Below are 288,358 nucleotides of genomic sequence, written 5' to 3' on the forward strand. Positions count from 1 at the left end.
GCCCAGAGAAGCTGTGGCTGCCCCATTCCTGGAAAAATTCCAGGCCAGGTTGGACGGGGCTTGGAGCAACCTGGTCTAGTTGAAGATGTTCCTTCCCCTGGCAGGCGGGTTGGACTAGATGATCTTTAAAGTCCCTTCCAACACAAACCATTCTATGATTCTATGACCATAACCTTAATTCCACACCTATACGCTATTACTTTCTTACACTGTTCGATCCTTCTTCCTTTTTGGCGTTGTGCTATGCCATTTAACTTGTGACTTGTTAGCTAGAGATGACCATCCAAAGCTGGAATATGAGGATATTACAGATTTCGCTAATCACACCTCTGTTTATGACCTTGTGTCTCTTGCACGTCGCATTTCCCAGCCGCATGCCTGGTCACGGCAGTCCTTTTGACTTCACTGAGGTTCTGCCTTGTGCAATCAAAGCAGATTTCCTTGCAGGATAATAACTAAAGGGTTTTGATCTCCTTCACTTCCTCGGAGTTTTAACATTAAAAAATTGAGTCTGTAATAAGCACAGAATTGTACTTATCAGCTGGGAGTGCTGCCTGATTGCGAGATTCTGTTCCATAAAAGCATTTAACACTGACTGTGGCAACGTGAGACGTGAGTGCGTAATAGCCACGACAGAGAACAACTAAAAATATCTGGGAACAAGCAACTTCAAGTTTTACTTTTCTGACTCTAATTATTCTTCACAGAAAACAATCAAAAGCAAGATGTTCAGGCGTTCAGATAATTGTTTCCTTTTCTTAAAGACGAAAGAAAAACGAGATAATCAAACATTTCAGAAGACTTAGCAACATAGAGGTTAGATGGATTTATCAATAGAACCACCTCTTCTGAGTGAAGAAAAAAAAAATAGTATTCTGGCCCCACTGGGCTTTAACAATGATAAATCTTTGGCACAAGGAAGGGCTTTTTTAAATTAAATTTTCTTCGCAACCTAAGGCTTTTTTGATTTATACTATCTAGCCCCAAGCAAGGGTCTTAATTATTTTTGATTTATTTCCTTCATTCCTGAGAAAGGTCTTTCAGTTTTTCTTTATTATTATTATTATTTCAGGTTTTCTTCGTCTTCTGTAGGCATATCTATGTTTTCTAGCTCTTATTTTTACTACTAAGTTTTCATGTTTTCTTTCCTTCTGAGGTGAAATACTGTGGCGAAAGCCTTCAGGTCTTAAACAAAATCCAGCTTGCTTTCACAAATGTAATGCAAAATTTGAGTCTTTTCCTTTTAATTTCAATTTGTTGGGTTTTTCCCCCCCCATAATTTCTGCTACGTTGTTATAAATGAAGTGTGCTGTCCCTCCTTTTAAAGTAAAAAGTTTTCTGCGATTAATATGGCCTTTTTTTCCTCTCAGGTAAAATTTTACGTAAAATATGCTATACAAGCTTAGCAACATTTTCCTTTAGTGATAAAACGGATTGTTATCAACTGTTTTCTCCTCTTCATGAGAAATAATTCTCTTTTCCTTTTATTATGTGTATAAATGGAAAGAAATGCCTCTTTTTCTGCCTTGGCACGCTTTCAGGAACATGGGAGGAAAACCTCCGTGCCCAGCTCAGTAATTAAAGCAATCTCCAGGACTGCAAAACCCTCACTCGGAGAAAGAAATCGAGCCTTTATTCAGATTCAGTGGGCTGTGGCTGTTGCTATATAAGCGGGGAACGTGGCTCTTCTCGTCCTTTTCCAGCCCTGCCTGCTCTTTTGGTTATGGTACCAGTGCAGCCAGCTCACGGCACGCAGAAGAGGTTATACTGCAGTAGGGAAAATCTCGCCCACAAACCCTGTGGTTCCTTCAGATTTTTATATGGGAACGAGATGATCCAGAGAGTCACGAAAGCAAACAATCTCTGTTTGTGCCTGTCATTAGGCAACGGATTGAAACCAATTCTGGTAAGCTCTGAATCGGTGAGAAGCTTGATTGGGGACTCCGTATCTAGAAATGAAGCTGCAGATTAAAAAAAAAAAAAGTAATTGCAATTGTTTTGTGGAGCTAGAATTGTTTAGGGTTGTTTTGCAGAGAGCTGAGACCCTCAGCACACTGGTTTACTCTTTGCTAAACCAATAGTCTCCCCACTTCGCAAACCCCCCCCACCATTGCAACTGCAAGTCAAGTGCAAACACTCCGCAAACACTTCGCAGTTTCTTTCCATCCAAACCATGAGAAACGTGAATTTGCTCTAACAAAAGAGCATGAGCAAGTCAGGCTTGATATGACTGGGACTTAGCGTGGGTAAAGTCCGCAGGTCAAAACCAACCAAAGAACTCAGCTTCGTGGCAACAGTAGGAACATACCCATCTAATGATTTTTTTGGTTGTTGGTGGGTTTTTTTTTAAATGAAAACCAGTTTTGGGGGGGTTGTTTTTTGTTTGTTTGTTTGTTTTTTAAAAGGCAAATAAATTTCACTGTATCTGTAGAAACCTGTGGTCATAACCTTGTGAGTATCAAAGACTGGAACATGACGTTTCTTCCCATGGGAAGTTCAGTGACAGCATTTTTTTGTTTGTAATGAATACAAAATGGGGAATACTGGCGTCGCTACATGCCGTTACAGGATCGAGAGAAGTTTTTTCTTTGATGCAACTGAATATTTGGTCTCTATATTAACATTTTAAATACTCTAAAATGTGTTTTTACATAAAAGGTCAATTTAATGTAGAAAAACGGCCCAGAATGCTCTTTCATTAGAAATATATGTCAGTACTATGAAATAAATACTAAGAATAAATGCTATTTTTCCTTAAGGACTTTTTTAAAAAAAGTCTAAATCTAAATCTAAAATTATCTAAATCTGAGTGATATATTCTAGATCACTTTTAACCGCCATAGTTAAGGATTAGGAGAAGAATTTTTGAAGCAGAAGCCCAGTAAAGCAGGGATACCCGTTTTGCTTCCCATCGCGTATCAAAGATCCCAGTTGAGGCCTGATGCAGAAGGGCAAAGCATCCGTTGCCTTTGCTGCAGACAGCTCTAATCCAGAAGAAGGGTTACGCAGAAGATTAGCCCAGCCCCAGACCTAACATGGGAAGGGTCAGTACCCAGTTCCTCGCCTTCACGGGAAATCGGAGACAACATTTTGCGGCACTGCGAGTGCCTAAAAAAAGCAAAGCAACAGAAGAAGCAACGTTAAAGGCGGGAGAGCGACTTTTTGCTGCGTTTTCTCAATGACTGAAAACAGATCGACATTTTCGGACCCAAGGCCTGGAGTTAACGTCAGGCCTCGTGAAATTGTGTTTAAGCATCTTTTGATGAATGTTGTTCAAGGCAAAAGGTCATGGGCACAAACGCTGTAATACTCCTGTAATACTAGTGACAAGTCAAGGCAGCGAAAGTAAAATGCTAACACACCTGAGACTGCTATAAAAATTACATCGTTGTTGTAACCTGGTAGATTTATATCAAGATGGAATATTAGGAGTTTGATTTTTGGTACGTGGGTGTTTATTTTTCTCAAAAAAATATTTAGGGAAGTGGGCTTTGTACCAGGGGAATTACAGGGGGACAGGTATGTTCTGATACAAAGGAAGGGAAAGCCAGAGACAAGTACGTGATCTCCTTGCTTTGAGCAACCTGGTCTGGTGGGAGGTGTCCCTGCCCAGGGCAGGGGGCTGGAACTGGATGATCTTGAAGGTCCCTTCCCACCCAAACCATTCTATGATTCTATGCTCTCTTGGATGGGACAGGTAGGTCATGAATTCCAGCAGTCCGTATCCCCAGCCCTGGTGCTCCAATGCCCATTCTGACATCCGTAACTAGGGAGCACAAACTCACCAATCCCTTCTTGTCACCAAAGCAGATGAATCGTCAAAGATCCCTTGCACTGTGGCATATGTGCACTTCTGGGGTAAATGGAGAAAAATTCAAAGGCTGTGAAAGTCTATATGCTCTAAAAGTCAAGGGAAAGCCCGTGTGATCGCTCCTTTGTGTGAAGACGGGGTTAATTCAGAATTACCCCTGCCACTTGTATAGGTATTTTTTTCACTCTGATAAATTAAGCTGTAGTGATCCAAGGAGGAAGTGAAATGTATTGCAAGGTTGACCTTTCTTACTCTATATTTACTCTGTGTTTATACTGTTACCTTTCTTTGTATTTTTAGTGTAGCCCTTCGAATTTCCATGTAGAGGAAGGACTAAATTCAGAGGTCGGTGTTTCTAGGGTGAGAACCCTCAACGCCTGGAGAAGGGAGTGTGGCTGGGCTGAGGGTTGCAATATCTCTGCGTGCAAATAAATGAGCATGAGGCACCGAAGTAAAAGCTCTGCAGTTTAGTAGGGGAATACTTTTACACAAGTAGAAGAGGTTATGTTAACATGGCATGGATGCCCGGCCATTCTAAATTTCCTACCTGTCTCACTACCAGTGCAAAGCTATCTTAGTCTGCTCTTAGGATCAAGTGACACAAAGGGTACTTGGAACGCTGTCGTTTGTCAAACACAGACATAAAAATGGAAGGTAATAAATCAGGCTTTAGGTTGAGGGCTTTGGGTGGTCTAAACGCTGCTGTCCCTGTTTCATATCAGAACACCCCAGAAACAACGTAAACTCAAAATCCAGAACTGTTTTGTAATGGGCGGTAAATAGCATAGTGAAACTGCTTTAATAATAAGAGAAAAATAGGAAGAGAAGTACATACGGAAAGCAAACCTTATACCCTTGCAGATGCTGGAACCCGAGTTTAGTGCAGCATCGGTTGGAACCCAGGAGGCCACGGCGTGCTGTGCAGATCCATCTGTGGAGAGGTTCCCCCTCCCCCTGTGCTGGGTCTCTTTATGTCTAGTGTAACAAAGCAAGCTAGATATCTTGTCTGGAGAGGTAGAAGTGTTATCTCTTTCTTAATGCCCACCAGAGCATACCCATCTCCACGCATCTAGGAACGGTACCCAGGAACAGCACGTGTCCAGGGCCTTCCAGCACATTCCCTTGCATTGTTATAGATATATACGGGATCATACCGTGGTCACTCATGCTAACATATGAGCTTTTCAAGCCCTAAGTGCAGGGCCTGGCAGAGCAGACACGGCTTGCTCACGATCGCTAAATCCTTGAATACAACATCTTCCGCAAGACTCCCAATACAGAGGATCAGATCTACAAAACAGAAAAATTCGTAAGCAAATAAAATGTGGGTGTATAAACTCATGTTACGACAGCTGGATATTGACCAAACTGGCGTGGAAAGAGCTGGACAGAAGTCAGGAAAATACCAGGGTAACCAAAAAGTAGATGTTTAGAGGATTCGGCTCTGAGTTCACCCTTGGGTGATGCTGCCAAGCGCACATATTTCATCCCACGTGGAATGATTTAACATAAAGTAAGAAAGCATCAGAGTAAGGCATTAAGGCCGGTGGCTAAAGAAGGTAAGAACTAGCTACAGGTGAGTAAGCTCGTGTTTTATAGGCAAATACATATGCAGAACCTCTGCTACGTGTCATCATTTGCACTACAACCAAAGACACGGTCCTACTGAGCCTATAGAGCTCTCTGGGTTTAATTATCTTTGGCCTCATCGCGTTACAACTCTAAATTCCAAATCTTGCCTTGATATAACTGGGAGTTGGAATATATTCCAAAATCTCCCTCACACCAAGTCCGTGGTATTGGTTCCCGAGGATGTTGTGGGAGTCTTGAACTTGGCAATGTCGGCGAGATGATTCTGTCTTAATCCAGAAGAACTAAATGGACCCAGAAAGGTCGAAGGTATTATCACAACCTTTCCACTGTGTGCTGTTAACCGGTTAAACATGGTTCAAGGTTTTGATATGAGGCCTTTCATTGATTATTCCCGTGGAAGCTAGAAGGAAGAAAACCCCAAATTTAAGAAATGTAAAGCATAGCATGAAAAGAAGGAAAAAAAAAATAAAAATTGAGGGATTATGCAAAACAAATGTAATCAAAGCCCGGTGGCCGTAGAGAGGTTACTTGATAAAGTTCTAGCTTTGCTAAGCGAGCCATATGAGCAGGAAAGAAGAGGTTAATTTTAGCCCTGAAACAGCCTCTGAGCACAGCAGATGCTTTTCTAATTTGACAAAATAGATAGCCAGAAAGAGGAGCCTAGGCAGGATAATAAACTGTGAGAAAAATGGACCTTTTGGTTGATGTTCTCAGAATTTAAGATGGCTTATCAGTCACAGGTGGATACTTAGACCTGGCAAGATGTCTCTCACGGCTATTCCTTCGGCACCCGATGCATTTCTTTTGTCTGGTGCATTTTTTGGTTGGTCCTTCTTCAACTGGTCATTCGCAGGTGTTGCAGAGGTAGACAGTCTATCTGCTCACACGCGTGGGAATAATTTTGAAGACAGGAATGAAAAGTGCAGAACAAGGAAAAGAGATGCAGAGAAGAGTCACAGAAAAGGGGCTAAAATGGGAGGGGATCGTGCTGGTTGGGCAGTAAAGGAGAAAAGCAGTCTGTGTCTCTATACATCCCAGACACCAAAGACCAGCAGGTACAGGGCAGCCTTTGCAAAAAAGTGAAATCAAGTTACCTTCCTCCATGAGAATGTCCAGGAGATGTTTTACTCATTTTGGCCCCTTGTGTATCACAAAAGGATAAATGGGTAGAATGGACCATTTTCTCATTATTTGCTCACTGAGAGAGTTTATTTTTTAAAACAGCCGTTCTGGTCTGTTAAAATCATGTGTCTTTCCACTCCTTACTGTACCTGAGATGAACACAGTCTACATAGCAACAGTAAGTCACTCAATTTGCATCGTGTTGTCTTCTACTTTTGGCATTTCTGCCGATATTCATTTTTTATAAGCTTCTGTAACATTTATAAAAGTTTCATCCGCTTCCTATAGGCAGGTTCAGCACTAGTAACTTTTTAAGCCTGATTACTAGAACGGTCATAGGACATTACAGTATAATTATTTGAATTGGCACGTTTGACCCGGTAGGTTGTGATCCAGCTGGGTTGAAGCTTCATGTGTAAGAAATGAGGTTATACTTGCCTTGATGGCTTGCATTCAGAACACGGGATTACATCAGAGACAGAAGGAGGAAAAAAATGGGGAAAACAATTCTTCCAATTCAATTTCTGCCACGTAGTTGTCTTTCCTTATCCCAACATTGGGAATCAAACTAAGAATCTCTAGAGAGCCCAGAAAAAGGTTATTTGTCCTCTTACTCAAGCCTAGCAATTCCTTGCCCTAGTGGGTGACATATTATCCCAGTTGCCATTAACATAGTGTGTGAGTACATTTTTCTCCTTTAATTGCTGTATTTTCTGAAAAAAAAAAATTGGATAGCTGCTTCAAGCGTTATAGTGTATATTTGTCCTTTCTGAAGCCATTTTGGCGGCCTAGCAGATTTTTTTCCCCCGGAAAACCTAAATTGTGTTAAATTAGAGTTTTGCATGGTCTTCAGTGAAAAGTGGTTTCAAACTTACAAATGCTTTGTGCATTAGAATAAAAAAATATTTTTTTTTCATATCAAAAGTATAAAAAATAGTTTTAGGGTAATTGCATAATTTTAATTTTGGAGAGATTTGTTCTACCTCTGTGAAATGAAAGAAGAAATACAAAAGGTTTATATTTTGTTATAATTCCTTTAACCTTTAGATGTTGCATGGTTCTTGTCAATATTTATCTTATTTTGCTAAAAGCAAATTAAAAATCTAATTTCTTTATCTGTCTTTCTGGGTCTTTCCTTTTTTTTAACCTACAGCCATGAGAGTTACTCTGCTATCAGGAAGCAGTAGCGCATGTTCTTTTGTTAAGGTTATAATTAGCTTTGTAATTATTAGCCTGATTTTGACCTATTTATTCTGCTTAAATTCTGTCAGGCAAAACCTGTCTGCCCATGGCTCTTACCAAAGGGGAATTCTGCAGGAGCTAGAAGTTAATTTGGCTAAACTTTTTGAAGGAAAAAAGAAGAAAGGGGAAAGAAGAAAGGAAAGGCAACAATCTTATACTGAAAAGCCTTCTTTTCTATTGTATTGTATTCTTTGCATTTGTATGAGAGCGTGAGGGCAGAGTTCTCACTGCTGTCACATCCCAGCACTTGAAATTTGAAGCAGACAAAGTTTTGGAGACTCACTCACTCCTTCGTTCCAGACAGGGAGGATATTAATAACACGATCCTATGGTAGATTGCAATACAACAGGAATATTTGATTGGGAATAAATATCTCTATGTAAAAGGATGAATAACTTTTTCTCTGGAATAAAAATAGTCTTTAACAATACTAAAGACAATATAACTTTTGAGCTTGCAATCATTGTTAATTTTACGTGTCACTTCGAAAATCTTGTCAGAATTCATACTGGTTTCACACAAACAATAAACAATTTATTAAAAAAAAAAAAAAGACAGGAAGTTGCAGAACTGAGGATTCATCATTCCCCAAATAACTTAGCGCTAACCTCAATTCAATATGTTTCTTTTAATTATTGATCAACAAGCCTTTTACACTCAGCAGGCATAAAGCCTCTCACTGTATGCTATATCCACAAAATCTCCGTTCCCCAAAAATCCATATATACGATCTGCTAGGCGCTCAGTTGACGGGGAATAGCAATAGAAGGTCTCTCTCACAGCTCCAAATCAATCCGGCAAATATTAATCACTGGAAAAGTATTGACACCTCATTTCTTTTTTTTTCCCCTCCTTCTCCCACCTTCCAGAAACGGCCCTGCCTCTGTGCCACCGTTCGGCCCATTTTCTCATTCATTCTTCGGCGTAAACCGCGTTTACAATGCCCCGGCGATACTTACCTGATTCATCTGAACCATTTGACACGGCTCAGATAGCTTCCCAAAGAATTGCGTGAACTCTTGAAGGACTCAGAAACGACACTCTATAGATAAGCACAATATACAAGTGCCTGTTGTCATGGTTACACAGGTAGGCTCACTTCTGACTTCCCCCTGGTCCTTCTCAATAGGTGATAGAGATCCAGGGAGACTTTCAAGCCTCACTCAACAGACATTCCTGCAATTTTAAATGTGTGAGTATCTAAAAAAAAAAAAATAAAAAAAATAAAATAAAAAGAGTAGGTGGGCTGTAATCCATCTGCTTCATCTTTTAAAATATTTATAGACAGCAGAGTGTAAGTCAACATAAATAAAAGAAGCCTGTACAGGTTGCACTGCATTTTTCAGAGCCAAAATAGTGTTTTGCTGTCAGAGAAATCAAAATAAAGTAGTTAAACAAAGTATTGTAAAGAGAAAACAGAACTGGGGAGCTGTCAATGCATTATTTCAGCAGACATTTTAAGGAACCACATCTTTTCGAGAAATCCAGGAGAAAAATTGTGTGTGTGGCTGTATGCAGCAAATAATAAAAAAACAACAAAATGCATGCTTGTCATTAGCAAACATGTGCCCATAAAAGCCCATAACCCTGACCGTTATGGGCTTAAGGTATGTCATAGAAGTTTAAAAAGAGATAAGTGAGTGGGTGAGAAGTTACACTGTAGAGATGGAGACATTGAATGCTTTGTTATCTCCTCATCAGACCACTGAGCTGTAATTAAATTGTTTGTTTGACTTCCCAGCTGCTGACCGAAATGTTTAAGTGATTCCCCTGGTTAGATGTTTGCAGACTACTGACCTTAGGTGGCCTCCAACCAGACCTGAGTGGCTGGTCCAAGAACTTTTCTAAAAGCTGGTACCTAGCCAGCAGGGAACGATGGCTCACTGTTTATGGGGTGGATTCCTGCATTTCTGATACAATAGACTCTGGTTACTGTATCTCATCTGTTGACTAAATTTGCCCCATCAGGGACTCATTGGTTCCCATATTTGGTTGGTTCTTTTTTAAGGACAAGGATCTGGAGGTGAAGAAAATAACTTGCAATTTCATAAACGTAGCGCTTAATCTTGAAGCTAGAAATAAACTGCACAATAAAATGAGAAAAAAAAGAAAGATAAACCTATATGCATGTCTGTCTTGCTTACAGCGTAGTAAACGCTCCATTTGGAAGGACAAGTTAGTTCAGGTGCTGCAGACCCTGCAGGAGAGTGTCTGTTTTTCATTGCTCTTGAAAGAAACCACCTGATAATACCATTATAGAGAGAAGCTTTCAAATATCCATAGCCTTTTTGATCTGACTCCCAGTCTTGGCAAACACCGCTTGGAACCTGGAATTTGCAAGCTAATCCCTTGCACGTTGTGTCTTTACCATCTGGACTTAGAAAGTCCATTTCTGGAGCCAAACTCGCCAAAAGTTTCCCAGCTACATTGCCGTAGCCTTGTATAGACTGCACAGAGGTTTCCTCAAGAGAGATTCCTTAATGCGTTTATTTTTTATTGCAGATCAACTCAACAGTCTTTCTTCCTTTCATCACATAAAAGTAAGTCAGTCATGAAATCCTGGCTCCGCTGAAGTCACAGTGAGAACTGCCACTGGTTGTGAAGAAGACAAAAGTCCGTAAAAAGGCTGAGAAACCTGGACCTGCTCCAGCAACACGCCCAAGCACGCACTGAACTGTAAGTACATAAGGAGTCCTCTTTAATCACAAAAGTCTCTATTATGCAGAAATACAGGGTCAAAGTTAAAACTATCTGGTCATCTATTATATTAATTTACATATATAATAGCCTCCTATTTTATAAAGCTTTATGATAATATTTTTTCTTTATTTTCTCACGATCTTAGACATTTTCATACTGTTCAGTGAAACCAGTATGCAAAACACTTTTTATTAATATGAATATGGTGTGCATTTACCAGTTTAACTCTTTACAAGGAAGTTGCCTGAAACTTTATCCCATGTTTTTCGTATTCTAATTAATTAGTGTTCTTGCCTTTTCTTTAGGTTGAAGTTTTATATGTATTTTTTTAGCAGAAAAGTTTTCTCCTCAATTTTTATATGCAAGTTCAGCTGCCCAGTTTCCTTTCTGTAACATTACATGATAATAATTTCTTTAGAGTTCAAATTACTTTGATATCTTTCCTTTTGATACATTTCTTAACATTCCTGGATTGCGATGAGCTAGCCAGATTTTTCTGGTCTCGTTTCTTTTAGCTGTGTGTGAGGTGGATCTATCAAGTACTGAGATAACTTCTGTTGTTACGGGAAAGTCTCCTAATTCCTTGAAAAGTGCAAAACCAAAAGGAATCACCTACATCGCAAAACCCCAAAAGCTAGACAAACAGATTTTTTTAGAGTGAAGCAATGAGAAATTACTTAGATTCCCATGTCAGCATAGATCAAGTAATTACAGTATGTCATTTAAACGCTATAGGTTCACTGTAAGATGGAAGAGGATGCTCTGGGTTAAAACATTGGTAGGAATATGAAGTTATCTGGTGGACTGAAGTGGGAATATTTTACTTTTACTCCTGTCCTCCAGGCTTTGGGCGGCAGATGATTATGGGTATGACGTCTGAGAAAAAGTGGAATGTTGGACAATAGAAGGTCACAGTGGTGCAGGGAACTCCAGAGCCTGTGCTTTCAAACTCAACTGCTTTTTGTGAAATATGCCTTTTAGTTTGTTTTGAGTGTTTATGGCAGCTTTTATGCGCTGTCCGCAGGCTATTTTAAAATATATTATTGTGACCTCAGTGACCCTTCAGATGATTATTCTGCTTTGTATTGCACACTTTTTCCTCTGTCTTTTTGAACTCTTCCCTTGCCTATTCTTTTAATATTTTTTTTTTATTTCTATTTCCTGAAATATTTTTCTCACTTTGTCAGGAAAGGTTTTCCATCTGATGCCTCCTGCCTCACCATGCACTCGAGCAGCTCTTCAATGGCAATCTGCTGCCTGTAGTCTGGGAGATGGGATGTCATCTAAAATTGGTCAGATGCTTGTAATTGTTTTTTTTTTTTCTTTTACTGAAGATTCTACTTCAGAATGAAAAATAAAACACTGACTAAATCCTCAGTTAAATGTATCCCAAAATTATCCCTATATAATTTGAGGGATTTATCTTATTTGCTTTATTAGAGCTAGAATAACCAAAAATACCTGCAGAAGCAGGAATCTGGGTATTTATTTTGAGTGGAGACATTTGGGATTCATTTAAAGAAAACAAAGCAATTTCAGGAGGAAAACATGGGAAAGTTATTTTTGTTACTCTTCAAGAATCACATCCTGCTGGTGTAGCAGTTTTCTGGGATCTAACATTGAGATTCAGACCTTTGGAGTGGAGATTTTTTTCACCCTGGTTATCCATATGCAACGAATATTATAATCACAAAAAGTTAGAAGCGATAAACGAGGTTATGTTATTTTCTAGCCTCTTTTTAATAGAGAACGCGTGCTAGCTGTTTGGTTTTGAAGGCATTGGTAAGCCCAAATCCCTGGAAGGCTCTTTTCTTTGGGACTGTGAATGGGTATGCAGTGTAAACTGCGTACAGAATTTATACTAATACAGAATGAGCGCACTGGTTTATTAGAATCTGATTTTTTGTCATCTCTCTTGCATGTGCAAGGATAGGTTTTTAACTTGGGTGAAGTTAGAACACCTAAAACTCAGCTGCTGAGCCAGTGTGTGGAATGGCCTTTGTGTTTCTTGGGAGTCCAACCTACCTGCTTCAGAGAGACTGGAACTTCAAAAATAATTGTCTCAAAGCTTGCCTAAACTTCCGCAAATTGACAGCAGACTTGTGAGCTGATAAGGAGCTTGCTTGTATCTATTTAGCACCTTCTGCAGACCATTCTCTTGCTTACCAGTCACCACCCAAGATTGCCATCAGCTGAAGAGGGTGTAGGCCTTTGGTTATCAGAGTGGCCAGACCCTGCCTACCCTGAGGGTCCTGTTAACCCCAAACTCACTGAGGCACAATGACTGTGCTGAGTCAAGTGCTGCCCAAGCAGCAAGGGGCAAAAAAAGCTTATATGGTAACCGTGTCAAACAATTAGTTGGGCAAAGGCCACTGTCATGCTGAGTGGTCAAGCTACGGACTGACCTGGACTATAACTGGTGCAGTGACCCACCACAATTTGGGAACCGGGACCAAGACCCCCACCACCATCAACCGTGGATCAACAGGACGCTGCTGAAATTCTGGAGGACCTCTGAGATGTCATCGGGCCTGTGGTGGTGACTATACTCTTGGTGTGCTCTGTAATACTGCTTCTCCTTTCTGCCTTTCCTCTACTTCCACCTTTACTCTATTGCTCGTCTCAGTGACTGTTGCTGGGGAATAACAATAAACCTGCAGTGAGTGGCATCTGACACTGTTTGTGTCTTCATCTCATGCTGGGAATCATTGCAAACCTCTCCCGGGTCCAACGCAGTCACCTCTGTCAACACTGCTCACCTCCAAGGACAGGTCAGAGCAGCTCCGTGCTCTACCAAACAGATCCACCCAAATCACTGCAGTTCTGGTAGCACTGCGCTTCTCTCTGGCTAATATACACCACTTCTGAACAAGGTTAGGAAATAGAGAAGTGATATTTTAAGAGAGCTATCAGTGCCTACTGTAGGTTGGTACTAACAGGATCCCCTCTCGGGCCCCTACTGATAGGATGGCTTTGGGATGCCTCTACTGAAGTGTAGTGGGTGTAGGTGTATCATGGCACTATGCCTAGAACATTGAGTTCATTTCTGGATATCATTGTACCAGAATGCTGTTGACAAATTAGAGAAAAGAACAATGGCATTAATTGAGGTTGCACGAATTGAGAGAAAGTAATTATTTATAGTAGTAAATGGCTTAATAATTATGAGAAATGGAAAGAAATTAAGATAGAAAAATATTTAAACGGAATATTAGGAAGTACTCTCTGACAGTGAGATGTATGAAGCTGCAGAGCAGTTTCCAAAGAGAGGTGGTGGGACTCATTGCCTGGAGCACTTGAGATTATTCAGAAAAAGACATGTTAAAAATCTTGGAAAGTGTCTGTGCCTGAACTGGCAGGAGAACTGACTGACCTTTTCCTTCTCTTTTTCTGTGAATAATAAAAATGGTACTTTTAAAAGACCTTAATATCCATGTCAAAAATTTTACCTACCTTTTCCTGTATTTTGATGACTTTTCTTTCTTTTTTTAATCAGTATGGAAATGTCACTGAATACATTAAATGACACACTCTTCAAATCATTAAATTCCTGGATGCTTCTCCTTGTTAATATTATATCTCGCTTATAGTGACCATTAATTGAGTTTTCTTTATCTTTCATAATTTTCCTTTCATGTGCCTGGCCAATAGCTCTTCCATCTCAGAATGTTTTCAGTTTTGATGGTTGTTTAATCTTTCATCTAATGGAGATTACTCTGAGAATTTCATTGCCCTGTATAACACTGTTGAGGTAACTAGTCTGATCGACAAATTATGACACAAGGATTTAATCACAGAATCACAGACTGGTTTGGGTGGGAAGGGGCCTTAAAGACCATCCAGTGCCACCCCCTGCCCTGGGCAGGGACACCTCCCACCAGCCCAGGTTGCTCCAAGCCCCGTCCAACCTGGCCTTGAACCCCTCCAGGGATGGGGCAGCCACAGCTTCTCTGGGCACCCTGGGCCAGGGGCTCACCACCCTCAGAGGTAAGAGCACCTTCCTTTGGCTCTTGTGAGTGAGCAATTCGGTGTAGTCTTTTCTGTCTTACCACCCTCCCAAATTCTGGCTTTTGCCATGGTTTGCCGAAAAAACCCCTGTGGTGATGCCTTGTATGTTTGGGGTTTTTTTGGGGTTTTTTTTGGAATTAAATTCTGAGCTCATTGTGTCTTTTTTAATACAAATGTCCTTTTTTCAATTAGTTTGGTTTCTTTTGTATTGGCCATGGTGAGTCCCTCTTCACATTGTGAAGTCTTCATGGCAGCTCACACTGGACTTCTAAGGACTTGTTCTGAGTCTTCTGGTAGCACCACTGATACTGGCTTTTCCCTTATCTGGTTTTTCTAATGAAGTATCTGTAACTCCTTCATTCCTGCTTTGTGCCATTTCATCGTCGTCATTAATGTTTCTTCTGTGGTCATCTTTTTTCAAAATACCATCGAATAAGAAAGCAAATCACCTTTATACTTCATTTTCACAGGGAGTGCAGCACTTTCCAGTCCATTAACAGAGAAGTCCATTGTTAATTTCCTCTGCCTGATTTAACAGAAAACCGCTAAAACACTAAGTTTCTTCAGAAGCAGCTGCTTTCAGAAATATCCTGGTTTTGGCAATCTGTTCACCGCAATTGCAGAATAAAGCACAGTAAACCCCTTTTCCAGTTCTTCATAAGCGAGACAGTTCTCGCTTTTATAAAGTGTTTGATGCCCATAAGATTGTTGAGCTGGATGTTTTATCAGGTTTCTACTCTTGTACTCTTGATACGTGAGTTATTGAGGTATCGCAGAGTGCTAAGGACTAAGGCAGAGGTCTGCTTCATCAGGGGGCTGGGTTATGTCATACAGGTCCAAAGCCACGTGAGCTCCTGTCGGTCGCAGCATCGAGTCCCACACGCCTCCTGTGGGGACATCTTTACGTGACCGTTCCTCATTGTCAGTCCTGATGCTTTGCGTCCAAAAGTTCTTCCTTGGTGAAGCGGGCCTTGCCCCTCTTCCTCTGCTGCTCAGAGTAAAATGCAGCTCTTCAATCCTTTCTTCCTCACCCTCTGCTTAAATCACGCCACTGCATGGGAGTTTTCCCTAATCTGTCTTCCTTCCCTTTGGCCTCTATAGTATTTAATGCATATAGTTTGGATTGACAGACGTGCTCTGTTTGAGGGGAGACAGTTTTTCTGATGTTACAGACATACTGATAATAATGTCATGAAAGGTTTTCACCTCCCCAGAGGAGCAGGTCATAGAAATGCGCATGTTACAACTTCAAACTCCTACCCTGTGTGACAGAAGACCAAAGAGTCTGTTTGCAGGAATAAATATGATCATGAATTTGCCTGGTGGTGCTAGGGTCACTGAGAGAAAGAAGGCTTCCCAAGTTAGGATATTTATTAGGCAGATCCAGGAGTCATAGGAAAGGAGCAAGGTGGCAGTAGTTCACAAATATAACTGAACCTCGTGGATGGGTAGACCGAGTGAAGCCCATCTCATCCTATGGCTTAAGGTCTACTGCACTTAGAATGAATCACAGAATCATAGACTGTGTTGGGTTGGAAGGGATCTTTAAAGGCCATCGAGTCCAACCCTCCTGCCATGAGCAGGGACATCTTCAACTAGATCAGGTTGCTCAGAGCCCCGTCCAACCTGGCCTGGAGTGTTTCCAGGGATGGGGCATCTCCCACCTCTCTGGGCAACCTGGGCCGGTGTTTCACCAACACAGTGTTGCAATTTTCCAATTGAATCCAGTTGTTTCTATTTCACTTCCTCGTTCGCACTCATATGTATTTCTTGGAAGAGAAATTTATAGCAATGGTTAAGCAGAATATAATTTGAGTTCTAACATAACATTTCGCATTTGATTTCTGCAAAGAATTGTGTGTTACCCAGCAACAATTACACGGTCTCCGTGATCTTATAAGAAAATCGTTTCAGACTTTTTGAGGAGAGGGAGTTTTATATCTTGTGAAACTCTTCATAAAATTTCAGTTGACTGTGTTAGTTCTACAAATGTATCTTTAAGGTAAAGGAATACGCTTCTTAATTTAACTTGATTTTTTTCCTTATCTTTGTGGAACAAAGGTTTAACTCCACCCCTGTTTAGTCAAGCATATAGAAATGTGTATTGTCTGGGAACTTTTTGTGTGCCTCATACAACATCCTTTCTTAAATAAGGTAAACTCATGTGGTACCTTAAGTGGCAGTATTCGTTATACCATTTATCAGATACATAAGATTGAGCAAAGAAAGGGGGTCAGAGTGGTTCTATTTTTCACACGTCTTACACTAGCTGCAATCATTTCTTCTGACAAATTAAGTGGAGGTACATTCTAAAATCCTCCTAGACAGCTACAGTAGGCATTGTCAAGCAGCAAACCAGAAAAAAATCTTGTGGTACTTAAGCCAAGTCATTTTTCCAACTGACCACTTCAACCTGAAATTCATGTTACGACTCAAAACAATGTAAAATATCTGCACTGACTCTGGAGTACAAAGTGCAAAGGACTTTGTCTCCATCACTTTGGGCTCATACATGACATACCCACTACCCCAGACAGATACTTTCCAAGCTTCTTTGAAACACGTAGAAATCTTGTGTTGGAGAAAGGTGGTTTTGGTTTGGTTCTTTTTTGGCCTTCTGAGGGGCTGAGCATGTAACTGAAACTATTTTTTTTTTTATTTTATTTTTTTTTTGGCACTGACTGTGAAAAAAGACTTGGTATGTGTGCTACAAGGCATTTACCTTGTATGTAATCCAAAACCTGTAAGGAATCAGTACAGGCAAAACTTCTATCTTTTTCAGAAATTAATGATTCTGTTTTCAGGCATTTGGATTCTGGAAGAAGTCTCACTTCAGAAGCATAATCCTGTAGGGCCCAGGAAAATGATCTGAGAATTCTCAGGGCATCGCAGGGATAAGCGGAGAGTTATTTCTCCGTGAAAAGTTGAGAAAAGCGCAGAGGGAAGGTTGAAAAGGGCAACACGATCCGAAGCAGGCACCACTTAACCAATTCGGTGGTGCAGTAAATAGTACACTGTCCCTCTTGTCTTTCCTGTTCTTTGTTATGACATTATCCTTCCTAGAATACCATTAAGTCATTTTTTTTTTTTTTAAGACATAGTAACATTTTCATCAGGCAGCTGCATGACTTTTACGTGAGCTAAGATACAGCACTTTCAACCTGTAGGTGGTAGATCTACTTTCCTCCTTTGAGGGGAAAGCTGGTGTGAAGTGTGTTTGACATAGACCCTGAGAAGTACGAGCAGTAACGGTCAGTTATACAGGCGGCAGTGAGAAATCTGTATTACAAATACTGCAATGAATGAACAAATATTGGACAGACGATCAGAACAAGTCCTGGAGCACTGTTTTTCCCCAATTTTGCCAATTGTATATATCAACTACTAAACTTAGTATTGTTGTTTCCTTTTTTTTTTTTTTATAAGGGAGTAGGCGAATTGCCCAATGACCAGTCAAAAAAACCTAGAGTTCTGTTAAATGATGTTTCACTTAAAAGAAAAAAAAAAAAAAAGTAAATTGTTGCTTGTATTGTTTCCTCCTGAACTCATTGCAAGAATTTTCCCCCTGCTGAAAAAAAGCCCACCACTTCTGCCTTTGACACAGCATTTGCAGTAGTCGGTCAGGTATACAGGCAAGTACGCTCAAATGTATTGTTTCCCAAGCTATCTATTGGAAAACAACAAAAAAAGGGCATTTGTACACAACTGCAATATAAATTGTATTTGATTTACAACCAACTGCTTCTAATCTTGCTCGTGAGTGCTTTACCATGCATCTGGACCTTGACATCTAGGTGCTTATTGAATAATTTGAATTTTCATCTCTTAAAACCTTTATGGTGAAGAACTATGCACACCAATCCTTCACATTCTTAAAAAGAAAACTTTTCTAACTGGAGAAATGCCTGGTGTTTTGGAAGCCAGAAATCATCAACCTAGAAAAGAGTCCTATAAAATGTTCAGCAAAGGAGCATGTTCTACCTTAAGTGTGCTGCTGATAAAAGAACTCTCTATCTCTAGAGATACAAGGCTGAAAAAAATGATGTTGTACAGCAGAGAGATAAAAGATCACTGTGCTGAAAGTAATCATCAAACTGTGACTTTTTTAAGCTTGAAACTGCATTTTTCTTCTAAAGTTTCCACCGTTTCTTCATTTTTTCCCCATATATTTTCATAAAATAATACCACTTCCTTAGAAACAATCAAAAGTATCTAAAGAATATCGGAATATAAGTTTTTAAGAGAAATAAACTCCACCTCAAAGGTTTGTACGTTTAAGGTTAAATTCTCTAAACAACCAGTCCATTAAACCAACAATATTTCCCTCTTTGTAAAAGATAAAAAGAGAATGCTTTTAATACGCTGACTTTACAAAAAAGGCAAGCTGGCATTCTAAAGCCTGCAGAACAGTCTCCCAGGCATACGGTTAGTCTGAGTTGGAAATGGTAGTTGCTATCCTGATATAAATAAAAGACACAGTTAATTTGTTGTTCGAATTACTGGAAATGTCCCTGCCAGGGGCAGCCTGAATAATTCCAGGTTTGACTGGCAGGGCGTTAATGACAAGCACTCAGGCATTTACATCAAAGTATTTTTATTCTTTATTAGGCTCTTCCTGAATGGAGCTTACTTCCACATTCCACTCCCGACCAAGACTTGCTTATTATCAGCCAACTTTGTATTGATAGAAGGTATTTATCATAATCATATCTCCTTGACTTAAATGATTTATGTAGTAGCCCCTCTCAAGGAAGAACCACAGAAGAAGAACTACTTCTAAAAGACAATAAGCGTACTGTTACCTGTCTCAGTATTTATTAAAACATTAGCACACGTTCTGTAAAGTGAAATAGTGACTAGTAGGACTTCATCGTCACTGTGGAACCTGGTAGCAAACATTTCAAGCTATTGGGTAACTTAACTCTCATGGGTTGCTACTATTCCAGCAGGATCTGCTCAGAAAGACATCTCTCAAACATCCTTCTCCATGGTAGGCACTGATGGCAAGGAAACACAACCTGCGCCTGTTATCCGCTGACTGGAACTTCTCAGGGCCGCACAAGATTTCCTATAGGAGAGCACTGCCCCAGCAAGCACCTGGATAAGCCCAGTCAGGACTGGCTCTCTTAGGTCCACATGGCTAGAGGGTGGGTAGTCGTCCGTGCACAAGAGTCTTGGCCAATAACGGGCCAGGATTGAACAAAACTGTCCTAGTCTTTGACTCATAACATTTGCAGTCCTGTTTTTAATGAAACATTTTGAAATTTTATGGATATTCTTTATTATATCCTCCAAGTATTGTTTTAGATGTAATATTGACATATCAGTGTAGCTTGTGTGTAAAAGTACGTGGTGATCTTTCCTAGAGCTCAGACACATGAAACATCGTGCATTAAAATGCATGGTGAGGCCCCACTTCAAGCGTTGTGTCCAGTTTTGGGCTCCTCACTCCAAGAAAGACACTGAGGTTCTGGAGCGTGTCCGGAGAAGGGCAACGGAGCTGGTGAGGGGTCTGGAGCACAAGTCTGGTGAGGAGCGGCTGAGGGAGCTGGGGGTGTTCAGCCTGAAGAAGAGGAGGCTGAGGGGAGACCTTCTCGCTCTCTGCAACTGCCTGAAAGGAAGGGGTAGCCAGGGGGGGTCGGGCTCTTCTCCCAAGTGACGGACAATAGGACAAGAGGAAACGGCCTCAAGTTGTGCCAGGGGAGGTTTAGGATGGATATTAGGAGAAAATGTTTACACTGAAAGGGTTATTAAGCATTGGAAGAGGCTGCCCAGGGCAGTGGTGGAGTCGCCATCCCTGGAGGTATTTAAAAGACCATCAGACATGGTGCTGAGGGACATGGTTTGGTGGTAATTTGGCAGTGCTGGGTTAATGGTCAGACTTGATGATCTTAAAGGTCTTTTCCAACCAAAACGATTCCGTGATTCTATGGACTCATTGGTGGCAAATCTTGAGGTCTTGGAATCCAAAACCCCTTAAAATACAGACTTGAATAATTTCCCCAGGTTTCATGCTAATTCTGTTTTGTTTTCAATGGGCACGAATAATACAACCAGTGAAAGCAGACAGTAAGGCACTCAATCTGAATTCGCTGTAGAGAGGAGAAGTAATATAAACCATCGTTACCTTGAGTAACACAGTGACTGCCTTCTGCAAATTACGTTGCAGAAATAGGAGTTTCTGCAGTGAAAACTGAAATATGAAAGCAGCAATAGAATCAAGTAGTTACGTGATTTATTTTTAAAGGCTTTATGCTGGCATTATATCATACTGATTGTTTTCTTAGCACCGACTGCGTTGTGGTGCTGTACTGTTTTTCTGCGAAGGAGTTGCATTCTTTTTTCTCTCCGTTTAGCTCAGCATCTTAGTAATATGAGTAATAAGTGCAAAAGACTTTCTGAAGAATCTTCATTCCTGTTTCCTATCTCTACTTGGTAGAACCACTTTACTTTTATTCCTTATTTCTCACAAACTCATTCCAAGCACATCAGCGAAGCGTGGCCGCAGCACTTGAGTTTACAACAAACCATTTACCTGGTGGGAGGGAACAAAATTCTCACCCAAGATTTACAGCTCATCCCAGAATATTGAACTGGTGCTTAATACAAAGTCAAACTAGGCGTATCCTTAGCATTGATGGTGTATTAACAAGAATCTCTTCATCCCTGCAACCAAGGCTGGGAAATACATCTAAAAATAGTACGGGCACATCGGACTCTCCATTCAATTAACAATTTTGAAAATTGCCGGGACTGCTAAGGAGAAAAAGGGACTCTCGATGCTAGATAGAGCTGCTTAAATAGTGTGTCGGGAAGTGGTAAATTTCAGCTTTCCTCTTGTTTACAAATAATCTGTGGATAGGCACAAGTTTTAGAGAGTTTGTCTGTCTGAGTAGTTTCAAAGAACATTTTTTTTTCCCTATAAATTCTTTCGATCAAGAGCTGAGATAGTACGATGAAAGGCGTATTATGGGATCATGGAGAAAGTAAATAGCTGCTTACCTAACTACTTTTTTGTAGCCAGCAGAGCCTAGAATTCATTATTTGCGTTGCGTCATTAGTCACGCAATATTGGTTCTGCACCTAAACGTTATGTAAATAAATGCGAGGGCTGCAGGAAGGAGTCCTTGGTACCTGTACAGCATAACAGCTAGAAGCATTTCAGTGCTTCAGACAGAGCAGAAGTGAATTACAATGTCCGCTTTTTTACCTTTTCCCAAGGAAAAAAATAGTATTTGTCTATACGTGATGGCTTGGGGTGTAAAAAACCTAATTCCCTTTCCATTCTAGAGAGAAAGATATATAAAGTATCTTGTCTGAGCTGGCTGTTTACAAAATGTATGCCCCGTTTTCTCTTGTCACAGTCACATAGAGTAATTGCGTTTATATGAATACAGCGCTAATTGCCGAGGGTTTGGTCACTCGTCTTTGTCTCTCTTGTTGGATTAATTGCCTGAATGCCAGGGTTCCCGCTGGAGGGCTCAGAGTGCTGCTGTGTCTATATTCTGAACATTGTTTCCTCTGTTTACCTACCGTACAAACTGAATCTGTTGCTCCCTTTTAATGTCACGGTGTTGGAGGTTGCTTTCCCCATTCATTCCCTCGATACGTATTGTGGAGTGAATAATCCCGTGCAGTACAATGCAGCATTCAAAATTGTTTTTGCTCACGTGCTCTTTGCCTTGCTGCTGTTATTAATCTGCCTAAACGGTATGAGAAGTATTTTTATAAGCACACCGCGGCTTTTGGACCTTCCTACAACTTCTCGCAGAGAATCAACAGGTGATAGGCATGGGGAAAGTGTAAATTCTTGGCGAAGGATTTTGACATTTGGGGAAAAAAAACCCTGTAAACCTGAAATTCCCTCTGAAAGAGAGAAAATTTTAGAAAACATGAGTCTGGAAAAAGGAGTTGTGAGTAGAACTATCAATGAAGGTAGACAGGTATGCCTAGGTATGCTCTGTAGCTCTTCTTACAAGAGCAGGACTCCAACTTCACGTGGCTTCATCTATCTTTACGTTAAATGAGCATGGTAAGAGTCTTTTCTCAGCCTGTATCAGTAATGATTATTTCATGTGTAGCCGAAACAGGAAATGCTGGATGTGTTTTTCCTGCTTAAAAGGGGCCAAGAAAAATCAGCACCAGGTTGCTCACAAAGCAGGAATTGGGCCATGAACTCTTTGGTTTTGAAATAGTTGTATCTTAAGTCAGAGCATTCCCCAAAATCGAGCAGTCTGGGTAAATTGTCAGCATGTTTTCTGCGCGTCTCACATTGCGGAGATTACCTGGAATTGAAGTCTACCGGTAGTTTCTGGTAGGAGAAGAACCTGATTATGAGATAGATAGATAGATTATGTCTGATATAACCCCGGTCACTGCCGAAGGAGGTACCGCATCCTCTTCCCTTCAACACAGGAGGCATGCAGCACCGAGGAGCAGGGAACTTCCTTACAGTTCCAGACCTCCCCTTCCTCAGTGCTACACCCAAAATAAATATTTACCAGAAGTTCTTCTTTTACTACAGCCACTGTAAATCGGATAAATTGATACATATGCCATCCTAAACGCATTTTATGTTAGCCTAATATACTTTGGTCCAATTTTAAAAAATGCTGGGTGTCTAGAGCTTCCCTTGACTTAAAGAAGATTTATGTCTGAAAACTTTGGAAAACTAGGCTTCTAAAGTTTCACAAGGGTGCAAAACACTCGTTTTTATTTTCTGAAATTCATTATAATGTCCTATCAAGGCAGTTTTTGGAAATACTATCAAGCATTTTTGTGGCTGCAACAAGATGAAGATGTATTACAAATATTTACTCCTACAGACTGGGACTGAGTCTCACATTCGCTCAATATTCAATACTCCTTGAATCTGCCTGATACGGTGCAGTTTCCACTGTTTTTTACTGGTTTTATGACTATTCTTTGAACATTTTCCATTTTCAAGATTCTCTTGGAAGTACAAACTTCCAAAGAAATGGCCATAGTGTTCTAAGCGCGGTCACAACACACTGAAGCAAGAGAAGCAATAACTGCTTTGCTCCTACTGAGGATACTCCTTGGTATACATTACCTTTTTTGATTTAGAATTTGCGTACAACTGGCAATTTGGCAGCAACCTCGAGTCTTTGGATAATCAGCAGTCTGCGCATGGAAACCCCTTCTGTTTTCATTCTTTGTTCATTCATGAAAAACAGTAGTGTTGGTCATATTAAAATGAAATTATTTTCTCAGCTCTCGGGTAATAAGTATTTCATAATCATCATATGATACATATGTATTATATGTATTGAGTGTCTTTCCCAAAGGTATAACAGAAATATTTAATGAATATTTATTTTCTTCTCCAGTATCATTGAAACAGACAACATTTTTATCCAGCTGCTGGGCAATACCATTGCTAGGGTCCTTTTTGATCCACATTTTGCTTGAAAAAACAAGCCTTTATTTTCAGTCTTAAATCTGCTAATGATGGATTTTTCCACATGTGGTATTTTCCTTTTTATATTCCTTATGAATTTTCCATGATTCCTAACATCATGTCTGTGTTCATTGTTATTAGCTTAGCTATTAACTAATGACTTCCCCTTTTCTTATGTGTTAGTTAATAGCTATTTTTTAAGATCAGACACCACCTTTCTTGATTGTCAGTGTCACATTTTTACTAATATTCAATTTTTTTTCTTAAGATTTGTCTTTGCCAAATTGCCAGTGCCATATTTCTACTAACGTTCACATTTTTCTGCTTAAAATTTTCTCCTTCCTGATTTGAACATAATTATTTTGGGGGTTTGTGTAGTACGCGTGCATTAGTTTATAGTATTGAGCACATTTAATCCTGTTTGCCTACAACAGACATAATCAAATCATAATCACGTGTTCCCCTGTGGAAGTGATAACCAGCTAGTTACTACATTTAGTTTGGCAAGCAAAATATATTTATGTTAATCTCATAAGGTTTCTGATGCATGCCATCTATTAAATCTCATTTCTGCACGTCATATAGTGTTTGCCTTCCCTTCTACTCCTACTTTATCTATATGCACTAATACATACAGGCAGGAGCCAATCTTTTGGGTCTATGAGACCTAAATCTGGGAGTCAGAAAATAATGACAATTACTGATCTGGCCAGAAAAGGCACAAGATGGAGCATTGATTCAAACTTAACGGCATCCAACCTATCAATGATTCAGAAACCCCAAAAAAGGACCATTTTGGACAAAGAAGGCCTCTTCTCTCTTTCCTACACTGCCTTTTCTAAGAGCATATAACCACGGATTTTAATATTTCAGTTTTTAATCCTCTAGGTTTCTGTAATTCTAATCAAGACAAATGTACACTGACAAACGATCAATTCTGAGTCTTCTCATTTACTATTTATTCCCAGCAGTGGCATATAAATAGTTAATAAGTATCATTCCCTTTTCTTCCCTTGGTGCCTTCGTTAATTTTGTGATCAATATCTCGCGTTTGAGGTAATTGCGCGATTCTTTGTGCCCATCCAGCCTGTGAGGTCAGTGCTCTGCAGACTGACGTCCCAGAGCAATGCTGCCTTTATTAATCACACAAAGTCAACTCAAACAATTGTCCCCTCCCTTCACCACAGATCCCACAACTTTCCAAATTCCTACATCACTTATTAATCGGTGGTTATTTTCCACATTTTTTTACCATGTTTCCTTCATTTGTTGGTCAGTCTTGATTACGGGTTTTAGAGACACATTGCACATCAACCTCAGACTAAGAGCACACATATAAAATACAATAAAAAAGTCATTCATACACATTCCCCTTTGTAGAAGCTTGACTCGTGCAATCCAGTTAAAGAAAATGAATTGCAGCAGAAGAAAGTCTAGATCTAATTCAGTGGTTGTGTTGGTTAAACTGGGGTTAAACGTAATTTTTGTTTATTTTCTCCTAAATTTGTTTCTTGGTCTAAGTTGTGTTCTGTTTATGAATGCAGTGAAACTGGGGGGGTGGGAGGGAAGGGGGGCTGTCTTTATTTCAGGACACCATATATAGAAAGGTCACAGTTTGGAGTCAGAAAAGTCAAAAAAGAAAAAGCAAGGGACAAGAAAAAATCAAAGCACTTGGAAGGATGCTTATTCTTTGCTCTACGAGTCATGTCGTAGCCTACCTACCGGTGCCTTGTGGTTGTATCGTTTTCATATATCGTTTTTGAAGGTTTATCTTCTGGGAGTGTTCAATTTTCTGTGGTAAAGGAACATGCACGTGGCATTCAGGATAAAGCAATTCTGTTTACAAATAAATGCGTTGTTGTTTTTTTTTTTTACAAAGATATACTTTAGCCTTAGACAAAACCTGATGAAGAATTTGAGCTTCAGGTTCTCATTTCCTATGAGCTGATACAATTAATAATTTCTGCTGATGTAAATAATCTACATCATAGAATCACAGAATGGTTTGTGTGGGAAGGGACTTTAAAGCCCCCCCAGTGCCACCCCCTGCCCTGGGCAGGGACACCTCCCACCAGACCAGGTTGCTCCAAGCCCCGTCCAGCCTGGCCTTGAACACCTCCAGGGATGGGGCAGCCACAGCTTCTCTGGGCAACCTGGGCCAGGGGCTCACCCCCCTCACAGCCAAGAATTTCTGCCTCAGATCTCATCTCAGTCTCCCCTCTGTCAGTGTAAAACCCTTCCCCTCGTCCCACGGCTCCCCTCCCTGCTCCAGAGTCCCTCCCCAGCTTTCCTGGAGCCCCTTTAGGGCCTGGAAGGGGCTCTAAGGTCTCGCCGGAGCCTTCTCTTCTCCAGGCTGAACCCCCCCAGCTCTCTCAGCCTGTCCTCCCAGCAGAGGAGCTCCGGCCCTCAGACCATCTCTGTGGCCTCCCCTGGCCCCGCTCCAACAGGAAGAATGACTTCACCTCTAAGGTGGCACTGAACCCTGGAATGAATGGAGAGGTCTAGAAAAATAATCCCATCTCATCAGGTCCCGATGTATTTCTCCTTGTTCCAGTGTGAAGGACTTTATGAGAACACGTAGACTGTCATTTCGCAGGTGGCTGAGTGATCCTTTGCTTATCCAGGAGCAATATGCCAGACTACAGAATCACAGAAGTGCAACTTGTCCTGTCACCTCTTGCCCCTTCCTGGCGCATCTCCAGGAGCTCTGTGGCTCCATTTTCTCTGCCCCTTCCCATTAGTGAGCCGAAGACAGCGACAAGGTCCCCCCTTTGCCCTCCCTTCTCCAGGCTGAATGTCCTTGTACAACCCCTCCTCCAGCCCCTGACCGTCTCGGTGGCCCCTGCTGTACTTGGATGTTTTGGGGAGCCCTGACCTGGACTCACTACCCAGATGAGGTCTCAAATGTCAAATAGAGGTAAAGAATTGTCCCCCACTAAAGCAGGAGCAGAGGACGCCAATGGCAAGTTTTTGGACGGTGTGGGCAAAACAGCGGACAAAGAACGTCTGCGTGTCTGCAGACACTCCGTCGTGCTCTTCAAGCGAGACTCACATTGTTTATTAATTTATGGCATAACACGTAATGCCATCCAACCTTTCTCCAGCCCAAAAGTAGAGCCAGCCACCGTTATACCCATTTCGCTATACACAGCGCTAATCCTTATGTCTGACTGTTATGTTGAATGGCTTCTGTGGGCTCCAGTCAGGTTACGGTAGGTTGCAGACCCAAAAATTGCCTCCCCTTCAAGGGTTAAACTATATAATGCGATTGTGGCTTATTCTAAAAAAGCGGCTCTCCCTGAGGTCAGGCAGAGCACTGAGCTGCAATCATTAATAAGCCATTTTGTGTTTGCCTCTGTGATCAAAGGATTCTTGTCCAGAGTGCAGTAGCTTGTTTCCTTTGCATTTCAGCTTCAAATTTAGTTTCCAGAGAGAAGAGAGAATAAATCCTGACAATAACAATGGTGAATCTTTAATGGCACTCATTAAAGTCAATGTTTGATTTTTCAACTGTGCTACCTGAAATTCAATTTTTAGACCAAAAATGCATTTAAAAGCTTTGGGGGCTTTTGGAACAAACACCCTTTCACAAGTTATACTGATCTGCTATGTTGGATGGAAGACTACTTTGTGTTATTTGTTCCATTAGTTCCTTTAATTTCTTTTATAATAGCTGAACCTTTACAGCAGTTAAAAAAAATCTAATAGCGGCTTTGATCTTCAGATATCAGCTAGAGGGTACTCCACACTTGGATTTTAAATAATGTACTGTAGAAAGCTACCATCCAATGAAAAATCCTCAATTACTTTAAAAGCTACCCTTCACCGTGCTTTTACATTTACAGGCCTTTCTCCTTTTTTGAAATTTCAACCTCCGTAATACCGAGGTGCTTCAAGCGATTATTTATGATAGCATTACCTCATACTAATTTTCTACTCAGCGCATATACCGAAGTTGCATCTGCTTTGTTAGAACAAGGAACATGATCTAGCTGATACATGTTCTCCCTCTTCTCTGGCATAATTGATGAAAAACACTCCCCAGAGACAGCGGTATCATTTTCTCCTTGCACGGGACGCAGCGCTCCTTTAGCTATTGTTCAATAAATACATTAATTAGAAGAAAAATCCAAAGCAGAACCCTGCGTTATAGGACGTTACAGCACATTTATTTTTGTGCCTTCAGGATCAAAAAATCTCACAGATAAAGCCCCAGGTTTCGTATGCTGTATGAGTTAATATACCTTGGTGTATGTGACAAATACTGACGCTATTTGTTACGTGTGTGTTCGACTATGTCCGTGCATGCATAGCTGCATCGTGCTTAGTGTGTGGGTGACACAATATATACGTATTGCACGCAATACACTGTGCACGAACAAATACGCTTTTGCCCTTTAGAGCAGAACCGGTAGGGAAATACTCTTTGGGGCATTTTTTTTCTTTTTTTTAGAGCAAATTTCAGTTTTGCCAGAAATAAAGGGGGTTGGCTTCCAAATAAAGTCAAAAGGAAGGCTGTAAAGCCTTCCAGCTTCTCCCGGTCATGCATTGTAGAAGGTTGGAGGAGGCGCGGAAATGGGCGCCTTCACGGGATGCGAGCGCAGCCGCGTGTTGCGCGTAATCACTGAATCACGGAATCGTCTTGGTTGGGAGGGGCCTTTAAGACCATCAAGTCCAACCATCAACCTAACACTGCCAAAACCACGGCTAAAAGGTGCGCGGGAAGCTGGATTATATTCGGAATGGGAGCCTCAATAAACCAGCTCAGCACCTGTGAAATGCAAAGGAGAGGTCTCAGTGTTTACTAAATGCCTCTCTTCACAGGATTATGAGCCTCCTTCTATCATTCACTATCTATATCCACTTGTAGACAGAGAAATATATTTTAGATTAAATGGGGAGTGATGTTAAAGCCTTGGTATAGGGGACACAGGCTGCAATTCCTGTTCTGCTGGATGAGAAATGAGGCTTGAGTGTTGAAACAACCAAACTGCTGGATGGTTCTTCACTCTCTCTCTTGCTAAAACACCTTTCTGCTTTGTATTAATAATTGAACAGGCTCGAAACCGTCTTGCTACAGCCTTGCTATATACAATGTCAGCCAAGCCTGTTCTTCATTCCTCCGTCCCTCAAAATATTCAATTTCTGGCATACAGCGCTGCCTTCAGTCTCCCCCATCCGAGGTGTCTGCTCAAACCCCATGGCTGCTGGATACATGCACGCGTAGCTTGTGCTCTCCTCAAAGTCCTACCTCCCGTTGCGTTTCAACTCCGCTGCCGGTGCTCTGGGCTGCTGCTTGTCCCGATTCCAGAGATCAGAGCACTTCTGAACCTGCCAGCCCTGCTGATCTCTGTTAGGCAATTAAATTAGAGGCATGTCATAGCTGAGAGAGGCGTTAAAAGGCGTTTGCTGACACTACTTATCAGATCCTGAAGCCTGCTCCCACGAAATGGGAGACAAGTGATCCCAGCCAGCTTTTAAGTTGCCCTTCTCCACTCCGTCGCTTAGAGGGGATTGAGGTTCAGCTGAAAAATGAACCAGGGAAATGGTGACAGGACCGTCACTCTTTTATTTCACTTCTGAATTACAGAATTCCGAGTTTTCCTGGAAGAATAGGATTTTTTTTCTAATTTTATTTTTTTTTTTGGTATACTCAGGATTAAAAAGCATAACAATACTTAGGTCGTTAAATAAGAATAAAAAAGTAATCCTCATTTTTCTGCCAGCTATAACTGAGTATAGAGCTTTCTAAATCTGGGCCCCAAATCTTCAAACTGCTTTAAGAAAGTACTTCTAAGGACTAGATAAATGTAACTGTAATTAGAGAGACAGGTAACTTTCATATTATAATCATAATTTGCTGAACGTAGGGCTATCCTTGAAGATCATCTGGAAGACAGAACTGGTGCAGACACAATTGTCCATCTGTTTTCTGTCCTAAACCCAAATATCTGTAAAGATATAGCTTCACACTTTCTAATGTGAAATAGGCTGTGAAGCTTATATATCCTGAACTGGGGAGTAGAGGAAATCAGATAACTTAGTCATTCTTCATGGGAATATATTAAAATCCTTAAAGATCTCAAAAACTCAGACTCACAATAAATCTAATGACATATATAACAAGCATCCAAGAAGTCCTTCCCTCAGGTCATTAAAGTACTTTCTGCAAAGAGCTCCTCAAATCCTTGGACTGAAGAGAACAGAGATTTGTACAGTAAGATTTACAACGTGGTCATGTGAGATTTGCAGTCCCTTCATCAAGCTCCGTGGAACTGACACAGCGCTCAACAGACTTGCTTTTATTCTTTCCCTCCCCTTCAATTTCAACTAAACAGTAAATAAAATTACCAAAAGTAAATCAATGCAATACATTTCCATTTCTCCTCAAGGGAATTATATTGTTTTATGTTCGGTATTTCTTCCCATCCAGAGAACTGGATTTTACTCGTATCTTCTTCCTCTGGAACAGTGAGTAATGGATGCCCAACACTAAAAAAAGAATGGAAAAAAAATAGTTTGCTCTTGGCACTGTAATTGTTTACGTTACAATAATATCTTGGGGCCAAGTTTGACATCAAGGTCCCATTTTGCTGTGTTTTGATTGCATAGTAGAAAACAATCCTCACTTCAGAGCAGTTATAATCTTGATAGAAATGACGACTAGAAAAAAGTGGACAGACTCAGGACTTGTGGGTGCTAGTTCTGGAAGGGCATCATTTGTGCCCTATGTGCCCTGTCTAAGGGAGTGAATATTTTAGTATAGAATCATAGAATTGCCTCGGTTGGAAGGGAACTTTCAGATCATCGAGTCCAACCATCAACCTAACTCTGACAAAACCATCACTAAACCATATCTCTAAGGACTATGTCTACCCGTCTTTTAAATACCTCCAGGGATGATGCCTCAACCACTTCCCTGGACACGCTGTTCCAATGCTTGACAACCCTTTTGGTGAAGAAAATTTTCCTAATATCCATCCTAAACCTCCCCTGGTGCAACTTGAGGCTGTTTCCTCTTGTCCTATCGCCTGTTCCCTGGGAGCAGAGCCTGACCCCCCCTGGCTACCCCCTCCTTCCAGGGAGCTGTAGAGAGCGAGAAGGTCTCCCCTCAGCCTCCTCTTCTCCAGGCTGAACCCCCCCAGGTCCCTCAGCCGCTCCTCACCAGACTTGTGCTCCAGACCCCTCAGCAGCTCCATTGCCCTTCTCTGGACACGCTCCAGCACCTCAATGTCTTTCTTGTGGTGAGGGGCCCAAAACTGGACACAGTATTGGTACTCTATGGAGGTGAGTCGTAGAGAGAAGAAAGATAAAGGAGAGAAATCAAGTCCAGACTAGTGATGGACAGTGCTGTAAATTGCAAGAATATTATCAAATATACAGGTGATTATTTTTTTTTCTAAATGCAACCCTATTATACTGGCCTTATATGAAAAAGCAGGATAATACATCTGTGGAATTTGCTACTCATTCAAAAATCATGTCAAGCCAAAATGGTCAAGTCGGTGTCTCTTAGCTCTTCTCGTCTTTCAGTTCTGCGCACTTATTCCTCCATAATTTATGTTCATCGGGGATGATAACTGCACGTGACCACATTTATTTCTTGTGATGAAAACATCTTTAGAGACCATTTGTATCTTTTGTGGGAATGTAGGATGTTTTTTTCATGAGGTGATGGCAGTTCCTGAGAACCCAAATGTTATTAGATTTATTTTAACATATGTGTCTCTTTATACATCTGCAAATCCCCAGTCAGCTGTTGAAAGTGAAGGATATTTTGGTTTTAGTTTTATTTTGAAGAAAATATCAGGGTAACTGCAGTTATTCCATTGTTATTTTTCTATCATTGAATGGTGTTAAATTCCTATTTGATATTACCCTCTTTTTAAAAGGTGCTATAGTGTTTTGTTATTGTGGGAGTACACAAAGGTGGGAGTAATGGGCCAAGTGGAAATATGTCCAAACCTATAGTTCAGTGATTACTACTTAAATATAACGAATCATTGTCTATTGACAGCTATTCCAATATGAAGCGTCTCCTGCAAAAGTGGATTTGATGTGCACAATCGCCCATGTAGCCATGGCGTTTTCTTACCACAGGAAGTGAGAATAATGGTCTATGACAGATAAATATTGCTTTTTTTCAGGCAACGTAAACAAAACTACACATAAGGGAAGGATGATTTTATTCGACATTGGTAAAAGATTACATCCTGTCAGTTCTGTGATTTCTAATCTTATGCGGCTCCTCTTTTAATCCATGCTTAAAACAGTTGGTTTGAAAATTTTCCCCATGAAGTGTAAGCCAGTAGTGTTCTTTTATTTTGTGTCAGGTTGAGATCTGCCCTATCCCCTCCGTTTTTTCCTCAATTTCTTTCTCAGCCTTTTCTATTCCCTGCCATTCCAGTGAACAGCCTTCTTAAAGGAACCTGATACAGTTACAATTAACACAATGGCAGATATCCTTTTCTCTGATGTTATTTGAAACTGTGCCATCTAATAAAATTATTCTTGATCTATAGATTTACTGGGTAGAGTCCCTTAGAAGTAATAAGTGCATCATTTGAGCTGCCACATTTCATCTATTTACGTTTTATTGTCGATGTCTTCTTCAAGTACTAGTATTACTGGTTTGGGTGTATTGGTAACTGTTGTAGCCGTTTGACATTAATTAATGTAATTTTCTGGGTTTTATACCCTTGAATAACACGGCATTTTCAGCAGCGCTCCTGTGAAAAAATTCTGCTGAGCTGATGATGTGCCATTTTATCCTATACGTGCATCCTCTCTTGGTCTTAGCTGCGCAATCCATTTTAGTTCTTGCACCGTTTCCAGAAATTAGGCACAGTCTTAATTGTCTAGTTTGTCACAGGGCTCTGGTTCACATTAACCAAGAAAGCAGCCGTGACACCCAACTCTTAGCAAAAAAAAAATTTCAATTTTCATAGTGGATTTAAGAGAAATGATTGTGCTCCTGGATGCTATGTGCTCCAGTTCTTAGTCTGATTTATTAGCAGAAAGATTTGGGTTTTTTTTTTGCTGGCACAAGCACCTACGTCATTCTATGTTACATGGTTAGAGACTTCTGGCAAAGGATGAGACAGGCCTCCACTCACCGGTTCGTATCAGATAGAACCATAGAGTGGTTTGGGTTGGAAGCGACCTTAAAGGTCTTCTAGTTCCACCCCTTCTAGTTCCACTGCGGGCAGCTTTGTCCATCCGCCGACTTTGGAGAACTCTGCCTGAAGAAGACTCACTGCTCCTTTCTGCCGAGGACCTGACCACACGTCTCTCTGCTGGGAATATTTTGAATTCTCTAACATCTCTCCAGGCTTGAAACTAGACACTCTCCTCATCTTCCTCTAGTGACTTCTGTGCTCACCTACTCGTAATTACTCCAGCACAATTACTTTGGCAACAATTCCATGCTGTTTTCAAATTGTTTTATTCAAGTTCTTGGTCATGGACAGGCGGCTTAAAAGGGAAGCACTTCAGTATAGGCTTAGGTAGATTTGTAAACTCCCTGAGTTCTTGTTTGCTCCTCAAACCCTCTGTTAAAAAAAAAAAAAACAAACCAAATATCATAAGTTTAATTCTTATTTGGAGTAGAACTTTTCAAATTTCTGTAATACAGTTTCATAGTTAACCTCCTCGGCCCTGAGTTAACTGAAAACCGTTGAAACATCAAGGCTTCAAAGCCACCTATTGTTAGAAATAGCTCCCTGACTTCCTTTTTGCTAGCACCTATGGCTAAATTGCTTTCCTTTTATTACCTTTTCAGCTGTTGTGGGGTTTTTAACTGCTTCTTTCTTCAAGGTCTTTGCCTAATTTGCTGCAGTTCTGACTCAATTATCACTCAGAGCCAAGAGGTCTGGCTTCTCAGAGCGGGGGAATTTTGGCTGGTGGATCTGCAGTCTGGGTCCCTGCCCAGCCAGATCCCGCTGCTGCCGGGGTCGGGTATGGATCAGAGGATACCTCCAGACAAAATCCTTGTACTGGTTGGCAGTAGGTCTGCAAAGGATGGATGCCCATGGTCAAATGTTGTCTTTGCTACCGAAGGGCGTTTAAGTGCAGCGTTAATCCTGAGTGTCTCCAGGGATCCCTTTGTTTTTTGAACTGAAGACCGAGTGAGGGATCACACACAGCAGAAAACACCGCAGATTTTTATTACTCAGAAAATATTGTCAGGTGGCAAATTCTACCCAATGATTATGTATAATACACATGAAAGAAACCAGGGACTAATCATGGTATGGAAACTGAGTGGAGGGGAGAGGCATATCGAAGAACAGGGAAAAATCACAAGTAGGAAATTCAGGGTATTTGTGTCCCTCTGTTTTCCAGGAGGTTTTGTGAGTTTAAATTACAGACTTAGCCTTTTCTGAAGATTGATTTGGATGACAGTTCCAATGTAAAAAGCGTTTCACCAGTTCAGACTTCTATCGGAAGCCCAGTTTCACACTCATTTACACTGAAATCTGTTCAACTTATGCTGATGCTCTTGGAGTTCTTTGTATTACTCTTGTTCTTTCCAATCAAGTCCACTATTTCAGTTTTGCCAAAGTAAAAAATTGCAGCAGCCACAGTATAGGCAAACACAGGGGAAAAAAACCCCAAACAAACTAAATACAAAAAAAATAAAGTGCTTTGAATTCCAAGGGGGGGAGGGAAATAAAAATTATTTGTATTAAAGGTTAAATATACCCTAAACTATAATGTTACAAGTTTCATAGGAATGATATCTCTATATCCTTGTGCAATGCATCTTCAATCCACAACCAAATGCCACTGACACTGTACATTTTTTACCTCTACAGAACAATATTTGGATACCACTTACCTCTGTGGCAGTTCTTCTGGAAATTATAAATACATTTCTTTCTTGGGATCAAAAGAAAGCACATCAAAATGAAAGATGAAGCCTCCAAACTGAATCTGCAGCTGTTTTATGTAAACTAGGAGAAAGTGTAAAATTTCTTGTTCTAATTCACTCTACCCAGAGTTTTGACGATAGCGATCTGAAAATGTTACATTTGCAATATTACTTACCTAGCTGTAAGTAATTGCCTAGTTCTTATTTAGCTGTATAAGTCATCACAAGCAATCAATCTTCCTGATGGGAGGAAGGACCATGATACTACAAGCTTAAAGTAACCCCATGGGAAACCATGGAGCTCATTCTAGTTGGACTGGTGAAACGCAGCAGTTCAAAAATAGCATTACTGAAGCCAGAGTTCATCTTTAGTTGCAAATTTTGCAGCACTCACTTTTTATCCTATACTAAAAGTATTTTATTCCTCCTTCTGGTGATCCAGAACACCCAATGTTGGATAGAAATGATGCTGATCCAGAGTTAGCCCAAGCTTGCACCCCTCTTGTATGACTCTCGGGACTTTGGTAAGGAAGACATCCGTGATCAAGACAGCTCCCTACTAGATGTTGGAGAAGATTATATGTAGAAATCAGTGGTGCAAAATCGCCAAAGATATTTTTAAAGCTGAGTAGAAACAGATAAGCAATATCAACTGTAATCGATAAAAAACGGAATCCAGCAAGATTCCTTACAGTGGCCTTCCAGCACCTGAAGGGGCCTGCAGGAAAGCTGGGGAGGGGCTGTTTGCAAGGGCATGTAGCGACAGGACGAGGGACAATGGTTATAAGCTAGAGCAGGGCAGGATTAGATGAGACATTAGGAAGAAGTTCTTTACACTGAGGGTGGTGAGACACTGGCCCAGGTTGCCCAGAGAGGGGGTGGAGGCCCCATCCCTGGAGACATTCAAGGCCAGGCTGGATGGGGCCCTGAGCAACCTGATCTAGTTGCAGATGTCCCTGCTGACTGCAGGGGGTTGGACTAGATGGCCTTTAGAGGTCCCTTCCAACCCAACACAGTCTATGATTCTGTGATTCTATGAAGACAGCAAAGTCAGTACATAACTATAACATCTCTTGAATCTTCTTGTAACCAGCACACCCTGTAGAGTCAAAGTGCAGTTTTATCACTAAACCTACCATAAAATAATTATGATTATTTTCTTTTTAAAAGAAGTGGCTTAATTTCCTCCATTCTGTTATGCGCATTATGTGCTTTCGCGGTACCACTGACACAGTATTGTGGAAACGCTGTCATTGTGGATATCGTCTGCTTGAAAAGGAAGACCTAGACCATGGTCTCCTATGGCTAATTTGTAATACTTCTATCATTGTGCTAGTGCGTGTGTATGATGACCGTCAGTTCATTAAAACGTAAATCCGCTTATAAATATTTGATATGAAATTCTTTGTTAAAGAAACTTTAAGCCTTGTCTAGTCTAGTGATGTGTTTATTGTCTAAATTAAGCCTTAATATTTCACTTGCTCTAATGTTTTATGTGGCGATAGAATTTTACAAGGGCTTAATAAGGATCGGCTAAGCTTGCTCTATTGTCATGAAAACGTTTTTTTTCTTCCGCACTTTCCACTCTCTTTCCAGTCCCTCTCACTGGTTCTGAGATTTAATGGCTCATGTGTTCTCTTAGACATAGTCATCTACTATACTATGCTGCTGTGACTATTTCATTATTCTGTTTCTCGACTTCATGCCCATGTCATCAATTCAGCTATTGGGTATTCAGTTTGTTAATGAGGGAAAAGTGCAATGACCATTCAGTCAAATTACAGAATATAGAAAAGGTCAAGGTACTATAGTACATTATTCTAATTCATGGAATATTGTACATAAGACCATATATTTTCCATTCCCTGATACTTCATTTCATAACAAAATTATTACAAGAACATAATATGGCATAAAATTAATCCAAACTAAGAACAAAGCCTGCAATTAAAATGCTAAATGGCACAACTTGAATCCTTTGTTTCGACAATTATTGGAGTAAGAGTAAGGATTTAATCTTGTATCACATGAAATCATAATTTTATGGTTATCATTTGCCACAGGATACCAAATATATTTTAAATCCGCAGCAAGAGACAGGTGCCAAAGTGCTGCCTAACCTCTGCTCCTAAGAAGTAACTCAGTGCAAATTAAAAATCCTTCTTTGTTTCATCTAATCCTAGAAATATGTGAAATCCCAAAGTTTTCCATCAAGGAAAGGACAGCAATAAAGAATACAGACAGAATGTTGTATCCTCTGAGTTGCTGAAGTCACCCGTGATAGTCACGATCGGGATGACAGTCCTTTCCCAGCAACTAAGCAAATGTTCACTGTAAAAACTGCCTTAAAACTCAAACTCTATTCCTGGAGCAGAAACTAAAACCCTGTCTCCAGTCCCATAGGTGGTCCGGTCCCAGAACAGGGGAATTCTCGTCATTTTCTCTGGTTTTGTTTGATTAATCTTTTACTGTATGTTGTCCAAAATGGAAAAGCCTGGAAAAAAATTGTTTTGGAAATTCCTGTCCTCCTATCTCAACCACGGTCTGATTGTTGGGGAACTTCCAGGAGGTGCCCGATCCAGCCTTCCGTGAGGGGAGAAATTAATTCCACCTCTTGCCTCTCAACGATGACTATTTTAACCACTACGGTTTCAGATAAAAATAAAAGGAAAGGCTAAATTTTAAATGAAATAATGTTCTCTTTTTTTTTTTAGTCCTCATTCTCCCTTTCCTGGGTAGTTTCTCTTTGTCAGAAAATGCTTAGGCACGTAATTCAAGAGTCTTCACAGCAATGAAGGCACGAACACCAAGACGTGGAGTTCTAAATACATTTTTCTAATTTCCTAATGAATAGCATGTTACCTGTATTTCACTTGTAATTGCAAAGCTTGTGAGACGTTATGTGACTCCCTAACTTTATCTCTAATTTAGCTTGGTGTGCCTTTAAAGTTATACCTGAGTGTGGAACTTCTTATTGGCATTTTTTCCATAGTTTTGCTCTTTAAGTTCATCCTGCATGTCTACCTACTTATTCCTCCCATTATCCAGACTTGTTATTATTTTTATTCATACAAATACGTAGTTTCTCATGATGGTCATATGAGTTCACATATTTCTGAAGCTTGTAATTTCACTTCTGTTCTCCTTCTCTAAATGGAGTTACTGATATGGTGATGAATTGAGTTGTTGGACTGTGTCTCTCTCAGTTCTTTCTTGCCATTAATTACACTCCATTCATTAACATGACAAATTGCAAAGTTTTCAATTTTGTTATTCTTTTCTTCAGTATTCTGGAAAATCAGTTTAGTCTTAATCAAAGAAAATTAGAGCCTAGTAGCAGATAAAAAGCGAGAAGTTGAAAGTCAAACGACAGGTTGGGTCAGGCCCCAATCTGCATCTGACGGAGCTGCGCTCACAATAGCTCTGAATTATGAATCAAGCTGCTTTGAACCGTCCGAGGCCTTGTTTTACATGCATGCCCACTGCCACGAGTAGGGTCGGATGGCTAAAGTGACCCATTATCCCCTCTCAAATTCCATTTTACATGCAAACAGCAATCACTTCGGGGCTTTTAGCAGCTTTCCACCTGTTTCAACAATTCTCTTCTGTCTGTCATTTGGGAAAGTGGGTTCGTTTGGGTAAAAATAACATGCAATTGTCACTTATTTCAGATTGCCTTATTGGAATAAAATTTGGGAACACACTGTTTGATTTAAATTTGATATTATGCGTTGAGAAGGAAAGAAGAGCATGTACTTCAACCTATTGTAGAGGATTAATAGTTTTGTCTGGCACATATGCTACTTGAACAATAACTGCGCCTGAAAAACATCACCTTTTATGGCCAAATCTGCTGTTACAGACTTGGAAACCTGAACGACATAATTCAGATAAACTTTGGAAGTTGACAAAGCACACACATTTCCATTGACGCTTTTGGCTGTATTTTTTTCAGTAGGGGATTTAATCATGTTGAACTATCAAAGGAGGAAAAGATTGTGAACATCTTTACACAGAAAACAGATATAAATGTAAGAAAAGACCATTATTTCAATACTGGGAGGCATTTGACTGAAGACTTTCAACATTTCAAGAACCTTTCACTTCTGCCTTCTCTGACCTTACAGTATCCTCTCAACCTGCCTTCGTGGTGTTTTGCTGACTTTTACATCACCCATTTTTGTCCTCTTTTTAAAAAAAAAAGAAATTAATTGTGAATCCTAGCGTGGCCACCTAAACATTTCAGGATGGAAATATGATATATAGACATAAATTTAAGTGTTGTCCAAATATATTAATCAAAGGGCTGAGGAGGTGTAGAAGACATGATCTCCAATAAACCGGCGACATTTTAGAGCTGAAAACGCTGCTCCTCTTCCCTTTGCTGCTGTGGAAGAAAAGGTTGATGATTCTCTGGAGATTCTGTGATAGCTCAAGACATGTCAATGACTCATCTGTAAATAACTATTCCCCTGAAGCTAGCAAGGAAAACTCCACAGAATGTGCTTGATAATATAAATCTCATCATGAAGAGATATACATCTTGTAATTGCCACTTTAAGGGTGAAGGCCAGATTTCCTGGCAGGTGTGAATTGGCATATCTCTGCTGAAATCACAGAACTGCTGTGTTACATCAGTTTGAGAGTATGGACCTATTTCCTGAGCTATTTTTGTCATGCCCCTAAAATCAATTCCTTGAGGGCTGAGGCAGTGAAGAGAGGAAATAATTGTCTACTGTTGGGATATTGGCTACCACGTAGGCTCTTGTCTAGCCTAAGACATTTGGGTTTTACTCTGTCATAAATGATAAAATGTAATAAATTGATAAAATGTAGAAAATAATAATAAAAAAAGAGAAAAACACAAAATAACGCATGACTTCTTGAAATTACGGTTTAGTGAATTTTCTTCTTCAGTTTGGATTATTTCAAATAACCCAGGGGTGAGTATGTTAAGATAAAATAAAATTTATGAAGCCAATGTTTACTTAGCACTTATTCTAGCACTCACAGTAGGGTCAAAATTAGACCCGTAGGATTCCACACCAACCAATGAACGCTTAAATACTAGAGATTGCTGAATGACCAGACTTTTCTGAGTAATTGGAATTATTTTTTGTGATCTCTTAGGGATATGTGTATAGAGATAGCACAGATGACCTTACATTTTTCCATTATCTCCAAAAAATCACAGCAGTTTCATTTTCCATGTTTCCTGCCAAATTCCTTATTCCATCTCTCAGCCAGGTATCCTTTCTCTTCATTGCCGGTGGTCTGAACCAGAATGCCAGTGTCCTACATCTCTCGTGCTCTAACAGCATGCAGCTCACCCGGTCAGAATTACACTACTCCAGGGTAAGACTCTAGTGACACCGTCCTTTACGTGAGGCTTGTTCAGTTGGAAGATTTACATGAGTTTATGGAGTTCATTTTGGAAATGACCTGTTTTCAAGCAGAGAAAAAGTAATTTTTTTTTTGGTGAGAACTGTTTATGTTAAGGACAGGTTACCTGGGGAGTCAGTCAGAGCAATGGCCTGGAAATCTGTTGGCATAAACTATGTGTGAGGTTTTCAGCATCACAGAAGGTGTATTTGCCCAGATCCCTACAAACTTTTTGAGGAAATCAATAACTCCAAACTTATCCAGAAACCTGAAGTAGGTCCAGCTGCTTTAAGGAGTGTATTTACCTGGCACAACACAGAAATCCTAGTCTAGGACGGGTAAGGCAGTTTGCTTCTGTATTGGGTGTAAATGACAAGATGTTGGCAGTGGGAGGGCTGCAGGAGTGGCCTTTGTGAGAAGAGGCCAGGGGCTGCCCCATGGTAGTCACAGTTGGTTCCAGGCAACTCCAACAGACCCAGCTGAGACCATCAGCCAAGCTGGTGGTGCCTCTGCGAAAACATATTTAAGGGTGGAAAATGCTGGATGGGTGGTGGAGGAGGAAAAAAATAGTGAGAAACAGCAGAGGGAACACCAAGGTCAGAGGAGGAGGAGGAGGAGGAGGAGAAGGAGGCACTCCTGGTGCTGGAGCAGATGTCCATGTTGCAGCCTGTGGAGGACCCCAAGCTGGCGGAAATGGGTATTTCCTTAAGGAACTACAGCACATGGAAAGACCACATTGCAGCAGGGAAAAGCATGAGGAGAGAAACCATAATCCCCTCCACACTCCATCCCCTCGGCATCACTTGGGGCGGGGAGGTAGAAGAGCCGGGACTAAAGGTGGGAAGTTGGGCATGAGAAAGTGGAGAAAAAAAGGTGTTGTTCTAATGTGCGTCTTTGTTTTTCACTACCCAAATGTATTTTAATTGGCAATAAATTAAACTAATTTTCCCCCAAATGAGTCTGTTTTGCCCGTGACTAATTTATAAGCAATCTCCCTGTCTTTATCTCGACCAATGAGTTTTCTCATCCTATTTCCCCCCCATCCCACCAAGGGGGAGCAGAGTGAGCAGCTGGATGGGTGTTTGGGTTTTAGCCAAGGTGAACCCATCGCAGGGTCTTAGAAACGGACTAATTGTGTGTAGACAATATTTTGCCTGGCCTGAATTATGATGCATTCGCCTGTGTGGAGTTCTATGCTCCTATGCAAATTTTTCTTCCACTATCTTTTGGAGGGTTTTTTTGGAGTATGTCTGCAAGGCATAGTTCCAGTTTCCTCACTGGTATCTTTGAGTTGCATGGACTTACTCTTCACAAAATCCTCGGAGATCTACAAATGAAAACCAGTGAATCTGAGCTGAGTTATTAAAATTTTTGCTGTATGAGCGTAGATCAGAATAGAAGACATCAGAAACTGACATGATGTTTGGTAATTTAACGGGGCATATTTTCTTGATAGGCACATATATTTCCCATTAATGCTAATGGCAGTTATATGTGTGCGTCAAGAGAACATACCACTTTGCATGTAAATTTCACATTTTATTTTACAGAGGATATGTAACCCTATTATCACCAGGATCTTAGTGCTGGCACGAAAATTTGTCCCAGCTCAGTTGGTTATAATCAAACATTAAAATGATCTAGCTGAGCCTAATTGTATTTTACCTTCCCACCACTTTTGTAATGAAAGTACTTTAATCCAAAGCATTTTCCGTGTCATGTGGATGAATAAATAGCCTTTTTCCTGAAGTTAAGTTGTTTTTAAACTCAAGCTAATAAAACTACTTATTTCCATTTCCATCAGAGTTACAACTACAGTTAAAAGGCTTACACAATTTAGATTTGAAACATTCTTCAGGAAGAGAGACTGGTAAAGGATTATATCCTTGACTTTTGAAGGCATCTTCTAAAGCTCGTAGAAAATGCCAGCTTTTATGAATCCTGTATTTGATCTAGCAAGTGCGTGGTTTTTTTGCCGTACAGTGATTTTCAAGAGCAAGGTATGCAAGTCTACGGCTATAAATTCTAAATAGCAAAAACTCTTGTGTGAAGTCTTGTGACGCAACTTAGGGTAACATTGACTGTGGCTCATAAGTTGCATTAGAATTAGTGATCTCTCATATTTCTTCTCCCTTCATGATTTTCTTCTTATTTGTATGAAATTTCTTCTTTTCTTTAGTAACCTGTCCAGTCATACCAGAGGCAGCTCCCTCTTCCCTGGCACATTCAAGAGGTGACCTCCACGTTCAGGAGAACTCAAATTCAGGACTCTTGGCTGATTCAGGTACCACTTATATTTTCATTGAAAACAAGAAAACCTGGTGGATGTACTTGGAGATGGAAATGTCCTTTTGTTGAAATTCTGGAAGTGAAAAAAATCCACAAAAGGAAAAATATTTTTTCAAAATTTCCCATAGATAAAACTGGAAAATATCATCTGAATATAGCTGAAGTGCTTTGCCTTGACGAAAGCATATGAGTCTAAGGAAACGGACTTTATATCTAGTGTCAGGGATGCCAGGATGTCAGATTCATGGCAAGGAGCTATCTGGAGATTTCTGGCATGAACCGGGACTTTCACTGATGTCAGGCTCCCTTTTCACAGCAGAAAGCCCCTGAGATGTTTAAATCAAAACAAAGCAGGATTTTGCAACAAGACTTCGGTTCTTGAGCAAATTCTACCAAACCACAGCCCAAATAGAAATCATGTTGGAGTATAAAAATTGTTAAAAATTATAAGCTATGCCAGCTGTTGGCAAGACTCAGTTGTTTTCTTTCCTAATCAAGCCAGGGTAATTGTAAAGGTAAGATGGGAGACTACAGACATTTGGACAGTATCTGGAGAAGGTACAAGATCCTTACTACTGTACAGAAGAAAGAACTGATGTTTCAACTTTCATTTATAGGTGGAAAAATCCATAAAAGTTAATTTAAAATCACTAGAACCAAATCAGTAGCCTGAAGCCAAAGGGAGATTTACCACTGACAGCCTAAGAGCAGGGCAGGTTTTCATACTTTGACAAGGTAATCACATTGTGATTTTTATTTCTGGTTATTTCTTCTGTTATCTGACTTTCTTTTTCTCTTGCAACTCCCTCATTCTGTTTCCCTTCCTGCTGCCTTACACTGGTTTTACTTCTGAGTGCTGGGCCCGATCTTCAGGAATCAATGTGGCTGGCGTTATTCCAGCACAGCTGCTGCTTTTAGTATACCGTCAGCGTAAAATTACAATTCTCTTTGAATAAGACCTAAACCTTTACCGTCCTTTAAAGTGTTTGTGTACTTAAGAGTCTCGATACGCCGCTTTTTACTAACATTAATAAAATTTTCCAAAAAAGTATAACAATAATCAGTATAACTTATTTTTAGCGGGATTTTCTTACTATTTAACTTAGATGCTTTTTTATATTTATATTTCTTCATTCTGGATTTTGAAAATGACTGTCGTGGTTTGGGCTGGTGTATATAAAATTCACCAGAGAATTATTGGTCCTTACAAGCTACAATAAATCTTTGGTTCAAGAACCACCATTATTGTTCCCCCAGAAGGGTTTGATCTAAAAAACAACCTGCACGTTTCTTATGCTGAAGTATAAGGGTAATAAAACTGACTGGTAGGAAAAGCCACAATTAGTCAAAATTCCAAGCCCTCTCTTCTCAAAAAGACACAAAAACATAGTAAGGAATGACAGCCTTTCTATAGAAATGTTAAACGGTAAAATTTTCCACTGGGTACTCAATAAATAATAATTCCATTGTCTTTTAAAATAAAAAATGTAGAACATGGGAAATTCTGTATTAAACTCTATAAGCTTTCAAAGACATTTCAAAGGCCTTTGTGCAAAATTTGGTCATATGAAAAAAACACGTCTTATAGGCATAGGCAAAACTCACGTTCCATGCAGCTAAGCTCATGCGCGTGTTTTGGAGTAATCTTGGCTTTATTTTCTGTAAAGTACCACGACTTTCGTCCCTAACAAATCCTTTAGAAGCATCACTCAAATTGCTGATCCAAGTATAAAAAAAAAGGCATTGAACTAATTTCCAAGGGATTCCTGTGTGCTGGATCTTCTCTCTTCTCTCAGAAGCCTACCGTACACTAAATTTCATGAAATTTGTCACGTGGCATTTGGATAGAGACTGGGCTGTCTAACACAGACCAGTGAGTCCTGGTGGGAATCAGCCAGGACCAGTGTTAGGAAGGCATTCCCAATGAACTGGATGCAGAGAGCTTTTAAGCTACAGGCAATATGCCCGTCCACTGGAAAATGGTGTCAAGAAGATCCTCAAGGAAGGAGACACAGAATATCCCACAGGGCTCAGAAAACTAGCTTTTCAGAGGAAAAAGTTAAAGATAAGAAGGTAGTGGAAGAGGAAGAGAATACATTTATTTCCTATTTTCTCTCTGCCAGAAAAATCAAACATTTTGCTACATAAAAACATTCTTTCAGTTTTAACAGAAGACAAAATTGATCCAAAATACTATCAACTTTAGAAAAATTCTTACTTCATAAGTACGTTTTAAAGTAAGTCTGGAAAGTTTTGGTCGTTCCGCTAACTCTCTGATTTACACCATGGCTACCAGCGCCATTCACATGGGTGAGGCAGAGCTAGAACAGTAAAAAATTACCCTAATCAGAGAAGAAATTGGCCCAGAACGTGCTGTGAAACCAGAGCCGCTGCCGCGTCGAACAGTTCACAGAATACTTCAAAAACCCAAAGTTGCATTCAAACCAAGATGGTAAAAACATTTCCTTCCTCTTGTTCCACTCTTAAAAGTGGGTTAGACTATTTGTGTGTGTGAGACAATGGCTAAACTGAAAACCCCAAGGATTGTGCCACATTCCTGCATTTGGATGTAGATCCCGTGACAAGTTTCAACTGCCCTGATTTCTGTAGAAGGGAACGTGGGATGCTTGGGCCAGACCTACCATCTAAGCAGCTGGACTCAGGAATGCTGCAGGGGCATCAGTTTTGACGCAGCTGGGGCAGCCAGGCTTGCACCGATTGGGAATTTGTCACAATTTAAATTGTGCTCAACAAAATCTTTATCTCAAGCCATTTTGGTTTGGTTTTTTTTTTTTTTTGATTGTTGTTTGTTTTTTTTTTCCCACCAACATCGGGAGTGTCAGTGAGGGATTTGCGAAAGTGGGTTGAGGATCTGCTAAGCTCTGCTTCATGCTGGCCAGATGACCAGTCAACGGTCTGGGCAAGACGCCACCGGCCACCAGTTCCTGGGTCACTGAAGCTGAGCGAAGGAAGTCAGAATGGGAAAAAGGATCTACCCACGTACTCAAAGAGATATTAAGTAATTTTAGGGGAATATGTAAATATCAGACATAGCTAAAAATGGAATGGAACCAGACCTGAAGTTTCACGAGGATGTGAAGTTAGCTCTGTGAACCCACTTCTCGTGGCTTTATCACCTTCCTCCTCTAGCTATCAGCCATGCTTTTTAGCTGTGGCCAGACCTACAGCTGGGGTGAGAACTCCTAGACAGGACTTGCTGAATGCAGACGTCTGTGCGCATCGTTTTCTAGGGCTGATTCTTTTAAAACAATTTGGTAGAATCTGCCCATCTCTCTACTTGTTAATATTAACGCTTTTCAGGACCCATAAAACAAACAGGTTGGTCTAAAAGGGCTAAGAGGAAACAAAATCCTGAATCTATCTTTAAAATGAAGCCTTGAATATTCTTCTGTGAGCCTCCTTGGATTTGTTGTGCTAGCTCTTTAATCAGACCCCTCAATACCACAGTGTTCTATTAAAGAATTTCAGTCACAAGGGACATGGCCTTTGTGTGGACATTTAGGAGGCCAGATAGATGTTGCTCTAGGAAGTAGGACAATGCTATCCATATTAATGCTAAATAATATTAGCTGAATCAAGCCCTTTCTTTTGAAATATTTGTGTTTCCTATGCTGGAGACTCTTCCTTCTAGCTGCTGGAGGACACCTCACCTTAAATCCTTGGGACTTGCAGGGATTTGTGGTCTTTTTAAAGCTTATTTTCTTGCAATTTCTGGATGGTGCGTAGGCCTAGTTCTTCTGTCAGATAAGCATCACTAGAGAAAACATTTAAAAATGACAAGTCACGGGAGAAGAGGCTCTGTTAAAGCTCTCCCTGGTTTAGACTATGAGTTTATCTCCGTATTCCAGTCCTTCTCCACTTTTAAGCCGCTTGAGATTCATACAAAATCTCTCTTTTTTTTTTTTTCTTTTTTTTTTCTTTTTAATAATAACATCTAAAATAATCCCAGCACATTTGCTGTGACACTAATATACCTCAGGGCCGCCTTCTTACTGCACAATTTACCTACAGCGCTCATTAATGGCTGAGAAAAACACACCCTGTCATGGCTTACTGCAACCTAACCGACTTAAATTGCATCCAGGAAGCTGACAGGCCAGTGCATTATTAACTGAGCCACTGGGACCCTTTAAACTGTATTGTACGTAAGTTTATAGCGCAGGGAGTATAGAATTTTAAGCTTGCACATTTTAATGTATTTAATTTGCCGCACTCGGCAGTTTGCTTTGTGAACTGTTAATCTTTTCAACCGATACAGCAAAATGTCACTGTATTCATTTGCGGAGTATAATAGGCTTATATCCTGAAACAATAAAGTTATAATAGCCTGCCCACTGCCTAGAGAAGTTATACAAATTCAGCATGTGCAAGGTGATGTGTGTCCTATTTACCCTCTAGGTTTCTAAAACTCATCTTCTCCTATCAGTGCCTTGAAAATCAGTAGTGCACATTACTTGGGTGAGATAAAGCCAAGTAAATGTCATGGATCAAGCTCTGCTGAATTCCCCATCTCTCTCTCTGGAATTGCTTTCAGTGCCTTTGATACTAATTTGTTCTTGCCATCTCCACCCATGACGAATGCAAGCTGGAGGCACCGACGTCCAGATTTGTTCTGGACACATACCAGTCTGGAACCGATGAGCGATTCCTCCACTTACGGCAGTGGCAGGAACCAGCAGCCAGGTAATCACAGATCTTAGGGAAGAAAAACTGCTGCTCAGCTGTCCAGCCTCCAGGAAAGAGGTCCTACATGCTCCCTCAAACTTTACTGGTGCGTCTCAGATTTGCCCTCCGTTCTTTCTTCTGACCGTTTCTGCAACAATTGTCACCTCTCATTTTCTGCAAGTATTATGAAACGGACTATAGTGGAATCACAGGGTTTCTGTAGTAATGAGTCATTGCCTGCAACAGAGAATCGTGGGTGTGAGGATGAAGATGATAACAGTAATAATGGGAATACTGACACTTCCAGTGCTAGCACAGGGAAACCTGATTTTTTTTTTTTTTTTTGGTACAAGTTTTCTATATCTTTCAAATGAAACTTCCTGGAGAAGGACTGGATTGGTTATTTCTACTGTGGGATTTCCATTCTGAGGAGTGGAAATGTGACACCTTCTCACACTGAATTGCTGTCAGGTTGCCGAGTGACACCACGGTTGTACTTGGGCAACTTTAGGTTCAGCCTGTGAAGTGTTTAGTTGACCTGCAGGGCATATTACAAAGCCTGTCTTTTTTTAAAAAGGTTATCTTTCTGCCTGAGGGGAAGGTTCGTGGGGGTTCTTTGTCCATAGCAGGAACGACGTGGGGGTTAGTTAAGCTTGCACACTTAGATACCGTCAAATATTCTTTAGAAAAAAGATCTGAACACAAACAAACCAAAATGCAATGAAAAACCCCACTTGTCAAATGAAGTCTGTGTTGTCTGGATCATTTCTACTCTTAGTGATTAATTAAAATGTAGCCTGAAGCAGAAGAAGGTCACGCATCTCGGTCCACAACCAAACAAAATCTTTAGGGAAGAATCAATAAAATGATCCCTGGCTGATTCTATTAAAAATATCGCATAAAGAAAAAGAAGATTCTCTAAACCAAACCTAATACATTCTTAAAAAAAAAAAAAAAAGTAGACAGGCTGGTGATAGAGCATAAATTTCTGGGTGTCTTGGGCTTTAGTGGTTCTGAAGAGGAGAGGGGATCTGAATGGGAAGGATGATGGTTACGGAAGGAGGTGAGAGAGCTACACTGAATTTTCCTACGCAATGATTCTCCAGAGCCTGTACAAACCTGTTCCTTGTATCAAAGCGATCCGTTTAAAATTATAGCAACTCTGCATTTTTCAGCGAAGCTCTGCTACTGATGTCTGCATTGTCCGAAAGCATTAACAAAACCAGCCAACACCTTAATGAAAACTACTTCTTTCGGCAAAAGCAAAGTTTGCTTTGAAAACTATGCCCTGGCTGCAAGGTGAGTTTAACATAGAGAAGTAAAAGAAAAAATAAGACTGGAGTTGTTACGTGAGGTTGTGATGAGTCTGTTTCTTCCCTCTCAATGAAGAAACAAGGTGTATTACAGAAACGGTTCAAGACTTTTCCGTAAGTAACAGCGTTTATAGTGGAGGGTTTTAGACCATTACTCCAGACCACATCTTGGGCTTTTCTGTTTTCTTTTTTAATAGGTAAAAACCTCACAGATTCTATATACAGCTGGAAATACTGTACAATAATTATAGAAAGTGTGATTTTGCTTATTTTAACTGTGCTGATTATACAGTCTTTTTAGTTTCTTTTTTTGCATGTAGAGATCAAGAGATTTCTATGGCAGAGTATGATGATTAATCTGAAGCATTCAATTATGTATCTGCTAATGGTTAGTGAATTAAATATTATCTGGCACTGGATTGTACATGCTCCTTTTTGGCCTGGTGGACCGTGGGCACACTGGGTAACAAAACTTCCCAAGCTACTAATTTTGATTCATAGGAACATGATTATATCTTTAAGGTCGTAGACAGCGCAATCTTGGAAACATTAATTATCAGGAACTCATTGCTACTTCTTGTATTTTTATGTCTGCCGTAACCTCTTGATTTATTCCTTTGATATTATTTCAGATTCAGCAATCAATGCCGGTTTTGAGGTCCTGATCGTCTGAATGAATTTAGCCAACTACAAGACATAAAATTATTGTAAGTAAAATCTTTTCACATTTTTGCTGTGGTTGGGGTCAGGGAGAGTGCTTAAATAAAATATTTAAGAAACATCTGAATATAACCCAATGAGAATGTGGGAAAATTACATTATTTCTTAGACTATTTTAACATCAAAGGTAGCACTGGAGAGACGGGTAGTCATTAAAAGCTGAATTACTGAAAGCGTCTGGATAGTGCACTTAAACACATTTCAGTCGAGTGAAATAATTTAAAATTTGAAGTGTGATCCAGAATCACATATGTCAATTACCATGTTGTCTGTGATATTAAAAATGTATGCAGCTGGAGGCTTAATTATATGAGATCTCTCAGAGTTGGAAACACTTCATCCTTTCCCCTTTTTTTTTTTTAAAGCGTGGTCTTTTTAGATATTGAATGCGAATAATCTACAAAATGAAGGGAAATGTTCTTCTGTCATTTGATGTTATTGAAAGCCAGGATAACACTGGAGATTTGCAAAAATTAACTTTAAAATATTGTTGTGCTGATGGAATTTGATTACCTGCTGATGATGTTGATTGACTGAATGTAATGAATTTTTCAAGTGGAACAAAGACTTTTTCATGAAGAATTAGTTAAAGGATATGGTGTCTGCTGCATTTGTACATCTGCATCACTACCAAAGTAGTAATTTTTCTATCAAAACAACCAGAACAAAATTTTGAATCATCTTTTTTCTGTAAAATTGATGCATGTGTTTTATTTTCCTATCCTAAATCACAGAAAAAAATAATAAACTGAACGTAATGCTACTGAAGTTAATTTGATGTCCGCTGCTCTGTTGTCTCTGTTGCCCAGCTCCATATTAACTTAAATAAGGGTAGGACTGGCCACTATGAGCTATTATTCATAATAACCAGACACTGTGTCTTTCCTTATGTCATAACATGAGCTGAGGTCAGAAAAGATGCTTTAGGTCCTTGCCTATAAGGGGAGGAATAGGACAACTGGTTCCTGGGCTTTTGGAATCCAAGATGCACCAGTTGACTCTGGCAAAATACAACTCAACCCCAAAGCTTCGCAAGAACAAAGAAAGAAAATTTCTCTTCTAATAGTCTTGATGAAAATCCATGTAAGAGCTGCTTCTTATTTTTTTGTAATGGGCAATTACTTATGTATGGATCTTGGCTTTTAGTTATTTGCTGTAAGATTCTCTAAATGAGACATCAGGGAGTCAGATGAAGCTCCGGGATGTGTGATTTGTACAGCAAATTAGACGAGATTTTCTTACTGGAGAGTCAGCATTTCTGGTGGCAAGCTGCCTGCTCAAAATTTTATCTGCTGGATTCTGTTGTGAGGAAAGGTAAAGCTTCATGGAGAGGCATAAAGCGATGGTTTTGTGACGGCGAAGATGACAGAGTGGAAACAATGCAGCGGTACAGATTTGCTGAGGTCACAAGGACAACAATAGAATTAAGAGAGCTGCAGTGTGGTGTACTCCTACCAAGACAACTGGAACTGTTATGGCTGGATTTGATTGAAGCTTGCTTCAGGGCCTGAGAGCTGGACTGCCTGAGCTCTATAATACCATGAACTGTCAGCATCAATTTTATAGTAATTTTTACAGATATTAGTTAACGATATTTCAGTATTCAATGCCTGAATTTCACTTTTCAGGATTCCATTACGATCAGCCACACAAAAGATCCAGTGATTTGTTCTAATCAGCTGTTTGCTCAAGTACAGCGAGATGAAAAATAAAGTATGGAAAAATAAGAATCCTTTATTTCAGAAATTAAAGGAAAAGGCTTGTGAAACTGCAGCCTTTATTTCAGCCAAAGTTTGATAATGCTCATTCTGTTCTTTTTTTCCCAGTGTTTTGTTAACAAAGATTATTTTCTAAGAAAATAATCACAATAAAGAAATACACAATAAACGGAATCACAATAAAAAAAGAAGTAGTATCCATCCTGTTAATCGACATAACCAGGAACATTGCTTACTGTTGAAAGTAAGCTAGTTTAAAGGTTTCAATTCAAGTTAAAGGAGGGCTTTATTTCCTTTAAGTTAAAACCAGCATTTGGACCAGCCAATTATCCTGAGCACTCATATTCCTGAGTCCCGTGTTGTGGTTTACAGGATGACCATAGAGTCCTAGAATTGCCTCGGTTGGAAGGGACCTTTCAGATCATCGAGTCTGACCATCAACCTGACTCTGACAAAACCATCACTAAACCATGTCCTTCAACACCACATCTACCCGACTTTTAAATACCTCCAGGGATGGTGCCTCAACCACTTCCCTGGGCAGCCTGTTCCAATGCTTGACAACCCTTTCAGTGTAAAAATTTTTCCTAATATCCATCCTAAACCTCCCCTGGTGCAACTTGAGGCTGTTTCCTCTTGTCCCATTGCCTGTTCCTTGGGAGAAGAGATCCACCCCATCCAGCTACCCCCTCCTTTCAGGCAGTTGCAGGGAACCAGAAGGTCTCCCCTCAGCCTCCTCTTCTCCAGGCTGAACACCCCCAGCTCCCTCAGCCGCTCCTTGTAAGACCTTGCTTCAGAGGCTTCTGGAAACCCATTTGTGGTCAGAGGACTGAATGTCCCCTGAAAACAAGACCTTACTGGAGCTTGATGTATTTTAGCTTGCATGAAAAGTCTCTTTACTGATTAAAACTACAATAAATAAGATAATTTAACAAGGTCTGAAACAGTTTACTCATTTGCTTTAGTTTCTCTGTTTTTAAGCAAAGGTTGGAATACCTGTCTTTAGTGGAAGCTACAGTAATTCCAATGGAAACTGTAGTTCATCCATCAATATGAATTGTGAATGTGCTCGTTAAGACACTCGCAATAGCTTACAAGCACTGTGTTATTACTCTTGTGGTTACTCTTGTTTTTATTAGTCTTCTAGAAAAGGATATGTTATCAAAGCTGAACAATCAAACGTCTTTCTGGCTCATTTTACAACAAAGCTACGTGGAAAATTTGATCGTATGCTCCTCCTTTCAACCGTTAAGAAAACAGTGTATTCAGGCCTAAAAAACCATTTCATTCCAGACCTTTAGTGCTTCTCCGTCCTACGCAAAGATTGAACTTCATCAGCATCTCTCCTGGGTCGTAAATCTGCGCAAGGAGAGTTCATATGGAGAATGTGTACTGATTTCTACCTTATTACTGCAAGTCTGTGTATGTTGTATTATTTATGTTTATCTCGGGTAAAGGTTAGCTGAGATAGGTGATGGTTGTTTTATTTAAAATTGATATTCTAGGTGGACCAAGAGGCAAACCACTGTGTTAGGCACTTTACAAATAGAAAGCCAATGACAGCTCCTGTCCCAAATAATTTAAAATTTGCCTGTGATTTGTGACAATTTAGAGAACTGCCTGTAAAATAGCAAAATGAAAGAGCAATTAATAATGACAGCACTTTTCCAGCAGAATGCAAAAGACATTCAACTAAATCCTTCAACAACTCTTGACCATAAATACAGATATTTGAGCTCTGGATTGTCAGAACGTGAGTGTCTACACAATGTTAGTCTCTGACCACGTTATTTCACTGTCCACTGAATTTCAAGGTCCACAGCACTTGGCAAAGCACCTCTGGGCTACTGATCCGAACTTATTTGGGAAGAGACAAGGGCTCTGACGCTGAGCAGCTGAAGACAAGAAGACAATTGCTGAATCCACAGAGGGCTCTCTGAAAATGCGTTCATCCTTCCCTTAGAACCAGCAGTCACTGTTATGATGACAGGTGACCTGAGAAACCTGAATTCCTGCCAGCACATTCTTGAGTCCCATTATAGCACCATACAGGTATTTTTCACCTGATGTAGGATCTCTAGTGTGACCTTCTCTGGAATTTACTGACTTTATTGTAAGTGGTATCTTTCTAATACTGGCAACACCTTCATACATTTTAATGAGCTGCCCTGAAAATAATAGACTTCTGTTTCATAATAGTCATCTGTTTCAAAATATCTCCGCTCCGAAAGGAATATTTTGCATCGGCATCAATTCTTAGGCTCATATTCCCAGCCTCTCTTCCTTTATATCCTGAAGGAAAAAGACAGCTTGGTCTCATTTTAATGTGGCAAGGGACATTGTTTTGTTGTTGGCCTGTTTATCCTCAACTTGTAATTTATTTGTGTATTAAGCTAGCTCATTCTATTTTTAGTTATTTATTTTGTGCTGCAGCTATAGTCTGGATTACTATGCTCCTGTCTATGGCTCCGTTCCAAATAAGTCTGTTGAGCCAATGTAGCCACACGATGGTCTGATGAAGTGCTGGCACTTACCTAGCAGTAGTTTTCCAGATGTCAGTGGGTTATTTCAAAGAATACAAGCTTTAAAAAAACCTACGACAACAACAAAAACATTGTCCCCAACAGCTATTCCAATGCCCTGATGCTACCTCAACATTTGTATGTATGAAAATGAGACATCTGGTACTCTAAACAGTGGCAAGGAGTTGTATAACAATGCTTGATTAGAGCAAGGCCTTGTGGAATGCCGTCTTTTATTTTCTCTTTTGAAAAAAATGTAGTGTGTAACTAATAGCCTTACATATTTGATAGGAATTAAAAAATAAGTTATGCGATATTTTTATTTTTCTTACCCAAGTTCTACTCAGGCAGGCAGGCCTAGGACAATGCGTCTTAACGTCCTACTGATCCTCAAAGAAATGACTAGCACAATTATTTTTAAAAAAAAAGTACAATGAACCACGGCAACTTCCCAAAGAAACCTTGGAAGACGGGAATTATTATTCTTTTTCAACACAAGATCATTGAATGCATCAACTAATTTCCTTCAACACTGTTAATGTTGCAATAGAATTATGTATTTTACTATATTAAGGGAATACATTTAGAAAAATCTTATGGATTGTATATGTACAATGATCCTAATTTAGCAAAGCTCTTACCATTAACTTAGAGTTAACCATGTGGTAAAGTACTCTCAATAACTTCAAATAAACTACCCATATTCATGAAGTTAGGCATTTATTTAGATGGCCTACTGAACTGAGAAATTAATCATTTGTGGGTTTTGAGACCACACTTAAAAACTTATTGAATTTAGTGGAGAATAAGCTGTTACCAAAAAGAACATTGAAACATCCTCTAGAATACTGCAGGAGGTATACATTTTCCATTAAATTGCCTGGGACTTTTCCGCAGATGAAAAGTTGAGTTCATATAATCCCATCTGGGAAAAAATAATCCAATAAAGGCGCAAGCCCTCAGCTAGGGGATGCAAAAGTCAATAGCAATGACATTTTGTGAAACTTTACCCATGCTGAAGACACACTTCTTTATGGGATTTTAATACACCACTCAATATTACCAGCATTAGACAAAGTGTCTGAGACAGCATTATCAGCACTAGAAAATGTCTCATATGCACATATATTGACATAACTGCATCTTTGTGGTTGTTTTTTTTTTGTGTTTTTTTTTTTTTTCTGTCTTCTGTTTTGAAAATATTTCTCGGTGCTTTCACTGACTTTCTCTGAAGTATATATAGAACATTATGTTTTGGAAAAAAACCAAACAAACACCTGAGAAGTGTAGTCGGAACTTTTGCCCAGCATATTGTCGTGTACATACGTTTCGCTGCAGAAAGAAATGCAGTGCCTTATTTTTATTTCATATAACCATTTGTCAACAAGACACACATGTTACATACCAGCTGAATTCAGCTGTGCCAAGAGGATCACAACAGTTGCTTTAGTCTTTAGGGCGGTCAGCTGACCCAAAAATTCATGGAAGCAGATTGGACAGGGAGAAATGAAAAAGTCTCCAAAGCTGAAACTCACTGGAGTTTGTGGTGCTCCAAGACCCAGACAAAAATCCCCCTCCGCTGCAGCCCTATTCCCAGGATGCTTTTGCAGTGCAGTGACCCAAACGCTCAGTTCCGGGCATCCAAAATAAATTAAAGATTTTAGTTTAATTTCTCAGCCGGTACAAACTAACGCAGCACCCCCAGACTCAGGAAGGCTTTGCCTATTTACACCAGGGGAGAAATTAGTCCTCTCTCTCTAGAGATCTTGTAGCCCAGCTATCATGGAAGACTGATTTCCTGTCAATAATAAATGTCCTCGGTATCCTACACAAGTCTTCAGTTTATCGCCTCTGGACATTTTTTAATAGCTGCAAGTCTCAAGATGGAAGCAGATTTTTATGCTTTATTTTGAAGGGTGAGGATTGTTCAGAAAAGATGCTTCCTGAGCTGCCCAGGGAAAAGACTATTATAACACTAGCGTGGCTCAACCTATCAGCCTAGCTTGCGTAAGAAAAGAAACTTATTTCTTTGTAACTTGTCTTTCATTTTCACATCCATTTGTTCAAAGACATCTGAAAGTCCCTGAGCACTGACCTGAATAAAATGAAGAAGGAGGCTAATAGAGTGTTCACCTACAGTATTGTTTCCTCTCTTGTTATTAGATGGATATGACCCTGTCTTTGATCTTCCTGCAGATGGTACAGCCAAGGGTGCCTGGAATAAAGAGTGCCACACTCCTCCTAGGAGGAAAGAAAGAAAGAGGAGTAGAGCGGGAATATGCACAAGCAAGAAAATGGCCACTGTGGTAATTACAAGTGACAAAGATAAATGAGTAAGAATGTGTGAACATGTTCCTCAGTGGGTCCTTAAATAGGTAGAAAATGTAAAAATGCAGCATGGGAGTCGATGAAGGCAAGGTGAAATGATACTGAAATAAAACCAGGACTCTCTCTTTGATTCAGTAACCTTGTAGGGGAAATGATTAAAGAAATGCAATATTTTTAGTTTGTTTCTATCTCTCAGTGATTCTTTATGTACCAGCGCACACCGTTTATTCTTCAAGGGTATATCTCCTTATTTCTGACTGCTTGTAAACACTGAACCTGTGTCTATTGTCAAATAATAATGAAGCAGTTGCAAGAAATAAGGTAACTGCTTGCTGTGTAAGGGAGGGCTTTAACAGAAAGGACATCCTACTTATTTGTTTGAGCAGAATAAAGAGGTTACCTTCTTTCATGTGTTTATCCCAGCGTCTTGTTTGTTCATTGCTCAGGTAGTTAACGTTTGGACTATGCAGTCAAGAATTTGAATGAAGGAAGAACTACTGTCCCTTTGGCGTGAGAGGGCAAACTTCAGAGTTGCTATGGATCTTTCCCCCACCTCCCCCCTGGAGTTTTTTAAAATAAAATTACTGGACAATTCTTCCTGGCTTAGAAAACATACATTGCTGGCTTGGGTCATGGATGAGTTCATACCATGTCGGTTCTACACACTCGATACATCTATCTCCAAGCATAGATTTTACTAATCTATAGGGGGTGAAAAAAAAAAAAGGACAAAGAAAAAAAAAGAAAAAGAAGAAAGAAGTTATGCTTGCAAATTTTGTAGATGTGAGTCAAAAGGTTAATGCAGAAAGGAAGGGCTGAAGTGCTCTTTTCGACATCCTTCTGTGGCTTCCATTATTACCGTGTATAAGCACTGCAGAGGTACATCGCCACTTCGTGCTGACAGCCGGAGGACACTTCATCGCAGTGCTCACACAGCGCTGCTGCCACTGCGCTGCTGCTGGGTGCAAATTGCTCTCCTGGTTATTTCTGTGCCCAGGAGAGTATCAGCCTTGTGACACCAGGCTGTGACTGACACTGGGAGAAGAAGAGAGAATGGTAAAGGTTTCATATCTTGTCTTCAGATTTTGTCTAAAATACATTATTAAGAATCAGAATCCAACACTGGATGCAGGTATTGTCCCTAGCTCTGCTGCTGACTCAGTTCTGTACATTGGTTGAGTCACTTAATCTCTCTGTACTTGTTGCAAGTGTCATTTAACCTTTCTGTGTCAAGAATAAAAGATTAACATTTTGTCCTGGTTTCAGCTGGGAAAGAGTTAATTTCCTTCTTAATGATTGCTGTGAAAGTCACTGATGCATATTGTTTTAGTGTGTTGCTAGGCGATGTTTATACTTTTCAAGGGAGTCTTTTCAGCTTCCCACAGAAGCTGAGGGGAACCGTAGACAGAAGGGTGGAGTGTCCAATGGAATATTCTGTACCATAGATGTTATGCTCAGTATAGAAATGGGGGTTGGCTGGGGGTAGGAATCCATGATCACTGCTGGGGAGGGAACCAACTCACCAGATGGTGAGAGCGAAGTGTCATTATTATTATTTTCATTTTTTTTTCATTTGCGTTTTCTTTTTCGTTTTCATTTTCATTATTTTCATTTTCATTTTCTATTATTATTTTATTAACCTGCCTTTATCTCAACCCACAAGTTTTTTCCCTTTCCCCTCCTTACCTCACTCTTCTCCCTGCCTGCGGGGGAGGCGGAGAACTGAGTGAGCGGCCGCACGGTCCTGGCTCTTGGCTGGGGTTAAACCATGCATGGCACATTTCTGTCCCCCACCAGCAGCTTTGTGATGTTCGAAGTTTACAAAATACTTTGAAACATGCAGGTAAAAACAGCTTGCCACAAAATTCAGGAAAGCATTTCCACACATCTACAACTGCACGTATTTAGGATGGCATTTGCTTTTGCCCTCACTTATAATTTATGCTATTTCCTTATTGTTTTTAAGGTAAATATATCAAAAATCATATGGACCCACGTAAGACCTCTGGTGCTGAATGTGATTAAAAACTGAAATATGAGCCCATTCACGCACACCATCTGTTTTGTTAACCCTCCAGAAGGGAACAACAGTTCCACACAGTGATTAAGGTGTACGGCAGATAATTTTATCCTGCACATCTCCTGATTGATTAAAAAGCAGGGAAATATATAATGAAGTAGTTAGGAATTGTATTTGCTTCTAAAAAGAAACTGTCAGGAATATTAGAATTATTTTGGAATGGCACAGCAGAAGTTTTTGAAGCCTGAAATGTCTTGATTATCCCCCAGCATGTTGATTCTTGCACTCGGAGAACATAAAGGTATATATTATAAACGTGCATCTCTCATAAGAGAATCTTAAAAGCCTATCTTCCATATGGCAGGGACTAAGGGGGAAATGTCAATGCTTTTCCTTTAAGCAACAAATAATTATGGCACTAAATGAAACAAAGGTAACTTAGCAACAGGGTATTCATTTTCTCATCTAGCGTTTTCTAAAGAATTCCTACTGAGGCCCAGCCATGAGCCTCGTGCTATTTATCTGCTAACGTGCATTTGAAGCATCCCACTTCTCTTTAGCCGGGCTGTCTGTGAAAAGCCAACAAAATATGAACAGTGATTATAAAAATGAAGTCAAAGGAAAGACCTTGAAATAGTGTTAACTCCAGTATTTCAGTCCTCTTTATAGATATATCTCCTCTAAAGCTGGATGAATCATTTGTGGCAAGTAAGCTTTTTCACTAAATCTAGTCCCTCTACATGTTTATGAAGTGTCAGTGAGCAGGCTGCTTTTTGAAATTAATGTGCACATTATTTTAAAGTGTTTGATAAAGGCCTTATCCAAAGTCCCCAGCATCGATGGAAACACTCCTACCGACTTCTCCAGACAGAGGCCAAATACAGCATGCAAACATATTTTATTTGATGGATTGTTCGCTGGCTGTTTACTGCAAGTATTGTTTAGGAATATAATTAATGCCATTCAGTGTGGTTTTATAGCAAATAAGTCTTGTCAAACAAACCTTTTAGAAATTTCCCTCAATAAGGTAGCTGAATTATTACGGAGGCATTTAGCAGGTCTGAATGAGGCCTTAATGTACGAATGTATAATTTTAATGCATTTAATAACTAAAACTCTGACAAAAAGATTAATGCTGTGAGATATCGGTGAGAAACATGTAGCTAAATCAAAAATTAATTAACATGGTGATCAAGAAAATAACCCATAAATGGGAAACTGTTATTAAAGGGGGTTTGCTCAGGGAGTTTCTGCAAGGTTTTGGTACTGAATCCAAAGTTATTCCACACCTTTCTCAATAGCTTCTTGGTGAATTATGTATAGATAGGTAGAATCGGTAAAATTCATGGGGGATATAAAGACTAGCAGTATGGTTAAGAGATGAGGATTGGTCTCTCATAAACTTGCCAGGCAGTCTAAATAGACAATCAAAATAATATAGCCAAAGTTTTGCATATAGAAAAAAAACCCCAAGAACAGTAAGAGAAGTAGATCTATAGAATGGGAAATAATTTTACTGAAAACAACAACTGTAGGCATCACAGAATCACAAAATCACAGAACGGTGGGGGTTGGCAGGGCCCTCTGGAGATCATCTAGTCCAACCCCCTGCCAGAGCAGGGTCACCCAGAACAGGTGGCACAGGAACGCGTCCAGGCGGGTTTGGAATGTCTCCAGAGACAGAGACTCCACCACCTCTCTGGGCAGCCTGTGCCAGGGCTCTGCCACCCTCACAGCAAAGAAGTTCCTCCTCATGTTTAGGTGGAACTTCCTATGCTCAAGTTTGTGCCCGTTGCCCCTTGTCCTGTCACTGGGCACCACTGAGAAGAGTCTGGCCCCATCCTCTTGACAGCCGCCCATGGGATATAAGTCAGCATTGATGAGATCCCCTCTCAGTCTGGTCTTCTCCAGGCTGAACAGCCCCAGGGCTCTCAACCTTTGCTCGTCAGAGAGATGCTCCAGTCCCCTGATCATCTTTGCAGCCCTCTGATGGACTCTCTCCAGCAGTTCCCTGTCCTTCTTGAACTGGGGGGAGGCCCAGAACTGGACACAGTGCTCCAGATGCAGCCTCCCCAGGGCAGAGTAGAGGGGGAGGGTGACCTCCCTTGACTGTCATACATGTTGCTACTGAAAGAGTGACCAAATCAAAGCAAGCCAAGCTTTGGCCAAAGGGTCTATCTGGTCCTTGGGTACACAAGAGTAAGCAGGGCCAGCACGACTCACCTACATCTTCAGTGCTGGTGGAACCGGAGCTGCCTTGCTCCACAGACATCTAGAGGGCATGCATGAAACTGAAGAAGATACAGAGCAGAGCCTCAAAGGTTGTCCAAGTACTGCACAAAAATGACTTGGTATGCAAGAATTCAGAAGCAGCACCTATTTGTCTAAAGCATCTATTTGTCAGGAGTACAACTAGAAGGTGACCTGAATAAAGCGTGTCAGACGTCCCACTGGACGTCAGCTGGCTTATTTTCACTAGGGGAATAACTCATAACCAGAACCAGTGGCAGGAAAGTGAAGTGAGATAAATTCAAACAAGTTAGTCATCTTTTACAATATTTTATTTTCAACGATGCAGATATCAACCACTGTAACAAAATTAGCAACAGAAGTAATGAGGACACCAGGAGAAGTACTGGCCAAACACAACTGTTGTCCCTGGCGTGCAAAAGGGAAGCAAAAAACCAAAAGACGTGGTTTAATTAGGCAGCAGCTTCATTAACTCAACTTGACAGGGATTTATAAGCAACAAATCATACAATGCAGCTCAGGGGTGGTTTTTCAGTTGTTTCTGCTTGTCGAAGCCCCTGTTGGCTTTGGATCCCTGGGGCGATGCTGGGGCCAGGCTGCACGTCTGCCAGGAGGAGGACGAAGCTGGAAGGAAGAGCGCTGCCTCCTCTTTGCTGTGAGCAGCAAGAGTCCCTGAATCCTGATTCCTAGGACAAAGAAGTAATTCCATGAAGGATCACCTTCATGGGAGGTACCAACAATCCTTTTGGCCGACCGGTCCCGGCCAAAGAGGTAACATTACCATTTTCAGCAGAAGCCAAAGCGTTACCACTCTCTGGCTCCGAGCTCGTTACTGGGCTATATAAGTGAGATATAATGACTTGTCATATACTGGAGATCAGATTAGATGATCTAAGGGTTCCTTCTGGCCTTACGTTTTACGAGTCCTTCACAATCCACGTTGTGTGCTGCCTCATTGGGCCCGGGAACCACATGCCAGTGCTCCCATTCCCTGGTTTTTATGACTGTGACCTTTATAAACAGGAGTTCTTGAATAATTTAATGGGAAAGGGGGAAAGTGTGAAAGCAATCTAAAGTGAGGTAAATGAGCAGGAGATAAGAAAGCCTCAGAAATGTTAGGACATTTTAAACCTATTTACAGAGCATAATGGTCTGCCTGCATATAGAGACACCAGATTTTAAACATCTGTTTTCTTTCCTGAAGGAAAGCAGTCGGTGGAATGGTGTCGTGCCGCTCATAATGCAGCATCTATTAGGACAAGTTCAATATTTTTACTCTCCCTTTGCTACTCTCGTTTCCTTAAATTCCAGGCCCACGTCTGTGATTTCAGATGGTTCTGTGAAGTCTAAACAGTGCCTTTTGGGCTTTACCTGTTATAAGTGATAGTGTGTTCTCGGAATACTTCCTAGAGTTCGCCATTCGTTCTGGTAATAATTTGCTACAGCTTTTTAAATGGTGTGGCATTTTTCCCCAGGTAGAATAAACTAACTCTGCTGGCTGATGTGTGGCTGAGGAGAGTTTCTGTGCTTTTTGCTGCTTCCCGTGAGTTTACCCTGAATGGGAAGAAGACTGCAGAAATCCCTGTACGTGGCTACACAGGTACTAAGTTGTTCCATGTTGCTGATGTTACTGTCCTTCATGTGGCTGCGGAAATCCAAGCCACCAGCTAACCTTTAACTTTACTTTTTTTATGCTGTTTGCTTTTTTTTAATTTTTTTTTTCATCTCCAATGAATATTAACACTAGAAGAGTTCAGTTTTGTGAAAGATATCTTCATTTGACTTCGTTGTCTTCCTTTTTTGAGTTCTGGCCAGAACATTCTGAACTGACGCTACCTCTGAATGGCTACACTTTTCTGGTGGGTCTTTAATTTTTTGCTGAAAGTGAAGCTGAGATGACTTATTTCCATGGAGAAGCTTTGTGGATCTTAATGACTCTTAAAATCGGTTTCTTTCCCAAATGAGTGTAGTAATTACATCGTTGTACTTTCTACATTTTGGTCAATTATAGCCACGTATTTTTCTTTTGTGAATGCAGCAAATTTAGGACTGTGAACAAAAAATGAAATGGCAGCTTCTACAAAGAATTGCATCATACCGTAAATGTCTCTATGGTAATAAGTCAAAATGGATGTAAACACTAATCTTCAGAAAAACCCCAAGTGCTTAACTCTCTTTGATTTCAGTGACACCCAGATGCCTTAATGCTTTTGAAAGTCTGTGTTACCATCGCTTTGATTTTCCCCATTAAGCATAATAACAGACGAAGAATAATTTCTCCTTGTCTGAATAACAGAAAACATGAAAAATTAATCCCTGATAGATACGCATTGGCTTTCTGATCTATAGACGGCAAGGGTGATTAAATCTTTCCAATATTAGCTTTGGTTGTAATGTAATAATAATATAACTCAACATTTATTTAGATAATGAAATGGACTGACGAGGCTGTAATTGTTTCCTTTTTTAATATCTGCAGTGGAAAGCTATGAAATATGTAAATATAGTCCATCATCTTAAATGTAAATGTGTATTTCCTTGTAGCTATACTATGCAAGGGGCTAGGGAAATTTTTAACGCAGCTTGGCTTCACAGCATTCCGAATATCTTTATATCTATAAGAAATATGAATATATTTTCATCTCAGGTGGGCTTTATGTTGACTTAAGAAAGACTCAGTCCCAACCCAAGGTTTTTGACTCTTACTACACCCAATTTAACAAGATAGACTACAACCATTGTGGCATCCAAAGAGAAACTTTGGTGTCAGCAGTGTTAGCAAATTCTTAACTTTCAATGAAGGAAAGGGGGTTAGGTGCTGAATCGGTATTTGTGCCTCTGTTGTTCTTCCACGCCTTCTGTCCGGTAATGATTTAATTTCTAAATACATGCGATTTCTGTCACGCCAAGATTGGAAAGCAAATGAAATGGAGGGCTGGTGAATTAATTGTATAAAAAAGCCCACCCTTTAACTAGATTTTCAAAAAGTAATACGATTAACATTCAATGTGTTAAACTTGACCAAAATGGCAGATTTTCTTATTCAATGTGAGACAGATAATTGGCTCTGTCTGGGTTATTCTATTATGTACCAAAGAATACCTTTTATCAAAAAATAATAATCACCAAGAAATTGGGTTGAACCTTCACCTTCTCCCCTATTACATAGAAAATAGAGAGGCTAGATAAGGAGCTTAAAAAATGAAGAGTGAAAATGAATAAGGGGTAAAAAAAGTATAAAAAAAAAAGATGAAAGAAAGAATTAGGTCCACATGATATTATCCTTGCCGTAGGTGGCAACTGACCAATTAACAACTTTCTGACTTTGTTTTTTTTATCCTTTTGATAACAAATCAATTAAGGACCAGATTCTGCTTATTTTCCCACACCACAAAGGTGGTGGGTTTTTCAAAGTTTGCTGCTAATTCAGGTTTTTTTAGAAAAGAGGGTAGAATCTGGCCTGAGGTTGGCCTTTGAAAAGTGGAGGATACCTATAAGAAAATCATCACATTAAGGAATAGACCTGCCATTTTAACGGAGTTCTCTAACACATGGATTAAGTATCCCGTCAAACCCCATTCTGCTCATCTTTCCAGCTGGTGACAAAATGATATTTTTGCCTCTTTCACTTCCACTTTAGCATTACAGTAAACTGCACTGTGGCCTCAGCCACTAGGATGTCAAACTACAGTATATGAAGCTGGACTGTAAATGAAGATGAATGCGTGTCTCAGCAGAAGGGTCAGGCATAGGAGACAAATTAGAGGTTGTTTTTCCTTTTCTTGGCAGCAGATTCTGCCCTGCGTTTTCACAAAGGACCTTATAGATGGAGTTTGGTAGTGTAAAAACCAGAGAAATATGGTAAATCAAGCCTGTGGAATACCATCTCGCTTTTCGTCACAAAGAAGGTCACTTGTACGGGGGAACTTTAATGAACCCAGTAAGGAAGGCACTTTCTGGTCTTTAATACGTATGAATGCCTGCTGTAGTTGTAGGAATCTGTGTGATACGGACAGGCTGTGCTGCGGAGATCACATTAACGGACAAATGGAACTCCCGTGAGTTTAAAGCTCAATTTGTTTGGATAAATTGCAATGGGAAAATAATCTGTACCTTCCTGGGGGGAAAAAAAAACAAAGTTGAATATAGATTTTCCTGATTAGTGAAACATCATTTTTTCCTCAAAAAGTTTTCGAAACTTCACAGTAGATTTTAATGATTATACTCTCATTTCCCAGTAAGATGAAGAATGCAGAAGACAGTAATTATATGTTTAGCTTTCTTTCCACTTAAAAAAAACCCAGGTTTTGTCACTGACGCACCATTTTTACAGAGAACTTCATCTAACTACATGTTTTGAACTGCTTTTGTAACAGGAAAAAAAATTACTTAATGTTTGAAAAAAGGAAAAAAAGAAAAAGGATACAAGAGGGAATTTTGCCTTCCTTTTGTTAGGATGAGAGGTACTTTACATTTGGCTAAAGTCACAAAATTTTACTTTACTCGAGTTAAAGAGTGATTGAAGAACAGACATCTTTGTAAACTATCCCCGAGGTTCCCTCGTCTGATGCTGTTTCATCCCTTGGAAGCCTTTGAGAGTGTTTCCAATTGTGATTTGAAGTCGTGCCATCTATTTTACATAACAAATTTTGGTTTTGTTTCATTCGGTTCTGGTGATAGTATTTAGGTTTTAGAATCTCAGAGCAAATATTGAGGGGAACTTGAGAGATATGATATAAATGCCTGACAGCAAATATTTAAAAATGTATGCCTAGTTTTAATGATCTATGTGCATTCCTTTCCCTCAGCCTGTGCTGCTTTGCAGATGAATTTATATGACTGAGACAATTTCTAAACCCATGTTTCAAAATAGTATTGTTAAATATTTTAAAAGCTTTGTCAATGTTTTTACTGTCACTCCTAAAAGTAGGGCTGTGGAAGAAATAAACTGTTATCTTGGTAATCATTACTGCTAAAAGTAAAATGCTATCTGCCAGTATATTAAATAAAATAATGGCACAACTTGACAGAAATGCAGAATTATTTTCTATCTATCTTCCTATCTTTTGTCCATTTGAGTAGATATTCTAACCTGATTTAGTGTAGCAGTTTAGTAATTTTCCTTTATTGGTTACATACACGAAATATGCACTGCACTGATGATGAAGAATTTATCAGAATTCAGCATTATAATTTTTATAGACTGAATCTGTGTGTGTGAAGTGGGAAGATACATTGTTGTAACCAAGGGAACAAACTCCTTTTTGGCGTACCCAGACAGCACCAGAAAATTAATAGAGATCAATAGTCATGCCACCAGAAAAGTAATCGTGCTGATCAGTATAACTTCCATTTGCTGCCCTGTATTTCTGCGTTTGCCTGTTATCTTTTGGGTTAAGTTGTAAGGACCAATGTTTGGAATATTTTGTACATGGAAAGAAAACAAATTTTTTCATGGCTGTATTAGAAATACATTGCTTTATGATGTTCCAGTTTTGAATAAATAAATGTCCGTGCATTAAAATTATATAATACTATGTATCTCATTGGCTATTGGCCACATATTAAAACACAAGCCTGGCCTTTATTACAAGAGATCCTGCTTGGACAAAATGTTTATATTTTGATGTACATGGCCTTGGAGAACTAAACATGGTTGAAGTTAAAATAATTATTATGTTTGAAGAGTATTTTGTGTGTCTTAACCCAAATTTCTGCGTTGTTTTTATGCTGCTGAGCATTGGATTGATTTATATAAACATTAGTGATGATTGAGAGGGATCATTAGTGATGATTGATTAGAGAGAATTGTCTAGTGAGTTATTTACAGTACCAAGATGTGGGTTTTTGTTTTCCTTTTTCTTTTTTTTACGTTGAACAGTTGAGAAGGCAACAAAATATGGTTTTAATTCAGAGGTCATGTGAGTTGGACAAGTTTTCTGTTTTGCTTGGTGCATGCAATGCAATGTACCGATTTGGTTGTGGCTTGGCAGGCTGTTGTGTAGACAAGAAAGTTCCTTAGCTGAAGCCTGTAATAGACTTATAAACCTCTGTACACGGACAGGCCACCAAGGAGAGGCAGACACCTGCACCCTATTCACATGGCTCATAAATATATACAGTACAGGTGGAAAATATGAGCTATTCTGAATAGCTAGAAGAAAGTTTTAAAGTTCTGGCAGAGCTTGAGAAGTTATGAAGGACAACACAGCCGTGGTTACAACTGACAACCTCGAATTCTGTGAGGACTACCTGGGAATAACAGGCAGATATGAGAAGACAGCCCGGTGGAATGGGACTGAAACAGAAATTGGGAAAGACAGCAAAAGATTTCAAAGTAGCTGTTTTTTATTTAAGACAAAACAAAAGAGAAAATGGGACATGTTGCGGAAAAGAATTGGTGAAATCCTTTTGATTTTCATGTTAGGTCTAAAACTGGAAGATGTCTCCTTGGTTATGACCAGAAGAAGAGATTTAAGACATGGAGTGGATAAAATCTCATGAATTAGCACAACAGAGACCATCCATGCTTTCTGTTTCGGTGCTGGTGTTCCAGTTCACCCTGTAGTTTAGACAGTGTGATTTAGGGTCATAGAAAGGGGTCTAAAACCTTTTCCTTTTTTTTTTTTTCCCTTTTCTTTCCCTTCCCTTCGACCCCCCCATGAGATTACCCTTTTTGCTTGGTTATATGCTCTTGTCATAAGAGATGTCTCCTGGGCAATTCCATTTTCTGCTTGTGGTGAAAGGATGGACAAGGCACGTTTGGAAGAACTGGACTCCACGGAAGAGAAATATGTAGTTAAATGTAATAATATTGCAAAATAAGTGCATAATTATAATTTTTCACAGAGTAAGGGACCAACCCGGACAAGGAACGCAGGCAGATAGTGAATGTCCTCTTCAGCTCCGTGGGAGTCTGGATTGGCATCGCACACCTGTGATCACCTAAATAGCCACTGGATGTCACTGATGATCCACACAAACTCAGCTTAACCCTTCCAGCAATTTCTTGTAATGCATGGAAGAGTCAGTAAAAAGGGCACTCCCATGACCTTGAGGATTTGAATTGTCTACCATCAACATCTTCAACAACAGATAAATAATAAACTCTCAAAGGAAATAGCGATACGATCAACAGCAAGGCATAGAATGGGTTAAGATGCTTCAAAGTACTATTTGAATGTGAGATGATGGCTACTTAAGACTTAAAAACATCGTGTCAAGCGTTCTTACATGTTCTGATACATAACCACCTAGGTGGAATGACATCCCTTTAATATTGGTTGGTCTTCTTTTCACAGTTTGTGCAAGTTGGCTGGACATTTGGTGTTTCTTATTTAAATGTTTCAACAACTCCAGGATCTTTCTGGAAGGACTGCAGAAGTTCCTCCCCTTCTCTGGGGATTCTAAATTACCTTAGCTGTTGGATGAGGCATAAATTATTGTCCAGCAAGTTCCTGCTATCTGAAAGGTAAAATTCCTAATGCCAATCCGTAGGAGAGAAATAGATAGTTGCCTACCGTAGCAAGAAGAGTAGTGGAATGAGAACATCAAACACAAACCATCTATATTCACCAACAGGAGTTGTTTCTTCTTATAATTGGCAAATTCATGATAGTCATGAACTAGTTCTTTCCATCCCTTACTAGTGAGTATATTAAGAGGCAAGTGGTGAGAAGTGCGCTTGTACTTGTATTGTAGAAATGAGGCTAAAAAGAAGCTTTTTCCATCTGTTAGTGCCATTGCATTCTATCTGGACTGAAATGACTTTCAGGTTGTTTTCTTCATGACACAAGATTTTTTTGTTTCTTCCAGCAGCAGCCACCTCCTTGAGAAACCATGCATCAATTAATTAGGTTTTATTTTCTCTAACATTTCAACTTAATACTTTGCTTGTTGCCTGATGCCAATGTCTCCTTTTGTTCATGGATGGTACAGAGATAGAGATCAGAGCTTTTAAAGACTCCTTTACAGATAGAATAAGACACATCACAATGAGCTCTTTTCACTGATACAGTTTTAGATAGCTCATTAGCTATAGCTGTGAAGCCAATTGAGTCTTTAAAGAAAACCATAGTATTCTCTTCAGTTAAAAGAGTACTTAGCTGCCCTATTGCAACTGAAAAATGATGTAAAATGTTACAAGCCTGATAGTCATTTGTCTGTATAAACAACTCAGAAGCTAACAGATAATGGTCCGAGAAAGGCAATGTTGGTTGAGAGGCAGATAAAGATTATGTTGTTTTGAATCTTAGATTCTTCGCACTGTGTTTCTGAATCAGCTTCATCATCCTGTCTCTGACTTTAGTCAACAGCTCTGGAAAAAGATAAGCCAGCCTCCAGCCTGTGCTCCAATAGAAAGAATAACACCAAGCCCATGAGGCATGTTTCAGTCCACGTTGAAGTGTTCTGGCCTCCATGGAGATAAAGTATTCCTCAAAGTATATGATTCAAGAATATTACATTATTGTTGAATTCATATATTGTTCATATTGTTGAATATATTCAACAAATAACATTAATTAACCAACAAACTAAACTCCTACTACGGATTATAGAAGTGGCTTGCCTTTAGAAAAAACCAACAGCCTTCAGGAGTCCTTCCACTCCTTGCCGTGTGTTCTCCCAGATAACTACATGCAGCCTAATGAGAAGTGAAACCTCCATCTATCACGAGATGAATAATTGAATTGTTTGTTCATGAGTGAAATAGTGTGAAGTCACCTGTTTTGACAGGGCTTTCATTTTTTCAGGTCTCGTATCTAAATACCACTTTCCCCTCTAGTGTTGTAAAACTTGATGCAGGTTGAGTGGGACCCGAAAATGATGGGAGATGCTCTTACGTCCCCAGGTCTTCTGTGTCGGAGTTAGCTGCCTCAGCTGGCTCACTCATTTTTCTTCAGAGGAGAAAGAGGGGCTCTCCCAGAGGAGATTCAGCGATTCGTAAATCTATGTCGCTCTATGAAGTACTGCAGCACTGTCAGGGCGTTAAAAGAGTTCATGGTCTTGTCCTGGTGTCCACACTACACGTTTCACGTTGGGTTTTGTTTCAGTGGGGTTTTGTTTCACACCTGCTCTCGTTTTCGGTCCCACTGACTGAATATCCGTTAGCACCTGGAGCACACAAGGTATATATTCTTGGGTATGTCCCATAGCTTGACTTCCTCTAACAGGAATCGAATTCATGTGCTGAAAGGCAGCTCCGTGGTGCAAAAGAAAGCGCAGAAAATGAAGATTTCTCAGGCTACACACTTAATGATGTGCTCATAAATAGAACTAAAATGCTAATGTGGGCCCGCTGTAAGGGTCCTATAAACCTCTCAAGAGACTGTCAGGTTGGTGTAGCTGATGTGTCTCTATTTTAATATTTCTTATCTCTATTTTAATTTATCCAGGATAAATATTACTATATACATTCAGAATACAGTTCAAAAGACATCGTGTCTTGCTTACTTTTTTTTTTTTTCTTTTTTTCTTTTTCAAATTCAGTAGCTAGGTCCACAGATAAAGGAGTTAGGATCTCATTTACTTCCTGCCACTGACTTATTTAATGACGGCAGGTAAGAAATTTAGAAGAGCAGGAACTGGAAATGAGAATTTTGTTTTGTCTTCTGGGAAGCACTCCAAGAAGGCAAATCCTTTTCCCCTGTACCCTGCTTTGTAGGCTTTGATGTTGCCAGATACAGCCAAACCCATGACATTACATTGAAAAGCAAATGGGATTTTGAAAAACTGTGAAAGAGATTCCTATACATGCTTAAAGAAAACAAACACAAGAACAAACCAACCTCAGCTTCTGAAAGGAAACAGAAATTCTTCATCATTTTCTCCCAGAGCAAATATTTATAGATTAACTGCCAATGTGTGTGTGTCAAGAGATTACTATACATATGTGAAAAAGAATATGAATAGAGAAAATGAAACTACAGAAATAGAATGAGCACTTACAAACTGTGGTGACAGATTTATTAAACTGAGACCAGAGAAAGAAAAATGAGTCAGAGTACATTAAAAAACATCTGCGCGATCGGTGATTCTTTTCAGAAGCTGTTTAGTACAGAATTGACAATATACAAAACCAGAAAGCGTAAAGGCAGCAGGAAGTCTAACTTGGGACCTTCCTTCTCAAGGAGGTCTTCATACAGACAGTGGTGCTTGCTCTGTGCTCGTACACCCCCACCCACCAGGGACGATTTGTGTGCTCTTCCAAACTGAATCAAAATACTCTGAGGGTGGTGAGACCCTGGCCCAGGTTGCCCAGAGAAGCTGTGGATCCCTGGAGGTAGAGAAGCACCATTCCTGGAGGGGTTCAAGGCCAGGTTGGATGGGGCTTTTGGCAACCTGGTCTGGTGGGAGGTGTCCCTGCCCAGGGCAGGGGGTTGGAACAAAATGCTCTTTAAGGTCCCTTCCGACCCGAACCATTCAATGATTCTATGATACCATGAAAATTATTTGAAAGCACCTCCTTCACACCTGGGTAGCCTGTGCAGCGACTTTCTTTAGAGGTGAGGTCTGAGTCTTCTCGGGCAGTGGAAGAGTCTGAATTTATTACTCCCTGAGTTCACACGCCAGCCTCCGAGCTATCCCATACCAGGGAAGGATGGTGAAAGCTCCATTGCCACCACCTTGTGAGGAGAAAGGATCACTTGTTCTAGGCTTCGGTACCAACCTCCAGAAGATGCAAGGCTGTGTAACAAGTACTTGTAATAAAGGAAGCAAGCCCCAGAGATGAGCTGGGATTAAGACATAACCTTTCACATCTGAGTTTCCTTCTTTTCAGCTTAGATCTCTCTACACACCAGTGCTGGTTGTGGTGGATATAATTTTGAGGGGTCTGGTTCCCTCCATGCAATATCTGGGGTACCCAACTGTCTAAATCAGTGTAGTGAGTTCTATTACTAGTGGTCAACCATCTTACCTGCTCTGTAGGCTTACTCTCTTACAGTAAATGTAGAAACTAATGGCTAACAGTAGTTTATTCGGAAAAGAAAAAGCCTTTTTCTGTCAGTTCAGCTTTTGGCTATATTCATATTTGATGCCTGCTGTTCAAAATGCAGCCTTTTATAGAGCACTTAATTTTGCATGTAATGAACTCCCCTAGAGTTAACGGTGGGGTTTGAATCCAATATATTAGGAGGTAAAAGCTCAGAATTTGCGGAAGTTATCAGCTGTGATTTTAGTAGTAAAATTTCTACTGACTTTGCCTATTGCAGAATTAGAACAACACTGAGCCCCCTTGAAAATCTCACCCTGAGGGTGAGACAAAGTTCTGCAGCCTTTAATACCGAACTGTGCGCTGCTGGATCATCCAGCATTAGAAATTTGAGTCAGTAGAGGAGGAAGTTCATGATTGTTTGGTCAGATTAGTCAACGGACGTGAAAAAAAAGCATATACCTTTTTTATACTTTTCTATCGTGCTTACTTGTGCTATGGGAAGGCCAGCAAAAAGCCTGCCAGGATGTACCCAAACGTTTTGAACAAAACCAAGATGACGAAGTGAGTTTATACTCAGACAGCTGACAGAGTGCAGGAAAAGCATTTTCTGTCACGCGTTTTTGATCTCGCACCAGCTACCTTAAAGGTGGGTTGGCTACTTCGTTCAATCGCAGCCTGAGTCTCTCAGGCTTTGCCAACGTGATGTTCAGGAGGTGGATACAGGCTTTCTCCAAGTGGGTCAGATGGAATCCAGCTGTACTTGTGCAATCGTACAGTTCTGCTGGCCTGGGGTTGGTCCTGAACTATCAGATCCAGTTCATAAGCTAGTCATGTTGTTTTAGACTCAAGGCCTTCAACAGTCTCCATGTTGTCTGACCAGATTATATTATCGCAGACTGAGCTTATATTTACTTGAAGAAAAAAAAAACAAAAGCAGAAAAAAAGAGCAAGTTTGCGTATTGAGGTGGGGGGATTCTTCCCCTCTACTCCGCTCTGGGGAGACCCCCCTGCAGTGCTGCCTCCAGCCCTGGGGCACCAACAGCAGAAGGACACGGAGCTGTTGGAGCGGGGCCAGAGGAGGCCCCGGAGATGCTGGGAGGGCTGGAGCCCCTCTGCTGGGAGGACAGGCTGAGAGAGCTGGGGGGGTTCAGCCTGGAGAAGAGAAGGCTCCGGGGAGACCTTCCAGCCCCTTCCAGTCCCTCAAGGGGCTCCAGGAAAGCTGGGGAGGGACTCTGGATCAGGGAGGGGAGCCATGGGACGAGGGCGAACGGCTTTAAACTGGAAGAGGGGAGATTTAGATGAGATATTGGGAAGAAATTCTTTGCTGTGAGGGTGGTGAGCCCCTGGCCCAGGGTGCCCAGAGAAGCTGTGGCTGCCCCATCCCTGGAGGGGTTCAAGGCCAGGCTGGACGGGGCTTGGAGCAACCTGGTCTGGTGGGAGGTGTCCCTGCCCAGGGCAAGGGAGTGTGATGAGATTGTCTTCAATGTCCCTTCCAACTTCTATTTTGCTGCAAAGTACAGTGCTTGGACAAAACCTGTAGCATAGTCAAAAATATCTCTTGCGGATCACCCATTTCAGAGAAGGGCAAAACCCCAGAGCCCCCGACTACATCGCGCTGCCCTGCGTAAGTTTGTAGCTCTGTCATCTGCTTGTACTACTGCTAAAATATATACATGTTCCAAAGCCCATCCAGATGATCGAAAACTAATTTATCTATCTATTTGCATGTGATATTTTGCACTTGCACACAAAGAAAAACAGGACTGAGTTCTCTCTGAAACAGTAGCTCTTTGTGGTTGCAAACCAGGGCTAAAATGAGCGCGAAAGTGAATGTAAATATATGTAACCCGAGTGTGTTAACTTCTGAATGCAACAAAGGTAGCTTTTAATCAGGTTACAATCAGGACCTCGGGTATCTCTGTTGTAAACTGTTGTTTTTCCTGTTTATTCTGACTCTATTCACAGTTCCCCTACACGTACCCCTGACAGAGCCCAACCTCCTCGGCACAGTGGTTCCCTTCCGCACAATCCAAAAGTGAGTCCATTGAAGACGAGACGCTAAGAGTGGAATATTGAAAATAACAGTAGTATCTGGATTTCTCCTTCAAATGGTGTTTACTGGTTTGCTTAATCTGGAGTTTTTAAAGGTGTTTGAGGGTGTTGAACTGTCCTAGGCTTACTGAAATGCAGCTGCCTTAGGGACCTTTTGCTAGTCCTCACTTCAGTAGAAATGTCGCTCGCTGTATTTATTTGTTTCTCAGCACAGTCAAACCACACATGCAACTAGCCAGTGTGGCTTCATATAGCACTTTAAGCTTCTCCTTCCCCTGTATTATTAATTACATTCAGTTATTGTCCCATTTTCTCATAATTTAGAGCAGTGTTTTCCAATAAATGATTCTAGCAAAGGCGTAGCTTCCTCTCTCAAAAAATACTCTTGCCAGGAAAAGATATACTGATTTTCTAAGCAAAACATCTCTCTGCTGCTAGGCTTGCAAAGCAGAAACAAAGCCTACAGCTGGCTGGCGTCTGCCTCTAAGCCTCACCCTTGTCTTGGATGCTGATGGATGCATCCATGCCTCTGGACCTGTGTGCAGTCTCCCTGACTTGAGCGTGAAGCTCTTCAGTTTGGAGAATTGGCGTATAAACCCCATTGACTGTCTAAGTGGGGTCTGCCGAGTGCTCTGACGTCCCCTGAGAGAGCCAGCGAGAGCGGCTTCGCGAGGCGGAGATTCCTAATTTATCCATATAATTAAGCTCATTAGGCTGAAGTTAAACTCTGTGAACATCCTCCATATATCTCTTCATGTAACTATCGCCTAATGTAACTATCCTGATCATAAGGAAGGTTTCTGAAATTCTAAAAGGAATAGTGAAGAAGGAGTCATATCTCTGTCTGTCAGTCATAAGGTATCCGCGTTTACAAAACAAGCTTGTTGAAATTAGGGAAAGCAACACCTCAGAGGCGAAGTCATTCACTGTCATCCAGTAGGTCTCTCTCTGTATTCTCCTGTCTCACCCCAAGTTATCTTTTTATCTTTAGCAGCTCAGAAAGCATGTGTATCTCAGCTCAGGACATTTTGGTGTCTCTCTTTGTAAGGTTTCTGCATCTTTCTGGGTGTGGTGCACAGACACAAGGAGATCTTGATGAGGACATGCAGCTGAAAGAATAATTTTACAGAATACATTTAAATTTTAAACTCTTCCTCTACTCCGCTCTGTGAGACCCCCCTGCAGTGCTGCCTCCAGCGCTGGGGCACCAACAGCAGAAGGACACGGAGCTGTTGGAGCGGGGCCAGAGGAGGCCCCGGAGATGCTGGGAGGGCTGGAGCCCCTCTGCTGTGGGGACAGGCTGAGAGAGCTGGGGGGGTTCAGCCTGGAGAAGAGAAGGCTCCGGGGAGACCTTCCAGCCCCTTCCAGTCCCTCAAGGGGCTCCAGGAAAGCTGGGGAGGGACTCTGGAGCAGGGAGGGGAGCCGTGGGACGAGGGGGAAGGGTTTTCCACTGACAGAGGGGAGATTGAGATGAGATCTGAGGCAGAAATTCTTGGCTGTGAGGGCGGTGAGCCCCTGGCCCAGGGTGCCCAGAGAAGCTGTGGCTGCCCCATCCCTGGAGGGGTTCAAGGCCAGGTTGGACGGGGCTTGGAGCAACCTGGGCTGGTGGGAGGTGTCCCTGCCCAGGGCAGGGGGGTGGCACTGGGTGGGCTTTAAGGTCCCTTCCAACCCAAACCATTCTGTGACTCTATTCTGTGATTCTAAATTGTAAGTTGCAACTGTCTTTAACTGCAAAGGGGGGCATTCAAAAGCCCAGGCATCGCAGGGTGTTACAGGCACTTGCTATATGATCAGACTAAATGAGAGAGACCCTCCCTGGGTGGAGGGATGTGACTATTGGAACTATTAAGCATGGGACCTTTCTCCTCCAAGATCTGAGGTCCTTCTTTTCCTGAACAAAAGCTTGTGGTGATTTGGGTAACAGTTTTAACAACATTAAAAAAAAAAAAATCAAGAATATTCAACTTTAGCATTTCAAAAATAAAACTTTATGAGGACAATTCTGTATAATATTAATGAAGAAAAAGGAGGTGAAATGTTGGGGATGGCAAAAAATTGTTTTGTTCTTTGTTCATTCTTCTTGTCAGGAAAGCAAAATGTATTTTCTTTTTTTTCTGAACAATTTTCATTTTCGCTTTACTGAAATAGCGTGCATATGTGACCAGGAAACTGAAAACCGGTCATTCTCAGAATTATAATCTTAGTCCTTCCTTTTAACTTGGGGCGATTACCATTACCAAGATCATTTTCGCAGCATGAGTAATTTACTTACTGTACCTTTGTCGTTAATTAGCACAGATGGACCATAAACTGATCCATAACACGTTCCCCATCCATCACGGCTTTGAACTGAGATGGCTCAGACTAGGCAGGCTAATCTGGCCTACCGGAGAGGCCCATTGCGCGTGCAAGAACTGGTAGACCTGTGTCTGATCTTGATTTTTGGGCTTTCTGTAATCATAAGTGATGAGTTGTGAACCCATCTTGTAAGCCGGCAGTAGAACCGCTTCGGAAGTTTTACGGTTTCGCAGTCCTCCGAGACGTTGAATCATTCCCACCGTGCGGTCGCAAGGAAGAGTTCAAGCATCTCCGTATCTCTCAGAGGAAGAGGGCAGTGCCTTGGAGATACAATGGGAAAGTTCCCCAAGTGTTTGTCTGCCTTTTTCAGTTGAGATTATTTTTATCTTCTTATTGGTCACTACTTCAGGTGATCTTGTCTATAGACAGTCAATGTCTGCATGCCTCCCTAATTGTATAAATAATTCCAATAATTGTAAAAAATTATTTGACTGGAAAACTACATAGCTCTTAAACATTCTACTGGATCAACCTGGATATACTATTCTAAATCTTCTGTAAGTTTTATACGCGTTCCTTCTTTATTTTTACACCTAACATCTATACCTTTTTATACCTCCTACTCTCCTTTTTTTAGGCTTTTAACAATAACAACCCTAGAAATTACTCATTTCTCGAGGATTTTTGTTGCTTGAGAACTCTTGCTCCCTTCACAACTTTTAATTTCACATTTTGTTTGCTACCACACTTGGTTTGCACCAGGACAAGGCAGCTTAGCTTCTCTTATTTCTCTTATGTTTACAAAATGCTCCCTGGGTAAAACATTCTGCAAGGAAACCTTAGCCACACGTCCGATTTAAAAATAAATAAGCTCAATTCAGAACCCAGGGGAAGTGCAGGAAAGATGCCAAGCTGACAGCCCTTCAGACTCCAGCCCTTTATTGACAGGGGAACAACCGCAATGGAAACTTCCCTCCTCTAATTCCTGGAAAATTGTGTCTTATCCTAGTCTCACAGTAACCTCCCCCACATTCATTAAATCTTTGGCATCTCAGCTAGGGTTTGCAACAGGGTCGTTGTTACTGGTGGTGGTATTCAATGTGGAAACTCCTGCACCAGCAACTTGACCGAGACCACCAACTTGTTGGCACTGTACCCCAATATTTTTATTAATTTGTGTGCATCACGTTTCCCTCAAGAGTTAAAAGTGAAATGTGCAGGTCTCGTGGTGGCTTTAACTCCATGAATACTGTGCTGTAAATAACGGGCTGGTAATAAAATTATTATGGCGAAATATCACAGGCTGGGTAAAACACTGAGGTAGGAAATATTATCATGGAACAGCATTTCACTGCTGAAACAAAAACTCTCTGCGTTTGTCACGCTCGGTAAAGGAGTTGATATCCAAACTTATCTTAAATTTTCAGACTTCAGGAATATACTCACACCTTCCGTAATCACAACAGAATAATAATATAATAAATCAGTTTTATGAGTCCTGTCTCTATTAAATCATGTGAATAGTAATTAAATTGTGCAATGAAGGAGCCACTGAATTCAATTTCAGCAAAAATCATCTTCCTGTCCTCTTTCAGGAAAAAGATTAGGTTTAGAGGTGAGAAGCAAATGGAGTGAGATAAAAAGGAAGGGTGTTCCTCACACTGCTTTTCAACTGTGTTTTTCACTGCCTGGCATAGAAGGATATTTACAGTGCTGGAAGCGGGCTACGTATGGGTAACTGAAAATTAGTGTTTGTAATCTAGAACCTGAAAAAAATGAGAATCTAGGCTTTGTTAACTAGCTGTAGGGTAGTAACAGCCATGACGGGTGATCGTTGTAGTTGCCCATGTGGGTCAACGCTGGCTGAGCTTCTCAGGTTTAAAAGGAGGCACTCTCCTTCCGTGCAGCCTATCTCTTTATCCTTATTAAACACATTTCTTCCACTTCGGCTGCCAGCCTGCTGGAGGGGTGTGCAAGTCACATGGAAGCACTGCCAAGGAGGCGCTAATTGGTGCCCCAACTGGCAACCTCAGCAGACAGGCCAAGGAAGGAGACCGAAATAATTTCCAGGTCAGCTCAAAGGCATTTTGGGGCAAACGTGGAAAGCTCGAAGGGCTCCTGCCCGTGTTTACATCTTTTCCAGCACAGTCAGGCCAATGCTTTTAATGAGCACCAATTATTCCCTCCTGAATAATTGTTTTAAGAAAGAGCACCACGTTTCTTCCCCATTTGAGCTGTGGATGTCACTGAAGCTAGATACTTTAGCACAGATGTATGCGGATGCATATATCCACTGCTATATGTTTTCAGTATTATGTCAAAAAGTAGGCCTTTATAGGAATAGAAAATAAACTTAACTCTAAAAAGTATTTGTCAGCAAACCTGGGCCTCTATGGGCGTTGATCCTACTGCCTGTGAAAGTTTGAAAAGATGCAATCTTAATTCTTCGGAGGTGGCATTTCAGTTCCAACTACAATTATTTCTTTAATAAACAGACATTTCAAATGACCGTTTCCTGAGGGCTTTTGTTTCATTTGGTGGGTATATGTTCTTTATTGTTTTATTGCCACTTCTTCACCCATACCTACACAATTACCTCATTTCAGCACAGGGGCGCTGGGCAGAAGCCTGACCTGTTGTTCAGTGGAAAGCAGGGATTTCCTTTCCTGTGAAGACAGCAAACGACAGTTCTCTTGACCTGGTGCCAGAGGTCTCTATGTCAGTTTGCATTTGCTTCTGAAATGAGGCTTACTCATCTTTCAGTCTGACTTCTGACATTCCTACTGGGCTGTGTAAACAATAGAGAATAACTGTTTACATAAGGAATGATTTTCATACCTCATCCTCCTTTTTATTAAAGTGACTTTAAAAAAAATAGCCTCAAGTGTTATTTTACTGTAGCTCTATCACAAAAGCCGTTTTTTTTGTGTTTGTTTTTTTTTTTTTCGCTCCTCACTAGGTTTTTTTTTTTCAATATTAGAATTGTTTGACACTAAATGATCTTTTCTGAATCAGTGTATTAAGAGTGGTGGAGATGGAGTTAATTTTCCCAGAGCAGCCCTCGCAGCGCTGTGCTGTGTATTGGCAGCTAAGAAGGTATTGGTAACCCCCCAGTGCTTTGGCTGTTGCTGAGCAGTGCTCCACAACATCAAGGCTGTCTCCCCAACGTTCCCCCCTCACCAGTAGTCTGGGGCTGGGCAAGATCTCAGGAGGGGACAGAGCCAGGACAGCTGACCCAAACTAACCAAAGGGGTATTCCGTACCGTATGACGTCTGCTCAGCAATAAAAGTTAGGAGAAAGGGGGAGGAAGGGGGGGATTCGTTATTAGACGTTTGTTTTCCAAAGCACTCACTACACGTACTGAAACCCTGCTTCCTGGGAAGTGGCTGGACATCACCTGTTGATGGGAAGTAGAGAATAAATCTTTTGTTTTCCTTTGCTACCACGCATGGCCCTTGCTTTTGCTTTATATACTGCCCTTGTCTTGACCCATGAGTTTTTTTCACCTTATTTTCTCCCGCTATCCTGCTGAGGATGGGAGCGATAGAATGGCCTGGTGGGCACCTGGCCTCCAGCCAAGACCAACCCACCACAGTCCCACCATGCTTCACCAGGACCTTCACCAAGGGGTGCAGGCGAATCTCTACTCCGGCATCTGGAGCACCTCCTCCTCTTCCTTCTTCATTGACCTTGGGGTCTGCAGAGTTGTTCCTCTCATATATTCTCACTCCTCTCTTCTGGCTGCTGCCACGCAGGATTTTTCCCCTTCTTAACTATGTTACCCCAGAGGCGCTACCACCATCGCTGGTGGGCTCGACCTTGGCCAGCGGTGGGTCCCTCTTGGAGCCGGCTGGCATTGGCTCTATCGGACATGGGAGAAGCTTCTAGCAGCTTCTCACAGAAGCCACCCCTGTAGCTCCCGTGCTACCAAAACCTTGCCACACAAACCCAATACAATCAGCTGGCCCATTTTCAGGAAGGTGCTTTTTTTCTGTTCAATGGGTAGGCTCGGAAACACACCCTCGCTCTCAGGAGCAAGGGTATGTCCTGGTACCTCCCAGCTCTTGCTGGGTGGTGGCCAGGGTGTGTACCATTCCCCTCCATTTCTTCTTCACAGTTTAGACATATTGTCTGTGCAGAAGCTTCATCACACTCCAGTCTCTGAGATGAATGTATGACTTCAACCTTGATGCACCTCTGCAAAGGGCATCCGGTTGACCTTATTTTAATGAAGTATATGAGAAGTACTTACATACTAAAAGGTATGCATGTGCTGAAAGGTTCCAAATCAGATTCCAAATCATACATTCTTCGGCATTTAAGGTCTCATTCAAAGTCAAAACAGGAACATCCAAAGGGCTTTGTAACTTTACCATACTGGTGCTTGGGCTCACAGATTTCTTAGATATTTTCAGCAGCGTACTGAAATTGAATTGAACAGCTGTTATAGATTTCCCCCCAAAAATTTGCAGTAACAAATGCAAACTCTAAGGCTCAATCTGACTGCAGTGGGAATGCCAAAGGGCAGGCACTCGGCAGGGGTTCATACACAGGCCTCAGCTCATTCTTTTTGAAGTGTGCGAATGGGAAACTGCCTAGTTTGGGTTACCAATGCTAAAGTAGCTGAGTGTTCATATATTAAAAGAACAGTGAAAAACACTGCTTGGATGTATTTCTGCAGATCGTTCAATATTGACCTTTATGAGGGGGAGGTGCGGAATTACATCTGAGATCAACTTCAGAATACTCTTGCTTCTAAGACAGTGGCTCGAAATTAAAGAGTTGCTACCTCAGCTAGTACATATGAGAAGATGAGACCAATCCAAGCTCAGCTGCAGAGGTGAAGCTCCCAACTGGAAGTGAGTCATGAGCTCACGGTGTGAAACGAGAGGAAGATTAAGTTAGTAAAGACACTGGAAACCTCATGCTGTAACAGAAAAGAAAGCCCAATTTTATTTTGATACCTACAAACACTTTTGGACATCACTATGTTTTCTTACCACACTGTAGGACAGGGTCTGAAGTGACGACTTCTCTTAGTAGCTTCCTCTTTTTTTTTTTTTCCAGGGCTGGAGTGTAGAGTGCACTGATGACATAGAAGCATTATTAAGGGAAAACATACTGCAAACTTGTGACTAAAGAGTTAAAACCACCCTCTTTTATCAGTAGATATTTGCTTGAAGAGAGTGTTGAACTCACATTGGCATTTAGCACAAGATAGCATTGTATGATTGTATGATTGTGGAGGTTTCATTCTACTTTAGACAGCCTGGATAGTCCCACTTCTTCCTATTCAAAGCCACTGAACCAAAACCACTTTATTAGATAGTCTTTTGCTGAGAGCGGCAATTTCTTGTTTGTCACTTGAACCCTCTGTGTGGATGTTCTTAAGGCAACTGTGCTTATCAGAAATGCTGCTATGCATCAGGGGTTCCAAAAGTACTTTGACCACCTTCAAAATATAACAGCAAAAAAGGAAGAAGACAAGAAGTTAATAATAATGAGTCCTCTAAAGTGAAGAGTAGAGATAGTCATTGGTACCTTCCAAGTACTCTGCGGTGATACGATTTTTGAAGGCCTTATATCAGTGTCTACCATGAAAGTACAATTGTTGTGAAGTAGATGGTGTCATTACCCCATAAAGATTCTATAAATAAAACTATTACATACAAGTGTGGAATGGATGAAAATTGTATCTCTTCAGTATAGCTTCCTCTGCTATTGATAAAATTGCAAGCCCTTTGGGTACAATTTAATCCTGAAATGGCTTTCTTGGAAAAGAAAAAAAGAAAGAGGAATTTTTAATGTTTGGAGTCACTGCTAATCTATTTTTGTTGGAAATCTTTTTGATGCCTTTTTGTTTTACAAATAACAAGTGCACTATAACTTGTAAGATGTGTTAGCAGAAAGAGGCAATTTGAGGCTTAAGCTTTTGGTTTACTGTTTTGAGTTTCCAGTTCTACTTCATGATTTTTTTTTTCCAAAAGAAGAGAAATAAAAGCTTGTATTTTCTATAATCAAGGTGGTAGAGCTATGCAAAATTCTTTCTTCAGTACGCTAGTGCTGTACTACACATTAGTGCAGTAATAAGGGACTACTTTCATTCCAGCAGGGGTAAAGAATAAGAATGAATCTTCCTCTCGTCCCACTGCTTCAGCAATACAGGGTAAAGCTCTTTATTTCCTCTGGTTCCAGATTTCCAGCTTTTCACTTGAAATGTATGACCAAGGGAGAAAGAGAATAGAACGGATTGTTAACCACGGTAATTATGGGACTCATTCATTCCTGATTACTTCAGTTCTGTCTCTCATTTATCCCAAGTGTTGGGCACAGTTTTCCTCATCACTTGTCTTTCAGGAATTGATGTAAAGCGTGTCTCAATCTCTGCTTTGTTGTTTGGGCTACCCTGCTGCTCCTTTCTGGTTTAGCACTTACTTTGAACATGCCAATTTCCACCTCCAGTTTAGGGTGGGTGAGTGACAAAACAGAAGTGCTTTATTTACTCAACACCTTTGTTATTCTCCTGCGTCAAACCTTCTAATTCCTCATTCATCGAGAAGAAACAATACATTTGACAAGTTGTATAATACAAATAAGAAATAGTGAATGATGAACGGCAAATAGAGGTAGCACTTGGTTGTCATTTGCCTTAAGGTCTCTTTTCACCACTCTGGCATTACAAAAGGATCTCAAAGTCAGAGAAGGCACCTATTCTGAGATTCTTTTCAGCTGACAGATCGGTGGAAGGGAACTCATTAAAAATAAGTGTAAGTACTAGTAAACACACAAAAAACCTCAAAAGAAAAATCATTCAAACCATTTACAAGTACGTATGAGGAATATCTGAGTGACTTGAGCTCACTTTTGGAAAACAGATTAGACAAATATATTACATGTCACATTTGTCACTAGTAATTTCTCACCCACTTACAAAATGATCTAATTTAAGACAAAGTTTGAAGGCAAAAAACCCCAGACTTATTGTGAAATGAATGAAGCTGCACATCTTTTGGAGATGGCACTTCTATAATTACTGTGGACACTGATATGTGTGAAGTGCTTTGATGGGAACTGTACACGTAGAAAAAAAGCAAATCGGTTATGCTGGAGACCCCAGAGATGGATGTAGTACTGCAGGGGAGGTCTCGCATCTCACCAGACATAGAGGGGCAGAATCCCCTCCCTCACCCTGCTGGCCACACTGCTGGGGATACAGCACAGGATGTGGTTGGCTTTCTGGTCTGCAAGAACACATTGCTGGGTCATGTCCAGTTTCTCATCAACCAATACCCCAAAGTCCTTCTTGACTGGGCTGCTTTCAATCCATTCTCTGCCCAGCCTGTATTTGTGCATGGGATTGCGCCGATCCAGGTGCAGAACCCTGCACTTGGCCTTGTTGAACCTCACGAAATTTGCACAGACCCACCTCTCCAGCCTGCCCAGGTCCCTCTGGATGGCATCCCTTCCCTCCAGCATGTCGACTGTGCCACACAGCTTGGTGTTGTTGGCAAACTTGCTGAGGGTGCACTCAATCCCACTGTCCATGTCGCTGACAAAGAACGTTAAAGAGCACCGGTCCCAGTATGAACACCTGAGGAACGCCACTCGTCACTGGTTTCCACTTGGACATCGAGCCATTGACCACAATATTTTGTGTGCAGCCATCTATCAGATTCCTTATCCACTGAGTGGTCCATCCATCAAATCCATGTCTCTCCAATTTAGAGACAAGGATGTTGTGCAGGACAGTGTCATTTTCATCAATTTCAATGTACGTTTCCATTAGTACATTGGGTGGAAAAGGAGTGAGATCCCCACCTTTGTCCTGTCACAGCAGGACAACCCACCTTTTATCTCTGCTCAACAGAGGAGAAGGAGGAGGAAAGAGTGGAGGTGAGTGCAGGAAGAGCACAGTGCTAGGCTGTGGACTTGGGGTAGGAAGGGAGTAAATCATCTCTACTGTCCCATCACCCAGCCAACACAACTGTCTGACCATTCAGCTGACACACAGAGAAATGCCCGTGGCAAATGAAATCTCTTTGCGGCTTCCATCAGGGAGCAACAGGGAGTATCCGAGAGAGACATTTCTTGAGAGCTAGAATTGGAAACAGAAAACAAGAGGTGCCCTTTTCTTCTGGCTTTAATATAACAGAAATGACAGCTCTAATATTCCCTAACCCAGAGTAACAAGTTTGAATTTGTTTACATTTTGAAATATAAACACTCAAAACACTTCATCTCATCAGTCATATTCCATCCTGGTGACCATGCTAGCAGTTAGCTCAGAGGTGGAAAGAAGGGAGATATATTACTGCATAAAGCACAGTTACAACTGTAAAGGTTGAATTACACTTTCAAAGTGGAATCCATCCATTAATAACTCAGATCAGGTTTTTCTCCTAAAGCTAAATCAATGAATTCTATTAAACGATTATTTTTTTTGTGTGCGGTTCATACTTTTTATTCCAAAAAGGATATTATTTGAAATTTCTAATATAACGCATCTGTCATTAACAGTTCTGGAAAAGATCAAGAGCCCCCAGCAAGCCATAGGGAGCAGTTATTCATGCGAAGAGAACCACTGTCTCCACTGGGTGCAGAGTTCAGTCTAGCCCCCAAACCACCAGAGGACAGAGAAAAGTCTCTTGTCACACTTGAAGAATCCACCATAGGACTGCGCCACCTGTGCGGGGCACTTGATGAGACAACTACCACCCCACTGCAATGACCCAGTGGTTTTTAACGCGGTGATCCTTGAATAGTGGTATATCCTCACACATGCCTTAGATCTAAGTGGAATAATATCTAGCATAAGAATGTAACAGCATTGTGAGATGTTTCTGATGTTTTATCTTTCAGTTCACTCTTTGTGTTTTCTGGATGAAGTTGTGAAGGAAAATAGTACTAAGAGTTCTGGTTGAGCAGTTTAATTACTTTTTAGACGAGTCCCCTGTAGTGATAACACTCTGGTTTCTTCTGTCTTTGACACGAGAGTCTTCTGGGGACTGGAGAAGGCTGGGGGAGGGGGGAAAGAGGAATATGAATCTTCCCAAGTAATCCTAAACAGAGCGAAGAACTGCAATGTGTCTGCTTCCTCTCCCAGTTTGTGTCACCGAAAGCTCGCCTTTGTTTCAGGAGTGAAACATGCCGATTCAAATTGGTACTTATTGTCTCTCTTGGCAAGTTAAACATCATCAGTGGTAATGTTTTTAATTGGAACCGATTCATACGGTGCCAGCAGAGTTCCTGTGGAAGTCAGTTTTGCACAAGGGAGAGAGAGGGATGAGCTCAATGAAAACAGGGAACAGACCAATTACAGAGGTCGAACTGAACAATAAACCCATTTTAAATTAAATTCTTCTGAGTTAAAACATTTGGCGCTCAGTCCCTGTCAGTACAACGTGTTCTGCTTCTTATATCCATCGGCTGCTGGCCGGTGCCAGGGACACCACTGTGGGCTTCTCTTCTGACTCGGCATCGCAGCTCTCGTGTTCTTAAAGACTGACTGCTAGAGGAGCCGTGTCGTCCTAATCTCCCAAGTCAGACATGACTAAATTAGTTCCTCACTACTTTTAGAAAGTTCTCTTTACTTTGTTTTGTAGTGCTGTGAAGCAAAAACATCAAAACTGTCGCTTTAAAAAAAAAAAAAAAAATCAAATGAGACCCGCAGCTGAGGCAAGGACAAATTATTTCAATAGGCGAGGGATTGTTTGAGTCCGTATTTCTGTTTTGAAATCTCAGTCCTTTTGCTTTAGATCTTGACATGCAGCCACACTATTTTCCAAAGGATTTGAACAGCCGTACAATTACGCGCACAGCCTGCATGTGTGCACACATCAGCCGCCCAGTGGTGATTTTCAGTTGGATATTTTATTCTTTGTACTTGTATTTTTGAGTGTGAATTAAAACAAATTCTTATTTTCTGCTTTGTTTTCAAAAGCTTGCCTGCAGCTTTCCTTGGCTTTTGTCTTCTCCTTTTATCATTTGAGCAATGGGACATGAAATGAAGAAAAGAAAGATCAAGAAAATGATAGAAGGTTTGGAAAGTGAGATCTGTGAGGGGAGAAAAAGGTTAATAAGATAAGTGGATGTTCAGTCTAAAGAAAAGACGACTTAGGAAAAGCATGATAGCTCTCTACAGATATGTAAAGGGACAAGGGAAATTATTCTCATTAGTCACCCAAGACGGAGTAATATGCTTGAGCTCTTGCAAGGAAGATGTAGGTTAAATATTATGAAAAACTTTGAAACTATGAAAACAGATAGACAATGAAACAAACTGCCAGAGGGTGGTAGGCAGTCACTGTCTCCAGTGGCATTCAAGGTGAAATAGCTACTCGGCTATTGGAGGTGGTTTTGGACCAAACAAATTAAAAGAAGTAACACGACGCGGGAGGGATGAAATGGATAGAGGACCCAGCAAAGGTCCTTTCGGTCTCAAACAATTCTGGGGACGAAAGACAATGTTTAAAAGAATGTTAAACACAGTAAGACATGAAGAAGACTGCATATAAAGTGGCAAAAAGAGAAAAATGGAGAGAGGGTTTAAAAAAAGTTACGCTGTTTAATAGCAAAAGAAATTAAAGGCTTAACTTTTTAATATTAAAAAAAGTAAAAGGAATACCCCATCACCACCATTAAGCCTAAATCTTGCCAACAGCTTTGAATACTTGCAAATATACATATCTGGTTATCCTTTTTGCACTCAGTTGTCTATGAGAGCAGGTGCAAGCACACTGAATGTAATCCAGAGCTTGTATAAACCTTGCATCTCGCTGTTTCGATACATGCACCCAGGCACAGCCTTGTTGATGGAGGGGTAGGGTCTTCCTGGATTGTTATAGGAGGTACTATGATTATTGCCTGAAACCCAAAACGAAATATTTTTCAGGCTTCTTAATTTTGTGCCATAACTTGTTCTCCATGTAGCAATTTTAATTTCAGTAAAGCCACTTGAAACTGAAGAGTCCGTGCATTATGAGGAAGAATGGTGCAATCTGGCCTCCTATCATGTGTAATAACTATAACTATTTATTAAGGATGAGGATCATTTATGACTTCATATTTCCCATTCCACCAAGAGAAAAGATTAACATACATTTCCTATACACTTTGGCTTGATAATGCAATTCCAGAGTCAAAATTCATTATGAATAGTGACATTCATCCAATGAGAAATACCAAAGAAGGGCACATTGCTTATACCTTATCAGGGACCGTAGCGATAGGGCCGGGGGGTAATGACCTTAAGCTGGAACAGGGTAGATTAGGTGAGATCTGAGGAAGAAATTCTTTGGTTTGAGGGTGGTGAGCCCCTGGCCCAGGTTGCCCAGAGAAGCTGTGGCTGCCCCATCCCTGGAGGGGTTCAAGGCCAGGTTGGACGGGGCTTGGAGCAACCTGGGCTGGTGGGAGGTGTCCCTGCCCAGGGCAGGGGGTGGAACTAGATATCTTTAAGGTCCTTTCCAACCCGAACCCTTCTATGATTCTGTGGTTTAGATAGAAAGCATCAATATGGCAGCCGTATCTGGGGACACATGCAACATTTCTGCACCCCACTTCCATGCTGCTCAGGATGAAACGCGAGAGAGGTGACTGACTGCTTCTGTGTGGACTCAAGTGTGCTGGCATGGCAGGTCTGCAGCCTTTGCTTGAGCTCATGCACTGAGAAAGCAAATGAACATTGGATTGTAGAAACACAGGTCAGAAGGAGGTGATTTTCCCCAAGATATGTGTTTGCAGAAGAAGTAGCGCGGATTTTCATGCTTCTCGTCCAGTGACTACACTGCATGCAAAGCTACACAGCATCACAGAATCCATTTCTTTTCTGTTGCTCGGTTAATACGTCTTGTAGCTGTCTTAAAATTTCAGAAAAAATAAAACTAGAGACTTATCAAAGAGTCTGAAGACAAAATTAAGCACCTATTAGAAAACTCAGATTTTTATGTTATCTAAGATTGTGAGGCAGGACGCTAGCAAGCATTTTTAAGAAAGGTGGTTGTTATCTCCTGGGCATGAGGGTTTTTTTGTCATTCCTCTTTGGTCTGGCTTGTGTTCAGTCAGATTTCACGAAAATCAAGTTTCAACATTTTAAAAACACTGGGATTTTCCTGCAACAAGGTCATTGATGCAGTACTGTTAGTTGATACCCAAAGGAGATTATTCATTAATTTCTGACTGTCAGGTTTTTCTTATTATTAATAAAGGTAATCTATAAATATTCCTTTCTAGACAAACGTAATTGAAACATTTAATGCACTTCATACCTTTGAAATTTGATCTTGTAAAAAACTACAACCAATTCCCACTTCCCACCGAAGTAATGAAAATAAGACTTGAGGAGGATCCTGTCAGGAGGCCAGGTTGGCATTCTTTTCAGTCAGAGCATATTTAAGACCAAATATGTTTTTATATTGATACATGTTCTTTTATATGTTAATCTAGTTCTTAATACTTTTGCTCTAGGGCTTCTGTGTACATCTGTTACCACAAGAGGAGTTCACATTAGCAAAATTAAATTATTTGTGTCAAGGGTTAACTGAACATGTTAAATCCTTTCTTTTCTTTTTCTGTTTATGTAAGCTTCTGGTCTAGACTCTAAAAAACATGTTTATTTTTTAAATTGAATTGCAAAGCTAATTTAATAACTGTTTAATACCTCTCTTCAGTTTTGTTTTATGTAATCCTATGTATCTGAAAATATACAAAGCAGTCTTCTCAAAGAGTGAAGGTGATGCAAGACCCCAAAGACATGTGTAACGAACCAAGGACCTCCTAGACCTCAATTTACATAGCCAAATCCTTTCCTCTCAACCTTAAATCCTTAAAACACAATTTATTTAATCCCTGCTACAGTCAAATACACTGAGCGTGTGTAACAATACATCAAAACCATTAGCACAAACCCTTAAAATAGTGTATTGAATTTGTATAAAACAGCCAAATCCTTTGAGATCTTAGGTGTCACATCCAGACTTTCTGAAGGAAACACTGTTTTAAAAGTCGGTACCAAAACGCTATTGCTGGTTCTTGTGTCCAAGCCCTATAACATAGTGCACTTCCAGCAATAATTTTTCAATATCAAAAAGGGGAGACTAGGCAAGTCCCAGAGGTGACACTGGAGTATATTGCTTTTCATCCCTAAGGACGTGGCCACACTGTAGTTGTAGAGGAGGATTATGCTTTTATACCTTATTTAAACTAATTTTAAAGTATCGCAGTTGCTGGTTGGATGGTAGCTGCAGGTCCAGCGCTGCACAGGGTCTGGTGTGCACCAGACTGCACCTCCCCGAACCTATTAAAATACCGAGTTAATCTTTGGGAAACCACAGATACACTTTTTGATTTTAACTGGGGGAAGTTAGCTTGCGTATGAACGCTTAAGCTGCAGCGCAGGAACAGCCCAAGTCACTGGCTCAAATTTAGCCCAAAGGTCTGCTGATTGTTTAATTGCCTGAATGTAAGGGGTGAAATGCAATGGAACGGCATTCTCCAAGTGCAGACCTTGAGGAAGATATGTCCACCCATTAAACCCCATAGTGACATGCATCCCTCGGGGGTGGAGTGAGGTAACACACACGCATTGTAAGCTGACCCCTGCAGCTAATCTATTCATGCTCTGTTATTGTGCCGGTGTTCTGAATTTCTGTCTCCAGGACAGTAATTTTTTGTCCTAAGGTAAAATTTTCCAAAACACTTTACTTTCACTATCAGATAATGCATCAGCATGTAAAAGCCTAAATCCCAAAGGCTCAGGCTCTTGAATTGTTTGTGTCATCTTTGAAAATGGATTTGGAAGCCTAATTTTTTCTGAGATCCTTTGGTAGATGTTCCTCCTGAGCTCTATCAGGTTGTTTGTTTTTTTTTTCACTTGGAAAAATGTATTTTTAAAGTTACCTCTGACATTAAGAGGCTGGCCAAAAAAGGATGTGAGAGTAGTTTTGTTAGAGCAGTTATTGTAATTCAGCTTTAGTGGCAGAGGTACCATGCAGTAAGTGTCAACACTCCATAATGATTCAGTAACCATGAATCTGCATTTAAACTGGATTGGTGATCCAGGCAATCTAAAGAAAGATTTTTGGAAGGTTTTTGCACTCGGGGAAGGTTTACAGCTTGTTTCTTTACACAGACCTATTTTTGCTGAAAGCTGGGGCTGGTTCATCATTGTGTTATTCTAATTTTATGCTGGCATAAGCCCATTTTCTGTAATAGAATTTCTCTGGTATAAAGCAGGAGTGATACAGTAGTGAAGGGAAGGCTACATTTTTTAACTGGCGCAGTCAAAAACACCAAGCCTGATGTATTTTTTCAGTGGTAAATTGTAGCTACTAATTCCAGTCAAGAGGAGTTATGTGCCGATGCACTAAGCATTATCTAAGCCATGCTATTAAAGAAAGATGTTATTCTGCTCTGGTTGAATCTGACCCACTGTGTGACAGCAATGCAAGATTCATAGAGTCATAGAATGGTTTGGGTTGGAAGGGACCTTAAAGATTCCAACCACCCTGCCCTGGGCAGGGACACCTCCCACCAGCCCAGGTTGCTCCAAGCCCCGTCCAGCCTGGCCTTGAACCCCTCCAGGGATGGGGCAGCCACAGCTTCTCTGGGCAACCTGGGCCAGGGGCTCACTACCCTCACAGCCAAGAATTTCTTCCTCAGATCTCATCTCAATCTCCCCTCTTCCAGTTTTAAGCCATAACTCCTCATCCTATCACTACATGCCCTTGTAAAAATTCCCTCTCCATCTTTCTTGTACAGGATGCAGCAGGAGAATGGGCAAGAGCTACTATTACCTCTACTACATGTGATGGAGAGAAAAAGGCTTCACCGAGAGGTTCAAATTAACAATTTATTTGGAGTTCACTCACAGGTCCGATACGCCACTATTGCAAGTTCTTATGGATACAATGGAAGAATGCACTGTTGCGATTTAAGGGGAAAAGAACAAAACAATTCACAGAATGTGCTGTTACCACCTAACAAGTGATCCTGAAAAGTAACAACACAAACCACCAGCGCACTAGATATGAATACCTTAAACGAGCGCACAAATCACGATCTTAGAGCATTCTAGACATCATACGTACGTTATTAAATCACTTACCTTCTCTCTCTCAGGTAAGGCCACTCAGTCCCGGGAAGTTTCCTTGCACAGCGTCCTGGACAAGGCAGGGCAGAATCTCCTACAGGCCAGCTGTATTTTTGGAAGATTCCCCCTTTTTCTCCCCAAAACTTTGGACTTAAATATCCTTTTTCCAGGACTGTGCTTGAATGGATTACACTATCTGGGATGGTTATCTCCGGTGGTTTGATGGCCCCTCAAATAGCAATGTTTATTTTGTGATGTCTGGTCTCGCATTCACCAAATAGCGGTGGGACTTGACTCGGGGCATTTTGTTTGTTAAAGGCACCATTCCGGTTTTGGTTCTCATTGTAATGCAGTGTCGAGACCACCCCGGGCTGAGCCATTTCCACAGCTCCCCCCAAATTATCCCTGCTTAGATAGGGATCAATAAGCATCTGCCCAGGTGAGATGGAGCTGAGTTGAATGACAACTCCCTGCATCTCACCTCTTGTGTTCTGAAACCGGTTTAGCCAGGTGCTCCCATTCACTACTACAGCTACCACTACAGCTGCTCCTTATGGTTCTGAGTTGTGGAAGGGGGATCCTGCTTTGTTTTTAATCCAAGCACAGTTGCATGTGAATTGAATAAATAGCCTTGGGGAAAAAAAAAATAAAATACAGGGTAGACCTCATAACTCTATCTTGCTTTTTTTTAAAGTACATTTCCTTTTGGCACAATGGATGGTTCCACCTCCCACTGCATCTCTCTTCTTCCTCACGAGTAGTTTGACCGACAGCTTGGAGAGTGAGGAGAAGGAATGTACTGCTTCCCAGGAGCGTAGTCCAACCAGCAGGTTAGCGCTGAGGAGCTGGGCAACAGAATTATGAATTTCAAGGAATTGGTGCCAAACCAGGGCATTTCTTCAGATTAAAGGTTGTAATAATTTTATTTATAAGGGTTAGGAACACACCCCATGAATGCGAGTGGTTCCTGAAGTTGGATCACAGCTTTTGACTCGGTGACCTCAAGACAGACCAAGCTCTTGTTTCAGAGTCTGGTTCTGCCTATACACTTCCCGTATGACAGCTGGAGGTGGCTAAGTCTAATGCTAAATAGGCATTTATTGCTTATAGTTGTGTCTTTCATCTCTTTGCAAATTTCTGGAGAAAAAAGAAAAGGGTGAGTTTAACAGAGGGCAAACGTGGTCTGACTTGCTTTTAGCAAGTGCGGTGACCAAGACGTTTTTCACCATTTTCCCATCCCTAAAAATAATTCAATGACAAACGCAGAGGTACCACTTCACAGGAGCCAGAGCTGGGGTTATTGATGCCGAGATAGGAACAAATAAAATTTTCCTGGTTGCTGAAAAGTTTAGAAGCCTTTGCATCTTGCATCATATGGACTAATTAGAAAATGATTTATGCAGGTACTGTTCGGATTGACTGGCATTCCCTCATTTACATGGAAAGGCAAGTAAATTCTGCTTTTAAGAAAACACAGTGTTTTCCTAGTTTCATGTGGCAGCCACTCAACTTTCTTCATCTCTTTGCAAAATAGGAACTTCAGCATTTCATTTTTTATCTTTTATCATTAGACTCCTACAGCTTTAAAACGATTTTCCCCCTAGAAAATGCAAATCTATTCCTTTGTAGTGAAAAGCATATTATACATGCAGCATGTAACTTTCAAAACTTTAGTTAGAAGCAGCAAAGCAAGCTGTCAGACATTTCAGTAATTGAATTTCCTTGAGAACTGCCTTGGTTTGTCAGCTCTGACTTTGCTGTCAAAAGAAAAGAAAATAGCCAGGGAATTAATCTAAGATAACACAGGGGGTATTTTGATAATGCCGAGACACAAACATTAAGTGTTTTCTCGGGAGACGTTCTGAGGTAGGGTTCCCCACCCCAACCCAGGCGGGTTCATTTTAGCCTTGAGCCATTATTATCTCGTGCAGAGTTCTGAGAATTAACTAATGACCTATCAAACTGCAGTACAAAGGATCCTTTCTTCCTGTATTAAGATGCACAATATCATTGCTTAAAAGGCCCAATATACCCTTTGTCAATTACTTCATAAGTGCAATTCATCTTTTACTGCTTCCGCACTTGGATTGCTTGTAAAATGTTTAGTGGTTAATTAGCCTGGAAGGAAGTCCAACTTATGAAAAACCAAGCAGTGGGAAAAAATAGCCGTAAAATTAATGGCCTACTCTCTGGTCCTTATTTTATAGGAGAATGTTAATCAGATTCTGTTGGAACTGTACCTTTGACTAGTGCTCAGCCTCCTTTATAATCGGCTTCCGAAGAATTCCTTTCTGGGTTTTCCCCTTTGGCCTGTGCTTTCCTCCGAAGGACTTGAATGTGTTAGGAAGAGATTGACAGCTCTCCTAACAATTCCAGCCAGTCCTCTAGCTAAAGGGGAACATGGGGCTAGTCACTTTTACTCTGTTGGAACCCACCTGGACTTACATTTAAGGTATAGAACTGTTACACGAAAAAATGAAACTAATAAAATATATACTGCGGTAGATAAAAAGAAAACAGGCAATATTTGAGCTGTGAGACCTTCATTAGACAGCGGATAAAACTGGAAAAGGAGAGAATTGTACAGGGAGTAAATTACTGTGTTTACAGCTAGCTCTTTATACCTGCAGAGAAGATTCCAAAATAATCAGGTCCCAGGGACAACTTAGCCACTGAACACACATTCTGTTTTGGGTCGGTCATAAGGACGCTTAGGGGAAAAAGGAAACGTGAAGCCCTGTCACTGGTGAAATGGATAAAATCTCTTTTATGGAAATTCTCCACATATTTTGGCAATCGGTCTGTCTGCAATTCTTGGATTAAAAAAAATAAAATAGGGTTTTTGTGTGTTTTTAATTTTTGCAGGCAATTTGCCCTTCATTTTTGAGCAGACCACAAGCAGAGCGACATTTATTAATATGTTGTAAATCTATCACGGCACTGCTGTTTAACCCTATGGGTCTTACACAAAACTGTGAGTAGACCTAGAATTTTAGTGTTCTACCTTAATTTAATCAAAAGCTTAATAAAAAACTAACAGGAAAAATACCAGCAATTATATTAAACCGGTCTAAACCCACTTTCTTTTTCTCTGAAAACCCAGAGTGGCAATGTTTTTCCTTCTAGAAAATAAGTATGATCATATACCTTTCCACATACGGCTGTCTCGTAATCATAATCCTGGGTGGTTTTCCTTGAGTATACAACAGAAAAAGAATTAATTCTCAACGCTGCTGCATCTCTCTTTGAGCTCATGAGCCTCACGCAGCAATACCCCGCAACAGCTCACAGGCTTTTCAGTTTCTCTTAGAAAAGGCACTCCATGCATGAGAATGTCATCAGCTGAATATCCAGTAAACATCCAGTGCTCTGGGTGCCTGTAAACACCCTTTGAAACAGAAATTCCTCTTTAAGGCCTTGCTCCTCAATTAGGTTGACTGTGTAAGGACATCCAACTCCATCAGTGATACCCTAGGGCGTTACATCGGTCCTCCAGCTGCCGCTCCAGAAGGACACGAGTCTCCTGTAAGTCCTGTGTCACATCAGTCACACTGGTCTCGGGCAAACCCGGGCATCTCAAGTGACACTAGACTAAATACGGGGTTCAGGCCGCTGGTGTGTGTCAGAGGCTCTCAGCCCAATGTCACTGTCTTTAATAACACATTTTCCCTGCCAATTCCCGATATAATGCTTAAGCCAGCATTAACACACCACACAATTTATTGTGCTCATAAGCATCCCGAACTCTCAGCCTATAACTGGCGGTCAGTCAGTTCCTGAAGGATTTCCCCTTGGACCTGCAGAGGCCTCCTGAGGTCTCCTGTCACTATCACCATAATATCACCATAAGCATGCAATTCTCCTGTTTGTCCCTGTCCCTGGGCTCCTCTGCTTCAATGTTTGGTTCTTGCATGACCGTGTTAAACTCAACCAGCGTCCCTTACTTCCCACCCTTCCCACTCATTGCTCTGCGATAAGCCTATATAGGGTTCAATAAGTCTATATAGGGTTCCTATAAGAACGTGTGACACGACTGCTGTTTATGGCCATCATTTCTGATCTAATGATGCCAACACCATTTTCTTATGGTGGCAGCAGCTCCCAACACCATTTTCTTATAGTGATAGTAGCTCTCTTTCCCTATCTTATCTATAAAGCGATACGTCAGGAAGAGCCAAGTGATCCTGACATCAATTTCTAATATTGCCAGAATTCTTGTTTCCATTTTTCCATTTATTAAAATGCTGGCAGGTACAAAATCGTGTTCAGCTGATGGTTTTCTGGAATTTAAGAGCAACAGAGGTGTATCAGAAACAGGCTGTCCAGCTCTTTCTCGTAGGGACAATACTATTTTTATACTGTTTCTTTCCAAGCTGTTGAACAGAGGTGATGGGTTTTAGCTGCTCCATGTCTAGACTATGCATAACTGTAAATGACTTCAGTTCGTGCCCTGAAGTAGGACCTACTGCCATATATTACTCAGTAAATTATAATGCCTAGTAAAAATAAGATATATACATCACCTATTTAGTTCTTATCTCTTCCCGTCTGCAGAAAGTGAGACAAAAGGGCTAGAATAGGATGTTACTTTGAAGAAAAAAGTCTAAACTAAACTACACTTTCAGATAGTGCTTTTTACTGTGATATCAGCAGGAGCCCTTCCTTGATGTGGCCTGTATTTTTGCTTGTGTGTCAGCCCCTAAAAACTTTCCTGTGTCACTGTTCATTCAGGGCAACGTAAGTGAATTTTACTTTAGATTTTTTTTTTTTACGGTCCCTAAAAGACCTTCATGTATCTTTTTTCTTAACTCATCATGCCAGAATACATAAGGAGTCATCATCCTGATTTTTTATAGCTGATTTCATACTGAATTTCATACTGAATTTTCCTCATGTAATCATTAGCAGAGGTAGAGAATACAGTGTCACAGACACCTGTGCTTAATTACTGTCTGCAGGGTCTCGGTTTCAGCAATAGTTCTGGCAGTCACAGTTTAGTTCTTTTTTCAAACTCCAAGCAGAATTATTAGGTTTATTAGAGGTTTGTTTTGGGTTTTTTTCCTTCTGTTTGGGGGACTGGGTTTTTTTGAAGTTAATACATCTATTTCAGGAAGGACATGATTTTGCTATTTTTTTTTTTTTTTTTTTGGTTTAAAATATTAGATATCAATGTTTGGAAATCTAGCCTTTCTATCTGGAGAAAGGCCTTAAATTTGGAAATCATATATTTTTAGCTATAAAAATACCACTTTATTGCTTGCAGAGTATTTGTCAGTATAGCGCCGTTTGGAAAGGACACTAAGTGGTTTAGTATCATTTTCACACACCCAGGTGTATCTATTGCCAACCTATAAATAAAGACATTAAATTTTTACTTTTTCATGCCTAAACTGTTTGTATTCCATTTACATTCTTAGTATCCTATGCTCAAATTTGAGGAGAAACCAATGCAAAGTGGTTCAGAGCCACCCCTTGTCAAAAACGGTATTCTTCCCAGTGCCCCTTTCTTTCGGCCATGCAATGAAATGCCGTTTGAACCTCCATGGGTTGTCTTCCACAATCGTGAAGATCCAGTCTCTGGAGGAGGTTTCGACTCCTCATTTCCTCCTGCGGCATCGTCTTAGAGGGTGTTCAAACTTCAGCCAAAGGTTTGAGAGCAGCTCAGGTTGATGTCCCCAGTCAGCCGGTCCTGCGAGCCCGGCAGTGGCCACGACGTGGAGCCTGGCGTGGGCCAGCTGCCAGGGTATCTACTGAGCTTCTGGGAATAATCTGAGTTGTATTTAGATTTCACAGAGCACCGTATCGCCAACAGTGAAAACGTCAGCTGACAGCCCTTGCGCTGATTAATGGAAATTCGAATTCCGTCACCGAAATAATATTGTCCGACCAGAAGTATGGAAATTCCACCTTGAAGTTAGCAGTGCGCATAAATGAATCTTCAATGAATAAATAGCATTTAATTATTATGTCCAGGCACAAAACTTTCCATGACGCCCTACTGAGTTCCTCTGTAGTTGACTGCAGTATTTGCTTTGAAAGATGAAAACTTGCATATATACCAGTATATTCTAATATTCCAGTACCTCCATGGAATAAAACAGACTACATTTCAATATTTTTGTGTCTCTGTTATTATGTATTTTTTTGTCTGAGACTAACCAGTTTTGCAGATTGTCTCAAAAGTTTCAAAACGCAAGACAAATCTTGTCTGTGGTTAGCATATTTAATATTGCAAAGGATTTAAAGAAAAATAAAACACTTTTCACTCTATCCCCTTCGCATTACTAAGGACACGTCTACAATATTCACGCGACAAAGTGGCATGGTCAATGAGAGTTTTACAAATCTGTTTAGCAGAACATCTAGACAGCTAGATCTTGGAAACCGTTGCATACATAAGTTTTTAAAAAATAGCAACCCAAACTCAGAAAACATTCACTTCTTTACCTTTCTAACTGTAATAATTCCCTAGTGCCTATTTTCCTTGCACTGCAACACAGCAGGCTATCAAAGACGTGGTTTGCTGTTTTGTTGTTGCAGTTAGTCATCTCAACACCCTATGCGGTTTGTATTATTACCTTGAGAAAATTTTGCTGGGCATTGTATGCCTGCAATACAATCTTGAAAGCTTCCACATTATTTCTCGGAAAGATCTCTAATAGTACGGCTTTGTGGGTCTGGTCCTTTTGAGAGAACAGCCTCTAATTTTACAGAACAATTCATAAGTATGATATATCTCGATAATTAAGATTGGTTTCTGTTTTTACAAAAAATATAGCCTTCCTGCGAATTTATATTGCTGAACCCCTCATCAGAATAATTACGTGACGCAGTGCACTTTTTCACCATGTTGATATGTTTTTCCTTCATATTTTCCTGACTGAAAGAAACAGACAGGAAAGAATTAAAACTTAATTTACTTTAATGGAGGGGAAACATTGTTTTTCATGCTCATGTTTGGTTTTGTTTTTTTTTCTTTCAGTTCTACTTGCTCATTTATGAAATTTAGCAATCTGCCCTCTGACTCCCAATGAATACTACAAATCACAAAGCCTTTATAGTATTTAGGTCTACAAGGAAATGCAGCTTTTTTCTGGAATTCCTAGGTTCGTCCTTAGAATCTTCCCTGACAAAGCTCAGAGCATTAAGCCAGTTTTTATTGTAGTTCTTTCTCAGGACGAGTTTAAGGCATGTGTGTGTTACTAGGATGGCTACTCCATCCTCCAGCTTCCACGGAGCTCTCAGGTGAACACAACCGGGTCCCTTTGATTGATTTCAATTGTATTTCTGAAGTTGTTCCATCAACTCTTTTTGATCCCTTTATCTCTGCAGTGGTTTTACTCTCATTACCTGGAAAGACTAATCTGAGGATCGTGCCGTCCTCTCTGGTACAGACCCATACCGATAAATCATTTACTTTCCCAGAAGACTTTTGATCCTGTTTGATTGCACCCTGGTGGTCTAAAGGATCCACAGTCTTGCTTGTGGGATTCTTTTGATATATTTGAAGAGTTTTTGATATGTTTGGTCTGTTTGTTCTTAAATCTTCCCCAGCTTTTTTAAACTCACCTGTCAAAAACTATGTTTCAGAGACAGTATAAAAGAAGGGATAAAATATACAGGTAACGTATTACCTAGTAATAAGGCAGCTCCTCTCCCCTCTTTTACATTTCAGTATTTACTTCAAGAACTCTGTTTCCATTTTCTTTTATCTTTCTACCCCTAGGAACAGATGTACATGTACAACTGTTTCAGATGACAGGAGAAATCCTTGTTTCCTCAGTACTGCGGAAATTGGTTAGAAAGAGGGAAAGTCTTACCCGAGGAAAACCCTAGAACACTTATTTAGGTAAAACACCGTGAGTTTTGAGATGGGACAACGCCTCTTGTACCGAAATTGCAATAGGAATGCCTGCAGATGAATACGGACTTGTTCCTTTTTAGGTAAATTTGCCTGGGAAAGAGACAGTATTCTGTTCCAAATATAGTCTTTTCCACGACTTGACAGTTTAAATAAACACAGGAAAGAAAGAAAACCCTTTGGGCGTAAAATTTCTCCAAGTATTGGAGAATCGCATCCCCATCGGTGGGAAACCCTCACGGAAGGTTCGAAGCAAAAATCTCAGTCTAACCTTTGTGCTGAAACATTCCTTGGCTGCTGTGCAGTAATGAGTAAGGGAAAGAGCATTTGATCGTTGTGTCAATTGTTTTAATCTCTCATAAAAAATAACAAACCAGCCTTTTGCTTTTTCTTGTTGGGTTTTTAAGAAAAGCAGAGAACTGAATGAGTCTCATTTAGAACAAACACCGGAGGGAAAACAGTGCAGGTCTGCAACCTGTAGAAATCACTTTTGTATTATTTTGGCTTTTATCCAGAGACTTTAGTTTGGGATTGATATAAAGGTGTTATTCACATATCTATCAGGAACGCACAATATTTTTAATTTGGAATAGATGTAATTGCATGTGATAAATGAGTCTGTGCAATTAGAGCCAGAACCCTTGGGGAATAATTATCTATTAGTGGCACCTGCAAAGAAATTGTAAGCAGCTGAAGAATTTTGCACAAAATTACAAATACCCTAACTTGAAGGTACATAATAAGAAGCGAGAAGGAAAAGGATGATAAGTAGAATGGAGAGAGGAGTTTAAAAAAACATATCAAATCTGCAATGCTGTTATGGTACAGTAAAAGTGGAAATAATGATTTTATTCTGTTGACCTGTGGTACCCCAGCTGAGGTAAATTACCATCGCTCAGGTGTTTTCAGAGAAGCTATGTCCATTTCTCCAGATGAAGCTTGGGCTCACAGGCATACAAAAATAATTTCTGGGAAAACGTGAGGTAAAAGAATACTTTTAATAATGACATCCTTATTTCTGATGTGATCAAGTATGCTTCCCAGTTGCTATTATTTTGTTGAATACTTCATTACAGTGATGGAAAAATGAACGCACTTTTTTTGTAATAATCATTTGCTAAATATTAGGGTGTTCTAAATCCGCCATAAATACATTGCTTTTTGAAATTTAGTGAGTGTTCTAATTGTTTTAACTCTCTCCACAATTCACAAATAGACAACTTCATTTTCTCTTCCTATAAACTAATCAAAGAAAAGCCCTCTTGACTGTGGTCATAATTTTGGTCTCCAACTCCAAGACCGCTTTATCTAGAGATTTTTTTCAGTCAACATTTCACTTTTCTTTCAGCAAAAAACCACCTTTTCTTTTTTTAAGCAGCTATTTTCATTTGAATAATGTCATTTCCAATCAAGCAGATCTGATGAACTTTATTCCACTGATAGAAACTGCAAGTATTTTGAAAAAGTAGTGAAGGGTTTGCATTTATAACCCTGAGGATTTTTTTTTTTCCCCACTATTTTGCTTAAACTTCACCTAAAAAAAAATAGTGTATTTTCAAAATCTCGAGTCAGATTGAGTAGCCATCACTGTTCCTTTTAACCCTGTGGGTTTTGAATATTCTTTCATCCCCTCGTGCCGGGCAGGTTTGTTACACACTCAGGTTATGTGCGTCCCACGTGTGTTTACAGCAATGGGGAGGAATTGTGATTTGTTCCTTTTTGTTGTGTACCTCATCTGGCCTCGGCTGCTACATAGCCGCATATTGGGAGACAGTGGTTGGGTTTCGTAGCTTCGGAAATATATTTGACAGCGAAAGAAACCCTGTCTTGGGGAATGAGATTAATATGTTATACAGCGTGCCCTCAGCTCAGGTGCTGGCAAAAGGAAATTTCTGGCCACGCTGCACGTTCTGTCCGTGTGACTCGAAATACGCTTTGAGGGCACTGAGGTAATATTATTACTTTGTGTCCAGATTTCTTGGTGTCTACTTTTTGTATGGGGAGGGCAGCCAACTCTAGGCAACCTCTACCCTTCCAAGCCAGAGGTATTGTCAGGCTACCTTTTGTGTCTTTGCAATAACGATATACTTCAGCAAATTGCTCAGCTGACGTATGTAGTCAAAATTACATTGATTAATGCATTTTTCCCCACATATAACAAAAAAACAGAAAAAAAAAAAGTCCTGTAATTATAAGATTGCACTGTTTTGCAAAAAAATAGATCCCATTTTCTACAGTTGTAGATAGAGGCATAATACATTTGTGATAATGGGAAGTAATCTACATATACCAGTGAAGCAGATAACATTAGAGTCATTTGTGTGAGAAGCATTTTGTAAACTGTACTGTTGTAATGTCTCACAGATAATATACAATGTTGGAATTGTTAATTTTCCCATCACCGACTGGTAATAACTAGCAATCCTCAGGAAATTTCAGAGGGACAGAATGTGAAACAAATGTAGAAGTAAAGACACTGTCTCTGAACTTGCTGGAGTGCATTTTGATGCATCACTTCATAAAGAGTACCTGGCTTTAAGAAGAGAATGGGAAAAATGGAAACCAAATGAATGATCAATAAATAGTGTCATGAAAAGAATTTAGCTACATCTAAACTCTGCTTTCACAAACTCCATAATTTTCCTTTAAAGCCAACCCAGAAGAGTGATTCAATAACTATATTTTCTTTGTCCAGTTAGTCTTTTTTATACCATAGAAACATAAATTGGAATGTTTTGAAAGTCCAAACCAATGATTTCTCAGGAGTGTACTCACTCTGCACAAATTCCAGTACAGATGATTAAGTCATATGGGGCCCTAACGAAGAGCAAGTATTCCCCGCTTAACCTAGCCAGATACAAGAATTTTCATTTTTCGCATTACTGGCAAAGTAACCTCAGCCACAAAAGAGGGACTCAACTGCTGCGCTCCAAATAAATCATAATCACCGGTGTACTTTGTTCTTCGTAGTCTATACCTCAAGGATAAGGGGAACAATTTTTTTCCCTTTTAGTGTAACTGCGTTGGTGTGTTGCATTTGTAGATTTTTGTCGTTAAATTTGACATGGGCTGGCTAAGTGGGCGTCTGTCAGCTGTTTCAATTGGCTTCGTTTGGTGGTTCCTCTTTAAAAAGCTATTTATACACATGCCTCGGGAACAGGTACCTTTGCTTTTTGGTTCTCAAGAGAGTTTTTTGTCAAGGGAAGCTGAGGATGAGGATGTAGAGAAAGAAATCAGGGCTGTTTATGTTATAAAAAGCATGTACATCTCTAATTAGCTATCCAAGTAGAAAACATGTTGCCTAAACTGAGATATTTAATATTTAGAGTTAAAGCTGAATGCGCCTCGTTTGTCCACGTATTGGGCCTTACTTCTCATGCAAGGTACAAACTTTCCATTTTTTTTATATCCCAAGCCCAGAGAGACTGGTAGAAAAATCCCATTGTCTTCTATGAATTTGGATCAGGTCCTAAGTAGGTAGTTCTGACATCCCCAGAGAGAAGCTGGTTTTCAAATGACTTGTTGCAACACTCTCTGAAGCAATGTGCACAAATATTTTGGAAAAATTCTGCCATTCTTGACTGACTCCTGAATAATACTTGGAAATGCAGTCTGTTACAAGAGCATCTGCTCTGCCAGGGCATAAAAACGGAGTGAACAATCTAAACATAATCACCATTCAATGGTATCTGTGACTTTTAAAAAACGTAATTACAAAAGTTGCTTTATGGGAAAAAAAATCAGCTTTTAGGAAGAACTTAACTAATGAGGAAAATAGGTGAATGGGATAATCTACACATTGAAAGCATCTTTGCAAGGTACTTTGTGTGAGGTTTAGATGAATAGGCTATCAAGACAGCATACAGGAAAGAAAAACTATCAGTTCAATATAGAAAATAAAAGGTGATATTTTATGACTTTGGTTAACAGGAAATGAGTCTATGTGATTTAAACAGCCATATCTACCTTTAAAATCTATGATTTATGAAAACCTTGTTTCTATGAAAACATATCATGTTCAAAAGGAGATGTTCAGTGGGGCACAAATGGAAAAATGTGAAAGAGGTTTCTAATTTCAAGTTAATGGATGTAGCTCCCATCACCTGCAAGAATTACTTCTTTTTATTCCAGTTTTCACTGACTTAGGACTTGATCTTGTTTCTCATTAGTACTGGGGAGTCAAATGTTTGTGCATCCTTAGAGTAGTAGGAAAGGCATGTTTTCTTTCCTCAGAACGGCAGCCAGACCCTGCACTATGAGGTTCATGAGATTTTCTCCTTACGAATGGCACGCTAGTGACACATTAAGGAGCAGCTGCTGAAGCCAGGGTAGATGTAATACACCCTTCTGACTGAGGAATGGCTGAGAAAACAGTTGAACCAGTAAATCCTACAGAATCCAAGCACAGAAGAGTGACTCTATCCAATTTCCCCTTTTACTATTTTATCTTTTGAATTATATGTGAGAGCAGAGTTTGTCACAGACTACCAGTGTATTGCAGAGAACTCAGGACTTTGAGAACTCAGTGGAATATAAAACAAATACAGGAACAATGAACAGAGCCAAGGACAGCAACAACCCCAGACAAATGGCTTACTTTTGTTGAATTGGCTATCCTTCCAGAAATCACCAGAGAAAGTCACGCAGACTGAGATCCACGTCTGCTAGTGAGGTGGTGAAATCGCTCGTTACCTGAAATTACTAAATTTTTCATTCCCTTAATGAAATGACTGTCCACTTAACCGTTTTATGAAAGAGATAAAAGTTTCAGGGACTTTGTAAAAGACTAAAAATATCACCTATGCTTGAAAACAGGTATCTAATCATAAGGGCTCAAAAGGGACAACAGGTAAAGGTATTTTTGTTTTATATTTTTCCCAAAGATAGCAACTGTACGTCACTTCCCCAAAAATGACATCACCAATGTCCTTTGGTAAGATAATTGGAGGATAATAAAACCAATAATAAGATCCTTGAAATACATTAGTTTCATTTTGGGTGAAGATAGGGCCTCTTAAAACTCAGAGGGTAAAGGTGTGGCTGGGAGGACAAAAGTATGACTTTTCTTCCTAGAGCCACGCTCTCATACACTCAGGTCCATTATAGTTTGCTCTAGAATAATAAAAGAAGTGTGTGCCATATGAATCATCTAACACAGTCAAAACCTCAGTTCTTGTATTCATCTTCACGGCCGAGATCCAGAAGTTTTTCCATCAAATACCTGGGGATAAAGAACCAGCGGATTTGAACATATGGAGATCTTGAGGTGAAAGATCTACCAGTTGCTGGTGTTTTACCTCTGGGATGAAGGGAAGATTGTAAATACTAGGGACGTTAGAAAATACTCCCTGCATGGATAGAAAAAGGATTGGATTTCAGTCAAGAAAAAAATAACTGCTACATATCAACATGATATAAATGAAAAGGAGACATAGTAGAAGGCTTTATTGGAGGTAGATAAGAGGAGCTGAATTACTTGTGGCATTTGCCCTCCAATATAACCAATGTCTCAAGAAAAAGAGGAGGGACAACACTGCACGCACTTAGGCAATTCCAATAAAAGCACTAAATTCACATTCTCATGCTCATATGCTCATATTCTTGCAGTGTTAACACAACTGCAGAAGAAATGTGTATATGGACAAGCTTTAAAAGAATTAGCACTTATTTCTGTAATTGAAAATATTCTTTCTTTCCTTGTTTTTCATTATTATATGCATTCATTTTCTTTTCTAAGTCTTTCCTCTTCTTCCGCTGCGTTCATGTGTTTCTGACTTCCACAATAAGACACTTGATAATAATATCCTGCAGTGACACAAACTTATTTCGCTTAATATCCCAGTCAATAAGAAGTTGCTGGGGACACAAGTCAGAGTGATTAATAGCACACTACCCATAGAGGTTTCAACTGTTCATAGCAGCGATGTAATGGAATTCTCGTAATGCCAGGTTTTGTGGTGTGATTGCACCCATCACAGCCGCCGTTTCACGACCTTCTTGAAACCTTTTCTCATTTGAGAATGAATGATTGCAAGACTAACACATACTTTCTTAAAAAACAGAGTATTCACCTACAAACACATTCTTCTGAGGATAAGTCATTGAAATAAGTTGGAGCTGTTGCTCTGCTAAAAGGAAATATATGGTCAGAATTTAAAAGGGAATTTTATCTAAGCTGTTTATTTTATCTGTCCTGTTTATGACCAAGATTGTATGGACGTAGCTGCTAACTATACCAGAAAATACAAATAATAATTTTGCATACTGTCGGTTTGGGATTATTTATTGGGTTAAACAAATGCATGAGAAATCATTTAAAATGGGCCTGAAATCCAAAGCCAAGTAAACAAGTAAGCTTTGAAACTACATCTGAGCTATCCACCGTGAAAAACTGGAAAAATAAAGGAATTGTTTGCAAAATTTCCTTTCATAGTATTTTCCTTATACAGATTCTTTTCACTCCTGAAATATCAGTTTAGTAGAAACTTTGGGGTAACGTCCTCATGCTTTGCGCAAACCTTCAACAATCATTCAAAATTCCTCACAATAAAAAACTGTTGAACTTTTCTCGAAGTTTTTAACAAGCTGTCAACATCTGCAGAGTTGTATTTATGTTCCTTTTCACTCTGAACCATACCAGTGATATTCCTTGCTTCACAGTGAAAGACAAATTGTAATACACTCCACAGAGGGCAAAAGAATCATAAAGACCTCGTATGAGAAAGGGAATGATTTCTGAGATGAAAAAAGGTACACAAAAACTTTTGGTAACATATTTTGCTACCTGAAGTTCTTATATGTGCGGTCCAGCTGCCTCTGTACAATGATGGATGTTGCTACGCTGTAACACCACCACGATATCTACCATACGAACCGTACAGACGGAGGATGAAAGGCTGAAGTACTTCTTACGTTTCAGAGTTCTTTTGATGGTCAGGACTTTAAATCAAGTATCGAGATTTTCCCTCAATTTGTGGCATGTGCATCCACTAGAGTCAAATAAGTACACTTTTTTTTATTTTATTTTTCCTACTTAATTCCGGTTAGCTAGACGAATTAACTCAGAATTCACTCTGCAACATCAGCTGTATTCTTAAGATTTTCTGAAGCTACTGTATATTACTGAAGAGCGTATGACAACTCTGTCTTTCACGGACAGTTTTACCACAGTTAAAATAGTCTCGTATCAGTAATGAGAAGTGTCTGTGTCCAGTTCTGGGCTCCCCGGTTCAAGAAGGACAGGGAACTGCTGGAGAGGGGACAGCAAAGGGCTACCAAGATGATGAGGGGACTGGAACACCTCTCTTATGAAGAAAGGCTGAGAGATTTGGGTCTCTTCAGTCTGGAAAAAAGATGGCTGAGGGGGGATCTTATCAATGCTTATCAATACTTAAAGGGTGGGTGTCAGGAGGATGGGGCCAGGCTCTTCTCAGTGGTGCCCCATGACAGGACAAGGGGTAATGGGCACAAACTTGAGCATAGGAAGTTCCATCTCAATGTGAGGAGGAACTTCTTTGCTGTGAGGGTGGCAGAGCCCTGGCACAGGCTGCCCAGAGAGGTGGTGGAGTCTCCGTCTCTGGAGACATCCCAAACCCGCCTGGACGCGTTCCTGTCCCACCTGCTCTGGGTGACCCTGCTCTGGCAGGGGGGTTGGACTAGATGATCTCCAGATGTCCCTTCCAACCCTATGATTCTATGATTCTATGATTCTTCTCTTTTGGGATTTTGCTTTGTTTTTGACATATTAGAATTGTTATGGTTGGGATGAAATTGGCGTATGGGAAGCATTAGCGGAAAACCTATTTTAAAATGATAACTAAAGCTTTCATGTGCTGTACTAAAATTTGCTGCTGGATCTCAGTATGCTTAAAAGCTGTTTCTTCTTCTCTGACACCTTTCATTATATGCACATCAAAAATGTTGTACCTTTATCTTCTCTTCCATTTTTAGAAAGGCAGTAGAATATGAATACAATAGTCGGATGATGCACAGTGACTGGTTTCCTAGGGCTACCTCAGCCAGATAGCAAATGTAATATAAATTTAAGACCATTTCACATCCTTGACAATCCCTAAAGAAACATACCTGACAAGCATGCCCACCTTACGGTGTCAGTCTTACCTTACCCCCCCCCCAAAAAAAAACCACCCACAGCCAAGTTTGAATTTAATTTAATGCGGATTGTATTTTAATTTTTTTATACAATCCATGTAAGTCATAAAAGTCAGTTTTATCATTCTCCTGTTCAAAACCTGCTCTGGGTGCTATATCAGGGAATTAATTTTACAAAAAATCTCAAGGCATAATCTCTTCCTTCCTCATAAAAAGGCATCACCTTCATACTCTGTTGCTACTAATTCCCGTGGAATTTTGTATCTCTTGATACTAGCAAGCTGTATGTAATATGCGATTAGGATGTACGCAGGGAGTCTAATAGTGAGAGACGAGCTACGATTCAGACTGATAGATCCCTATTTATTGTTCCTTACCTTTCACTTCATGCCAATATTTTTCACAGTCTTATGGTACGTACCCACGTGTTCTTTCATCTCCTACATCCTGCATATGGGGTGAAACACAGATCCTTTTTATTATAGCTGACTATAAATTATTATTAACTGCATTACAGCTTGCAGAAATGTTTCATGTATATTAAATGGGTAGGGCCATAGGTTCCGTTCAGAATTCACCAGCACATTCTCAGTGAATGTTACATATGCATGTACTGTATACGAGTGCATTTGGAAGCATTTCTTCTGGCTGTCAATTCAAATAACGCCACGGTTACAAGTGACTTTAAAATGCCGCAGAACGTTTGTTTTCGGTTGCCTGCGCGAAGCAGATTGGTGTAGCAGCCCTGCTTACGTTCGAAGGGAGATCATAGATCATATCGAGTGCAACTGGCACTAATTGGCAAACTTGGCAGTTTGATCAGAAAGGCTAAAAACTAAATGGGCAAAGGGATTGACCTCCTTTTCGAAGTTAACACCGAAACACTCTGCTGAGCTAGTGCAGAGAAATCTGTTGACCCTATCCCTTTTCCATGGAGGGTTTTCTCCTCTGGGGCTGTCAATCCAGCCTTTTTCAGGAGCACTAAAACTACTGATAAATAAAAATGGAGAAATACACAGCAAAAGACTTGAAACATCCACAGTCCCAGATGTATCTAGAAGGTCAGATTCTAAATACATACATCGGAAATGTAGATGATAGAATAGCGTGGGGTGGTGATATACTGGATCTGCCACTTATCTTCAGCGAGCCTTTGTTCAGTGAAGCCTGTCCTGTGAGCTATATTTGCGAAGGGGGAGATGGAGATGAGGTTTCTTTTTTTTTTTTCCTTCAAAATTCCCCGTCATTTTTGTGGGGGAACATCAGAAAGCATACTAAAAGTTGGAAAATAATGAGTCAATGTCTTGGTTTTCCTAGGCCTCCACTGGGCTTTTTAAACCTCCTCAGGTAGGAAATACATTACATTAATACTTTATCACTCCACCTTACTAGGAAAAAGACAGCTTCTGCCTCACAAAAGCCCTATGTCTACAGCAGCCCTTTCCTAGCTGCAGCACAGACATATCTCAGTAGAAAACTTTCAAAGGTGCGTACGTTATATCTTTGTAACTAAGTTTGAGTCTTGTATCTTAGTAACTAGGTTTGGGGCTGACAATTTCATTTGGCATTTGGTTTGCAGATTCAGTTATCCTTGAGTATTTCCAGATCAGACTCTTTCTAGCCCGTTATCTTATATTTATTCAACGGCTTTGTAGCACCTCCGCCGAAAGGATGTAAATATATTTGTATTCCTAAATATTGTAATACTTCATCTGTTCTTATTTACTCTCCATAGGAGTTATTATCCCTGCAATTGCCGTGCTTTGCTGTTTGGGAAATCACCCTGGGAAGGCAAACGCTGTGGCTGAGTGACAGGCCTTTATCACCTTCTCCACCCCCTACCATCCAGCTGGCTGCTTAAGGGACTCCAGAATTTCTGCTTCAGTGGACGGCAAATACCTCTGCAGCACTTGCGCTGTGCCCTTGCCTACAGAAGAAATACAGGCGAAATGTGAAGACGTGGCTCTAACGCATTTAATGTCTTAATACGTTAATAATGTATGTTTTCTTTCAGCAGTGAATGGACAGGAGGGTGAAAAAACAGAAATCCTAAAAATCTTTACTTTTTGGAAGGCAGGTCCTAAATCTAAGAAAATGTAATATGTAAATCGGGGAGATTCGGGCCAAGTCCTTCCTGGCTCTGCAAAGACAATCAGCGAAAATTCTTAAATAGTCAGAAGGGAAAAAGATGGATGCAAAGCCCACATGTGGTTTATCAGGCAAAGCGTTGTTCGTAGCCTTTTGACCAGCCGTGATAGGCATTCCTTTTTAAAGTTCATTGATTATTCATTCGGTTTTATCCAGGAAAATGTTTTATTCTAGAAATGCAAGTGAACAATTTTAGTTCATGATTAGCTAATTTATTTATTCAGATTTATACACAGCCTCCAAGCATTTTGTAGGCCTTCGCCTGGGCCTGTGGTTTATGCTATTTCCTCTTCTTTTTCATTTACATAATGTTTACTGCTAATGACTTGTAGAGCAGAACAACAAACTGCCTTACCTCCGTATAAAATGGAATTCTATTAGATTACAACAAGTAGGGATCTGGTCCAAGAATTTAATGTCAAGCAGTACAATGTGGATGTTCTCTTGGGCTAAAGGCACTACATATTTTTAGAGGAAAGAGTAGGATTTTCTGCACTAACGCTCCCCGTTCATGTGTTATGATTCCTGTATAATTCTTTGAGCTCCCAGTCCCAGTAAACTTTGGGTCATTGGTTTCAAAGCTACAAGGGGAGATTGCTTTATTCGAATTTGCTATTTAAACCATTATAAATCAATATTTGCCCATAGATCACATACCATTATATCATCGTGTCTGAAATATGTATAAAAAAGTCTTATAGAAGTTACAAGCATAATGCAAACCCCAGAGCAAGGCCACATTCCCAGATATTAACAGAACATTTCCCTCTTTTCAAAACCCCCTGACAAAGGACTTTACAGGGAGCCTTGTTGGTCACAGCTTCAAGGAGCTGTGTCTGTCCATCGGAAGTATATAACATCGGAAATGTTGTCTAATCCGTAATGCTGGCATTTGGGATTTTTTATTTGCCTCAAGGCATCTGTTGGCCTTTTGCAACATTTTCTTTTTATTGATGTCCCTAATCGAATGCAAGTGCATATTGAAAAGATAGTTTTAATGCATCGACATTGCCTCCTTTTCTTTGGAGTAGTTAATTTATAAGTTTAAGCTGTCACTCTCTCATCTTTTTTGCCGCTCTGCAGAGTCTCATCCGACTTTCTGTATCTCTCGCTGGCCATAAAAACCAGCGCATCCTGATGATCATCATACTAAACTTTTTGATAGGTAACTAGTGACCAAAACTGTGATTAACTTCTTAGGCAGCTTATTTAAACATTTTTTGAGCCTGGAATGAAGGAAAGGAAGAAAGAAAGAAAACACAGCAGATTGTAAGATGGAGAGGAAAATAAAAAAAGGTCCTTTAACTATATAAAGTTGCACACATGAGGGTTTATATATATATTGTCACCAGTGAACCTCTGTCCTCCTCAGCCAGAGAGGGCTGTTGGTGTTCCCTGTGTTCATGTGGGTGCTCGGTGTGTCTGTCTGTGACCCGTGTGGCCGGGTGCGCATAGATGTGGTGGATATGGGTGCTCTGCATGTGTACGTCTGCTGGGAACGCACCCTCACTACTGGTGGGACCTGGGGACATGGAGCTGCAGCAGCATCGCCTCTCTCGAACTGTTGAGTCCAGCATGATACACTTTCCTCTAACTGTGTTGATGATGATGATGAATATAATGAGATGACATAATGAGATAATAAAGGTAGTAGAAGATACACTATTCCTTGGCAAATATGCGCCAGTTTAAAGAAGGCCAGGACAAACCTTTGAAGGTGCAAATGGTCACTCTCAGCCATTGTCGGAGGTATGAAATAGAAGAGATTGGAGATCAGAAGAGGGGAAGGGTTTCTGATCCTTTACCTACAATTACAATAAATGTGTCAGTTCCAGTACTTGAAAAGTCCTTGTTAGAAGGAACCAGAGAAAGACAAGCAGTGTGTGGCCTATGCCTCAGCACGCTCTAACATCTGCACTTGGCACTGGTGAGGCCCCACCTCGAAGCCCGTGTCCAGTTTTGGGCCCCTCATCACAAAAAAGATATTGAGGGCCTGGAGCGTGTCCAGAGAAGGGCAACGGAGCTGGTGAGGGGTCTGGAGCACAAGTCTGGTGAGGAGCGGCTGAGGGAGCTGGGGGTGTTCAGCCTGGAGAAAAGGGGGCTGAGGGGAGACCTTCTCGCTCTCTACAGCTCCCTGAAAGGAGGGGGTAGCCAGGGGGGGTCAGGCTCTTCTCCCGAGGAACAGACAATGGGACAAGAGGAAATGGCCTCAATTTGTGCCAGGGGAGGTTCAGGATGGATATTGGGAAAAATTTATTCACAGAAAGGGTTATCAGACATTGGAACAGGCTGCCCAGGGAAGTTGTGGAGTCACCATCCCTGGAGGTATTCAAAAGCCAGGCAGACGTGGTGCTGAGGGACATGGGTTAGTGGTGGACTTGGCAGTACTGGGTTAACGGTTGGACTTGATGATCCTAAAGATCTTTTCCAACCAAAACAATTCTATGATTCTATGTCTGCGTGTCCAGCTGCCCTGCTGGAGCCTTGTCTACAGTGAGGTCAGTGTTCAGCACATGTACATACACCCACCTTTGTGCTTAGCTCAGGAACCGAGATCCTGGCAATCTGATGCACGTTTCATTCAAAGTGGCCTGAAATCCTCTGAGCATAGGAAATATGATGAAAATCCATGCTGTTCTTTCACTAATATGAACACCAGTCAAAGCTATCTTGATTAAAGGTACCCCAGGTATGTCTGTGAGGCAACTAGGCAACCACTTCTAAGAGCAGTAGTAATGCCCTACCTGCAGTAGCCTAAGGGACAGAAGCAAAGCAAAATTTTTTCAAGAAGTAATAGCTTTTATTAGCTATAGTTGGAATATATGAGCAAGCCTGTGGACACGCTTTCGCTCTCTTGTCATGCTGCAGCTTAGCAAATTTATTCAGGTTTATGCTTCTTGATGGAACGGATTGAGCAATGAGGTAGGGTGCCTTTGGGCAACACCTATACTGTCAGAGAGTGGAGATCTCTTGGAGATCCCCCAACTTTCTCCTACCTGCAGTAGCAGTAGCACGGAGAGGTGCAAAAGAATTAAAGCTGTGTGGAGGACCTGAGATGGTTTCCTTGTGGGACCTTTAAGGGCTCAGAATTCAGAGTCATGTCACCACGTGCTGCTTCTCAGTGTTGACGTACTCAGCTATTTACTGCTGGTGTACTATTTTCTAACATAAAATAAGGATAGAAAGTGGAACACCCTGCCAAAAGGGACTACAAGAATCATTTCATGCTCTATGTGTGAATGCGAACGCTATAGACGTAGGACTAAATAACTCACTGGAGACTTTTCTTCATATATTAAAAAAAAATAATTGTAGTCATCACAATCCTAACTGAACTTTAAGAAGGACATTGTAACATGTCTTTAAAATTCCTGATATTTTATGTACTATTTAAATTTTCTTAAAGGAATGATTGCCTTTCAGCTGCTTCCTCTAATTGTAGAATATAGTACTAATTAACAATTTTCACACAAAAACTGTAGAAGGTTTTACTTTCCTCATTACTTTTTAAATACCAATTAATTTACTTCTTGTCATTGATACACTTCTCTGGACACATCAAACCAGTTTTTTAGAGAACTGTTAGATTCAAAACTGTTGGTGATAAAATATCGTGATGAAGGCTGATTAGTATAAATGCAGTGCCAAATGATCTGTAAAGTTGAAAAGATTTAATGAAAATATGTTGTAAACTGTTTTGGTCTACCAAATGCAGTACTGTTTACAGAAGACTTAGTCTGAGATATCTCGAATCCCTTCCTTTTATTTTTGAAGCTCCTGAATTATACTTATTTTTCTGTTTGCCTGCTTGCTTATCAGAATGTTTATTATAAAATTAAAACTATTTCTGTTTGTCCTCCTGCCTAGTTTCCCTGATTATCCTGAAGGTTTTACTGAGAAGTAATACAATTAGCAATATTTAAAATCATTCTCACGCATATTTCCGATGATTTTTATTTCATTAGTTGCAGATGAAAAACACACTGGTTGCTGCATTTTTGGGGGTATGGAATTAAATAGTATACAGTTTGAATGCTTCTTAATTTTGTCACGCTTAGATTGTACTTTATACTAAACAAAAGAGCGTGGCTTTGTAGGTTGAGCAGGCTGTAAGCTTCGAGTGCACTGTTAACTGTCATTAGTGAATTAATTAATCAAGAGAGGATAGCAGTATGGCAAATGGGTTACCAGGAGGAACTCCAGCAGGATTTGAACTACAGGGGGCTCCCCCTATCCTGTCGAATGAGAGGGGGAAGCTATCAGTCAGTTTTGAATATGCTAGGACACATGCAGTATTAGACAATGATAAAGGAGCCTTCAGGCTCATGAAGTCATGATATAGTTATCCAAATTTTCCATTATATAGTTATATCTATTGTTCCATTATACAGCTAACCGAATTTTCCATTAGCAAGTTGCTTCTATCCCGTAGCAGAATTTAAAATGGTAAATGAAGTGTGGTAACCCTGGAGCCTTGTAATCCATCTGTGGGTTACTGGTGTGAATGGTTTTCCCGTACTTGCCTTCATGTGTGTTTCCTGAACTCAGTTGGGTAATGTGATCTTTGTGTAGAGCAGTACGGAATTCATTAAAATGAGTAAGACAAATAGACATTATCGCTTCTCTGGATAGATACCTCTTTTTGAGGCAACTTCAGGCTAGAACAGTCTATCGAGTTTTGCTATATAAAACACAGCAAAATAGAACAGCTGATTGCAATAATGCTGTCAAAATCCCACTAATATAAATGCGTGCATATACGAATTGTATTAAAATAAGTTTTTTCTTCCATGTTCTTGCAGGACATCTTAATGATTTTAGCTAAATACAACTGGCAGCAATCAAGACATATTCCCTGTATACCTAAGCAGATTGTAAGTATTTATTTGCAAGGTGTTGTGCTGCAGTACGTCCTGGGCACATAGTAATGTTCTCGTGGGATTTTGATGAAGGTTGTGCTATTGTTCTTCCAAATTCTCTATGTATCTATTTTGAGGAAGTGCTAAGAAAGTCAAGCTTAGCATCTTACCTTTTCTGTTCCGATTGAAATTTCTTACCGAATTTGATCTTCTGCATTTCTAATGGAGTCATGACGGTCATTAATAACTTCGCATTTTTCAAAACTGTCACCACACAGAGAGGTTAATTACCTTTGGTGAAAATGAAAAGGTATGAAAAGAACAAGCTTGGCAACAAAGCTGAATCTACAAAACACTGACAAGCCAGCTTTGTTAAAACTTCACAAGTCCACGATATAGGTTTCCATAAAATTTTAATGCTAATAGATCTACTTTAGATAGTGATTTAAATGTAATGCAATGAAGAATCTTTAGGACATGCATATCAGATGCTCAGCAGAATGCAGAAGGCTATGAATTAATGACACTAACTGGATGCAAGGGTGGGTGAAGGTAAGTTTTATTTTCACCTCTGTGACTTTGTCTTCAAACAATATTGGGGGAGGTTAATTGTCAATTGAAAAGGATTTTGGTCAGACCTTTCTCAATGATTCATACACTTTGTACTGCAGAATCTAAACATCGTCATTAATGCAATCTACAGAATCATCGGCTCTTATTAACAAAATACCAAGTTGCTTACTCTTCTTTTATTAAAAAAAAATAAAAATTAGAAAATGGCTTACAAGCTGAACATAGCAAAATGGTGTTCACTCATGAAAGCTGGAAGTTCTGAAACAGTGTGGTCCTTGTTACTGACCACCGCTGCACCCTGCCCAGTTCTCCTCTTGTCCTCCTAAGAGGGTCAACTGTTCAAAATACGTGTGTCTTTTTTTTTAACATTACTACGTAAGCCATTCTTTCTCATATTGACAGAACCTCTTCTTAACTTGATCATCAGAATTCCTCTGTTTTCTGAGTCAGCATCTCCAATGGAAATAACAAACAAGATCACCCCAGTTTATTCTTCAAAAAAATCTGCTATTAATCTTCAGCTTTACGCTTTCCCTAACAGGAATAACCATTACCAGTTTCTCCTTCCAGGAGATGTTACACATCTTGTTGAATTCCTTTGTTAATCGTTATCTCCTTGGATTGTAACTAACAGAATTGTGCATATACTATACATATGTCTGTAAAGTCCAGGCAGCCGAAGACTTTCAGTCAGCCCATTTAATTCCATAAATATACTAAACAAGACTGCATTTTAAAAATATAATGTAATTTTTAATTTTTTTTTTACATCTGTGCTTAGATGAAGCACATCTTTCAAACAACGTGTGATAAATTCCTTCCCTAATGTTCGAACCTCAGGGGTTACGTTATTTTCAATCATGGAAGCTAGACAGTTGGGCTGAAGTCATGACTTTATTGTAATTAATATCAGCAGACTTTTACCTTATTCTTGGGATATTTCAGATGAGGACTGAATTTTTCATATTATATTTGGAGCAAGGAGCTCAGTTATTTTAAATGCCATATGCTAGGAAGCTCATGAGGGAGGGATAGGATATAGGATATTAGCATCACCATGGATCTGCACCTTTTTTCAAAGTTTTGAGTTTATTGATAGGAAGTATACAAGGCCAGAAGGCATCTTTACATCATCTAGTCTGTTGTATTGTATATCACAGGCCATTACATTTCAGATAACCTCCAGTGAGCTTGATAATCTGCATTTGAATAAGGATCATTGGCTAACACTTGTCTTCCAGGAAATATAATCTTCACTAAAAGACACCAGAAGCCAGAGAATATATCACTTCCTTTGTTGCTTGTTACCAAGGTTAATAATCTCACTATTAATATATATTGTGCTTTACTTCTAATTTGAAATTTTCTGACTTCAGCATGTAGGCACTAATTCTTGTTATACCTTTCTGTTCTAGACTAAAAAACCCTATAATACCTATATTTTTCCCCCTGAAAATCAGGAACTGCCTTATTGTCTTTAAGTATTCTGTGTCTTCACGCTGCAGTCATGCTAAATGCCTGTCTGCCAAAATTAGATCAAAATACCTTTGTACAAAACTGCTTTTCTTTGTTTCAGCAGAGGTTTGGTTTGCAGTGGTTTTCTGAAGTGCTGTAACACTATTTCTTGCATCTTTTAAGTTGTGTGTTAGCTTGTCATAGGACCATGATGAGAAAGCCCTACTCCAATCTCGTGTTTTTCCTCAACAGTTCAACATGTTAACTCTTCATTCTGCCACCTCACTGTGGTGTTTTGAGCTATTCTTACGGAATTCTATACATTTCCTTACAAAGAGAGTAGCAGAATGATATCTTGGTAAGAACATAACTTGATTTGTGAAAGTGAATGTGGTATATTATTTAAGTCTCTCGAGCCAGTAATGTTGGTGCCTCGAAGTAACCCATATAAATAATGAATCACAGAAGGAACGTACAAGCCCATTCAGCGGGTACTTACACAGGAACAAACTCCTGAAGGTTTTTACCTGAAGGTCTGATTATATCAGTTTTAGGGGTAGGAAACTAAGTTCCACAACATCTTAAACTCTTTACTGTAGAGGACAGATGCACCAATCTGTAACTAAAAAGCCATCCCTAGCCATCAACCACTATTCATTACATTCGTTACAATTTTATTCCATGTGTTCCGTTGTAGATGATTTTCAAGCTTGATATCTGCAAAGATCAGAAGTTGAAGAATCAAAATAAACAGGTAAGATTTGTAAAACTCTAACATCCATGGGAAGAAAACAAAAAAAAAAAATTTTGTAGTAAAAGATTCTGCTTGCCTGATGATTTTCTGTTCAGTTATAAGCTTATCTGCATCTGCGTTGCCATATTAGTGCACGGCTGAAGGGTCAGACCTGAGGTCCATATCCCATAAACATTGGCTTCTCATCTGGTTTCTCAGCCAGAGCATTTTCCAGGAATTCATTCACAGGGAAATTCATGTTCACGTTCAACTGCTACAGACAGTTTGGCTAAACGAAGCTGCCCAGCTTTGACAACTTGAGGTTGAACTCAAGCATCTGTCTTCCCAAGGGCAGTAAAGACATAACTAAAAGACAAACCAAGAAACAGAACTCGTAGATACTATCATGTTAATAGAAATTGTCCACACCTAGGGGTATTGAAAGTTGGGTATGTTTTACCCGGAAGTTTCAACACTTATTGAGGACTTTACCTTAAATAACAGGCCAATTAATTCTGAAAGTCAGTTGTTCGCTAAAACTTTTGCACACCGGAGCCTCAGATATTGTTACAAGCCTGGAAACACCAATAGAAATATTTACCAGTTATGAATTATTATTTTATAATAACTGCACTTGAAAATCTAATTTATTTAGTTATCAGTCCAACAAAAAAAATGAGTTGGAGGCGGAAGAAATTATAAAAACAGAGCCAAATTCTCTATTTGATAGCTATCATATAATTACATTGATTCAAAATCAGTGAAACGGGGTAGGCAAAGTTATCAATACCTTCTGGAACTGTTTAACAATTACTGTTCTGTATAGACAGTCTTTAAGAGTCCAAATCTGATGTTGTGCCACACAGCTGACGAGAGCGTATACAGCTTTTCTCTATCAGCTAATGTTTTTTCCAGTCAATTTGCCCGCGCTCAATTCAAATATCATTACCTCAAGTCCAAGTCCTGTGAAAAGTAGTTTTAAATTACAGGTTATGAAGAAAGAGACTTCTTGCATGTGCTAATTTTCTCAAAACATGTCCTGACATTTTGTCACCAACTGCAGCATAGAACTTGTTTTATCAAAAATTATCAATATTTTTTCAGGCTAAAGCATATGAGATAGAATCGTAGAATCATAAAATGGTTTGGGTTGGAAGGGACCTTAAAGATCATCAAGTTCCAACCCCCCCGCCCTGGGCAGGGACAATTTCCGCTAGACCAGGTTGCTCAAAGCCCGTCCAACCTGGCTTCGAACACTTCCAGGGATGGGGCAGCCACAACTTCTCTTTCAATTTATTTTCTCTTCATGATTCCAGTACCCGAGTGCAGTGACAGAATCTATTGCTCACACTGAGAAGACTTGCTGAAAAAATGTTTAATGCCTCAAATGACAGTATAGAAAATAACTCTGTGGAGAGTCAGCTTGGTGCAGCAGTCTAGGTCTCCACAAGCCTTAAGCATTCTTTGGGTTTCATTAGCAAAAAAAAACAATTGGGATTGAATCTACCTGATTCAGGTCCAGCAACAGGTTCTGAAGTTTCGCGCTGGTGTAGTAGCCCCTTTGCTGTAGCACATACTCCTGATACTGGAGCAAGGCTTCTCCTGATTTTAGATCTTTTTCCAGTTCCACCCATTGTAGTGCTTTCCATCCCTGTCTGCTGCCCTACTAACCGCACAGCTGGAGCTCTGATTGGAACGAGGAATTATATTTATATCTTTTGCATGAGATCTATTTTCACATCTTTAGTTTTAACACTTAAAAACCCCCAAACATTACATCTTGATTTACTGGGGAAATACATGCTGCAGGAGAGACGAAGAAATTAAAATATTCAGAACCAGCATTTCACATTCTGATATAAAATGACGAAAATGTTTAATCTACCCATCAAACTTGGGTAGATTAAGCATGCCTCATCAACGCAGAATATGGCTCATTGACCTCAAAATACTTTTCAAAACTAAGAACAATTGGCAGTAGGATGCACCATATCTGAAATCTGATGAATGCACTTGCACTACCAGAAAAGTAAACTTAGAATGATTGTGGCAGCTGTTTTGAGAGCCGGGGCTAAATTAAGAGGCATTCGAATTTGACAAAATGAATGGAGAACGTAGAGGTACAGAAGAACCGGATAATTTCCTTCACTAAATATTTGTTACTAACAGAATACTTACCAACAAGTCTCATTAATCAACGCTAATGTAGTGTCCCGCGAAAAGCACAATGCTCCGTACGTTGAAATGTCGCAGTACAGTTTGTTACCTCTGCACATTCTAAAACTGCCCATTTTTCTTTTCCCTCGGCAGTCAGGCAAAGTCAGACACTGGATGAGCTCGGTAGCACAGTATTTTCCTTTGATATTAGCCTTCAGCACGCATGTTGCTGCTCTGCAGATCTCTTTATTCAAAACTGTTTGCAGCTCGGTGTTGTTTGCTCTGATAATACCGCCTCTCCCTCTTAGACCCCTTTATTGCTTTGAACTTTCCTTTGCAGTTTTCATTTCCCGAATGATATTTCAGCTTATCCATCACTCATTTTCAATGAAGTATTCTAGCTCAACTAAAAGTAACATAAGTTTAGACCTGGGGGGGAAAAAAAAAGTTAAGAAAAAAAAAAAAAAAGATTCTCTCTCAGCAATCCCTGACTGCAAGATGTTAAAACAAATTCGAAAGTACAGTAAATGTTATTCCACAGTACAGAGCACAGAAATCATAAAAAGTGGTCACACTGCAATGGCACTGCCGCCGTCACAAGCTGTCCATGTTTTTTTCTCACAGTAGCTGGACGTGGATCAGCCTTATATCCCTAACAAACATGTTCCAAATCATAGTATTCTATTAGATATGCTTTTTTTTTTTCATAAAGAAAATGTCAATTAAAATAATTGTCATACTTGCTGTATGGAATTTTAGCACAATAAAGCTAATTCACTGCTATGAGGGTTGCCTATAGCAAACACAACTCACACCTACGTGCTCACGCAGCACACCTGGACTCTAAAGAATGCTCCAAACGCTGGGAGTCTTGTGAGTAGATGTTTGCAAGGAACTTGCAGATCAAAAGGAATCGGAGTAGGTTGATCTATTTATCTATCTCTATTTTTAATCCATCATACTAAATTTACTTACTGAGCGTTTCCTTTAAAAGTGGTTTTTTTCAGTAGATGTACTGTATGAGTTACGTCTTCATTCGGAAATCCTTTGTGAATTAGAAGCATGTAAAACCAAATCTGGTCCCTTGTATTTCTTATTGCATAATAAGACTGTTGTCTACTTCTGTGAGATTTCTACGGAATGTCACGAGTTCTTATGCAGTGCATGATACAGTTAGGATAATGCAGACTGTGTTTATTTCGCTAAATATTCAACTGTCTGATAAATTTGTAAGAGATTTTATATGTATTTTTCCCTTTCAGGAAACAGGACTAAAACAATAAAATCGGACGCTAGTACACTTCTCCTGTGTGACAATCTGGAGAAAATGGGGCAATAAGGAGAGAACATAAGGCAATGTTCTTCCTTTAGAATTTTTTGTCTCTTATTTATTTTCTACTGAAAGGTTCCTGACAGGAAGCTGATACTAGCTGATCCTAGATATTCTAGGATCTGTGCAGATGTAAAGGTACATAAATAGAATCTGTGCGTGGTTTTGCCATAACTTTCACCCTTTTACGTTTCCATCCAAATTCTTAACAATGTAGGTTCAGCCAAGCCACTGCGAACCTGGCATCATTTTTAGTATCCTGAAAAATGATTCCAGACTGATCTATAAGATGTTGGAACCAGCCACGCTTCCAGTCAGTACCTGGAGAGCTTATCTCATTTTCTAGAGTGGAACAACTCTTGTTTGTGTTCTGAGGAAGTGCTCTGACATTCTACGAACAGCGGACATCTTAATCTAGAAAAATAGATATTCTAATTAAGAATTGAAGATGTAAAAGATAACATAAAAGTCAGTAACACATTTAAGCAATTCATTATGTCATTTAGTAGTAGTAGTAGTAAGTCCTGTATACTGCTATTACTGAAATCACAAAATAAATATATTACAGCATACAAAAATATATAAGAAATTCCCAAATAAAGTACTGTGTAGAATAAACAACTCCTTGAACTTTTAATGAAAAATGTAATTCAGAAAATGCTGGCATCTCAAATTTCATCTTAGTTGGCATAACCTCACATACACTAACAGTGATTGAAAGCAATGAAAAGTAGTTACTAACAAATAGTTTTCAGTAATTCGAACTGTTTTTCGTCACCACTTTTCTCCTACAATTTGTTATCCTCACGTGTAGTCTTGCGATTTAAATCGGACTGTAAAGTTTTCATTGCAGAGACTGTGCCTACCATTCTGTGATTCCCTCCTGATTGGAACCCCTGGCGAGGCTGTGTCATACACATATCGATAATATTAACTTTACACAACTCACACATAGTTCATGGCTTTTTATAACCAGACTCTGCAAGATTATGATTGAAATGCTACTATTATTTTAACAAAGGCTGAAATTAAAGAATGCTACTCACTGGAATGGTTAGCCCATTTGTTCCAAGTGCCAGTGTCTCTCGTGCAGCCTGGAATTTTCTCTCTGTCTGAGAATTTGCATGATAAAAGCAAATGATGAATGGACATGGGACTGAAATGTTTGGGAGAGGAGCCTGTGACAGTTCCTTTGAAGCTTTAAGAGTTTATAATGTAAATAAGTATTTAGGGGATTATTAAAATTCACATATTTTACCCCAAAGCCTTCCTCTAGGGTCAACTTTTAAGCAGTTGAAGTATGCAGAAAGAGCTGTAAAATGTATGTGTGAACTTGTTCAAAGACTTTAGAGAGTCTGTGCTGTGGAATGTTTTTATTTGACTTTTGATATGATATAATATGTGCCAAATTAATGTATGTAGTTAGACACCATACACATAGCCAGATATATATAGCATATACCCTGGGAGTTCTGGAATTTAAGGAATTCTGAATATGTTTTTATATAAAGTCATATTGGTTCCAGAATACCACAAAAGAAGAGGAGACAAGACTAGGAAAAAGATCTTTCAAAGGAGGTTTAAAAACAAGCTGGGTACTGTCTTATTATGGCCACTAGAAAAGGTAACTTATTCCTCAGAAGTACAGCTAACTGTTTATTACCCAATTAACATGTTGACTCCAATGCAAATTAAAGTGTTAAACTAATACTGAAATGAAGACTACTTCATACAGCGGCATCTAAAGCGTGTCTGACAACCAGTCAACTTCTTTGATGTCCAAATGCCTTTTAGATGTCTTGAAGCAGGCACAAGCTGAGGCAAATGACCAGTGGAACTCTGATTTCCACTTAAATTATTAATACGATGATATAATGGCCTCACTACGTGTAATAGCTCTGGGAGACTTACTGACTTTTTGATTCGTGGCAGCTATTATTAAAATGCTGACAAAAGCCTCTTGTTTTTTTCTCACCCTAGTAAAAATAAATGATGTGAAAATCTAAGCATTATCTTTTAGGTAGAAATGAATGATACTCACCTTTTTTTTTTTTTTGCATACACCCATGTTGAGAAGAATTTTCATTCCACAGCAGATAAGCAGATCTATTCAAAATATTTGTGCAGGCGTACTGGATTCCAGCTTTTTCTCTGATACTCCATCACTGAATTTTCATGAATGATGATGTAACCGTCGCTTAAATTAATTATTATGGCTTCAGTGAGAATTTTGACTATTTGACAAGCATGGACGTTGACCCTAACTAATGAATTCGGTAATATTAGGTCCATTCATATATTACTGAATTACTCATACCGTATGCTGAAGCTACAGAAAGCTGTCGAAAGGTGCTTGTCAGCCGTAATCACCATTTGTTATTTCCCCTAGAAATCTAATTCAATTACACCCGTCAAGAATAAATCAAGACTAACTTCTGCAAAATGAATATTCTTTTGTTTCACTCCCCGTGCCCTGAGGAATCTTTATCTCCCTTTTGTCTATATTTCAACAATTTACTTCATAAGGAGGAAATGACAGAGGGCATGGCAGGAAAGGGAAAGGAAAAAAAAAATGTTGGATAGCACTCCTTGAGATAAGTTGGTTCAAAAAGCTGAATTATTCATACACCAATAAAGTCACACCTAGGGAAGTGCAAAGTAGCTTATCACAAGGAGAAAGGAGGAAATAATTCGATCTGTTTACTAACATGTATAATGCAGCCATTCACTTAATTCTGCAAACATTTTCTTATCAAATTGCTTCTTAGAAAATGAGAAATAAATTGCTTGACTGTGTTTATACATTGCTTATATAGCAATTTTCCTTTAGTATTTGTCAAACACTCCAAATAGCCATAAAGGCACTCTATCTGTCTTGGTTGTGTAGGGAAACAACAGCACTACAGTAATGCCAAAGTCATGTGGTTCCTCAGAGTTTTTAAATAGTAAGGTTAGAAGTACAAGTTGGCATTTTTGTGCTAATCTGCTGGATAGTCTCATCCAATTAAAATGCAAACATGGAGATATGAAGAAAATTCTGAATTTGAAATGCCAAAATTATAATATAAAAAAAAAAAATCCTATTGACATATAATAAGAAAAGACAGTTTTCATTATCTAAAAAAGTAACCTCTCCAGGAAGCTGAAATTAGAAATTAATCTTGAACTGCTGCTTCTAAGACTCTGCTACGTTACTTGTGAACTTTTATTTGAAAATGCAAGTATATAAATAACTTTTGCAAGTACACATCAATTAAGCAAAAACCCACAGCCAAGATGCACAATTTTCTTCCACTGAAAAGACGGGGGTTTTTGGGTACTGGGAAAATGTGCTGATGGCAACAGTGGAAATAACACCTTAAATTCAAAGGACAGAATATCAGTCATGTGTGTTACTAAGAACCATTCATTCAAGTCGATAAATGCATGGAAAATGTTATATATATGAACATATATATATATGAATATATATATAAATGAAATATATATAAATTTATGCCAAAACAATTTTAAACTAAGAAAAACCGATGTTGTTTCTGTTTCAAAAGTGCTTGAAATGCTTTTAAAAGGAGGAAAAATGCAGCAGAAAAAGCAGAACCTCTCCTGTTTCTGGAAGGATGTTCAGGAGAGTCATTCCAGTTTTCACTGATCTACAGTTAAAAACACAGATTTGCAAAAAAATTATGGGGAAGAGATAATGTGGAGCATCTCAGATGGCACTGAACAGTGGTCTTCAGGCAACTGAAAGAAGCCTCAGTTGTTCATGGTGCCTGAAACCTCTCTACACTCCCCTGAGGGTGTTTTCTGGGGGCTTGACAGAGTTGCCCCCACCTCGGTGGATCATACCATTTGAGAAACGTTGAGAGATCGTGGGTCTCCTGTAAATACCACGTCAGACCTGTGTGGATCTCTCGGATGCTCTGGAGACCATTAGAGAGCATTGACATTAGCCTGTTGGGCTATTTTGGGTGGTACAGAAATATATACAAATATATTTATATGTATTACAAATATATATATCACAAATACATATTTTACCACAAAGGTAGAAAGTTACATGTATGGACCTAAATATACTGTCCTAATCAGGAACAGAATCCCATCCCCTATATATATATACATATATTATTTATATATATTATATATAGCCTATATATAATATTACATATATAAATATAAGTATCTTTCTTGGCATTGAAGCTAGAAACCTGGCTTTATGAACTTGGCAATTAAAGTTGTAATCATGAAGGTGAAAGTTCATTCTTGAGACAACTTCATACTACTGAAGTGGGAAGAACTGGGTAGGCAGAAAGAAAAGGAGAGCACTTTTCAAAAAGTGTGCTGTTACAACTCAGAAGCAGCAATCTTAAATTAATTTAGTCCATTAATTTGGCAACCGACGATTAACTGGCATAGATCATCAAATTGCTGTGGTGAAGAGGGTGACTGACTCTGTAACTGCTAATTCACAGCTCTTGGGAAGAAAACCTTGTCTTGTGAAAGGGGAATTCAGTGAAGCTTTCAAATACTCAGGATAGATCAAATATCAAACTAAAATATTCATTGAAACTAGAAAAATTATAAATGATAACTTCCTTACTCAAAACCTGCTAGATCTGACACAATAAAAATGTATTAGATCTTGTCTTCATGTGATTGTAGAATCAGAGAATGGTTGAGTTTCGCAGGGACTTGATGTCTTCTGGTTCAACTCCCTGCTCAAGTAGGGCCACCTAGAGCTGGTTGCCCAAGACCACATCTGATGGGTTTTGAATGTCTCTAAGGAGGGAGACTCCACAGCCTCTGGGCAACTCGGTCACCCTCAGAGTGCAGAAGTGTGTCCTGCGATTCAGTCTGTGCCCGTTGCCTCCTGTCCTGTCACTGGGCACCACCGAAAAGGGCCTGGCTTGATCTTCTTTACACCCTCCCTTCAGATATTCGTACACATTGATGAGATCCTCCCTGAGCCTTCTCTTCTCCAGGCTGGACAGTCCCAGCTCTCTCAGCCTTTCCTCATAGGAGAGATGCTCCAGTCCCTTCGTCATCTTTGTGGCCCTTCACTGGACTCCAGTATGTCCATGTCTCTCTTGCACTGGGAGGCCCCAAACTGGACACAGCACTCCAGGTGTGACCTCGCCAGTGCTGAGTAGAGGTGAAGGATCATCTCCCTTGACCTGTTGGCCTCACTCCTTCCTAATGCTGGAGACCAGACTGCGCTGTTAGCCACCTTTGCTGTGAGGGCACATTGCTGGCTCATGTTAAGAAACAGAAAGTGGTGAAATTGGTCACAAAGTACAAATAATAATATCTAAAATTTAGTGGTGCAAATAATTAGTTTTGTTAATTCTGTTAGTGCAAATGATTACTTTCTTATTAAGCAGGCATAAATTAATGTGCAATCTAACAATAATTCTATATCTGTACTTTAAAAAGACCTGAAGAGCTGAACGCAACTATGAGCAGAATGTAGCGGGCAAGAATTTTTTTTACAGAAACACATTAATAACACGGCAGTTGTGGCAAATATTCTAGCACATGACAAAAATTCATAATCCCAAATCAAGAAATGCACCGTTGCATTTAAACCAAAAATCCTCTATTTTGACTTAAAGAGGAAATGAAAGGAGCTAAATAATTAAGACATCTGTATATTACAAATGGAAGAACACAAATCAGAAATCAGGAATTTCAGAAAAGTAATGAGAAAACTAGAAGTACACATGGAGAAAGGTAACCAAGCTAACGTTAAAATGTAGAAGCTTTTGTGTGTGAGGCACAAGAGAAAATCTAAGAGTAAATTTTATCCATTAATGATAACATTTACATATTTCTGTTCTATATTTATTAAAATATCATCTGGTGTATTTACGTCATTTGACAAACAGGACATTCCTCCTTGAAAACTGGATTAATGTTGCACAGCATGTGCTAAAGTTTGGCATTTTTTAATTAAAGGGTCTACGTAATTGGTTGCAAAATATCTGACCAATGGGCATTCTGCACTATTAACATTGATTTTCTAAGTCTTGGAACTCTGGGGCAGTTCTCCGGGGACTGAAAGAAAGATGATGTTGTGATAATATTCAAGAAAGGTGAGTTGAATGACCTGGGTGATGTTAGACCTGTCACTCTGACATTGATCTTGGGCAAACTAATGGAAAGAGGCCGATAGAACACTTGATTAATAAAGAAGTAAAGGAGGTAAATATAATTAATGCCAATCAAAATGGGCTCAGGGAAAATAAATCTCATCAAACTGACTCGATCACTTTTCCATCAACACTACTAGTTTGGTTGATAATTAAAGTGGGATTGATGAAATACACCCGCTGCATCACGAGCTTTTGTCCTGATACTGCACCACACTTTGTCTAATAAAGAAGGATGATAGAAAATCAGTGTCACACAATAAATAGATGAAAAGCTGTCTGAGTGGAAGGTTTCAAAATTAATTGAGAGTCAAAAAACATCATGTAGCAGACAAATTTCTAGCAAGATCCCGGTGGATTTTATATTTTTTTTAATTTTACTGTTTTTTGTTATCTGTGTCTGGTAGGAAAGCATAATTTTTCATTGAGTATGCTGATAAGAGAATGGCTGAAATAATTGAATGAGACAATTTACTGATATTATAAAGTCTGATTTTTCTTTTAATAAACTTGGGTCAACACAATGAGAAATGTTAAATAACGCTAAGTATATGGTCACAAACCTATGAATTTAAAATTAGGCTGTATTTGCAGCAGGGTGGGCACTATCACGTGAAGCAGTGGGCTAAGAAAAACTCAGAATAAGTTGGATAATTAGTTGAGAATAAACTTTCACTCTGATGCTGTAACATAAGAATAATACAATCTGAGAAATACATAAATAAACCAATTGTGATCCAATGTGTTTGGGAAATCTCCATACTTTCTTAGGTCAGTTCTTAGACTGGTGTAATTTTAAGTCAGTAACAGCTAGTTTTGGAGTTCACATCAGACATGGCTTAAATGGAGCGGGTTAAAATAAGAAAAGAAACCGAGAAAAAATTGGAGATTTTTTTCTGTAAGGAAATAATCTATGAATCTTTCATAAAATTTAGGATATAACTTAAGTTGTTAGTAACTAAGATTTATAATTAAAAGGGACAGATGATTGACAAGAGAATTTTTTTCAGTCTATCTGAAAAAATACATAGCGATAACACCTGAGGGCTTGTAGTTGCAACTAGATATATTCAAATTACAAATAAGATAATTTTAAGAGTAGCATAAGAGATGTTTTGAACGGGTGATCTGCATTTGCTGTTCTTAAATTCTTAAATGCAGGTTGGTTCCCCCGTGCTGCTCTAACTCAAGGAGGAATTAATTTGAAGTCTTACATTACGCACAAAAAAACCCCATGTTGGATGATTGAATGGCCTTTTCTGGCTGCAGTCCATGAATCTATAGCAACAGGGAGAGCTGACTCCTTTGCTCCGCTTGGCAATAAACTGAATTGAGTCCGATCTGTACAGAAAACGTTCACCAGCAGAATAGTAATTGGATGGTATGTGATTTTTTTTGATTAAATAATTATACTGATAAAATCTCCAGAGTAAATTCACCTATACACAGGGCAGCTTAGTCTGTTTTTAAACCAAATAAACATACCATTTTACATTGGAATTACTGGACTTCCATTTAGAGACTTTAAGCAAGCTTAAAGTGAAAAAACTTTTACATTTGTGCTGTGCTTAAAATTTATAATAAATGATGCACTGGCTTAAACTTAATGAGAGATCTTGACCAAGCTGATGTTTTGACTAAGCTGAGAAATATGTTTTGACCAGCTTTCTCAGATTCCTGTTAGTAGTGATGCTCAACCAGCTTCGTATTGTCCCTGAGAGGTCACTAGAATTTAGTAGGAGGTTATAATGCAATCAACGTCTTCCTGTACATATTTTATGTATTCCTTGTCTGATTTCCAAGATCAGAGCAAAGCTCCTATCAGCACATGCGCCACCTAACAGTGAGGCCCGTTTGTGTCTGCGGAGCAAACTACCACGATGCGAGTAGCAGGGGTCCAGAGACGGTAAAGTAACACGGAATGCTGGCGTGTCCAAAGACAACTTTTGGCAAGCCTTTCGTTGAATCTCGCTTACGAGTAGCAGGCTTGAAGGTGAGAATCTGAGACTGGGTTTACCATAAACCGTAATTTAACATAATTTGCCATAGATACCTCGCTTGATCTTGGTTCTCATCCAGGGCTCTAACCACACAGGCAAACATTGAGACAACTGCTTTTCATGTAATATTTTTTAATTTGATGAATTACACGTCCCATGTCTTACCCAGAAAGCCCCTAGCAACCATGACAGGGATAGTTGGATGAGAAAGAGCTTTGTCATTTATATGTGAAATTAGTTGTGAAAACACTTGTCCATGAGTCTGGTGGTAGAAGTTGAAAGATGAAGAAGTAATAAAATCGCATATCTAGTATTTCCCAGAAAAGTATCTGCATCATGAAGTGTAGTCTGCATATCCATGCACGCACACACATTTAAATACATACACACACTTATATACATGTACGGAAGGGTGTGGATTGGGAAATTTTCATTTGTATTTCTTCATCCAGGAATGAAGAGCAGATAAGAAATAACGATCTAGGTTTGAGATGAGAAGGAAAGCAAATCTGGAATGCATTAACTCTGGATAATACACAAAAATGGGCACAGTCATTTCCTTTCTTTCAGATATCTTTTCAAAGAAAATTAGGAAAGAAGCATTTTAGCACACAAGCAAAGAAAGAAACTTGGACAAGAGATACATAATTCCAGCTGCTACTCATCAGCAAAAGTTCAGGAGTCAGAAAAGATGTTAGATATATTTCTCTGCTAGACATTTCATATTTCTTGCTAGAGGCACCTTCTTCCAAGCGAACAGAGTAACGTGAATGTTATTCTGAGGTACTTCACTTCGGCCATTCATTAAATAGGGAATTTAAACATCCACTCCAATATGTTGAATTTCACCTGCAGAACTGATTAACTGCTTGCATTGATCTAATTTTTTTTTTTTTTATTTTGTTCATTGATGAGCAATCTGGTTCTGTTTGAGGGTTTTTTATAGTGGAATATTTTGCACGTTTTTGACAATTTAGATAAAATACGTGATTTTGATGCAAAACTGGTCCTAACATTAGGAATTGTATTCACCTTCATCCCTTTAGGAATCAGATTCAGTACTGGTGCTGCTTGCACAGAAAACTTGTAGACCCATGAAGAATGGTGGTTTATTGCTCTGTAAGTCAACAGTTACTTCAGAAGAACACACACACATAAAATAAAAATTTGCAGTGTAGCCAAAGGTCTGGAAACCAAAATGATTCACTGGTAGGTAGATCTTTCTTGGTCTTTTATTCCATGCCGGAGACTCGGAGGCAGTAATTACCATAATGATTGCTGATTCATTTTTTCAGAATGTATATAACTAAAGGTAGTGAGAGACAGAAGGGCCAGAAAGAAAAGAAATAATATCCCGGAAAAACAACATTCACTGAACAGCTACATCAACAGAGAAGAGGATCAAAGGGTTATGACACTACCTAGGAGACAGGCTTAGAAGTTTAAGGGACTGAAAACCTGTGGCCAGGTAACTCTGAGATCGCTCTGCATGAATTTATAGAATAGAATCATAGAAGGGTTTGGGTTGGAAAGCGCCTTAAAGACCATCTAGTTCCAGCCCCCTGCCCTGGGCAGGGACACCTCCCACCAGACCAGGTTGCTCCAAGCCCCGTCCAACCTGGCCTTGAACCCCTCCAGGGATGGGGCAGCCACAGCTTCTCTGGGCACCCTGGGCCAGGGGCTCACCGCCCTCACAGCAAAGAATTTCTGCCTCAGATCTCACCTAAATCTCCCCTCTGTCAGTGTAAAACCCTTCCCCCTCGTCCCACGGCTCCCCTCCCTGCTCCAGAGTCCCTCCCCAGCTTTCCTGGAGCCCCTTTAGGGACTGGAAGGGGCTGGAAGGTCTCCCTGGAGCCTTCTCTTCTCCAGGCTGAACCCCCCCAGCTCTCTCAGCCTGTCTTCAATTTGCCTGATACGAGATGTACCTACCTGAATGAAATTTGGCACAGACTCAGCTGAATTGCTAACCGCAGCAGATCAGTTTTTGTCAGTCAGGTCGACATTTGTGTTGGATCTGCACTCTCACATCAGCCTTGTTGACTTTCTAAATTGTTTGAAGTGTGGCAGCAGCTATCAGTATTTGTTTTATAGACATTATTTCTTCTAGACCCAGTACATTTCAGCGATCATGTCAAATACTTAGATCTGGAATCCAAATCAACAAATGGCTCTATAGATGGTTGTACTACATTCAAGTATAGGTTGAACCTCCCCCTTCCTCCCCTCATACAGCAGCATTTCCATAGATAAGAGAATTTCTACTTTTTAAAACCTGGCAATGGGCTATATATTCTTTAGATTTTAACAGTTCCCATCCTTTATAGGAATATTTCTCTCTTGATAACAGTAATGGGGACAGCTGTATAAACAAAACGTTTGCAGCCACCAGCGTTAACCATACTGAAACTCCTCTTCGTTAAAAGAGTTAAAATATAAAAGGTGGTAGAACTCTAATCAGCCCTGGCTCAAGAGTGATAAGTGGAAGTGGAGGAAAAAAATCACAACCTCAGGAGGGAGAACGGGCAGACAGACTTTTTCCAGGTAAATCCCAACTTCTCAGTATGTATCTCTGGCCACTTGACATGGTCAATGAAGATCTCTTCTCTATAGCTCTGCCTGCCCTTTTTCATTCCATGCTATTAATGAAACGCTGATCCCCGTCAGAAAAATTAACCTGCAGGGGATCATAAGAAAAAATATTACAGGTCTAAAAGTCTGCAAAAATAAAACGACTCTTTCAGTTAGACCCTATAGAAGTAATAGAAACTATAAACATACAATAAGCACTAAGAGAAAGAGATTTTGGCTACTACTTCACCTCTCATCATAGCTTAAAAACATCCAGTTAAACAGAAAGGAAATGAAGTTTAAACTAACAGCATAAAAAGCTGTCTAACAACACACCAAAAATCCTTGGAACTCGTCGCTACATATGGAACTGAGAAGCTATGTGTTAGACATATCTTCTAATTTATTAAATAGTTTGGAAAATAACATATGGTTCCTTTGCAAGGGAACAACCCCCTGAAGAAAAATCTGCAGTTCTTAAAGAAAGTTCTATGCACTGTTTGATGCAACTTCAAGAACTTGTGAGAAGAAATCACTTCTTAATTTATATCTCACATTATTACCCAGAAGTTAGGATTCTAATACATCGAAGGGATCAATAAGAGGGAACCTTAGCATTCTCAGAAGTAATTTACTAGGTGCAAATGATTTAAAAAATGATATTTCTTTCGCTGTGCATGGATATCTGCTAACCCTTGAACAATTTTCTCTCTGTTAAAGTAAAAACCAAGCCCAAGTATAATTTCGTGTACTATATATAAAAAGTTGCACAAAATTGCCAGCTTAGTTGCCATACTGTTCTCTTATCTGTAGCAAAAAAAAATGTAAGAGGCAATTGAAAAAGGTTTCAAAGTGCCATAATGTTTTTGACATTTTAGCCAAAAAACTATTTGTTTTATGAAGATATTTTGACCTACCACAAAAGAGAACCATGTGGCTCCTCCTAATGATATCTGACCTCTCGACTTGGCTTACATTTCCATGGACAGCCATCAACATTCACATTATTGTTAATGTGTCTTCCTGCTTAATTAGCATCTGCTACATCCTTCCATTTTGTGACTACAGGTTACTGAGAACAAATATAAGCATGAACAATCATTCTTATTTTCGCCTTTTTTTATCCCTAGCCCCCAAATTTTCATTTCATCACCCATATTGACATCTGTTCCTGAAATAAGTTATCCATCAAGTCTCCGTTTGAACACTAGAGTGAGAAGAAAATCGCTTTAAAATTTCCAAGATCGCCAAAGGGATGACGTTAACTGATAGCTGTCAAGCAAAACGCTTTTTGAGTAAGTATATGCATGTCTTGCATGAAATCTTGACTGCTCTTTTGTGAACAGTTTACAGGGGGAAAACCCATTTAATTTGGACTGGTTATGTGGCATTGCTTTCCTCTTCTCATGGCCAGTTAGGTTTAGATATTTTCGGTGGCAGATGAAATCTTGAACTAATTTTTGCTGATTCTTTTCATTTTCACTCATGCACTGTGCACGATCGTGATGCACTTGGTTGTTCTTTGAGACGCTTGCTTTTCCAAATATGAAACCTAAGGCTTTTATTCACGACCGGCATCTTCAGGGCTTTTCATGAAAAATCTCTGTGAAAAGTACCATGTAATTGGTGCATAATACTGTGGCAAATATATCTCTGGAGGCTACAGATATGTAACATATATTGTATATGCTGGTTGCTTAACTTAACATTCTTATTGGATAAGATCTACAAGATACGGTAAAGCCTCTGATAGGTTAATTTAAAACCAAATGATATCTCAAAATACACACCTTAAAAATCAATGAGCTTCAAATACTGCAGGAGCCCAAGATCTAGTCTCAGTAATTCACGTGGAAGTAGTATGAGGCTTTATCCTAACAGTTTCAAGACATATTATTTCATAATAGTCTATCATAGCATCCAAGTCCTCACGTAAACTCGTAATATAATCCATTGTAAATAAAAAATAATATTGAAATTGGAAACATCTGAGTACAATAATCACGTATTACTGAAACTGGTTAGTTTTAAAAGATAGTCAAGCAAAAAGCCTAAGTTAAAACTCCACAATTTTTGTCATGAAAGGATGGAAATTCAGGCACTTAACTGTAATAACTAAATACATGATGGTTTCAGATTAAAAGAAGTATAGTTTGTGTGAAAAAAACAATCTGATGTGCAGTAATGACAAAGGTAGAAATTATAACTTGCCTGATTTGGAAGAAAATACATAAGTTATTTCTACTAGGTGTTGCAAACCGATATAGCTCCTTCAGTGACAATGTAATTGAATCTAGCTGTTCTTTTTAATCACAGCCGCATTATTCTTTAAGCTGTATTTGTATATAAGAGATCACTGTGTCTCGAGACACACAAAGATCCCATCCGTGCTGACTCTGACAAATGTGCTTGAGTTCAGGTTTGTGTTCCCTGAGCCAAAGCCCGTGTCCGTAGGAGCTCTGCTCCAGACCACAACGTTTATGACTCCTCCTGATCCCACCCGCACCACACCTCAGTGGGAAAGAACTTGGACTTGCCAGACTTCCCCAAACTCCCACACTAATTATTCTTATAATTACTGTTATATGCGAGGAAAAGCTTTTTTTTTCTCTCAGAAACGATGTCTGCTGTAGTTGGTGGGACAGGCGAGGACAAAGAAAGGATGCTTTAGTCAGTGTTTTCTGTAACTGGGGGCAGAAATCCCACCCTAATATTGGCCCTAATGCCTGACACCTGCAGCACTGGGAGCTCAGACTTCTCTTGCTGGTGCAGCCTAGCAAGTCTTTCCAGTATTAGACCATACCAGGGTGCAAACATGTATTATACGTCGTACCTTCCACTTTTTCTTCCCTGGTGTCCTGGTTTGAGCAAAGCAGGACTAATTTCTCTTCTAATGGCTGGGAAAACTGCACTTTTAGAAGACTCTAATGTCTGAATTTGCGAAAATATTTACTTCATCGCCAGCTCTGGGACGCGGGTTTCAAGGTCTCAGTGTTTTTGAGCTCGCCAGGTGCGGGGATGAGGAGGAGCGAGACCCGGGCACTTGACCCAAGTTGGCCAACAGGATTATTTCATACCATGAACATCACATTCAATATAAATTAGAAAATTTGCTGAGGAATTCTCTCTCTCTCTTCCTTGATGGTGGCAGTCCAGAGAGCTTCTTGCCCCGGTGCCAGAGCCCTGAGCCCTTCCCGTCCTCCCGCGGCTGCAGCGCTCGCAGGGTCCTACATTGGCTGTCCCTGCAGGGAGTGCACGGCTCCTGCTGATGGAATGGGCTGGGGATAATCCTTGTGTATTTTATATTGGTATTGGGATCAGTATTGGGTTTTTAGTGTTATTAATGTCAATTATTTAGTTTTATTCTTTCAAATCTCTTTATATTTAAACCCCCGGGTTGCCTTGTTTTTTCCCTGATTCTTCTTCCCGGGTGGGGAGGTGTCATTAGGTGAGAAAATCCTGGTCTAAACAACAATAAATTGTTGTGGCTTTCTCAAGCCATAACTCCTTGCTTCACGCATCCCAACCTGAAGGGAGGAGCCATGGGCAGGAGCACTGTTCCCTCCAGTAAACCTGCAATTTGTTCTGGCCTTCTTTACATACAGAGCAAATCTTGTCCCCTTTTCTGTTCTTCCAAGCAGTGGTCTCTCGGGCTCCCTTCCCTGACCCATCTCACCCAGCTTCAGCCTGTGGGCAACCATCAAGCCAGGTCATGCAATGTTATATGTCCTGGAATCCGGGTTATTAATCATTGCTCCTTGAGTGACTCTCAAAATGATGTTTCACACTCATAATAAGCCCTCCCGTGTGCTGTCCCTCCTTCTTGGCACAGATGTCCCTCGCATCCTGGAATGTCACTTAAGTTGGCTACAGAATCTCTCCATTCTGGTCTTTCCCTCAGAGGGAGCTGCAGGGGACATGAAAACATGAAGGCTCTGAGAAAAGTTTGAATAGTGAGAGATTTTCAAAAGGCCAAAAACATCTGTTTCTTCATCCGCATTTGAACATATGTCTAGCATTAAGCAATAAGGAAACGTATGCCAAAAAGTGCATTAAGTGCCAGAATAAAATTGAAAAAGCAGCAATATAAAGCTAATTTACTCCTTTAGGGGGCCCTGAAATAAATGTTCTAGGGTCACTTTTGTGCCAACATGTGGTCTTCTGTAGTCAAACAATTCAATAATGTTTATCTAATTGAGGGGAGCCATTCAAGCTTTGGAAAGACTGCACTTTAATAAATAAGTCAGGGTTTCTTGTGTTGAAATAGACTACTAAAAAAAAAGAAAAAAAAAAAGGAAAGTTCCTTTCTGCCCTGCTGGATGCTGGCCTGATTGTCTACCAAAATCTAAACAAATTGAAGATGTAATCTCTTCTTTTGTGTTCAATACATTCATAAAAAATATTGGTGGTGAAACTAGTGACATCAGTCTCCCTATTTACACATTTGCCTGCAAACTCTTCTCCCCAGCAGATGTTTTCTCCTGCCTTTTTGGCTTGGTCTGCCACCCTAAGATGATTCAAGTCAGCCAGCAGAAGTTCATTTCTGTACGCTGACCCTACCTTAAGGGCTAGTTTTGTCTCCCCTTGCTTCTCTGGCAAAGGAGGGAAGAATTTCAGAGGAATAGGCCTGCCTGAGCTGCCAGCCACAGGGATGAGTTTGATCAGTGAGGGCTGTTGCTCAGCCATTGACTGGGGCCTAGGGCTGAGAATCCCTCACAGGACCTATATGTCTGCCTTGATGGTCTCCTTCAGACGTGTCAGCAGAGAAAAAAGAAAGGAAGACATATTAGCGTATCCCAGAATGTGAAGATACAAGATATGATTCAAACTGAAGGAGGGTAGATTTAGATTGCATGTTAGGAAGAAATTCTTGGCTGTGAGGGTGGTGAGCCCCTGGCCCAGGGTGCCCAGAGAAGCTGTGGCTGCCCCATCCCTGGAGGGGTTCAAGGCCAGGTTGGACGGGGCTTGGAGCAACCTGGGCTGGTGGGAGGTGTCCCTGCCCAGGGCAGGGGGTGGCACTGGGTGGGCTTTAAGGTCCCTTCCAACCCAAACCATTCTGTGATTCACTTTTAGCCAGCTGCAGCCTGCTGAAGTCCTCACCTGTGGCCATGTTTTAACTTGCTGTCTGTGCCCTCCAGCAGATCCAGCCCTTTTCAGACCCTTCCTCAGGAAGTTTGGTGAGCAGCTCTGGACAGAGTGGTGAAGCACTCGTGTAGAAAGGTTAGGAATGTCCCAGTGATCTGATGAAGATAAAAGTATTGAAGATGAGCATTGTGGCTCTTCACAGACCTCTCTTGAGGTCCTCAAGATGCAGCTTCATCGTTCAGAGACGTGTCCCCCATAATGGGTCATGAGACAGGAGCAAATCCCTGCAAAACAATGTATGATGGAAGCACCTTGTTTTCATGTCAGCAAAAAAATCTCGCCACTCAGTTTTTACACAGAAACAACATTTAACTGTTAAATTATTCACTTTTAGATTGTTCATTCTGCACACGACCACGTTCAAGGCTCTGCTCAGTCTCTGGGATCTCTCTGGGCAAAAGTCTTTGAAAGAATTACTACACGTCACCAAAACACATTGCAGAACAAATACACATTACCTCTAACAAAGTGTGTTAAGAAGGTAAAGCTTTTGCTTTCACAGAGTTTTCTTCAATTGTGTAAACTTTATTTGTTGTAGACTGTGATTATAAATTTCCTGAGCAGCAGTTAAACAGGAAAGATTAAAGTTAGTAGATGAATGTGAAATAAACACTTGCGAGGTATTTCTGCTCTGACTTTAAGAAAAGTCTTTTTGTAATTACACAGTGATTAACAACTGTATTTGTATTTTCTTATCTTGGTGTCATAAACATCCCCCTTTTTGAAGCTGGAATTAATATGAGCTTTGAAAAGGAATACTGATAGCTCTTTTGAATGTTGAACAATATTTTCTTTGAGGATTATGCAAATTAGTGTTAAAGTCTCATTAAATGATAATTTTTAAACCAACTCTAAAGCCAAACTCAAAAATTTCTTAGCTGAAATTCAGATCAGTGGAGCATGAAGTTGGTAGGTAACACCTTGCTAGATATGTCGCTCATACTGCTACATTCTATAAATATTTTATTTGCATGTAATATTTTCAAAGGACTAATTGTCTAATATGTCATTCAATTATTTTCACAATATATTTATGAAGCGATTTACATATTCTCAATACTAAATATAATTTTAACTTCTTTTAGGTGAATTAGACTATGCGCAAAGAGGACCTTTAGTCTGATAGCCAGATACTGACAGGAATATAAATAATTGGTTTTTAAGGTAGTGTAGCAGTGTTTAAAAAATAGTTAACTGTAAGTTGGATTCTATAATCATCTAATCAGTGCTTGCAATCCGAGTCCTGCAATAATGACGTGATGTTTTTCATGCAGAGCAAAGTTTAAACAGTTCATAAGCTCCTTTTCTTATCGTGCGATGTGTTAACCACGTGTGACAATTGACTAGGTCAAAATGCGTGTCAAATTAGACAGCCGCTAAACAGATTTATTGTAAAACCATTTAAAATATCTTTTAAAAGAGCCAGGAGGGAACTGAGGAAATCCTTGATAAATCACGGTAATATTAAAGAATGTCAGAAGTAAGCTTGTGGGGATTTGAGCCTGGGTGTCTACTCACTTATTATCAAAACACAGGAAATTTCCTGCCACATCTGAGAGGGAGAGAAATTGCACTAGTCAATGCATGTATTAAAGGAAATAAGAAAGCAGCAGCCCCCAAAAGGCAAATAAAGCTGAGAAAGAAGTTGGGAGATGAAGATAGCACACTATTCCCAGATGAATCTTGCAATATTTGTTTTCCATTCATTTTTATTTACTGAGAATTGGGTTCCTTCATAAATATAAAAACAAAATTACAAATAAATGAAGAAAAAAAAAAGATAAATAACCTTGGACACTTTGTAGATTGTTTACAACAATCTGTTTCAACCGAGTAGTAAATCAAAAGCTGCTTTGTTTAAAGTCAACAGATTTCAGGTTCTGAACTTGTGCTTCAGCCTAGAATTTATTAACTGTGTACATATCGCTAATTGTAAATGTATTATTAAGTAGAAACACTAGATAAAGCTTCCTGTGTTCACATTTCATTCTTCTTTGAAGATCCATATATTGTTTGTCAGGAATTACTTTTCTTCTTCGGAACATTTCAGTGATGAGCGACCCTTTCAAAAAGAACACCAGGGCTTTGATTTATTTCGAAGGCATTCTCATTAAACTGTGTACTGCTATATCGAAATACATGATTACTCCAAAAGTGCTGACACAAATATTTTTTTCATATTACTCTTTAAGTTGGTTGATTTTCTGTGAATGTTAAATCAAGGACATGAACGTACACTTCTTCATCTGCATAGAGATGAAGATGCTTCCTATATTCATTATTTTTTCCTCTGCAGTCAGTTTTATGTATATAGATTTTTTTGAAGAAAATGCACTAAGCAAGTGTTTAATAAAACTATCAGTTTTATAACTTATACAGTACTGTAATTTTTTGAAGTTTAATTATAGGAATAAACACATCTATTAGTAATAACTGTACTAATATCCATTTCTATAAATACTTCAAGACAATTGAATAAACTAATACTAACGTTTATTTGTTTGCATTTTTATAGCCTTGCTGTGCCTAAGTTATAGTTATAGTCAAGGAGTTGTTCTAATTTAGCACCTGTTTAAGCCATTGCTATTTTTCTACAAAACATTTGGAACAAAGTTTTTTAGGCTTTTTCTCAATACAAATGACTTTTTTTTTTTTTTTTATTTTTACTGGCGTATTATTGCTTTCCAGAGGGATTTGAACTTCGCAAAGGACTTTCTGTATTTTGAACATCGACTGTAAACAAGTTCAGAGTGTGTTAGAAGCACGGAGACTGATTTTAAATGCATTTTAACGGCGTTTTCTTGAGACATTTGTCTGTTAATGTTTCTAAGGCCAGGTACTAGATGTACTTGTGGTTTGCATATCTGATTACATTTAGAGTATTTACTAAATAACATTTGTTTAACTGAAATACCACATCCTGAGTAAGTGAATGAGGTTGGATTTTGTGATGAATATTCTGGTCAAAGCGCCTGTTTGTGCATTTGCATAGGTGAGATTTGTTCATGAAATGCAGCAAGAAAAGGATGACTGTTCCCACAAAGTGTCATATGATTATTTAACATCTTTTTTTCATTAAACCTACCAAAAAAAAAAAAGTATCGGTATATATATTTGGTGAAAAAATTAAATACCCCCCAGGAATTACATTCAGTATTATGATTTCTCCAGTGTCTTGGGCCTCCTTCACATGCTGCAGAACATGTAAGTGGAGAATTTCTTCAAAACTTACTCTGCTTTTGACCTCTGAATCATCCACGCTGTCATACTCTCATGAGGATTTAGGCATTTTTTTTTCAGATTGTCTGAATTTCTTTGATGTCCCTCATCAATATCATAAAAGTAATTATCCAATTAGTTGTTAGAAGTTATTTAAAACAGGGCTGGCATTTTTTTTTTGTTAGTTTGAGGGGGTTTTTTTGTTAGTTTGAGTTTTTTTTTTTTTAAATAAACCAACATTTCTTTCTTCAGGCCTCTGGATATCATCAATGTGGAGGGTGTCAGAGAGCACTTACTAACTGGTATCATGCCTCGGTTACATACGCTCATTAACATCTTTACTTTTACTGAAAAGTAAATTTCATCCTGCTCATCTTCTGAAGACGGTTTAATCCTTTTCCAGCCACAATATGGGAGGTTTCAGAGCACCACTGGTGACTATATCCAGCACACGTACCCACAAATAAGACTAATCTTCCTTCCAGCTCTCTTCTACCATGTATATCTTGCCCAAATATTTTGGGAAACAGGTAAAAATGACAGCGCAAACTGTCAAGTCTGTACATTAGAATTCCTTAAATTATTTGAAGGTTTTTCTTCATTATTTTTCTTTGCAGAAACCTAGACCTTTTCTTCTTGAATAATATAGCTTTGGAGAAAGAAGTAGTCTCCCCTTTAGCAAACCGGAGGTCTCATAAGTTCTGCAGCTACAAGTAGCAATAATTCCTGCGCTAACAATCTGCACATAATTTGTGCTTCCGTCCACAAGAAACTTTTTTAGATCCTAGATGAAGGCGCTTGAGATTTAAAGGCTAGTAAAGTGGAGATTTGTAGATTGCCACCAGGAAAAAAAAAAACAACCAAACAAAAAACCAAAAAAAACCCACAACAAACAATTAAGGAGAAAAGGTAAATGAGAAAAGCTGTAAAAAATGAAAGGGGAAAGAAGCGGAGGCAGAATTAGTGGAGAGCCTGAGTTATCACTTTGACAGCGATAACTTCGAGAGGAAAGAAGAAAGGTAATAGACAGGGAAGACAGAAAGAGGCAGAGACAAGAAGGATTATGCAGCACAGGATTGTCTTTGAACGTAGTGCAGAACAAAAGCATCTAACTTCTTAAGTGGAATATCTTTCTTTAAACACAGAAAATAGCTGGGTGCTCCAGGACAGCACGCTGGGTTTTGGTTGAAGTTTATGATATCGGTCCTGATCCCTAATCCTCAAGTGAGGTGGGTTCAGACCCTTCTTAGCGTGATGCTGATACAGCTCTTATGTGTGTTTATCAGCTTTCAGGGTAATTAATTTTATTTTGGAATGAAAACAAAAAGTTTTTGAGAAACAGAGTCAGACTAGGTGAGCCTCAGGTTTCCAGTCAGTCCTTCTGGTCAGAAGCAATCTGGCAAGACGTCAAAAATCTAGTTACAGAAATCTTCATAAAAATCAATATATCACTGCGGAACATCTTGACTTTGAAAAACAGTGTATTTTGACAGATTACATGTTGTCAGAAATATTTTGACCGGTTTTAGCTTGTCAGTTTAACATTTTCCGTGGGGCTGTGAAACTCACTCCTCCCTTTGGACTGTAACATGCCAAATCTGCTGCCCGTCATTTGAGAGCGTGATGGGGAACTGCTTCCTGTCATGGATTTTGTGGCAAACACTAAATAATTTCACACTACAAGGGATGTGTGGAAACACCTTTTCACTTTTATTTAGTTTGTCTGGTTTGGTTTTCTATATGTGTTGAGGTAGACATGAAAGAAATTCAGGCTCCGTGAAGCCTGTAAAACCATGGTGCTGGTCTCAGCAAGGATGCAGAACCCTACAGAGCGAGGTCAAAGTATACTCCATTTTATGGCTCAAACGGCAGAAGTTCTGAGTGACAAGCCTGAGCAGTCAAAAAAATACACCACAAAATTAGCCTTCTTTATCTTCCTTAGTACTACATGAAATACTCCTGCTCTTGCCCCAGTCATTGTGTATGCACATTTTCTGATGACTTCTTTGTGTAAAAAATACGTGCAGTTCTTGCAGGGTGGATGAGAAGCCAGATTCTCCCCTCTTAACAGATGACTTAAAAAGGTACTGAAGAGGTCAAGTAAATCAGGAATGCTTTTGCACAGTGGACCGTAATTGGCAGGAAATAGTGAAAATTGCTTATAACTACATGATAAAACATTTCAATGGGAGATATGGGTACGGAAGGTAAAGAAAGGTAGGTAAGGAAGGCAAAGTTGTACCTAAATTTTCCATACTCTGGGTGACTGTTCACAGAATCATAGAATGGTTTGGATTGTAAGGGATGTTAAAGACCATTTAATTCCACCTCCCTGCCCTGGGCAGGGACACCTCCCACCAGCCCAGGTTGCTCCAAGCCCCATCCAACCTGGCCTTGAAGCCCTCCAGGGATGGGGCAGCCACAGCTTCTCTGGGCACCCTGGGCCAGGGGCTCACCACCCTCACAGCAAAGAATTTCTTCCTCAGATCTCATCTAAATTTCTGCTTTTTCAGTTTAATACTGTTATATGTCCTATGGCTACACTCCCTCACAAAGAGTCCCTCCCCATGTCTCTGTAGGCCCCCTTTAGGGACTGGAAGGCTGCTCTAACGTCTCCCTGCAGCCTTCTCTTCTCCAGCATGAACAATCCCCAACTGAAATCTTGGGCCCATCTTATGAAGAGAGAGGAAGGGGAAGAGGTACTGTATAAGAAAGAAAGAAACAAATTTCATGAAGAATATTCTCATTGCAAGTGAAGATTCTCAGAGGGAAAGGGTTGGGGAAAAAAGTCTATCTTCTGAATCTTGACTATGTTTGCATATGAGTTGGGTTAACTCTTACAAACTTACAGATAACCAGCGCTCTAAAAGCCTAAATTAAAGACCAAAAGCAAAAGCAAACCAACCTGTTTGAGGTGTACAGTTTCAATGCCTCCAGAAAGAAATGACCTGTAAGCACTCGTGGCCGTGAGAGCTCAGTTCTGAACACAGGTATCTAAATGTTAGCCTTCTGTCACCTCAGGAGATCTCAGATAACAGGTCTTTGTGACTCGATCCTGAAGAGCAAAAGACAAAAGTTTTGTGAGGCAATAAATATAGCAAAAAGAAAAAGAAACATTTGGAAAATTATCACCTTCAATGAAACACTGCCCTGAAAGATTTAAAGAGTTTTCATTTAGTGGCTGTTCTAGCCAGATTCACTCACATATATGGGAATAAAATGTACACCACAGATGTCTTTGAACCTATTATATAGGAATACTGAGTCTTTACCTTGCCTAAAATCTTCATGGAAAGAGGGGTGAAAAGCATAGATATGCACACACACGCGTTTTTATATATGCACATATATATTTGTGTGTGCGCGCTTTTAATATTTTCTGTGAATTCTGTTTTTATTAAACTGTGGAGTAATAATAATAGATTGATATCTTATGATACTTATTGCAGAAGCTTTCTGCAATATCTACAGTCTATCTACATTAACTGGCAGATAATGAAACAAATATTTTACGCAGGGAGTTTTGATGGACAGCACGGTCTCTTTCAGCAGAACTTAACGCTCAGGCAAGTTAGAACTTATACTGCGAGACCAGTAACAGATTTCTGAGCCGAATCTACTTTTCATATGAATTTAAGTTTTCGATTCTTGTGTCTGATATTCAACTGTTGGAAAAATATTATAATACTCAACACAGTGTATAGATGATTTACCAAATTGCCTATGAATAACTATTTATAGCACATGTACCCAAATATATTTAATGGACTATAACGATATTTGCCAATGTAATATGCATACATGCACATTTATTTTTCTACTGAATGCCAAAAGCATGTCCAGAAATGTAGAAGGCACAGAATATATTGTTCTTTCCTCCAGGCTCTCATAATTTAAATATCAAATCGAATTTTTATATGCATACTTCTTAGCAGTAAAAACCCCGTAATTTTTACATGATATATGTATTTCTAGAAAAGACTGCTGTAGCGTATTACATCTTTTTCTTTGGCTTTCTGTATTGGCTTTATAGACATTTTCTTTGTCATTTTTCAAGAAGGGAAATGAATCCTCAGGGTCGGTTACATAAAAGATTACAGGGAATTAGAAAGCCACCAATGGTGTTTGTACAAACTTAACAAAAGATGTCAATTAATGTTGCAAACATTTAAGATCACTTACTATTTAATGGTATGCAATAATCTTATTTAAATAATCTTAGGAATGCGCTAGAGTCTTTACATTGTGGACATTAAACAAATATGAATGTACATGTGAACAGTCAGCTGGGATAAGACACAAGAAATAATATCTTTCTCCTCACTTATAAACAAGTAGATTGGACTTCACTCCTGTTAATACTCATCACAGGAAGTCACCCACAAAATCCATCAGTTTACATCAGTATAAAGGCAAATTCAGGTCATAACGAGGCACGAAAGGCCCTGTTATCACTTTCTAAAACATAAAAATGGAAACACATCCCTTAAGACCTTCTATATTCTTTTGAATGCCTTATCACTAAAAAGTTACCTTTTAGAATAAAGAACAAACAGCCCTTTTGCGTACGTGATTGCTTACAAAAATTTTTTTATATTTTTTAATATAAAAGCACTAATATTTAAATAAATTAAACTATACTTGATAAATATAAAGTACACATTGGTTGTAAAGTTTTATGAGATATATAATCCATTACTAATTTATTTACAAAATATTCCCCTTTTTTTTTTTTTTTTTTTTAAATTGAGGTTTACACCTCATACTCTTTTTTCAGGGAGAAAAGGCCTAAAGGATGTAAGAAAATCGCTCTTGGATTGCTTGGTAAAATAGTGAAAAATCCCAAACCAGGACTGACAAAGAACAAGGATTTCCTTGGACCCAGCAGAGTAGTACGAGGGAGAAATATCTGTTGGCAATAGTCTTTCGCCTTAACTAAATTTTCTGTAAGGTTCTTCCTCCCAACATTAACATTTTTTTGACAGGTTAAAGTCCAAAATAGAACTCACCAAACCTTGATCTTTAGATGATGCCTTCTAACTGAAGAAGCTTTCTGGGATAAAAAATGTCTTGTGTTTGCTTGGTTTGTGGTGATTTTGGAAATTTTATTTTGTTTTCCTAGAGGTAAACCCAACGTCCTTAATAAATATTATTTCAAAATATGAAATTTAGGCATCTAGGATACAGAAATTATAACTATATCTTATCCAAGGGCAAAAAAACCTCTTTTTGTTACTTTTGTGGAACCAGGTAGTATAAGATATACCTAATGTCTTTGGGGCATCATTTTGTATCAGGAGAAATGCGTTTCCAAGGGCATCTGGTTTTAAAGAATTCCTCTTACTTCTCTTTCAAGGTCCATGTACAGGTCCGTTGTATGAGAACATTAGTTTGTCCGACAGAAAAATACAGCTTTGGTACATAAATTCATCTTTTTTTGCAGCCATCTTTGCCTTAGGAAGCCCCAAGGCCATGCAGCTCGAATAATGTCTGAGAGCGTCGCTTTAGTTCCTTAAGTTTCCGCTGACAAGGTGCCCTTGGTGCAAAAAAGCTTAGGGCATCAGACTAACATACAATTTTAGAAAACAGTGTCTTTGAGGAGAGAGAAGGCAGGATTTCTTTAGAAAAACTCTAACGCCGTCAGACTTGAACTCCCATATTTTTTAGTCACGTAATTATATCGAACCCCTCAGTTATAGCCAAAGAAACGCGCATGTCAGGATGCTAATCCATGCCAAATAAAAATACAACTAAATGAACAAACAAACAAGCGAGCAAACTTCCCCAAAGACGCCTTAGGGCATCAGCTTTGTTCAGGTAGTTTTTTGCTAGGATAGCCCAATGGCATAAATGAATAATAAAACGCAGTAGACAGGCCGTCTCCCAGGCAGACCACACACCCCCCAAGCGAAAGATAAAGGAGCTCTGTTTTCACGTAATTTTTTTGTAAGAAAAATGTGAATTGCAAAGGAAAGAGGAAGAAATGGACGTTCATACATAAAGACAACTTGAAGTGGAAATGGAGAAGGGAAAAGGCACAGCAGAGGGTGAGGATGAGAGTGGAAATAAAGAATTGGTTGAAAAGAGAGGAGGAAGGAAAGCAGGTGGTTCAGCAGGGAATGACACGAGGTTCTTTGCATGTGATAGTATTATACACTATAGCAGCACCGTATTATTGTTATATGCTATATTATACATTATAATAACACTTTCACAGACTAATTTTTTATATAGGCCAGACTAGACATTTTAAAACAGAAAGTAAAAGAAGTTTCACCTTTAAAAAGTTACAATTTTACTGAGACACAATGGGAGCATGCAATTATAGATCAGCCAGAGCAGAAGAACAGTAGGTACGAAAAAACAGGCGGCAAAAATAGCTTGCGCTCAGCCAGGTCATTTGTATAAAATGAATATACAAAATACCTTCAGAAAAGATTCCCATCTTTTATGTTTGTTGCTTCTTGTAGGAGTCACGGCAAATTTTTGTACTGAGAGTTATGAGAGATGTAATAGTAGAATAGAGGGAAGAAAGAGGAAAAAAAATTACACAATAAAGGCATTAAGTCACTGTCTCTAGTCTCCGTCTTTAAAATACTGATAAAAAAAACATTCTTTCCTCCTTTTTGTATTAAACTAAGTAGTGATTCAGCAATGATTTATTTCAGTTAAACCCATGAATTTTTCCAGCAAATGGTTGTTAATGTCCCAATGATGCTGTAAAGGTTTTGCAGCTGGTGTAGCCCACCTCTGCCTTTGTAACCCATGAGATCCTATTTATTTAATTTGTCTGAAGAAATGAATCAGGAGGACAGCAGGCTTTGATGTCTAACATTCTGTCTTTATACCAGGCAGCGTAATTCAGGTCAGGAACATCCAGAAGTAGTTTGTGGTGACTGCGCAATTTGCTATTTTGTGAAACACGTGTTACGTATTATTTAAGCTCTATCGGAAAGGGTTCTTGTATACAAGTAGTGAGTATATTTATCCCACAGATATTTACCACCTCAAAGCAATGCCATGAGAGCTAGAGGGATGAAGGGCAGCCGTGCACAATCTGCAGGATCAAGCCAGCTGTTAATAGTAAAGGCTGGGTTAAGCACTTGTGAAACAGAGGATACGGGAATGTGCTGCCAGCCTTAGTGATTTTAATCATCTTTATTGATTAAGGAAGTGCTCCATATAAAAACTCTTGTTCCACAGTGGCGTACTTAAAAGTTTTATAGAGAAGAGCTGGGAGTACCCCACGTGCCCCATGGCTTGCAGAATTTTTATTTAGCTACAAGCTAGTTGCTTTAAATTAGAATTTGGCCTCTGTTAAGGAGAGATCAAAGCAGACGGGAAGAAAGAAGGGCATATGCCTTCTTAATTGACTTTGCTGAACACATGAGGAAATTAGGTCTTTTGAAGTGAGAACCTCAGAAAAATTCTCATACGTTGACTCTGTATAAGCCATAGGTTCCTTATTTGGTGGCAACTGAGGCAAGTTGAATATTATCTGAAGGGCTGGATTTCTGCTAGCTGCCGGAAACCATGGACGGTTAGTTTCCTGAAAGAGTCATGAGATGTTTAGAGACGAAGTGATCTGCTGCCGTTCTTCTCGAAAGCATCCATGTGGTGCATGCTACATGATGCTGTTGCAGTAGGAATAAAACAAAAAAAGCACTCTGAAGGAATTCATGTGTGTCGCACTGTATATCTGCCATTCCTGTCATGTTCTTAAAGCTAAAACCATGCATTTAAAAACATTAAAAAAGAGAATGTAGGTGGAGAAATCTATATAAGGAACATTAGAGTATTTCTAGAGTATAAAAAACATTTGTATGTTCTTTATATAAATATTTGTGTGTGTATATATATATGCTACATAAAGCACATATAGAGCATAAAAGAACATTACAGTATTTACTGATTTATAATATACGTTTAAAAAGCATTCACAGAATTCAAAATATATTTATAAACATTTTATACCAGTTTTAATGCTTTGGGTGTACCTTAAATATTGAGTATCAACATAAATGGAGATATTAAAAATTGAGACTATTAGAATGATTATTTTTTATACGCACTTTTTACACATTTTCATAAATAAAGGAGCATTCAGTTCAACTTTTAGATTATTTTCAGTCATTAACGTTTAATGGCACAAACATTTTCAGGGGTCTATACTTTAGTACTAGAGGAAAAATACTGACCATTTCTATGTATCTATGGGGGAAAAAAGAAAATTCTGGGTTAATTATTTAACTGTGACTTAACACTTCTAAATCTGCAGTGACCTGAAGGATCACAGAGAACACAGAAAAAATTGCAGAGACCATTACGTTAAAATTGTTCGTGCAGGGAAAATCTATAGTCTTTGTGAAATTATGCATTATTCTATTTTTTTAAAAAATCTCTGATGCTTAAGCTCTTGAAGAAAATATTCCTGCCAGACAGATAATCAATCCATCTCATTCTGTGATGCTGTTACTTATTTCTCTAACTCTTGATCAGTGTGGCATCTAGAGGCATGAAATACCATTTTTGCTTTAGTGTTACCAAAACCATCCAAATTATGGTGAAGGAAAAACAGGAAAAAGAAGAGGTGATGAGATTAAGGTGGTTAGGTGAAGCCTCTATATTCAGACCAGTGAAGAGAATTTAAATCCTGGCACCATCTGCATAGAAGTGACATCTGAGTGAGACTGAGAAAGGAAGTGTTGAAAGCCCGGGAAGACAGATGGCATGAAAATTGACGTACATGGTGCAGGTCAGAGCGCTCTACAACGTTGGAGCTTAATGGGAAAGGGTTAGTGGCAACAGATAACTGCCAGTCACAAGACAGGAAGGGACTGATAACAGGACAGCGAGGGTCACAACACTGGTGATGTAGCATTGAACCTGGTTTCAAATGTTTTGTACAAAAAAATTGTGAAAGACTGTGTTCTCTTGGTCACCTTTTACATACCACAACAGCAGCTCCAGCTATTCCCTTCCCAGTGGAAAGTTTCCTACTAAACTCAGAGGTGGAATCCAGTTCTTCCTAGCTTTTCTTCTGGGTTTCTTCTGGGCTAGGTTCATTGGAGACAGGAGGCCGAGGTTGTGCTTCGTGGCTCCGTGCAAAAGGTGGACACGAATTAGAGGGGAGAAACGTTGCACCTCAAGAGGCCAAACACCCACTGCACTGGCTGTGGACGGTGGACTGGGGTAGCACTCTGGGGACCTACAAGAGGTGCTGGGGGAGAACGTGGGAGATGAGAGAGCTGGAGGGACAGTCACAGAATGATAGAATCTTTTTGGTTGGAAAGATAGAATAGAATAGAATAGAATAGAATAGAATAGAATAGAATAGAATAGAATAGAATAGAATAGAATAGAATGGAATGGAGTTTTCCTGGTTGGAAAAGACCTTTAAGATCACTGAGTCCAACCATTAACCCAGCACTGCCAAGCCCACCACTAAACCATGTCCCTCAGTACCACCTCTACCCGTCTTTTAAATACCTCCAGGGATGGCGACTCCACCACTGCCCTGGGCAGCCTCTTCCGATGCTTGACAGGCCTTTTGGTGAAGAAATTTCAGTGAAGACTTTCAGAAGTCAGGGGCCTCAGACCAACCCAGCTGGCTGTAGTCCCTCCTGGATGGTGCCGTTCACCCACGGGGTGGGCAATGCACGCTGACAGCCACCACACTCGTCCACCCAGACTTTTGCCAGGGGGTGACATCTGTCCCACAGAGCAGGAAAGCTGTGTAAAATCCTGCAGAGGTGCCTGCAGTTCAAGTGTTTTCGTTTCTGATCTATTGAGTCTCCTCATGCTCTGTTTGGTCTTAAACTGTGATACCTACAGCAGCTCAGGAGTTTCTCACTGGTGTTATCTTGGAGTTTTGGGTCCGTCTGTGTTTTCACTCAAAACTGAGTTGAATCACAAGAGAATGTGGATGCAAAACTTCACAGAACTGCAGAAAGGTAAAAGCATGGAGGAATCTCTGCAGAGAACAGTTGTCTAAATTGAAAAATCTCACCTTCAAAATTTTAAGAAAACATCATAGACTCCGAAGACTGCTGTGCAAAAAAGGACGTGCACGCACTATCCAACCTGGTTTTGCAGGTGTCTGATTACCGTACTCCTTAATAACACAGTTTTGTTTCCATCTTCCTGTTCCTTGCCCTATACTTGCACCACAGAAATTAATATCAGGTTTTTAGAAACAAACTGTCAGGAATAGAGGTGTTGAAAGGCAAAACCCTCTTCAGCCATTCTGAGGCCTACAGATTTACTGAGAGAAAAATAAGAATTAGTCTTGGGTCTAGAGATCCTTGGCAACAGAATATCGTATAAACTACTAAGGACACAGTATTTCTTTCCTTATTTTTGTTTCCATCTGTTGGTAAACCCTACCTTAGAAAATAATAATATTTTCTCTATTTAATAACACCCTAAGCAGTCAGATACAGTTTTATAACTGTATATATAGCTGAAATAACTATTTCTTCCTGTTTGTCTTGGCTTGATTGCTTAGTACTTTCTCAAGTACTACTTCTGTCCACTAATTATGCTTTGTTACGTATCAGCCATAGCATGACTGCTATTAGAATAACTTGTTTTTTGAACATGGCTGGTTGCTATTAAGTGGTTATATGGCTCCTGAAACCATAAAATAACAGCTGAGACATAATTTTTGCAGTCAGTAAATATAGATGTCCCCAAGTAGTCATTATAGACACCACTCGTTTATTCGATGGAGATGGCTTATTTGTGGCTGAAGTGTCTGGGCAAGCACACTTAACAGCATTTGAGAATTTATTATGAAAGTATTCAAATGTTATGAACCGTATTTCTCCCTATAGACGGAGATGATTTCCTTAGGAGAGCACAGCAGCTTTTTGCTTTGTGTTACATAAAATGGCACTTACATCTATAAAACAAAACAAAACAAAACAAAACAAAAAAATCATTGGAAATCTATTAGAGATGTTGAACTTCGTAATATATTGTGGGTTCCATTTTGTAAAGGTTTGCAAGGGGATGGGTTAAAACACTTATGGCAACAAAATTTTAAGGACTGCATGAACACAAAGGCAGCTTTGTATATTTTTGCCATATTTTATTGGTATGTAACTGGAGTACTAAAGATGTACACAATCTGATTAGTTATAGACAACAATTCATAAGTGTAATCCTGCAAACATTTATGCATGTGTTTGCTCAGGTCAATGAGACTACTTAGGAATTACAGCCAATAGGTCTTTTTTTTTTATAAGCACTTACTGCCTGGCATTATGCTCACTGCGCAAAGGGTAATGGATTATTCATGGCACCAAGCACATAACCTGCTAATAAATATTTGCAGGATGGGCCTTAAGAACATTTCCAGGATTCATGTTGTCCGATACTAAATTCCGTCTGCAAATAAAACGAAGTTTGTAATAAGAAGCGAGTTGCATGGGTGTGGAGTAATCAATGGGTTTTGTAGCTTATCGTTTTAACATCGCGTTAGCCTCTCTGGAAGCCTGGGCTTCATTCCCAAGCAGTGCCTAAGGCACTTTTGAAACTAGAAACGTGTTTATTTTTGAGTGCTATCAGCAAAATAAAGTTGAGTAAAAGTAGAAAGAAGTGTCGAGTTAACATCGTTGTCATGTTTAAATCAATTCACTTTGTGTCCTTGCAGTTTTCCACGTACACCACAGTGAATAGGTCTGTTGCCAGAACAGCTTCTCATTATAGCATCAAAAAATGAAGTAAAATCATGGGAAATGTGTGTAATTCACCAGAATGCAGATACTTGGCTGGTTGGTACCGTGCTGTGAACATCTGGTTAACAAGAAAATGAAACAAAGTTTGTATTTACCTTGTTTTGGTAGCGGTAGTGTTGTAGTTATAGCTGTGATGGTCAGAGTGTCCTTAAATGAGGTAAAGTTTGTGAGAAATGTTTGACCAATTTTTGCTAGACCAATTGATTGTTAGACTCACTGAGGGAGCTTGAAAAAAATGAGGTAGGCTTTTCAGAAAGATCTTCTTCGGACCCGTAAGCCAAATCCTTTGCTAATTTTCTATGTTGCTAGAACAGCTATTGGCTATTGTTACTCAGCCTTTCAAACCACACTACGTGCATTTGCTTCGTTACGGCTGTGCAAAGGAGCTGGAGTTAGTACAGCATTTTCAAGCTCATTTGTACCTGGAAACGTAAATCCAGTTGCACCTTCCATCATCATACAGCAATGTATCTACTGGGTCCAAGCAGAAATTTTTGCATCCTGACAAGCCACTTTCATCAACAATGTACAGAAAAGAAAATCAATTTCTGCATTAAAAAAAACCAAACAAACAAACAAAAAAAACCCAAAAAAACCCCAAAAAACCAAAACAGTGCATTTCTGAAAGAAGAAAATAGGTAAAAAATATTCTGGTAGGTTATTTGTTCAAAATTATTTTCACAGTCCATGAAAAAGCAGCTGCTGTCAACAAGATTGTTAGTGGGAAGAAAATCTGTGCCTCTGCTTCTCAGAAAAGTGTGGGCAGCAATGCAAGTTGCTTTCTACCACCTAAATTAATATCCACCTGAGCACCATCGGTCAAAACCAGAAGTCTGTAGAATGTACACATCTGCAGGTTTATCCCCTGCAATTCATTAAAATCTCTCCTAGAGGTACAGGTTTTCTTTTTTTTTTTTTTTTTTTGCTCAGGATAAAAAGTGTATATATGAAGTCCTAAAGAGCGGTCAAGAGACTCACGGCTCTAGGTCCCAAATTCAGAAGCGGATTAATCCTTCTGGAATGAAGTCAAGCACATTCCCACGTTTTACCTTGTCCTACTCCATGTTGTACATGACATTGAGGAAGACATAAGGCACTATAAAGTTACGGCGCTATTCAGTGGGGAAAAAATGGAGGATGTGAAAGCGCAGAAAGCCATCAAAAGAAAGAAGCTGTTGAGGACGCACCAAGCTGTGGGCGAGAGGAGTAACCAAGAGCCCAAACACAAGCCCACTCTCTAACCAAGAAGTTTCCAGGTGTAGTGCAGCAATGGGAGAGACGCAGCCCGGAGGCACGGGGACCGTTGGCGATCCCTCATCAAAGCGAGGAGCAGGCGCTCTGCTAGAATCCCCCTCCGGCTCTAGGCAGCGATGCTCGAAATCTTTGCAGCCAGAGCGTACCTTCAGCCCACGGGGAGGGATTCGCTCCACATGTGTGTTTTGGGTAAGGGAGTGAGGCGAATTTACTTCATAATTCCCTTTCTATTTTATTTTATTTTATTTTTCTACATACACAAGAAGTCATTTGTTAGCTATGTCAAGAGGTGGTGCTGACAAATTGAAAGTCACGTGAGAATATATTTGTAAAACGTGAGTTTATTCATACCTTCAGCTAGAGAGACATGAATTATCCCCGCCTAATGCAGCTCCAGACTTCGTTCTACATATTCAGTTTTGAACGGTGCTCATCAAGATCTTGCGAAAAGTCAATAGAAGTATATAACAGTGTTTCTGAAGATGAAGCATAATTTCCTAACATCTTCTATGGTACATCCACAAGATAAATTGCATACACGTAAATACACATCTGGGGTTCCTGAAAGCTTTAGGAATGTGTTCCACAGAATTTTGTTTGCAAAACTATCGTTATGTTTCCCCTCACTTTAAATTCAACCACTTTCTGATGAAAGGTGTTTGTAATTAACGAAAATGGATTGGGAACTAAATGGAAGCTAACTTTATGTGAGCCAACGGAGCGACATTAAAAGTGCAAAGCTAGCAGCAGTAGCAGAAATACCATAGCACCCACAAAACCTGCTTTAGTTTTCTAAAAATACATACCAGCGCACTGACGTTTATAAAATAGGTTTGACAGCACAATGCCAGCACCAGCACTACAGAAATGTACCCGGTTGCACGCTGGAAGCTGTGGTGAATGCCATAAAAATACAAATCAGGCCACACTCAGCAGAAACACCGTAACATTGCATTTCAGATCTTGCACAAGTCAGCATGAACATTACACAAATTCATATCAGGGTATGTTCGAAGCCATATCTTGGACCCTTACTGTTGTAGCTGGCACTTTTCTTTTATGCCTCCTACCTTTCCTCATAATCTTTTGCCATGTGTTAAATTTTTAGTTCCCATAAACAGAAACTGGTCCTCATAACTGATGTGTAAAGCCAGGTTATCCTATGGTGAAATCCAGTTCATAACAGATGTTCACATAATAATGCACACAAAATGTGTGTGAAATCCATATGAAAAAACCTAGTTAGCAGAACTCTAGCTACCCTCAAAACGTGTATTTAGAATTAACTTCTTCATAAGAACTTTGACACTCAACAACTTGTTATCAACTTTCGGTAGTAAGGCTTCAAGCTAAATGCTCTTCTTCTTGCTGTTGTAGCTTCATGGAAAAGCATACATGCATGAAAAATTAGACTAAACAGAGATTTCATTTCCTTTCAGGGTTTCTAAAGTTAATATCTTAGCGTACTAACATTTCTGTGACTGTAAGGGGATTTGCAGCAACTTTATCCATATGTGGTTTAAAACTTGAGTTTCTCAATGCTATTAAGGAGTTTTAGGGGTTTTTTTTTGCAGTGGTGTTGAAGAAGTTCTTTACAACGAGAGTGGTGAGACACTGGCCCAGGTTGCCCAGAGAGGGGGTGGAGGCCCCATCCCTGGAGACATTCAAGGCCAGGCTGGATGAGGCTCTGAGCGACCTGATCTAGTTGAAGATGTCCCTGCTGACTGCAGGGGGGTTGGACGAGGTGGCCTTTAAAGGTCCCTTCCAACCTCACACATTCTATGATTCTATGATTCTACGAAGTTGTGGATCTTGCACGGCAAGATTCTGATCTCTAGAAAGGACTAGGTTTGTTGTGACATGATTCGTCATGTGGATGGCACACACAGCTAACACGTTGTTGGCACGGATAGGAAGAAAACACATAAATCCAAACTCTTCCTTAATAATGGAATTTTTGCAATAGCATTTTGTCTGGGGGAAGCCTCGTGTAGACGGTATCTCACATAAAGAAGTGGTGCTCTGCGCTTGGGTTGGGTGCTTCAGAATAGGGGAACAGTTCAGGAGGAGAGAATATCTTTCCAGTTACGTGCCCTTGTGTCACACACAGGTATGTGTCTTAATGAAATTGCACCATCTGTAACAAATCTGTCAGCCACATGTGGACCCCAACGGCAAATGGCCAGGCTTGTGGCCTCAGGTCCTGGTAGAGACTTCTTCTCAGCAACACTACAAAAAATATGAAGCAGAGGTGAGTAATTGGATTTAAGTCAGCTTGAGACTTCATTGCTTTGAAGGGGATTTTTGGAGACATATAACTGGATTCTATGATCCCTTCATTGCCTGTATAGTCCAAAGGAAGACAATCATTTTAGGAGGCCTGTTGCTTTGGGCTGTACGCAGACAAGGAAAATTTCCGACCTGATGTTGGCGTGAACTGAATTAACTCAGTCATTATCACTGTAGAGTCTCACATCACATATCTTTGGGTGCAGCAATTATTTTTTTGTAATGAATTAACCCATTTATTTCATGTTTACAACTGGCTGCTGGATTTTAGAGACAGTAGCCTCTAGAAGATCATAGCCTTTTCCTGTCTTTGCTGAGGAGACCTACTTGAAAGACGGGATCACTATCACAAGTTAGTAAAAGTTCGGGAGCCGCACTAAGAGCATGCTTGTAGTTCTTATGGGTTCTCTCACGGGATGAACAACTTGTTTGTCCTTTGTTTATTTACCTTTCTGTCTCTTCTAGGCAATTTGAAACCTAGGATGACAGGATGATATTTGTACTCCTAAGAGGACTTTTGTAAAAAAGCTCCTGGGAAACCCTCATCAAGATTGTTGCTTGTTGTCAGAGTATAGGACACTTACATGCTCCAATGCAATACCAAAGAACTCTCAGAAAGCCCTCACGTGCAAAAGATCATTGAATCATAGAATTGTCTAGGCTGGAAGGAACCTTTAAGATCATTGAGTCCAACCATCAACCTAACTCTGACAAAACCATCACTAAACCTTGTCCCTCAGCACCATGTCTACACGTCTTATAAATACCTCCAGGGATGGTGACTCCACTACTTCCTTGGGTGGTATCCAATTCTTGAGAACCCTTTTGGTGAAGAATTTTTTCCTAATATCCATTTGAATACCCAGATAAGAAATGTCTCCAACGCAATTCTGGGGCGGACTAGACTTTTTGATTCTCACTGATATGTAACATGTTTCTCCAGCAGGCCCAGCTCCTTGTGAAACCTGAAAGTCATGTAAAGCTCTCTCAGCTAACCACTGCTCAGCTAAGAAGCATCAACGTTATAGGCTTGCTAGCATTAGTTTTTGTTGAATAGTTCAGAAATAAATAATAGTGAGCCTTGTTATAAAACCTGAAACTCAGATATTGCTTTTTCAGATCATTTGCTTTCTCAAGCAAGTAGCAATAGTAGCACTGCTCACCTCTCGTAATGCTTTTCAGTTAGACATAGCTGCAGAAGGTAAAGCATATACTGACTGCAGTGACTTGTTATACATTTGGAGGTACAAATGCCAAGAATGGAAAACCTGGGCTTGTAAAATTATTGCCTAAGTAATCTATATGTACCAGAAAAGAACAAAAAAACCCCCCAACAATCAGCATTAAATGGCACAGGAAAGGAAAACAGAGGAAGTCAGATATGTGACAGGGATGAACAGTATCTGCAAATAAACAAAAAAAAAAAGAAAAGTTATATCCAACTGTTCGTGCCGTTCAAATATTTTATTCAGTTCAGAAGAAAACCTGCATTTTATATTACTTATATGGCTGGTCACTCAACTTGACAGGCATGTACCAAACGTTTTTTTTCAATGGCAGAAATGGAAACAGAAATAAAAAAAACACCATCCACCAAGAGGATAATTGATTCCAAAAAAAAAATAAAAATCTGCCCTTAGTGCTGTCTGTTGACTGATAAATCATAGATCAAAATCCCTCCTATAAAATATTGAAGCAAGCCTTATACTCCTCAGGCATAGATTGGCACTTTAATGATTTGCCCATACTAAAGACCATTTGAATCCAAAATAAATTCAGAATGCTGTACTTGTGTCTGATTTCATCTCAATTTTATAGCCATCTGCTTATGACAACTCCAATCGTGATGTTTTTGAAAAAGAGATGGACATTCATTAAGAGTTCATTTAAATATGCCAAGCATGGGAATGTTCACTGTAACAGGATGGTTATTTTTGCTCCCTTACAGACCTCCAGATATAGGCCAACATCTAATGGACATGGCCAGCAGCTCATGTGTTTAACCTTTTCAGCATACAAATCATCTTTAATCTTCAACGATTTTTTTTTTTTTTTTACTTTGTTTTCTGGAATGAGATACTCGGTTGTTGTTTTTCAGATTGCAAGATTATGTTTCTTCTGAAGACGTTCCTTCTGTAAACAGAGTTTCTTCTCCTGTTCGCAAATGACGTGCCTCATTTTTCCTAATAAAAAATGTACAAACTAATGCAGGTGGAACATATCAAGCAGATAATAAATTGCTGTCAGGAATGGCTTGCCAGTGCTAAGAACTATAACTAAGGTTGTGACAAATTTTCCTGGAGGCCTTAATTGTGTCCCCAAATAGAAAGTCAAGACATGTTTGGGTTTTTTTTTTTTTTATATATACAGGTGACATCTGCAAAGTAGTTAGTTGTCCTTTACTCTTTCAGCGAATTCTCTTTGGCCTCAGAAGATACACATACTTTTTCATTCTTTGTTCACTTGATTAAAAGATAAAAACCATCAACACAATTAAACTACAATCAGGCTTTGAACTAAGCCATATGTTCCTTTTTCCTCATTACATAAAAGAAATTGCAGGCCATTAAGTACCAAACCTTTGCCCTTAGACCTACTTTTACACTTTTAGGAGACCAACTGTTTTGATAGAGCCGGAACTGTGTATGAAAACCCTGTGAAATGCAATGGCTCTTGATACTTGATAGCATTTAAAAAAAATTCACAGCCGTATTCAAACTGTTTTGAAGCAATGGCCTTAAGGGATGGATTTTTCAGAATTTAAATGGATAAATTTTGTTCTACACAATAAGATTTTGGTGTAAAAAAAAAAAAACCCTCTCATTGTATGTAGTACAGCAGAGTGAGGCAATAAAATATTTTAATGTAACTTGAGCCCCCAAATACAGAAATACTTTATTAAAAATTCTACAATGATTGCCTGGCAAAATTAGCATTGTTCAGCTGTCATAACTACATTTATTGCAACAGGCTGTTTTAAGTTTAGTCTTAAATCCAGCCGTCCTCTATTCACAACATTTGATTTCAGGGTAATGGCAACACCTTCATAGCTTATTTATTCTCAGGTAAGGGATGGATAATTTCAGCCATAACATACTTTTAATGAGATTTTCGTCATGGAGTAAATTTGGGGCAATGTTCTGTGCTGGGATAAATTGTTCCAGTGCCAGCTTCAGACAATCTGTATTCAAAAGTTATGGTAATACCGGAGAGAATGCATTTTGTATCTTGGCAGGTAAACTTCCCTAAGAATTTTTCAAGGCTGAACGATATGAAGCAGGACTTGCTAGAAAGAGCCATTGCGAGCTGCCAAGACATTAAAGAATACGCACTGGCAAAGAGCACAGTGGTATCCTGGAATTATCCATCAAGCACTGGTGCATTCCTAGCTTCATCTGAATCCTTCTGGAGCTTGCAAGGTAAGTCTGACAAGTTCAAAGAATTGCTGGCTTCCCCACAGGGACATCTCTCCATCTGAATCACTATTTTCCTCCTGCTGTGCTCTTTGAAGAGCGATGTTATGTGCCCAGTACTTGGATCGTGGCCATTCTGAGTACCGTCATGTGTCAATTAGTCCTTTCTTTTGCCATTGTTTTTCCCTTTCTCTGTCTAGTAATAAACAATTCTGTTCTCAAGTCTGTGGCCAGTTATATAGCTTGAATATCGGATATTGTTTGGATATGGCTAGTTCTCTTAATTCCTCCCAGTCATCCTTACCGTAATGCAAGCCTAAACCTTGTCAGCTTTGTTCTTTCAATTTCTTTTTCCAGCAGACAGATTAATTGATTTCCTTGGATAATGCCATCATTCCTCCCTCAGAATCATCAAATGACCCGAGGATGTCGCACCAAGTCATTATTAGTATTCTCTCCATCAGTACCAGGTAGAGGTTGCATGATGTTTTTGGGTACTGCTTGTAAATAACCAGTCCAAAGATGCTGTTTGTGCACGAGCTCTCGTGTTTTGGCATCAGGCATTTCTCTAGGTAAGAAAACATCACAAAAGATTTTCTTCTGTAAAGGCGTTTCTGCATATCCAACTTTCTTTTCAGCAGGTGGGGGCGGACATGATTCCACAGCTTACGATTCCCGGGACTGTGCTAATGCTTTCCTTCCTCATATTGCTGAAAAGGTTATTTATTGCTAACGCTGACATGAGCACTAAAGCCAGACTTTACATCTTAGATGTATATTGCTATTCTTCATTCAGAGTAAGATTCCAGATTATTCCTCCTTCCAGCACCGTTTGTCGATGCTTACACAGACAAAAATGGGTATGGTCAGACATGAAAGAAACACTTGTAAATTTAATGTGCTATTTTCCTCTTTTCCCACCCCCACAGCACTCTGATTTCTGACCCATCCTGGAACAGCTACAGCTGTACGCGCGGGTGTGCCACTATAGCTGCTAATGGCATTGTATATATTTCAAGGGGAAGCATTAATATGAATTAGTAGAGCTGTCATGGTTTTAATTTCTTAAACACGACATGACTTCAAAATGCTTCTGATGAGGAAAGTAGGTAAAATACTATGAAGCCTGAAGAGCCTACAATAGTTTCAGACCCCATCACTGTTCCTTTACCTGAGATAATCTTTCCTACCACGGTACTGGTATGCTTTGCAGTCTTTAGCCTCCCAACCAACTGCTGTGATGCCAGCCCTTGCATGGATTAGGATTAATTTTAGGATTGGACATATCAGGCACAAAGCTATTGGGGGCCAGATAAGACTGAGATGCTTCATGTGATGTTAGACTCTTAAATGTAAAATGCCTCAAAACTCCCATTCAGTTGCCATCCTGTAGGGATTTGATGTCCAAAGACATGTCTATGTTAGACCTTCAGTCATATCCTGCAGTTCTATTTTAGCAGAAGGCCTGAAGTGCCTAAGGCTTGACATAACTGAACAGCTCAATATTAAGCACATGTCTAAATTTCACTAGGATTCCAAATTTCACTAGGTTTCCCAATTTGGGTGTTTCTCTGCCAGAGAAGGAGCCTGTTCCACCTGCTATCCTCAGAGCATGTCTGCCCTGAGACAAATGTCAGGTAAAGAGATCCCTTCTTTTCTTAAAACACAACTGCTTAAGGCAAGAATAATTTTGTGGTAGTGTCCCACTTCTTCACAGAATCACAGAATGGTGGGGTTGGAAGGGACCTCTGGAGATCACCCAGTCCAACCTCCACCCAGAGCAGGTGGCACAGGAACGCGTCCAGGCGGGTTTGGAATGTCTCCAGAGACGGAGACTCCACCACCTCTCTGGGCAGCCTGTGCCAGGGCTCTGCCACCCTCAACGTAAAGAAGTTCCTCCTCATGTTTAGGTGGAACTCCCTATGTTCAAGTTTGTGCCCGTTACCTCTCGTCACCACCTTTCCTCCCTCCTTGAAAGAAATACAAGCCACATCACCCACCTTACAAATGAAGGGTATTCTAAGGCATGTGGTGTAGGGGACATCTCAAAGTCTTCATCCTGGAGTGTTTCTGCTTTCCACAGAATATTTGAAGACTCGTGTAGGATGAAAAGATGGCATATAAATTAGAGTCTTGTATGTCTTAGGAAGAGCATCCTCATTCCGGTTCCGGATCCAAAGGTTATTCATGTATATCAGTGGATGGTCGCAGGGGATATATGAGATTCTAGAAGCACAAAATGGAATTCAGAAATTCTGCTTTCATGAGACTGTCCTATTTCCTAAATGACATTAGGGAAGTGTACTGAACCCTGGTCCCCTCATCTTAGGAGAGCTGCTGTACAATCAAAAAGCACCGCCAGCTTCCCCAGCAGAAACATCTGTATTTTAAAGAAAGAAATGGGATAACTGAAGGGGGACCAGACTGCTTTTTAACATTTTCCTATCAGCTTTCTTAGGTGCAATTACTGTGATTGCTGCTCTCAGACCCCGGAGTCTCTCCGTCTCAGAGGGAACCTCGTCACCCTCATCGGCTCCGCGGACGGCACTGCAATGGGAGCTGCGGGAGGGAAGCGTCTGACAGTCACCAAGTTCACCACAAATACCCTTCTCACAGTCCTTTATGTTACAAAATATGTTAACACACTTTCACAAAAATAATTTAATAGAAGTTTCCGTTTCTCATGGGTTTTCATGCATTTTGCATGGCAGTGGTCTGATAAGACAGATCTCCTAGACGCAGGAACAAATTCTACTGTTCATGTGATAACAGTTTTCAATATGCGATGTAAGATTTTATTCCATGCTATTCTGCCATGTTTCTCACAAGACGGACTGCAAATCAGGCTTGTTTTTCTAACCTTTTAAGCTACGTTTTTCATGTTGTAAAAAATAAAATTTAAAATATAAAATATAAAACCAGAAAAGCTGTTTTAAAAAACCACTATCTCTTCATCATCAATGTATCCTTATGCCTTATTCAGACTAAGCAGCACTAGTCCAAAAGAAAAGGTGCCAGAGCAAGAAAACCTCTTGATTGTGAGAATTATTAAAAAAACCAAAAAGTCTAAAACATATTAAAAAAATAAGTGAACATAACCTATTGGTTCGAGAAAACGTTTAAGAATTAAGTACCCACAAAACTAGAGGCAAGTACTGATTGTACTGACGAAAGCTTTGTAAGGGGATTAACATCGCATTGTTAATTCCAAGACTACAGAACCCAGAATCCAAGAGCTGTTTATTGTTGCTGGATGAGCACGGCCAGGTTGAAACTCGAGCCAACGTAATAACCCAGTGTGATGGGAACCTTTTTTTAAAAAAAATGTTGGACGCTTGAGCTTGTTCAACGTCTTGAAGATGGATTAATATGGAAAAACATCCTCCTGTCTTAAAACTTGATGGACAGACGTGAAGTCAAGGTCTGATACCACTTCATTTTGGCAGAGAATTTTGCTCAGTGTTTCTTTGAGATGTTTTTGGGGTTTGTTTTGTTTTGTTTTGTTTTTTTTTTTTTTTTTGCGGCGCAGCAGGGAACCAGCTGTACAGGCAGAGAGTAATTTGCACAATCCTTAAGTGGACATGAACCCCAGCACTGCTTAAAGCCTGCTGACACCAAAATGGCTAAATGAGAAATGATATTGGATGCCTCTGAGCTCTAAACCGCGGCCTGGCAGTAATTACGCTTTCATTTTCTGAGACACAAACATCTTTGCTGTACGTCTTTGTATTTGATCCCCGTACCTGACTATTCGGCGTCCAATCTGTCCTGGTACCTGCTGGTAGCACGGTAGCTGCTGGATTGCGATGAAACCCTAAGATGCTCCAGTTCAGAGCCTCCCTAATGCTGACAATTGATTTAGCATTGCAAGCCGCCTCAGCAGCGCTGGGCTGGTTTTTGTTCGGAGATTTTCAGTAGGGAGTTATTTTAAGAGATATATTTCCTTTGTTGGGGTAAAAAAGCACAGTTTGTCTTAATTATCCCTGACGTTTCAAACCTCATACCAGGCGCTTCCTCCAGGGACAGAAACAAACCAGTCTCCTCCAGAAGCCGAGTGTGAAATGAATAAATCGGGCTCTGGTTGCTCTAATGGCAGAGCGCGGTTACTATTTTTACTGTGGGGGGAGGATGCTGTCTAGCTTGTTTCTTTTTTATCTCTGAGGAAATTCAGGGTATTGATAGGTGAAATATTGCGGACAATTAAGAAAGGGAAAAAAGCTGGTCTGCAAAAGCAATATTTGGTAGGTACCGCGTTGCCTGGTGTATTCATTCTGAGAGCAAAGTTTTTCTCAGAGGGAAGGGGCGGAACAGAGCAGCTATGCATCACCAGCACAGGCTGCTGCTCCTTCCATCTGCAGCCGGTTGAAAGCATTAGTAATTAGGAGCTTCTCCGCCTCATTTTATACTTTTTTCAGCGTAGCTTTTAATGCCATTTTTGTTTATATTTCACATTTTTTTTTAATGAAATACCTAGTTGGTGAGCTATTATTGTCACATCTCTGTGCAAAGCCCCACAGTCTTGCAGAGAACGTTGATGAGGCTAAGGGTAATGATTCCAATGAAGGAGATTATTAAGGAAACTATTTATTTATTTATTTTTTTGATGCTGGTGGATCAATAGGTAAATCGCAGAGCTCTCTTTCTGAGCTGAAGGTAACTATTAGATTTTGATTAGAAAGGTCTTAGGGCTCTTCCACGTGGTTGGGAATGTCTGTGTTTCATGACAAGTACTAAACTTCATCGAAACACACAAAGCCAGGAAAAAGAAAAAAATAATAAAAAAAAAGACGCTGCGGTATTTTCAGCATGTTTTTGTGAGCTGGTGAAGTGATGCTTTATGAGAGGGAAGTCTCCGTTGCTGCTGCAGCTGCTCGCTGGGGTTTTTTGAGCGAAGCCAGCTCAAAATTGAAACCTCGGCATACGGGCACTGATGACCGGATCCTCAACAGCCCAGCGAGGAGCTCGTTCCATGGCATGAAGGACAGTCTGGCATCTTTCTTCTACTCAGAGCCTCGAAGGTTGTGGCATCCACGTGAAAGCAATGCCTGTTTGTGAATAATCAGAGAAGCTCTGCAAGTTATTATTATTCATTAAATCTATTTTATGGCACTACGTGGCCACAAAACAAACTTCGGACAGTGGCCAGCAGAAGATTCGAGTGGCAGCTGTGGATTGCTCTTGCAGAAACACAGTCTTCCAGTACAGAGAGCTGAAAGGAGCAGCCCTGCCTAGACTTCATGTCATTTATGATAAAGCATGTGGTACAACCTGCCAAAGGAAACTGCAGAGGGCAGAGAGCTGCTATACTTCATGGATCTGCAACTGTTGAAGAAGGTGGGACCATCCTCTCCTGAGAGCAAACCCTACGCTGATGCCAACTCCGGAAAACAGCAAGTATGGAAGAAAGAATTTCAAGGATTTCAGTGTGTCTTCTGCTGTGGTCATTAAATTCAGTAGGTTCCTTCTATATCCACAGTTTGCTACTGTTAGTGCTTAACGAGGGTGTCAAATTTGCCGGTAAAGATTTGCAAGAGGAAGTGGGAAAGTGTCATGCAGAAAATCCATACCTTGCTCTGAACCTACCTAACGCACTGAAATTCATACCAATGCCCTGAGGGGACTGTATGCAAAGTTTGCGCCCAAACTCATGCATACACATCTGAATTCTAAACTTACGGGAGTATTCAAGCACTCCTAACCCCAAATAATAGAAAAGATTATCAGATGCATTTGGTGTGAAATGAATAAAATGCAAAACAGCTTTGAAAGGTCTTTGCCTTAAGACAGAATTCTAAGAACAGGTATTCATTGAAGACAGAATTCTAAGAACGGGTGTTCATTGAAGACAGAATTCTAAGAACAGGTATTCATTGAAGACAGAATTCTAAGAACGGGTGTTCATTTGCTATTGGGATACGTATGAGTTTAAGTTCTCTAAATACCGGATATTTTCAGGGTCATTCAAAAAAAATCTTATCTTTGAAACATTACCAGTAATGTAAGACTAGCAAAGAGACAGAAGAGATTTTAAGGGCTGCAGTGCCATTTCTGCTTAGTGTTTTATATGCAAAATGTTATAAGCCATAATTTATAAATATGTAGTTGAATATAGTTCTGTAGTTATGTCTAGTCACCAGGATTATTCCTGTCTGTTGATGTGGAAATCTTGAGTTTATAAATTTTTTCCATACCTATTGAAAACCTGGCTTCAATAAGACTCAGTTGAATGCACCAATTCTGCTAATTGCATCGTGACTTTGATTCCCAGGTGGTGGTAGGTATACAGCAGAAGTGAAAATGAATTAACTGGTCACCAGCTAATCTCAATAGGAAACCAGCATAAAATTGAGCCCAGTGGTCAACGTTTTAAAATTTTGACTATGACCTCTATAAAAATGTTGTCTGGTAAAGTAAGAACACCATGCTTTAGAGCTGAGCTCATTTAATTGCACAAAAGACACAATACATATCAGCCTATGTTAATATCACAGTCTATAAAAATACCACAAAATTATAACGTTACTATGTGCTAAGAGATTATTAAAGGATATTATAGAATTCTATAGAATATAAAAAGTACTGATTATCTGCTCAACAATTAAACTAGCGGGACAAGTACTTTGCTTCCATTCAGTGTGAGGTCAATTAAAATTTTTATTTGTTTGTTATTTTGATCTTACCCATTACAGACAATGGAAGAGATTAAAGGAAAACACAAAATGTATTTCAAATGACAAAATAACACCATGGTGAATTCTGAAGTCTGAAGCGGTATGGAACGGAAAGCAAACATTAGCCTTAAGCTATATTAGCTAAAATTACGTTAGATAAAAAAACATAGCCAACTATCTTTATTTTATAGTAAAGCCTAAGATGCTTAGAGAAAATCTCTGAAAAGTCTATCTTTCTTTCATCTGCTTGTTTTTTTCCATTGATCTGTGGCATCAAACAAACCCAACTTTATTTCTTTTTCATATATTCCAAGGTACTTTTTGTAAAAAAACCCAAATTGTTTAGGGCTTTCTTTCTTTTTTTTTTTTTTTCATTTTCAGAATAGCTTTAATGACATATTATTAATGACTTCACATTATGAAGGAGTTCTTCCTCTTATGGTGTTCCTGCATCAAAAAACTTCACTATTTGCACATGTGCATGCCTGTGTGTGCGTGTATAATGCTAAGGAACAGCAGCCTTTCAGAGTTTCCAACAATCCTATCTAACAGTATTTAGGTAATACTAATAAATTAGCAAAATGTCTATGTATACAAGTTCATGATAAAAATTTTAGGAAGACTTGGAATCTTCTTTTGCTTTGTCAAGGTTTGAGTCAAAGTCTGTTGAAGTTAATGAGGATTGTTGTGTTTATTTCAACTGGGAACTCGGAGGAGGTCTTAAGTTGATAATTTTTTATCAGTTGAGAAAAACAAAAAATAATGATAGCATGTGATAATCCCTAAAAATGATGTTGACTGAAAGCAATGCAAAATTAATTTGAAGTTCTTCAAAATTCAGATCTTTTTATCTTTTGATGGCCATACATATATATATGTGTGTATATATATATAAACTATATAGAATTTAAAATCTTTCACAATGAGGTCCGTTCAAATGGTTATAAGGGCATGGTTTCATGTTTTTTGTGTGAAACGCTACATAAGAAGTGTGTTACACACTGTTTGAATGATGCTGGCTCTTCTAGAGATACTGAAGGTTTTCAGACTGAATATTTTTTTTTTCAGCAGATTACTTTGCTCCTAAGAGGCAGCAAATACGTATTTTTACTGTGGTCACTAAGCCTACAGTCTGCTAGGCTCTACCTCCCTTAACTCTCTTCTCATACCTGTTTGATTTTAGGAAACGTAGCATAGCGTGCTTGTTGATTTCTTCCTGATCATTATTTACTAAGCTACAATACACAAAAAGTTACAACTGAAAGGCAGATTAATAATTCATACCTCTATTATAAAAATCCATAAATTGTATTCCAAGCAATGAGCTGCATCTGTTACCTAAAAATAAGAAGACAGGCACAGCATGGTAACAATTTAGAATACGGAGCATTGCACGGCAGGAAAGTTCCCATTGAGATGACTTTGGCTTAGATGAAAGTCCTAGCTGTCTACCTTCTTTGATTGAACAGTTTCATTTTTTAAAGTAAACACTACTGTATATTCTGTGAATATTGCCAGTCTCCACAAATGTCAATAATTCTTTCCGACAAAGCCAAGCCGAAAAGAGGAGGTTAGGTGGAGGGTACCGCACGTATCGCCTTACAAAAATTAAGGGAAATTTCTTCAGGAAACTAACTGTTTCTGATATATAAGAAATATTTGCCTAGAGTTACTTGTAATGTATTCTGTGCTGGAAAAAGTAATAATTTGTATCAATTTCAATTTAAAAAAAAATATATATTAATTGACTTTGACATTCAAGCTTACTTTAAAGACTGAAGGCATTACTCACTATACAATCTTAATTCTTCCTGCAGCGTGGATTAAGAGGGCCGGTATGCCACATTAGTAACTGATGAAATCTAAAGGAATTTTTCCAAATTTCGGTGAGACCTTTGTCACAGGAAAATAGTGGCAATCTCACAGACAGTCTACCCTGCATTTAAAAAAAGTCTGCCTCTCATGATGTTTTATATTCACATCTATAGATCGCATCCTGGGAAAAATCAATGACATTTTGTCTTTGTTGATATTGAGGGCAAAGTTCCCAACAATTTCGCTGGGAAGTCACATGCAACAGGCTTTGACTTTTTCCTCCAACTGGGTTTCCAAAAACTTGCCTTGATGATGCTGGGTACCATGACATGATTGTAACATATTTTTTCTCAGCATTTGTGTATTCTTCGTTATTTAAGTGCCAACCATGACACATTGGTACAGGAGGCCTTATCCATTCTGAAGACTCTGGCTACTTATGTCATAAGCTAAGTATTCCACATTAGTGAAAGCGTTTTTTTAGTTGTTTTTTGTGGTTCATTTTTTCTGTGTTTTTGTTTGTTGGTTTTTTTTTTAAATTAGCCTCACTCTTCTGTGAAAACAAGGTAGCAATGGTATCTCTACACAGAATTTTTAGAAAAATAAATCAATTAATAGTTGTTATATACTGTGCTGATGTAGCATAACATCATATCTGATGGTTTTTCACAATAATGACAGAAAGTTCCCAGGGGCAGGGATCAGAACAGAGACCACTCAGCTAAAAGCTATGGTCCTGCTTGTAAATGCTGTCTGTACCTGAAATCTCTCTTCTGTACCATAGAAATATGTTCACAAGAAACACTGAGAAAGGAATGTGCCAATTTTCCATTTCCCTCCTAGCCTGAGCTGCAGAGAGCCAGGTATTTTGGGAAAAACTCAATGCAGAAGAATTATTTTGAACTCTGCCTCGCTAAAGGCAGATAGAATGGAAACTGTGTGTTCTTCTGCCCAGACAACTTTTCTATGAAATAAGCAGAAATATATAATGGAAAGCTGCTTATCCTTTCTTTCTGGGACGAAAAAAAAAAATAATCTGGTGGCCACTGAATGTTACATTTTAGAGGGACTAGATCTTGTGAGGACTGAGGGCTAAAAGTATGTTGGGGTTGAACTCTCCAAGAAAGTTTAGACAGAGAAAAGTGATGTTCTTGGAGCCTGCTTGACGCTGAGGGTGCGCAAAGTTGAAAGGTTCCTGATATGGATTCCCCAAACTACTGCAGTTTTAATGCAGACATCATCTGCAAAATTTTCATTCAACCACTGGGAAAAAAAATAATAATCCCGATTTAGATTCAAGCAAACCGTAAGATATTACATTGTTATTTTCTTCAGGAAAAATTACGTTGCTTTGAAGTTTTTACTGAAATGAAGATATTAAATGGAAATTAATCTTCTACAAAACTGAGCTGATCACTCATTGCCAGATCTAATAAGCGGGTATCAATTCAATTTCAATAGTATGATTCGTTTGGATTACACAGTTCCTGGTCTTTTTATAGAGATTTCCTTGCAAAACCGTTTGCTCTGGATTTTACTGTCCAGTAAGCCAAGGCAGAGTCCAAAAAACTATCCACTTGGCCTGGGTGGGTAAGTGCAGTGCACTTTGTGTCAGTATCAAGAAAGATTACACCTTAGACCTGAGACGTTTTTCAGGGTACTTCTTCAGTAAGACAAGTTGGCTAACTCAATTCTACTGATAACTTGAAGGCAATAAAGGGAGGTCAAGGAGGTCTTTCTGCTTCAGTTATAGCAAGCATATTGTATAGTACTGTGAGCCTCTTCAAAACACCTTTTTTCTACATGTAACACTTTGGTCATGGAGGCATTACATGATGTTAATTTACAGTAATTTTTCACATTTTCTCCGAAAATGCATGAAATGCTGCTACTCAGGCAATAGGTAGACTCAAAGTGTTTTCTTCTGCTGGGAATGAGAACAGTGGTAGAGTTGCGGCCTCCACCTTCAGGATTAGAAGGGCATAGACTGGGAGATAAGAAGAAAGGGCAAAGTCCGCACTGGTTTGTAGAGTGCAACAGTCCTGCCCATCATCTGCCTGAGAGATATTGAAAACTAGCTGTGGTCAGGCGAGGAGAAGGCTGTTCCTACGAACTGCCCCTCTTCTAGCCAGTGGATCACCCTGCATCCAAAGTCCAGGGCTGTAGGTGGGGAAGAGGAAAAGCGATCAAAGCTAAGATGCTCTCCACATCATTTTCTCATTCTCTTGTAGCGTGGGATCTGCAGAACAGTAACAGCGCTATTAGCAAACAAAAGCCAAATAGTCCCTCTGGAACCCTTAGAGTGGTCTCCTACAATCAACTCATAAAGCCAGTTCTGGATAGCTTCAGCCAACTTCTTTTCTAAGATGTTCTCTTCAAAAGAGATTAAGAAATTAGTCCTTGTTGTGTATTAATCATGTGCGATACAATTAAATTAAAAATTAAGCTTGTAGGAAAATAATAGCAGAAGGTTCTCAACCTAGATAGAGAAATCACAATTTATTCCGCTTTTCCATAAAAAGAAATGCATTCAAAACAATGCTGTCTGATGAAAAACATCTTTAGACTGCGTAGCAAGGTTCTGAAAATTTGGTTTTGTTCCATAATGAGAATATATTTGGCACACACTAAACTCTGTGGTTCTAAAGAAGAAAAGAAAGATCCTCTCCTACACCTTACCACTCATGTGAACTTACGTTTTTAAGCAAACCTATGAGTTATTTGATTTACTTGCCTAAGAATGTGTTAATACATCCACCTCAGGGCTGCAACTAGTGTGAAACAGGTAACATTGTTTGCCCCCCAAATGACTTTTCTTGCTTTGTAGCAGACTACATTTTCAGACATGTGAAAAAAAAAACCCAAAACCTAACAACCCACCCAAAACAAGAATAGTAACTTCATAACCTTTAGCTCTTTTTGTGTATTATTTGTTATGCTGATACTAAAAGAAGATATTTTCTTTTGACTTCCTAACATATTCTGACATCTTGTTGAAAATGAATCCTATTTGGTATCATTCCAAAGAGTTTTTAGCCTCAAGGTAGTAAGTTGGAATACACAAGTTTTTGAATTAGAAGTGACTGTAGTGGAGTTTGCACTCTGAAAAACCTCCTTTTGCATTTCTATCCTCTGCGTATGGAATATAGTAAGCAATATACATCTTTATTTCTAAGTACTTTATTCAGAAGAATGTTACCTTCAGGTCGTCCTCACAGAAGGTTGTTTGATACCTTTGTCTTTCAGTAGACACCTGTGTTTTATTCACATTCTTTTAAACCAGATTCATAACCTCTGCTCACAAAATTATCTAAATTTCAACAATAAAGAGACAGGGAGCAACTTTGTGGTCTAGTGTGTAGGCATGGATGCTTTGTCTGCAGCCCTCTCTTTCCCTTGGATGGGAGAAGCTGCAAGAAGACTGTAGAGAATTTCCAGTACATTTTGCAGCGCAGAAGGGACAAAGCCAGGCTTCCTTCACTTCTGACCCATTCCCAGCTACCTGTGTGGGAAGAAGAGGCAGCATGTTTTTGCGAAGGTGATACACGTGATTTTCCAGTCTTTTGGAAGACTGATATAAGCTCACTCATAGAATGAATGATTTACGTACAGCAAATGTCTTTAGTTTCTTCCTGTTTTTGGAAGGTATCAGTGTTATGAGGCATGTAGATTTGATGGAATGTAAGTCCTCTTAATTCTCTATGATTTTTAAATTGAGGAATACCAAAAGCAAATATTCTGCAAGCATACCTGTTCAGATAAAATCTTGAATGAAACTGTAAAATAATTCTACAGTTAGTGGAGTATGACCAACGGCTAGGTTGAATTGGAGTGTAAAATTGCTATTACTTTCCTTTTTCCCTTTTCCCTTTCCCCCCTTTTTCCCTTTTCCCTCTTTTCCTTCTCTCTTCTTCCTTTTCCCTTCTCCCTTCTCCATTTTCCCTTTTCCTTCTTTTTCCCTTTTCCCTCTTTTCCTTCTCTCTTCTTCCTTTTCCCTTCTCCCTTTTCATTTTTCCCTTCTCCCTTTTCCCTTCTCCCTTTTTTCCCCATTTTCCTTTTCCTTTTCTGTTTTCTCTTTTCCCTTCCCTTCCCTTCCCTTCCCTTCCCTTCCCTTCCCTTCCCTTCCCTTCCCTTCCCTTCCCTTCTCTTCCCTTCCTTTTCCAGAATTCCAAAAGCTGATTAATAATAATAAATACTGGTTTAATGTGATTTTCCCTTCCCTAGAAATAGCAAAATTTTAGCAAAATAAAATTGTTTACGTAAATGCAGTGAGTTTTAGCACATCCCAATAAATAACAAATGCATTGCCACAAAACTAGATTTTTTTATTCCTTATATATTCTTCAGCAGCTTACTTTTGGCATCATCCAGGTCTCTGTAGATTGATACAATGTAACTCAGAATTTTGGTTTAACAACTTATTGGTCTTATTATTATTACAATTCCAACAGTAAAATTGTTTAAATACTGTAACTGAACTGAATATTGTTTTTCATTTGCTTTGAAACATATTTATTTTTAAAGGTATCCAACAAACTAAGCCAGTCTTTGCTGCATAAGTAATAAAAATATTGTGTAGGTTATTTTTTAATTAAAATAAACTGATGTTAAATATTTCGATATCTATCACTGCAAAAGGACATGAAAATGAAAAATTTCTGAACTATTGGTTCATTGAAGTGACTGGAAACATGATTAGAGTTTTACAGTACAGAAGAACAACCAGATGAATTATTTGCACCAAATTATTTGTTTGTGGAATCAAGGCCAATTCTATTTTATTGTACACAAACCAAGCATAATTTTCATTCATTTGTCCATTTAAAAAAAAAAAAAAATGACATGCTGGTATTTCAACATACGGATTACTTGTTAAAAGGCCAACTGTCTGTGTTTCCATGGAAATTTTTATGCAGCTTATCACAGGGCATTCTCAAAATCTGAGCTGGCTTGGTTGGCATTTTCTCATCTATGACTTACAACTCACGTTGCATTGGTTTTAGCTTTAATTTCAGCATTGTTTTACTGAGCCCACTGTACCAACAAACAGCCTGCGTCATTAAACATTATGAATTTTAAACACTTTTACAAACAGGAATTAAAACAAAATGGCAGACTCAGAATACGTCGGGAATGAGCTATTTCTGCTAGTGTTATCTGCTGCTGCGCTTTTTTTCTTTTCATTCCACGTCCTAAAGGAAAACTACCCCATACATTCTTGTTATGTTGTTCCTCTGCCAGTAACACACACTTCAGTAGGAGGTGCAGGTGCCCAGCGACACTGAAAATCAGGCAATTAGTGTCTCTGTTATGATACTGAGGCCTGATTAGCCTCTGCCTTGTGAATACCCCCTTTGACCTGTGAGAATTATTTTCATGCGGTTTATTGCTGTAGTTTAATTCCCAGTTTCAGCTGGGGAACTGTTTGGAGCTGCTGCTTTCTTTTCTCCAGTAGATGGGTTGATATTTTAAATAAAGCCTACATGTATTATTAATATGAGACCATACTATAAAGGGAACACAGACCCCGAGAAATTCAGAGGTCTTTTTCTGCTCACTTGTAGTGAAAAAGGCAACTCTCTTAAACTGAAGGGAGGCAGGAACAGTCATTATGAACAGAAGGTGGGTTTGACTCCATGGCACAGGAAAAAGGAAGAGGGAAGGGAAAGAATGAGGAGAAAAAAGACAAGCAGCAGCAGCAGACCTAATTTCTTTAGGAAACAGGACAAGGAGTATAACTGTCCAAACAGAGCGTGGACCAAAAGCTTCTCAATAGCTCCTTACCCAGGCAGTTTATAGAATCACAGAATCACAGAACAGTTTGGGTTGGAGGAACCTTAAAGATCATCGGGTTGCAACCCTCCTGCCCTGGGCAGGGACACCTCCCACCAGCCCAGGCTGCTCCAAGCCCCGTCCAACCTGGCCTTGAACCCCTCCAGGGATGGGGCAGCCACAGCTTCTCTGGGCACCCTGGGCCAGGGGCTCACCGCCCTCACAGCCAAGAATTTCTGCCTCAGATCTCACCTAAATCTCCCCTCTGTCAGTTTAGAATGGTTTCCCCTGTCCTATGGCTCCACATCCCCAATCAAGAGTCCCTCCCCAGCTTTCCTGGAGCCCCTTTAGGGACTGGAAGGGGCTGGAAGGTCTCCCCGGAGCCTTATCTTCTCCCAGCTGAACCCCCCCAGCTCTCTCAGCCTGTCCTCCCAGCAGAGGGGCTCCAGCCCTCCCAGCATCTCCGGGGCCTCCTCTGGCCCCGCTCCAACAGCTCCGTGTCCTTCTGCTGTTGGTGCCCCAGGGCTGGAGGCAGCACTGCAGGGGGGTCTCACAGAGCGGAGCAGAGGGGCAGAATCCCCCCCTCGCCCTGCTGCCCACGCTGCTGGGGATGAGCCCAGGATTTGGGGGTGTTCTGGGCTGTGAGCGCACGTTGCCGGCTCATGTCCAGCTTTTCCCCCCCCAGTACCCCCAGTTACTTCTCGGCAGGGCTGCTCTCCATCCCTTCATCCCCAGCCTGTATTTGTGCTTGATATTTCTTACAGACAAGCATGTTTTTGTCTGTTTAGTACTGCCTAAGCAGCTACAGAGATTTCTAGAAGAGCCAGAGAAAAGGATAAGAGCTCTTGGTGCAGACTCACTGAATTATTTTCAGTTTTTCATAGGGGACAGAACAGCACATAGAATTTATTGACTAAACCAGTGCCTCTCTTGTAAGTCTGTATTTCCATACAATCTCTGCCATTCTCAGTGTTTATTGTTGAATGCTGGTACAGATCTTGATGCCTACATGCAGTTTTACTAGCTCATCCCTTCTCTGACAAGCTTTACAGCTTTACAACCACACCGGCAACAGTAATAGCACTTGTTTTCGCTGGTATTCTAATTTTTACTTACAGCTACTAGAGGAAGAAAATGGCATCATTGTCCTAAGACATGGAGCGGCTGTCAGGTGGGTAAAAAAACACGGACTGCCTTCATGGCTTTTCATGTAGTGAGAATTCAGTCCTGTTTATACCAATGCCTTGACTTCTCCTGTGATAGATCATCCCCCGAGAGGAGTGTTTTTATAAGCCCTAAGCACAAGCTTAATTTATACAGCAATTCTGCAAGCGAGAATGGCTTCCCGTTGTCATGTGGCTGTGTCTCATCTGCTAAGAACTATAGCACCTAAGCTTCTGCTGGGGTCCTCTCTCCAGTCTTCGCGTGCTTCTGCTGAAGTCTGCAGAAACACTCCTGTTTCCTTTGGTGGGAGGAGAGTTTCGTCAGCACTTTGTGTGCAAACCACATGCTGAGTGCACAGCTAGCCATTAGCTTGAATTTGAAAGAATGAATTCCGGTTAAAAGAAATAAAATTCCTAGCACTGTGGCAGCACCCACCAGAATATTGCATTTAGCGCGAACAATCGCCAAAACCAGCATATAACCTTTTTTTTTTTTTTTCTGGAAATACATTAAAAGGGAAAATGGGTGACTCTCCAGGAAGTAACCTGAGCATTAATTATAAAAATAAATATGACTTCTTGCAACTCGTGTGTGGTTTCTGAAAGCAAGTAAGAAAATTAAAATTCCAGAGATGCGACATCATATGACAGAAATCAGGAAATCTGATGTCTTTGGATCACAACATCTTAGATAGAAAAGTGTTTTTTTCTTGACATTTCCAAAGCTTTTAACAATACATAAAGTATCCTGCTTAACCTTTGAACTGATTTTTTTGTGTTAGTGTGCACTGTCATAATCTAATAGTGGTCTTCATAGCAACTACACCTCAAAACAAATTATAGCGATAGAGTAGCTTGAGTGGTTTTGCAGCACAGATTTCTACCCTTAAATTCAAGATTATGTGAACTCTATTGCTCCCGTGTACTGAAAACTACATGGAAAACCATATGATCAATTACAACATGTACTTTTTCAGCCTTCCCATGGCTCCCAGCCTTGTTAAGCTCATGAGCTGTAAAAAATCCTGTTGAGGACCACCAACTACCTTGGTGAAGACAGAGGATGAAAATCCATGGATCCTACACATACAGATTCCAAAATGCAATCTATTTTATCCACTTTATTAAAAGCTTTTCTAGAAACTGAACGGATGAACTCTATCAAACATGATGTACGACAATAAAACCACATAATCAATAAACAATAGAGACACCCAGTCAGCGCTGGAAGAACATTTTTCACAAACAACACTTTATCTTTGACCTCTCAGTCCAGGATGTCTCGAGGGAGATCTACAGAGTAAGTTCAAAGACAGGCTTGGGAACTAAAATTCATAACTCACTGTACATTAAATATCATAGACTTCAGTAGAAATACCAGTTTTATAACATGCTATAATTTTTCCCAGTTGAGAGAAAATCTCTCCAGGTTGCACAAGAGCTCACTGTTCTGTCACTTCTTCCTAGCAGTCCACCAGTACTTTATTTTCAGATTAGCTCTGATTAACATGATCAAGTTAATTTCAGAGCTTTTGTTCTCAAACTATATTTATAAAGTTTGCTGTTACTTAGAAGTTTGATTTTCCTATTCGAAATCTGAAGGGCTAGTATGCACTGAAAACTTCTTGTTTTTTCACCAAATATATCAGCTCTATAATAAAATACATTCTCTTTTCCTATAGGTTTTGCTATAAAGTGCAGCAGGCTGACCATTTTCAGGTTTGAGTTGAGCAACATCAATCGCTGGTCACATATGTGGCTGAACTCCAGTTTGGATGGTGAGAGGGCACCACTTTGGATGGTAAGAGGGCACACTGCCTCTTTGAGGAGAAACTATCAGCCTGCTACGCCGAGGACCTGATTCCTGCCAACAGACCTAAATACAGTTCCATTCATAAAGGATGGAGTGGATATTCCTTCACTTAAGATCTACCTCTTGTCCTTTCTGTCTTTCTTTTTGTGAGGAAAGAGCAAGTCATAAGAAAAAAAATTCCTCAAAATCATAGAGTCACAGAATGGTTTGGGTTGGAAGGGACCTTTAAAGGCCGTCTAGTCCAACCCCCCTGACATGAGCAGGGACATCTTCAACTAGATCAGGTTGCTCAGAGCCCCGTCCAACCTGACCTTGAATGTTTCCAGGGATGGGGCACCTACCACCTCTCTGGGCAACCTGGGCCAGTGTCTCACCACCCTCACGGTAAAAAATGTCTTCCTTATATGTAGTCTGAATCTTCCCTCTTTTAGTTTAAAGGCATTACCCCTCATCCTATGGCAAGAGGCTCTGCTAAAAAGTTTGTCTAAATGCTCATCTAAATTTTGGGTGCTGGTGCCTCCAGAAAGATTGAACGGTACTCAACCTACAAGACGAGAGAGGTGTTTTTTCCTTATTTGGTTACTTTTGCTTGAAGTTCTCTATTCCTTTTGTATGAGTTTGACATAAAGACTGGTCAATTGAAAAACTTAATGGGGCTGCGGGCATCGAGTGTCTTTCCCTGGTGGGTGATAAAACCTGTCCATATGGATGCTCCATGAATGAGAGCCCCGCTTGCAGCACTGTGAGTCGCAGGCTTCAGAAGGGATTCACTTGTCTTCTCCAACATCCTTTCTAGGCACGAACACTCTGCCTGTTACCTCTTCGTTGGAGATGTAACCCCTTGGAGACAGAATTAGTGCTGACCATTAACTGGTCCTGGTGCACATTTCACCAGATTTCAAGATCCAGGCCTAATACGAGGATTTAAGGGGTATTTGAGAGGAACAGTGTATAATATAAGCATAAATAAACACCATATTTTAAATCTTCATTCTTTATGTGGTAGTATGATCTGATCTAGTTAAAGATGTCCCTGCTTACTGCAGGGGGTTGGACTAGATGACCTTTAAAGGTCCCTTCCAACCCAACACATTCTGTGACTCTATGAGAAATTTTGCAACTGCAACACTGTCTTGTTGCAGCTTTCTCTTAATTCTGGTTCCAGGGATGAATCCTGGCTTATTTTCAGTTATGCAAGAATTTTCTGCATTTTCTATTGCACATAGTTTGAATAACTCTTAATTTTCTTTCTTTTTTGATCTTGGATAGTCCTCACCTCCATTGCTAAGAAAGTCTCCCTGTATTTCTCTTGTTTTCTTCCTCTGTGCCTTTCTGACCCTTCTCTAATGCTCTTTCTAATATCTGACTTAAGTAATTTTACATTATTCTAATCTCCTTTACTGCAGGCATAAGGCAAAAAACAGCCTTCAGCTATTACTTTCTCCTACTATATTCCCTCAGCAACAGAAAATGAGATCTTGCATCATTCTATTACACTTAAGACATTTTTATTACACTGACGTTAGCCTGAAAAAAAAGACAAGTTTCATAAAAATAACTCCATAACATCAAACAGAATTCTCTGGGTTATCAAACAACAGAGTTCACAACCATTCAGTCAGCTTCTTGAAACACAGACAAGACAGAAATTCAGATGGGTAAGGTAGGAAAAGGAGGGGAAAAAACACTGGCTATATTGATGTTCCCTTTAATTAATCTTGTTTGCTGCACATTGAGTACATTTGCATCTAAAATGGTTTTGGAATAGTAACACGAGGGCCCAGAAATCATAAAGTAAGGGCAAAAGCCACCCCTTCTAATGAATTTCCCCTCTTTAAGTAAATATTAACCAGACGTTAAGATTTTCTTGTGGTTAGAGTACAAACAACAGCAGGATCAGGTAATAAATAGACATCTCCCACAGAACAATGTCATAGAGGTACAGCTTCGTACTTCAACACTGGTGGCTGTCAGCAATCCCGGTGTTTTACCTTCTGAAACAAGCATGAGAGAAATAATGAAGTCAAATATCAAATATCCGTTCCCTCTCCTCTTCTAAAAAGTCCCAAACAAAACATGGTATTGTGTCTGGCTTCCCCGTGGGTGCTGGAGTAGGGAGAAGATATGAAGCTTTACTTATTTCCTTTTTTCATAGATCACAGCATCTCATCCCTGTTACTTCCAATGTCTAGAAATAGGTACCCTGCCTTTCTTTTTTTTAGTGCAGTTCAAAATATAACTAGTGAGTTAGCAGTGGTGTATGAGAGACATACAGAAAATAGATATTCAACAAAGGAATTGCTTTTTGCAATATTTTGTCTCGTTGATAATACAAAGAACTGAGTCAACTAAAACGAACTACATGTCTGTCTGTAAGGCAAGTAATGGTGAGGTACCCAAGTCCACTCAACATATTTAGCACTCCCTGGCATTCTGTACATGTGACTTAGGAAATGAAGATGTCTTTCTGAAGAACAAATTAAGATGTCATGAGTCAATTTTTCAAATGTAGAGGTCTAACTAAGAAAATAATTTGGTTTTATGTGTTCAAGAGACCTTATTCTTAGGCGAGTAATGTGGAAATGCAACTATTCAGATGATTTATTATCATTTCCCTGAAACGGGTAAAAAAGTGGAATATGAGGAATGTTATCTCCATCTCATGCGTTAAGGAGAAAGCCCATACAATGATACACAGAGGCTTTATTAAAAATTCATTAGACTGTAAAGTGTCTAATTTTGTAATCACAATTAAGTAGTTTTCTAACGTCATTAGCCGAAAGTCAATTTAAACCAGTATCAGCAGTTGCAACACACTCCAAAATGCTAAATTAAATATAACAAATGTTTTCCATTTATTTTTTATTGGAAATGTTAATGTTTCATATTATGAATCAAAACCACATCACAGTGATTTCTCTAATAAATAAATTTCCCATGAATTTATTTACTAGTCATATTTACATTGGTCACAAATGTCAAAGGAGTTTCGGAAACAGAAAGCCAGTGATCATGTTTAATTTCTGATCCAGTAGAATATTGATGCATGAAAAAGCCACAAGATGCAGTTTTCTCCTATGAGATATGCAGTTCGCCATGTTTCCTTGATAGTAAGAGAAATGCAGTAAGTTACAGCAAAAATATCTTAGAATAAAGAAGAAGTAATTATTTTTTTAAAAAAGGCATGAAAATGTTTCAATATGAAAGTATTGTATTAGTTAGGAAGATGGTTGACTGTGGTAGAAGCGACAGCTTTTCATAGAAGTTGTTATTTTTTATTTGCTTCTGTATTGAGGCAGTAGCTGTGATCTTATACAGCTTTTTTATTGTGGAAATATATGTTTTTTGTCAAAAAAAAATTCTTACAACTAAATATCACTAGATTTATAAAGGACATAAGGAACAATAGATTTGGAAAATAAACATTTCAGTTTGAGAAATAATGGGATTCTTTTAAATTAGGTTCTTCAATAAGGATCTAATTTTCTGGGAAGAAAGAAATGGATACTTCCCTCTAAAGAAATTAATCTTTCTTAAGAGCTCAGGCAAGGTATCAAAAAATTGCTAGCAATTTAAAAAAAAAAATATCATTTAGCTGATTGTGCATACATCTCAGTGGTATTAAAACAAGCTCATACGTCAGGTGTAAGTCACTTGGCATCTCATATGGCGTATGCAGTTATTCAAGTGCTCAAAAAAAATACAATACTCCCATATGTTATGTTTTGACATATTCAAAATGTATAAGAGAATATATCTTTTGGACTCATGAGTTCAGTACTAGAAATAGGCCCCACATTGGAGCTAAGGCCTTGGCTGGCCACTTATATCTAAAAACTTTATGTTAAGTTCTCCTCCATAACACTCATTGCCTACTCTCAGACTGTCTTTGGCAATTTTTCCTGCACGTTTACTATAAAAAGGCTTCCTGCAGGTATAGTCTCCACTCTGCATTGTTGACTGGTCCTTCTAAAGTGATGAAAACCACTCCATTTTAAAAGTATTCAGTCTTTGGTACCTGAAAGATAGTAGGGTCTCCAAGGAAGCTACTATTGGCTTTTATACACTGTGTTTCCTTGCCTTTCAGAGACAAAAAATCAGAAAATCTGAAAATGTCCCACTCAAGCTGGAAACGTATCAGTTCGTTTGGGAGACAAATGGGGTTTTTTTCCTTCTTTCAAGTAAACAACAAATATCACGTCCGCTTCCACTTGATTTCAGCCAGAGCAGTATTTCGCTTGAACATCCGCAACAAAGCGTCACAGAGGACTTGGCATCAGATGTAATATTTGAGAACAAATATTTAAGATGTGTGTAATAAAGGGGACCTTTGCATAAAACGGCTCTTATCTACTCTAGTCATCTGTTGTGCTAAAAACCATTTCCAAAAACAACAGTTCTGGAGGGGCTACGTTTAGAGATTAAACCATCCCCCAATCAACACTTCATGACTGTCATCAGCCAAGTGACTCGAATAGGTCTCCAAAGAAATGAACAGACCAAACGCTGGACAAGTTCTGCTGGTGTGTGCTATAAACTGTGGGGGAAGAGGGGAAAGGGGGAAGAGAAGAGGGCAGATTTACTGCAGCCCAGCCCTGAGCTGCCACCAACCTGGTGTCTGTTGCACCTGTGACGTGGCCAAAACCTCAGCAGGTCCCAACTTGGCCTGGATCAGCGGAGGATGGGGGAAATTCACAGCCAGTTCTTCAACAGCTGGCAGAGCTCCTGCAGCTGTGGGTGGGGAAAGACCAGGCGAAGGGCAACAAAGAAGAAGGGCAGAGAAGGGCAACGGAGCTGGTGAGGGGTCTGGAGCACAAGTCTGGTGAGGAGCGGCTGAGGGAGCTGGGGGGGTTCAGCCTGGAGAAGAGGAGGCTGAGGGGAGACCTTCTCGCTGTCTGCAACTGCCTGAAAGGAGAGTGTAGCCGGGGGCGGTCAGTCTCTTCTCCCAAGGTACAGGTCCCTTCCAATCTAGGCGATTCTATGATTCTATGATCCTAAGGCTATGGCCTCCTCAAAGCCCAGATCTGGGGCTTCAACCCCAAATCTTTTGCCATGTTCCCATATAACTGTACACCATGACAGAAGAGTCACTGCTAAGATCACCAGTCAGCTGCAGAATTTAAAACTGGGTGTGAAAAATCTCTCCTTGCTTTCTTGAATTGACAGGCACGTTGGGCAGACCATGCTGATGAATTTCATCCCATCTCCAACCCAGCCTGGTGTGGTCGCACAGGCTGTGGGAGGAGCTGAGTGAGCCTATTCAATCCCGTTTCACGCAGATTTCACTCCCTGGTGAATTTTCTATACAAGTAACAGTCTCGTTGCTGCCCTCCATCCCTGCCATTCCCCCTTTTTCTTTTCACGCTCTGATTTTTCAAATGAAAAAATACCAGAGAAGATGCACTTCTGACCCATGACTTCACTGATGGCTCTCTATCAAGGCACTCATTTCAAAGATGGGAACTAGAACAGTAATCGATATTTAGCTGTACGGTTGTTCTAAAGACGCTAGCGCATAATGCTGAGTTTATATAAGCCGTTGAAAGATTGCACTTCTGGGCTGCAAATGCTTCACATCGAGACAAGAAACACAGCCCTTAGTGACAGATAATGTGCTGCTTTAGAAAGTCCATGGGCTGGGGTAACGCATCTGTTATCATAAGGCGCAATACTGCCCTAAACATTCCTTCCCTCGTGATCTGGTTTAGGAAAACATAAATAATTTTAATCTATTTGCACTTCTTCATTATTTTTTTTATGGGATTATCTCTCCTACTTTCCTTCTAATCTTACGGTGGTAGCATTTGTCTGATGCAATGAAACTAATGATTACAAATTTCTCTTTGCATTTCCAATATTTAAATTGCATTCCTGTGCAGCCCATTAAGTAAAAGGCTGTAAATTTACTGCAGCAAAAACAATAAATAACTTTTTTTGGTCTTTAAAAGTCGTATTTCAAATAACTAAATAATGACAATATGAATACTTTTTTATATGACTGGTGAGGTTTGATGTCTGTTGTAAGACAGATGCATCTCAAAGCCTATTAAAGAAGAGAACGGCCTATTTTTGTTCCCTCTTGATGGAATTATCCAGCCATAAAAGATGAATTTCTGTGGTTTACCATTTCATTCCACTGATTATTACCAGCACAGTGAAGTGGTAAATACAAATGCTAATTTCAACATACTTTCAAAGCAAATTTTTAAAGTTTGATAGGCTCTCATAGTGTTTTAAATTAAAATGCAAGGTACTGTAAAATCCATTTTGTTTACAAACAAAAAAAAATACAATGCAAATGCAAAAGATGCTGAAATGTAAAGCTTATGAAACCACACTAAGAATAAAAACCTGATGGGAAAGAGACTTAATACAGAGATAATACCGACCTAAAGCAGTGGTGGGGATGTGGGAAAGGAATATGGGAATCGAAAATTTCACTGGCATTATGGGACATGGAGAACATCTCTTGAAACGACCAGTAATAGTCACATTCACTTTGGAAGGCTATGTTATAAGACAAAGAAATACTACAATATACCAAAATATTAGCAATTAGACTTTTATGTCTTCTTTTTTTTTAGCTGCTAACTTCTTTTCTCACTCTATATTCAAAGTTTCTTTGGGTTATAATTTGATCTAAAAATATTTTTCTACTACTGAGACTTAGAAAAATATCATACATTTGTAGAATAATCAGAAATTCAAAAGTTCTAAAAAACCTGTTGCCTTTATTAATTGGAGGTGTTGAGCTTCTTTTATTTACGTAAAATTTTCTGCTTTTACAGTCAGTTTTATTCTCCCCTTTGTCATTTGTTTGCCATGGGGTTTTGTATGTGTTTGTATGAAAGGAAATAATTTTGCATATCTATCTATATATAACCTCATAGCACATATACAACTTGTAAAGCTATTAAGAACATATATTCTCAACTCATTCTAGTTGAATGCAGTTATTCAGGGAAATACACTTGGCCTTTTGGAAAATATCCACAGATGATGAGGATATCAAGATCAAGAGTCTTTTGATTTCTTCCCAGTGTCAAAAAAAAATGAACAAACAGAAGTGTGGTCAGCTTCTGCAAAACCTCGGAACAAAATATTCCAAGTTCATAATATTTTTTAAAGTAAATTGAGAATTGTTTGTATTTTTGGTATTTATCATAAAACCATAGAATCACAGAATGGTTTGGGTTGGAAGGGACCTTAAAAATCATCTAGTTCCACCCCCCTTGCCCTGGGCAGGGACACCTCCCACCAGCCCAGGCTGTTACACAGTACAGCACAAGGATATTTTAAGAACCTCCTGAAAAAAACAGCCTTTTGCCATTATGATAGATTTGGTTATAAACAAAATTAGAGGTTGCAAAACATATCTATCCATTGCCTTGTGGAAAGTTTTCTTTCGCCCTGGAAGTTTTGCTGTAGAGCTGGAGACATAAATGTAGAATCAAAGAATCATTTTGATTGGAAGAGACCTTTAAAATCATTGAGTCTGACCATCAACCTGACTCTGACAAAACCCAACACCGAACCACGTCCCTCAGCACCACGTCTACCCGTCTTCTAAATACCTCCAGGGATGGCGACTCCACCACTGCCCTGGGCAGCCTCTTCCAATGCTTGACAACCCTTTGCATGTAGAATTTTTTTCTAATACCCATCCTAAACCCCCCCTAATGCAACTTGAGGCTGTTTGCTCTTGTCCTATCGCCTGTTCCTTGGGAGAAGAGACCAACCCCTCCTGGCTACCCCCTCCTTTCAGGGAGCTGTTGAGAGAGAGAAGGTCTCATGTAGGAAACCTGGGCAGCTCAAGAAAGTTGCCCTTTGATAAATCCTGCCATCTTTTGCTCCCTTTCTGCTCTGTGAGGGTGTTTTGGTGTGGTTGTTTCTGGGCAGCTGCCTAACTCCGGTTAAAGATTTTTTTGTTGCTTTTTGCTTTTGTCTGTTTTGAAGTATGTATTACTGGTCAATGCAAAGGTTTGCCCTACCGGGAAACGTCCTGGTACCGCTGAGCACATGCAAGATATGAAGGAATCTTTCTTTTCACAGACTATCTTCCATCTCAATGGATTTTTTTTTCCTACATCTCATATCTCCTCTTCCTCACACAACCCCGTTGACGTGACAGGTATCCTCAGCTGCAGACGGAGGAGGAAGCAGCGTGTGAGGAAAGGGTTGGGAAACTAAGGGAGCTTGAAGGCACCTTTTGCAGCAGGGTGGTGCGGGCAGCGTTTAGGCTCCGTTGAGCTCTGCCTGTTTGCCTGTTGCTCAGAGGAGAGAAGGCAGTATCCAGGAATCAGAGGCACATAGCAACAGCGGCGAGAATCAGAGGGGGGGTTGGGGGGTGTTACACATTCTTTATTCCAGAGGAATAGCCAGCAAAGCTCAAAGGATTTCCAGCTGTGCTCTGTCTAGAATAACAGAGAGTTTGAGCTTAACAAAGCTCATTTGATTTTCGCTCATTGATTTTCATGTGTGTTTTAGCATAATAAAGTTCACAAACTCCGGTGTCTGCCAAAAGTGAAAATGAAAATGTGAAAAGAGTGACACTGTTCTTGAATCCGAATGCATTCTCACCGGTTTTTCCCTGACAGGGTGCAAACGTCTGTGCACAGCAGCCTATGCACTACTTAAATCCCATTTAGTGTAAGCCCTCAGTGAATTTCACTGGTACGTAGACTTAAGACCAGTCATTCTATTTTCCCCAGGCAGCAAAGTTGACTTAAGCAGCTTTTTCTCCCCTTGCCAATGATTTCCACCCCTGTGACTTCCCATCAGCTGCACTGATAATAACACTGCAAAAAAATGAAGTAGGAGCTTTAAATAATATAAATTCACCCAGGCAGTTCTGAAGGGAGAATGAGTGGCAGCCCTGAAGAAAAGGACTTGGGGGTGCTGGTGGACGAGAGGCTCAACATGAGCCGTCAGTGCGCACTAGCAGCCCAGAAAGCCAATCATACCCTGGGCTACATCAGGAGAAGCATGGCCAGCAGGTCGAGGGAGGTGATTCTCCCCCTCTACTCCACTCTCGTGAGACCCCACCTGGAGTACTGCGTCCAGTTCTGGAGACCCCACTACAAGAAAGATATGGACGTGCTGGAAAGTGTCCAGAGAAGGGTCGCGAGGATGATCAGAGGGCTGGAGCACCTCTCCTGTGATGACAGACTGAGAGAGTTGGGGTGGTTCAGTCTGGAGAAAAGAAGGCTCCCGAGGAGACCTTAGAGTGGCCTACCAGTATCTTAAGGGGGCTACAAGAAAGCTGGGGAGGGACTTTTTAGGATGTCGGGTAATGGTAGGACTAGAGGGAATGGATTAAAACTAGAGATGGGTCGATTCAGACTGGACGTTAGGAGGAAGTTCTTCACCATGAGGGTGGTGAGACACTGGCACAGGTTGTCCAGAGAGGTGGTGGAAGCCCTATCCCTGGAGGGGTTCAAGGCCAGGTTGGATGGGGCTCTGAGCAACCTGATCTAGTGGGAGGTGTCCCTGCCCATGGCAGGGGGCTTGGAACTAGATGATCTTTAAGGTCCCTTCCAACCCTAACAATTCTGTGATTCTATGATACTGGAGACACTGACATCAGCCTTACTGCTGGGGGAAATAATATGGAGAAATAGCCCTGTGCTGATGGGTTGTGAAAAGCACACCTCAACACTCGCTAGGATTTTGAAAGAAGCTTTGAAAAATACAGAGCAAACCACATACCTACTTTAGATTTGGCCTTTCACCTGTGTGGGAGGTGCTCAGGCCTAAGTGCAAGAGGCAGCTCAAGTGGAAAAATAAACCACCGAGGTAGCTAAATTCAGGAGTTTGAGGGATTACAGTTTAAATGATTCATTTACGAAAAACTGGTATGCTGTCAACATAGCAGACTAGTACATCTGTAACACCCCGATCATTAGTAAAGATACGAGAGTGACGGTGGTACACCGGAACAGATATGCAAACCCGATCACCCCGGTCTCATTATAAATCAGTCTTTCAATCAGATACAGTCAACATTAGCAGAAGCCAGCACTCTTTATACACTGAATAAACTTATAGTTTTTAATTTCCGGCGGCATTAATCTGGCAGTTGTCACTAGGGGTAAAATGAAAGCAAAAATGATTTAAGCAAATGCCTTTGAAAAGTACAAGATTTTTCTTCTCTCCCTGTATGTGTTCCCTGTGACATGAGCCTCAGCTTATTCCCTTCAACCTTGTCAGTTTTCATCACTGTTAAATCTCAGCAGAAACTACAGGTTTAATCAAAAACAAACAATCTTCTCAGTTGGAAAAAGTGCTTCTTTTTTTTCAGGAGGTCTTTGTTTTTGAAGAGTTTGCAAATCTTTAAAGAAATATGGTGCCTAATATCTGTCTTGAATAACACTCCAATATGGTGTTACAAATTAATGTGGAGTTCCAGAAGCTCTTATATTAGTATAAAATGAGTTCATCGTAATTACCATTATTACCACAAATACCAAAGGAATTAATAATGATTAGGGCGATATTTTAAAGTGTTCTTCATTATCACATGCATTGTTTGTAAAATTCCAGGATGCCAATAATTACTGTAAAGCCTCTCTTTGGGCAAGGTCCTTTTCCCAATGGAGGGGTAGCCCAAAGATAAACGCTCCTGAAATTCCTCTGAAATCCTCAAAAATGGGGTTAGGAAACCTTGCACATGCATTAGCTTGGAGATTGCTTTCCCCACAGGGTAAATTTCAACAGTAGGCCTGATAGAAGTAAGAAACTCCAAGAAACAGGCATTCAAGACAAACTGCATTTTTGCCGAGTCTCTGGATGGCAGCTAGAATCGTTCTTTAGTGCATATTGTTGCTAGGTTTGTGATAGGTGAAGAAAGCTCAAGCACGCCTTAGTGAATTCTATGCAAGTATGTTTACTTGCTCAGTAATTAAAAAAAAAAGTCAAACTGTAGAGCGGAGAATCCTTTTAGCTGAAAACCCATTGGAATTTTTAATTTTTCATAAGAATGAGGTCTATAACACTATCATGCTTAACCTTCTTCAGGGGAACACTTATGAAATGCATAAAAAAATTAAAATTATGGCTCTTCAGTATGTTAATGTTGGCAGCATGGGCTGCCTTTTGACTGCTTATATCACCTTACACATCATCTTTGATTTCAGACATGCATTGCTCAGGAAAGATAAGGCTTTTGCGGGGCTGAAGCGGCTTACAGACATGATTCCCAAATTTTTCTCCCACAATGAATTTCAGCCATACAAGGTAACAAAATCATGTAACAGCTATGGAGAAGAAAGATTTATAAACACGATTTACATCAAGGTAAACCTCCTGCTTCTTCAGACAGTCCATATCTTTTAATTTTTAGGATAGGCAACTTTGCAGAGGTACAGACTACAAAAAGAAGTCAGCTGTGAAATTTTAGTCTGAATTTCAGTACCTTTCCATTTCTTTTCCCTACCCATCTTATTTCCAGTGGATAAAATGGGGCAGCCAAGGCAGTTCCACACTCCTCATCCTGTTGTGGATCCATTCCCATGGCCTTAATGAACTGACACATCTTAAAACTAATCAAACAGAAAAGAAGCAATCAAAGATCAGCTCCCAGGACATCAGCTCCCAACCATCAGAGCTCAAGGGCTGGCAGAAGGGAACGGGTGGGAATGTCTGGCTGGGGAGAAGGACAAACCAAGGGCTTGCCAGCCTCCCTCTAGCAATTCACTCAGGACATAAAACAATCACAAGCAAAGCAAAAGACATCCAAAGCATCAATCCCCATCAGACTCTTAAAATGGAACTTTTTTTGACATAATCATCTCTGTAGAAGGTTTAAAAGCCTCAGCTCTCAGTTCAGTGCTTGCTTTTTTGTCCCTTTTTCTTTTTTTTTTTTTTTTCAGTTTTACACGTTATCTTTAGCACCAAACATTTGAAACCCCTGGACTTAAAATTTCCGAAGTATCGAAATCATAAATGCTTAAGTCATTGCTGAAAACAAAATATGGCTTCTAAGCTATTTAGGTGGCTTTACTGGATTTTACGCTAACATTTATCTCGTAGATGAAATTCACTTAGTACAGAGTTCATGCGCAAGTGTTATAAGCTTGGAGGTAGTTGATAATTTTGTCTTAGAATAAATTTCTGGTAAGAAATATCTGTGTTTTTTTCTAGGGAAGCATTTTTTTCTGGTGGCAAGAGTGAGACTGATGGGTCCCCGGTTGCTCACCTAGAAGACTGCTATCAGTTTCAGTTTTTACATGAACGGTCCAAGTTCCTGGACCATTTGCTGCTTTCAGCAGGGACAGGCAGACTAAGCATCCGTGGCTCTTTGGCAGCGAGGCTGAAAGGATGAAAGCCTCCTATCAATTTTCCTTTGTCTTCAGGGAGAAAGCAAAGCTCGTGAGAGCCTTCGATCTGGTACTCAGAACAATGAAAAATCCCTGTTCTTTTTCCCCGATTTTTTTCTTTTTTCCTGAAGTTTCCATCACTATTTTTAAACTTTTGTCGTCTTTTGATTGAATATGCTTAAATATAGGACTCTAAGGCCTTTTAGCTGCTGGTGACGCCCACTTGAGGGCAGATACACAGGCAACACTGCCAGTTCTAAGGTGCTCTGGTGCCCGGATTGGTGCCAGTACGGTTAGCACAGGTGGGGAATTAGACTTGGAAAGATTTTATTGAGGGTTATAAAGTTCTGGTGAGAATGGGCCTCCCTCACTTTCCCCGAGGTTAGAGCTGCCTCTCTTCGTAACTAAGGGTATTTCTGTAAATGCAAAGCAGATTTCTGTACAATGCTTTAGGCCCCAAGTTACGACAGCTTCGTGCTGGTTTTCTGCATGGAGTAGAAGAAGAAAACCTACAATAGATTTAAGCAGAAAACCTGACCTCATAAGGTCTTTGAAACAGGTAAATAAAAGTATTCTTTAAAACCCTGTGTTTTTTTATGATAAAATCAACATGGACTTTTTAAAAGGGCATGTAGTGATAGGACAAGGGGTAATGGCTTCAAACTGGAAGGGGGTACATTTAGATTAGATACTGGGAAGAAATTCTTGGCTGTGAGGGTGGTGAGCCCCTGGCCCAGGTTGCCCAGAGAAGCTGTGGCTGCCCCATCCCTGGAGGGGTTCAAGGCCAGGTTGGACGGGGCTTGGAGCAACCTGGGCTGGTGGGAGGTGTCCCTGCCCAGGGCAGGGGGGTGTGATGAGATTGTCTTCAAGGTCCCTTCCAACGCAAACCATTCTACGCTTCTATGATTCAAGTAGAATTTAGAATTCAACATGTGCTAGTTCATTTTAAATGCTTATTTCATAAATGTAAACATGAATTCCCTCAGCCCAGAGCTGTTGAGAGGCACTGGTGATAATAGAGATCCTTTCCTCATTGTGATCTATTTCTGGTATTGGAAATTTTCAGCTTGTTTGGCCTTATTGGCCATCTCCCAGAAACGGAGGGAGGGACTGTAGGTGAGGAAAGGACACTAGTGACTGGAGATTTAGATTAGCTATTAGGAAGAATTACTTTACTGAAAGAGTGGTCAGGCACTGGAACAGCCTGCCCAGGGAGGGGGTTGAGTCACCATCCCTAGAGGTATTTAAGAAACGTGTAGACATGGCTCTTCAGTGCATGCTCTAATGCCCAAGATTATTGTTTGTGGTGGGGTGTTATGTGTGGGGTTGTGGGTGTGGAGTTTAGTAGGTGGGTGGTTTTGGTTTTTTTTTTTTTTTTTTTTGTGGTTGGACTCGATGATCTCAGAGGTCCCTTCCAACCACTAAGATTCTGTGATTCTGTGATTCTGTAATAACATTTGAATTACCTGGTAGGGCAGGAATAAAAGCAAGAAGTTAGAAAGAAAGATAAACCATTAGAAAAGTGCTAGCCAGAGATGTTTAAAAATTCTTTTCAGCAAAAGCAAGGGGAAGAGGTGTAAAGGTCTTGATATTCCCCCATGTTACTGTGACTGGTGTGAGGTAAATTTATGGCACATTGAGAGGTCGCATATGATTATATTTTGGCAACTTCCATTAAACTAATACTTCTTGGTAAGCCATTAAGAATTAGGTGCATTGCAAAATGCCTCTGTTTTTCAAGCTGACATAAATATTGCATTAATTAAATCTATTAAGAACATCGAAATGAGATTTCATTAACTAATATCCCCTATTAGGATAATTATGACTAATTATAGTTATTAGACTAATGGCCTTAATCCTCAAGCACAATGTGTTACAGAAGTTTAAGAGGCCTATGACAAATTGAAAATCAAAAATATGATCAAACTCTTTTTTAATATTTTACACAGCCACCATCATAGTATGGTAGCTATGACAGCAACAGTTTCATTTTTTGCAACTCACATCATGCTGGGAAAGAAGATAATTTTTTATGACTTGCTGGTGATTTTAGGTGCCCAACGGGCAGTGTTATAAAAGGTCCTGATTTTTCAACCATAGGTGCTCATCAGTATGAAAAATTAACCTCTGATAAGTCCTGCTAAAAGAAAACTGCATAATTTTATCGAAGTTTTCTGCAGAGAAGAGTGACATTTTAAAAAGGTGAAATTCCACTCATATTAAAAGGTTGTGTTTTGTATGTAGCTGCACTATATCACGGAAATACTGACCTCTCCCATAGAGAGCTATGTGTGGTTTGAAAACTCATGTTAGTAGCTCAATATCTGGTAGGACAAGCATGACTAAATAAGGTGCAATGCATGGCCCTTGAATCCTATTTTGGGAGAAAGCCAAAACCTTACCAGTGGTAAAAAACTCACGTGTTACCTACCAGAGTCTTTTTTCCTCTTTTTGCAGCTAGAGAAATGGGTTAATGTTCTTGGGGTTTGAGGTGCAAAGGTCAAGAAGATTTTACATGAAGTAGAACTGTCACATAGTCACATAACTGGAATGTGATTGGGATTACCAGCTGCATTTTAAGAAAACACACACAAAAATGACGGAGCCTTATTCAGTTCTCAAACAGACAGTCATTGTGGACTGTCTATATTCAGAAGATTTATCAATTTTGGATCTTGGGTAGATAGAGATGACCAAGTGTCAGAGAAAAGAAAGACAGAATGCAAATCCTATCCAATCTGGGGAACTCAAGGGGCAAGAATCTCAGAGCTTGCATAAAATTAGAATTTTGCATCTAAAAGTGAGTACGTTTTTTAGGCAACAGGCTCCAGAGAGGAATCCAAACCAGGTTTGGATACCTAAACAGCGTAGGAAGAGTGTCCTCGGAGGGAGGTGATGTAAAGGATGGTCCATCTCCCCTTCTGTGCCCATGCAGAACAGAGAAACAGTGGCCAATGGGGATATCTGCCTACTGCACCCTCAAAACTAGGTTACTGTATCTCATGGAAGATGATACGGTTGACTTTAAAAATATTAAAACATTTGCCATGCCAGAGACAGCATTGCCATTTTGATTGCTGTTTCTGAAGATTTGGACATAGCCACTAAGCAATAACACCTATTTGAACAATAACTTCAATATCGAGAGTCAAATATATTTTTAAAATTTATCAGTGACAATTTGAAGGGCAGATGACAAACGTTTTATTTTTATAACGCTCTTTTCATGTTGCAAGATAAAGTCTTCATTATCTACTCATGCCAAAAGCACAGAGTACAATATTTTAGATATTTGAGTCAAAGAGCCAGTTTCTTTTAATAGCTGACCTTACTTCTCTGGAGGTTGGCTCTGGCAAATCTTTATTGATTTTTTTTCTGTACAGTTGATTCAATAAACTCAGTTCTTCATTTGTTTGTTCGCTTGGTTTTTTTATATTGTGACATCTGGGTTTCTTCATTTACCTTGTTATCTCCTAAATAGAACTTCTCTGATTGTACAGACTATTTCTTTCAATAGATTCTGTGATAATGCTCCAGTCCTCCCTAAGTTTTCGCATCTCATTCCTGTGTAGTCTCCTAATACACAGTGTGTGTTTCTCATATCGTAACTGTACTTAGCTGCCAAATCCTCTGCTTAGAGGACTGGAAGGGAAATTGCATGTGTTATTAATCAAGAGCTGGCATGTTCTTTCATGGCCGGTTTCCTTTAAGACACAGCTATTAGAGTTTGGAGTTTCCTTATCACTAGGTAATAAAGCCGAGTTTCTGCCTCGGATACATGGCACAGAGACAGGGAACACAGAGGCTGACACGCCGGATCAGACTAATGGTCTATCTAACATGATGTTCGCGTGGTGATGCTGAACAGTACCGTATGAAAGAGTTCAGAGCTGGAGACGAGATCCCTGTGATGAAAGGGACATCTCCTCCTAACCCCGGGCAATCGCTGTGAGGACTCGCATTGTGAAGCATGAAGAATAACAATCCAAGCATGTTTTTTAATCCTTGGCAAGGTAGTTGTGATTCCTATTGTTTGTACGCCATTTCTTATTCTTTTCTGAACCGTACGGTTCTTTGTCTCAACCGTATTTCATGATAGCTCCTTTGGCAGTAACGATGGGCTTATAAAAATTGCACAAGCACAATATTAAGGATGCCCAGTGCTAGAAATTAAGAAATATCAGAAGGAAGTTGCTGATACAATTTGCACCTTCTGCGCTTCCCCATCATGCAGTTTAACTGTTTGTGTTCAGTGGTTTGTCCTATATTTTAACAGCACATTTTTCATCGATCTTCCATCTCACTCAGTACTTAGGATGAAACTTACCCTGGAGAGTCCCTGCCTTGGCTGTTGTCTGGAGGATTACTCTTTGCTGCAGAAATAGGGAGAAACTTAATGAGTGGGCAGAGGGTGGCTAGTTTTCAAGTCCTTGCTATCAAAAAGAGAAATTCAGGAACATCTCATAGAAAGTATCAAAATTTTAACCTGTGGAGGAAGAATAGTTTATTGCTCCTTAGTCTTATTTTAAAAAATGGATGAATCATTTAGACTGTAATTCACAGTCTGAGTATGATACCTGTGAAAGTCAGGGGTTGCCCCAATTTAGGAATTGCCTCCTATAGCACTTTGTATTGGCAAGCATTACGGACACGGAACATTCTCCCATAGTTTCACCCTGGCCCCAAATGCCGCTGTCAAGTACTAAGCAAAAAGAGGGACAGATGGGAAAATCCAGACCTTGTAAAACAAAATTCTCAGTTATACCTGAGAACAACCTTAAGGGTCTAGTTTGGGTGGATTTTGTTTGGTTTTTTGTTTGTTTGTTTTGACTTAAAGCAAGAGTCTGGCATATTATACTAGCCGGGCACTCATTTTTAACTTCCATCCGTGTTGCAAATCTTTAATTTTTGTTTCTCTCCCCCCATTGGTTTCTAATCCACAGTAGAATTGCTCTCTACAACCTGCAAGATTAATAGCCTGAGTAACGGACTAAATGGTTTTGGCGTTTGTTTTTTTTTAAAAGACAAAACCAATATGACATACAAAAATTCTACCCCAATAATTATGTTTGCCATTTTTTAATGTTTCAAAGGGCTTCAGTTGACTGAAACAACATGATTCCCTTGCAAAGAATCCATGAGGATTTAACATTTTTTATCATGATCATCTGCGTAAGAACTTTTTTTTTTTCAATTAATTTACTTTGTGATGTTTAACATCAATGGTTAGTAGTTCACAACATCACCTCTTGTAAAGATAGGCAAAACTGGGTGACTTTCCAGATGTCCAATAAAGATTGACTCTTCTTTTCTGTTAACAATTCAGCGTTTTCATTCACCCCAATTCTACTACCCCGTTCTGGCAAGTTATTGTGATTTAAATTATCGCTTTTTTCTGGCATCTTCTCTTTTTTCATCTTGATCTTTGACAGTGCCTCATCTTCATTACTTCCAAAGAATAGCTTTAGGGCAGGTGTGTATCTGCCAAGTGTGGTAAAGAATGATGGAAAGAACTCATTTGCTTTTTCTGCAGTATTGGTTTTCTTGGCAATCTTGTTTAAAATTGGTTCTTTAATTAAAAGCTGGTCAAGGAAGTTCTGCGGAGAGAACTCCACGTGCTCAGATATTGCCCTCCCTGTTTTCAACATGCCAAAAATCCAGTTTCATTGCTGCCCACGAAAGTAATGGGAATCTGACCAGATACTTCTCTTCAAGTTAATCACCAGTGAGTGAGTCTGCATCAGCGTTTTACTCCAGATCAAGGGGGCATTTTTGAAATAAACGTCCCCATAGCCTCCATTTTCTGCTCTTTGGCTTGCCTCACAAAGCGGTATAAAAGCACAAAAATTAGGTTCTTTTCAGATGAAACTAAACTAGGAAATATGGTCTGGGTATCCAGGTATCTCTATTGCAAGTATTTCCACTCGTAATAGGCGTTCTGTTCCCAGGAGCAGAGCAGAGCTAGCCTGGTCTATAGATCCCCCTGAAACACATGTAATGTAGTTGCCAGTCCTCAGCATCAAACACTCTGCCAGTTGTAGAATCATAGAACAGTTTGGATTGGAAGTGACCTTTAAAGGCCATCTAGTCCAACCCTCTGCAATGAGCAGGGACATCTTCAAATAGATCATGTTGCTCAGAGCCCCGTCCGACCTGGCCTTGAATGTCTCCAGGGATGGGGCATCATCCACCTCTTTGGGCAACCTGAGCCAGTGTCTCACCACCCTCAGCATAAAAAAAAAAAAGTTTTCCTAATATCTAGTCTAAATCCTCCCTCTTTTAGTTTAAAGCCATTGCCCCTTGTCCTAATGCAACAAGCCCCGATAAAAAGCTTGTCCCCATGTCCCTTGTGCTGCGCTCCTTGCTAACCTAACCGGAACTAATTCCAATGTCTCACCCTTCCCGGAGATATTAAGAATTAAAGTTGTGAGCTCTTTAACAACATCTGGCACCTCAGAAGTCATGTGTTTCTCCAAGTAACCTAACTGTCTGGGAGCTTGACTTTGTGTGGCAGAGTGGGCTGTATTCAGCAAAACGTGGTAATCCATGCCAAGAAGCCTTCCATCAGATAAACCGTAGGAAGTAACCACATGATATGGAAGGAAACCAGAAACTGGGATTCTTTGCAAATTTCTAGCCATAAGCTTGCTCCTATGACATATTAAATTAAATCAGCTGGAAAAATGATGAGTATAAAGTGGTTGGCTTTTTTTTTCCTAACAAGATCTTTCCCTTTGTATGAGTGAGGCTATTTTCCCTCTTTCTCTGTAAGCTTTCAGCGTTTGCACTTCAGATTGACTTTGAAGTCTCTTAATTTATGATTTATCTAACATAATCTTATTTTCCTCTCTGCTTCAACAAGACTGGTTTTCAGTTTCTTCCTGGCTTGAATGACCACTTCGATTTGTCAGTTAATCATGTTATTTTTATTTTCCTTTCTGCTTCATTTTTAAACATGCAACTGTTTAAGGCGCTAAGTCTGATAATAGGTTATCATCCACATACATCATATATACATCTTCCACTGCTTTTACTGTCTGAACCGCAGACAGGCTCAACTCCCTTGACCAATTCTAATGTTCTGTTGATTACAGTGTTGAGACTAGTAGGAAGCAGGGCTAAAGACATTGGAGAAGCTGAAAGAATTTTCCTACAGCATGTTCCTATCTGGAAGACCCATATGACATCCAGCAGTACTAATGAGGAGGCTTTTGCACTCCCAGACCTTATTCCCGGCTGATCTGCTGTTGGGAAATTAAATATTTGGGCATTTACTGTGAGAGAATAGCTATACTCAGTGAAACGGATAATAATTTCAGCTGCAACTTTTATTTATCCCTTAGACTTTCATGGAGGGAGATATTACAGCATCCCAATTTATCAAATACTCTTCTCAAAGAAATAATTTTTTAAATCAATAACATTTGGCCAATCTCAGTGAGAATCTAGGGCCAAGTTAATTAATGGAAGTATCTCATCTGTTGTTTGCTACCTTAGATAGCTTGCTGTTGTCTTCAAGTAAACTTTAAGTATTATTTGATTTTGCATTCCCCCTTCATCACAGAACATAACAATTTTACTGCATTCATAAGCAGACAAATATTTGAACCAGTATTTGAATATCACTGTTATTCATTCAAAATCTTTTGGGCAAACTTTCAGGAGTGCCCTGGGGTTCTGGACCCTTATTTGCTATTGATCTACTAAAACTTAAAGTGGTTTTCTGCATCCAGTAACAGCCCATTTTAGGTTTCAAGTAAATCATCTGAAGGCTCTGGTGGCCTTTAGAAAGTCTGAAGAATGACACTTTCATATTCCCATTTATGTAAATCTGTAGATGGTAATTTATTTGGTGGCTCACATTTCTAACACAACTCTTGAAAGCTGTGGGTGTTATTTTTATCTTCCGTGGGTTCATCCATAATATTGTCCATTAAGAAGTCTAGCTGCCTGAGAGCACCCACAAATCAATTCATTTAGCTTCGCAAGCTTCAGTCCTTCTGACACATACATGCTTATTTTTTTTTGCACATGGAATTGTCCCACTTATTTTAATAGGGCTATTTAAGATGTTGTCAAGGCAGGGGCTTAAGCAAACAGTAGAGGCTTCTAAAACTACTGGCTAGAAGAAAGTTTTCCTCCAAACTACGACTGACAAAAGTCAAAGATTTTGCATCTCATCATTTATAATCTAATCTGAATAGTTAGTATCTTATTCCATGCGATGCCTTCAGATGAAGACATGGAGTCCCCAGGGATACCCAAGGTATGAGTCTCACGCGCTGTTCTGAAAGAAGGATCGCCCCAGGAGTCTTTAAACATATATACATGTTTACATTTATTTATATATATGCTTCAATATTTTTGAATATACATATATTCTACCTCATCTTTGCAGCCTCCACTGTGAATTGCTAGGTATAACAGGGAGTATTCCAGTTGTCATGGAAAAAAATACATTTTCTCATTATTTGCACAACTACTGTCTTCCATTTCTCTCATCTGAGGTGTTTGAAAAGTGAGATAATTTTGGTACTTACATAATCCACTGACAAGTGTTTTTTTCTTCCAATGCCATCATTTCTTCACATAGCTTTCATTTTTAAAAGCACCAACATCAACAAAGGGAATATGTTTCTGAAGTGAAAACTTCCTTTGCTTATGGCAACAACAGAAGTAGTTGATAAAGAGCAATTAAGGCACTTTAGACTCTTCTTTTCTACTGCCTTATTTCTTCTATTATTTATATCAATGCGAAGTAAGCTCTAAATCGCTGTCAAATACTTTTCCTGAGTAAAACTGTTCGACAGTCACCCCACACTCAGATTGCTCCTGTGCGAGTGACTCTGTACTGTGCAAAGCGGTGGAAAAGTCAGACTCAGATTAGTACATTGATAGGGCTTATAATAAAGGCTGATAATAAAGGCTGATAATAAAGGCTTATGGACTTTTGGCACCATCTAAAGAGGATGAAATGCTTGCTTTTTGAGAAAGTTGGATGGTTACAGGCCAGTGTGATCATGTGAACCAAGAACAAGAGCTGAAGTAGGACGTGTTAAAAATGGGAATAAAAGTGGTGAGACAGGACAGGTTTTTCCAACGTACCTTGCAGCAATGTGTAACGTTGCAAGTTACACTGATATAAATTTGAATAATTTGAATAAATATGAGCATTCATGAGTAGATTACTCGGCATATTATCTGACTCTACTATGAAACTGATGATGTTAAGCATTATCTGGTTTCAAGTAGGCTGCTGCTCATCGTTAGCAAGGTCATGGGAATCAGTTCCTCTTAAAATTCACTCTTAGAGAGGTTAGCATGAATGCAAATAAAAGTGCTTATTTTCAGCATACAAGCTAGACAAATGCTTATAAAAGATGCAAGTATAGAAGTAAAATAAAAAAAAAAACAACTTACTTGTGCTGAGTTTGAAAAAGAAATCTCTATCCAGCTGTAGAAGGTCACCATTTGTCAAGGATTCTGACTCACCGCCTACGTTTGCATTATGTTGCGTTCCTTAGATGAAAGAGCTTCCTAGAGGAAAAGGTTTTTCCGTTACCCTCTTCCAGAGTTTTTCATGGGGTCTAGACCAGAGTTTGCGTCTGGTAAAGGATGGCACAGACATTTTACATGGGAAATACGCAGACATACCTAGCACCGGGGAAATCCATGTGTCCCTGGTCCATCAGGTTCTTGTGTGATCTTCTCCTGTGTGAAGGTAACAGGTAACCTCCACAATCCATACACAACTTTTCAGCTGTGGTCTGATCTGTAGCCATAGCTCAGGCTCTAGGAGCCTGTTTCCATATCATTTATCTCTGAGGGCTGGGCTTTGAATATCTGACTCCAGTGGGGCCACGAAGCAGGAATTGTTTTAGTTTGTAGTTATATTAGGTGTGCATTTTCCGCCTGCTGGTGCTATGAAGAAAGTGTCAACTTCAGCAGTACATGGACAATTCTGTTGCTCCCTCAAATATTTCTTCTTGGTTTCTTGGGTATATGAATTACAAAAGATCCTCTGTAGCATGAGCTGCTCCTTGTCAACTGTCCTTGTCACCTGTGCATTAGTATCTGTCTACCTCCCATGGTTCTAAAGGGAAAATAAATGAACCCAAGTTTACAAAGACATTTCCCCTCCCTGTGCTGCTGAAACCTTGAACAAGGTTTCAGAAGATGCAGAGGAAGAGATGATGATTCACTGAGAAAGAACTTTACATACCCTGTAAATCTTACTGCTAACTTCTCCCTCAGAATGTCTTTCTACTTCAGGAATGAGTTTTGCTGCTCCCAAATAAAATAAGCGTTGTTGCTCCTTCTTAGAAGAACAGCTGTTGCTTTGTTAGACCAGCTGTCATGTCCTGAATTTGACAGATCAGTCTTGGTCTCACCTCAGTTCTATCCTTAGTGATGGCGTTGTCCCACAATCAGTGCAAACCAGCGTATGCGGGTATCGCTGCTCAGGTCTGCCCATCCTCACCTTGGCACTGCTCTTCCTCTGTGCTTGCAGGTCTGAACCAGGGAAGGAACCCGGACAAAGAGATGGAAATTACAGCAAATTGTGCTGAAAAGGGAGAGGCAGTGGCATAGGGACAGGGTGGTGCACCAGGGCTGGAGGGAGACGGTGGAACGGTGGGTTCAGCACCAGTGCCAATTTATGGCTGATCGTGAAACCATGGTGTCAGTGTGCAGGCAGCAGCATGAAGCAACTGTATTAGCTGAAACATATTTCATATCAATCCTTCTATTAACAGACGTGCAAACATCTAGAGAGGATATATGCACAAATTACTGAGACAAGACACAGTACTTATCAACTGGGGATATGGAAAGTTTTGGTGTGATTTACTGTATCTTTGTTGTAGGAATAAAACCGAGTCTCCTTTGCTGCAGTCTAATTCTAAGCCGCTTCTCATTCTGTACGCTTATGCAAGGCTTTTAGGTTTCAGAGAAACAAATTTGATCTCTCCCACTTAATCAAAAACCTTTAGTAATGGTGCGTTTATGATACAGCACAACTTTGTGAAATAATCTCCCACTGTATTTTCCAAACAAGATTTCTGCTGAAGCATTCAATTCTCATACGGCACTTACCTTTTTAACTGTGCATTTAATTCCTAGCTAATTGCCATCAATATTTATGCTGTTGAACTTTTATCCTGCTACATATTGTATAATTGCTACCATTAGATCATCTCCCAAAGGTTTTCTTTTCAGATTAGTATAATGTATCCATGTCATTCTTTTGCAAAGCACAGATTTTTATAATATTATTAAACTGTCTAATACTGACTTTATACTTTGGAGCATAACTGAAGTCGATTGCATCTAAGAAATTTAGTAACTTCACATCCACTTTTTAATGTAAAAAAAGAATAATGCAGCAGCGGAGCTGTTGTCCACTATTTTCTTTTGATTTCTAAAGTCAGGGCCTCTTGACAGTAGGTAACTAGGTATCCTGAAAGCAAAATGCATGAGGAGGTGTAAGTTGAATTTTAATCCCCTCTGTCTGAGTAATTTTCTAGGTGCTTTGCATGTATAGTCACAAAAGCCGCAAATTAAGCCACCCTACAGAAAGAAAGTATTTTAATTTCCACATAGCTGTGATATAGAAAGAAATGCCAGTTGCCTTCTCGTCTGGAGGATGAATAAGACATCCTGTAAAACCCTTGTACTGGCTCTCCGAGGCAGCTTTCCATCCACAGCTCCTCCTGCTGTGTCTGTACTGGTGAACGGGACAGGGCTGGGTCCCAAGGCAGTGGCACATGGTCACCCACACTGTTTAACAGTAGGTCCTGTCCCTTGCACGTTGTTTTGCCTGTGTAAATGAGCACTTTCCCATATGGTGCCCAGACAAGGTTTGGCAGAGTAGCGTGTTGCAGCGACTCTTCCCAGTGAAGAGGAAGCCACCTCATTCTGTGGGCTTTGGCATGTGAACCGTGCCATGCAACACGGCCTCAGAGGCGGAGGACGGTAGCTGGTTTGTTTTGTTCAAAAACAAGGACCCAGCCTTTGAGCACGTCTGAGTTCTGAGTCCTGAGAGTAAGCGACAAATTCAGCTTTCAACCAGCTAACCAAATCTGAAAATTCCCTGTGCCCAAAATGTTAAGAAATATTGTGAAGAGACAACTGATTATAATTTTTACTCATGTGTGTTGTATGAGGTTTGTCAATAAGTTTGTGCAAAAGCGGCCTGTTTCATGACATTTTTCAGATTTGATTCGTGTCTATTCTTAGCATGGTACAAATGCCAAATACAAATAAAAGGGAGCCAATAGCTAGGATTATGAATACTCTCTTGATATTCTGCCCAAACACGTGAGAAAGATTCACGTTGGTTAATGAATCCAGAAGAGGGATTTCTGCGTTGGCCGTGTTTCAGGTAAGGACTACAGGAACAGAACTCAGTGACAGAAAAAATATTGATGAGTTCATGGGAATAATCAGCTGGACATACAATTTCAACACATCACTACGTTTAGGGCAGTTAAGGAGAGCTTTGGAATCATGCACTGAAAATCTCAAAGGAGATAAAAGACCATAGTTTTTTGTGTTAGGCATGTCTGTAACCACTCTGGAATACGGATGGTGATTCTGGTATCCACACATTAACACACACCAGATCTTCACTGTGCTACATGGACGGTTACAACCATGATTAAAAACTGCGGGTGAAAAAAGCCAAAGGTATAAGAAGCTAAAAATATTTATTTTATTGTGTTCTAGAAGAATTCACAGTATCTAGGAAAGAGTTTATTCACAGAATTCTTCAACAGACAGTGGAAATATGAAATTAAATGACTGGCAGTTATGATTTTACAGCTGGCTTTACCAGTTGGCTGATATCGCTCGCATAATGTTATCTCTGTGCTGCAAAGTTCATCGATGTTGTAGTGGAAGATTTAAGACAATCCATAAAGCTGATGCGCGTGCAAAGAACGGGACGTTTAGTTCGTTGATTCAGTTGCAGGCTTTCTCTTGATTCCATCAAGGCCAAGTAAGTTTTAATTAAGGTAATCAAAAGACCGTTTAAAATAAGGAACTTCTAATTATGCACGTTTTGGGGGGAGGGAAGAAGGAGACTTGAAAGTGCATATGTTTTTTAAAAAAGCCTAGTTCTTTTGCATTAGGCAGACATATTATGATGGTGTCCCCAGTACTAAAGAGAAGTATCAAAGAATGGAAATATGACTGGATGCTACAGAGAAGATTAGGAAAACCCTATACTATGCACATAGCCAAAGTCACTGTAACACCTTGCCTTGGATTTCAACGCTCACAAATCTTTGAAACAAGACAGGGAGGAGCAGACAGTGTTCCACAAAGGCTTTTTCCACTCAGTGGGGAAATGGAGATGTCACTGACACCAAGTTTATTATCCAGGCGTCTTAGCAACACACTAATTTCCTTTATTTGCAAGCAAGAAGTTCTCTTACACTGATTTACAGAAGTGCAGATCAGTGCTGATAAGAGCTGTGGGAACCAAAATATCCTCAGTTGTGGTTTTCCTTGATTGTAAGAATCTCACTGTAAACCAGGGTCATATCTCTTTTGACCAATAATTCCTTCGTCTCACATGAAGCTTATGCTGAACTCTCTCTCGTAGGTAAATTTAAATTCTGTTGTCACTTGCTCCTTTTAGGCAATCTGTGAATCAACTGGATTTCTTTTCCACGTGGTTGGAGGAGCGGTGAGCATCCTTGCTGCTTTTACTGTGTTGCTAATTATTTAATAGTGTCTCCCCAATCCTGAGTTTGTGCTCGTCTATATTTGTTTATCCTCTTTGCTCAGTGACCCATAATAGAACTTATTAATAGCCAGATGCCTTTAGGGAACGCCCTCCTTGAACATGTTACACTATATAGCAGTAATTAAGAATACATTTGGAAGCCGTTACAAGCTTAATCCTGATATTTATGACAGCGTTTAAAATGAGCTAGACCTTAAACTCATTTTGCAACAGGTTTTCTCCTGGCTGGCTCTGAACACCTCATGAGCAGGTTGTGCACCAACACGTTTCTTACGTAGGCAGCGAGTGAAAGCCTAAAGTACTGCAGCAGGAATTTCCATTCCTGTACATCACCGAGTGGTCTGCCCAATGACATGTGATTGTCACAAAAACATCTAAACTCGGAGCCCAATTTTAGACCTGCGTCACAAAACAATGCTGTAAAATGATTTTCCAGGTGCTTTTCTGCTGCTGTAACTATGGCAAGAAGGCCGCTGCTAGATATCAAACCATTGGGATAGATATATTATCACTTTAAAAAAGCTGAAAAGAGCTGTCTTAAAAATTCCAGCTACTGGAATTCTGCCTCTACTCAAACCCAGAGATTTAATAGGTCCAACAATTCTCTCCAGGCTTTTATGGTGGCTCTAAGGTCACAAACACACTTTTCAAAGTAAGCATAAAAATACGTGGTGGCTAGTTACTAGTTTATGTATATCCCACTGTTCCAGAGAAGGCTTTGCATTTTGAGTTACGCATGTACGTGTTTAAGGAGAATCAGGTGAGTATTAACCTAAGAAACCCGAATAAAAAAGCTTTTCAGCCAAAATGCACACATGTGCAGACCAGTTTCAAAAGCCAGAGGAAGTGTCTCACATGGCATGGAATCGTTGCTGAAAATCCTCACATATAAGAGGATTATGAGCTGCCATTGTATTATTCAAGTACAGAAATGTGAATAATATGTCCCACTTGATGTCCAGGAGAGCCAAGCGTATCTTCTTGGTAATAGATAAGAAAATATGCTTCAGTGAGCAGCTGATGCAATCCAGTAGGAAAAAAATATCCTGACAACAAACTATAGAGGAAAAAAAATTTAATAAATAAATAAATAAATATATGTTTTTTTAAAGACAGCTCTTTCAAAATGCAAAATAGTGAACTATTGCAAAAACAAATACTTTCCAGTAAACAAAAACACCTTCCATAGTAAGGTAAAATGTGCTATTTTCTCCCTCGCACCTTAATACAAATATGATGGTTTTGCTGTAAATCCCACTCACACAATTAGCGTTATTGAAGTTGAAAAGAATTCTGTAGGTAATTATTGAAAAGATGATGTACATCAGCAGCAGGAGGGCAGTGTTCTCAGTTTCACTCAATGAATCACGCCAGAACATTTGTTTGATTTCTTTAAACAGTTTTTGATAACCATCTGTTAGCGATGAAACAGCAACAGTTATCATGCTCATCTATCTGTTGGAAAAAAAAAAACAAATAGAAAGTGAAAGCAAATACAGAATTGAGACAAACCAAAATTCTATTAAAAATGAGTCTAAGAAAAATGATAACAACCTGGAGATTCATCTGTGATTTCTAGAGAGTCCATGCCACAATCTTCAGCAGTTTAGGCGGTACTGTGAGTTTGGCACTTGCCTGTCATTTTAGAGACCTAAGAAACTTTGACACCAACAAGGTGACAAAAAGGGTATATGGCAAGAGCAAGAGCATGTTCAGGGTCCAAGCCTGTCCTCACTTTGCTCCCTGGTGTGGCTGACCAGGGGGGATGTGGGGCCAGATGTTTCAAAAGTCTGGTGTTCCCTGTGTCCTAGGATCATAGAATCATAGAATCATTTAGGTTGGAAAAGTACCTTGGGATCATCGAGTCCAACCATCAACCCCACTCTACAAAGTTCCCCCCTGCACCACATCCCCCAACACCACATCTAAACGAGTCTTAAACACATCCAGGGATGGGGAGTCCACCACCTCCCTGGGCAGCCTATTCCAGTGTCTGACCACTCTTTCTGGGAGGAATTTTTTCCTAATGTCCAGTCTAAACCTACCCTGCTGCAGCTGGAACCCATTCCCTCTTGTTCTACCGCTAATTACCTGTGAGAAGAGACCAGCACCAACCTCTCTACAATGGCCTTTCAAGTAGTTGTAGAGAGTGATGAGGTCTCCCCTCAGCCTCCTCTTCCTCAAACTAAACAGTCCCAGCTCCTTCCATCGCTCCTCATCAGATTTATTCTCCAGGCCCTTCACCAGCTTCGTTGCCCTCCTCTGCACTCACTCCAGCACCTCGAGATCTCTCTCGTATTGAGGTGCCCAGAACCGGACACAATACTCCAGGTGTGGCCTCCCCAGTGCTGAGTACAGGGGGACAATCACCTCCCTCCTTCTGCTGGTCACACTATTTCTAATACAAGCCAGGATGCCATTGGCCCTCTTGGCCACCTGGGCACGCTGCTGGCTCATGTTCAGCCGCTTGTCAATTAGAACCCCCAGGTCCTGTTCCACCAGGCAGCTCTCCAGCCACACTGCCCCAAGCCTGCAGTGATGCATGGGGTTGTTGTGGCCCAAGTGCAGGACCCGGCACTTGGCCTTGTTGAAGCTCATTCCATTGGCATCGGCCCATCGGTCCAATCTATCCAAGTCTCTCTGTAGAGCCTCCCTATCCTCATGCAGATCAACACTCCCTCTTAGCTTCGTGTCATCTGCAAACTTGCTGATGATACACTCTATGTCCTTATCAAGGTCATCAATAAAGACGTTAAACAGAAATGGTCCCAACACCGAGCCCTGAGGGACACCACTTGCGACCGGCTGCCAGCTGGATTTAACTCCATTGACCACCACTCTTGGGGACCGCCCATCCAGCCAGTGCTTGATCCAGCAGATCGTATGCTCATCCAGGCCATGAGCCGCCAGTTTTTCCATGAGAATTCTATGGGGGACGGTGTCAAATGCTTTTCGAAAGTCTAGGTAGACAATGTCCACAGCCTTTCCCTCATCCAATAATCTGGTCTTCTTGTCATAGAAGGAGATCAGGTTTGTCAGGCAGGACCTGCCTTTCATAAACCCATGCTGACTAGGCCTGATCCCCTGCTTGTCCATTATATGACTTGTAATGGCACTCAAGATGATCTGCTCCATGACCTTCCCTGCTACCGAGGTCAGACTGACAGGCCTATAGTTTTCCGGATCCTCCTTTCTGCCTTTTTTGTAGATGGGCGCTACGTTTGCCACCCTCCAGTCCATTGGGACCTCCCCTGTTAGCCATGACTTCAGGTAAGTAATGGAAAGTGGCTTGGCGAGAATGTCTGCGAGCAAGCTGCGAGCAAGTCTAAGATGGCAGTTTTACTAACCCCTCTCCTTGTTTCTCCAAGAATCAGAAATTTGATCATCTCGTGATCACTGTGCCTTAGACGGCCACCAACCTTTACTTCCCCCACAGGTTCTTCCCTGTTCACAAGAAGCAGGTCCAGGAGGGCACCTTCCCTTGTCGGCTCACTTACCAGCTGTGTGAGGAAGTTATCCTCCACACATTCCAGGAACTTCCTGTATTGTTCCCTCTCTGCTGTGTTGTATTCCCAGAAGATATCCAGGAGGTTAAAGCCCCTCACAAGAACAACGGCAAGTGACCGCGAGATTTCCCCCAGCTGCTTATAGAAAGCTTCATCCTCCTCACTGGTTTGGTTGGGAGGTCTGTAGCAGACTCCCACAGCAATATCAGCTTTATTGGCCCTTAACCTAATCCAAACACTCTCCACCCCACCATCAGTATACTTGATTTCCGAGCTCTCATAGCATTCTCTAAAATACAGGGCCACTCCTCCGCCTCTCCTTTCCTGTCTGTCCCTCCTGAAGAGCTTGTAGCCATCGATTGTGGCACTCCAGTCGTGTGAGACATCCCACCACATTTCTGTGATAGCCGCTGTGTCATAGTTTTCCTGGTGCATCATGGCTTCAAGGTCCCCCTGTATGTTGTTCGTACTGCGTGCGTTGGTATAGATGCACTTCAGATGAGCTAAAGATTCCAACACCTTTTTGTGAGTGTGGGCCTCGTTTCCCACCAGACCCTTCCCAGGTGCTTCCATGATTTCTAAACGTCTGTCCCTTCTCTCAAATTAAATGGCAGAGCCAGAGTCCTTGCTAGTCCACCATCCTTCAAGCCCTGGGATGCCTCCCTTGGGTTTATTCCTGACGGGCCCAGTTATCTCCTCTTCCCTCCTCATATCTAGCTTAAAGCCCTGTCAAAGAGCCCTGCTAACTCCTGCCCCAAAATTCTTTTCCCCTTCTGGGACAGATGCATCCCACCTGCCACCAGCAGGTCAGGTGACACATATAGCAGCCTGTAATCAAAAAACCCAAAGCCCTGCCGATAACACCAGTCCCAGAGCCACGAGTTGACCCGATGCCTCTTCCTGTTAATTTCCTCATTCGTGGTTGCTGCTGAAGGGATAGAGGAGAATACAACTTGTGTTCCTGATCCCTTAAGCCGCCGCCCCAAGGCTCTAAAATCTCTTTACCTGGTCATAAAGCTGTGATTTAATGTCTCCTTGGGTGGTTACAATCCCAAAGTGATGGTGCACAATACCTGTTTAATGCGCGGAAGAAGACAGGGAAGAGAACATCAGCTGAAAATTCCAGTCTTTGCTTTGTCCGTTCCTGGAGATCTCCAGTTGTGTTGTACTGCTCTTTATAGCGACGGCTCCTTCCCACATAAGCAGATGCTTAGGACAGGTAAAGTTTCGGAAGAGGAGAAGGGAAGCTCAGAGAAATCCAACCAGATTATGATAAACACATTCATATTTTTGCACAAATGCTAAAATTATCATTTATAAACTTTTGAAGGAAGACATGGCAATGTAAAATCCTTCCTCTCCCTTCTGTTTCTTCTCGCTGAGATGATCAAGGTAGAGGTGGAAATTCTTTGAAGTTCAGCCTCAATGGATAAGGATCATTTATAAATTCTTCGCTGGAAAGACAATAGATTATTTACTCCCTCTTGCCTAATGAGTCTTTGTTTGATAGAAGTACACTTGCTTCCTCTGACCTGACCTTATGGATCAGAAAGAGTTTTGCTCCTTGATGATGAACAGAGACGCAAAAACAAAATCCAAACACAAAGCCACTGTATTTCCATATGTTCTTTATTTAGAAGTCCAGATGAATAGCACCAGAGAAAGGAGTCCTTTGCTCCTGTCCATTTATGAACGAAGAATACTTCAGACAGAGAGAAATTAATCTGCATAATGGTCTTTGGGAAAAATTCTGAGAGTCATTATAATTTTCTAGAAACTTAAAATAGTTCACCTAACAAACTTGTAGAACAACAAGAAAATGTTTCCATTGGAAAGGACTTACAAACCCTATTATGAGTCTTATTCTCATCCATATTGATCCCAAATTATTCAGAACAACATACTGTTTAGTAGAAAATGATACGAAGGTTTTTCACCTTGGGGTTTTCTGTAGTTATTGTTGTTGGTCTGTTTTTTTTCTTATGGGTTGTCACGGAGAAAAAAGCCTCTGCTGACTCACAGAATGAAACAGCTGAGCCTCACGGTCCCTGAGGCTCTTCTTACCTAGCTAGTAAATAAATCTGAAATTGCCAATTCTCATTATGTGATAGATCCTGAGCACAGGAATAGGAAATACGTCCTAAGGGATGAAAGGCAGCCTTGCCTGAGGACAGCTTAGCATTTGCTGGAAATAGGGTGAACGTAGTTTTGTAGGTGGTGAGGGGAGCGCTTTTATGGAAGAAAGATATTCATCCATTGGATATCATGCTAAACTGCTGCTTCCAAAATGATATTTAAGTTGTGTTAACCACTCATTTATAGTTAAATCAAGATTGTAGTTTCCATAGTTGCAGCTGTGGTCCTTATACCCTTAGTAAAGTTTTTCAGGTTTCAAACATAACCTCAATGCGTAAGAACAACACAGGAAAAAAATTGTGGTTACAGTGTAAAATAACTAGTTATCTGAGAAAATCTGCATGGGTTTTCAGACAAACATTTCTTAGTTTAACAGGACGCCTGGGTGTTTGCTGCTGGAATACTTGGCAGAAGGGGTAACATTCGGAGGACACGTACACGTCTCTGGAATATCTAACTTAAATCATAAGCAGCCTTGTAAGAAATCTTGCTGCTTCAACTGAAAAAATGTCGCACCAGAAATGTGTAAGTGCATATTAAGTATATTATTCTTTGCTTTACTCTGCTCCAAAGCCATATTTCTTGCAACATAAACACAGAGAGAGAAAACCAGAAGTTTTGGAAGTAGGGCATGAAAAAAGACAAAGAATTGCACTGGTGATATTGCTCGGCTTCACCATCTGCCCTCACTCCAATTGCATTCAGTTGTTCCAATAAAATCCCAGTGAAACCGAGATGAGATGTGTATCTCTAGCAGAGCTAGCAAATCAGCTGCTCTAGCTGAACAGAAAGAACAGTTCAAGTTCACGTTTGATACAAGAGCCTTCTCCCATGCAACGCACAGGCTTCAGTTTCCCTCTGCAATCTTCCCTCTGCATCTATTACTTCATCGCCTTGGCAAATGTTAAGCATGTAGAGAATCCTCCAGACAAAATAAATAAGTGTAGGTCTGTGTTTTAAATAAGCGCTTTTACACACAAATCCAGGAGAAAAAATGCTCCGCTGCGACAGCTCTGACCACCCTCCACGACAGGTCAGCAGATGGTGTCTGTAAGTGATGAATCTGACAACTTTGGGGGGGTCAGTTGACTGCAAATTAAATATTGTAAAGGGAAAATGTGCGCTGTTTTTCAACTACAGTTTCCTAGTGCAATCCAGCAATAGCATAAATGAGGACCCAGTGCTGGTCAAAGAAAATCATTTGCTAACATGTGATTTGTGGGCCATTAATCTTGGTTGCCCATCCTCCAGTTTCAGTCTGAAAAACATGTTAGCTCAGCAGGTGATGTTGTCAGTGACAAATGAACGAGATTAAAATAAAGTGATGTGGACAAAGCAAACTGTCTCAAAATGCATCTTCCCGTATTCGGAAACTGCTATGATTCTTGCGCTACTGGAAACGGTGCTAGCGGCTTTGTGAACTTAATCGAAGAGAATTAAGAAATAGTTTTCTGTGATAGTGAACTTTAAAAAAGAAGAGAGCCTTCATGAGAGGCAGCTGGCATTATGTTCCTTGTAGGATTCAACTGAGTCTTTCAGGTTTTGCCTTATCTCAGGGGAGGTTGTTTATCTGGGTGGTAAAATGCACTGCAGCACCTAAAGCCGAGAGTGCTATTAGTGGCTATGAAATTTCCACACTGAAATGAGGTCACACATAAGTCAGATGGCACATCGTGGGGTGCCCAGCAGTCCAGAAACAGTCCAACTGTGGGAGCAGGAGAAGTATGGAGGAGAGGAGGGCACAGCATTCGCACTGGGTGAAATATTGAAGATAGTGGAACACCAGCCTGCAGAGGGAGATAGTGTATCCCGCGGGAAATGCATAGAAGACGGCGAAAGGAGAAGTGGTAGAAGTAGGAGAGGAGCAAGACAATGTCCCTATTGGCACCCATATAGGCTGATTGAACGCATGGTGGATTCAGTTGTGCAGATACGTGCCTACAGTACAGTTAATGGGTGTGTGCCCACTGATGCTTGAGGAGCAATTGTGCTTCTCCCAGCAACACACTCTTACTTAAGAGCTTGCAGTCATCGCTCCCTCTTGTGTTGTTTAACAACCAACTAGTGTTTTGGATCCTTCTCTACCCACACAAGGTGTGCCACAATAAAAATTTCAAATGCAGATGTCTGGGTATGTATCTGTGGTTTAAGAAGTTTCTAAGGTCTGACAGAGCCATAGAAGCTTCCAGACCAAAGGTTTTCAAAATTAGAAATTGACGTAAGGTGGATTCGTACTTGCATATTGAAACAAATTAGCAGAAAATACATGAGGATAACAATTTTTTTGTTCTGTTCCCATGTAGTATTTGTTGGATTAGGTAGATTTTAGGTTTAATTACGCTAAACATTTTAAGTTGTGAGAAAAAAATTTGTTGGCTTGTTTAACCCCAGAGGAGGAAAGTTGAAGGAGATTATAATGAATAAATAAGTAAATATCCAGGAGCAATTACCTATGCAAATGATGCAAGACAAGTTAGGACTACTTAAGAGCTGGAATTCCTGGAGTAGTGGGGGTGGTTGATGGTCCTGACATGAATATTAGTTTTCAGACGATACAATGTCCTTGTCTGATGACATCAAATCCATGGTGTGGCATCTAGTTACCTGATACCATCTTCCACTTTTCTAACATCTGCTTCAGGTTCCTGGTATCAGTGCAGGATGTACATGATATGAAGCCCAGCCTCAATTTTAGTTTCATCTGAAGAAAATTCTGTGATGTCAGTTGATAACTTGCAGCTACATGGCAACCCAAAGGCAGCAGAAACAGGTCTCAATGCCCAGTTTTCCACAGGTGCCATAACTTTTCTGACTGTCTGTTGCAGACTCTGAACACAGGACAATGTCTACCACCTCAGTTCCCAATTCTGGTCCCAAAGGAGGAGGAGTTCCTCTCCAGTGGAGGAGTTCGGTCAATCCTTGTCAAGGATTGCTCTGTTCAGTGTCTTTTTATCACAAAACTGTGAAGGTGTATTTAAAAAGTCCTTTGAGAGTCAATAACATTGTAATGTCAGGTTTAATGTTGAAATTTCAACATGAGTCTAGAAGAAACAGGTCAGGAGGGACTGGGAGGAACAGCTGTATGTCCACGAAAGAGAAAGAAATATAAGTAAGAAAGAAGAGAAAGTGCACAAGAATCTCTTCTGAGACGCTGAGCGCAGCAGGATAATTGAAGTAGCAAGGACTCACTTTTTAAAGCTGGCTCTGGGAATCCACCTGGAAAGGGAAGGTATCTCAAGCAGATAAGGAAGAATATTCTACAGGGGGTGGTCCAGTAGATCCAGAGGAGAACGATACAGCAAACTGTTGGTAGGAGACCAGACGTTCTTTAACAGGTGTCTTAAGAATAAGAAAGGTAGCAAGCCCCCCCCCAAATTACATTAAAAAGAAGGAATGGATAAGATTGAAAAACTAAACCAAATAACTCCTTTCATCTGTAGACAGCTGTAACATCCCTGAGAAGTGAGGCAAAGCAGGAATAAGTTACACAGAAGCGGGAAGAGTCACCATGAGCCTGTGCAAGTGAAGAAGCGTTTGGGAGGCGCTCTTTGGTGTCCCACTCACTTGCCTAACATCCTGCAGTTGACTGGCGGTCAGTGCACACCGTAGTCTGGGGGCACATCCATCTCTTCACTCTTCATGTGCATGAACCACCTTGCTTCATGGGAATCGGGTGAGAATGTATTAGGATTTCCAGGACATCCTCCTTTAGGTGCAGCGTGGTGGCTGGCTGCTTTGCTCAGGTCAGAGGTGCCGACCCCTGCTCGGGCTCCTGCTTTGGAAAGACACGGGTTGGCAACTTACGTGCCTGATGCTAATGGCAAGGGTCACTTAGCCTGCAGGTTCTTGGATATTCTGGGAGAAAGTATATGTGAGGAATCGGAGCACTTATTCCCCTTTCCTGCGGGGGAATAAGGTGATAGGGAACATCTAAAAAGGAACCTGATCTTATTACAGATGCAGAAAAAAGATCGGTGGAGACCAGAAGAGCAGGGGAAAAAGAAAAGAAAGAAAATAATTAAATGGCTTCAAAGGTTCTGAGGAGAAATTAGAGAGGTTAACTAAGAGACAGAAGGAAGTCGATATAAATCCTGATGTCTACATAAAATTTTCTTTGAATTTTAACACAGGCGTTATCCCTTAGGACCATTTTTCATCATTTTTCATGGGTGACTGCTATGGAGATATGTTGTCCTGGCGGAAAGGAGGAGAAATTGCCACTGTTCCCAGTCTTGATCTCTTTCTATTATGTAAAATTGGCAGAATCAGCTGAATCTGTGCCCATACTGAGCTCCCACACTCATGCAGTCAGTGAAAATATTGCAGTAGCTGTTGAAGAGAGAAACCCAGATACAAAGCACAAGAAAAGCAAAAGAGCATGATTTATTCCTTTTATTCAATGGTCTATATGTGCAGCACACAGGGACCATGTAGACCAAGACTTCTCTAGGCTTCAAATAGTGGTCAGAAAGCCATAAGTTTTGGGGAAGTTCATGTGTCCCTTCAGGCATTCTTCTGTGCTTTTCCTTTCATGTATCTGGAATTTCCAACAGTTGTTGTGCCATGTTTTATTAATTTTTAAAGTTGTTTTTTCCACATTTCACTGAGGAAAGGATGTCTTTCTCTAGCCACCATGGAAGACATTTTTGGAAGGCTTAGCCTTAGGACATATCGCCATCCAGCTTAACTTTGTTCTTTATACCACCCAAACACTGTACCTTCTGTACCTGTTGCTGTATCTGGTCCAGGAACTTCTCGATTGCACCTCAGGATTCATCATTTAGTTTCTGATTAGATAAAAAGCAACTACCTGCAGATTTGGGCCCCTCCATACAAGAGAGATATTAAGGTGCTGGAGTGTGTCCAGAGAAGGGCAACGGAGCTGGTGAGGGGTCTGGAGCACAAGTCTGGTGAGGAGCGGCTGAGGGAGCTGGGGGTGTTCAGCCTGGGGAAGAGGAGGCTGAGGGGAGACCTTCTCGCTCTCTGCAACCCCCTGAAAGGAGGGGGTAGCTGGGGGGGGGTCGGGCTTTTCTCCCAAGGAACAGGCGATAGGACAAGAGGAAATGGCCTCAAGTTGCACCAGGGGAGGTTTAGGATGGATATCAGGAAAAATTTCTTAACTGAAAGGGTTGTCAAGCATTGGAACAGGCTGCCCAGGGAAGTGTCTGAGTTGCCATCCCTGGAGGGATTTAAAAGCCGTGTAGATGTGAGGGACATGATTTAGTGGTGGACTTGGCAGTGCTGGATTAACGGATGGACTTCATAGGCTGAAAGGTCTTTTCCAACCAAAACAATTCTATGATTCCGTGATTCTATATGTGAGGTGCACAACCTCTAGCTCTAGCCAGTTATTCATAAGTAATAGGAGTTGCATTTTGTGACTGGCAGTTAGTTTCTGACAGGAGCCAGGACCAAGATGCTGTCAGAAATGAGCCCTAGATTGGGAGGAGTGGGGCTTAGGGGTAAGGAAAGGTTTATAAGGAAGCTAGAAAAGAGAATGTTGCACTCCCTGAAAAATTCTGTGTAAACGCAGCTGTCGGTCAGTATTGGTTTGAGCCCTCCTCCAGAAAATCATAGAATCATAGAATCTTCATGGTTGGAAAGGACCTTTGAGATCATCGAGTCCAACCAAATACCCTACAATCTCTGCCCTTCAGAGCATGCCCTGAAGTGCCACATCTGGACGTTTCTTAAACACCTCTAGGGATGGTGACTCAACCCCCTCCCTGGGCAGGCTGTTCCAGTGCCTGACCACTCCTTCAGTAAAGTAATTCTTCCTAATATCTAATCTAAACCTCCCCGGCCGCAACTTCAGACCATTTCCTCTTACAGCTGCTCCATAATCAAATCTTCCAAGCATTTGGAAGACTGATGTTTCTTCTTGTGATAAAATATTTCCCTTAGCAAAAGGTACGTAAATTAAGTAGTAGTTAAGTTCTTATGTATTTTCCGATCAAAAGCCTGTGGTGTCCTGTGGCTGGGAATTCTTGTAGGTAAATCTTAGGGTGATGTGAAGTCTTTCTGAGACTTTCTGTCATGCTGCTGAAGCCTGTTTTCTCCTCTGGGCTGTGAATAGAGGAAGAAGTGTGGCAGCTGCATGTGACCCAAAAGCTCCCCCAAGAGTTACAGGATTGTGAAGGATGAGGGATTTCAGCTTGCTGCTTGGAGAACCATGAAGAAAACTGGCTACGCTGGCAAAATTCCCAAATCATCTAAATGCACTCTGGCCAGGGGAGATCAGTCCCATTCGTTAGCTGCGTGTGTGTGGTTTTAGACATCCAAGATGCTCCTTTCAGTCTGTTCATCAAAAATCCTAGCATGGGATATCCAGTTCCTAACCAAGCTGGCAGAGATATTTCTTCAGACACATCTTAGACATGGCATCTACACGAAGCCGAACGGAGGCTACTGCAGCAGCAGTGAACCGGGCAGTTCAGATTTTGTGCTGAATTTCAGCCTCGCAAACCAGCAGAGCTGCATTACACTGCTGCAAACCAACACAGGGCTTCAAGATGTTCTCTAAACCCACAGAAAACATTCATCTCGCAAACACCTAATTATTTTCTTTTTGTTAATTTTCGCTGCCCATCCAAAGAGGATATTTTCACACTCGCAGTTTGCGTAAGCAGCCGTACCAATATTAACAACTTTGAGCGCATCACGCAAATATTTTTTGCCACTCAGGATGCTAATCTCAAAACCAGCGCAGATAGTTCCTTGTAAACTACCAATTAGGCAATAAGGCTCAACAGGGCATGCAGTTATCATAGAGTAATCATAGCTGTGGAGATTTATATGGCATAGTAGAATTTAATGGCATAAGTACACGATGATATGAAATCAACTGAATAAAAATTATGGATTATATGCTCTGTTCCTAAAACATTTTTTTTTTCTGTGGAGTCACAATAAAAAAAGGTGGACAGGCAACAACACCAAATCTTGAAATTTATAGTTTTCTTCTCTGGATGTATGTGTTTAAATTTTTTTGGCCAGATTCGTGCAGTACCAGATTATGGTACCTGTTATGGTAAATCTGGTATTAGTCCTCAGCAGCAGAAAGTCTTTTTTGGAAAGCAGGCTCAATCCCCTCCCTGTCAGAGGATCGGAGCCAACACTGCCACTGAAAGAGCTGCTCTGTCTGGAATGAAAATCCTAAGCAGAGTGTGAGACCTGCATCCATAAGAAGCGATTCCTTCTTGGCAGAAACCCAAAGGGAAGGCAGGTGGCAGGAGCACTGCCTCTACTCCGACGATGTGAATCTCTCTGCAGAGGTCCAGGGGTTCAGTTCTGCCATATGAAAACACAATGTACAGCATCTTTTTATTCGATTTGGTGAATTTAGCTCTTTTGATTTTCTTTTCACTTGAAACAAATGCTCTGGTGTTCTTTAACAGGCAGAGTTGGGGAGAGAAAATCCACAATAGTCCAATTGCATTGAGATACTTTAACGTCAAAGCACCGGGTCTGTGAAATGTGAGGGTGTGGTGAAATGTGATAAGGGAAAGAGCTTTCTGTTTCCAGCTGCCAAAGAAGCCAGCATCCAGGGGAGGCATAAACCACTTCAATAACTGAAAAGTTCTTCCAATATATCCTGTGAAAATAGTCTATTTAAAACAATGAAAATGCCTGAAATGCCTAAGCAGCCTTGTTCCGAGAATAGAAGGACTTAGCTAAATGAAGGGGAAAAAATAAAATTAAATCAATCTACTATTCAGAGACAGAATAAAGTATAAATGGTTTAGGTGTAATTATTATGAAGAAATATTTTGACGAGCTAGCAGGCTATTGCCTGCTGACAGCTGCCTGGATCCGGGAGCCCATCCATCCATCGTGGCTGCGGGCGGTGGAGTCGTCAGGTGGCTCTTCCCCATGAAGGACAGACAGGGATGGAATCTCTTCCCCTGCGGAACACTTCAGCTGCCGTGAGAAGGAAGAATGAGGTGGCAGCACAACCAGGGTGGATGAAATGCCACTACAAACCCAAGAGGGACTTCTGGCCAGGTAGGTTCCTTCCAGCAGGCTGACAAAGCGAATAGAACTCCTGGTGCTTCAGCTGTCTGGGTGCAGGGTCTGGGATCACAGTGTGGGTGTCACCCTTCGGTTGGCCATGGAGTCACCTCGCACACTGCCGCCAACAGGCGCAAATGGCGATTAATCATGTTATGAACTACTTTGTAACCCCAAGCTTTAAGGTGCCTTAAATGATGTCTGCAAGTTGCCTAATGAAACACTGTTTGTCAAATCTACTCGTTAAACCGATTATTTTTCACTCTTCCAGGTTTGGTAGACTATTGGAAACCCTGAATCATCCTGCCTGATGCCCTGCCAGTTGTAGCACAGAAGCGGGAGCGCTGGGAGAGACTGGGAGAGCTGTGTGAGGACCGGGGTGGCCACCTGATGACTAGGCACCATGGAGTTAGCGATGGTGGCGTTAGAAAAGAAAAGCAGCAGTTTCCCTGAGTTGTGTCAGAGTTCATAACCTGCACTCAACTTAGAGATAATTTGGTTTCCTTGACACCGAGGCAGAAACTAATCTTCAGGAAGCAAAAATAAAGGAAAAAAATACAGAAAAGAAAGGAGGATTTCTCAGTTTCAGACCTCACTTTGAAGTGGTTGAGTATAAACTCTCTTTTGGAATTATTCCATTTTGATTAAAATGCTAAACAATCATTAAAACCAACACAAAGCAGTGAGAAATCTCTCTTCAGCCTCTCAGTTAAAAGATTTATGTAGGAAGAAGGACATCAAGGTTTCCTTTCCTGCTCTGCTGAATGCTTGTTTATGTAAAGCGTAAGAGTGTCATGGAAGATTGATGGTGTGCTTCTGCAACCCATCCTGGAGTCTTACGTGGCAGGTAATGAACTACTGGTGAAGCTCCAAGGCTTGAAAAAGCAATCTGCTGCTGGTCTGTTGAACTGCAGTAAACAAAAAGATTATGAATTCCTCAGATCATGTGTTAATCTATGTCCAGCTGCATATGATTTCACGGCACACCAGTGAAATGAAACGCGCAGTTCCACTTTGGTGAGACCCCACCTGCTTTGTGCCTCCAGAGCTGGAGCCCCCAACATCAGAAGGACATGGACCTGTTGGATCAGGGCCAGAGGAGGCCCCGGAGATGCTGGGAGGGCTGGAGCCCCTCTGCTGGGAGGACAGGCTGAGAGAGCTGGGGGGGTTCAGCCTGGAGAAGAGAAGGCTCCGGGGAGAACTTCCAGCCCCTTCCAGTCCCTCAAGGGGCTCCAGGAAAGCTGGGGAGGGACTCTGGATCAGGGAGGGGAGCCATAGGACGAGGGGTAATGGCTTCAAACTGGAAGAGGGTAGATTTAGATTGTATATCAGGAAGAAATTCTTTGCTGTGAGGGTGGTGAACCCCTGGCCCAGGGTGCCCAGAGAAGCTGTGGCTGCCCCATCCCTGGAGGGGTTCAAGGCCAGGTTGGACGGGGCTTGGAGCAACCTGGGCTGGTGGGAGGTGTCCCTGCCCAGGGCAGGGGATTGCAAGTAGATGGTCTTTAAGGTCCCTTCCAACTTTAAACATTATATGACTCTATGATTCTATTTGTCCTGGGACTTCTTTCTGTGAGAATGCTCAGCCACATCTACTGACGCTTGTTACCATCCTGGTAAGAATAAGAAATGCCTAGGGTAAAGGGAGAAAGAGAATGATTAACAAAGGCCCTCCTAGGAGGTGGCATCAACCCTCTGTAGGCAGTGGAAGGAGCTAAACACTGGTATTCTACATAAACAAGGGAGGACTTTAAATTGCTAAAGAGCAGGGACGGTTGACCAGTCTTGCTCTTGCAGACTACAACTTGAGTATCTAGCAGTACATTTACTTTGCTTTTCTGGTAATTGCCAAAAAAAAAAATAAAAATTAAAATTTCTGTAGAGAAATGAAAAAAAAACACAAACCCACACCAGTTCTTTATTACCATATTTTTTGCTTAATTTTCAGTTTGTCTCACTAGAAAATGTGTTATTCTCCTTGTCGAGAGGGACAATAGTTGTGATTACCACCCAGAATACTTTACATGGACTTTACGTGTCCATAGAGCGATCGTCACCTTTATTTTCCAAGGTAATTCCTTATCACATTTTGTGATACCACATTCCTTAGTTATTTTAAATATTTGAAACTACAGAGCTCTGTGAAAAGTTGTTCTAAGTGCTTATAAAATAATTAATTTTTGATGCAAGATTCTGTTGCTCTCTTAAAATTTCCATCTCAGTTCACATTTGGAGGTGTAAAGTATTGAATATAACATGAATTTCCAGCACAAGTTCTGGTTTTTTTTAGAAGGACTACATGTTGTGGTTTTCTAATTCCAAAAATAATCATGTGGTAAAACACGTTGCCCAATAGCTATTAATTTTTTGTTTCCAATGTGCATTTTCTTTGTGCATGAGAGACACATTTTAGATTAATCCCCTGCAGTTATTTGGTAATTTTTGCAATACAGTTTTTCTACCTCCTTGTAAATCTCCTGTATAGTAAAAACTGAATTAAGCGGTATGAACTTATCCATATAACTGTTTTTCACTTGAAATATACATTCCTTATAAAAATTAAATTGCAAATTACAGTAGTTTGGTTTTTTTAATAATTAACACTTAAGAACTATGAAACGCATGGCAGAAGTCATAGACCAAAATCGTAAAATTAGTTTTTGCCCTACAAATGGAAGTAAATTTTACGGCAAAGTGGTAAATAAAATACATTTTTAAGGTGGTTCAGCGTTACAGGTGTTGTGTGGTATAATGCATTCCTTTTTAATTAACTATGGAGTTATTGATTTATTTTAGAAAAGTACTAGATTTACCTAAACAATGAAAAACAGCAAATAAGAGATATTTCTTCAGGGCAATATCTTTAATGACAAACTCTCTGTTAACTGGACATAGATCCGTAATCAATGAAGATGTGATAAATAAGGTTCATAGAATCTAAGGAGCCATTCAGCTGGCCAGCTGCGAAACGTGAGACTTGTTTACCCAAAATGATACGAGGAGGCTACACTTATGCAAACAAATCCCATCTCGCGTGTCTGCATCGGAAGAAGATGAGCCTCTTGGGTGTATTGACTACCAGGTGAATTCAATCATGTAAATATGGTTTCTACTTCATCCAAGTTGGCCCAGGGTGTTCAAGATAGCTACACAAACCTGGGAATATGACACAGGACAGGTCCTACTTGTACCTTGTAGAAACTTGTACCTTTCTAGAAAGGCAGGTAGAGGCCATGGAGAATACCCTGAGGAATCTTATAAAGAATCTTGTTAAATTAAGCCTAGCTCCAAGCCTAGCTTAGGCACACAGCTCCTATGGAGATGTCTAAATGTAGGTGTCTTAATCTTGAACTGATTCCCAAACTAAGTGTCTCCAGTTATGACCCAGCGCTGCTCTTAGGAGGAGACATTTTGGTCTTCATCCTACTCTCTGAGTCTTATTTTGCGTTAGGCTGAGTGAGGGAAATCACTGAGAAACTTACATCATTATTATACCAGGTTACCTGCAGCCAACCGGACTGTGGAACCGAAATGGAAAAAGCGAACCGGTTTTAAAAAGCTAAGTAATGCCTGACAGCGTGTTGGCTATGAAAATTCTAATATCAATGTAAGGTGCTTCAGTGGTTCACCACAATTTCACTGCAAGAACGATGAACTCTGGGAACTAACCCAAAGACCGGATTATACTTGTGCATATGCTGGCTCCCTTTCTACAAAGGATAAAGTCAAGCATTCAGGAACAAAGCATATTTACTTGAACTATACAGCGTTAGGCATTTATTATACATTCATTACGCTCTGATAAATGTTTCTGTGGTTTTTGAACATCTTGTTTACATTTGAAGGAGCTGATACTGTGGGGGTTGGTGCAAACTGAGATACAGATGCTGAAACCAAAATGGATCTGATTGATAAACTCTCAACGGCGTGGCTGCAAAATGCAAAGTGACAGCCATTGGTATCTGGTGTGTGTGTCTGTGTGTTTATACACATAAATAAAATCTACTTGAAGGACTAGGACAATCCCAGGACTGAAAAAAGTTGAGTTGATTCTGACTTTTTTTTCCCCCACTAAATACATTAAACCATCCATCTTTTTGCACTAATTTTGGGTTCGATTTAGAATTCTCCTTGTCCAGAGGGACAATAGTTTTTGCTTGGCAAAAGCAGGGGGCTTATGATAAACACAAAAATATTTCTTTAACCACTGATAATCAGAAGACCCAGCCAGTGCTCGTGATATTGACTCCGTAAAGACATTGTTCTGTTTGTTATTCTTCTTTTTTTTTTTTTGACAGAATGGTTTTGATGAGATGAGCACAGCTTGCAAATCCACACAGCCAATACAACGCAGAGGCTGGATCCCGACTCAGACTTTTATCACAGATTCACGGTGGAGCCCTGCTCACATTTAGCAACTACAGATTCAGTTCATTAATGTTCGAAGGAGTAGAATGCTGATTGCAGGTATGGATTTAAATTTGGATTACTTCCGTGGAATGAAAGCATAATGCATGTTCTGGCAAGAGAAACTACTGATATTAATGTGGGTGCAACTGCGCAGAGATAGCAAATACAAGGGAAAAAGTGGAACTAATTTGAGCAGCGATAAAGTTCTTTGTGTAGAAATGGCAGTTACCAATATGCACATTTGTCAGATAAATACACTGCATGCTGCTCTTTGCAACTGCTAAAGGTGCATTTAATTCCATATTTGCTACTGTGACGGTTTCGTCTCAGAGTAGTATTGTTCACTTAAATGGTGGTACTTCTTGCCTTTATGTTTTTTTCTTATTGTAACAAGTGCACGGATATTTGCATTTAAGATAAAACCTTTCTACCAAGGACATCAACAAGAAGGGAGAAAGAAGATAAATGAAAGACACCTTTGGGCAATTAAATATGCTGTCACAGGATCTCATGCATACATATTCTTCAAAAACCTAGGAAAATTGTATTTCCTTAGTAGGTAGGACTTCCCCACACCTCTGTCTCCCTCTGCGTATTGGCACTTATCCTTTTTATAGCACGTATGCAGAGTGTAAGCCTATGCATGAAGAAGGACACTCTTTTTGGGTAAAGGGAACACGAGAGTGGAATTTATATGTATAGAATCATAGAACTGCCTCGGTTAGAAGGGACCTTTCAGATCATCTAGTCCAACCATCAACCTAACACTGACAAAAACCATCACTGTATAAACATTAAGTGTGGATTCTTAGTTAGAGGTAGCGTAATCCAGTGGGTTTCAGGCTGCTTGTGAATTTCTCCTGTCCCAGTCTCATGCTACAGCTTTGTGTTCCCAGGTCCGGGCTCAGTGAGGCTGAGCGTATTTTCCCAACAGGCAGACGTGTGTGTGTGCACATCCGTGACACGCGTGTCCATGGGCACACTGTACCGTACACACACGCCGTCGGTCACACAGGTCCACACAGACAGAGACCGCCTGCCTTCCCATGAACGCATACAGTGCCACATTTTCCCGTGCTTGCTCCTCCTGGATCTAGCCTGACCCTTTTCTTGCTTTTGGTCCTTCCCATAAACGTCTCATAATTAGTTTTACACAGTGACCAACTGTTCTTCCCCTGCATCCCATACCAAGTCCTAGACTTCTGTAGGCGGTCAGCCCCTCTAACTTGCACGGCTTTCAGGAGAGACCGTTTCTTTCACTGTCTCTTCTTGGTGGTTTTCCCGTCAGGGATGATGATCAAATTGTCGATAGCTTTAGGAGAGCCAATTCAGCAGGTGCCATTTTCACTCGTGATGTTCCTATGGTTCTTACGCCAATCTTTGTATTTATTGTGATTAGCCTTTAATCACACAATCTAACACTTTTATGGCTACATGCAACATGTCAAGGTAATTGCCTTTCTCCCTTATGTTCTACTGTTTTTCCATCTAAATCAGAGTCGGCATGCAAGTAACTGCAGGGAATATATTTGTGCCTGTCAGCCTCAAGGTCAAAAGTTGCAAAGCTGCTCCCTAACTCTCTTACATGGGCTTTTGATCACTTAAATGAGGTTAAGGTTTCAGCTTTACTAAGACACGAAGATCGTAAGACCTCTGTGGATACCGTTCAACTCCACTGTCCTCAGCTCTGTTTCTCAGTCAGTGATATTCTCACGGAGATTAATAGAGGAGAGAACTTAAGGTAAATTAAAGCTCTCGCTGCTGAGAAATAACCTGTTTGCCTGAAGAGCAGTTTGTTCAAGAGGCTACTACATTCCAAAGTCACATTTCAGATACAACGGTGGTGACATACCAGGTGCCAGTTGAGGAACTGTGCAGAAATAAGTGATTTATGAAAACCAAATTTTCTGTGGAAGAATTTTTCTTTCTTAAAGAAAGAGTCAAAAGAGTTATTTTCCTCCTGGAGCATCTGGCCATGGGGCTTACATTGTAGCAGCCTTTCCAAAAATATGCAGAACGTGATGAATTCCAGATTATATGTCCTTATGTGTAGCAAAACACTTTTTCTTGTTGGCTCAAGTATGTTTTATTTTCCTCTTGCATAAAAAAGATTGTTAGCTTTTAAGCTCTCTTCCGCAAACAATGTTTGGGAAATATCACTCACTTTTATTTAATTCTGAGAATTTTAATAAGGCATACTGAGCATTAATATTTAAACTCACTTATAAAATTATTTTTTCCATGGTAGTATTTGTTCAGTTTTATGACTTACTGAAGTGCAATACATTCATATTTCAGAGCTCTAAGAAGAATTAGGAACTCTTGTCTGACACTGTAAATAGAGGCCTTTCTAACTCATAGTCAGCAGAAAAAGAGCCTCATAAGATTCCAAAGAAAGAAAAGAGAAACCAGAGAAGAAGGCGTGAAGAAAGACCTTGGAACTCACTCCAGAATTATTATTATTTGGTAGCACTGGCTTTGGACACTCAAATTGCTGTTCCATTGACTTAAATTATTGCCATTAAAAGACAGACTAAATAATTTCTATATTCATGCATAGTTTTTTTTATTGCTTTGGGTAATCAATATTGCATGGCTTAAAGGCATATTAATTTCCTTACAGGTACGTGATGGTGTTACATTCCCAAGAGCCATATTGCGTTATCTATTCTCAAAAAGACTTCAGTGAAATTACTGAAATGAAATCCTATCAGTATAGGTAGGGGTTTCAGAAAGAGATGGGAGAAAAATTTATTTTCTGATATTTCTGACTGCGTGGAGTTGTAGTTCAGAAGTTTACGTGACGCTGTGGCTGTTCTTCTGTTCCCAGACATTGAGGAAAATACCTTAGATACTATTGTGAAAGCTATCTAAGCCCAGAAATAGATGTTACCCCTCTGTTACCCCACAGAAGTTTCCAAATGATTAAATAAAGTACTTCAAGAAGTACTGCTGTCTCAGTCAGATTGTCTACAGCAATGCATTTGTTCCTTTTAGGAACAAATATTACGAACAATATCCGACTCATTAGGTTAGAAAGGGACTCAGTATGGGTCCCTTTCAAACGATGCCTATCATTCCTGCATGGTAGAATAATCCTCACTATCATTACCGCATTCTACGGGAGAATAATCAGAATAAGGGTTGCTTCAGTGTCTGTCAAAATTAGTAATCTGTATCATCATAAACACGCTATCTTGTCAAGTTGCCATGTTAACATATTACACATGGCTGAGGAAAATGGTCTTAACAACTAATTTACAGTAGTAGAGGAGCTACGAAGGAGTTCCTGGAGCTCCCAGCTTCTGCAGCGCAGAAGGTCTTGACACTTGTAGCAAAACTGAATGTTCACATTGACCGCAGGAACATATGCAGTATTTACTATGACGCTCCTGCCACTGCAACCACGAGATTTTACTGACTAAACACTTTTTAAAAATATGATGGTCAAGTTTTGCCAGAAAACTGGAAAAGCACCCCGTGGTGGTTTTGTGGATTGATGTGAAATCCTTTGCGTTTAGTCATTTCTATCATCGGCGTGAAACTTTCCAAGTGTCTTTTCTCCTGCTGGCTCCTGTGGGTTACTGCAGCTCTTGGCATCACGCATGATACTGAAGGAAATCTGTACAGGTTTCTTCCCAACTTGTGATTTCACAGAGGTGGATGTTTCTTCTTTTTCCCCTCATTTTTTTTTTTCCCCATTTGTTTCTTATATTACCGTTTACATTTCCTTCTTGCTATGTTCCCCTTCAACTCTTTTTTTTTATCTTTGAATCCAGTTTAAGGGATGAGAGACTTAAACCAGCCATTTTGATACAAGGTACAAAAAAAAAAATTAAGGTAATACCTGAATAACCACCACAAAAATGGGAATGTTAGATAGTCTTAATTCATCTGGAAGCTAAAATACATGTCTGATTCTCTTCTAAGGTACTGCAGAGGACAGTGAGATCAAATATTCATGTTCATGCCTCTTAGTAATTTCTTTCATGCAAATACATGTAAACACAGGGCTGGATAATCTTGAAAATGAAGCCTAACTGAAGCAAAGTTGCTCACTGGCTTAAAATTTCACATACACATAAGAAAATTAAATTAAAATCACTAGAGAATTTCAGAGTGACAAAAGACTGAATGCCAGAATGAAATGAATCTATCTGCTTCAAACAGAATGAAAAGTTTAAATCAATGCAAAAGGAATCAGTGGATTATGTCAGTTATTTATGAGATGGATGGAATTCATCAGTGAGAGAGATAGCATCGGGGAATGTAATGAGGTAACCAGAAAACTGGAAAATTAGCCAATCATCCCACAAACATTGAAAATTAGTCATCACCATAAAGCCAGCAAAACCATGTATGGGATTAACAGCAGGCATGAGCGGAGAGGTTAACAAGTCTGTGAGATAAAAGCCAATGCTTTCCTGATTTTTCCTTTTCTCTGCTCCTTCTCTGCCATTGAACTGCAAATGCCCAGAAATATGACTCATCCAGAATACATCAGATTCAAAAGATGTATCTGGACTGGTTTTGTGCCACCTGCGTAGTGGATTTAACTGCATCCATAACATAGATTTGATATGTCTGTTCCCAGTTGTTATTTGTCCAGAATTTCCAGATATCTTCTGTTGTATCAGACACCAGTCAGGCTGCAGGAGGTCAAAAATCATAAGTGAACAGACCGAGCAGCCAAGTAATTTCCAGCTAGGAAAAGAGGACTAGCCTTGGAAAAAACAGATGAATGTCCACTGTTTTCTCTGTACTATAGAATGGCTTTTAAGTGAACTGTTACTCATGCTCATTTTTAACATACATCTCTCTTAGTTGGTACATGGTTTTTTTTGTTTTCTAACCTCTACTTCTTAAAACTTAAAGCAAAAAAAATAAATTACTGAAAGCTTTTATAAAGATTATTTACATTTAACTTCTTGAGCTATCAGTGACAATATTTATCTGAAGTGTTATAACAATGTTTATGAACCTTCTAAACGTACTACAGTTTAATCACAAGTATATCTTAAGGTTTTTATTGCAAAATCTTGTCCAAATCAGAGTTTGGAATAATTTTCACGGAACCTTAGCAAATTCCCAAGTTTACTTAAAACTGACTTCACAAAGGAAATTAATAAATTACCTGTAAACATTCATTTTCAGTCATTGGATTAGAATTGATTCTTGAAAAGAGGTGGAAATATAAGGAAAAAATAAGTTTGTATGTTTCATTTCTTTAGTTAAAGAAAAATTAGAAAGAAGTTGTATAATTTAGCTTAAATTATTCCATTTGGCAAGAAATATTATGCATTTTATATGTAAATTAAAGGAGGTAATCAATATATTTGCATTTTTTTAAGGATGTCTTAGGTCAGTTTGAGTGAATTTGGAACCAGCAGGTAACCATTTGCTGTCAAGTAAAGTGTCTGTAAAAAGAAAGAGAGATGGCATTCATCAGAGCTGATCTACAGGTAGAACAATGAAGATCATTTCTAATATCTCCATTTCTTATATAAAATAGACCATAATAGTCCAGGGAGCCTGTCCATGAACCGCACATGTCATACTTGCAGTACCACCATATGCGACGGTTAGCGTTATAACTGAAGTGCCATAGAGTTTTGCAAGGAATACGTTTCCACAACCGAAATTTGATTGCAAAACATGATTGAATATGATTAAAATAGTAAATGACAGCCTTTGGAAGTAGCTTAAGTACTTATTAGAGTGTCAAAATGCGGATGGACTTTGTGACATTTTATCAACAGAATTTAAAAGCAAAATCATAGAATCATAGGGTGGTTTGGTTTGGAAGGGACCTTAAAGATCATCTAATTCCAACTCCCTGCCCTGGGCAGGGATACCTTCTCATTACTGTTGTCAAGATATGCAAATTACTCCTCTCTCTTTATTGGAAAGCAAAATAAAGCAACGTTGTTGTTCTTTTTTTTTATTTTTTTTTTTATTCAGCTGTCAAAAAGGTAAAGAAGGAGAAGGTGAGACTGTTCTTCATCACTAGGTACCCAGGATCGATTTGGACTCTGACTAGAAGGCCCATCCCAAGAAAAAAACACATGCTGCTGTGTCCATGATCCATACGGATGTTATTTGGCTTTTGAGACCCCCTCCCAGGACGGTGGGCTGACAGGTATACAAAAAAACACCTCTTCTCTAGGGGTTAAATTCCTCTGTTTGTCCAACTCATGTTGCACAAACCACAGCACACGAGCCTGGTATTTACCATGGAAACTCCTTCTGCGAGACTTACTAATATCCAAGGAACAGGGAGCTGGACTTACAAGTTTCTGAAGATAAAGTAGAACTTCTCAGCTTTCAACTATTGCTTGAAATTTGTCTCAAGTTAACAATAAACCAAAGGCATCACCGTTTGATGGTCTCTTGTGAATGAAGCCAATGATGTCAATAAGTTGCACACCTCTGTAATTCTATTGCAAAAATCTCACACAACTGTTCACTAAATGGGAATCCTGACAAATTGCGAGGTATACAAAGAATTGATAGATCTGTATCTAAACAACATGTCTTTTTGCTTTGACAGAGATGACAAGATTTGTTAGTTTGGGATCTTCTGAGAGTTATAAGTTGACAAATAAAAATAAAAATTTAAAGAAATGCACAGAGAACTGTCCCTCTCTGTTCCTTACTTCATAATGTTTATTAAGCGTCTTACTCTTTTGTGATGTTAATAAATTGGAAATACAAAGTTCAACTTATTTCTGAAAGCATTGCCAGGGACAGAAACAGGTGTATTTCAGCACAACTATTGATCTGTGCTATTCATAAAGACAGGTGTTTTTCCATTTTTTTCACACATAATATACAGTGTGAACATACTTAGATCTTGTTCAAAGCTTATTTCATGCTCTCCAGACCTTCTTTCCTCTTATTTCTACCCTTACCTTCATTTCTTTCTGTCAATAATATGATATCTAAGTACAATTTAGCTCTATTGTGAACTTTTCTCTCTTAATGTCTCACTCCTCTGAATCTCTCTATCTTCTTGAGATGACGCAACACTGACTCTCAAACAGTGGAACAAAGGGTGCCACCTTACTGAATCTGCAGTGAGCACTACAAAGCTGAATGAACACCATAGAATCACAGAAGTTTGGGTTGGAAGGGACCTTAAAGACCATCTAGTTCCACCCCCCTGCCCGGGGCAGGGACACCTCCCACCACACCATGTTGCTCCAAGCCCCGGCCAACCTGGCCTTGAACCCCTCCAGGGATGGGGCAGCCACAGCTTCTCTGGGCACCCTGGGCCAGGGGCTCACCACCCTCACAGCAAAGAATTTTTTCCTCAGATCTCATCTAAATCTCCCTTCTTCCAGTTTAGAACCCTTCCCCCCTTATCCCATGGCTCCAATCCCCAATCAAGAGTCCCTCCCCATCTCTCCTGGAGCCCCTTTAGGGACTGGAAGGGGCTGGAAGGTCTCCCCGGAGCCTTCTCTTCTCCAGGCTGAACCCTCCCAACCTTCTCAGCTTGTCCTCACAGCAGAGGGGCTCCAGCCCTATGATCATCTTTGTGGTCTCCTCTGGACTTGCTCCAGAAGACCATTTCACCTGGTCCTCTAAAAGAAGCTGTAATCAATGACGGTGATTTAGGCAGAGGAGTACTATGAAAACTTGCTGTTTCCTTAACTGGCGCCAGCAAGCCGCCCATTCCTTTTCTTGACCAACATTTTTCCCTGGTTCTTGAACATGTGCACCTAGCCGTGTGCTCCCAACAGATGCTGATAAATATTTACATGATGCTGTTTGTGAGGTTGGCCGTGCCGCTTTGTGTTCAAGTTTTTTCGCTTTGCTTTGATTTTCATGAGCTGTGCAGGTAAGGAGCAGGACAGCTCTGTACAGCGTGCAGTTGTGCCAGCGCTTAAGCTTTGTCCAAGTCCCCCGCACAGCATGGAATGAGCTAGCACTGGAACTACTCAGTGGGCAGTATGGTGAGAGAGGAAAAGACGGAGATACCGACCTCTGACGAATATCATTAATTATTTACGCACTAACCAAAGGAACAATGCTAATTAGCCCTTCTCTTGTCCATGCCTTTTCTCGCTCAGACAAAGCTGATTTCATGTGGGAGCTGGAGTGAGCGGGAAAGAAAAAGTCTAGCAGAATTTATGGAGAAATGCCTCAAACGTGAAGAAGGATATCTGAAATGGATTTTCCTTGTCACCGAAGACGTGTTGTAGATTGTTAGCCTACCACTTCTTTCCTTCCACAAGCACAGGAAAATGATTTTTTTAATATGTGAAGAAATAGAGATTTCTTTGAGATTCAGATTAATAATTTATTTCTAATCTTATCAAATAATTAAGTTAAGAATGAATGTCTCACTTTTTAAGTTAAAATCTTGAGATTTATGGAAAGTAAAGCATAATTCAATGTTTAAGAAATATATCATTAAAAGGCAATTTGGTTGGTCTTATAATCTCTTCAATCTTAAAATAGGCGATTTCAGCTCTTGAATAACTCTAACCAGTGAAAAAAATACTTGAAGAGATTCTGAGATTTTGATAGATCATTTAGAAAGTTCATTGTTTCAGGCTTGTATAACTTTAAAACTTCTGAGGGGCTTGTGGCGCTTTTTTGTTGTTGTTTTGGCTTAGTAGAAACAAACGAAAGGCATTTTCTTAATTACTTCAAGACTGAGAAGCTGCGTCTTCCCTCCCAATTCTTTCCTTTACTGAGCAGTCCTTATTTCACCTCTCCTTGCATTTGTTATTTTGGAAAGGATATATTCATTATGGAGTGACATTATAAGATTTCAGAAACTCCACATCTCCAGCAGAATTCTCTCCCTTGTTAATTGTGAGCTTGCATGCAGGTAGGTCAATGGACCAGTACTTCATGAACTGGTTCATTAACCTTCAAGTACATCCCAAAATTTTGAAGTTGACGCCCTAAGACCATGAAAAGTTTAGAAGCATCTCTACCATTAATCGTCAATGAGGACTTATATTGCTTAATTTCTATGTGTTTCCAACAGTTTTCTTATAAAATGCTTTCATTTAACTACTATGCTTTAGTATATTATGCTTTTGATATTATACGGCAAGTTCCTTCATTCAACATCATAAAGGACACAAAAATTCAGTTAACTCCTATAAACACAGAAAAATTCATATAGACAAAACCACAGGTCGCTGTCTTTCCTTCTGTACCTCTGAGGGGTTGTTGGGATATGGATCCGAATTTTGCAGTTCAGGTTTCATTTTTGTTTACAGAGCGACAGCTTCATGCTGAGTGCTTAAACCACAAGATCATAACAGCACTGCAGGGCTACTGCAAAGGTTTATTTTTCCTCTCTTGAGTCTCCTTAATCCCATTCTTGAGTATAAATACTTCCATAATCCCTTCTTTTTGAGGAAAGTGATTATTATTCCAGTGATCCTCATTCTGAGTGGACTCTGCTGCATAAACAAAATTCCTTTAACCTGGCCACCAAGAGGTGTTCGTGCCCAGCCGCTGCCTCTGCTCTTCCATGGTCTTTATGTCAGGAACTAAAAGACTACTGAGAATCATCTGAGGTTTTTTTTCCCCCAGTTTTTATTTATGAGAAGACACTGGAAATACACAAGGAATTATAGCTTTGAAGAGAGATTTTTTATTCATGCAGAAAGGGCCTTGAAAAAAGTACAATTGCAGAAGATGACAAAGAATAAAGCTTAGTTCTTAAAAGTGCCACATCTTTCTAAGACTCTCGTTTTGAACTGCTGTTGTGGCGTTTTGAATCGATATACAATTTTTGAACTTGCTTTTAGCTGAAAGCTATTTAAAAGGTCCTCTTTTCAATCAGCATCCTACAAAGGTAGAAGTGTTTATTCTTAACTTGCATTGTTATATTTTAAGAACAGAAGACCAATTTTAAAACTTCAGTGAAAGACAAACCCTTGCCTTTTGGCACTTGTACAATAGGTGCTTACAGAAAACCCAGAGGATGGACTTTTTAATGTTAAAACGTGAAATTGCCCATCCTGAGACACACAGAGAAAGCCATTCTGTATGGTTCTCGCTACATCACTTGGATACTAGCAAAGCTCTATTATTTTCTGTTCTTGGAGAATCAAGACCCCTTTTTTTTCCAACTAGGTCTTTAATTTTGTGTACTATGCCGAACAACATTGAAATTAAACTTACATTCTGTTTCTGGGAGCTCTCGCATCTGAAAAAGCTACATTTCAATGCTATTTGTCAACCAGTTGGTAACTAATTAAAAAATGGATTCTTTTTGTTTGTTTGTTTTATTTTCTGTATGTTTTATATCACCAGGTGAGGAAATACAGGTAAATGGAACAATGGCGACTCAAGACTAGAAAGCTACTTCTTTAATTTCAAGTATATGTCATCACCATGACACCCTCCTAACTGCTCTCAAATGTGATTCTTTATTTTTTTCCTTAAAAGAGAAGCCCTGCAGTGTCATTCATACTTCACTTTTGTTGCTGGCTTTCTTTGGTCAAATGAACTAAGCAACTTTCCATTCCTATAAGATAAACATTTGTACATAAACATTTTGAACAATGCTTTAAGGTGATGCAACTTAAAGATCGTCTTCTTCAGAACATACATATATCATGCTCAGTACTTAAATGTGTGATTTCTTAATAGCTTTATAATATACAGTAATATTTTACCAGCTTTTTCTGTAACCAGATTGCTGTTACTCTGAATATTCTTACCAATAAGCAGTCACCCACTAAGCCATCCTGAAAGAATCATGCAAAAAAACCCTGTCCTTCAATGATACTATTGCAGATCACACACAGTGGCTGCCCGGAGTACCCCATCACAATACACATTTAATACGTGTTACCTTTCATCTTTCAAAGACTTGAAAGCACTTCATTAGGACAAATTAATCCGTGTACAGCACCACGATGTTTTATTAGTAGGGGATGGGAGGGACGGATTTCAGGACTGAAAGATCCTTAGGAAGGAGTCTGAAACTTTGGGCAAACACGAACCAGACTCTTTTGCAGGGCTTTCGGAAGCGAACAGATGGTCTGCTCTTGGACGCGCCGAGCTTAGGGAGTGCTGTGAAAATAACATGTACTCTAAATGGGATGCTAGTTAACAGGGATGTAAACAGAAAAATCAGTAGGAAGGTAAGGTGTCGGTAAAATACTGTATTTCACTGGTGCTGCTCCTCACAGCAAACTTGTGCCACTGGATTTATTTACCGTGTTGCCTTTTTATGTTTAGCAACACTTCATTCCACTGCGTCAGTAAGCTTGTACTGCCATTATGCTATCAAACAACATATTAGCGCTCGACTGAAGCTCTTAAAGCGTAGCACTGCTGCAAGATGCGCGGCTTGCTGGTGATGAGTTTTACAAAGCAGCCTCACAAGCCTCTGTGATAGCATTTGTCTTTGCACCTTGAGTATTAGACTAAAGAGATTTGATGCTTTGTGTCTTGTTATGTCGGATTCTGTCGACGTGTGGCTCTGTGTGGCTCGAAGTGATGTGATGTGATGTGAGCTGGAATGCATCAAAGGGACTTAAAGTTTCTTCTGCGTTCCGAATAATGACGGAAACTTTTGCTACAAGACTAATGTTATGTAAAGTTACAGATGTAATAGGAAAGCGTTTGTAGAAGAATTGCAGTGCCTAGATACGGGCAGGATGAAGCGGATGCGGGGGAGAGGAGAGAAATCCGTGTTACCTCTTTGATACATATGGCAATTGCAAAGGAAGATATAAGATAATGAGCATCTAACATCTCTGTAAATAGTAGTATATGAGAGATGGTGCTTCTTCTAAAGGTACCTCGTTGAGAGTTTACAAGTTAACAAGTAAAGAAAGATTACAAAAGATTTTTGGAATTTTAGCTGTGAAAGCTACCAGCTTGTACACTGATTAAATGGAAAGTGGGCATTTGTGCCTAAGAAGAATAATTCTGTGTGTGTGTGTATTTGTGTGAGAGAGCGGGAGAGATGCGTGGTGAGAGACGGCTGGATGGGTAGTTGGTCAGACAACCAAGATTTCAAGATGTCCTGCACGAGAGGCGTACATCCCAGATATTTAAGGTACCTGCTAACCGTAGATGCCAGGTGTTACAGGGAATTTGTCGAGAGGACTCATTGATAGGCCTCTTGCTTCCGAAAACCATTTTAGATATCTGAATTAGAAGATGTCTCCTAGACTTTAAGTTTCCCTTTTTCGTTTCCATTTTTCATTTCCCCATCTCTGAAATAAGCATAATAATACCTTACTACCTCACAGAGATGTGAGGAAATGAAGGTTTGAAAGAAATCCAAGCACCTCAGAAATTAAAGCCATATGGGTAACAAGATATGTCCATCGTGCAAAATGTATTTTAAACATCAAAAAGCAGCAGCTTGGTAAATCTTACACACAGATTAGGAGGCTTATTTGAAAATCTTTTCTATGAAAAGGCAGCTTATTGCAGAATACATTGAGAGCTGATGATGGCTGCTACCAAGAAAATCTTTGATCCAAAATCAATCCCAGGCTTCATTAATGCCATCAGGTGTTCCAGATACTGTGTTTCGGGCACAGTGTAAGAATCGGTTAGAACAGAGAAGGAACGAGCTCAGAGTTTGGGCATACAGCAAATCGGTAATAAGTAGAAGGATGTGCTTATTGAGAAGGACACGAGGTAGGAGATGAAAGGAGAAGGTCTTGGGAAGGAGTCAAGGTTAAGTCCTGAGAGGAGACATTGAAATGGGACTTTTAGGAAACAGAGGTGAAGTAGTATTTTGGGGATATTGTGAAGTAGACCTACTCATCTTTTTGCTTCTACTAAAGAGAATAAATGACCCAACTGTACATTTTTGTCATAAATAGAGGCAGTAGGAAACTTGATAAGAATTACTGATTTCTCCTAATAGTAACAATCCTTCTCAAAGGCAGACACACAGCTTTGGCAACTCACCAGGTGCACAAAAGTAACAATATTTCATTAGTCTATATTGTTTCCGCTTTAGATTACAGAACACAACAAATCACAACTAATGTAAAAAAAAATTAGTGAGAGTTACCTTCCTACAAGCCCGAGGAGGGGAAGAAATGATGGTATTTGACCATGAAGCACATATACAAAATGACATCCTATTTTAATACACTCTGAAAAATCTTCAGTCACCTCTAGTTGCTTGTCCTTGTGAAGTGAGCTGTAGGAACAATCTGCTAATTTTTCCATACTTGGAAAAATCTTTTTCCCTAATGGTAAATGGGTTAGAAGGCAACAGCTTTCAGCATAAAAGCCTGAAATATTGAAAAGATTTTCTTACAAAATACATCATGCACCTCTACTACAGCAATTAGAATTTTAAATGGAAGACGGGACAAAGACTTTTATGAGTGATATATCAGGAGAGGATGAAATTTACCATTCTTGTTTCTAGATAAAGAATTTAATATGGCCTTCTCCACACTGGTGGTGGAGAGTTCACCAGATCTCTTCTACCTGTCATACTTCTTTCTGCAGGAATAATACAAATGGAGATTCCAACCCTGGGACATGGCAGCCTTCTGCAATTTTTTGGTAGGCAAGGTGGAGGGAAAGGAAAATGATGGTCACTTGAAAGGGTTATTGAAACATGTGGTTTATACAGGCACTGCTGAACCCAGCTACTAACCGTGGCTTGGTTTTCTCGCTACTCATGTTGAAATCAACTGTGCTCTCTCAGACCTACTACTACCCGTAACTCACAGAACAATAAAAAAGTGGGTATAGCTTCAGTTATAATCACACAGTAGAGAATATAGTCCCCTTTCCATTTTATACTGTCGCTGTGATGGGCATGGTTTAAGTACCTCGAAATAGAATAGAATCAATGTCTCTGTGAGTACTGAAATGGAAACTGGGTATCTTTTCTGATACGTAAAGAATATCCTGATAAACCTCAGTGCCACTATTGTAAGGTAAGTTCAAAAACTAATATATCTTCCTTAGAAGGGTGGAATAATATGGTTGCTCAGAAAGTATTATCAGTCATCACAGAAAAGGAATAAAGGAAAAAGGTAGATGTGCAACCAAAGAAAAATGCAATCTTTGAGTGAGACATAACACGTGATGATACCAGGATCCACGTGTTTCTTTTCTTGATCTTCTATATCATCACAAAACCTGACTAAGGCATAGAATTCCAAGAAATGGCCTGTCATTTGTGCTGTTAGAGGGAACAGGGTTGCAGAAATGCAGTAGTCACCGAGCAGATAAACATTATAAAGCTGAGCCCGCTGGGAGGAATAAGAACACACGTGCTGCCTTTCACAATGAAAACCAGCTTTTTGAAACTTAGGAAGGAATGTTTTATGACGGAAAGGAAGTAAAATGATGATTTATATTCTATCAAACGCCAATGACAAATTTGACTGCTGATACTTATGTATCCTATTGGATATCAGCAGCTTGTGCAACGTACATCAACTTACTTTTGTTTTGACATTTGGGCCTACGTTTTCTATAGTTTGAATTGAGTGAACTGTTTGTGGCCTAGTATGGAACTGAACCTCAGGAAAATAAATATAACAGCTATATATGGCACTTCTTATCTTCAGTATTCTTCTCCTCATTCTTCCACCCCTTCGGATACGAAGCCTGTTTCCACTATTTCCACTCATTATTTCAGTCTGGTAAAGGCTTTTGAGTGTCAGGTTGATGAATTAGCCTTCGTTTTTTGGTTTTTTTTTTGGTTTTCTATTTAATGTTTCTCTAGGTCACTCTTTCTCTTTCTCTAGGTCTCTCTAGGTCAGCTCCCATTTCATTACCCAAGATAGAAGTTATTCTTAAACTATGTTGTTCTACTTTCAACCTGACATTTTTAAAACACGCCTTAAATATGTCCAGTGTGATACTCAATACATTTTCAATATCCTCAATAAATATCAGCTGACAGGTTCACACAACACCTTTTTGTGATTCAAGTAGGAATGAATAAGTAAATCACAGGATTATAAATTATAAATGGAGAAAAATGGGAAACCAATAAAAATATGGCCGTGCTACAGATACACTTGTTTCCAATTCCCATCTCTTTTTGCAGTCTAGGGAACTTGACTGACTGATCCTTTTGAATTCTTCCCTCTATTATCTTCTCCACAGTGTTTTCCTTTCTGATACAAATTTTTTTGTTCTTTATTTCAGCAGCATTAGACCAAGCGACTCTGCTCAAGGCAGCAGAAATTTCAAGACTAACGCTGACATAAGTGAAGGCAGAACTGAACCCTCGGATTCACAGAAAATCCACATTCCGCTTGTATTTCTCTGTGCTGTTAAGAGGGCGAGACATTCCTATCAAAAGGACTTACTGTTCTGCTTATTGTATATGTAAACAAAGACAAGACGCGACATTTCATTGCAGGTACGGTATTGAGCTGAAGTCAATTTAAGGAGCAACAGCAGGTATATGTTTCCGCCAATATCTAGGCAAACAGAAAAAAACAGCCTTTCTTTCATCAGGCTTTTTCTCTAATATTTCACGTCCATTTTCACCATCATCAGTATATCATTTATAGCCACCATTCAGCAGCGTGCTCCCAGAGTTATTTTATATGCACTTCATTTATGTTTGCCATGACTTTTATTTAAGGACAATCCTAAGAACATTTTTATAATCTCCGTACAGGTCATTATTCATCTTTGTTATATGAATGGTTTACTAGTTACCTGGCAGCCTATATGTGATTTATCAGATGAGGGCTTTGATGCCTGGAGCACCAGTTTTTCAAACTTGTCTGAATTGGAAGTGATCTTGAGGCTGTGATAAATATTGATTTGATTATTGTTTTGTAAATATTTTCTTGCTTAATATAAAGAGAACAGTACACCCCTCCCGCGGTGTGACTGCTTGTGGGAAAGGGTTTTGTGCTAGTCATGAAATAGGACACATAAATCAGTATTATTGAACACAAAATCTGCGGTTTGATTTAAAAAAAAAATAGGCTTGAGGCTTGCTTTTTCAAGCTGTGCCTTTGGAGACTGAATGGATTTTTACTTGTTTTAATTTTTCATACTATTTTTTATCTCTGAAAATTCGTATTTTTTTACATAATTGCATTCCTTTCTACGTCTTATGTAACAGCAGCACTGAGAGGTTTTGCTGATAAAAGGATAGTTATCATCAGGATACATGCTGCATGCCAGACACTATTGTTGCTGTAGTGCGTACTTCAAGTGAGTTAAAGTATGCGCATCCCTTTGTCGTCCCAAAGTACATCACCTTTGCCTATTTTTCCTTTACTTCCCTGTCTTTAAATAATCTTAATGTTGAAAAATAATGATAATTTACCTGATTAACACATGTTAATACAAGATAATGCCTTGTCTCAGACACTTAAATAGTGGGGGTTTGTTCATTCTTTTTCTATTCCCCTCTTTCTCCCTTCTCTCTTTTTCCTTCTGTCCTAGGATATCTCGCTTCCCACGGTTTTGGGAACATGGATCCGGTTCTGCATGGACTTTAGGTAGTCGTTCATGGAGACACATTCTGACAGCTCAACCCTTTACATCAGGTTATTCTTCTAAGATCTTTTAACTTACTTTTTTTCTTTTATGGAAAGCTTTTATTTTTTTTTTTTAAATTGGCGAGGATGTGGTGTTTCTTTTTTTGGGAATCTTTTGTTTTGTTTTGTTTTGTTTTCCTCCAGAGTCTTGGAATATTCTTCAGCGGATGGACTCTGTAAAATGTCAATAATAAGTTTTACTTTTCATGTGGTCTTGTAAAATGCAGCAAAATTAAAATTATTTCACTGATTCATTCATTATACTTTTGTGCCATAAAAATTTTCAAATTATTTGAGTATGCTTTGCTTTCTTACTTGTTTCATACCTAAGACTTCTTGTGTTCAAAGTAGGGTAAATCACATTTTACTGCTTGTTTTCTGACTTGACCTTTGAGTCAGAATTCTGCCTTGAAAACCTTGCAGAGCTTAATTTTCCAAACCAGGTCTTAATCTTATGGAAATAATCAGGTTTGTGCTTCTCTATCTGTTACACAGGCATCTCAAGTTGTTGTATAATCTTCTGCAGTGGCTCATAAAATTTTGGGACATCTCATTTTCTTCCATTTTCACTTTGTCCGTTACTGCGTCGTAAATACTTTCCCTAGGCCATCTCAGCATTTCTCTATCTAAGCAAAAAAGTTTTATCCATCTCACTGTGTCAGCTTAGCCCTATGAAAATGAGAACAATTTTTTTTTTATTTTTTAGAAAACCACCTGTGAAAGCTCATCTGTGAAATGAATAGTGATGAGATATTGATACTTCTTAAAATGTGAGCAAGCCTAGCTGAAGGAGGGATCAATTTATTATCTTTCATGTCCCATCCCATTTGTGCTTCTCTTGTTGGACCAGGAGGTGATCTCAGAGTGTGGTGTGATCTTTTTGCCTCCTTTTCCTGGAGTTATCGGTGTTGGGATTTGCTTGGGGTATTGTCGCAAATTCTGATTTCCCAAACTAGTCCTCCGCGCTTACTTCTCAGCATGGAGTTTTCAAAAATATGTAATTGCGCAGATGAGCTCCTTCAGTAGTTTTGTAATGGTCTGTGATTAGCTGTTATTAGTTAATTTTCTACCTGAGGTTGCATGAGTGGTTTTTCTCAGTTCTAAAGTGTAAGCTAATAGATCTTTTTTTTTTCTTTTTTTTTCCTGGAAAGTAGATACTTTTAATATCAGAAAACACAATATGTTTGTATGTTGGTTTTATTTTAGAGTATTTCTTTGAGTCTTACTTCTGAAGCATTAGTACTCTGCTGAGTATTATAGTGCTTAGTGAAAGTGCTTCATTTTATACATTTGGGTTGTAACTTTATTTGTTGGATCTCTCCCGACACTGATGGCTCACACTGAGAACTATCCCAAGGATTTACAGTATTCTGAGAAGCGGCTACAGGTTCTGAAAAGTGACGTGGCTGTCACTATTCATCACATGGTGATGATACACAAACTTCAGAAAAAGCATAAAGGTGTGAAGTAATTGGTATGAACCCAAGTTGTCGTGTCTCTTGCACCTGCGAGGCATTAGCAAGACTTAGGAGCACTTTGAAAGGGACAGGCTCAGGTCAGCAGCAGACAGTGCTCCAAGGAATTTAAGGTTTTAATTCCCAGGTATTTGGACAAGTGATAGAAAAGGACAGATATGATCCTTCAACTATAGTCGTCAGAGTTCCTGAGGGGAAAGCTGGCAAGAATCATATGTAACGGTACTTGCAGCTTGCACAAAAGTACTGTGTTGAACCACAGATCACTCAGATGCAAAAAGAAGGGAAGTACAATAATCTGTGTGGATTTCTATTGTTTTATACAGGATTTTTTCAAATTCTCTCGTCTATTCTTAGGATTCCAGAAAAGATCAGTAGGTTCTTTAGAGGGTTGTTTTTCCTCTCAGAGTGCTGATAATGGATCAAATTCACATGATAAAAGCTTATCTCCTTAACCATCTTATTCCAGAAGTCCAATATCAGATTTGTTATCATGGAGGGGTTAAACACAAGGCAAAATCCTTGGGGATTTCTTTACCCAGAGCACTTTCTTCAGTGCTTATATACAATATGGGAGGACCCTCTCAAAGAAAACACTTTCACCCCTCTCCTCTTCCCCTCACAAAGGAATGTCCATGTCCTGTGGCCCCTAGCAATAGCAATATGCCAGTGGGTGGGATCATGAAGAACCTGGATTTTGGATTTACCTGCCCACACCGGACCACTGAAAAAAATAAATAAATTTCATGGAGACAGTCACAAGCTCTCTTGCCATGTTGCTGAGATGTCTTTTATTTTCCATGTGTACTTTACCTGCTTTGAGCCCTTGACTAGGAATGAACCCCTTTCCCTGGGAGATTGACTGGCTAGGGAGAATCTAACATTAAGGTTTCCAGAGAAGCTTCTGGATGTAGAAGAGTACGGAAGTTCAACTGGATGCTGCTGCTTCAGAGACCTCCAAAATAAAGCACTATTAGCTGAAGTGGGAAGAGGCCAATTGCATCCTGGGCTGCATCAAAAGAATTGTGGCCAGCAGATCCAGAGAGGTGATTCTCCCCCTCTACTCTGCTCTGGTGAGACCCCACCTGGAGTACTGTGTCCAGCTCTGGAGCCCTTAGCACAAGAAGGATGTGGACCTGTTGGACCAGGTCTAGAGGAGGCCACAAAGATGACCACAGGGCTGGAGCCCCTCTGCTGTGAGGACAGGCTGAGAGAGTTGGGATTGTTCAGCCTGGAGAAGAGAAGGCTCCGGGGAGACCTTATAGTGGCTTTCCAGTCCCTGAAGGGGGCCTACAGGAAAGCTGGGGAGGGGCTGTTTGCAAGGGCATGTAGCGATAGGACGAGGGGCAATGGTTTAAACTAGAGCAGGGCAGGTTTAGATGAGACATCAGGAAGAAGTTCTTTACACTGAGGGTGGTGAGACACTGGCCCAGCTTGCCCGGAGAGGTGGTGGAGGCCCCATCCCTGCAGACATTCAAGGCCAGGCTGGATGAGGCTCTGAGCAACCTGATCTAGTTGGAGATGTCCCTGCTGACTGCAGGGGGGTTGGACTAGATGGCCTTGAGAGGTCCCTTCCAACCCAACACATTCTATGATTCTATGATTTAAGAAAAATGTGCAGAGAGGCTTGATTTACAAGCCAGCAAGGCAAAGAGACACATAATTCAAAGTGTCTCCACATGGGATTGTGGACATGGTGGCATAAGCATTTCTAAAAAATTAGAGGGCATTACACAGACTGCTTTGTTTTGCAGCATGACTTTGAGGGCAAATAAGAGTGCAGTATGGAGGTATGGAAGGGTGCCAAGCCCGCTGGGGTACTGTCAGAAGAAAGTAGCAGCCAGCCAATTTTCTCCAGCCCTGGCTTACTCATGTGTATAGTCTACACATGTACTAAAAGGATGGAAATAAAAAGCAAATTTTTTCACGTCGTTTCCTCCTACCCGAAGCTCAAGTTTCCTCAAAAAGAGAGGCGCTTCATGCATCCCGATGTGTATGCAGGCATACAGCTATTTTGGACAGTCAGGGATTAGGGCTCAAGTGTGACACGAGAACAAGCCATTACAATAGCACAGGCACCGTGAAGTGCCTTTCGAATAAAGGCTGATTTAAAAATATGCTTGTGCACATTGTGAAAGCAGGGCCTCGAAGTGTAGGTCAAAGAACAGCACTTAAACGTTGGGACACTTCTCTGAATTAAAACCACCTAACTTTTCGCAGTATCCATTGCAGCTCTGTTTTCCTCACGGTAACTCTATTGTTGAAGGTATTTGGGTTGAACCATCTGGGAACACAGAACATACGTGAATGCACATAAAAGTAGTCTCTAAAATAAAGGTTACTGCTTTTGCAAGTACTTTCTGGTTTTTGTCAAATGTGACATGATACTTCCAGGTAAAGAATACTTAGAATTTCTGTGGAAAGTGAAGGTGAAAAGGGAGGGTGAGTTAAATAGGTTGTATATCAGCTCCTTAAAAAGAAAAAAGCTTGCTGCAGATACCCTGCTCCCTAAAGCGGCTTTGGCTTTTCAACAATAAAAATATTGGGGTGGATCGTAGGCTGGTGTAAATAGGCATACCTTTCTTGACTTCAATATCATATTATTTTTTTTCTGCATTATATTCTTCTTCTTTTTATTTCTTTTCTCATTTTTATATTTTTAAAGTGTTATTTCCCCTGGATAAGAACTAAAATAATTCCTCAAGAAAAGAGTAAGACATGACGCACTACCTTCCACATATTAACTCTCCCTCTACTTTATTGTCTTGTGTGCTAGTCTTGGGGACAAGCCATCTGTGCTTTATGATTATTCTGGCAACATTAATAAAATGTTCCCACAGTGTTCTTGCTTACTGAACACACAAAACAATTATTGGCAGTTAGTTCTTTTGTTTAAAAGATTCCACAATATACTCTCCAGTTGCAACTAAAAAGTCAGCCTTTGCTAACACAGGGTGATGTATAAGAGTATCACTATTTCCCCCTGCACTTTACTTGGAATTGAAGATTTCCATTGAAGTTGTGTATAATGATTAACAATTTTTGACTTTCATTATGTCTTTTCTATATTTTCATTAATGACTAGGTCTCTCACCTTTTATTTTCCCTGACTTACCTTAAACTTAATAATGCTGATGAGATTGTTCATGGAATAAGGAAGCGTAAGGTGTGAAAAAAAGAAGGTGGGAACTGATATAAATATTTATAGAAGATTTAAGCTTTATTCTCTCTTTATTCTTTATTCCTTCTTTTTCTTTTTGTACAAGTAGACAAGCATTGTTCCATTAACGTTGCCCAATGAATAAACACAGACAAGTAATGGCATCTGCTACAATGTGAGCATTAGCTGCCATCCCATCCTACTATTCTACCCTTATTCTATAACTTGAATTTTGCTAGGAATTCAGCCAAGGTGTGTGGCTATTTCTTCTATTTGATAACTTTTTATGCTTTGAAAGCCCAGATAGGAAAATGGTTGGGAAGATAAATACCTGTGGAAAAGTCTGGAAAATAAACTCTTCAAGCAACACCAATATTTAATTAAGTAAATGATGAGCATAGGATTATCAAAGAGTCTTCCTTTAAATAAAAGTGTTGCAGTAAACAAATAAATTGCTGAAAATGTTGATCGTGTAAGAAGGCAGCCTTTTCCACAGCATGAATTGGGGTAAAAGGGGTAGTTATCCAGTGTCCATTGCTTTAAGTATCTGTAAATCTTCTCTTTAATCAATTGAAAACAGGAATAGGCGTAGGGGTACAATATATGATGCAACGCCACACTGCACACAGGGCTAGGACTCTGGCTGGAATCAGACCTGTATCGCGCCTGGGGTTCATGGTGCCTTTCACATGATAAAGTTCTTCCGTTTGTGGACTCTATTAAAAGTAAACACAAATAGGACTTGTTTTTATTGTTTCAGCAACTTCTTCTAGGACAGCATGAATTGTCCTTTGAAAATGACCTCTCTCTCCAGCATCTATGCAAGGAGACTGTAGCGAAGTGAAGAGTTTAGGCTGGACAAGAGGTCATTGAGATTGATAAAATTACCCTACCTTAATGTTCGCATCAAAAGTTTTCAAGTTAATTTGAAGACAAGGTATTTACAGACCTCCATGTACAGTTTACACTCAATCTCAGGATTTGGGATGAGATTTTTACACGTACATGATTGATCTAGGAAGAAGAGTGTCATTGAAAGTCAATAGGATGTGGAATCCTAAATTGCTTACCTTGCAGTTTTAAAGAAGTGCACAGTTTTTATTCATGCAATCCATATGAACTATTTAGAATTACAGACCAAGGAGGGTTTTTAAAGAATAACAACTTTATTCTGCTAATCAGGGAGGCAAGGAGCATTTAGCATTTTAAAGTTAATTCAAATCTAAGCTTCATTTTTGTCACACTTTAGCGAACACTTGTGATTTTTTTTTTTTTTCAGGGCACTTTGATTTATGTGGATGCCTTACAATGAACGTAAATATGGTTTGTGATTAGTCAGATGTTCTGCTGGTTGGAAAATACAATTGCTGAAGGGAATCTGAAAGGCTTATTATAATATGGTTTTAGTCACATCCTTCCACTTCCGAATATATTAATCAAAATAAAGTCAGGATGAAAATGTTATATTAAAACAATTTTCTCAGTTTATGTAACCAATAACACTTTTAGACATTCATATGAACACCTAAATATCTCAATTCATTTTCACATGTCCTGTTGTTTCTGTATGCATCAGACTTTGGATAACAATGGCCCATTTTTTAGGGTATTCAGCTACCTATGGATGTAGAAACGCACCTTTCTGCTCAGTATTATTTTTGAAAAAGTGAAATCTATGAGTCAGACACAAATGCTTTTAGGATATGTCTCCTCCTTCCCTACCTGCTTGTAGAATGGCATTAAAAAACGGCTTTTGCACCCTGACATAGTTTCTATTAAAGCTAGCGGAAATAATTCAATTTCACTTTTCTTCACTGAGAGTTGCACTTTCTAATTCTTTCACACTAGCTTAGTTCCATTGTGTTGCCTCTTCTAGCAAAATAAGAAAATGATCAAATGTAAATTCTCTCTTCCTACACATAAACTATGTGTCATAATTTATTTTATCAGGAAGAAAATCCATTACTTGTTATTTGCTTATTTCTCTGCTAAGAAAATCATGGTTTGGGAACAGGATTGTTTTTTTTTTTTAAAGCTACAAAATAGTTTTACAGATTAGTTGACAAATAATTAACCTATTAAAATAGGAAGTATAGGATTTACCTCGGTTGTAAAAAGAATACTAGAAATTGCCATGAAGGACAGATCATCATTGAAAGATATTCATAGAATCTTCATGGTTGGAAAGGACCTTTGAGATCATCGAGTCCAACCATACACACAGACAAAAAAAAAAACCAACAAACAACCAAAAAAACCCCAACAATCTACGATCTCTGCCACTAGAGCATGCCCTGAAGTGCCACATCTGGACGTTTCTTAAACACCTCTAGGGATGGTGACTCCACCACCTCCCTTGGCAGGCTGTTCCAGTGCCTGACCACTCTTTCAGTAAAGTAATTCTTCCTAATATCTAATATTTTAGAGAAATATCTAATATTGTAGAGAAAGTAATCTCAACTGTCTTTTACAAATGAATTTACATATATTTCCAGGCCAATGTTAGAGAACAGGCATTTTTTAAAACAGTATGCCTCAGACTCACAGTGTAATCATAAATTATCTGATGAAAACATTATGTTGAAAAATGGAATCCCAAAAAATTATGGTATTTAACGGGATTGCATCTCCCTGTGTGGACTCAGTGACTTTTATAAAAGTGTAAAACTTGATTATTAAAAGATTTTTTTAAGCTGAAATATCAAAATCAACTTTTTTTAAACAATTGGCTCAATTTAAATACGACCAGTTTTTATCCTCATGCAACTCAAACATCGATGCAGTAGTTTCAACCCACAACTTCCCTTTCCCTGAATACTAAATAAAACCCAAAATTTAACTCTTCCCGTTACTTCTTATACTTTTAATGTAAAAGAGAATTCAAGATTAGGGAACTTCATATATGAGGTGCTTCACATCTGTACGATTGGAGCCTGACTCGAACTCATAATAAGCATAAACTTTGATGGACACAATATCACGCTTGCACTGAAACAAGCAGTAGTTCAGTTAGTGCCAAAAAGAACAAAAGCAAGAATTTCCTTCGTGGCCTCAGAGCTCAGGAGTAGAGTGGTCTTCTAAAATACAGCTGTCTTTGGAAACAAAACATAGAAGTTATGAGTTTTTTACTTTGCCAGTCCTTTTGCCTTTGTTTCCTCTGTTGAGTCTGCTTGGTTGTTCTAAAGAGCAATGTCAAATGTTACAAATCAGGGGAGGAAGTTATCATTGCTTTAGAAAATTCTAGCAAAAAGGAAGGCTTTGTGTTTCCTCTGATTTTGAAGGACAGATGATATTCTCAGGACATACGTTTCTGCGCAAGTCTGGAGATATTATCTGATTTTTCAATTTTACTTTAATATTTAAAGCCACATTTGCTATATGTGTACCTTTTTTGTACCTTTATACCTATTTGTGCTTTACACATACAAAACCTGAAAGAAACCTAATTTGAACGTGTTTTAACATTTTTTCCACCAAATATTTTTTATTTCCCCTCAAATTATGGAAAAGTATATTTGGAAAATAATATAAACTGTAAGTGTGCATTAACTTTGATAAAGGCATCTTAACTTTCCCAATTTATTTTAAAATATATATGTAATCTTTGCCTATTTTCTGTTCTACCGAATTTTTCATTATGCTATCTGCAAAATTTCTGTTCTCAAAGTGAGAAACTAAGTAGTTAGGTCCCATTTTCATGCACACCTTTGGCAGAGGGCTTTGTTTAAATTTGCTGTATCATCTGTATAATGTTGCTTTCATGGCATTATAAACTTCTCGTGTGTGCTGCTAGAAGACATAAAATGGCCCAGTGGCATATGTTATGTTCTTGCATCTGCCTAATTTCCAACTTGAAATACCACGCAGCAATGTTTGTGATAAACTACACACAACAAGGTGAAAGCAGGTGCCTGCTGGGATGAGTAATCATCTTTATTTCATCATCTCATATCAACAGGTATCATGGAGACAAAGTAATAGCTTTTATGAGAGGAGCTTCACATGTACCTCTGAAAAGTTATGAGACACAAGACAGAATCAACGAAGAGATAATGACTGTAGATTTGCTATAGAGTGCCCCGCAGTTCAATTTACATTGCATCCTGAAGGGTACTGTGTTGGAAGGCCAGATTTTTCAAAACAAATAGGCTTGAAAGTACTATCTAATCACTAATGCTCAAACTGTGTGTGCTGCTTTCAGAGTTCCCTCTCTGCAGAAGGCGGCTGTGTTGGGTTTTTTTTTGGTTTTTTAACATGCAGTTTTACCTCCCCCTTTACTCTCTCTGGTTTTTGTATAGCATCCCCCAACATATATTTCAATACTTGTGCAGCCCTAATTGTCACATGAAAAGTGAAGGTTTTTTACGTTATCTACACTGAAAATATTTTACCTCTGTATTACCTCTAATATATGAAGAATGATCATATTAGGAGACATGGTAGAAGCTGAAGGTCGAATAAGTGGGTATAGGTAATCTTTTAGAAGAATAAGCTATCAGAGCTGAAAAAAGCACATAAACAGTGTTTTTTTCCTGAACATAAACATTTTTTCCTGAAACAGTATGGAGTAAAATCTAAAAAAAAAAAAATAAATAGTAAAAATTGTCATAGGCAAAATCTGGATATGCAACTCACAGCTCAAGGGTTCAGCTGTCTGTGACTTTGTGCTTCGTGAAGCCCAACTGTGTGACTTTGGCTCGGCTCTAATGAACAAATCCGATACGGAGCTGTGCAAGTGCACGTGTCAAAGCCATGCAAGACAAGTGAAGACAAAAACAGAAATTATTTTTTTTAAAAATTGGTAACAGTAATTCAAAGGGCTTTGAAAAACACGAAAAGGTGTACCACTTGATAAAGTTTGGAAGATGGCTACTCACTGAAATAAAAGATCAGTTGAGGGGTAATGGCTTCAAACTGAAAGAGGGGAGATTTAGACTAGACATTAGGAATAAATTCTTTGGTTTGAGGGTGGTGAGCCCCTGGCCCAGGTTGCCCAGAGAAGCTGTGGCTGCCCCATCCCTGGAGGGGTTCAAGGCCAGGTTGGACGGGGCTTGGAGCAACCTGGGCTGGTGGGAGGTGTCCCTGCCCAGGGCAGGGAGTGGCACTGGATGATCTTTAGGTCCCTTCCAACCCAAACCATTCTGTGATTCTATGAACCCGTTCCAAGATGTTAGAGGAAAATATATTTTGCTGGATAGGGCAGCTTGAGAGAGGCGAGGCTGCCGCAATGTCCCCAGGTCCAACCAGTAGTGAGGCTGAACGTGTATTCCCCATTGGCAGATGTGCACAGAGCACACGTATACACCACATATATACATATACACATACAGGCAGGGCTGTGTATGTATACCTATACCTACATACAGAGCACAGACACGCAGAGCACTCATACAGAGCACAGACATGCAGAGCACTCAATGACAAAGAGCATCAAGGCCGTCAACCCGCTCCTCTCTCTGGCTGAGCAAGATGGAGGCCCATTAGCAAGAGAGAGAGCGAAAGATCCCGGTCTTATCCATGGGGGAGAGTTAGAGAAAAATTTAATAGATAAGACAGGCTGTACTGATCAGGCTTAGGGCACGGGCAAATAAGCAACCAACAAGCAAAGTGTTTACACATGACAAGCTCTTTTTATCCCCTTATGCCTCTATTTTCACACATTTCTTCCTTCCCAAATCACTTAGATCACTCCTCTAAAGATCCCATAAGAAGTCCTGTGCAATCCTGAAATGCTCTTCCCCTGCATCCTGTAGTGCGTCCCACAGCCCTAGGCAATGACCCCCACTCAGTCCATAAGGTGCTCCTCCATCATTGACTCACTTTGATGTGTTTCACAAGTGAACTCTGGGACTGAGACTTATTTTGGACAGCCCTGGGAGCACCTGGACAGGACATCTCTTCCTCCCAGCCGTTAATTTTGATTCCTGTCTGCCCTTGTGCCCCTGTGTTCCTCTGAGTTTGTGGAGATGACCTTTTGGTGGGCTGATAGCTCCCGTGTAGGGCTTGGGAGGAGCAGGGTCAGGGTTTGTTTGGGCCTCTCCACCCCAACTATTGTCTCCTTGTGCTCCTTTGTGGGTGTGCAGAAGAACTTTGATCACAAAACCTAGCAAAGTGTAGGCGATGTTTCTGCAGTTGCCCAGCGACTGCCTACCCAGCAGTGGGTTGTCAAGTACCTGTTGAACTGGTGGGGAGCATATTCATACTTACATTGTTAGGATGTTAGTCCTACATATTGACATGGTGTACGAGTCGACTTGCTGTGGACTGTATAAATTCCATATAGTCCTACCTAAGAACTTATGTACATGTCAAAGATGCTTAAACAAAAGTGACCAGTGAGGGTGACCTGCAGACCAGGTTGTATCTGCACACTATCTGGTCTCCAAAGGAGAATATATGAAAAGACGGCTTTTTTACCATGGGTGCTTCAAGAATGTAATTTTCATTTTCTTTTCCAATCTCCAGGTCTACATGAAAGGATGTTTTTATAGATATCTGCCTTTTTCAATCAGACACGTGGTCAAAGAAAAAGAGGAACTTTAGCTTTCAGAGTTTCTTTTAGCTGGGTGATAAGGGTCTCAGGAGTGGGAGAAGACTCCATGTGACATAAGACAATCTTCTTGGATAAACAGCAACACTCCAGACTCTATCTTTCCGTCACCATCGTGTCCTAACATGCACATGACAAACACACAGACAAAGATGCCTGAGGCAAAAAAGAGTTTTTATTCTTTCCCAAGGAGAGAGGAACAGGATTGCATACTTAAGTTTGAGAAGCATCTGGGAAATGATTTTAATGAAGAGAAAAAGTGCTAATTGTGAGCTGCAAACAAACTTGTTTTGAAAGGCAGGCAGCAAATTGTGAGGAAAACTGCAAAGTGGTTGCAAATTTCACTTACCCCTGCAACATTTCTTGACATTTACAAAGACACAGAATAAAACCTTCGTAATGATAATATTCTGTTTTGGTTTCCATGCATCAACTGTTTTTAAGTGTGCTATGGGGTTTCAAATTTTTTTTTTTTACCTGTAGCAAAATATTCTGGTCTGGTAGAAGTAGATGGCGCAGATTTTATGGGACTGTTTTCAAAACAGGAGCACCACACAGGAATATTTCAAAAAAAGAACCTATAAGAATTAGCAGAGTTCATGCAAGCGGTAGCAGAATTTATGCCTGTTCTTTCTCTTCTAATATGTTTTTGAAAAATTGTTATGAAAGATTTAATATATTATAATTATATAAGAAAAAGTTGTATGCAAACCACATCCAGTCTAAAAGGCTTCAGGGACCTATTTACTATGCTAAATTTCATACTTTTAAAAATGTGATTAACCCTGGATTCCCTCTTATCCCAAGTGAATTGTATAATGGGCCTCTTTAGCACTACAGCAAGAATTAAGTTTTGTTCCTCTTTTCTAAAAGATTGGCCAGGCAAAAATTTAGCCAGCCCGGAAAAGAATACCGAGCTATTTATGAGTGAATCCCTGGAACATTCCCTCTGTCCTGGGAGACAGAGAGGGAAAATGACAGGTCAGGTGAGGTCCCAACTTGCCTAAGAGGAAGCTTGCTTAGTTACAGAAACCACAGGTTTTGGCAGCAAGCCACTGCCTGGATTAAGGTCATAAAATACAACTATGGGATAACCTGTAGCTGTGGCAACAGAAGCCAAATGGGAATTTTTCTGGGAGGCCAGACTGGTCAAGATCAAACATGTTTTTCTCACTCTGCCTTAAACCTGAGAAAAACTGGAGCTATTTAGACACATGTTGCTCTAATTCCAGTAGAACAACCAGCTTCTGGTCCACGCTCTGGACTCAAAGACTCAAAGAGTGAGTTTAAGGTTGATGGACCTTAAGACATGGACTTTGATCTGTATGAAGGAGCAGATATATGCAAAACCAGCAGGATGGATTTCATAGAATCATAGAATCACAGAATGTGTTGGGTTGGAAGGGACCTCTAAAGGCCACCTAGTCCAACACCCCTGCAAGTCAGCAGGGACACCTGCAACTAGATCAAGTTGCTCAGAGCCTCATCCAGCCTGGCCTTGAATGTCTCCAGGGATGGGGCCTCCCCCACCTCTCTGGGCAACCTGGGCCAGTGTCTCACCACCCTCAGCATAAAGAACTTCTTCCTAATGTCTCATCTAAACCTGCCCTGCTCTAGTTTAAACCATTGCCCCTCGTCCTGTCGCTACATGCCCTTGCAAACAGCCCCTCCCCAGCTTTCTTGTAGGCCCCCTTCAGGGACTGGAAGGCTGGTCTAAGGTCTCCCCAGAGCCTTCTCTTCTCCAGGGTGAACAACCCCAACTCTCTCAGCCTGTCCTCACAGCAGAGGGGCTCCAGCCCTCTGATCATCTTCACGGCCCTCCTCTGGCCCTGCTCCAAAAGGTCCATGTCCTTCTTGTGCTTGAACTTCTTAAAGTTTTATCAAATATAGTCTGTAAATGACATAAATTATAGAAAAGATTTCATTATTCTGGAGTTTCTGAAGGCTCCCCTGCACCCAAGCACTGGATACGGCTTATATCTGGTTATGACATGTGCCAAATTACAGTTGCAACTTTCTGTTTAAATTCACATCATATATCTTTTTTTACATGAACACCTGACCCAGTGTTTGTGATTAAACCAAGTGGTTTCTTGCAGGCAAAGCACACAAGGTAAAATAAAGAAATCATGATGAACAAGACAATTGCCTTGTGTTGTCTCCCAAACTACTCTAAATACTTGCACCATAGATAGGGCGTACCAAGTGCATGCTATACCCATCTAAGAATCTCTATTCAACAATGAATCCACACAGATAATCACAGAGGAAGGTTCTCAGTATCATTTGAAAAGGTGAAAATCCCTCCTTTCTCTCCAACTCTGTTCTTGAAGTGTTTTGGAGTCCCTGTCTTAAATTTTGCCACACTTCACAGGGGGAAGAAAGATTCTTTTTCCCAGGGTAAACAGTCACAAATATACGGTACCTTTGTATTTTAATGCCACAGGCGTTTTCACTGTTGTGAGTTGTTGTGAGTTTGCGAAAAAGCAGGGAGTTTCTCTATACTTCCCAGGTGAAACCAGTGAATCGAACCTCAGCTGGCTGCAAAAATTGCTGCTGCAGTTTTCCAGATGTGGGAAGCTCGCTGCAGATTCAGCAACCACGTGTGACACTATGCTTATTCTTCTTTGGGCAAGTAATTAAAATGCGCAGGTTTCATAATATTTCCAGTCCACCATTTATCACAGTTAACAGGGGAAAAAAGTGTCTCAACATTCCAAAACGCCTTTAACAACAAATATACGAATAAGAAGCAATAATACAGTACAAGTGGTTGGTTTTGCACACAAAAAACCCCTATCCTCTCTTCACCTGAATAACTTATTCAAGGTTATTTAAAACAACAGGTAGAATTTATCTGTAAGAGAAAATACAGTGAATCATTCTCTTACATGTAATATTTGAATGGGAATACAAAGCAGCAGCCACCTTTCTACTGTCTGCAACAGACAGGCACTCTTTTCTATTTAAAAAAGGAGAGTACAGCTAGCAGAATGACACAGTCTCTTGCAAGCTGAAAGTCTGCACTCTGAATTATCCTTCCCTCCCTCTCCGTAAAGTAACTCTATAAGCCCAAATTATTCTTTTTATTGTAATAATGGTCCCCCTTAAATGTCACCCATATATGGGATGTGTGAGTGTTCATATGGTAAGCAGAGCATCCGACGTAAACAAGAAATGTGGTGAAATAACAAGCATGGTATAACAATTTATGATAAAGTACCTGATAACCAGGCAGACGAGCTGTTACAGATGATGCACAAACAGTGGCAGGTACAGAGCTGTGTCGGGTTGTGCCTCTCTAACATTACAGCTTTGCCAGAACGCGCACTGACTTTGGGAGCGCCAAAGCTCCGTTTTCATCTCCTCTGTTGCTGCAAACGTGAATCGGCTTTAATGCATGGCATTTTCTGGGAGATAGTCAGGAACTGTTTTAATAATTTCTGCTCGTAAGAGTTGCTGGATCCCTCCGCCTTCTGCCCCGCGAGAGGAACCACTTCAGCTTTACAAATGCCATTTTGCCAGACAGTACCCCAGTAACCCTGGCTCCAGACGGAAAGCGGCGGAGATAAAAGGAATAGCAGCAGAGATAGTATCAGCAATCACATGTCCCCCTGATACAGCTTTGATTGATATTCCAGAAGTTGCCAGGCCTAAGGGATAAGCTCACGATGGAGGCCGGTCGTGTTTACCTTTATTACCTCTTGCTGTTCCATATGCATTTTGCATACAGGATACATGAATACGTATAGACGGCGTATTTGATATCAGGCTTTACGCCTAGAAGCACCTTCGAGAAGAAATGATCCTCACAAAACAAACAGCCTTAAACATTCCCCCTTGTAGTTCACAGCTTTAGAATATCCCTGCTAATAGAGCCCATTTAAAAGCATCGGTTATTGCTGGAAAAGGTTCTACTGAAATCAAGCAGGGCTTTCAAGGTTCTTCCTGTTTACCTTTCATCCTTGTCTTGCTAACACTTCTGTATTTAATTGGTTTTTAATTGGCAATTTTGTGTTCAAGCCCAAGGTTGGCATTGTATTTTGGAAGACGGGAAGTATTTATGTTAATTAGGAAGGACTCCAAACAGAGAAGAACAAAAAAATCCACGAGAAGGGAATGAAAGGGTTTCTCCCACCCAGGTCTTTCAGAACAGCAAAACCCCTCGCAGTTGCACCTTTTCCTCAAAACCACACAAGCAGAAGGGAAAAATACCTGGCCACAGGCACAGAACCACCCGAGGGAGGGTCACCCGAGTGTTCACTGAATCTGTAGTTTTGGCTGACTTTTTCTGTCTTGTTCTGTCTCACTAGTTGCTCCACTCTCTTCTTCTTCCTTCATACCTGCTTAATTCCATTTTACACCCTCTCCCTGCCTGGTTACTCTGTTTACTTTCTTTTTTTTCCCCCCCCCATGTTTATTGCCTCTGAAGTAAATCACTAAAGAAAGAGGAATGAAAAAGATACTAAAATCATGTTTATTGCCACCCTGTGGTTCCCTCTGTGTGTCAACTCCCGTCTCCCTCCTCTGTGCAGTGAATATTTTTCTATGCAGTGAAGTCTGAAGGGAGGAACACCTACCGTTACGTGCTTTGCCTAGTGCCCAGCACCGTGGAGGCTCAGTTATTATACAGGCTTTTAAACACTGCTATAATAAGAATGATCAAAAATAATTAAGATTTACATTAATTGAGTCTCTGAAAAAGCCAGAAATAAGATTTACGTCTTCCAGATCACAGTCCTCAAGTTCTGATCTGGAATATTATTATATTTTGTTTCCATTTTTTTTCTAATTAGATGAGAGCTAAGGGTTTTTTAGGTTAGGTTCAGCAATTCCTTCAGGAAAACGTTAATCCACTCACCAAAAGTAACCAGGAGGAATCCGGAAAGAGCGCGGTAACTACTGCCAATAGCCTTATGGCAGGCGTTATCAGAAGATGCTCTTTTCAGCAATTGCACAACCAGACGCCTTCCCAGAGTATGTGTCAAGTAAGGTTTGTCCTGCTGCCTCTGACCTTTCCAAAGCTGTATCAGCTTCACTCCAGTCATGGAAACTAAGGCTGACTTTCTTATAGTTTTGTGAAAAACTCTGTCTTTTTTCAAGTGCTTAATAACTGTACTTGAAAATTCAGATGCGGATGCAGAAATGCCTTCCTCATGCTGAGTAAAACCCGTCTTTTTGAACGCAGTGAGTGAAGGTCAGGTGTCAGCGACTGAAGCACATGCCTTCACCTCAACGGGGCTTCAGGAGACCCTCAGGACCTCCGCAAGGTGCTGTGGACCTGGTATTGGAGCTGGAGTTAGGAGATTGATTTGTTACAGATTGTTTTTTATGTAAATTGGAGTTCATGCACGGGGGTACAAGTGTTCACTCTCATTCCAGCTCTGCTGCCAAAAGCCATTCCTTTCATGAAGCAACGGGAAGCTAACACTGAACATTTCTGAATATCTCATCCACGAAGTCTTAATCACTGTGACTGTATAGCTGAAAAAAATCAGTGAGAAAAGATGCAAAAGGAGACAGGTGTCTTTTACCATTAGCACTCACCAATAAATAACCTCTGTAGTGTCATAGGGGAAAAAAAATAGTTATTTGAGGTGTTTGATATACTCTCCTGAGGCTAGTTGAAATTCTACACTTAAAAAAAAAAAGAGTATTAAAAGAAAATTGACATTTCAACTGAAGATATTTTGTGCAAAATATCTCCGAGGAAACTATGGATTTCCAGTTCCAAAACAGTCAAAAAATCAAGCTAAGGTTTTGGCAAAACCTCCAGGAAGAACCCCCCAGCAAGCCTATAAATGATGAAGGTGATATCCATTTGTTCTGATCTTATCGCCTATCTGTCCTACAATGCAACACTGTGGTTTCCCATACAAAAAAAGAGATGAAGATTACAAAGATGGACAACATGAATGACTCAAACCGTGCAATTCCACTCAAGAGGTGGAAACCAGGAAAACAAATGCTGCTGTGAAACAAAGCTGAAACCCGAACCTTGGGTTGCGGTTCTGCATCGTGTTTCTTCCCCACTTCCTAAAAGATGGTCGTACATTTTCATTCTCAAGTCACAGTTTCCTACCTCTTCAGTAACTTTTTCCTAAAAAAGTGTTTGCGGGGAGATACTGTAGACAGATGTTCAGAAATGGAGATAATCAACAAATTGATAATTTTTTTTAACCAAAAAAAAACCACTACCGTAAACCATTGATCTGATCTACGGCTCAAGGTCCTTGACTTTTTTGTCAAAACTAATGGGGTAGCAGGCAGCGGCTTGCAACTCCTAAGCCGTCTTAACAAAAAAGGAACGGATCTCTTAGCCTTTGCCTAAATCTATATTTAACTTCTCGCTATTTGCTGTCTTGCAGTAGAAGGTTTTGACATCCCCTTGAGTCTTTGAGCTAAAACTTTTGTTCCCATAAATAGCATCTTCCCGAAAAAGCGGGAGAAAAAACATTTTTCCAGTGACTGTGGTCTATGTTACAGCCTATTACTAAAGTAGCAGCTGAAGCTTAGCTTGAGTGATTTGTTTTCCTTAGGAATTGTTAAAGCTGCTTATAAAAAACACCGATCTCACCAAACCAAAAATCTAAGGAACACAAAAGCAGTGAGAGCACTGTAAGCTCAGTAATTACTGCTTCCTTCATTACAGTGTTTTCTCAGGCTCTGGAGGACTTCTTGTTTAACTCCTGGGGCTTTGAGAGTCTCTCCATCGCATCTTCTAGTAACAGCTGAGGAAAACTAGCCTCCTGCCTTCTGTATGATAACATAGTATGACCTTTCTTTTTCTAGAAGAAACAGAAGAATTTAAACGATGAAGAAGGTATATGCACAGGCAAACAGGAAAACAAAAAAGATAGAATGATTTTCACCACTCCATTCATACCTCATATCTTCTTGTCTTCCTTCAAGCAATAGGCCGGCCAGTGGCATAGCTCTGTTTGTGCTTAACAGTGTAATAAACATAACAAGAAGGATTGTGCTAATATGCCAGAGAGGAAGAAACAGTCACACAGGCACAAACATGCAGTAGAAAACTCAGCAGAAGTTATTCAGCTAGAGATTTAAAACAACCCATCTTAAAACTCTTGGAAACTGGCAACAAAGACGAACTGCTTTCCCAGGAGGAAGACTATTATCATAGGCTAAACAGCTGTTTAAAAGGAAAAGTTGCTTCAAACGAAGAAGAAAACAGATGCTTAACTAATTTTTAAACATTTGTCAGAAGTGGAAAAAAAAACATAAATGCATGAAAATAAGTTTTCTTTAAATACCCAGAGAGTTTTATAGCCTAAGCTGAAAACCAAACAAAAAAAAAAAAACAATTTCCAATACAGCATATTCTCTTTTTGAAAACCCTAGGTATCCTAACACTCTGTCCTTAGGCATCTATAGCAAAGCTTTCTGCATCTCAAGAATCCTCATGCTGCTTCTGCTTTAGCTAACCGAGAGTTGCTGCGATTGGGGATTTCAATTATCCACAGCTGGTTATGTGCTGCTAGGGCATTACTGGCAATTTCCCTGGGTTCAGTCACAGAGGGCAAGTCCCTGTTCCGGGCAAGTGAAGAAAATGATGAAAAGAAAACATCTCCACAGACCATTTTCAATTTCTGTAATACCTTCTTTCTACATGATGGGTGCTAATTATACTTCCCAAATTCAAGTGATCTGTGACTGTGCTTTAGCAATTATTAGCTCATACAAAGCAAAAGTGGATTTTAGGAGATATAGACTTTGGGAGTTTAGGCCTGAATTTAGTGATGAGAGTCCTGAAGTTCAGCACACAAATTTGGCCAAGTATATGAAGTTCTTACACAACAAAGATCCTAGATGCACAAACTGAAATGTACCATAGAGTCATAGAATGGCTAGAGTAGGAAGTTCATCTACTTCCAGCCCCCTTGCCCTGGGCAGGGAAACCTCCCACCAGCCCAGGTTGCTCCAAGCCCCATCCAACTTGGCCTTGAACCCCTCCAGAGATGGGGCAGCCACAGCTTCTCTGGGCAACCTGGGCCAGGGGCTCACCACCCTCAGAGTGAAAATCTTCTTCCTGATATCCAATCTAAATCTACCCTTTTCCAGTTCAAAGCCATTACCCCGTGTCCTATCATTACACTCCTTGATAAAGAGTCCCTCTCATGCTTTCCTGTAGGCCCCCTTCAGATACTGGAAGGGGCTGGAAGGTCTCCCTGGAGCCTTCTCTTCTCCAGGCTGAACCCCCCCAGCTCTCTCAGCGTGTCCTCACAGCAGAGGGGCTCCAGCCTTCACAACATCTCCAGGGCCTCCTCTGGCCCCACTCCAACAGCTCCGTGTCCTTCTGCTGTTGGTGCCCCAGAGCTGGATGCAGTACTCCAAGTTGAGTCTCCCCAGAGTGAAGCAGAGGGGCAGAATCCCTCCCTCACCCTTCTTCCCACACTGCTGGGGATGCAGCCCAGGATGTGGGTGGCTTTCTGGGCTGCCAGCACACATTGCCTGCTCATGTTGTGCTTCTCGTCCACCAGCACCCCCAAGTCCTTCTCCTCAGGGCTGCCGTCAAGCCATTCTCCACCCAACCTGTATTTGTGCTTGAGATTGCCATGACCCAGGTGCAGGACCCTGCACTTGGCTTGGTTGAACCTCATGAGGTTTGCCCGGGCCCACCTCTCAAGCCTGTCAAGGTCCCTCTGGGTGGCATCCCTTCCCTCCAGCATGTCAACTGCACCACACAGCTTTGAGTCCTCGTCAAACTTGTTGAGGTGCACTCAATCCCACTGTCAATGTCACCAATGAAGATGTTAAACAGCACTGGTCCCAGTACCGACCCCTGAGGAACGCCACTCATCACTGGTTTCCACTTGGACATTGAGCGTTGACTGCAACTCTTTGAATGCAGCCATCCAGCCAATTCCTTACACACGGAGTGGTCCATCCATCATATCCATGCCTCTCCAATTTAGAGACAAGGATGTCATGTAGGACAGTGTCAAATGCTTTGCATTTTGCCTGTCACTATGTATTGAAGCCAGATTCTGGTTTTGATTAGACTCATGGTGTTACCATAATTAAAAAGCAAGGTAACTTTTAAACTGTGAAAACAGAATTCATATTGTCACGGGAATTTATTTTAACAGTGTATACAACAGTATCTAGAAATTAAAGCAGATAAACATTTAATAGATATCTGAGATAATTTATCCAAGAATTAAGTTTTAGTCCTACAAAATCCCGAAGTGATGTCTGAAATGGCTCTTCATTAAAAATGGACAAAGCTTGCTGAAGCATCTTTTTCTGTCTTTTTCAAGCTTTCATGTGACTAATATGCTTTTTTTTCCTACAACCTACCCACTGAAAAGCACTTTAAAAAGCTGCCTCTTTCATCTAGGTGCTGAGCAAGATTCCTTTTGGGAGCTGCAAGCTTTACGAAAAACTGTCCCATTAGTAATGTACATGCAAATATCCATGCTGGGTAGCAGAGCTAAAAATATTATCAAAAGTTGTAGTCCTCTGACAGCTTGGGGATTTTGATTTGTCTCAAAAATAAAAGCATAATTGTGGAAGCAATCTCTTGATGACTAAATTTGGTCCAACCCTCTGTTCTTGTACGAAACCATATTACAGAAGTAAGGCTGGAAGGAAGCTTTAGACGTTGCCTAGTTATCTAGTCTTTCCCCATGTTGTGGGGATCACAGTGCTCAAAAACATTTGTCTAGCCTGTTCTTTAAAGCTTGCAGTAAGAAGTTTCCCTAAGCATCGTATGCAATCTATTTTAGGGCTCAGCGGTTCTTACTGCCAGACAGAAAGCATTCAACAGTCAGTTTATAACCAATTATTGTGCTAACATTGTCCTTTAGTTAAACAGTTTTTCCCCTACTTTCCTTCCAGTATAGTTATAGAAAGTAATTTTATTTCCTTCTAGCCTTCATTTTGCTGTGATAAATAACTCGATTTACCTATTCCCAGAAAAATACCTCTCTATTCCCTAAGCTTGCTTAATAAGGTCTATTCACTTGTCCAGTCTAATAGTTGCTTTGAATAGGGGATTGAAGCGATACTCGCTATTCTGTCTAGATAAGGTCATTCTAGAGCTGATTTTCTGATTAAGTTGTAAAATAACTTCTGAATTTTTCAGCAGTCAAAATCCAGTTTGCAGAGGACAGCAGCACAGAACAAATGGCTTAGCTCACAAATGTATCAGTAACACCGGTGAAAATTGTTCTAGCTAAAAGTAGGAAATGGTTAGGTCACTAAAAGTAAAATACCTCAAGGAAATACATCATTTTAAAAAATCATTTTAAAAGAAAATATGTGGGGAAAACAGAGGTTGCATTCCCATAAAGTAAACTGTTATTTTGACACTGGAATTTTTTTATATTTTTTTATTTTTTTTTTTTCTCCCAGATCTAAAGTTGGGAGAATTCTGGTGAAAATTTACAATTAGATTCTTACAGGTCTCCCTGTATCAGTCACGAAGTGCATCTTTTTTTGAAAGATGACTTTCATTTAAGAGCCCGCTGTTCTGATTGTACTGAATAGACAAGCCATGATAATCAACTATTTTAAGTTCCCTTCTAGTTTACTCCTTTCCTCAATCCTCTTCTCATTTTCTGCCTTCTTTCTTTCCCCTCCTACTTCTCCTCCCTTGAACAGGGTGTTAAAAGACTGTGACCAAGAGCTGTTGTTGAGCCAACGTAGCAGAACTAATCTGCTGAATGTAGCTGAATAGAGTATTATAGAAATGGAATTTAACAGTGACTCACAGTAATAATAATTAGGTGGGAGAACAAGCTGGTTTTAAAGATCTGTTGTCATTCATGCAAAAAGATGTGGTCAACTTACTATTTCTCTGTCAAAAGCCTTGGTATCTCACTGTGGCAATAAAAAAATGAAATATTAATGTGCCATGGTCGTACTTCTGAATAGTCTGCAGTAGAGCCAGTTTTCTAATGAAATGTGGGTTGGGATGAGAGATCTGTTAAGGAGAAGAAGATTGCAAGTGCATGAAGAAACATTGTTCTGGGTGCAAAAGCCACAAAGATCTTTCTACAGTAGCTCAACCATCTCTGGGCCTCAAAGTAATGGCTGAATTTTCCCTGAAGCCTACCATACTTCAGGGACATGAGAAGTGAATAATAGGCCTGTACTGCAGGATTTACAACTCTGTGGCCACTGAGAATCTCAAGTGATCAAAACTTGGAAGTATGCACAGATCCTCTGAAAACCTCATGGGTTTCTAAATGGAACTGTCTGAAGGGATTCTCCAAAGCTTCGGTGAAGGCAACTGATGGCAGCAGAGCTTGCTCAGAGTAACGGGAGATGTGTAAAAAGCGTTAGTCATCTTTTAAGATCGCAATAATTTCCTCTGGGATATTTCAGCTTTGCAGGTTTTTTTTCCTAGCTGCTCTGTCTGTATTTTCTTCTGCAAAAGCAATCACGACTGGTGGCCCACAAGTTGATTTTGGAACCCATGTTCTGGTTACTCCTCCTGCTATGCATTTGAAATCAGAGGGAATCAGGTTGAGTGCTAATTTTAGCTAAAAGAATACTAGAGAAGTTTCTATCTGCTTTGAGTACTTCTAGAGCTGGGGAATTCAAACAGTAAGATGTAGGCTCGGGAGGAGCAACTCCTAGCTGAAATGCTGGAGGAAATATCACTGAAGAGTGATGTGATTTTTAAAAAAAAAACGTTGGATTCTTTTTTGTCTCTTCTGACTGTGTTTTGTGCCCTAAAGACATGCTGATGATTTTGAATATTAGGTACTGTTTAGTGCAAAGTTTTCCGTGAGTCATCAGAGTCCTTGTAAGCTGAGTTTTCACCCTGCTCTGCCCAGAGAATGCAGCTTCTTAATAAAAATTGCAGCTTTGTGCTTGGGATTTAAGTATACAAATCATGTAATAGCTATAACTCATGTACTCTTACTTAAACTTATTTTTGAAAGCACTGTTATTGCTATTATTACATGCGAAGACAAGTTACTGTTCCATGAAGTGGAAATACCCTCTGTGTTATCCTCTGCGGCATTTCTGTGCCTCACACTATCATTTCATTTGTTCTTTAAAAAACATAGCAGTCTGAACTGAAAGTAATCATAGAATCAGAGAATCATAGAATGGTTTGGGTTGGAAGGGACCTTAAAGCCCACCCAGTGCCACCCCCTGCCCTGGGCAGGGACACCTCCCACCAGCCCAGGTTGCTCCAAGCCCCGTCCAACCTGGCCTTGAACCCCTCCAGGGATGGGGCAGCCACAGCTTCTCTGGGCACCCTGGGCCAGGGGCTCACCGCCCTCACAGCCAAGAATTTCTGCCTCAGATCTCATCTCAGTCTCCCCTCTGTCAGTGTAAAACCCTTCCCCCTCGTCCCACGGCTCCCCTCCCTGCTCCAGAGCCCCTCCCCAGCTTTCCTGGAGCCCCTTTAGGGCCTGGAAGGGGCTGGAAGGTCTCCCCGGAGCCTTCTCTCCTCCAGGCTGAACCCCCCCAGCTCTCTCAGCCTGTCCTCACAGCAGAGGGGCTCCAGCCCTCTGGTCATTTTTGTGGCACTCCTTTCGACCTGCTCCAACATGTCCATGTCCTTCTTGTGCTGAGGACTCCAGAGCTGGACGCAGCACTGCAGGTGGGGTCCCACCAGAGCAGAGTAGAGGGGCAGAATCACCTCCCTCGACCCGCTGGCTGATGTCTGAGCAAGTGCAAAACCCTGATAAGTACCACTTACGTGAAAATGAAGTGCCAGAACTGACATGTCAACCAACATGGTTTGAACCATAAGTCCTATGAAGTACTCGCTCTATGCCACCGGCAAACCTTCGACTTTGGGTACGAGGTTATGTTTGAATAATTCAGTGAGGTATGCAGATACCCAGCTGAGCCGAGTTTCGGAATTACTGTTCTTATTTCGAGTGGTCTGTAGTTTACTTCTGCTTTCCTCTGCTTTTCTAGCACTGTGAACGCTGTAAGTGTTTAGACAGGGTTTCTTTGTTCTGTACAGGGAGATAAACTGTGAAATTAAGCCTCATCAGCACAGCAACTTAGTTTATTTAACACATTTTCCTGAGTAAAGAGTACAGAAAATAAAGAGCTGAAGCAAATAATTTTCCAGTGAATTGCTATCTGCATTTCAGAAATGTGTCAGTCTACAAAATTTCCCATAAAACAGTTATTATTTTTTTATATTTACATAACACAGCTAATTGCAGATAGTTATGTATTCCTTCCTTGCATCGCTTAAAATATTGGCACAGAAATAACACTAGATCTATCTTGTGGCAAAATGCCATAGCGTCGTCCAATTTCCGAGGAGCCATATGGCAGTGGTACAGCCATCTGTTTATCTTGATATTCCTTTCCTGGCAAACCTTTTACCCATATGGGTTATTGGTGCCCTCATCTGTGTATATCATGAAGAGGTTCAAAATCAAAATCTATAATTTTCCCTGGTATAACTTTTAACAATTACGCCGAACATAAAGATCACACTATCCTCATGTTTAGCCTCATCCATTTCTGTTTTGTACACACCTGCCTTCTTCTGTTAGAGGCAGGAACAATTTGATTCCCAGAATTTGTGAAAGCTGTCATCGCAAGCTGTCAGGTTCGAGGCATCATAATCATCTCAAAGGACTGATAGCTTGTGCTTTGTGGATTTGAAACTTCATCACTAAAGAGATGAAATGATCCGTCCTTTTACATGCTGACAGGGTAGCAATTTTGTGTCAGTGTAGAGATTCACGCATCCAGACAATAAGGCCATGCCGAATATATGCAGAGTCCTCTTACATTTTCGGTGACAGCCATTCCCAATAATGTCTAAAATATTTGACGTGCACTGTTTAGAATAATTTTAAGTACGGGAAAGTGTCGGCTTTCAGCCTGACGTATTAGCAAGCCAGACCGAAATCATGTTTATATACCATTTAGCAATCTGCTCTTTAATTTCCTCTTTACATGAAAGAGTTGTTTCAAATTGGATACACCCCGAGTACAAACCGGACATTTTAAGTGTATATATGTTTCAAATCACATCAGAATAGATAAGCATATTCCTTTGTTTATTTGGAGGTTTTTCCCCCATTTTTTTTTTAAACAGTACAAACATTTCCGTTGCAGATACCAAGCAGATGCAAAGATGCAGGGAACATAAACTATTACATTTATGGGGGCTATAATGAATTGTTTTGCAGCTCTTAGGTGTTTGTTGACTAATGAAATATATTGATTTGTTGCATTCCACAAATTCATAATGCAAATTATTTATGAAATTCATTGGTTTATTTGGCAACTTTATTGCTTTTTGTTTGAAAGATCATGTTTTGTGTACATTACACTGGTTACAATTCACATAATGTACTTTTATGAAAATTTAATTGGATTATCTCTCTCATTTTCTGGTAGGACTTTATACAAAAATATAAGTGTATTTGCTTGCATTTAAGTATTCCATGTCTGCTGCTGATTTCGGTTTAGTGAAGTTTAAGATAAAACTCTCTCTGATTCCCAAGGACCTCTACCATGACCCTTGTCTTTTTAGATTCTTTGCTTTAATAATGAGCCATTAGGGAACCACACATCCTATCCCTTTGTCTTCTAGATGAATTTGGCCAGAGTCCCCACCATTCATTTTAGATCCAAGACTGTTCTCCAGCCTTACAAAAACGTCTACTGTCCAAACCACTAGCAAATCAACCATCGGCTCTGATAGTAGTAGGATTTTGTCCTGCAAACAACAGGAATGATACACGATTTAACCTTATATGTCACAAAATACGGCGTGCTTGTGTGTCTGCACCTTCCTTAACTGCTCCATATGACATATATTTATTGTCTACAGACATATTAAAAGTTAGGGATCTTTTATTTCTCATCACCTTCCGTGTTTTTTCACACCCCTCTCTCTGCTATGTCTGCGTTCTTCTGCTGTATCTGTGGGATGCTTGGGACAAATTTGGCAGTAAACTATCTCGATTTCCATATAAAACCTTTCCGTGGAACAGAGAACAAAGTGTTCACGAAGCTGTCAGTCCAAGGCTGTGCCAAAAAGGGAAGAGCTTTAATGATTAAGGAGTTAATAAACCTTTGATTTTTTTCAAGGAGCCATCCTAAACTTAACCTGCGAGTTTCACTGTGGTGTTGAGCTTTTTGTATTCAGGTGCAAATACGCTCTTCTTTTCTTTCTGAGCCAGATGATTTGTCTCGCTCTCTGCACCCGAATGGTACTCTTCCATTCCATGGGTAATACCCCCGAACAATCTTCAGACATTTCTACCTCCTCTTGCCTCCTTTAAACTTTCTGCTAACCGAGGATGTTTGCACTCGAAAAGCTCCTTGCCTTTCCAAGGGGTCAAAGTTTCTATTTCAGGACACTTTGAACATATCCTCTTGGTCCCAATTTAGTAAAAACATCTCTGTCTAGCTACTTAAGTTCTCCCTTAGAGGTCTTGGCATAAGCAAGAGACAGCTGTCAATTTTTTCCCTCCTTTTACCAACATGCCAGAGTCCCAGCAACACATGAATAACACTGCCATGAAAAGAGGCACAGGACAGAAAGAATAAACAGACAAAGTATTGGGGTGCACTGGCTGTCAGAGTAAAATAGAGGATATCAGAGTAAAATAGAGGATAACAGTGTGAAATATCCTATAGTTGTAGTTTTCAGAGTCTGCACAACTGCACCAGTCTCCACAAAAGGCCAGAGACCAGAGGCAGTATACATGGAAAAGCACGTCGCTTGACCTAAGCTAACAGTACCCCTGATAGTCCCTGATAATTACTCCAAGGCATTTCAATGCTAACATACTTGCTGTAGAGAGGTAGATGTTGTAGAGAGGTTGCAGAGAGGTGGAGGTTGGTCTCTTCTCCCAAGGAACAGGTGATAGGACAAGAAGAAATGGCCTCAAGTTGTGCCAGGAGAGGTTTAGGAAAGATTTCTTTACCGAAAGGGCTGTCAAGCATTGGAACAGGCTGCCCAGGGCAGTGGTGGAATTGCCATCCCTGAAGGTATTTAAAAGACGGGTAGACGTGGTGCTGAGGAGCACCGTTTAGTGGTGGTTTTGTCAGTGTTAGGTTAATGGTTGGACTCAGTGAGCTTAAAGGTCCCTTCCAATGCAGATGATTCTATGATTTTACGATTCTATAATTACATTTCTTTCAGAACCCAACCTAGAATCTCTGCTTGCTTCTCTACATTGTGCACCTCTACTGGCATTTACCAGACTAACGGTACTGAAAATGTAAAACAGATTTAGGTTCTTAGAACCTAAGGCTACAGCTGAACTATGGAGTGAAACGTTCTCCAGAGTTTCCCAAGATCTTAGTCTTGAACACTTCAGGCTGATGAGGTACATCACACCTCCCATCTAGCCCATGAGTCTGTCTTACCCTTTCTTGTCAAGAGGAGGCAGGGAGAAGAATGGAGGAAGAAATAGTATGTGATTAGTATTCATCTAGAGGCAGAACTGGGTGGCAGGTGGAACAGATAGCCAGGCTGAGTCCAACATGTAGACACAAAATATGTTTTGAAAATGGGCTTTGTAAGGATGGGTAAGGATGTGTGGACAGTGTGAAGTTTTAGAAAGTCCTTTTTACTGCTTTACAGCTCCTCTGCTGGCTTGTGTATCGCTTTCTCCAACCTATGTCCGGGGTTACTATGAACGGACCATGTTAAGGAGTAATATGGTCTCAAAGGTCAGGCAGCATCATAATTCAGGCTGTGAAATCTCAGCTCAGTGCCTCTAAGTAACTTTGGAGCTGAGCACTCACTTAGGAATCCCAACCAATTCTTTCAAAATCACGGAGGACTGGAGAAAATGCTAATAGATAAGTTGCAGACCTTTAATGAAATCAGCGTAAAGTCAGCTTATAATAGCATTAATCAATGGCTCAGTAGAGATAGCAATAATCAAATTAAATGGTAACAGCATACAACTTACTGCAGATAAAGAAATAGGCTTAGTGAAGGCTTTGGTGTTTTTTCCTCTCACTGACAGTAAGCTATGTAAATCTTCCGCTAATGAACTCATGAGGCATATCCCTGACTTTACTGGAAAATGCAAACTTACCTCTTGAGCTACTGTATTTAACACATGAATACCATTAATTGGTACTGTTGTCAGGAATAACTCCTTTAAGCAGAAGATCGGTGTACATGTCACCCTGACTTTGATCCTACTGATATAGCTCTTGCTCCTGGACCGGCCTCACAGAAGACTCAACTCTTTTCCAGTGAGAACGGCTGGTGTCACGTGAAAGCATGGCTGGAAGGCTCCTGGAGTAGTATCCAGTAGTCTGTCCATGGACACGTTGTTTAGCATTAACACCGTTAGAGAAACTGTTCATTCCCCTAGATCCCTATTCAATCCCCTAGATTGTGGGTTGTTTGGTTGGACTCGATGATCTTGGGGGTCCTTTCCAACCATGAAGATTCTGTGATTCTGTGATTCTGTGATCCATCCAGGCCTTGGATACAACATTCAGGATCACCAATTTCTTAGGGCAAAGGACTAAAAAATCCTCCATAGAAACACGCCACAACTGCAGGTAACTAGACAGTTTTTAGTTAAGTACAGATTTTTGGAAGGCTTGGAAAAAAACAGTATTGATATTGATTTTTTCTCATTAGCATCAGATTGGGTGAGAATTGCAAAGCTTGGTGTTTCATGAGAGGAAGGGAAAAGGCAGTACTGCTCTACATAACAAACACAACATCTTGTGGCTCAAGAGATTCACTGGTCTCTCAAGAACGTCATGAGCCCACTTTTGCTGAGCTCTTGCTCTACACTCAAAAACTCTTGGGGTTTCTTTTTCAAACAAAGTGAAAAAAACCCCCTCATAAATAATAAGAGTTCTCTAACCTCTTTCTGTTTTAATACCCTACCTTTTCATATGCCCCTTTGCAAGATCATTTCAAGGGAGTGACTGTAAGAGGTGAACAAAACCCCATTTTTTCCTGTTTTGTAAAACCGATTGCTTTAGTAAACAAGACACAGTTTGGCTGTGATTCACAATAAATAGTAAACACGGCATGTTTACTATTTTTCAGGTGAAATGGCAGCAAGGAAAAAGGAAGCTTGAGAACCACCACCTATTTGCAGAAAAAGAAGCCATGTCAATTAGGGTGGGTGACTTAGAACCATAGAATCATAGAATCTTCAGGGTTGGAAAGGACCTTTGAGATCATCAAGTAGAACCAAACAACCTACAAACTCCACCACTAGAGCATAAATGATGAAGAGAGGCTTGGTGAGCTCTCCCACCAGCTCCCTGAATACTCTTGGGTGAATCCCATCCAGTCCAATAGACTTATGTATGTCTAGGTGCAGAAGCAGATCATTGACATTGATCATTGAGTCCAACCAAACAACCTACAATCTCTGCCACTAGAGCATGCCCTGAAGTGCCACATCTAGATGTGTCTTAAATACCTCTAGGAATGGTGACTCAACCCCCTCCCTGGGCAGGCTGTTCCAGTGCCTGACCACTCTTTCAGTAAAGTAATTCTTCCTAATAGCTAATCTAAACCTCCCCGGTCGCAACTTCAGACCATTTCCTCTGGTCCTGTCATTATTCACCTGGGAGAAGAGGCCAACACCCACCTCTCTCCAACATCCTTTCAGGGAGTTGTAGAGGGCAATGAGGTCTCCCCTCAGCCTCCTCTTCTCCAAGCTAAACATGCCCAGCTCCCTCAGCCTCTCCTCATGTGACCTGGTCTCCAGACCCCTCACCAGCCTGGTCGCTCTCCTCTGGACACGGTCCAGCACCTCAATGTCCCTCTTGTACAGAGGGGCCCAGAACTGAGCACAGCACTCGAGGTGAGGCCTCACCAGTGCCCAGTACAGAGGCACCATCACTTCCCTGCTCCTGCTGGCCACGCTATTCCTGATGACAAGGCAAAATCTCCAAACTTGAACTAAACTTGAACTAACATGAACTAACTATTACCTTTATTACTGTTACTGTTATTCAGTTGATTCAGAAGTCACACTAATGCCTATAACATTGACTGAAGCTTAAAAACAAATTACATTCCAGCCCTAATGAAACCTCTGTCGAGTTTTGGAGATCTTTTAGAGTGCTAACTTCAGTTTGGCTTTCCCTCTCTTGTCCACGAGTGATCAAAGAGAAAAGCTGTAGCAGAACCTACTTGGAAGATAAAAAATCAGTTTTTTTCAAAGAAGAACAAAGGATGAGAAATGATTAGGTTAAAAGGAAGACATATAAAATACTGATTGAAGAACAGACGGAATCAGGAATTCTTTCGTGATGAATCCAAATTAAATCTTGAGCTTTTGGTGAAAAAACAGAACTGCACCTGGACCATTGCTTGTGTGTGTTTGTTGAATAATAGCTGCAAAAAAAATGAGGAAACCACAAACCGTGGTACAGTACTTCCTCTTTTCTCCTCCTGCCCCTCATCACCTGTCTGCTGAAGAGTTTGTGCCACTAGAACTCCAGGACAGCAGACGCTCCACCTTCTTTTTAACCCCATTTTCCAGATCAGGAAGCTGTGGCACCATGTGAGGAATGAGAGCATGGGAGGGCTGAAAGAGAGGGCCAAACCATCTCCCCGAGGAAGGTTTTTCCATTGTTGTTTAATCTTTTGTAGTCTTTAAAATTGCATTTTCTAACACTGACCAGCTAATAAATTGTTGTGAACGTTAACTGAAGATTAAACCAACGCAACTTCAGTCATAACTGGTGTGGAATTGGAAGCAAATGGAAAAATCTGCTGGTTTGTCCCACCGAACACAATGGGAAAAAGGGAAGCAGAGAAGTACTGTCACTAGTCCCCTTTTCTAACACAAAACAGGAGACTACACCTTGTCAGGATATTTCTGATGCAATCCTGTTTCCATTTCAAGCTCGCTTCTAATGACTTGTAAGAGATCGCAGAGAATTTCCAGTGTAGGTGTACATAAAATAATTTGTTGTTCGTGATATGCCTATGCCTACCTAAAATACCTGAATACAATGGTGAGAGCTTGAATTGATGAGGAAAAGGGAATTTGGATTCACAAAGACCACAAAAAGATGGATGCAGGAAAAAAAAATAATATTCTGAATGTATAACTGTGCCTTTTATCAGTATTGTTGGACTCCTTTCCAGTTTTCTATTGAAAGAAAATTCCAAATAATTGACCTGATTCTTTAAACGTGGTGATTTTTGTAATATTTCATATTTCAGGTAAAAGTAGTCTTGTCAAGACTGTTGAAAGCAGCTATGTTTGCAGGCTTCATGACTGACTTATACCCTAAAGCACAACAATTTCTACTCTGTATGTTGGAACAGAAGTAGCAGACCAAAAGGTTTTCATGGTGCAGAGAGACCTGGATGGGTCGCTCATTGCATACTTTGCTGGGAGACTGAAAAAAGCTGTTTTTTTGGTAATGTTACGTACATAACCTTTTCCTTTTATGCCTACACTAAACCAGGGTCCTTATATAGTTTGGGGATCACCTCTTCATTGACTTAGAAGGACAGTTCATTACTGCCTATAGCTCATTTAAAAATTGGTCTTTAAGGTGCCTACTTAAACCGCACCTCATTAAAAATGCAATATTTTATTGCAAACCTACTATGCATCCTTCAATTTCATTACGTCCCACTGCCCAGCAATTCGGCATTGGACTGAATACACCTCACTCATTTTTTCTACGTTGTTAAAAGTGTTGCTTGGATTTATGAAATTTCAGGTTGATTTCTCTGTGAACTACACATGCAGTTATCTAAGACGGTGTCTACAAAATCTGCTGCTGTTTTGTTTTTAGAATTGCTGCAGCGTGGTAGAAGCGAAAAGCTCACACTGCAATCTCTCATGAAGACTCCATTTTCTTTCTCATTTTTTTCCTTATTGTAATTTAAAATGGGTCTGTTAGAATAGGAATTTGCTATTCTTGTTTGCAGACAGAATTCGCAGGATGGGTTTGGTTAAAAAGCTACAATAAGAGCACTGCTCATTCTGATTATGCATTCAGTTAGAATGAAATATACCTTAAAAATGCACAGTACTACATAGTCCAAAAGACTCTAGTACTGCGCAGGGTCAAAATTCATAGAATTGCAACTGGATAATGTACTTGAGAAATGTTCAACATGAGCAATGACAATAGGTGGAGGGCTTTTCTTTTTCCTTGTGTGGTTAAGAGGATGGAAAAGAACGAAATGAAAAATAAGTAGCAATTATTCATGAAAACAGGACTACAATTTTCCAAACAGGCTTCCATTTAATTCAAATTGAAAGTTGAAGGAGAGTTGATGGTTGAATAGTTTGTTGGAGGGTTATTCTTATTCTTATTGTATATATATTCTTATTCTTCTTGTTTAGTAATAAGCAGAAAAAGATATGAGCATAAAATTCCAGGTAGACAAATGTCATAAATTTCTCCATCACTATTTGGACTCTTGGCAACCATTTCAGAAAGATTAACGAGTACCTGAGTATGGAAACACAACTCTTCTTTTGACACATCTAACTCTTCCAGGCCAGCAGGGTGGTATCGGCTTATTGTCTAAGCTTTACAAGTCAGACAGTCTTCAACTGGTAGGTATGTGACACCCTTCACAAAAGGAAACGTCACACTAAAAATTGAAAATAATAAGAAAAACTTAGACAAATGCAGCTGTAAAGTATGAGTGGCTAAAATCAGAACAGAGGGGGGAAAAAAAAAAGTGAATTAGCATACAGAAATGCTTGAGAATGCCATGACAACACAGAGACAGGCAGGCTCGGGCTATTTCATATCATTCCATTTGACTTATTCTTGCCCCCTGCCTCTCAACTATCAATCCAGGAGAACAAATCCTTTGTGTGCTATTTTCATGAATTCTTTGCACATTTACTGGCGGTTAAACCCATTTTCTCATCGTTAATTATAACACTTCTCCTGTTAGTAAATAAATAAATGCCATCCTAATGGTGTCCAATTCTTGATTTCTCCCTCTGGAAGAAAAGGGTATTATTGTTACAGCAGCATGTTTAGGATGCTCTGGTTAAGATTCTGTCAATACTTTCATTAACTCATAGTTTCAGGGGTTTCAAAGCTTACAAAAAAAAGGATTCTGTGCGCAGCTGGACAGGACCTGACAGCGCCCAGGGCCTGAGCCTGGGGCCAAAGTCAATACCCCGCTCGAAGAAGCATGAGTGAGCTGCGTAATTCTTATACACACAAAGAGGTTCTGTTAAGCAATATAGAAAGATCTGTAATACGAAGGCATATCTAGCGCAGAATCACAGTCATTCGGTCTTTGAAGGTACAACTGTATTATTGCTTTATGTTGCGTGTTTTTCGTAAATCAAAGGCTGACAGATAAACACTGATTTGTTCTGAGATAATCCCATTGTTTTTCCCGCGCCAGTGCTAGATGCCACAAGTAGTAGGAATATCACTTTTATTTATTCTGAAAAAAAGCGCAAGTCTCTGTCATTTTAGTTGCAGTAATTTATATTATTTTTTTTTCTGAGGAAGATGAGTCTTCATAAAGCAGAAGCAATTTTCTGTAACATTATAAATCATGTGATATAGGAACTGTTGTGACATTACATCAGTAAAATACACTCTTTCTCTCCTTTTAACACTCAGCAATTTAAAAAAAAAACTACAATAAACCGCAACACTTTGACTGAATTATATCTATGAAGCTGAATTAGTAAATCTGTCGCTAATAAAAAGCCCAGCTTAAAACTCATTGGTGAGTGAAGAATCTTAAAAATGGAGATCAGCTAAAAATTCTCAACCATTTTTTTAGTATAAATTATGCAAGCTCAAAAACTAACACAGCGCCCTGGGGATCAGCAGATATGGAGTATTTCTTATTTAAAAAAAAATAAAAAAAAAAGTGAATTTTCAACAGGGGAGCACCTTCCTGCCCTGTTACCTAGAGAGAGCCCAAACTGATTGTGTAGGAGCAAGAAGGTTCCAAAGCTGGGAAATGTCACCTCCAGCAGAAGTCCCTGTCAGTCAGAGGGACACTGACTGTACTTGATACGCTTTGCCTTGGCTTTTTCCAGACTCCTGATGTCAGGTCTGTAAAGTTTGAAGTCAGCCCTCCTTACATCGCTCTAATCCACGCTCGGTGTCACATTTTCTTAACAAGACGCAGACAAAAGGACCAGCTACACAGGAAGAAACGTAGGCAGCAGTTTGACTGGCATTTTGAAGGTACAAGCAGGGTGTTCTTCCAAGAAGCTTTCCCTTGCTCTCGGAGGCAAACCCAAATGAGCTTTTTGAGAAATATTATCAGCACCTTGTAGTCTACTGAAAGACTTCTGCACAAAAATTTTGTGTTGCGTGCATGGAAATTTTCAAATTAAATACCCACAAGCCAATATTAGTTTGTTTCTTTACATTTAAGCAGGATGTTAGCAACAACTTTGGCTTTAAAAATGTGTTTCCAAGTTAGGTGTCCCTGCCTGTGGCAGGAGTGGTGGAACTAGATGATCTTTAAGGTCCCTTCCAACCTAAACCGTTCTATGATTCTGCAATTAGCATATTTAATTTGGAATCCTAACCCATGCATATTTTAACTGCAGTGAAGATTACAAACTTACTTAATGACACATAGTAAGGATATTTTCATCAGGTCATAGGTAGGCATTATTGACATTTTTGTGGAGAAGAGTGGACCCTAACCCGTGTGGCTTGTATTTCTAGCAGTGTTAGCATACAATGAGGACACTGGTAAGGCTATTTTGGACTACGCAGTCCTCCATAACAGTGGGAAAGGTGGAATTACTATTGCCTTCCCTTGGGAATTAGGAAAATCAGTTCATCAACTCTTGCTCAGAAGCATATGAGAATTCTTCAGAGAATTTGGCATTTGGAGATTAAACTACTGCAGTTCACCCTGACAGTGGAGAGTGACTGTGAAACAAATGTTCTTACTTAGAAAACACATGACTAAAAGAGCTAACCACTAATAAACCCTTGTTTTATCAGAAACAGATCTTAAACTGAAAAATCTCCCCCACCGAAACTTTGTTGTAATTCAAGACAATATGAGAGATTTCACTAGAAGAAAGGAAATTAATGTCCATATGTATGACACAGTCCAAGACAGTATGGAAATAAGATTATGGTTTACTGCATAGTCAATGATCTAAAGTATCTCATATGAAAGTTTATTTCCAATAAGATGGGTACCTAGGTATCTGTGCTCTTAGTACCTGAATTTAGTGCTTTAAAACATGGTAGATTTTAAAGGAAAGTATTTAAAGATTAATAATAACAGATAATTCAGAATAAAATTATGAAAGCCCATTTTAAAATTTTTACTATTGTAATAAAATTTTATGGTGTATTTTTGCTTCCATTGAAGTGAATAGCATAATTTCCATTCTCTTGTTAGTTTCCTGGTGTCTGTTTACTTAACCTTTAAATTGCTTGAAGCTACTTGTGACTGAAGATGAAGTTCACCAAAGAATATTGGTTTGAAATCCATGTAGAGATTCCAGTTCATGGGGAAACAGTAACAGCTGCTTTTCATTACTATGGCTAGACCCTTCGCCCAGGTGAAAGTACTGCCCTCCTTTTGAGGATATTTGAGTCTGTATTTCTCACCTTTAGGAAAGCATAATAACTTGTTCTGAGGGAAAAGGATCTCAGTCTCTTGTTAGTATTGCTCCATTTGGTACAAATTATTTTGTTATTAAAATATGGATGTTCCACTTTGTAATTACAGACTTTGTATGTGGAGCTTTTCAACTGCTTATAAAATATTTAAATATACACTGAGCCAAAAGAAAAATGTATGTGACCCTGTAGTCTTTGACAAAGCCGTTTGCCTGTTTTCTGGTTCCTGTTTCAGAATATATTTAAATAATTCATATGAAGACAGACAACATCACTACAAGGTATCCAGAGCAACTTATTCCAGCGTATTTGATAGGGCAGGTTGCACTGTTCTTCTAGGAAAATCAAAATTTTCTATAGAGCATTGGAAGAAGCTCTAACTGGTCTTTTGATTTGCTGGGTTTTGCATTGGGCTTTTTGGTTTTGCTTTTGATTTACTGGATTTGCGTTGGGCTTTTGCATTAAAGTAGCTAATTCCCTTTTAGTTCTAGCAGTCTGTTTTCTGCGCATATAGATTAAAATATTTCACGTAAAGCTGAATGAAATATTTCTACAGATGCAGGGAAAAAAAGCCTGGTTGTCGTTTGTTAATTGAGCAAGATAAAGCCAATCAGAAACTTCCTTTCCCAACTTATAGGGAATACCTAAGGAATCATTATTTAAGAGGTTCTGTTCCTCTATTTTTGAATGGGAGATAAAAAGGGCTGCTATAAAACACTTTAAAAAAGACCCTCAAAGAGCCACACATTTGTGAAACCACTCCTCCTGACTCTCATTACCCATAGAAAGTGGCTTTGCCTGGTGTTCATATAGAGATTTTTAAGCAATAGTTCACATTCTTCTGGATATTTATTAAGTCAGGAGAAAAATCACTGAGGTCTACCTTGTTTTGCAGAGAAATAATTAATGATCTCAGGTCATAGCACAGATAATTAAAAATAAACAAACCAAGAGCTAGCCAACAAAAAAAAATGGTGTGAGAAATTATTATTTTCTGTAGAACTAAACACTGTTTATTTTCAGTATAATGTTAAGTAAAATAATTTAATATTTCTTACTCTGTTTTATACTATTTTAGGGGAGAATAACCTGAATAACATGAAGTCAAGTTTCCCAGTATGAAACAGAGACTGGTGGTGCTTTCACTCTTTACTTTTCCCAGATAAAAATGTCTGCCCACACAAAATTTTAAGCAGAATGCTTTGGGGTCAGATCAATATTTAGTGAAATCTGGCTTGTCTATAGATTGCCTGTGTATGTATGAGGAGCTTTCCTTCAGAGAGAAGGATTTTCAGGTTTTTGAGCAAACAAGAAAAGAACTCTTATTTCCTTAGAGCTATGTGCCCTGAATATTCGTAGTAGCACGTTTCAAACACGTACTTCTTGTTTACAGTACTCTCATGTTCAGAGGTCAGACATGTCACAAAAAAAACAAACCATAAGGACTGGGAGATTGTTGTACGGTGGACTCTAAAAATCCAGTAAGGATTGTGGCCAGGCATTGTAAAATAGAGAGGCTAAATCTGCATTAACCCAGAGAGAGACAGATCTACCAAATGAAATAGTCGGTATGGAGGAGCTTCCATCCATCCCTGCACATTTCTTTCACACCCGTTGCAGCTGGGCCCTGTTGGCCACATGACCATTACTAGTCGGAGAACATTCAGCGCATCCCTAGGGAACGTCTTCTAGTTGAGTTTCATCTGAAAGGAAACCATCAGGGGAGCCAAGCAAAGCACGGCATCTGGGGATGAACCGACTTCGAACACACACTAAAGTTTTTCTGCAACCATCCCACCAGTTTATCGGTCCCGTTACTCTCTAACAGGCATTCAGCATCTTCCTGTGAATCACATTCTCATTAGGTCCCACTACAACGTGTATTTTTGGGTCATGAAACAGGTAGACAAACTTCCAGCTACTGCTATTACTACAACTTAAGTCATTCGAACCCCATCAGAGAACAAGACTTACGCATGCAATCAAGTAGACTTTTAAAAGGCATTTTTTGAGGAGGTAGTAGATCCCAGCCACAAAATAATAATAACAAAAAAAAATCTTTGGTATTTCATTTTTATAAAGAGGAGGCCAAGAAAGGAAGGAAGGAAAGAAAGGAAATAGGGAAGTGTAATTTTATTTACTTTTGCAAAAAAAAAAATCTGTTCCAACAGATAATGACGTATTTCTGCAGACAAAAACCATCAAATTCTTCTCATTATGAACATTCTTAGTAAGCTGAAACTTCATCAAGGTGCACATCCGAACTTGCTCTGTAATAAAAACACTTTCCTTCTCTCTACCTTTGCCCAGCATTCCACAGAAACTCAAATGCATATTTCATGGACTGACAATGATGTCAAAAGCCCATAGGTTGCCAAAATAAGGAGATTATTTTCGTTATAAAGAACAGAGTGGGTTGAATCTACAGGGTTTGTTCTAACAAGTTCTGCTTTTGTCCACTATGACTCTCTGTGATAAACACATGCTACGAAGGGAAAGCACAATAATGGATTTCAGTAGGGACAGAAAGCTGCTTCATACCTATAATTTAGCTCGTTAAAAATGTAAGGTTCACGTACTACTTCTGTTTGAAAGCATTTCAGACCTTTGATGTTTCTATATTGGTAGGAACACAAACGTTATTAAGATTAGCTAAGATTGTAAACTGACAGGAGTTTACAAGTGGGCAGCAACTGGTTCCTTTCAGTTGGGTACAGTATCTGAAGCTGTCTGTGTAGGCTAGTGATAGGAAAAAGTGTCTGCTGTTGAAAAAAAACCCCAGAAAACAGTGCCTCAATAAGGCACCAGGGGCCCAAACTTAGTTTTTTAATAACTTGGGTTTTATCTTAGCGTTCTTCCCAAACCAGGCGAACTTGCCCATTAAAACATTTTACTAGGGTACTCTTAATACAAAAACATGCATTTGAAGGTGATAGTATGGTCTGTTCATCACATTTCTTTGAAATACTTGCTTTGTTTCTATGCCATTCACGTACAATCCCTTCTCTGGCATTATTGGTCTTAAATCTTTTCTCCTTTACTGAAACCCTGTGGCTGTAATACTGCATTTTAAATTATCACTTCCTACAAGGTTGCTAGAAGTATTCCTTTTTCCACTCTGGCTTTTGTATGGCTGTAGGTCACAATCATTCCAATTCAGGTGTGCTACCAGAGTACAAGGACTGGCTAGCACTGGCAAAGATGTCAAGGAACAGGCGATAGCACAAGAGGAAATGTCCTCAAGTTGTGCCAGGGGAGGTTTAGGATGGATATTAGGAAAAATTTCTTCACAGAAAGGATTGCCAAGCATTGGAACAGGCTGCCCAGGGCAGTGGTGGAGTCACCATCCCTGGAGGTATTTAAAAGACGTGTAGACGTGATGCTGAGGGACATGGGTTAGTGGTGGTTTTTGTCAGAGTTACCTTAAAGCTCTCTTCCAACCTAGATGAATCTATGATTCTGTGATTCTAAGTACTGTAGCTGGGGTTGGGCATTGACTACATCTCTTCTGAACCTTGAGGAGCGTATGTTCTATGGATCTCTGATATCTATTTCCCTCTCTATATCTATTTCTATATCTGTTTCTATCTCTATATCTGTCTTCCACCTGGATGACAGGACAATAACAATATGGTTCATCTGGCTGCTGCCATGAGGAAGGACACGGAGCAGTGACAGCAGTAGAACATATCTCCTTCCAGGGTATTTTGGTTTTATTTTCTTCCTTTTTTTAAAAAGTACTAACCCATTTCATCTTCCATATGGCAGAACATGCCTTAAGTCAGCGACTAGCTCTACTTCTCCCTGTCTTCACTCTACAACTAAACAACTTCAGTTGAGTAGAGTTTTAGCCCAAGTTGTGCAGGTAGACGCCTAGAGGATGCTGGGAATTTGAGTGGAGTGGGCCAGTACTTCTGTTCCCCACATTTTATTTATTTTCCGGGCACAAGGAAAACAGTGATTTCAGGATAGGAATGAAATACACTCCCAGGTCAGACCATTTTAGCCAGTGAAAGATAGGGAGAGTCCTGTCCAGATATCACCCACCCTTTCCATTGGCTCAATCCAGAACCTCATTTAAATCTCAGCCCGTTTCTTTTACCTTCACTTTCCAAAATATCACTAACTCTTCCCGTTCTTCTTCTCAGCTTCCTTTGTTATCATTTCTATGTCTGAGTTTTGTCCTTCTCAAAGGGGTGGCAAAACTCAGTATCACCTGTTCTACCGCGAAGTAGGGTGTTACCCTGCTTAGGCACAGAACTCTTCATGGTTAGTTAGTCAAAAATAAAAAAAAATAGAACAAATATCAGTGCTCTACGTGCGACAGATAATTTATCATTGTTAAAGCAGCAGCTCCAGTGACCACTTGAAGGTTATCTTAGAACTGTCAGTTTTCCACAGAGCCTAATTTGAAGACAGAGAAACTCTCAGTGTTATAAAAAAAATAAAATTATCTGTATTAAAATGAGGAATAGTTCTGCTCGTGTTTTCAAAAGAACTTGAATAGGAGAGATGGAAACAGATTTTTCAAAGAATTCTTGTTCCAGAAACTGTTACAAACACACATCTTCAAAAAACAGGAGTAAGGAGGCTTGAGAATATAAATTATTTAAAACAGTGTGAGAGATGCTCTTCTCAGAGATATGCATTATCATATTAATATAGGACTTATCACAGCCTGTAGTTACAACGAAATAGGTCTTATCCACCCCTGAGGATGTCTGATGATGCCGTATCTGCAAGGACCAACTCAATTTCACTTTGTCTAGGGTCCTTCAGCTGTGTCCCACTTGGCTTCCCCTTCTGTTACCAAACTTCACTTCCGAGTTAGGTTATTATTAGTATTCTTTCTTTGATTATATCAAAACACATTTATCTTGGAGACTGAGTTTAAAGAAATCCAGCTGAAGGTCTGTGACTAGCAGCTGCCTATTTTCTGCAGCTACAGTGGATGAACCCACCCTTATTTGAATTCTTCCCAGGAACAATTAAAAAAGTTCAGAATGGATTTACAAAGTCTAATACTAATATGTTGGGGGGTGCATGTTGTGATAAAAAAATCAATGCATCAGATACATATCTTTATATGCACACTAGGGAAAAAGGAGAACTTTTTTATGACTATCGCCAAATGAAATGAAGAAGTAATTTTGAATTTATTACATACAGCTGTTTTAAGGAGGAATGGCCCAGCACAGCATAGGTGCCAATTAGCAGTAGTACAAGTGAAGAAGTGAACAGAACGGACAAGGAGAAATCCCGGAGAAAAAGAAAGAGAAAAGAAAAATAGAAATAGTCGTTATTTTGAAAAACAGTGTCTGCCTGCATGCCACTGAATTAAAACGAGCGGAGGGACGAAGCAAGAGCTTTCAGAGCCACGTATAAGGAGGTGTGGACTGCTACAGGGTAGTGTTCCACAAATGACTCCAAGAGCTGTAGTTCTACTTTTCCTCTCCACCAGGTCACACAGCAACACAAAACACACCTAAGCAGTAAGAAGCGAATGACTGCGTCACACCTGATGATGTTGGCAGAGCAGTCCCATCTGACAGAGATGCCCGCGCGAGGAGCTGGGGCACCTTCTGCAATCCCTGGAGCCCTACGGAGCACCAGAGGCTGGAAACACGAGTGGAGCCTCGGTATTTCCCATTGCTCTCTGGAGACATCTTTAGGCAGTCTAGGCTCCCAATTCAGGGAGTCAGATGACTGAAGGTAGGTGGTCTGAATAGAGATTGCCTATTTCCCCCTCCCTTATGTTCCATTTTCTTTATTCCAAGCATCTGGAAAATATGTGAAGAGCCAACGTTTAGCCCCTGTTATTTGTAGAGTACTCTCTGGTCACCAGATGAAATGAGAGAAGTGCAGATTAATCTGTACTGCGCTGTTGCTTATTGGTCCTAAACAGGGTATACCCTTCTGCGCAGGAAATTGTATACCGCCGCAGGTTTTCTAAAAGCAGGCTGGTGACGTGTTACCTATCGGCAAGTATATTGCATGATTTGTTAGACATACATCTTCCAATATTCCTGTGTTGGTTCCATCAGCTGTATGATTATTGCAAAATCAATACGATATTGAAAAAAATATTGTTAAAAAGTCCTTAGGCAGCTGGCTTTTGGTGGACTATAATAAATGAGCATGACTGGCAGTTTCAAACCTTGCATTTCAGATGCCTCAGTATATATCAATTAACAGGCTAAAGATGCTGAATAAGCTAATGTGTTTGACACCATTGCAGATCCACGCTCAGCTCTGCTTATGTTTTCCTTAATAAACACTTGCTCAAGGAGTCCACAAGCATAGCCCATAATCCACCAAACTGGTGCAGAACAAGATAAATTAATAAAATGCTGGTGCACAAAACCTCCTTCGGGCCCTCGTCCAGCAATTGTTTACATGGAAAGGTAACTCACGCATTTGAGCAATCCACTTGCAAATGGACACTTACATAAAATCTCACATTCATCAAAGAGCTTGACAGTTCCAGGCCTCATTTACAAGTAAAATCTGCGACCTGAATCCCGTAGTGAGGGATGCAAACTGAGAAAGCATGAGGTTGAGGTGGACACAAACACCTACAGGAACATCAAGATGAATTGTACATTGGCAGGGGAAAAAAATTATGAGGCTGACAAATTTGAAATTTGACAAATTTCTAGTAGAATAAGCTACTTTCATTTCCCTCTCTCAGTGCTGTAAAATTGTGTCTGATGATTAAAAGAAAAATCTTAAAAGGAGAGACGTTCATCAAGCAGAGATGTCTAAATTTCATTGTGATAAAACTTTCGCCATGCAGATACATGTTTCCCCTCCCTCCCAACATAGGAAGGTAAAAATTGATGGAAAATGCATAATGTAGTCCTCTGACTCTTTGTAAGCATATCATTCTTTGCACATCTAGCAAATTTCAGTCAAGTGTTGATGTTCAGAGTCCAGAAATGCCCATGACACTACATGAAATGGGCGTCTCGCAGGCGGCAGTGACATTTAGGACACTGACATCTATGGCAATGCCAGGGATGAGCTCTTCATCAGGACACAATACTGTCCCGAGCATCCAGATTTTTTTTCCCAGACCATTGCTGTTGTTCAAGCAATTGATTTTCAACAAAATATTACTAATGACAATTTTATTTTGGCGTTTTTTTGCGTCTCCAACACAGTCGTTTACCCTACTTAAACATTCAAGCTGTGTCCGTTACGTACACATTCAGTTTGCTAAAATTGTGAAATTTTCATCTTTAGAAAAGAAGACAATACTCATGGAGGTTTTGTGTTCTCCACGTAAATATTTGTGCAATGTACTTAGTGTGGCAACATATGATTGCTGAAGATAAAGCATATTTTTCAGGCACAAGAGTACTTCTAATGATGGAAATGAATGACAATCCGGTCTCTGCGCAGGCTGGGGCGGGAGGGAGGAGAGGTGGATGAGATGCATTAAGTGCTAAATTCCCAAAAGCTTATGAATATGCAAAGGTATCAGTGAGGATGCGTGACTATGGGAACATTTTCAGATGATAATTCTAGAGTTTTCTCAACAATCTGTATGTAGTTTGCCATCTGCAAAGCCTCTTAAAGGAGTATGAATATGGAGTAAGTGCAAAATGTAACCAAGGCCTATTTACAAAATGAATTGGCAGATTTCACTTTGTTTGCTCTGGAGAACGACTGCAAATACGTTCATTCAAAATTTTATTTAATTTATGCTAATAAAATAAGACAGATCAGTAATAGGGGAAGAAAAAAGGGCATAGTAAAACACTAATATGTGAGATCTGAAAGCTTCACATTTATATAATTTTGATTGCGCACTATGTTTTATGATTGTTAGTTTTTCTGTATGATACTATATGACCCCCCCTGGGGCACCAGGAAACCAAAAGAAGTTAGGATAATTGGTTAGTAATTGCCCAAAACCACCATTCATCTGCCAGAAATGTTGCATCAAAGCTGACATGTTTTCAAAACCTTTTCATTTGACTGGTAATGTAAGCAAAACACAAAAAGGCAAATCACTTCTACATGAGCAAATGAAATAAAAGGTTCACTGCCACTACCTAAAGAAATACTTGTAATGATTTCTTGCAGGATTTTTTTAGCAAAATAAAACATTTTTCCTCAGTGAGGGAGAGTTGGGAACACAACGAACATTGTTCAAAGTATAAGATAACTTAAAGTGCTATGAATCACAGAGGCCAGGAGCATTTCTGAATTTCTCTGGATGTGATGATGCCTTGGTGAAATATTGGATGTGAGAGGTCTTGTTCCGAAATGTTGATACAGCATCATTAGCCACACCGATCCTCTGACACTGGGCACTACACGAATGACCTGCCCCTCTGCTCCGCTCTGGGGAGACCCCCCTGCAGTGCTGCCTCCAGCTCTGGGGCACCAACAGCAGAAGGACACGGAGCTGTTGGAGCGGGGCCAGAGGAGGCCCCGGAGATGCTGGGAGGGCTGGAGCCCCTCTGCTGTGAGGACAGGCTGAGAGAGCAGGGGGGGTTCAGCTGGGAGAAGATAAGGCTCCGGGGAGACCTTCCAGCCCCTTCCAGTCCCTAAAGGGGCTCCAGGAAAGCTGGGGAGGGACTCTGGAGCAGGGAGGGGAGCCGTGGGACGAGGGGGAACGGCTTCAAACTGAAACAGAGGAGATTTAGGTTAGATCTGAGGCAGAAATTCTTTGCTGTGAGGGTGGTGAGCCCCTGGCCCAGGGTGCCCATAGAAGCTGTGGCTGCCCCATCCCTGGAGGGGTTCAAGGCCAGGTTGGACGGGGCTTGGAGCAACCTGGTCTGGTGGGAGGTGTCCCTGCCCGGGGCGGGGGGTTGGAACTAGATGGTCTTTAAGGTCCCTTCCAACTTTAACCATTCTATGATTCTATGACCTGCACCTGACTTGGGAATAAAGACAGATATGTACCACATCCCATTAGGATTTGTCTGTGCTTACAGTCTCTTACTTACATCAGAGCTATATTACACATATTTTTCAATGTATAGACTTTGTGGTTAGCACCCTGCCTGCAGCGAACCCTGTGTGCAAAGCAGGGCAAAATGGGTAAAGTAGGAAAGGCGGGGAAAAAAACAAACCAACCAAAAAAGTCTCATAAGAGTCTCATTTGGTTTTCAGGTCCCAAACCCTACGAGTTTGGTCTATTCACCTCACAGCAACTTAAGTAAATGTTATATGTGTTCAATTTTAGGAGGGAGTCTGATTGTAATTATTAATAAATAATACTTATTACATTAGTTAGTAGTACAATCTAGTTATTTCTTGTTTAATTACTTGAATTTATTTACTTGAGGGAAGTGATGTGAGATTGCAGATCCTTTTGCTGTATAAATGTCAGAAATTATCTGGAAGCTTGGAGCTGGTCCCTCTCTTTCTTCTCTGATCTGAAGAGGCAGCTTAGGCTGAGCTTTCCAGAGCACCTGAAGTCTCTCAGCCTCTCAGCTATTCCTTCCCATGTGCGTATCACCCTGGGAATCTCTGTGCCTGTATCAGTGCACTCACCGTCTTCTTCTCTTGGTGTGGTAATAACTAAATGGTGATATGATCTTAACTAAAATGGTAATAAGTAAAATTAGGACAAGAGGAAACAGCCTCAAGTTGCACCAGGGGAGGTTTAGATCGGATATTAGGAACAATTTCTTCCCGGAAAGGGCTGTCAAGCATTGGAAGAGGCTGCCCAGGGCAGTGGAGGAGTCGCCATCCCTGGAGGGATTAAAAAGCCGGGCAGACGCGGTGCTGAGGGACACGGGGTAGTGGGGGTTTTGGCAGTGTTGGGATAAGGGTTGGATTGATAATCTTAAAGGTCTCTTCCAACTAGAACAATTCTATGATTCTATGAAAAGTAAACAGTTTGCCTGATAACGGTCAGAGGCATCCAAGAATGTATGTAAGCTATTTTGGTCTTCAGAAAAAATGAGTGAGTGGGGACTTAAATCAATAGAAAATGTTTACAGATTTTTGTGGGTATATGTGGTGTAATACATAGCGTATGGCCACACGTTTCTTGTCGTTTCCAACGTAACACAACATAGTGCTTGTTTCATAACTGTATTAGAAAAATAAAGGAAAGGATCTCTGAAATAGATAAGCTGTTTATCTTCATAGCATAGTGAATGCTTCCTGAATAAGGTGTCAGGATGCTGAAACACAGCCGCAAAGCCAATAGGTTTTATTAACATGCTTTGATCCATCTCTAGTGCTGCTTGATGTTTGGTTAGAAAGCCTTCATAAGCGCAAAGTGTTATTTCTCTGGGGCTGATGGCTTTCTTTTATTCCTGTTAGTGCCCAGATCTTATAGTGAAATACAAAGATTTGTCACAAAGACACATATTAGGAATTCATAGTATCTGTATCTCACTTTGAAGACATTCTAGTGTGTCTTGGACTTTGATTCAACAGAGCTCCCCTCACAAGCAAACGAATATATTTTATGACTATACTTTGAGCTAATTCATTTCAGATTAACGTCACCACATTAGGTATGTTGAAGGCTCACTGAATGTGAGCAGTATAAGAGGAAAATGCCTTCTAACAACAGTTCGTTCAGTAAGTCTTTGGAATTAGACAGCACAGAAAGAGTACTTTTGGTTTGTGTTTCTTCATTTTTGTCAGGTAAGATGCAAAACGAGGTGTGAGGTACGTAGTTCTGAAACTAATCCAGAAGCCTTATTTTTCCAAAGCAAAGTGCACCTCTTTCAGCAGTTGAAAGTCAAGCTGTAATGACTTGTTTTGTTAAATAACTTGTTTTGTGCTCGGTGTAGTAAACATCTTTGAAGATAAAAGGGAAGGGAATTAGGCTCCCTCAGATGTATTGTGGCTGGGACAGGTACGCTCTATTGTGAGCCCTGAAGTCCTCATCCCTTGTCACCCAGCAGAGAGGATGACATCCCGCTCCCTGCAAAGAGGTTTGGGGTTTGCTTTGGTCCAGGTTTGCTTCAGGGTGGATGTCCTCTGCTCTGCTTGTTAGCGACCATCACACAAAGCCTGCTCCTTCCACGGTGTTGCGTTAACACTGTTGTTCTGCTCATGCTACCACTATGCCTCTCCAGGAAGGTTTTCTTTTCCTTTGGAAACGAGGACGAAAGGATCGTTGTTTTCAGCTTTGTGGGTAAGACGGCAATTTTTGGCAACCGCGAGCTCTCTATTTACCGATGGGGAGAGAAATGGAGCAAAGCTGATGTGTGCCTGTTTCTCATCCAATTCTGGAGTCAGGATGCAGCCAGGGCACGCTGAGAAGCACTCTGGGTCCCATGGTAGACATATATCCTACAGGTTAGATGTCTGTTTTAGCCCGACTGTTTCTACAGTTTAGCATTCATTATACAGTAGGTTCAGGTCTCTGCTAAAAATTGGCAGGGAGAACATTAAGACTCTATATCCAACAGGCTCAAGCAGTAACAGAGTAGCTAGCTGCATGTTTGTCGCATTAGCACAGATTTTTCTCTTTTTTTGTTTTAGACACAAAGATAGCGTATCTGCAAACTGAATGTCATCAAAATAACAGGCATGTGCTGCTCAGATCGAAACATTCCAATCCAAACCAGGTGCCGTTAAAATCCTCTTTGAACACTGTCTCTGGTCAAAGAAGCATTAGAGAATTGAAATGACATTTTTAAAGAATCCCACATAGCTACTTGGAATCCCTTTGCATAAGATAAACGAATTGTTTCTTCAGGGATAGTGCTGCAGAGTTTGTGGAATAGAGAGTATGTCAAATTTGAATCTCAAGTGTACAGCACAGTTGTTTGAAAACATGAATAAAAGCAGAAAAAGATAGCTGTTCCTGACTAAGATAATTTTGTTCTTTTTGGTTTTTTGGGGTATTTTGGTTGGTTGGTTTCTTTTTGGTTTTTTTTTTTCTTTTTTTTTTTTTCAGACAGAAAGGTGTTTTAAATATCTTATTTTAATTTTTAAATCATATGCTTCTTTAATTTTATAAGTTTTTATTTTTTCCAAAAACTGTTTGGCATTGTCTTACACTTGTGGTAAAAAAAAATTGTTTTTTCAAAATTCTTGTGTGCTCTGAAGAGTTTCTGCAAGTGTCTATTTGAATTCTCACTTGCAGAACGCTTGCAAGCAGCAAAGAGCTAAATTTGCCTCTGAGGCAACGCTGCCCTACTGCTGAGGAAGTGTCTTGTAGCGGTAGGCTGAAGGGCAACGTAAAGAACACAGCAACTGTGTACGACTTCAGATCACAGGATCACAGAAAGGTTGAGATTAGAAAAGAGATCATCCTGAGATCATCTAGTGCGACCCACATGCTCAAGCAGGACTAGTTAGAGCAGGTTGTCCAGGAGTGTGTCCTGCTGGGTTGTGAATATCTTCACGGATGCAGACTCCACAACCTCCCTGGGCAACTTGTTTGACCACCCTCACAGTAAAAAAGTGTTTTCTTATTTTTAGATAGAATTTCATTGGCCCATTGTTTCTTGTCCTGTTGGTGGGCACAGTCTGACTCACTTCTTTTCATTCCCTTCCGTCAAGTATTGATACACGTTGATAAGATTCCCCCGAGCCTTCTCTTCTTCAGACTAAACAGTCCCAGCTTTTTCAACCTCTCCTTGTATAAAAGATGCTCCAGAGCCTTAATCATCTTAGTGGTCCTTCACTGGACTTGCTCCAGTAAGTACATAACTCTCTTGTACTGGGGACAGCACTCCAGATCATCTTCCTCGGCCTGCTGGCAACACTCCTAATGTAGCCCAGGATGCCATTGGCTTTTTTTGCCATGAGGGCACATTGCTGGCTCATGATCAGATTGTTGTCCACCTGGACTCCAAGCTCCTTCTTGGAAAAGCTGCTTTCCAGGCAGCTGTCCCCCAGCACGTACTGGTGTTTAAGGTTATTCCTCCTGACACGCAGGACTTTGCCTTTCCCCTTGTCGAACTTCATAAAGTTTCCATCAGCACGTTTCTCCAGCTTGTTGTGGTCCCTCTGGATGGCCGCACAGCCCACCGATTTGTCAGCCACTCCTCTCAGTTTTGTACCATCTGTGAACTTTCTGAGGGTGCTTTTTGTCCCATCATGCAGGTCATTAATGAAGATGTTTAACAGTATTGGCCACAGAATCAATGCCGGGGGTACACCACCAGTTACCAGCCTCCAGCTGGACTTTGTACCACTGATCAACCCTCTGAGCTCAACTGTTCAAACAGTTTTCAGTTCACCTCATTATCCGCTCATCTAGCCCACCCTTCATCAGCTTCCCCGTGAGGAACTTAGGGGATATAGTACCACATAGCGTCGAGAGCCTTACTGAAGTACACGTATAACATTTTTTCCATTGAAAAAGTAGCTGAAGACCCATATACACTGCTTAGAAATACAGGTGTGATAAGATTCATGTCTATAAAGCTAATGAAAATGAAAGAAACTAATCAAGTAAGAACAGCTTGCAGACAAGAAAAGTAAAAAACTCTAGATGCGTGGTTAGTTTCCCATCAAAGCATTAGTAACTGATGTCCACTGGAGCTTTTGCAGAAAAAATTTATCAAAGACTGCTATGTTAACACTGTTTGGCTAATAGCATTAGTCTTCTACTCTACTCGGAGTAGAAGTAGAGAAGACTCATTAGTCTTCTATTCTACTCTACTTCTACTACACTACTCAGTCCTTCTCTCCAAAATATTTTTTTTCCCCTGTGGAGATGGGGTGCAGGATGATTTTTAATCTCTTTTGGATGACCTATGTAAATATTTGACTCTGGGCTTTATGTATAGTAAAACTTGTTCAAAAAGATTCAAAACGCTTCCTTTCATGAACTAGTCTGAAGCCTGTTCTACTCTCCGGCAACAAACCAAGTCAGAGCAGCAACTTGCCTTTTATATTGTTTGTTTTTAAATGAGTAAATGACATTATTTAAACTCTTCTGCGATAGCAGATGACATAAAGCACTGTACAAATAATTACACAGTGATGTCTTCATGACAAAGTAAAAATATTGGAAACAGACAGATTTTAATTTGATTTGATTTGAAATTATTTAAGAAAAAAAGAAGATGTCTCCAAAACTTAGATAAGAGTGTAATTTTGATTATCAGTACGCATATCAAAATTACTGATTACGTGAATTTTCATTTAAAGTAAGAAGCTGTAAGCCTTCTGCCAATCTGCGCTTGGATGATGTACAGTTCACTCTGAAGTCAGGGGGAAAAATATGCTCATGAAATAAAAGGGCAGCTTTGTATCACTAGCCTACAGTTGAGTTTCAATTTACAGATAAACTTGATCATGATTATATGCAATAATTTATCTTAACATTTACAGGCACAAATCCCTGAAAACTGAACGTCCAGTCAAGTAAGAAAAACAGCTGAGACATGAAAGAATGTGATTTTCAATAGAATAAAATATAAAGATCTGATTACAAGCGCAAGCATACAGATTCCTACTTAAATCAGTGGCAGCGGAGGAGGCATCGTCCCCACCTTCTTCCCCTGCCGATAGCTTTCATGCAAGGGTCAATGGAATCACAGACCAAGATACGGACAAGGTAAGTCACAGCACATTTCATACGTTTCAAACTGTAATTTCCTTGATGGAAAATTTTCACCTAAAAGATGAATCTTTCAGAAACTGAAAGCAGCAGAACAAAACAGCGTCATTTCAATTTTAGTTGAATTCTCTCTAGAACCCAGTACATGATGCCTCATCATAATAAATAAACATTCTCATGTTGTGTGTATATTTTAGCTGTCATCTGAGGAAAAGGTAAATATCATAGTTCTTACTTACGAAACCCATTCTCGATCTCCCTAAATTACATATTGCTTCAAAAATAGGCAACCAGCTACCAAGCAGATGCGTATTGACAAACCTCCGCTGAACTAAACCGAGCTCTGCCTGTTTACGCCCCCTCAGGATAACACAGAAGTATATAATAGCCTAAGATGAGATTTTAAATGTAAATGTACATTACCATTAAGGAATAATTTCATACAAGAACTGCAGAATTGGTAAAATATACAGCTGACTTAAGAATATGAAGGCTAAGTGTGTCCAGCTGCCAGAAAGTATGAATATCAGAAGCCTGTAAAGTGTTTTTGTGATGCTTGCACAGTATCTAACGTAAGCATATGTTATGATAGAGATTATGTACTTTTAACTGAATGCATAAAGATATTTGAAATCAGAAGGTCCTATACAGCAACTGAATAATGTATTTCACATCCTTATGGAAACTTCCAAAACCACTCTGAAGTTACATATCGCAACCTTCTGTCTAAAGTAAACAAGCTTAATAATCCACCTTCACAAAAATACACGTTCTGCGATTGGCCAAAATGACAGGCAAATCATGTTAAAACATCATTATTGCAACGATTTTTGTAAATCTAGAACCTGTGTGGGGTTATGGAGTCCAAACATCTTTCAGCATCCTGGTGCTACAACTTTAATTGCACCGATTTTGTTTTCAGACAGTCCATCGACCCTTTCAATTTGCAATATCTTGGGGAGAAGAGGCTGTTTCCTGAAGAAAAAAAAACATATGGTACCAATGATTATCTGTATATTTTAAAAAAATTGCGCAACTTCTATGGCTGATCTGCCTTATAAAATGCAGAACAGCGCCTTTTCTTTCATCAGTAGGAAAACTCATCTGTATTAAGCATCATAGTAGAAAAAAAAAAAAGCCAGACCCCTTTTTTCTTCATTGCAGACTGCTGAAATCAGGGTGGATCCAGTTCAAGCAGTTAATGTCTTATAATCACCCCAAAGCTAAAGTTAGAGGAAAAAATTAAGGCGCATCTAACAAATGCGTAAGTATGCTTAATATCTGTGTCGTGGTAATTTTGAACTGGCACAGATTTGTATGTGAGCTAGACAGTGTTACAGATTTCAGTTATGTACCAAAACTTTCCAATACCAAGTTAAATTCAATGTTTTTTTCTTGGTCAAAGCACACTGCAGTACTCTATCACAGAATCACAGAAAATGGTCTTGGAAGGGACCTCAAGAGATTATGCTGTCCATCTCTCATGCCACAGGCAGGATCAGCTCTCCCAATGACATTTCTGACAGATGGTAGTTTAAGCTGGTCCTAAAACCTTCAAAAATAGATTCCTCCTATCGGTCAGAAATGTATTCTGATTAATTATATTAATGTACAGGTTAAACACTTACTTTTTTAAAAAAACAACCAAACATTTCAGACATTCACTGTGTTGAAAAAACAAGCACAGAAGGCTTTTGGGCTTCCTGATTCTCATTTGCTCACCATTAACAACTGAAATAAGAGCGTAAATAACTTATTATCAGCAAAGCTGATTTCATTTTGCTATTTTGTAGATAAAAAGAAGGTGCAGCCCTAATAGGGCAAAAAACCTTCATCTTCCTGGGTGGAAATTGGTGCTTGCAGAGACTGACTCTGTGTAGCCCAGCAGGTATTTAGAATCATTGAATCATAGAATCGTTTTGGTTGGAAGACGACCTTTAAGATCATCAAGTCCAACCATTAACCCAGCACCGCCAAAACCACCACTACCCCATGTCCCTCAGCACCACGTCTGCCCAGCTTTCAAATACCTCCAGGGACGGTGACTCCACCACTGCCCTGGGCAGCCTCTTCCAATGCTGGACAACCCTTTCCGGGAAGAAATTGTTCCTAATATCCATCCTAAACCTCCCCTGGCGCAACCTGAGGCCATTTCCCCTTGCCCCATCACCTGTTCCGTGGGAGCAGAGCCTGACCCCCCCTGGCTACCCCCTCCTTTCAGGGAGCTGTAGATAGCGAGAAGGTCTCCCCTCAGCCTCCTCTTCTCCAGGCTGAACACCCCCAGCTCCCTCAGCCGCTCCTCACCAGACTTGTGCTCCAGACCCCTCACCAGCTCCGTTGCCCTTCTCTGGACACGCTCCAGCACCTCAGTGTCTATACAAGAACCACAACAGTGGTGTGGGTAGGGCACATGCCTATGCTGGGATGTGTATATGACTATGGGTACAGGAGGATGGAGGGAGGGAGGGAGGGAGGGATGGATGGATGGATGGATGGATGGATGGATGGATGGATGGATGGATGCTTGCATGCCACCTCTCTCTATTTGAAATTTTACCCTCTGTGGTATTTTGCAGACCATAAATACCCTCGAAAGATTTTTCTCCCTGCTGATTCTTTGTTCTGTTTCCCTTTTGTGTGTGGATAATTATGGCGGTAATTTGGCTACAACATTCTGAACTTGCGTGATTTTTAGTAAGGACTACATGGATTTGAATCTGTCAGCTAGTCATAATGCTTCCTCAATATTACCCATTTAATGTCAATTATAGACAAAAAATAGCCCACTTATTGTCTCATATTAGCATCCACATCAATAATTGTGCAGAACAAAAGGCATAAACTGAGACCATCTGCTCTCACTACAATAATCTACCTAAAAAAGCTTAGCCAGTAACTCACAGTAAAAGATT

The sequence above is a fragment of the Rissa tridactyla genome, chromosome 5 (genome assembly GCF_028500815.1).
Source record: "Rissa tridactyla isolate bRisTri1 chromosome 5, bRisTri1.patW.cur.20221130, whole genome shotgun sequence".
Lineage (NCBI taxonomy): Eukaryota > Metazoa > Chordata > Aves > Charadriiformes > Laridae > Rissa > Rissa tridactyla.